The sequence below is a fragment of the Ammospiza nelsoni genome, chromosome 6 (assembly GCF_027579445.1).
Source record: "Ammospiza nelsoni isolate bAmmNel1 chromosome 6, bAmmNel1.pri, whole genome shotgun sequence".
Lineage (NCBI taxonomy): Eukaryota > Metazoa > Chordata > Aves > Passeriformes > Passerellidae > Ammospiza > Ammospiza nelsoni.
The window spans coordinates 30,718,414-31,006,771 of NC_080638.1; the positions used below are offsets into that span (position 1 = coordinate 30,718,414).

At 43.2% G+C, this 288,358-nt stretch overlaps 4 protein-coding genes across 11 annotated transcripts; 1 reads left to right on the forward strand and 3 right to left on the reverse strand.

Moving 5' to 3' along the window:
• Positions 1-8,747: 8,747 nt before the first annotated feature.
• Positions 8,748-136,654, reverse strand: SMOC1 (SPARC related modular calcium binding 1). Of its 2 annotated transcripts, none has more exons than XM_059474864.1 (13): positions 136,484-136,654; positions 96,189-96,360; positions 88,283-88,395; positions 78,258-78,357; positions 75,786-75,833; positions 56,621-56,677; positions 51,623-51,703; positions 36,027-36,219; positions 34,875-34,957; positions 31,019-31,124; positions 21,627-21,874; positions 13,983-14,033; positions 8,748-12,291 (listed from the first exon to the last, which is right to left on the reverse strand). In XM_059474864.1, the coding sequence occupies exons 1-13, from the start codon at positions 136,586-136,588 to the stop codon at positions 12,278-12,280; spliced, it is 1,371 nt and encodes a 456-aa protein (XP_059330847.1). In that variant the 5' UTR covers positions 136,589-136,654; the 3' UTR covers positions 8,748-12,277. The 2 variants fall into 2 exon arrangements, with proteins under 2 accessions (XP_059330847.1, XP_059330846.1); XM_059474863.1 differs by having other exon boundaries at positions 8,748-12,294.
• A 31,258-nt stretch (positions 136,655-167,912) lies between these two features.
• SRSF5 (serine and arginine rich splicing factor 5) lies at positions 167,913-183,036 on the reverse strand. Of its 5 annotated transcripts, XR_009418581.1 has the most exons (9): positions 182,909-183,034; positions 182,334-182,477; positions 182,087-182,157; positions 181,778-181,873; positions 181,365-181,434; positions 179,994-180,067; positions 179,563-179,673; positions 179,103-179,409; positions 167,913-168,069 (listed from the first exon to the last, which is right to left on the reverse strand). XR_009418581.1 is itself a non-coding variant. In XM_059473616.1 (8 exons), the coding sequence occupies exons 2-8, from the start codon at positions 182,457-182,459 to the stop codon at positions 179,160-179,162; spliced, it is 798 nt and encodes a 265-aa protein (XP_059329599.1). In that variant the 5' UTR covers positions 182,460-182,480; positions 182,909-183,036; the 3' UTR covers positions 178,521-179,159. The 5 variants fall into 5 exon arrangements, 3 of the variants coding, with proteins under 3 accessions (XP_059329599.1, XP_059329600.1, XP_059329598.1); XM_059473616.1 differs by lacking the exon at positions 167,913-168,069 and having other exon boundaries at positions 178,521-179,409; positions 182,334-182,480; positions 182,909-183,036; XM_059473617.1 differs by lacking the exon at positions 167,913-168,069 and having other exon boundaries at positions 178,521-179,406.
• SLC10A1 (solute carrier family 10 member 1) lies at positions 171,680-176,436 on the forward strand. The gene is made up of 5 exons (XM_059475148.1): positions 171,680-172,077; positions 172,765-173,011; positions 173,939-174,117; positions 175,018-175,214; positions 176,270-176,436. The coding sequence occupies exons 1-5, from the start codon at positions 171,680-171,682 to the stop codon at positions 176,434-176,436; spliced, it is 1,188 nt and encodes a 395-aa protein (XP_059331131.1).
• A 19,195-nt stretch (positions 183,037-202,231) lies between the features above and the next one.
• SUSD6 (sushi domain containing 6) lies at positions 202,232-275,708 on the reverse strand. 3 transcript variants are annotated; one of them, XM_059473527.1, is made up of 8 exons: positions 275,596-275,708; positions 268,616-268,707; positions 242,796-242,983; positions 238,314-238,343; positions 208,020-208,217; positions 204,924-205,062; positions 203,406-203,827; positions 202,232-202,392 (listed from the first exon to the last, which is right to left on the reverse strand). In XM_059473527.1, exons 3-8 carry the CDS (start codon positions 242,914-242,916, stop codon positions 202,367-202,369), a joined length of 936 nt encoding a protein of 311 aa, XP_059329510.1. In that variant the 5' UTR covers positions 242,917-242,983; positions 268,616-268,707; positions 275,596-275,708; the 3' UTR covers positions 202,232-202,366. The 3 variants fall into 3 exon arrangements, with proteins under 3 accessions (XP_059329510.1, XP_059329511.1, XP_059329512.1); XM_059473528.1 differs by lacking the exon at positions 275,596-275,708 and adding an exon at positions 275,220-275,399; XM_059473529.1 differs by lacking the exon at positions 238,314-238,343.
• Between the last annotated feature and the right edge of the window lie 12,650 nt (positions 275,709-288,358).

Below are 288,358 nucleotides of genomic sequence, written 5' to 3' on the forward strand. Positions count from 1 at the left end.
ATAGCAGGTCACTAGATGGAGGCAATGATGGTTCTTAAAATGCAGATGAAGTATTTATTTTCATACAAAATGTTGATCAGATATCTATGTATAAATGTGTATACATGAGGCAGAGAAGAGGGATCCTTCTCAGATGAGCAGCCTGAGCTTTGTTGGTGGGAGCCCACAATGAGTGAAAGCCACTGGGTTTGAAGCTACCAAGTATCCAACCCTGCCTCCTTACCCTCCCTTTGCCATGCCTCTGGGAAAGGACCTAAAAAAGATGGGCAAGAGACCCCAAGGCCAGGCTCCCATTGAGCTCACTGGTCCTTCTGGCTCCAGTAGTGCCAGCAGCCACCAAGAGCAGCTGCTGCCACTGCCACGTGGCCCATCAGCCCCAGAGCTCATATGTGTGACACTAAAGGAAAATTACAAGAGTCCCCAAATGTTTTTTGTGGGGGTTCAACGTGCAGCTCTCAAGGGGAGATTGGTGTTGTTGCTGTTTTTAACTGGGACATATAGAGTCTGTTGAACTTTTGTTTTGCCCGTGCCAGCGTAGCCATCCCTGGCTAAAGCCCAGCCTGGGGTGCTGCTGTGCTCTTCTTCTGTGCTTGTGGTGTATCCACCGTGTGCTTTTTATCCACTTCCTTCTCCAGCTGACTGCAGGGAAGGGGTGTGGGGTAGGACTGGCTTGCCATGAGGAAACTGTATGGGGCCCCTGGTGCCCTCCATGCAGAAGGGTGGTCTGCACCAGGCTGACATCTGTGGCATGTTCCTTTTATTTTATTTTTTTTTTACTCCATTAAAAAATATGCAAGCTAAAAAAAAGACAACAGGTTTGGTGCCTTTGGGGATTTTTTTTTTTTTTTCTGAAGCTGTTGTTTCATTTCAGGTCTTGCTCTCTGCTCGCTTCTCTTTTCCTTGGGGCAGCTGCCTGGACTTGGTTGCAATGGCTTTGGCTGGTTGTCCCCCCACCCCACCACCCCAGCCCTCTGGTTTGGTGCTGCTGGGAGGACCCTGCAGCCTTGGCCCTGTCTAGCTGGCAGAGAGGAGGTTCTGCTGCTGTTTTGGTTGCTGCTGATCTTTCCCCTTTGTTTCTCCCATCAGCTTCCCATGGCAGCCTGCAATAACAGCTGCTGGTCCCTCCCAACAGCCCTTGTGCTGCACATCTTCCCTTTCTGCCTCTTCCCCTGCATCACTGCTGTGATTGAGAGTAAATAACACGTCCTGACGTCAGGAGGGAAAAGCCAAGGGGATTGAAGGAGCTGCTTTGTCCCTGGGGCCTACTATGGTATGAGGACGTAGTCCAAGGGCCATGGATGGTGTGGGGCCAGTGGTACCTCTGGCTGCTTCCCATCACTGTTGCCACAAAGGGCACCCACAGCACCCCAAAGGCTTTGCTGTCCTGCATGGGTGCTGGTCAAAAATCAGCCTTTGGATAAAGAAGAGTTTGGCAAAGAGATATTCACACCTGTCCCCCAAAAACTCTCTAGGAACTGTGTCCCCGTTTTGGCCAGTACCATGCTGCCTCCTCATCCAGTGTCATCACTGACTGATTTTTCCACTTGCATTTGGACCCTGAAATGCCCTTTACAGTGGCCCTTGAGCTAGAACTGTTCCTGCCTGCCCTCTGAAGCATAGGGGCAGCTGCTGCAGCCCATAACCCCAATCCTCCGGTTTTGCCTGACAGCATGGGTGCTATGTTAACTCCAGTTCTGGGGTTCCAGGGGAGACTGGGGCTTGGGCACCTCACAGTGCAATGCAAAATAACTGAGTGGGGTGGAAGAATTCCCAGTTGGGCACCCATAGGAAAGGCAGCCCTGGATGTCACTTTCTTCGGCAACCAGAACTTGGCAAAGCAGAAGAGACCACTGCCCTATTGTGTCCTGCACACTCCCACCCCCTTCCACAGGCCTGTGGGGTCACTTCCCACCTCTTGCCCTGCTGGACAGCTCCTGCCCAAAGAGAGCACACCTGCTCCTGACCTAAGGGCAAACACACAAGTTCCAACTCTGTCTCTGGCTCATGTTTGACTCCAGTGATGGGACCAAGAGGATTTTTTGAGGGTGTTGAGGCTCATTGGGGCTGGTTTGCTGCCACTGCTGCACAGAAGTATCCTGGTTCCCACAGCTTCGGAGGTTTAGATCCAGGACCAAAGGGGGCCAAGCCAAAGAAAGCTGGAATTAGTAAGAGGAGTGTGTGCAAGCATCAGGAATCTGTTATGGTACAGTACAGTGAGAAATGGAAGTGTTTGTTAGACACACTGACCAAAAGTTTTAAGTTAGGAAGGAGGCATTTGCAGCATGTGAATTGGACTTTGTTACCTTTCTGGCAATTACTGTGGTGTTGGTGTGATCAGGACTCTTCTGGACAAGCTCAGACAAATCATGATGCATGTATCTTCTGATTCCATGTCTGGGGCTGCTGGACTGCTTTGCAGGTCACTTGTGGTCCCTGGCATGGAAGGACCCCTCCGCTTCTCTCCATCCCTAAGTACCAACAGGATGCCTCTTCACAGCCCCATCTGCCAGGAGAAGTCCCCATCAGCTGCATGTGCCTCCTCAGGCTTCAGCTGCTGGTGTGGGATGGTGCCCACCTGCCTGTCTCCACCAGCACAGCCCTTTGCTTTGGGAAAACATTTCGGAGGACACCCAGTTCTGTTGTACCTGGACACTGGTGAGATAAATAGAGTCAGCAAGACCTCAGTTGGTCTCATCCACCTGACAGCACAATAGGACATAGGTGTAGATGTAGATGAGATAACAGAAAGGCATCCAAGAGACCTGGTCATGCTTGAATATGGATTCAGTGCGGGAGCCGGTCTGCACAAATGGGAGCAGCAGTTGCTCAGCCCCGGCCACAAGCTGGAAAGCACTTGTCACCAAGAATAACCTTTGGAGCGTTAGATAGAAAAAATGTTTTTAATGACATTGTCATCCGTGTGCATGTGCCAGCAGCAGCCAGCTTGCTAATGACAGAGCTGTGTGTGCCGGCGCCCAGCAGAGCACACTGTGCTCCCAAACTGCCTCTGTCACAGGAGGGGATTAAGCTCCTCCTGGTATTTAAATGAGTAATTTAAAATACATAGATAATTAACACCATGAGTGAATTTATCCCTCCTCCCTGCCTTTCCTTCACCCAGGAGGTCTGGACTTTGCCCAAAAGTAGGTGGCAGGGGCAGAGCAGACCCAAGGGCCTCAGGGCATCCCTGCAGGTGGCTGGTGGGGTTTGCTCATATTTTTGCCCCACTGCCAACAGCAGATGCCCTTGGTGCCTTTTCCACACTGCACTTACCTACATGTGCCCTGGGGTGTTGTTTGGGCTCAGACATGGAGTCTAAAGGCATGATGTGAGATGGATGAGCTCAGCAGATGCTCCCACTGCACTTAAATGTAAGCACTCACCCATGCCCCAGGTTGCACCATTGCTGTTGCCATGTACGTGGCAAGCTCAGTGGGAGCTGTGGCTAAAACAGTAATCGTGACCTACCTAGTACTCAGTGCTGGGCATGCACTCAGAAACTGGGCCAGTTTCAAGAACACAATAAAAAACTTCACAGGTCTAGGAAGTACTTTGAAACACATGTGAAATTTGGGTGAATTAAAGAAATAAACCCTTCAAACAGATTTTTTTAGGGTATAAGTTGTGAAGTTATGAATACCTTCTCAGGAAGATGCCTCTGATATTGAAGAAAATAAGCTTCCATTACAAAAACACTGGTTCCATCCTGTGGGAATTATGAGTACAACCTGTATGCATGAAAAAGCTGTAGGGGGAATAAAATCTCAAGACAAAAGCTTCAAAGATATTCTCAGAAAGTCCTAATGGCACATCCTTGGCACTAAGGATGTTCATATTGTAGAGAGCACCTTTGTGTCTCTATTAACACAAGGGGTGTCCAAATAAGCTCTTCAAGCTACCAAAAGAGATTTGATTGCCTCGTCTTCTTATGGAACATCTTGGGCAGAAACTAAAAGCAAAGCCAAATGCAGGGTTCTGTTGGCATTGCTAATTTTTTTTTTCTTGTTTCATTAACAAGGGCGTAGAAAACAGCTCACTATTATCCTTATGGTAACAGGATTTTGTATGTGTCACAGTCCTTCAGGTTCTCCACTTTTTCTTTTCCCAGCCTCTGAGAAGTCACTTCTACAGGATTGCTGCCCAGTGGGTTTCACTTTGTTTGCACATTCTCACAGCTGCCTCATGGCAGGGTTATCCCATGCCTCTGCTGAAACTCATCCTGTTGACTGGGATTGTTTCTTCAAATTATCAACCACTCATATTCTACCCTCCATAGGTGGTGACAGACACCTCCCCCAGGCCCCCCAGGACCCCACCCCACACTGGCTATCACCAGGAAAATTTATAGCAAAGCAATTTCTAAAAGTTACTGCTGAAAATACAGAATAGATCTGGACTCTGGACCACAACTGGGAAGATCTCCTCAGAAAGCTCTCTGACTTTGACACTGAATTCAATGTATTGTGAATCTAAATAGGCTGCAGTTCCTTGGTTCACTTATGAGAATGTCTTCTGGGACAGTGCCAGAAGCCTCTCCAAAGTCAAGACATATCACATCCAGTGCTGTTCCCCCCTAGCCACGAGGCGAGTTATCCTGTCAGAGAATGGAATCAAATCAGTTTGAAATGATTTGTCCTTAGTGAAACCTCAACAAACCCATTCCTGCCATCTATTTACAAATTTATTAATCTTTAGAGGATTAGAGAGTAAGTGGTTGGTAGCTTGGTCCTTAAGGTTTTCACAGAGAGGTATCAGGTCTGTAATTCTCGAGGATTTTCTTTGTCACCAGTTAGGTGATGTTGCCATGCTCTCTTCAAGTCCCCTGGCAGCTCACGTGTAGTCTGCAATGCTCCAGCAGCCATCCCACATTTCATATTTTTTCTTCTTATGCTTCAGGATGTTGAAGAGCTCTTGATCCACTTTATTGATCTCTACTTACACTTCCTTCATTTCTCTTGCAGCAAGATAGTTTCTTATTTGGACTATGACTCCTTTTATCAGTCCCCAGATCTCTTTTATCATTTAGGACATCTCTTCACAGATCCTGCCTATGAGTTTTCTGAATTAATTTGTATTTGATGTTTTGGTTTTTTTGGAGTCTAAGTACTTTAGATTACCAGGGTCTGGAATCTAAGTGCATTTTGAGGAGAAAAAGCTTGCAGCAGACATCTCAACACTTGTGTTAGAACCCACTACAGAAGGCAAGGGTAGCCCAGGTTCTTGCTAATAGATCTCTTGGGGCAAACTGGAGTGAAATGACACTGAATGAGTGGTGTTTGTTAATATACACATGTAGAGTTTATTGTAGAACCATTTGGTTGCATTGCAAAACAGCCATTTTTGTTATTGTTATGTATAGTAATATGGCAATAATACTGCTTAAGAAAATGGGTAAGAAAGAGAAGGGAAGGATAAGAGTTGAAATGTCACCTGTAGACCTCACAATGAGACTTGGTTGTTGCAATTTTCATGTTTCTTGGTCAAAGTGGTAGCTGCAGACTGGCTCCATCGTGTGGTGGGGGGAACTCCCAAACAAGTGGTGGGGAGAAATCCCTAAAACACAACATCTGCTGGGTTTATATTCACTCCAGTTCAGGTTGGAACACCCAGGTACCTCCCCTGGGGCAGGGAGTTTCAACTGGATGATGTAATGTTGTGGATCAGTTCAGGAGTCTTTGACACCTTCTAAGACAATACACCCACCCATAGCATCAGGAAGTTGAGTCCATTAGGGCCCATCAGCAGAGATGAAAACCTTCAGGCTATGTATGAATGTCCCGGTGCTTCCCCAGCTGGGGAGTTATCTCAGCTGAGTTCACTTGAGTAAGGAAAAATAGACAGTACTCTCCTCACAGTTTGCCTCTTTCCTTATCAGAAAAGAGCTGACACAGCATCTGCCTGAAGAGAGAGCTATTTCTGAAGTGACTTGGATGCTCCCACTCCGAGCTGGCAGGTTGTCTCAGAGGGAGCTGCATGAAGGTGGCTGAGGCTGGATTGTTCACCTGCAGCCTGCCCCATGATTGTTGGAGCCATCAGCATTCCAGTCTCTCTTCCAGTGTCACTAGTGAATACATTTTCTCCCCAGACCTGGGATGACTGGACAGCAGTATCCCCTTTATCTTAAGTTCCTGTCATTGTCCAAATTCCAGTTAGCAGGCATATTTGGGGGGGGGGGGGGGGACTTCTGTGATTGCAGATGGACAAGGTTTCTTTGCAGTCTCCCAGAGCGGGCAAAAGTCCTCTGATAATTTTTGCAGTGTTTAAGCCATTAACTTGAAACAATTTTAACAGCTCCAGAGATGCAAAAATTCACTTTCATGTTGGGCTGCAGATGAACAAATCCAGCCTCAGCCACCTTCATGCAGCTTTCTCTGAGACAACCTGCCAGCTCAGAGTGGGAGCATCCAAGTCACTTCAGAAATAGCTCTCTATTCAGCCAGATGCTGTGTCAGCTCTTTTCTGACATGGTGAAGCCAGCAGGAATCCCTTCAGTGGTCCCAGCCAAAATCATGACCGAGGGAGATAGCAGTGGCATTTAGTGCTATGCAAGGCCACGGCTGTGCTGTGCAATGGGACACTGGACACTCAAACTGCAGTTTTTAAGTGCTTGAAGCATGGCACAGAGATGCTACAAACAGAATTTGTTCCACCAGAGTCCTTTGTTAACACACCATAAAGCAATGAGTTAAGGATCTGTTTTATAATGGGATTGAATTTCTTTATTTTAATAGGGTGAGCTGTATTCATCTGTACTTCAGACTCCCAGATCTTGCACCAAGAAACTTCTCTGAGGTCCAAATTAGGACCTAGTTGTGAATCGTATGCAGGCGACCTGAGCTATTCCTGCTGGCACCAGAGAGGAGACAAGGTGTGGAAACCTCAATCTCCACTGGAACCACAAGCAGCTGCCTCCCTCATTGCCCAGGGCGCACCTGTGCCTGCAGCACAGCACCGGTCTGGCTCAGCTGGGGCAGAGAACCACCCACCACCACTGCCTGGGCTGGTGTGGGCTGAATGAGCACAGTGGGGCCATGGCCCCTCTCCCTGGCCCAGTGCCAATGTGCTGAAAGAAAACATAATGTGGAATAAATCTTCATTTATACTTTTGCAGGAGATGGGCATATAGGTTTGTGCTACAACACACAGCATAGAATTTGTGGTGTTTTCTGAACCAAAGCTAGACAACTCCTGGAGTGCACAGGGAAGGTCCCTTTGAAAAACAAAACCCACCATTAACATCAGTAAAAAAAGCCCTCAGCAGAACTACAAAAAGCACAATTGCTTCCCAAAGCCAGTCTTTGATTTTCTGGCAAACACTCCATACAAAACACTCGCTGTTAAGACTCCTGGTTCCTAAGCTGGCATTTTTTAAACCCATTTCCTATTCAAGGTGTTTTCCAAACTAAGGAGCATAATTTTGCAGATGTTCTATCCAATTTAATATCAGCTTTTGAAAAGTTTCCATTTATTTTGCCTGAAATGGCTTGTAAGGGCAGGCTACTGAGAATTTACAAGGTCAACATTCTGCATGTCGGTTATGTTAGTTATACTGTTACAGATAAGAGAAAAAAAGGCTGGGGGAGAAGGAAGAGAATGGCAGTATCACTGTTGGAAGCAGAGGCAGAAGCAAGCCATTTTCAGTCCTTTTGGCCTGCCCACAGAATGGCAGCACTGCCAGGGAAAGGGTGAAGGCCTCTTGAGGTACCTTACATCAACTCCAGAAGCAGGAAGCATGGCTAAGGAATTGGTCTTTTCCAAAATATCCTTTTCCTTTTAGTTAAGTCCTGAAGGACCCCAGATAATAACATCTACTGCTCTTCCCTTTGCCCCAGAATTTGTTACCCTTGGTAATACAAGGAAATTAAGTGGGCTGGCCAGTCCATTCTTGACAGAGGCACACTAGCTGTCACACCTCTGCATTTACTTCTTTTATTGTTGAATCTGCACTGAAAGACTTAGCAGAGCTCTGACGACCTACAAGCAATCCAGCCTGTGACTACCATACAAGCAGAAATCCTCCCCTGGGACTGCAACTGCCTTGCCTTCCATGTGCAATAAATGAGTTGGCTCCTTATTCATTGCAAAGATTTACATGTGATCAAGTGAAATGACAGTGATGACAAAGCTGGTCAAATGCACTTGAAAGGATCAGTGTGTGGCCTCCTCTGCCATGGACCTGGTGCTGCAGCCTCTGATGAACTGCACTCCCTTGTAGCCTAGAAAAACCTATGTTTTACAATAGCAGCAGCTTTCCAGCATGGCATGTTACTTGCCATCTTTGAGGATTAAAAGGTTTTGGACAACAGCTAGAAGATACTATTTCAGGCTCCCATGTAGCAAGGCATGACCTGCAAAGTAAAGTATGAGGCTCCCATGTGAAAGGGAGCTGTGAGAACATGCAAGGTTCAGAGCCTGTCTCCTACCTGTGGTGTGGGGAGACTGTGCTACAAGATCCCAAATCCCACCTTCTACAATCATCTCTACGCTCCTGCTGAAGCTTCACAGCCTTTCTAAGCAGGCTGGGCAGATTCAGACAGCTGTCATCAAACCACAGAGATGCACTCTGGAGCTTCTTTTAACTCAGCCTCGAGGCTTACACACAGGGCAGAAACATCACAGACCTCCAAACCCAACCACTGACTGACACTTGACTCTGCAAGGAGCAAAGTCCCCTTCCCTCTCCTACAGCACTGTAGGAATAACTGGAAATCAAGATTCAACAAGTAACCACCACAAGACACTGGTGCAAAAGTTATCTATTTTATTACAAAACCAAAACCAAACAGATGCCTTTCAGTTTAACAAATTTACCGTAGGCAGAAATGTGCTGGGGCAGGTAAGTTCAATATAAAGTCAGGCCATGGAAAGCAGTGCCTTCCCACAAATGAATCCCACTGTAATGCAATTTCCTACAACACACTATGCCCTTGGAAGATCAGCAAAAAAGAAAGATTTTTTACTTCTGGCAGGACAAATAGATGACTTGCACTGTCGAGTCCTGCTTCTCTTCTCTGTCCCAGCCGTTTTCGGCCATCATTCAAAGCAGAGCTGGAGAGGCCCAGCAGGACTTGAGGAATGAGGAGACACATGCCCAGGGTCTGCTTTCAGACACAACACTGACACTCCCTGTGTCCCAGCTTCAGGAAGATGCTACTGATGGAAGGCAGAGCAAAAGATTGCTTACAAGCTCTGGATAAGGATGATCTGGCCCAGCAGCCAGGTGGACTGGCAATAAAACCAAGAGGGAAAACGGGCAGCTGAGGCATTGCTCTCATCTGTGAGTACAGGTTCTCGGACAGTTCATAGCATGGGCTATGTCAGTCAGGACCAGAATGGTCTGCACAATCCTCCAACACAAACCCAGAACAAGTAACCTGATCTCTACCTGGACATTACACAATCATGCTGGTTGGGCCTTCCATGGCAGTGTACAAGTGTTGCCAGAAGCTGCTCAGAGACCCATGCAATTTCAGCAAGTCAGGATGCAGGGACTTGGGATTCTCTTGTGACAAAGGAAAGCAATGTTATGCCTGGTCCCCAATCCATTCATAAAGTCAGCCCTGGCCTAGCAACAGGAATATCCACAAATATCAAAGTTAACCAACAGCCACCCCTTGTTTGCCTTCCTTGCAGAACTGACCCAATTTCAGTTGCAAACGACATGTGAGTGCAGGCCTCTTGGAGGGGAAGGGCACAAGGATGAGAAAAAGGAGGTCAGCAGAAGGAGTTATATAACAAGCAGGAGTGGTGACTGGCTGCTTTATTTCCAGAAGATGCTGTGAGTTTTAGCAGCTCTGCAGTCCCCCCACAATCTTGTGGGGCATTTCCCAGCCCCAGTGTTTGGCTGATAGAATTCCTAGAGACATCCAATTGTCTGTTTCTGCTGGATAGAACTATACATTAAAAAAAAACCCTGACCAAACAAAGAAAAACCCTACCTCCAAAAAACCCCAAAAACTCCAAACCACCAAACACCATCCAACACAGCAGTCAGAACTTTTAATTCCTAAAACTAGAATATTAAAATGGAGAGGAATTTTTTTATACAGTTGGTTTCATTCTTTACTCCCTACAATAGGATTAGTGAGTGTGGCATGGACATTTCTAACTATACACTAAACCAAATTATTTCAACACACAAAAGATGCGCCCAGGGCATTAAAAAAAACCAAAACAAACAACCAAAACAAAAACCACAACCCCAAAAAACCCAACCAAGCAAACAAAAAAAAAACCCCAACCCCAAAGAACAACAGGAGAAGAAGCAATCAAGAAGGTGGGAGCTTGCAGGCCAAAAAAAGCACATACATTGTATGTGAGAAACCATGAAGATCCAGCTGCAGGATCTGCTCTTGCTAAAGAGATGACTTCTTTATATTATGATGGTATGATGTACATTTCAGATACTACCAGAAGTGTTTTTAACCATGCTGTACATTTTAATTAGCTCCAATATACTTCCCAGAGGAAGAGTTATTACTACTCTTAATCAGGTATTTATACAAAAGCTTGTTAGTTTTTATTTTATTTTACTTTCCATTTTGTCAACAAGCACTAACTTTCTGCATCAGGACACTTCATTTTGGTGATGTATTTCTCTCATGCTATTGTCACAATGACATGACAGAGAGAAGATGCTGTGCTGTATTATCTTTTACCAAAGCAACAGAGCCTTGAAAGATGAGTCCAGTCTCCACTATTATTATCTATTGCTGTTACAAGTAATTGTTGGTGTGATCTCATATTAGCATGTAATTTCATCATCTTCACAACAGTTTCTTCTAACAGGTTCTTGGTCCAGAGATAAGTGGCAGAAGGATCCCCAGGTCAGAAGTGGGAGGCTGCTCAGAACAGGCGAGTGCTGCCAGTGGTTGGAAATACACAAAGCAAAACTGCATGTCCCATCACACTCTGCCCAAATCTAGGACTGTTGATATGGGCACCACTGCCAAAGAAACAACTCTACCAAAACTGCTAGTGGTTGACACAGCCCCTGTGGCCTCCAAGAACACCAGACTCCTCTCTCCAAGCCTTCACTGTTACTGCTGATGACACCCCAGTGTCACAGTACCCAGGAGGTACTGGCAACAGCAAATCAGGCAAAGTGGGCAGGCACATCAGTGTGCTGGAGGAGAGCTTGGATTCACAACCACCAAGGACAAGAAAGTCACTGCTGACAGACCTTCAGCAGTGAGCATGGCCCAAGCTGTACTGCTGCAACATAAGGAAAGCAGACTTTGGGGGACAGCAGCAACTGTGTCTGTCTGCACTGACAAGTATGTCCTTTGCTCTTCAGCAAAGCACAAGGCAGGCTAATGCTGCTTTTAGCAGGCTTCTCAAAATGTTTATTGCTGTACAACATATAGATGAATACTCTGTCAGAGCAGAAGATGCAAGACTTCACTCCACTGACTCTGCTAGGCCTACGGCTCCCACATCCTTCTTACAGCTTTAGATTCCAGGGGCACAGAGCAGCTTTGCTAAGCATGTTATCTGAGCATGAATAGCAATGTCTTTGTATTTAATTTCTGCCCAACTTGCAACAGGTGCACACACTACTGTTGTACATCCCTATTAGAACCCTTTTCTATTCCTACTTCAAGCAGCTTTGCAGTGCACCAATACTTACATGAAATCTGTGCTCTCAAAAGCCCAATTGCCTGAGTTGCAGAGAGCTTTATGGTAAAAAAAAAAGGGGTTCAGCTGCTCTCAAGAAGCATTTGGTATCTGGGGCACTGTGTGCACATCTACAAGAACAATTCATGCTGACACACTGGCTCCTTTCTGCATGGAGGTGCTGTTAAGGTTCACCACTGAATGATGGTTTGGTGGCAGAAATGAATGCATTACTATAATCCATTATATGCAAAGTGTCCCTCTAACCCTAACAGCCTTCAAAAGCAAAGGGAGCAACAGAACAGTGACTCCAACCCCTGTACAAGACAACTGTACAATTTACATATATATTTATATACAGTATATAAAATTCTTTCCCAGTGAACTCAATTTTACATCATCAGTAGCTGTTCCAATTTTAAAAAGTCATGATCCTGCTTCCCTCCACTTTCCAAAGTATTAGATAATGGCATTGAAAAGCAATTTAAAAAAAATCCAAACCAATTTTTTAAAAGTGCAAATGTTCTGGGTGCCACTTTTGCTATGCTGGATGTTGCTGATGCTGCGTGCTTGTTCACAAGCAGCAAGGTGTCTGTCCGTCTGTCACTGGATGTTTTCTTCCTTTGGGTCAGCTCCTGCCTTCCCTTCTTGTCTTCTACTGCTACACCAGGCGACCTACTGAAAGAGTGGGGTGGGGTGAGCAAGGAGGGAAAAACAGAACAGAAGCAGAACAGGTAAGAGAAAAAGGCAAATTAAAACAAAAAGAAACCTGACTGACAAAGATCCAGTACAGCCTCTGCTGAATCCATGGCCTCAGAAAGCTGAGATCCCAGAATAAGCTGTGAGGCTGAAAACAACCAGGGGCTAATGAGACAGCCTTGCTGGAAAAAGCACTGAATGAGTCACATGGAGCCTTAGGGACTGGCATATTTTTAAACACAAAACACCACTTTCCTCCCCCTCCTTGGCAATGGGCATGCAGTCTAGGGAAACAACTGGTCCAACATCTCTTGCTCTGCTCTGTGCCTGGCACAGCTGATGCAGAAACCCACTGCTGCCAGGCTGCCCTGCCACCATCTCCCCATCAGCCACAGCCAGCTGCCTCCTTCTCTAGCAGACAAGCAGGTCTTGGAGGCCTCTCTTCAAAAGAAAGCTTCTATTAAGCCCCTCACCAAAGGTTCTTAAAGAACCAAAGCTCTTATGGGATCAGAGCTAGAGCTCTGTGGATTAATTACAGATGAAAACATGCTAAAGAGACAGCAAAAGTAGGGATTTGAGGGAAAAAGGAAGGAAAGGCCTCAGTGAGATCAGAGCTGATCAACATGCCCTGTCACAGGGGGGCAAATATTGTCAAATGCAAAACTATTTCAGGCAGCCATATTTGCAATCAATTGCACAGCTCTGCAAAAGGTGCCTGCAGTGCTCAATGACCAGCTCATAAAAACAACAGATTGTTTTCCATGTGTGTAAGTGCAGTGTAGTGTGGGAGTGCAGATGACCTGTCCTACGCTTTGAGTGACAAGGAGGGGCCTGAAGCTACAGCAATTGTTCAAATGCCTCTGCTCAGCTTTTAGCAGCAGGCGAAAACCACTCAGAATGAAGGACACACCAGGAAACATCACATCATCAATGCACAAGGTGTAGTTGATCTTTATCTTCAGCTCTCTGTTCAGCCCATCTCACCAGGACCAGATACATTCCCCAGGAAGACAAGGAGGACAGCAAGAGGTATAGGAAGGCTTCTGGCACTAAACAGATACACTGCCTAGGTCTCCTCAACACAAAAAGGAGTCTAGCCGGACATTTGTAGGACAGCTATAGAACAAGTAGCAGAAGATACAGGCAGGGGAGAACTTCTCACTGCTTCTTACAATCCAAAATGAGAAGTACCCAGCAAAACCATGAGGCTGCAAGTCTAAAAGCAAAGCAAATGATGTTATTGTTCATGGCTGATGAAAGGGCTGGTCTATGTGATTCAGTGCCCAAAATACTGGGAGAGCAGACCTTTACCATGATAGAGAACAGTCTTCATGGGAACTTGTCCATGGAGTGATGGAATGTAAACACAACAAATCACCTAAATTACTGCTTGACAGAAGAAGGAAGAGTAGGATAGGAGTAATCCCATAGCTGCTTTATCCTATTCTAATTCCTTGGCAACATATAGTCTGTTTCAGCAAAAGACACAGAGCTGGACTTTGAAATGATGCAATGGAGCTGCACATTGGTGTATTTATACCTCTTAAGAACAACTTTGGCTTCCAGCTGTTTCTATATTGCTGTTCACGAACATAGGAGAACAGGGGAGAATGAATTCTGCAATACATGCTCACAGGAAAAAAGAGACACGTTAACAAGATACTCACTGAAAGGGTTAAGGCCTTGTCTTTTTCCATTGGGCAAACTGCTCAGGCTACCTGTAAAATCCAAGAACCACATTAAAGGAAGCAAATGCCATGGCATGACAAAGGAGCCTTCCCTTGTCTGTTGCCAGAGAGCAGGTTCAAAGCACCTACTCTGAGCATGCTCACAGCAAGTCCTGCCAACAGGAGTCCATGCAAGAGCCTAACCAGTGTGCCTGAGATGAGAGATGTTAAATATCTGGTTTTGCAGTAGCTGAGTATAGTGAAATCCAAAGGTTTTGGGTGGGCAAGAAACAAGAATTACAAGGTTAAACTGAGCAGTAGAAGGAGAAAGAAGAAAAGAAGGATGCAAGTAGTATCCTGAACTTTCCCCAAGCAAGCAAAATAATGCCATGTAGAAAGGGGGCAAACAGAAGAGAGTGAAGGTAGAGGCAATACAGACAGCCCAGGTTTATTAAATCTTTCACTTGAATCAAACCAACAAGTGCCTAAAATCAAAGACCTGAACTTATACCTGGCAGAAGGGCAGAGCTGTGACTGTGTTATAACAGGTACACGTGCCCTACACCAGATGGAGCTCATGGCAAGGGCCTCTGCACGGGGTACAGACAGCTCAGGGATTACAGGAACTGTTGAAAGCATGTCACACTTCCTGTGAGCTGCTTCGTCTGATGTCAGAGGAGGGGCAAGCTGAAAATGGGAGCTCCTGCTCCCAGCCAGCAGCAGTAAGCCTGTTGCCACCCTCCACTTGGTGACTTTGATTTGTGCATGCACATGACCTGACTGCACAGCTCGCTCTGCACATGCTGCTCTGTGCAGGAACAAGATGGGCAGAAGCTCAGAGGGCAGGGGTGAGGTGCAGGAAGCCCCAAGGGCCAGGAGGCTGGACTGTAAGATAGGAATGGAGCTGCGGAGAAGAAAAAGCCAGAGGGAGAAAAGGTGTCAGTGGCCAAGGCTGAAATAGGTCACAAAGCACAGCCTGTTGGCTTTAGAGAACATTAATAAGAAACTGTGTAAGCACAGGAAGTTATTCCAAGACCCTGAGCACCGGCCCGGCACAGCCACCCATCCTGCTGGGATCAGCAGAACCGCGGCTCGCTGATGGCCGGTGTCAAACGCGGCTCTGCTGCCGTGGGCAGAGGCTCCACTGCCAGGGCCAGAGCATCTGCCTGGGCTGACTGGCACTCACAGCCTGGGCCCTTCATGGGTGGCTGCCAGGGCCCCGGAGGGCACTGCCAGGCTGTGCATCACTGCCCTGGCTGGCAGCCTGGGGAAGCCAGAGGGCATCCAAGAGAACCCTCTCACCTTTACTGCACAGTGCAGGTAAGCCTGCAGCACAGTGCTATGCAGGAGCACAACCCATCTTTGGAAAGAGCTGAGGGAGCACTGCCTTGTCTTTGGAAAGAGGTGGGGATCTCCAGGCCGGTGTACACAGAAGGCAGGAGCATCCCTCCCTGCCATGGCTGGTAAGAACTGAGCCAGTGCTGCACATGGCCCCGTGCAGCCACGTGGGAAACCGCGCTGGGGCTCATTCCCCGCTGTGCTGGGGGCAGAGAGCACGGCCCTCGGCTGCCTGCCTGCCACACCAACCACGCCAGCCACGTGTACTGTCGAAGGCAGAACCCTGCCTCAGTAACTCTGCACTGCTGACACACAGGAGAGGGAGGAATATGGCAGGTGGTGACCGTGGGTTACTAACATATACCTGGGAAGGCCTTGGGCATTATGGGGTAACATCCCATCATGTGGCAAGTTTCATAAAGCTGAGTATTTGCTCATCCTCACAAGTACGCTCTCTTGGATAACAGTTCTAGTCACACTGGATTAGGCTAGGTGTCTTTCAAAGAAAAAGCCCCAAGGAAACCCCAGCAGCTTTTCATAGGAAATTATTATTCTTCAGACATACTGAGCAAACCTTTCACCTTCTGGGGAGAGAAACAGCCTTATCTTGTGTTCTCAACACAATACTGATGTCCTGATTCTACTATCACTTACTTTTGTCAAGATTAAAGGCAAATTATAGCACCTCTACAAAGCTCCAGAGGGGAGTATCTTAACAAGACAAACAAAACCAAGCACTGAACGAGTACAGCTCCTTTGATTCTAATCTAATAGCACATAAATGTACTTCAAAATTCCTTTTTAATTCAGTCATTACCTGGTTAAAGTTTTCTCATGGCCACTCACAATTGTTATTTTCTATCATCACTGGTCCAGAGGCCTTTCCCAGGTGATTGCTCTTTGCTACCTTCTCTCACACAACCACTTGTACAGTAATGATATAGAGCAACTCATTCCCAGCCTCCCAGGCATGCAGTCACTTCTCAAGACAGCAATAAGAAAGGTCCAAAATATCACTGAATGAAATCTGCTGTTCAGATTGTCTGTCTACTTTTCCTTCTTTCTGTAACATTTCCTCAGATTCAGTAGAAAGTGACATTCTGTTTAATTACACACACATACACTTTTTAATTAAGACATTTCAATCCTGCTTCTGGACTGGCTCTTGGTGGCTGGGTTCCACCTCAGATGTCCTCATGTCCTGTGAAGCATGCCCAACACCTACCATCTGACAAGCTCTTGGACAGCAAAGCAATCACAGGATCTGAGCTGGCAGAAGGGAACTTCCCGTCAGCTGGCAGAGGGACATTTCTTTGCTGCTTATTCCCTTAGCTCCTCTTTGGGCAGGCACAAAATGCTGACTTTGTCTCCTGAACTTGGAAGAATATAGAGGTAAAACTCAACTCCAACATTTTGCAGCCAGCACAACCAGCATAAGCCTCACTCGGATCTACAGCCCTGATTAATTGAACTCCAATTAATCTTGAGTCCAGTAACATTCCAGCAAAGCTTTACAATATGTGTCAATCTCCGCTCAAGGATCCTGCCTTTTGACTAATGCAGAGAGACACATTTGTTTTTTGATCACAGATGGTTCCCCCCTTAACTCAGGCTGTGCAGACTATGCTGAGGAATGCTAACTTTTAACAGGCTGTAAATCAGTCTGCTTTCCTTCCACAATTCCTCAAACGGACAATCTTAGATCAAGTGATGGCAAAGACTGTTTCTGGCATACTCCGAGATAAAAGCCCTGCCTGCTTGTTCTGCCCCAGTTGAAGAAGCCATTGCAGGCTTCTGCAAACCCTCAAAGGCTGACTCTTTCATGTGGCCACACCATTCTAAGATCCAAAAATGGCATTTTTCCATGTACATAGCCCCTGATAAAAACAAGTCTGGTTTAAAGAGAGGGACAAGAGCTGTGCAAAGCGGCCACCAGACCTAGCAGACTTGCCAGCAACTTTTTGAGTCACCATAAGGATGGAAAAGGAAAGGGTTTCTGATAGACTGGGCAGCTCACTTCTTCACTGGAAAACCACTTGTTGGCAGTACCCACATATTAGGTAGCCACAGGCATGAAGAGATTGCTGAGGAAGGGAAGACAGACACAACTATGCATCTCGAGCAGATTTAATTCTAAGCTGGAAAGGGGTCAGATTCAGGTTTGTCCTTACAAATATCCTAGCTGAATCCTCACATATAAATCTTATTTGGACTCTCAAGGTCCTGAGAAGCACATAACAGTAGTGTGTTATCTATGCTCTATGCTTCTTTAAAGCAGCTCTATTTCCAAGTTTGGATGGAACTGGCCACCAAAAAAAGAGCAAAACACTGACAAAAATGCAGAATGCTTAATATCTGTTTTCTTCAGAATCCCAAATACTATAAATTTGTATTATGTTTTATTTTCAAAACTATTATAAATGTTTAATTTGCCTGGCAAGAGGCATACTCACCTGGAATGATGACCCACTTCAGTTTAGTCCTTTTGCTATTGGACACCCAAACAGGATTTGGAACATCTGAGCTACGTTCACTTGTAATGAAGTATGATGTTGTGGTGTGATGTAATAGCCTGTCTCAGTCAGGTGTGCCAATAACCTCTCCCTTCCCCTCCCTTGCTCCCTGCTGACTGCTGTCCAGTCAGTCTTGGCATTCCAGAAAGGGCATTGTGTGATTGGTGAAGTTCAAAAGATGCCTCTCAGCCCTGGGGACATTGGGCCATCCAGTGTAATTTGTCCCCTGAGACTTCTCCCCCCCTTACCTGGTTGGTGGGATCCCTACCCCTTCCCTCCCTCTCTCTCTGGGGTTAAAAGCCACTGCAACCACGCGGTTCCGTAATTCTGTTGGAGCTGTTGCTGCATTCAGAGGCCTGTGTGCCAGGAATAAAGCTCTGGATCAAAACCCTCCAGCAGAACCCGACTCCTTTTCCTTCACCTTGCCTTAAAGTTTCTCCACCAGAGGTAAACCTGAGCTCCTGCATGCCTGGACTTATCCCAAGCACCCAGCTGCAGCATCCAGCCAGCCAAAGGTGTCTCTGAGGTGAAACCACCACAGCTGCCGCCTCTGGTCAAGCAGCAAGGCCGGACGAGCCCAGGCACGTTCCATCCAGCTATATTGGTATTTAATTCCAATAGTATATCAAGGGGAAATTATAACCTTCCTTGCCTCCCTCCAACCCCTCCTCATCCAAGCTAGACCAGAAGAACCTTTCAAACAAAGCTTTTGTTGAAACAGAAACACTTCCATGAAAAGTCCTGTCTTCATCTGACTAGCAGTTTACAACTGAAAGTACATAATGAAAAAGATTTCCATCTAGCTCTTGGCTTGAATCCACAGTGTCCTCAGCCCCAGCAGATCTTTGGAGGCCACGGGACAGAGGAAGAAACAAACAGCAAAATACAGGGACTGACTACATGCACCTATGATCCAGAAAAGGAAAGTTAGAGAACGGGTAAGATGGCAGAATCATAGAATGGTTTGCGTTGGAAGGCATCTTAAAGTTAATCTTGTTCCAACCTCCCTGACATGGGCAAGGACACTTTTCACTAAACCAGGCTACTCAGAGTCCCATCTAACCTGGCCTTGAATACTTCAGTAATGAGGCATCCACAGCTTCTCTGGGCAACCTGTTCCAGCTCTCACTACCCTCACAGCAAAGAACATCCTCTCAATACCTACTCTAAACCTGCTCTCTTTCAGTTTTTAGTTATTTCCCCTTGTCCTGTCACTCTGTGCTCTTGTAAAAAGTCCCTCTCCCTCTTTCTTACAGGCTCCCTTCAGGTACTGGAAGGCCACAATCAGGTCACCCAAGCCTTCTCTTACAGGGTGAACAATCCCAGTACTCTCGGCCTTTCCTCACAGTAGAGATGCTCTGTCCCTCTAATCATCTTGGTGGCCTCCTCTGGACTCATTCCAACAGGCCCTTGTCCCTCCTGTGCTGGCACGCAGAGCTGGTGCAGCCCTGCAGTGGCTCTCAGCAGAGCAGAGCAGAGGGACAGAATCCCCTCCCTGGCCCTGCTGCCCACGCTGCTCTGGATGCAGCCCAGGACACGTTTGGCTCTCTGGGCTGGCAGTGCCCATGGCTGGGGCATGTGCAGCCTCTCAGCCAGCAGCACCCCCAAGTCCCTCTGGGCAGAGCTGCTTGGATCTGTTCATCCATAGCCTGTGTTGATATTGGGGATTGCCCTTAACCATATGCAGGACCTTGCCCTTGGTTGTCTTAAACCATATGAGATTCCCATGGGGCCACTTCTTGAGCTTGTCCATGTCCCTCTGGATCCCATTATTCAGGCATGGCAACTGCACCACTCAGCTTGGTGTCATCTGCTAATTTGCTGAGGATGCACTCAATGCCACTGTGTCATTAATGAAGATATTAAATAACACTGGTCCAGTATAAATCCCAAGGGGCACCACTTGTTCCTGATGTCCATCAGGACTCTGAGCTGTTGACCTCCACCCTCTGGATGTGACCATTCAACCAATTCCTTATCCACCTAATAAACCAACCATCTCTCTCCAGTCTAGAGAGGATTTGTGGAGGACCATGTCAAAGGCAAAGATACTCACTGTTTCTAAATTTAGCAGTTCTTATGAATAGGAAGCATAGAAAATATATCATCTACCACCTCACAACTTCACAACTTCTTAAAAAAGATGCATTACAAACTTGTTTACTGCACCTCTGGAGCACTCTCACTCACTTCTTTCTTCAATGTTAGTACCTTCTGTCTGCACTGCCCCCTGCCCTGCTTTTTAGTCCTCACCATCCTTTAACTTATCCTTTTATCTTTGATCCTCAAGGCTCATCAGGTTTGTAGTAGGTACGTGGAGCTGCATGACAGAATAAGATCAGAGCCCCTTTTTGACCACAGTCCTGTCCTCATACAACAGAAGAAACCATGAAAGGTCAAGGATGTGTTTCAGCAAACAGCTGGACAATCAGGCACACACAACAATGTCACACTGCCTTCTCTCCCCTTCATATGGGCTCAAAGTTTCACATTTTCTTTCTTCTCTCTCTTTGATTATTTTCCCCTTCCATAAACTAAATTTTGAACATCCAGTTGGCCAGGGCAGCAGATTCCAGAGAGTCTTATTGCAGGCCAAATAGCAATAAAACTCATTTGGCATATTCGTCTTATTGGGAAGGTAATAAAATTAAGGATTGCTATTTTGGTATGTCATTCCTCAGTAAGGTGCTGATGACTAAAAAACACCTCCACAGGGCTAGGGAAGCTGAATGCTTCTCACAGCGGACAAGTAATGCTATATGCTTATTATGGTAACTAAGATGTTTGCAAAGCACCTAGAAAATGCAGCTTCCTAACACCCAAATGTACTGACTCCCTTCCCACTCGTGCTAAATCTGAGAAAAGGACTAAGGAAAGCTTAAGATGGCAGAAAAAAAAGCTATCCACCCTTCCCAACTACCGTGACACATATAACAACAGCTGCAAAGCCAAAACACCTGCACAGGAAATTAGTCCCCTGGAATCTCCCTGTTTGCCTTCTCCTGCCAAGCAAGTCTGCCCACAGTCAAGAATGACTGATAATTATTGAATTTGGGTTGAACTGTTTCAATTCCTAAAATTTCCAAAAATATCAGTTTGGTTTGGGTCTCAACAGATGATGAGGTGAAGATGAAAAAAGGAAGAAAAGGCAGGAGGGTGGGTTGATTGCTCAGACACTAAACAGAAGGAAAATAGGTTATTCACATGCCTTATTTCTCTACCAATCTCAAAGTACAATTTAAGTTTGAAAAAGGGCAATAGTACAGCCCTGTGCTTGTTTTCTGAGTTGTTCTCTTTGCATCATCCACTCTCCTGCATGCTGAATTTAGCAATGAAAATAAATATTATTTTCTGTTAGTAAACAGGGTCTCCAGAGAAGGCCTGGGTCTGCTGGCTCATACATCATCCAACCTGCATGGCTGAGACAACAGAATCTTGTTAGCATGGTATTACTCAGAAGGGACCTGATCTTAACTACAGTTTCCAAGGACATCAACAGTACAAACAGAAAAAGTTCGGAATAAGTCTGGCCAAGAACTCTTATCTATTGCCTTGTTTCTGTATAGTGCTTAGCACAGAGGTCTGCGATAGGACATAGAAGATGGAGCCATAACACAAGTAACAAACTACATTTGCATGGCAGTATTTTAATCCCACTCATTTGCTCACACAAATTGTGGCACTTCTGAAATAGCTGGGAGAAAATGTAGTTCTGAATTTGCTGTAACTCAGTTTTTATTTGTCAAGTTTTTCAGTTTTTACTGCCATGCAATGAGGAAGAAAAGGTACTCACCTCCTTCCTTGCTGACTCCCAAACACCCTTTCAGCTCCTGAAGCGAGATGGACTTGTCCTTGTTGAGGTCACAGTAGTCAGTGAAACGCCGGGCACATTTCTTGGGCTTGGCTTTCTTCTTCACATAACGTTTGAAAGGCTTTAGCTCCCGCTTGTTGATGTCATTGCTGCTGTTGTTGTCCAGCTGGCTGAAATACCAGTGCACCACTCGCTCCTCTAGCGTGTGGCTGGGGTCTGGCTCAGAGAACCTGGAACAGAGGAAGCACAGGCCCCCAACAAGGGGTGCTCACACCAACACTGTCAAGCACATGCTGAGGAGCAAGAGCTGCTCAGTGAATCAGGCAAGTGCTATGCTGTGTTCAAAGTAAGCAAAAAACACAGGCCTTCCAATCTCCTCCTTTTAGCTGGACTCTTTTGAGATAGATGAATTTTTTCTAAAAATGTCCTTTAGCATTAACAAGTGAATTGCCAAGAAAATCTTGGAGTCTGATACCATCAGTAGCTGTGGTTCTCCTCATACCAGTTGCTGAAACTCTGTCTAATCCCAGAATGATCCTCATTAGAGGGCAAGAGACAATCTCCTTGGTCCTTTTGGCCTTTGGGCTTCCATTCAAATTACCAGCAAGAGACCCATGAGTGTCAGCTGTTGTGGTAGTTTCTGTGACAGTAACATCTAGCTTCAGAAAGGGAACAAATTAATTTCATGCAAGACACACTCATTATTTGAAAATGTCCTTGGCAAGATACAATATTCTTCTCCCTGGATCTGTTTACATAATCTGAACTCATCTACTGTATTTTCTGCATTTTTCATGCTTTTCACATACCTGATATACACATAAGAGTTCCACAGAAGATAAAAACCATAAATCCATTAAAAGCAGTACTACAGAGCTGGCAACTTCAGTTTGTTTCATTTCTTAATCATTGTGGTGTTACAAGTTTGATGCTATTTGACTCATATTTTCCTTCTGTAGACAACAGTAATATCAGAGAGGAAAAGGAGAAAAAAAGGAGAAAAAAAGGAGAAAAAAACAAGGAAGAGCAACAGCTATAGACACAAATACAGAATGCTGCATGTCAACCTCATGCCATCACTGAACAGGTACTGTTATGTCATACCATTTAAGCAGTGTCTGGTGCTCTGCAGCAGCAGTGGGAAAGGGGGTTATTCCTCAGGGATACTGAGAACCAGGGAAGAAACTCTTTCTAAGCCAGTCTGTCTTTTCTCCGTATGATGAGCATGCCAACAGAGAAAGGTGAAAAGATGCTGAAATGAGGCTGAGGCCTGAACCTTTTTTTCCTCCAAGAATAAGGCATTTTAGTGCATGGAAATTAGTGGATAGGTAGTCAGACATGCTACACTGGCACTGTTTGCTCTGACTTACTCCAGTAAACATATCCAGCTGCGGCATAAATTCCTTCCCCAGGAAGGAGAGAGGAACAGTTGCCTACTGCAGGCAGCCAGATTCTGGTGTGAGTTTGGAGCATTCTAGCTGATGGAGAAACATGAACCCAAATACCCTATAAAATGTTCTCCAAGACTGCTGTTGACCTTGTTTCAGAAACTAGTAGAATCTATACTTATAGAGTCACTGAAGTTTGGGGGTTTTTTTGTTGGCAACTAGGCGAGAGAAAATTCTTTTGACTTGTTGGTGTGATGAGTTTTGCCTTTAAAATGCAGCTACACAGCTGAAAAATACCCCCTCACACATGGTACCCCTATGGTAAATTAAATCATTTGTGAGGAGGACTCTGCAGCATGCAGAAAGCAAGAAATGGAGTTTAAGTGAAGAACTGAGATCTTCATTAACCTTTTCTGGCTTTTACAAATAAGGATAGAAATCAGAAAGGTAGCCCCTATCCAGAGATCCTTGTAACAAGTAAACACACAGTACAGAGAGGCAGATAAACTGTATAACATTTTTTCCCAGGGTTTTACTTAAAACTGTTTTCTTCATTTAATTCTTAACTGAGAGGCAGGCTGGCATTCAGTCACAGCATCTGGTGAATGTACAATGGGATAAACACTGTGCAGGAGGAAGAAGGGGTTAGGAATAAGCCTGCCTTAGTTGAGGAACCAAAATACCAGGCAAGCACCAGGAATCACCTATAGACAAGCAAAAATTGCAAAATTCCCCCCGTCCACCCAAAGTTAAGGAATTGTCCTGATTTTCTAAACTGCATGCATTGACCAGGATGACAGGAGAGAACAGAAACACATCTTGTGTCTTGTATTTATGACATTTATTGCCATAGCTATTGGTCTCTCTCCCTTTCGGAAAGAAGCTGGCTATCATTTGAAGACGAGCATGTTTCCAACAGGCTCAGAGGAGTTCTATATTGCCAGGGGCAATACTCTGCCTTTGCTGAAACAGAAGGATAAAACCTGAGCTCTTGCATGTGAGACTGCCCTTGTTCACACCTTGGCTTGCCCTCATTTACTGAAGGCCCACAACTGGAGAGGCAGAAATGGAGAAAATAGCAGAGCATCTTAGAACCAACAGCAGAAAGACAACAGACAAGAGCTTTTCACTACTGAAGAGGCACTCAGAAGCAGGATTTTAAAGTGCCTCTTTTCCAGGGGCACACCAAGGAGGAGCTTTTATGAGTTATCAAGAAAGGCAACATGGCTCTCTTCAGCACTTTCACAAAGAAAATGAGGGACATTCACAGGCTAACACAAATACATTGACTCATGAGGTGACACTAAATCAATCTTTGCCATTACAAACATGCTGAGAGCTCAAGCTGAAAACTGCAGCATGTTTATAAAGCTAAAAGGAATTAGTTTAATGGCTATGACTTTAGGAAAAAGGAAGATACAGCCATTTCTGTGTTTTTACCACTTTCTGTTGGCTGGTTAACAGAACTGCAGTTCCTGAGATGGCTGGTTGCCTGCCATCTCTAGTTATCACCCAGAATGCCAGCACAGGAAGCATCCCCATCATCTCAGGGTGGCCATATATCCCTGGCTCATGAAATTCCATGATACACTACAGAAGGATGAAGTTGCAGTACTGTATTTAACTACCTTGACTTAGACCACTGCCCGTGCAAGGCACTCAGGCACCACCCATGAAACATGAATTAATGCAGCTACACAGCACTGCTGGGCCACCTAGCTTTGCTGATGTGCCATGACACCAGCCATGCCTGCCGGCTCCGCGCAGACAAGTCGGGGCTCTGACTGCCCTGTGAGCACACACTTGGCAGTATTCCAGGGGACTGTCCCTCCACTTCCTCCCCATACTATTTCAAGGGAAGAAAATCAGCCCTCAGATATAAACTTCATTTATTGGTCCACCTCTCATTCAGACCATAAAGGAATCAGAAAAATCAAGACAGAACAAAGCTGTCCTGTACATTCTCAATTTCCAACATCTCTTGCTCTAACTCCAATCACACTAAAAGTCACTGAATTCCAGCACCTTGCTTCAGTGCTGTAGCAGCTTTGTAAAACACAGTAGGAACTACCAAAATGAAGACAGCCTTCTCATGTTGACTGCATTACAGCTGTACTTACTTTTCTGCCTAATTGTTCCTCTTTAGCACTCTGTGGCAAAACAGTCAGTCCTAAAGAATGAGCACTAATGAAGAAAGGAGGTCTGTGTAAACTGATTTTCCAAATGTAACCTGCTGTTGCTGGACTGCTTTTGTACAAAAGCCAGGAAGTTTAGCTCAGTTGTGCAGCATAAGCCCACCAATATTCCAACAGTGAAGAAAAGCATGGTCTGTCATTAACAGACTTAAGACAGCAAAACAGCTTTCTAAAAAGTTTGTTGGCATCAAGTATAAAGTCTTCTCCAAGTAGGCTCTTGCTCCTCCTTCTGTATAATATTCTAAGAGCTCCCTTATAGCAGAATATTTATTTCTTAGGTCACTCAGAGATATGTGTGTTAAGGTACAGCAACTTCTAACAATGCTATCTTCCAGATGAGGCACACCTCCACAGAATGCCTTCACATCATCTGGTGTCACTGAAGAACACAAAGAGGCTGTGCAAAACCATGGACATACACTTTTTAAGCTGCACTGAATGCTGGAGAATGACTGCCAAAATATCAAACAGGCAGCTTGAATCTGCACTGTGCATGCAATCTGTAATGCTTTTCAGCCCTCAAGACCCCTTGCAAAAGGAGCAGTTAGCTCAGTGTGAAGGAGCAGGGAAGCAGGGGAGGAATAGAGGCTAAAGTATACAAGAGCAGCTAATGTGAGACATGACTGCCCTAAAGAGCCATGTACAGTGTGCCATCACATTATGCTCCACAGAACTGTGCAAAGTATACTATGTGCCACTACATTTTACTAAATAAACTGAAGTCCATTCCTACCAAAGCTGTCCTTTGCTCCCTGAACACTTTCAGCCCCACTGCACAGGCTGCAATCTCTGAAGTATCCATCAGGCACCTGTTTTGAAGACTTAGAAAATCTATTCTTTTGTACTGCAAACTTTATGTAGCAACATTAGCAGCTGAGGCAGAAGGACATAAGGGCAGTAAGATCAGCCCATCATCTAGCTGGACTGCAGAGCCTATAAACCAGAGGGACCTATTCCAGGATGAAAGAACACTGATGGACAAGAAGCTGGTATCAAATGCTACAGAGTAAAGAGAAAATTAATTAGTCCAGCTTTCATTCCCAACACACACACAAGGTATGTTTGTGGTCAGGATGTCTAAAGGAGTTAGAGCTGTAAGTTTGCATGACTTGTAAGCATTTTGCAAGGATATATACACCCTGCTTGGTGCTGTTGCTGAATGAACAATGGATGGAGTGTGACTGACCCCTCCAGTCAAAGCCCATGACAGCATTGATGATGACCACCAAAGTGCCAGCACTACGCATGGAAAGCAATGAGTTTAATAAACTGAGGTAAAATTCAAAATTGTTCTTGCTCTGCTTCCATTTCTTACTCCCATTTTTTTGTCCTTTGCAGTTGCCTAAAGTTAGTCTGTAACAGTGGAACATGGTTTGAATCAGAGAGGATTACTACAACGGAATTGCAAAAGGATCCTGTATTTGTTTCATTATTCCTCCTTTCCTGTAGCCAAGGAATCAAGAAGCCAACAAAAAACTAAACTGTGTTCAGATTAAACAAAAGGGTATTACCCAGTCCAAATTAATTATGGGAAATGCATAGTTCCTTTACAGTTAAAAGTTATCTCCCCTATTACAGGCCAGTTTCTTTCTCTCTTCAGGCTAAGTTGTATATGAAACATTATTCTGAACACCATTTTTCTGAAGATTGCAGGATAAATAATTTAGAGGGTTAAAAAATCGCATCCTTTTATTCCTCACTGACTGTTCAAAGACCCTCCTCTTATATGAACTCTCCTGTATCTTTAATTAGGCTAGAATTTCCATAAGAGGACAAAGGGAAGTTGGTATCCAACTTCAATTGAAATGCAATAGGAGTTGAGCATCAACTTCCCTGCACTGTTTAGAAGTGTCCATCTTTATTAAAACATGGATTGGCTTCAGAACACCCTAGAGATGTGCTGAGCTGTGCTTGCCTGCTTCAAACTGCTCAACTAGAGCATGAAATGGAACCTCAGAGGCATTTTCTGGAGTACTTTTGGGGGCTATTACATGGGAGTAAGTGGCAACTGTAAATTAAGGGACTGATAGCTTCTGTGTTACATGATAAGTAAGGGTGGCTGTTGTAAGCTGTCCATTTACCTCAAATTCCACAGGCAGTAATATGTTTGCTGATAATGTAGCAACCCATAATGCACACATTTTGGCAACTAAAACTCATTTCTGAATTGGCAGGGACCAAAGAGAATTTCTCAGATAATGGAAACCCAAGCTGAGATTCCCTATGATCTAGTTTAATTTAGGTCCTCTGTAATATGACTATATCAGAATTAGAAAAGAGACTAAAATGTACTAAAGCTAAGTCTAAATTTTTAAGTGCTGTTCTTATTATATAGTACTCACTTGTGAAAAATTTCAACAATTTTTTTTTTTCAGTAAGGATACAATGTACTGGCTAATAAACCAATTCTCTACAATTGCTCCCTTAATTACTTTGAAAACATACAGTAACAAGATGTGTCTTGGAGTTATAACATAAACTTAAAATTAAGAATGAATTTTACCAGAGATTTTCTGCTTCAAAACTATAAATGAAGTCTATTTGGCTATTATGCTGTAATATAAACCAGGGCCATGAGGAAGGGAAGTTCTCATCTCATTTACATTATTTACATTATTGTAAAGCAAGAGTAACTCAATTAAAGTCAATAGCTTTGAACTTCCTTAAACAAGACAAGACCTATAAGGGAATACAAGGTTGTTTTAAGCATGCCCAGTTTAAAAAAAAGAGTGTTATCAGGTTTTGTTTACATGGCCTGAAAGAATCCAAGCTACTGCCTCACTTTCCTGCTACTACATTGTTTTTGAGGGCAACTTAGCACAGCTCCATGTAGTATTTCAAATGCCAATCTCTAATTTTTTCCCATGCTTCTCCCTCATCATCCCACTCTCTCTTCCTCCCCCCACCCCCCTCACAAAAAAATAAAAAGCTAATATGGATATTAATTGCACAGACACTCAGCAAACACAGAAGTTTTCACTCACATATCCGGATTCAGACCAAAGGTAGCAGGGTAATCTAATCTGATTTCCTTTGTATCACAGTCACAGAATGTGAGTCAAATTATTCTTGGGACCACAACTCAGGTTTGACTAAAGCAAGTCCTTCTGAAACATATCAGGCCTAAGATGAAAGCATTAGACAGAGGGAATCAGTCCCGTCCCTCATGGCTTCACTCTGGCTCGGAACTGCCCTCGCTTTAAAGAAATTTTGATCACAAGTTTGTTTATATTCGGTTAATCACGTTCTTCCCTGCTAGACTTAGGAGCCTGCAGAGCCTTTGTCCCTATAGGGATACTCAGATTTTACAAAATCAACTTCCAACCTTTTTTTTTCTTTCAATACCCTAAGGATGTCTGAGCTCCTTAAGACTCTCACTGTTAAGCTTTTTTAGTACTGGACACTTTGGAAAGGCTCTTCTCTTCCTTTGGTCCTTAATTTTAATATTGATACTAAAGATGCATTCTGTATGTCTGTATGTACTGGCTACCTGGGCACACTCTGGCTCATGTTCAGCTGCTGCAGACCAGCTCTCAGGTCCTTTTCTGCTGGGCAGCTTTGCAGTCACTCATCCCCCAGCCTGTAGCACTGCCTGGGGCTGTTGTGAGCCAAGTGCAGGATCTGGCACTTCCCTTTGCAGAACCTCATACAATGGCCTTGCCCCATTGATCCAACCTGTCCAGATCCCTCTCACCCTTCCACAGGTCAACACTCCCACACAACATGGTGGGATAAGGGGACACTCAATCCCCTTGTCCAGGTTGTTGAAGGTGATATTAAACAGGGCTGGCTCCAATACTGAGCCCTGGGGAACACCACTTGTGACTGGCCACCAGCCACTCTCTGGGTCCAGCCATTTTTTACCCAGCAAAGAATACACCTGTTCACACCATCAGAAGCCAATTCTTAAAGAGAGAACTCAGGATATTCCTCACCTTGGGACTCTTGGGAAGCCAGACTCACTGCACAGAGACAGCTTCCCAACTCCACAAACACGTATGAAATATATACTGATAAAATTTTTATATAAATATCAAAAATTCCCTGAAATTACTTTTTTTAAAAAATAAAAAAGGTCTCATCATGGCCTGTTGGGTTGGAAAAGCTTGACACGTTATTTGGGGTACATGATTAGTCTAGCTGAGGCACATGGAAAATTAAACCAGAGCAGTTATCTGAATTTAATCATGGCTGTGGGCCGGCAGAGTATTTGGGTGGTAGCAGTCTTTTGCCTTACCAAGGACAGCCTGCTAAAAGATTTAATTTTCCCCCCTTACAACTGGGCTGCTGACATTGGAGTGGAAAATAAATCAATGTTATGACTGTGTGAAGAGCTGGGCAGTGAAAAATTCCACCAGAAAGGCCTCTATTGAAAGCTGGGAAATACACAAAGCTTGGGGAACATTAGGAAGCGAGCCTGCTGGTTTATAGAAGCGCAGTGGGGGCATACATCCCCGGTCTCTGCAACATTGGTTTATATTAAGCTTTATTTTAAGAGTGATGATTACATTGGCTGTGTTTCAATCCCAGTGCCAAAGATGCCAAACAAATATCAAATACTCTCCAGGGCTTCCCACCACCCCTACCCGCTGCATTTGAACCATGCAAATTCGACAGAATTGACATTGGAATGCTTAAGTCTGGGAGAGAAGGATGTATTTCCCATCCTTGGGGCATTTTTCATCCTGTTTATATGAATACAGACATGTTAGGCACATAGCACTAATTCAACGGGTTACAGAATATTCAGCATGTAAGCACACACACAAGTCACTGGACTGATTTGTAAGGTCTAAATGTGAAGTTAAAACCATATGAGTTCACTAGTAGTCCATACTGAAGCCAAGGGACACAGCCATGCCACCCAGGACCTTGAATAGTCTTGAGCAGTTAAAAGATGGCACTGATTCCCTCTCCATTATGAAAGAGGAAAGCAGGGGATCAACATTACTGTCAACACATTGGAGGAATACCCATACAAGTAACATTTGTGCAGAGGCACTTCCATCTCCAGACCCGGGCACATCAGTCATTGTGCCATCCCTGCAAGCTGCCCCAGCACCGACTCCTTTTATAGTCAGGCAAATCCAGGGGAGCCTTGCCTAGCTGAGGCAGAACAGCACTTTTTAAATCCATCCCGGTTCGTTCGCAATGGCCTGGCCCGAGGCAGCGCTGCGGGGATCTGCTGTTACCAGGCAGGAGGGGGAGACACAGCCTCAACTCTCCTCCAGTTCCCCAGGAACACAGACTGCTGCCCACCTCTTGCAACAGGCTTGACCTGTTGCTCCTTCCAAAAGGGGTGGACACGCAGCTGGTCAGAGGGGAGGGCCATGAAAAACAGCTCCTCTCCTCATCGGCAGGCTGGCTGCAGCCTCACAGCAAAGCCACAGCGCTGGTCCTGCCAAGAATTGGGTTCACATTCTTCACTCCCTGTGGTAGCCACTAGGCCACACTTCAATCCATTTGCATTTTATTAGGTCTTTTCATGCACCAAGGGACAAAAGAACAAGCCATTTCCTCCCACTGTGCTCTCATTTCACACTTCAAATGGGCTATACTAACCTTTATGGTGGAGCAGCTGCCAGGGAGGAGGAGCGGGAGGAGGCAAGCAGAGCTAGGATGACAGGACAAAGCAGCCTCAGATCCTCTCTCAGCACCTCAGATCGTCTCTCAGCAACCCAGAGGAACCCAAATCAGTCAGAGCAACACCTTTCTCACCTGCCTCCACCTCAGGGGCACCCAGAGCTCTGCAGTCACCTGGGTCGCATTCAGCCGTGCTTTCTGGACTCACCTCCCACCCCCAGTAGGTGCTGCTGAGTTAATAGCCTGTACCATGTCCGTAGTCAGAGCGTCAAGTAAGCTGGTAATAAATTCAACTTTCTTCCCTTCTGGGCAGCCTGCAGAAAGAAAAGAGAAGGTTTAATGCAAGAACACACAGACTAGTCCCCTACCCCAAATCAGCAAGGATCAGTCAGAACCTCTTTTGTTTTTAAGACAGCAACAACCATCAACACAGTCCCTAAGGAAAGGCAGAAGAATCCCTCAGTGGGTTTCTCTGTGTGGCAATTTGTCCTGCCGCTTTTGTCCAGGCACATGCAGGGTAATCAACAATATCTGGCAGGAAGACTGTGTGGTTAGCTTTATGGTCTCACCCAGCTCTCCACCAGCAAAACCGCAGGGATGCGCAGGAAGTGCCTGGCAGACGGGAGTTCCCATGGTGACACTTGCAGAGAAGTTTACAAAACAATTCATTACCTCCTGGATCACCTTCTGAGGCAAATGTGGCTGTTCTGAAGCCCTAATTGACAGATTAAAGAATCCCAGAGCACAAGGCAAGGTCTGCTGCTGCTCTCCTCTTCAGGCACAGAAAGCATTGCCTGCCAGCGCCTACCACAATAACTCATTCTTCACATGATCACTCTACATAGGAAATATGTCAAACTGAGTTGGTATGTGGTTGTCACCTCCAGTCACTGCTGGCTTAAGCAGGACAAAGTGGGTTGAAGATGAGCTTGGTAACCATTTCCATTACTTAGTGCTGAGGCTGTCTAGTTCCCCACTATCATAACCATGGACTGACAGAACCTTCTATCCTCAACAGTGCCAGCCTGTTACAATTAAACTCTCCATCTCCTCACCTTTAAAAGGCAATCTATGCTGTTTACTTGCTACTTAAAGTAAGCTTTATTTACTACCCCATGAACACTGTGACAACTGTTCTAGCCTGGAACAGACTAAGCAACAAGGAACCAAGAACAGGCGTGCCTAATTTCAACACACTATTGTCAAAACTTGTCCAAAACCCATCACCTGCCATCCAACTGTCTCCTCTTGATGTGACAGAGAAGCCATCACCACATCCCTCACCTCTTTCCCCAAACCACCATGCACTACCAATTATTCAGTTGATTAGGGCAGTAGATGTCAGCACACAGCCTCCCACAGCAACACAGAGCAACGCCAACACTTTGTGCTCTTCTTGAACAAGCAAAGAAGAACATGTACCACAAACAGAGCACCGGAAACTTACTGTAATCCCTTGACAGCTGAAAGCAGCTTGCAGACTGATCTGACAAAATCCCTCCTTTGCAGTAGTACAGGCTCTGTCCACTGCAATAGCTAACCAACAGTCCCTAGCCTGTCTCCATATTCTGTACACTACACACATGCACACCCCTCAGCAGTCACTTGGCATATGATCCAGAAAATGTCAGCATTGTAATGGGTAAGCTGCTATTGCAGCCAGAGTAGACCACTCACTTAAAGGAGCTTTTTGTTGAGGTAATGAAAAGGCTGAAGAACTATTTGCTACAAGTCATCTCCCTGGGCTCCCAGCATCTCACCATCTGCAGGAATTAGCAGTTTGCCATTGGCTATGTATAAGCAACATTTTCCTTCCTTCTTTCTTTTTTACTTTTGGCCACAGTCATGACAGGTTGTGAAGAGAGTATGTGTAGGTGTGCAAGGATCTGAACTTATGTCTTTCCCACCTGGGCCTCTGCAGGGTCTCTTCATACAGGCCAAGAAGTGCACTGCTGCAACACTGGGAGTCTAAAAAATGGGCAAACCTCTACAAGAGGAATAAAGTAAGGGGTCTCCCTGACAGAACCGAGTGCAAATGATGCAATCAGTCTCAAATTAAAGCAAGAATTTTTCTTGACATTCAGTTCTGCTAAGAAATGAGAGCAGGGAAAAAAAAAAGAAACATTCTCTCTCATCCCCTGAGTTCTGGCTCATCAGTAAATTTTTGCATACAAGAGCAGCTAATCAAACAAACCTCAAGATTGCATAAGAAGTTCATGCAGCACAGCATTTCTCAGGCAGACAAACCAGGATCAGATCCTCTGTCTCCCCATCTCTCCATAGACAGGGATATTTTCAGTAATAGGAATCACAGAATCACAGAATATGGCTAGGGTTAAAAGGGACCTTAAAGATCATCTAGTTTCAACCCTCCTGCTAGGGGCAGGGTTGCCATTCACTAGATCAGGTTGCTCAGGATCCCATCCAGCCTGCCCTTGAGCACTTCCAGGGATGGGGCATTCAAAACTTCTCTGGGCAACAATCATACCAACTAGTGCAGCCAAACAGAGCTTGAAGTTTACAAAGGCACAGAAAACTGGCTTGAGCTGAGAGGGCAGCTCTCCTGGAGTTTGTTATTGGGACCAGACTGCTAAGCTACAGAGCATCCCATGTACTCTTCTGCACCAAGCAGCTCCTGTCCCCTTCTCTGGCTTCAGTGGAGAAGGAAAAGGAGAAGGGAAACAAAACCAGTCTGTCTTCTTGAGATCAGAAATAGAGTCTCAAAGAAAAAGCCAAAGTACAAAGAATTTTTGCAGAGGATTTCTGAAGAGGCGGGGAAGAAGTGCAAGGATAGGTGGTAAAGCAATGGGAGTGGGGGATGGGGAATCAAGGATGTAAGGTTATTCCATTTTACTGTGATTTCCTAGGGAAATGAGCTTTAATGTAATCCATTTAGCTGGCTCCCCCCATACCCCACAACATACTATTTGAACCAATTGGTTGATTTCCTTTGAATGTGAAAGGGAGGCAATAGGAAATTTTTACACGACTTGTGAAATGAGGAGCTGCACAGAAGACAACCCTGCTGAGGGCAGAGTTTCTAAGCAGAAGGGTCTGGGGTCTGAAGCCAGGAGCCAGCAGGACAACAATTAGGAGACACATGAGGCAGATCTGGAACAAATCACATTTCCTTTGCTAACCTGCTCAGGAACAACTCACTTTATGGTACCCTTAGAACATTAAGTTGATCCAGAGTCACCAGCTACTTCTGCAGGATTAGTGGTGTCCATCACCCCCTCATGGTGCAGAGGGATCCACTGTAGCTTGTGTTTTCAAGCAGTTCTCATCCAGGAGAGTGCTGGGGGTTGACCTGTCAGTGAAGGCCCTTCACTCTGCTCCTTAGAAGGGAGCCAGAAGGAAAAAACAGCACAGGCAGGTGGGATAGCATTTTTAAGAGCTGCACTGACACCAATGCCCAGCACGTGTTCCTAGCAGAAAAGAGGTAGGCAAACAGCAAATTATGCTTGCCACTCTGTTAAGAGGGAAAAACAGAATATAAAACAAGGAGCAGTGGGAAATAAAACATATTCCAGGCAGAAAAGGAGGAATAAAGTCCAGCTAAATGAGAAGCCACCATTAGATAAGGAACCTCAGTACACTGTGAGGGTTGTTCTGCCTGCTCCATGCAGTCAGTGAAAGGGAGCAAATAAGAGCACTAATTGGTAGTTGCATCCTCTTCTGTGACTCAGGGAGCATCAAGCTGCTGAAAAGCCCTGCTAAACAGAAAGGATCTTGTCCTGGTCAGGCTTTAAGGAACATTCAGTGTTGAGCCCATTCTTCCCCCAGGGTATCTCCAGGCATCCTGGTTTCTCTCCAGAAAATTCTAATCCCAGAAATGTTTTCAAAGGGCAGACAGGCAATAAACACACCCAGGACAGACCCAGCCTTTTCCAGTTCACTGCTGAAACTGAAGGTGATCTTAAAAAACCCCCACAGAATAAATCCCACGGTAAAGCATGCACTGTGAGGAAAATCCCCTGTCTCCTCAACAATATTCTTGGCCTCTTAAGAGTCCCAAGGTGGGACAAGGTAAGAAGGCAGAGAAAGGCTCTTGTTCCTCTAACCTGGAAGTTCTCTGTCCTTGAAGGGATCATCAATCTCTGTGCTCTTCGATCTGGCATCGCTTTCACACACTGGGGTCTCATACCTGAAAAAGGAGAAAAGCAGAAGCTAAGCTATGTAACATAGCTTTAGTCATCACATAGTCACTAATCACAGACTATTCTGAGCTGGAAGGGACCAGCAAGGATCATCGAGTCCAACTCTGAAGTGAGTGGCCCATACAGGGATCAAATCCACAACCAAGCCATTATTAGCACTACGCTTTGATCAGCTGAACTAATCTCAGGATCAATGGCTTTTGCCTTGTCTGCTCATTGCAGGGAAAACCAATAAACCTCCAGAAGAAATACCACTCTCAAGCATCTGACTGTTTATGGACAGTCAGCAACAGCAGCAGAAGTGGAAAGAGAAAGAAGAACATACTTTGAAGTCCAGTACCAGCTGTCAACTGAAACCCACAAACAGCACAGGACCCTCTTCCAATTCTTGTAGGTTTAGGCTGAAATTTCTTTTCAAAGCTGTCCATACTTTGCAGAATCACTACATCTAGCCAAATTTAAGTCCCAGCTCTTACTGGCCTGTTTTTGCAACTTGACACCCCTGCAATTTGTTTCCAAACTCCAAGTGAGAAAATGTAGTTTCAGGTAGTTTCAAGACAGGGAGTGACTGAAAAAAAAAAAAATCTCTCTCTCTGTTTTAAAATCTAGGCATGCACAAAAAGCAGTCTTCTAATTCCCTACTGATCAGGATTCAAGTGGCTGCAACATGGAAGTATAAAGCAGATGATAATGCAACAAAGACACTTGTCTTTTCACTGCTCATGCCCATAATCTATACTCTTAAGCAAAGCCCCCATTCCTTCTACCTCACAAAAGCAAGCCAGAAGAATAAAAAAGGCTGCTTTGTATGAATACTTTAACACAGAGAAAAGTAAGGACAGAAGTTAACATTCACCAACTCCTATGGAGAGGATAGAGAGGGAGCTACACAGTAACACTCAACAGGGAACACCACATACAGCATTGCTTGCTCTAGGGAAAGCAGTGTAGAGCTGACTGCTCTAGGGTGAGGAACCAGTTTCATATTGCAGCAGTATTTTTTATATCTCATCTTCTTCAGCCAGGCACCTGCCCAGGCCTGCCTACAGCTCTCACCGTGTGGAAGTACCAGGCAGGGGACGTCCCGTGTCCACCAGGACACACCAGCAGTACCCAGTGGACTGGTGGCACTGCACTGGCTTGTAAAGTCCTCCAGGGGCGCACTCGGGGATGACGATGCCCTCCCGGGGATTCTGCCTGGCCTCCTCCAAGGCGCTCTGCCTCTCCTGGTCACAGGAGTGAACTTTTTCTGGAAGACAGAAGGGAGGTTGGAAGGGGTAGAAAAAGGAATCAAATCAAGATCACTTTGCTCAGGTCAGTGGGATATGGGTATCCTTCACATCAGGAGCCCTTTGTGTCTGTTTCCTTCTCATCAAACATCAGTATGTCTACATCTTCAGGGACTGAGGAACTGCTGCGTTGAGAACTTTCTCCTACATTTAGCTGTGACACAACAAGATTATGGACTGAAGACATTGATGGCTGGGTGCTCAGGATGCCAGAAACAGCAGAAAAAAGTCTTCTTGATCACTTAGGTTTTGGAAATGAACTGTCAGTAAAAATAATTCACTATTAATGCAGCCATAAGGTAAGCATTTCCCAGATTGTTTTTGCAAGCTGAGAGATTCTAAACTGTGACTTGTATTTTCCAGTTAAACAAAGGATGCAAACACCCTGCCCTGCCCCTCTGTCTCTTTCTCCAGACTGCAAAACACTCCCCCCTCGTAATACCACCTCTCCAACATGATACCAAGAGAAGCAGGTTGTGTTTTAACACAGATTTACCCAGTGCAGACAGCATCTGCACACACCTCAGCAGGGAACAGAAGGGGATATCTCACTCAATCCCCATTGCCATCAACTCTCCACTGTTGTCCTCACCTAGAAAACAAAGGGCACCCAACACTGCTTTCTACTGAGCGGCAGGTCAGGCCTTGTGCCTTAGGAATACAGGAAAGGCAGTTTCCAAAGGTATTGTCAAAGAGAACAGTAGTTCTGTGCATGCACCAAAGAACAGGAAGAAGCCCAGAAGTGGCTTCTGCAGCCAGCCTGGCACACAGAGCCCAAGCACTGCCCACAAAGGGGTGTAGGGTGCATGGACACTGCCAGGCTGCTGCCTCTCACATGGACCAGCCATCAAGGGGCAAGAGAAGCACAGAGTACCTGCACGATGATAAGACTTATTTGGCTCAACAGCCAGAAATTTTCAATTATAATTCTTCGGGTATTCTGGCCTTTTGACAAGCAGAAAAATGATTTCAACTTTGTAAACTACTGAAAGTATGACAGTGAAGAAAAGAAAGCAGTCAAGACAGCTGAAAACACATCTAAGTCTAGGGTAACAAAAGACAACAATCTAACTCCTAACTTTTATCCTTAGGAGAGTGATGAAAAACAGAAGTAGGAAAAACAGCTGTCCTCTTCTTCCCTAGCCTTCCTCTCCCCTGCAGTTTACTGTGGTTTTAATTTTATTTTTATAAATAGGCCACAAGACCTGTAATTCCTTGCGACAGCCAAGAGCTACCTCAAGACTTCAATACATAAAACTCTTCCACTGACCAGCAATGACACCCTAGGTTCATCCCAAATCTGAAGATGTTTGCATCATCAGCCAGTGGACACAGCATAACCTCAGCATCCTGCTCCCGGGACTGGACTGCACACAACTCAGCACACACAAGGCTCAGGTTCCCTCTATTTTGCCTGCCTGTTGGTACACCTTGTATTTTGGTGATAAATTATGCTGTAGAGAGAGTAAGTTTTGTTCCATATTTGGGGAACAGAAGGGTTGCCAATTTACAGCTTGGTAGCAGCAGATACAACAAGAAACTCCAGCAGTTCTGCACATCATCACCTGAGTTAAGCATGCCTGGGTACCAGAAGCATTTTTACTGGTTTCTAATTGAACTGTAGCAGCTGAAAGAGTCTCAGAGACCCCAAAAGGTCTCACTCTCCTCAGCATTTCAGACCACTGCCAAGGCTGGGAATGTGAAGGCACCTGAATTTTGCCACATACAAACCCATATAACAGAAACACAGAATTAAGTGTCAGTAAGTCTGACTCAAGCAAAGAGAAACTTTACTGGGAAGGAGCAGGAGGGGATAAAGTCAACAAAAACTGAAAGGGAACTCAAGCCACAGCTGATATTTAAGCTCACTTCACTTTGCTGACAGATTTCACATCTGAGAAGACAAAGAAGAAGAGGAAGAAGAAGAGGAAGAAGAAGGCTGAAAAGGAGCAAGAAAACAGGAAAAAAGAAAAAAAGAAAAAAAAAAAAGAAAAAATAAAAAGAAGACTGTTCCCAAGATGTTCATGGACAGAGAAGTCACTGAGCCAGAGGCCTGCTGGTTCACTAACAAACCACTGACATCAAAGGCCCCACTGACCCACAGTCTGCTGACAGCAATTCACCTCGGCCATCAGGTGAGGCAAATCACTCAGGCAGCTTGGGGGAAGCAAAAAAGCAGGGGCAAAATTTTCTGTCATCGTTATATTGCAAGCAAAAGGAAGAAAAACTTCTGCTAAAGAGAACTACATTCCAGGAATTTTTCTATCTAAATCCCAAAAGCTTCCTGAGTGCACAATGTCAAACCAAGATTTCTCAAGTCCTTTGAGTCTTGCAAAACTCTCAGTAAAATTACTCTGAAAAAAATACAGTATGTGCTAGAACAAAGAAATAAGCTATTGTTGTTGAAATCAAGAGAAAAAAATAATAAATTCCTTTAATAAATTAGTACGTTATTTTACATGCATTTGCAGTTAGGTATGCAAATTACACAGAATAAATCTACATATTTACACATTTGTGCTATGGCATAAAAAATCAGAAAAATTCTCTGCACATATTAACAGAAATTTGTGGGAATTGAACGGTCACATTTACTACCAGAATACATAAGTAACTGGTAGTTGTTTCTGTTTGCAGGCTGTTTAAAGGCTGAGTGAAACAAATCTTAGAGGCTTTGCTCAGTTGATATCAGACAGATGTAATGATGCAAAGTCTGTCACCAGCATTGAGTAGCCCCCCATTAGCAATGACAGTGGCACAGCTGAAGTGTCAAGGAGATCATACTTTACTCAGTTCTAATGTACATCTAGAAGTAGCTGCTATGGAAGTTCCTCCCTGCTTTACAGATTTCTACTTCATCTCATTTACATGATGGAGAGTCCCACATGGCACAATTCTTCTCTGAACCCCTTCCAGATCCACCAAGCCTTCCCCGAGCTGGAGGAGATCAGAATAGCAAACACATTGACTCTGACAACAGCCTTGTGGAAATTTCCTTCAGTGACATCTGTCTGCTAAGCAGAATGTATTAACTAGCACTAGTTCCCGAAGAGACTCCTCCAGGCTACCACTCCAACAGCACTTAATTCCCTCAAAAAATAAACATTCATATTAACATTTGGGTATTCAAAAGCCAGCAAAATCAGCTGGGAAATCCGCACCATCAGCTTCCCTAGTGTGGGACTTGGCATGAACTGCATGCAGCGTCACCCTGAAAGACTGGCTGATGGGTAACAAAGGGATCATCAAATGCTATCCCAGCTCCAAGACACTGAAGTTCTCCTGTTCCAGTCAAACTGCTTACTGGAAACTTTGCTGTTGTTGCCAAGGCCAGGTTAATGGAGAATAGAGAAAACCTATGGCAAAGCTAGAAAGTTTAATGCCAGTTATGAAATTAAGCTGTCATCTTAGAAACCAGAAATATATTTATTATACATGCAGGGTACTTAAAAGCCTATTCCTGTTAATGGGAGTTGCAGGCAGAGTAAGAAAGCTTTTCCTTCGTTGCCTAAACTAAACTTTTCTTAGAGAAAGAACATTTAAGACAGCAAGTAAGTGGAACACAGTCTTCCTAAAGCAAATAATAATATTATACCCATTTATTTATTTATTTTAAAGGCACTGTCACATTCCACTGCCATTTGCTGCCATCCTTGCTTTGACTTGACCATCCGCAAAGAAACGAAGTAACACTTGCCAGCTTGCTGCTGCTGGGGAGTGAAACCTTTGTGAGACAGCAAATCTAGATTACAAATCCAAATTACAGAAAAAAACCCAATAGGGAGTGTATTCATACACAAAGAGAAGAGTCATTGGCAGAAATATCCATTTTACCTCAACTGTTCAGCTCTAAAATGCTAACTGTTTCGTCTTATTCTTGACTGCTTCTACCACTAATTAAAACATATTTTTAAAGTACTGTTTCTGAAGCCATGAGCTATGGCAGGAAAACAAGGCTTGGACATCTGCAGTTGCACATTATTTATGCAACAATTTTGCCCTAGTAATGGCCTTCTGAGGAATATCTGGTCAAATTCATTAAAAGGTCTCTCATTCCTGGTCTCTTAAGTACACACATTCACACATGCATTTAATGTCTGCACAATAAAAATAAAAATTATGGACAAAGTAAGGGACTTATCTGACTGTGTAATAAACTGTATGGTTATTAAAGAGATGGGGTGCTTGTTTACCTCACAAAACTGAGAAGAGAGGGTGTGTGGTGGCACCTAGCCAAAGGCTTGTGCTTAACAGTTCTCATGCTCACCTTGCAGGGCTGGGTGCAGCCACTTGGGATGAGGCAGCCCCCCCCCAGCTGCTCTCCTGACATGGAACAACCCTCACTGCCACCAAAGCCAAGGCACCAAGCATCATTCACCATGGCTGTGAAGATGCTGTGGATAACTATGGTGGGACATAGTGACCATTTGCCATCCAACCACAAAAGATTATTTTTTGGACTTTGGTCTTCTGCACCCAAACCTTTTCTCCTTAAAAGAAGAGGGAGACTGTGGCACCAAAACCAACCACCTTGGAGAGATTCCTACACCCTTAAGAGACAGGATTCTGTCTTCCAAATCAGGCAAAAGAGAGGGTCTAACCTCCCTCTATGCTTCTGCCTGGCCCCAGTGAAGCCATGTGAACAGCCTAACCCCAGAGCTACAGGCTGTACCAGGCAGGGCAGATTTCCTTCTCTTTCTCTCTCTCTCCCTCATTTCTTTTGACCAGAAATTCTGTCTGGACCAGCAAAACTTTTCCCATGGAATTCCCACAAAAAGCTTTAGTTTTAATGAACAAGCATTCATCACAAGGCGAGGAAAAGGTCTTTTAGAAGAAGAATTCTTGACCAATCCCCATTGTTAGTGCTGCAACCTCATTTAGGGACCTCATTTCAAAAAACTATTAAAAAAAAAACTCTCAAACACATCTCTCCCAAATTTTTTTGTTCAACTCCCAACTTTCCTCTCAGTGAGACATTAGTGCAGCATAGAACAAAGGGAAGCAGCATGGATATCTAGTGCCAAGTTTCTATTGACCTCCTGTGCCAACCCCAACACGAGGTCTAAGTGTCTTTGTGCCTCAGTTTTCCTTTCAGTGAGGAAAAGTGTTTGCCTGTCTCCCAGAAGAGCTTAATTCAGACAGGGTCAAATTCTTATGTGTCTTTACACTGCTGTGGCAGAGAGCAAGAGCTTTGAACCGGTTATTTTACCATAGCATGTACATCAGCTTAAAGTTGCTTTTACATTGTTTAAGGAAGCTCTAATGTGAACAGGACCCAGGTCCACTCCAGGAGAACAGGTACCTCACGCCAGTAGGGAGCTTACAAAAGCTGTGGGCAGAAAGCAAGTTCAGCACAGGTTACCTCAGCAGCCCAAACCTGCATCCTTCCCTCCTCAGAGGGGAAAGAGCAATTGAAAAGCCTTAAGTACAGACATGCACAAGTGCTGGCAGGAGTAGCAAAGCAATGCAGTAAATAGGCCCTTATTGCCTGTCCCCTGAGCAGGGCTGTGGGTGGAGGGAGAGAAACAACCCCTTCTGTGTTTACTGGGAGCACAATAACAGCTGAGCAAATACGGCCCATGGGGATAGCATAAATCTCTCCACACCTCTGTTAGTCATCAGTACTGATAGCCACTCCACCCTGTTCTGTCTGGGATCGTGGTCCCTCCAGAGTTTTCTGGCTAACATGAAGGTAAAAAGAAAACAAACCTTGCAGGTGTTCCCATACTGTACCAGTTGAGCAGCCTTTGCTTTACCTTGGTACTCACTCAATTTCATTTCTCAAGGCACAGGCTACAGAGGAAGCAGATGGTTCATGTTCCAGTGCTGAACAATGCAAAGGTTTAACAGGTGGGTTATAATTTTCAAAAATGCATTATTCCAAGTGGCTCATTAAACTTCAGCTATCCAGGCTGACATGCTTCCCCTGCCATTTTCCTTCTGCTCTAGGAGATAAGGCTGCACTGCAGTCCCACCAGTGTTATATGAGAAGTCTATTCAGTATCTACCCTCTAGCTTGCAAAAAGGGGGACTGGCTGAAGGAAGCACCATCTCACAGATTAGAGGAAACTTAGTGAGGGACTTTCTCATGCACAACTTATGCTCCTTTTTCAGAACCTGTGGACATTGTGCCCTGCCCAGCAAAGAAAAGTGGGCACTCCACAGGGTTCCCAACTCACACAGGAATAAAGATACACACTTGCACATCTTGAAGCCTGTCAGTTGAAAGCTACCTGTCCTTGCAATTCTAACTGAACTGCTTTTCAAGCAGGCCTTTTACTCTTTATACCATCCCATCTCACAAGCAATCAGTCACACAGTCCTAGCCCTCCCAGAGCTATAGCCAGACTGGCTGAAGGATGGCAGAAAAAGAACAATACATCCTGCAAAAAGACCTGAGAATTAATCATGTTCATATACAATGCATTAGAGGTCTGACTAAATTCTGGTTCATTAGAGCATGTTTTAAGTTGCATCATTCTCATAACCAAATGAGGAAAATGTAAGCTACATACAATTACTACGAGATAGCTACCTAACACAGCAGGTTAAGAAAAAGATGCTCTTCAAGACAAGAGGTCTCAGAAGTTCTGAAAGCTACAATGAGACTTGTATCAAATTAAATGACCACTCCAATGCAACAGATTGAACTTCAGGAAGGAATTCAAAGTCACATTGATAAATGGTTTTAAATCAGTGTGATCACAACTTACTAGTACAAATCATAACAACCAGCAAGAAGAAATCCAGCACATGGGGAGGAAATTACTGGCGAGACAGTCAGACTTGGAAAAAATGGTCAGCAGCTTAGACCACAAAAAAAGTCATGACATTGCAAACAACAACAAAAAGAATCAAAACAGGTAAGTCCAGCCATGGAATGTAATGATGGGGGCTTCACATAAGGAATGGGCTCTAAGTACTGGTGATCCTTATATCAGCTCTGTGTACAAGCCCTGGGCACTCTGAGGGACAGGAGGACTGTTTGGCAAGAGGGCATGGGAGAGCAAGGGGAACAGGCAAAGGTCTACAAAACTTGATCTATGAGAAAAGGCTAAAAGAATTCAATTTGTTTAGTCTAGGGATGACATTCAGTCTTCTGAGACATAAAAGCTGTTCTATAAGGAAAAAAAAGGATACCATTGATATTTTTTTTTCCTTCCCCATGGGTAGTTCAAGTAGCAGAGAGCTTACTTGGAGAAAGACTATTTAGGTTTGATATAAAAAAGCCCTGATGATTAACTGTTCATTCATTGGAAGAGGCAGTGGGATCTCTGTTGCCAGATTAGGAAAAGGTTACATGCGTCAGAGCTGCTATTATTTGGATATGACCCTGGGTTAAAACAGGGAAAGAAAAGCACACAAAGTCCTCAGGTCCTTTTTTTCTCTCCTCTTACAGGCTGAGAAGCTCCAGCAGATCCTCAATGGTTGAGGCAACCTTTTTACTAACACAGACTAAAATCCTGAAGATATTTGATCTAGTTTAAATTTCCAGATTTTGGGGTCTGATCCCCTCTAATGCACCTGGCCTCCATATCCTTTATGACAGCTGTATTTGTGCAGTACCTTCACAATGACAGCAGCTTCCATAATCCGAGCAGAGAAAGTTTGGCATCAAAATGCAGCCTCTTCACTTCTTGACATCAGAATGGTTCCTCAGCAGTAGAAAAAACTCAACCTTAGACACTGCCCTTGTCATTTTGAGACAAAGCGACACGGTCTGTGTTTTTTCTTCCCTAATGCCTCTTTTCCATTTCATGTAGTTTCTAAGCACTGTGAGCTTGTGGAGTACCTAGCTTTGACACAAGCCACCTGTCTCTGAACACATTCATTTTCCCTATACTCCTTTTTCACTGCACTCTTTCCACACTGAGGAATTCTGTTCAATAAAACAAAAAAAGTAGATGTTTCCACTGGAGCCTTAGCATTACTGGGAAACTTTTTTCACTTCCACACCTGTTTTTAATAGTCCTTGGAACAACTAGTACAGCAATTATTGAAAAACTTGCCTAACTCTTCTAGCTAGAGTATACAAGCACACTATTTTTACAGTATTGTTACTCTGCAATTATAGGACACCAAACAGAAGGTCTTTGAAAACTGTCACAGGCAGGTAAAAAGTGGTTCAGACTGGTCTTCCTACCTACAGCAACATTATATTTAATGCCACTGCTGGTGAGGAACAAAAGGCAAGAAAGACAGGTTTATAGTGTGATGAGCCTTTTCATGCAGTGACAGAGCAGCTTTTTCCTGTAGTATTTTGCACTTTACAAGGAGGCAGAGGGAATTGCCTCTGACAGGAAGCTAGCAGTCACTTTTGGATATTTACCTAGAGTCAGCTGTAGAACTCTCTGCATAGAATATCCAGGCTTTGGAAGTTCAGTGATGTAACACAGGATTCAGACATCAGCCATGGCATAGAGAAACTGCTCCCACTTCATCAGTGTCATGAGATGGATGTCCAACAGACATCCCCATAGAGGGGTAGGCTTTTCCAGAGTTTTGGAATGCAGGTCTTCTCCTTCACAGCCTTATGCTGTACTAGGCAATATTCATGGCCTTCTTGGACAACTCTGTGGGCAGTAGATGCTCATAGGGACACACTGACCTGTGCTTTGAACCCTTTTTTTTCTTCACTTGCCTCTTTTTCTTCACTTGTCACTTGCAAACCCCACTAGGGTTTTTGGTTTCAGGATAAGCCTACCTAGGCCTAAACATTTTCCAGAGGTTATCTAGGAACTAGCAATGACAGTTACCTTGAAACAGCTCCTCCTTAATTGTGGTACCTCAGAAATGTGGTGAATTTGACAGGAACATGTCAAGAAGGTGGGAAGGTGAGTCACTATGTGCAGCCTTTCCGCAGGCATCAGCATACATTGAAATGGCTGTCTGAAGTGCAGATGCACAAAGGAGCCTGTGCTGAATGCTGCTATTACAAGCAGCAAGGAGACTGTGCTGCTAAGGAATTACTTCAGCAAATCAGTGTAGACCCTTCAATCTGAACCAGCTTCTGCTAAAAAACAAAACAAACTCCACAAAAGTTGACCAATCTCAGTTTGTGTCTGTATGTTCAGGTAATGCCTGCTGTTGGAGCTGATTTCCTTTCCCTTCCCCACCAAATCCCCAGTGGTTTTAAAAGCGGCGCTGTTTTCTATTTCCCCTTTTACCCCAGCTTCTTATATCTTTGCCCCTTCTCCTACTGCTCCTTGTCCACTTGCCTTAAACTGGCAGCTGCAGAGTAGTAGTTATGACTCCACATCTAAAGTAATTTATTTTCTTTCTTTGGGGGATAAGGAGGGGGGAGTGACTGAATTCTTTAGGAATGATTTATCGCACAGCTCTCAGGGGGAGCTTCATTTATTTGCCTAGCTGCATATGGTTTAACACCTATGGTTGCATGCTGATTATTATACAATGTTATTTTTCCCACTTGTATACTTTGCACCTTTTCATAGAGCAGATTAACTGGTCCCCAATGGCATGTTATTTATGACTTTGTTTGCTGGCTGTCTGGGAAGGGTCCTGATCCTAGATTCTTCCAATCCCCCTGCTTCTGCTCTCTCCTACATACTCCCTTCTTCACCACACACACCTGTCACACTGAGACTGCAGGAGAATCACCCTTGGGCATCACACATACCATCCTTCTCAGAACTTCCAGAAGGGAACAAGAGACAGAGGCCTCCCAAGCAGCAGCCAAGACAGGGAAGGATGCCTGCACCACAGATGGAGTCAGAGGGAAGGGAGGGATAATAAGTAAGGAAGAAACATCACATTTTAGCTTGCAAGGAAACAGGAACTCAGCAAATAAAAGCATATATATGTGTTGCAAAAATGTAATTGAATTAGTAAGCTTTTATTTCATACTCAACAGGACCTTCTCTTGAAATTACTTTATTTGGAATCTAAACTAAAATTAATTCAAAACAAAACCAAAACAAATCCTCACCAAAAGAAGGGCTGGGAGGACTAATGCAAAAGTCTGAAAATAAATAGTTGTGGCAGATGGGACAACAGTCACAGAGTTTTAGCCCAATAGTTTTGACAGGTTAGAGGAGCACTTTGTTGGGAGACATTGGCTCAAGATGCAAGAAAAGAACCAAGAAGGATACATTAAAAGAGGACAGTAGAAAAGACAAAAGCTTTCTGACACACTGGTTCCCTCCCATGAACTCTTGTTCCTGACACCATCAATGACACTTTTTTCCTTTTCAGCTAGGGAGAAATTCAAAAGTCTTTACCTATTCCCAGGTGTGATTCCCAGAGGAGACAGAAGCACAAAAACATCTAACAAGGAGGACTGCAGTCAGCATTAGAATGTCATCCATAGGCAACAAAATTTTCCAATTCAAATGCCACCAAAACATCTTATTCAGATGTCTCTAAAGCACAATTATTCCTGACTACAGCCCCTTTAAAACCAACCTACTCTCCTCACAAATAGCTATCTCCTTTGCTCAGTATCCTGACTAACACTAACCAGCCACAGATTTTGGGGAAGAGCCTACAGTCCTGTATTACACATTTGGACAGTAACATTAACAGAACTGGCATTGAGAGAGAGACAGCCAGTCTCAAACTAACACAACTAGTTTAGTAATAGTGGAAAATAGGAAAAAAGCAGCAGAAGTCCATGGTCTCATGTTGTTAAATAACAAGGTGGAAAGTGCTGTGCACCAAGAGTAGGACAAGACACCTAAGGAATAAGGCTGAGAAGCCACGATAAAGACAAGTGTGGAATTACCCCCATTAATAACATTGTTTTGTTTTTCCAGAACCTCATCTGAATCTACCTGGCTCTCTGTTCTCTGCAGTATTCCACATTTCCAAGGCATGAAGAAATTTGCTCCAACTCCAGATAACTGTACATTCAACAGATAGGTTCAAGGTCTCCCCACTCTAGAAAATAATATAGGCACTCAAGCTTTTTCTCTTTATCCTCACTTCTGAAAAGGAAAGTTCTAATAACAAATTAAACTCTTGTCTAACCTTAGCTATTTTTGGTGTATCCCACTAAAACTTGAAAAGAGCTTCCTTCTCAAGCTCTGTCTCATTACGTGTTCATCTCTCCTGATCAAGAGGAACTACACGGATTTGCAATATGGTCTCAAGCAGACTCCTTTTTCATGTATGTGATTGCAGAAAGCCTCCATATGGATAAGACAACTGCCCCATGAGTACATTAGCCCCTGGGGCAGTTACTACCCCTGGTCAATAAGAAAGGCATGCAGGAAAATGGTGTAACTTCCTAACTGAGCACTAGAGAGAATGTTTTTGGGGGTGCCATGGATGTTTTCTTATGTTTTTTTTCCTGCAAGTGGGAAAAAAGACCCCTTAAGGACCACAGACAAACCAAAGAACTCAGGGCCTGGTAATAACACTTGATACAATCACATTCCACTTCACTGTGCAGATCTCTGGAGACAAACTGCACCTAAGATTTAAGAGACTCCGTTTCAGGTGGAGGGAAGAATATATATAGATGTGAAGTTTTCAAGTTGTTTCCCCCTTTGAAAAGCCCTAAAGTTTGGGCTTCAAGTTGACTCAATTAAGAGAAAGAAATGTGAATGCCACCATTCTTGTTTTCAAAGCTCATTCAGTTATACTCTGTCCACTAAGAGCTCCTGACAGGAGAAAGATCTATCACTGGAAGGCTATCAGGACGTGCCAGCACAATGCCTGGGTGCCAGAGCTGAACAGAACAGGCCACATGGAATTGGTCCCCATTCACCAAGCAAGATCTTGAAACAAACAGCTATGGGCTTTTTTGGGTTTTTTTTTCTTTTTTTTTTTTTTTTTGAACTAGGCACAGCACAGAGAAACCTGTCTTCAGCTGCTAACCTTAATATATTACTCATTCTTCCTTTCAAATAACGTCATTTTCAAAACCCCAGTGACTGAAGAATATTTACTTGAGGCTGCTACTGCTGGTTTCTCCAGAGCTGTTTATTTTTCCATGCAGGGGCTCATTACATCATTCTGTGGTTTTCTTAAAGGTTGTCACGGTAAGCTGGATACAGGCTGGAAACTCTTGCTAACTAAAACCAAATCACTAAGTAGCACAAATGAATTTGGAGATAACCCAACTCTGGAAGTGAGGAAAATCCCTGGATTCCTCAGTGGAGATGGGGTGCTCCTAACCAAGCAGCCATTAGATTTCCTGGAAGTGGATAACATTATCAAATGCTTCCCTAGATTAAGAACTTAAGAAAAAATAATCACTTGGATTGTTTCAGGGTGAAATAGGTTAGGGGTAAGGGGAAGAGGCTGAAACAGTAAAAGTAGAATGAAAAAGTTGCCCGCCACGCTGATTAGAGAACAGCCATTGCAAGAACCCCACCTGAATCACCTCCTGCCCTGGCAGTGTTAAAAAAAACACATTACAGAGAGCAGTGCCAGGTAACTGTCTTGGTTAGCTTAAGGTATCCATGTGCATGCATATGTGGATGTGCGTGTTTGGGAAAGGGGAGAAGCAGCAAAAAATATTTTTGTCATCTTGCCACAACAATATTGTGTTGATCTAGACTTTTCACTTGCCCCAGAAAGAAAAATTTGGTACTTGCAGGATTCATACAAATAGAAAATGTAGTTTTTAAGTGCAGAAAAACCAACTTTTCTGCTGTGCAACAGTACAGATGTTCATATTTTGGTTCCTGCCTCTGACTGAGAAGGCTTGAACCTGCATCTCACACTCTTGAGAAAAGGATGCCATTTAATTCTTTAAGGTGGGCTGGGGTAACAGCACTAGCAATCCCTCCTAGCAATGCTCTTTTACTGAGCATAGAAAAACTCACTGGCAAAATGCCTAGAGACATATAGATTCTCAGTCAAGTGCTCTAATCACCAGGCTGGAGTCACTCTGCTTTTCCTGATGCCTAGCTTAATTAGGATTTACACATGCCAAACAAAATGTAAGTGCTCCAAAAAAAGAGGTCAGTTTCAGAAGAACCTCTTCTGTTTGTAATCACTAAACAGAAGACGGAATTCTCAGATTTCAAATGCAGCCCTCACAGGATACAGGCAGCATGTATTACATGGGGTGCAACCAGCTCTGCAATGCTCAGCTGCCTAGTGGGTGGCTCACCTAACACTGACCAGAGACAATGACAGCAAGTTAAAGAGTCTATTTGACTCCATATAGCAATTCTGAAATTCTCCTCATGGTTGACATAGCAATGGTGCTTTGCTTTCCAAGATGTCCAGTGTCAGTGCTGATTAGAGAACAGCACACATCCTCTGACAGCAGTATCTGAAAAGGACAGGGCCATATAATCACCACAGGGAGAAGAGAGATCAGAGCTGTGTTTCACTATACGAGCTCCAAGGAATAGGAAGTAAAGAGTTAGGCTGGATATTACAAAAGAAAAAAGTCTGAGATTGAATTCAGAGAGCAGAGCAATTTCCGCAGGGGAGAAAGAAAATCTTTATTATCTAAGGCATTTATGGTACAGTAGAAAATGTTGCTCTCCTTACAGTATAAACATTCACTAGCCCTAAGGCAGTAGATTAGATAACCTACCAGGTCTTTACTCTTTTCTCACTTCCAATTTCAGTGATTAAACTACTGCAAAAGCATACAAAAGCATCTGCTCCAAGACTGTAAGTGTAAGCTTGGATAGACAATACAGCTGAGGAAACAACAAACTGAAGAATCTAAATCTTGTGCTAGCAAAAGTTATCCTAACCCTTTAAAATAAATTTTAAAAATGGAAATGTGCTAAGCATTAGCATTTCAAGTTGGGCCAAAGGCAATTAAAAACATCCCCCAGTTTTGCATGCCCATTTCATGACAGCTGTTTCATCATCTACAGCCAAGACAGACTCAAAGACACTTGAAGAAACATGATTCTAAATGATAATTATCCCCCCCAGTTCTCTGCAGTTTGATCTACCTACTGTACATTGCCTTTAACATATATTACAAGGGATGAAAGAATGAAAGATACCAAACAAGGTGACTAGGCTTCACTTTTTGAAAGAAAAAGGCTGAAGTAGCCCACACTTTATAACACCTAAACCATAGCTCTAGGCAGTATTTCTTAATAATTTGTAAGAAACTGAAATGGATGTGTATCTGTATGGCCCAGTGGGGAAATTTGGGGATAAAAGTTGGCAACCCAGTCTTTTAATGAGACCCTACAGTAAGTGAGCATCAGAGCAATCAGTAAGGCTGAGTCAGATGAACCACGTCTTTTTTTAGCTTGCTGTATAAACCACCTTTTACACAGCTCTTGAATTTTCCACATGATCATTTATTTTTCATTTGTAGCATGCACTCACAATAATTTTGTTTAAGTAACAGAACTGACATCAGAAACAACTGAAAAAAGTGAGCAAAAGCAAAGTCACGCAAGGAACCCTTCTGTGGACAAAATTCCAGTTCACATCAGGCAGCTTCTTGACTAAACAATCAAAGTGATTGCCTTTACAACACGAAAGCCAGCCTACTTTTCTCTGTCAGGCCAAGAAAGGGTGGAAGACAGACCCTCCTGCTCCCAAGTCCCTTTGCAACCCCTTAGCATTCACTTTTCTTTCCATTACAGCTACGAGGTTTTCCGTATTAGAAGGAAAGTTGGTCTTCAAGATAGGCAGGACCCATTATAAAGGATTTTAATATTACACTGTCACCTTAAATTATACTGCCAGTTGCTGGTTGTCCCAGCAGCTGACAAAAACCAGAAGCTGTGTTTGCTCTCCCCTGAAAGACATCCTTAAAGAAGGATGCTGATACTCACACAATAATCTCCAATCTCAAATTTTACGCTCTGACTTCATGTCTTCCTGCTTCTCCTTTTCCCACTCATGTTCATGATCTCTTCTTTGCTGTTTTTTAGGCTTTGGTCTTCCTCCATCCACTCCACTACCCACAAAACAATCTCAACATTTTTGTAGGCTCACACACAATTAAACCACCTTTAGCTGTGAAATAATCTGCTCATTTCTCTATCAAAAAATATCCCCTGCAGAGAAGAATCTTGAATTTACTAGCAAAGAAGCCCCTTTTTGTATTTTTTGCAACTGCTTAGACCAAAACAACTGCCCCGATCTTTTAGCCAAATGCCTCAGTTCATATACCCATGCTGAACAGCAAACAGAATAAAGATGACAGATGACTGAAATGAATTAACAGATTAAGAAATTAAGAGATTCCCCAGTTATGTGTTGTGGAAATAAACATCCTTCATCACACATTGATTATGGCCCTTTGGCCACAAAAAAATGACCTTATCTGAAATTACTTTGTAGCCTGGGCTGCAAGTAACCCTAGAAGCTTGATAGCTCCATGAAGAAAGAATGAAACAAGAACAGATGTGAGGAGCTGCAGACTAGTTAAAATAATAATTTTTTTAGATGTAACCTTACCTGAATTCCTTACATTAGAGCTGTTCATTTTGGAATCTTTGATGACCAAGTGCTTAATCCAAAGGGTGGGTGCTGTGATTTCTGAAAGAATAAAAATAACAGCCTTAAGTAAACTGCAGCAACTATTAAAATTACATATGCTAGTTACTCAGAATCACTGAATGGTTTGGGCTGGAAGGGACCTTAAAGAACATCTTATTCTAACCCCCCTGCCATGGGTAGGGACAGCTTCCACTAGACCAGGTTGCTCCAAGCCCCATCCAACTGGGTCTTGAATACTTCCAATGATGAGGCAGCCACAGCTTCTCAGGGCAACCTGTTCCAGTGCCCCACCACCCCACAGTAAAGAGTTTTTTCCCTCATACCTAATCCAAACCAACTCTCTTTCAGTTCAAAGCTGTTCCCCCTTATCCTGTCACTACATGCTCTTGTAGTAGCAGTCCCCTCCAGCTCTCTTGTAGGCTGGCTTCAGGGACCGCAAGGCGCTAGAAGGTGTCTTCTGAACAACCCCAACTCTCTCAGTCTCTCTTCATAGAAAACAAGATGTCAGCCACAATCATGCCATAACTAATCTATCATCTTTGTACAGACAGGTTGATCCCCTGGTGAGGTCTTCCAACTCTGTGAACCATCATTTGTAAATCTTCCACAAGGTTCTCTCATTATCTTCCTGTTTCAGAAAGTATATCTCTGCTGGCAAAACTCTTTCTTTCCTCCCTCTAATCCCCACTTCCTAAATTCTCAAAAAGCCTTTTTCCTCAAGACTCAGAGATCACAAACATTGCATTGGGTGCTATAGTATATGCTATTTCCCCCAGAAATCTAGATTTTAAACAGTCAATCCAGACCTTAAATATTGTTTTAACAGCCCAAGAAGGTCTGGCCCCAGTCAGTTCCCTAAAACAAGCAACAACAAAATCTGAAATAAATAGGCAGAGACATGAAGATATTTCTGGAAAGACTTGAAAGGAAGTCTGTTAAAGAAATAGGTTTTGGTTAGAAAAGCATGTCTGATGCATTAACCAAGACATCCAAACATAAATTTGTGGGAAAAAAGTGCTTAGAGCACCTCCTCTGAGGTGTTATAATCAACTTCAAAACATATCTGAACCTGCCTTAAGCCACAGAAATGACATAACCTCAGCATTTGATTAGAACTGAGCAAAGCAGCACTTGCTATCATGGGCTAGAGCACCTCATGTGACATTTTCAGGACTGATACTTTCTGAAAAAAAATTCAATTTCCACAAAATTCAAGTTCCTGAGGTTCTTCTTAAGTTCCTCTAAGAACTTTTCACAGGAGTTTTCTTGCTTCCTTTTTCACATATACAGGGATCTGCTCAGCAAAGGGAGAAGCTGGCTGAGTAAAGAAAAACTGATTACAAATTAAAAGAGCATGGAAAAAAAAAAGAAAATTAATTTCTCCTTCCTAAATATTTTCAGCCACATTGATTGAAGCCATCATAGTAATTGTGTTTAGGGCATTTTTTTCACAAGGACGTATCGATTGAACACTGTTAAACAAAGTTTTACTGCTGCTGGAATACAAAAAACTGCCTTATCTGCTAGTTTCACTACACTATTTTATCAACATTCAGCCATCATATGCTTCTATAAATACATACACCTACATGCTTTGGTTTAATGACTATTTCTACTTGTGTGCTTCTCCCCTTCCTAGCTCTTACCCAATGTTTAACTTGAGGTAGTTCTCCCCAAAAGGGGCCTAAACTCCCATATCTGGGATGAAATTTAGCTCTGACTCTGCATTATATGGAGCAGGTATGTTTACAGCTGAAAAATGAGGGACAATCAAAGTTAATAGATGCTGAAGAATGATGAAGGCCTTTAGAAATACAATGGTGTACATCTTTCAGTGAGGCTGAAAGGTCTACAAAAAGCAATTCTGTGAAAAAAGAGAAATATAAAGAAAAGAAAATTAATTCCTTGGAATCTACCATAAATATGTATTTTTAAACCAAGTAACCTGGCTATCTTTTTGGATTACAGGCACCTCTGAGCAACAGATCTGCGGAAAGAGTAGATTCCCACTTTGAATTAAGAGGCAAAGTTTACCAAAAAGAAGAGATGTGTAAAGAATATATCTTAAGGAAATTACTACTCCTTGCACATGGAAACTAAAGAGATGGTGAAAACAAAATAAGATAGCCTAGAAGTGCAGGACAGAATATTACATTTTAAAACTATACCAAGGACATTAATAAAACACTCTTCAGCAGAGGAGAATCTTGTCCTAAAAAAAGATTCACTATAAACATCTCTAAGATCTGCATTATAATAATATGAAATAATTTTTAGAGAGATGGCCGTGTTATGATTCAAACTTTGGATGGGAGAGTTTAAGTTATCTGATTGACATTATCTCTGGCACTGCTCTGTTATGCCCTCAGGGCAGATGGTAGGGAGTGGGCGGGGAACTTATGCATGAAATGCGAATTTTCATTATCCTGTAATGTAGATGAAAACATGGGAAAGGTGAATCTTCATCTTAGAATTGCTGAAGTCCAAGAGTTATCACACATTTCAGGGGCAGGTCAGTGGATGTAATGCCCTTTGAAAAAAGTCAGCCCCTTGTGTATGGAAGGTACCAAAGGCAAAACATGAAAAAAACCCAACATGGTTATTGTTCATTCATGTTGGTACCAGCTCCACCCTGGCTGCCTGGCCTTGAATATATAGGTTTACAGGAACCCATCAGTTCTCAAATTCACTGAAGTGGAATGGGATCTGAACTTTAATGCCTTTGAACATCTATGAAGATTTCAGACCTGACAGGTGAATGAATGGATAACTGTTTCGCTCTTTTCTGTCATTTGTGTCAGACGTCAAGTACAAGCCATTCCTCAGGAAGACCTACCCAAGCCACTGGGAGAGTCTTCTAGTGAAGTATCACAACATGTTTGCTCAGACAGGATCAAGGGATTGTTCAGGATGACATCCTGAGGTGTCTGGTCCAACCTTCTGCTCCAGACAGGGTCAGCTCCAAGAACAGAGCAGGTTGCTCAGGACTTTAAAACCATTAAAATATCCTGAGCTGGAAGGGACCCACAAGAACCATTAGAGTCCAACTCCTAGTGTTGCACAAGACACCCCAAGAATAACACCATTAATTGTTTATTCTTACAGCCACCACCAAAATCTACTCAGTCCTATTTTACTAATAGAGATGACAAAATATAGAATGACAAATTTAGAAGAGATTATTCATCAATGCATAGTCTGATTACCTGCCTGTCCATCTGTTCTCCAGAGTCATAAGGGACACTGCTAATACAATAGGAGGCCATGGCACTAGTCATACTCTCTGAAAGTCTAGGAGATAAGGTCTTGAAAAATATATTGCAATGTTTTTGAGAGCCAATCTTTCATCATTCAGTCCAAGCCCATTTACCAGACTGGAGTTCACCTATAAATCAATGTGAAGGGTTTTGATTGAAAATGTTTTTCATGGAAAGTAGAATAACACTTTTTTTCAGATTCTGCCATCACCAGAAGAACCAGAAAAGGTGTGTTCACTACACCACTTCAAGAACTTTGTCCACTTCTATTTGAATGACCAAAATGTTTAAACTCTCCTAGAAGGAGCTTCTGACCAGGCTGTATTAACCACATCACCTCACTCCTGCATTCTACTAGCACATTCCTTCCTTTAAATATCTATGGGTACCCTCTCAGGGGAAAACTTCTAAGGTCAGAAGTTTGTGATTGCCAACAGTAATTTAATACAATATCAGCTTACTGCCAGAAGGAACCCTCTTTTGATATAAACAAGAGAGAGCCAGCATGGCTTCAGTCTCCTTTGTTTATTTGAGAGTGTTTTTTCTCTGAGAGCTTTACTGTTTCTTAAAGCTCACAAGAAGATTGCTACAAATGTATGATCACTAAATGCAAAGTGATAGGACTACAGCATCTTGCCATTAAATGTTTATTTTAGCAACAATAAAACCCCACCACAGCACCCATTTCTACAAGAAAGCAGGAAATATCAATAGAAAAGTAGCTCTTGCTCTTGCTCAGTAGTCTCCATTTCTGCCTTTGATCCAGTTGAAAAAAGGAATAAAGTACAGCAGTGCCCTATGAAAATGTATAGGCTTTCCCTCACTGCCTTATGGTCTACAGTTTCAGATGGGTCACAGAGTGCTCCGTACTTTAGCCCATAGCTTCACTATAATGGTTGTGGGTTTAAACCTGTAGAAAACAGGCACTGCTTCCAAGCAATATTCAAGATAAAAGCAGCTTCTGTAAGGCCTATTCACTACCAAAGGAGCACTATTCCCACTGGTATTTATGTTTGTATGTATAAAAGGCTTGAACCCTCTGTGATGACAGCCATTTTATCCTTGTTTAAAGGCTTCCAATAGACTAAGGTCTGATATTCCCTCTCCAAAATAATACAATTGCAAGATTGCCTATTTGAGAAGGAAACTGCCTGGGTGGGCCATGAATTAAAGTGGGCTCAGGACAATGACTTCATTTGCTTAAATAGTATGTGCGTCAATGAAAGCATTTGCTAAATAAAGAAACCTCCCAGCAATTTTCTTCCAAGTCAACATTCACAAGCTGTGGTTTAGCATTATCCTTCCTTTTGTGAAGCTCTAACACACTGCAGAGGTTATGAAACTCCCAGTATTGGCATCATCTGAATGGAGATAGCAAGGGGGTAAGGACAGCCTAAAGGAAGTGGCCACTTCTGATTGGATGCACCTTTTTTTTACTTGCTGGGACACACTTTTTCCTCCAAAATTACACCTGGAGTCTGATCAACTAGTGTATTGCTAGATTCCAGAAAACTGGGGAGAATGTAAAAGGATTAGAGAAAATGCCTGAGGTCCCAAGGGCACTCTAAAATTTTGATAATTTATGAGATTCACTGGCTTGTCTGCTTTGCAGGATATAGAAAGCATTTGAACCATAAATCCTAGAGAAAAGGGAGAGGGGAGTAGCTTTTTTTGTTGTTAATTTAAGGGATGTTCTTACCTTCTCCATCGAAAATAGGCTGGGTTTCCATCGTAGGCGTTGGCTTCGAACCATCATCTGAATTGAGGGTTAGAAAGAATCGAAAAGAAACTACCATTATTGAGGTAAATACTATCTACTCTCCAGTACTGTTGAATGATTGGGATTTGTACATGGCCCGGCCAAGTCCGGAAAAGAGAGAAGACAGACAGAACAAAATCATTTTTGCTGAAAGCAATAACATTTTACATTAAATATGCACCAAGCCCTTTAGGTACACTTAAAAAGCCTCCCCCCTCCCTCCTCAAACCACTGGTGTTTATCACCTGGGAGTGTCCCCAGAAAGCAATTAATTGCCTTTTTAGTTTCAGGTCAGTTTAGTTTTACACTAAGCTTTACGCTACTCAGGCCACTTCCCGAGACAGCAAAGGTTCTGGAGATTGCTGTCCTATTGTGTCTTTTTCCTCACTCCTTTTACTCAAAAGAAAAATTCTTCTGAAACTTACCTGTGTAGAACTGGCACCAGTATTTACTGCAGAGGTGTTAGAATGGGATGGTCAATAGCAAATCTTTTTTATTCACAATCTCTGCATCAAGATGTTCTCTAATTGCAATGTGGTGGCAGTGTCTTCCAATGGAAAATTGTGGAACAATAATTTCTCTTACATTAGGTTCAGGTTTAGTTGAGTCTGTTTTGCCCATGACAGTATTTGGTTAGTGATCTCTCCTGGACCTTAACTCACAAATTTTGATACGTTTTCTCCCCTATCCAGTTGCAGAGCAGAGTGTCAGAGCAGCTCTGGCGGGTGCCTAGCCAGGGTCAGCCTACTACATCTAGAATTGGGCTTTTTTCCTGTTGGAAATACAGTGGCTTAAAACCTTCAATTTCTAGTAACTATTCTTTGCATATGTTATTGGCAAGAATGACACTAAGCAGCAAAGTGGGCAGTACCCTCAAATGCAAAGTAGCACAGTGAAAATCTGTTGGAGGGAGGAGTCCACGCCAGGAAAGCCAGGCTTTCTATCTCCATGACCATCAGATGCACAGGGCAAACACTCTTTGGAGGAAACGTATATGGGACAGTCCTTCCTAGAGGAAGCAGTAACTGCCCTTAGCCTTCTCTTATATCAGCTCCATTCACAAAAGTAAGAGACCATTGGAAGAGGAAGGGAAGGGCAGAGATGGAAAACAGAAGCCTGTAGACTTTTTCCACCCATACCTGTATTTGCAGTTTTTTTAGGAAAAGCTCAAATACCTCTTCCACAGTTAATTTATTTTATGCATTTCCACACAAAGTAGTCTAGTTCACAGAAAGCAAAAACATGCTGATAATTCCATTTCAACCTCAGAGATCCACTTAAGTAAAGGACATTGAGAGAAATGAGAGAGACACCTCGTTGTCATGTTCCTCTTCATCACTGCATTTGGTTTTATGCTAAACTACAAGTGTAACAAAAAATACATGGAAGATAAAATACTCACCATTCTTCAGTCAGCTCTTGTTCTGAGCTTTTCTGTTATTGGGCTTTACCAGTAACCTGGATAAGCAGTACTTATTTTTTTTTAAGTTTGAGCAACTGATTTGAAAAAAAATCCTGAATACTTCTTAAATTACAAGGAGGAAGGTTTTGCCCTTTAAAGGCTCTTTGGATAAAAGTAAATAGCTGATCTTCCCTTTTTATGTTAGAATAGGTTGCTCTGCTTTTGCAAGACTCCAGGAGCCACAGCTATGGCTTGCTATTTATTTAGGATGGCACTTTACACTGAAATGAAGCAGTCAACAGAATGTAATTAGCATGACTGGCTTTAAAGATTGAGAAACCAACCCCAAACTGCTGAAGACACTCATAGAAAGGTGAATAATTCTCAAGTTATACAAAACAGGAAGAGACCTGGTTTTTAAAAAAGACCAGTGCAATAATAAGTTTCTTATTGCTCTCATGAATGCTTCTGCACCAAGTAATTACAGAATTGCTTTTCAGATTTAAAGCAGCAACCTAAAAGCCAACAATGGGGGAAAATTAGAAGTGGATCTGAGCCACAGCATTTGATCCAAATCATTACTTGAAATTTGGCAGAACACGGGTTGTTTCAGGTTCAGGGGGATTCTTTCACATTCATGTATGTGCAAGGAACACAGCAGCAATTACAATTTGTCAAATACATTTTTCTTAAAGAGAATTCTGCAGCAGCTTTTGTATGAAGTTAGCCATTAAGCTACTGGAGAGTACTAAACAAACCCTTCAGTTAAAAGCTATTGTTTAAGATAATCTCAGTAAAATGGCTCAATGGATTACACAATCATTTCCTTACTGGATTACTAAAGCCAAATTGTCACTAAGTCCTCATTGTAGCAGCACCCAGCACAGTATTAAGGGTTTTGCAAATAGAGAGAAGTATAATTACTCCCCTGTTGTTCAAGGAAGTACAGTTCTTTCATCACACATAGAAGAAAAAAATGCAATAGACATGAGCCCTGTAATTACATTCACCATATTTCAAAAATCAAAAGCCAGAGATATTTCTGATTGTTTTTTAAAGGTCATGAAATAGTCACATAAAAGACAAAAATTGCACTTCATTAAAAACACCATGCTCACTTCCCAGCTGCCAGTTTCTTACTCTGAAACTACCAATTTTTTTTCTTAAACTGGAGAATTCTCAGTAACTCTCAGTGTTCCAAATTAGCTTACACCAAGTTCCAATGCTGTTCCCTCTCGGCAGAAAAACCACCCTAATACTTGCCTGCTCTTATCTGATTTTTCCTCTCGCTCAATACTCCATTTGTCACACTGAACATTTGTTCCACTGGCCTGTTTGCTCCTCACAAACAAGGCATAAGTTCTATTTTACATAGCTGAAAGTTCTGAAAAAACATTTTGTATTCCTTAAATAAAAATTTCAACAAAGAACAAACCCCCTCACTATTCCAGAGGCATAAGGTCTCCTGTGATACTATGTGAGAAGTACATAATACTGTTACTTTGGGTACAAAGGCAATGAAGTATGTTCACTGGGTACAGTATCTTCCTTTCTTCAAAGAGCTGTTAAATTCCACACTTTCAAAACAGGCATGCCACTGCAATAGTTCCTTATGCACAGCATGTCACAGAGATTAAAGAGATCAAGTGTTACTTCCTAATCCCTCTAGATAGCAATGCTCCAAATCAGAACTCATGTAATTCAGAACCACATCCCTTGGTTGCAGAATATTTTCCGAGCCTTGAGGAGGAGTTCACTGCATACTTCTCTTCCAAGTTTTACAACCCAGCATGAATACCCACTTTCTTTTTCCAAGACCACTGTCTACAGACAGTATCACTCACCGGAATACCTCCTCATGGGATATTTTAAAGCTATAAAACTCCTCCAGTAAGTGTCCTTTTCCTAGGGTACACTTGCAAAAGTTAAGCAGATTTTTCTTGCTCAATTGCTGTCAACTTTAAAATGGTATTTTTATCTTTCCACAGGACAAGAGTGAAACAGGCAGGTCTAAATAAGATTCCCTAAGGCATTTTCACATTAAGGTGTCTCGGATACAAACCAGAATTCCACTTCCTCTACTACTGTCAGAAGCTCATAAGCAAGAACAGTTTTTATTGCACTTGACTGACATTGACTTGAAACAGGGACAATTACTGCACATCCTGATCTAGTGCTGGGCAAGAAGTCTTTATGCTCTCACTAGAAGACCTTTCCCCATGTCTTATCCTTGCAAAACATCCAGCAAGCATCCACATCTGCAATGACTGTAGCGCACACTGGGGTTGAGGGAGAAGGACGACACCTGTTAAAGTGACCTTTTTACTCTGAGTGACAAGCACTAAGGCCATGAGCAACTTAGATTACATCAGGAGAAAAGTAAACTCCTTGACATAAAAAAGCATTATTACTATGGAAAAATGTGAAATAACTGCCTGCTGCTATGAATCACCATTCTCAACTCAAGCTACCTAATGGAAGCTGTAGAAAGGAGAAAAGTTAGGAGATAAAAGTGATGTACTGAAGGTTGATGTTGCTGGGGAAGCACATAGGTCTTGGTCTGCTAATGTGATGATGCAGGTACTCAGATGACTTGCCCAGTCATATTTTTCCTGGGTAGGAGATGTGATGTGGGAGGCTAATGCTATGTTCTGACTGGAATCCATGAGGCAATCTGTAAACATTACTTCCATTTTGAAGAGCACAGGTGTTTATGGAGTCAATCATCTAAGCTGTATACAAAGTCTAATCTTTTTTTAAAGTCTATAGCTTGAACATCAATGGTTTCCAGACTTGAGTCAGACTGACAGAATAAGCAGATGACAATTTTAAGTGTATAGCTCTGCTCTGGGAGGAGGCAGCCTTCTTCTAGTGTCAAGTGGCTCCTTCACTTACCATCATCTGGTTTTGGCTGAGTCATTAGAGAGCACAGCTGGAGCTAAATAGGCAACTTAGAGCACAGAGAGCCAGGACAATGAGTGAACTCTTAGCAGGTCCTGTTCGACGCAGCAAAGTCCACCTTCAGCAAACCTGTCAAGTCTACAGCAAGAGAGAAGCTCTTTCCCAGGCTCCAGTACTCCTGAGGGACTCAAGTCATACATACTCATTCCTGCAGCTTTAGTAACTCCGGGCAGACAAACAAAGAGCTGCCAGGTCAATTAGGTTCCATGTATCCATGCAGTTCCTGAATCTTGAAGATGCAGTTTTGACTCTGACATTTTTATGTATTACCCCCAGATCCAGAGTATTTTAAAGTATTAAAAAAAAAAAAAGAAAAAATACAACAAAACTTGTGTGCTGTGTTTGCACTGCATGGGGTCTTAGACAAAAATACATGTCCTTTCTAGTATTGCAGGGGAGGTGCAAATTGTTGCCTTAACCACAATCCTTCCCTACATTAAATGAAACAATTTCAGCAAGTCATAATTAATTTAATAGTCTATGCAACTTCTGTGTAGACATATATTGCCAACATAAGTGCAGAAAGTTAGCATTCATGCAAAGAAAATTCTTTCAATCTGGCCAATCAAGGTAAGTTTTTGCAAGCAGCTGAAATAGAAACACACCAGTGCAGATAGACCTCCCTGCCAAGTTTTCACACTCCTGTCCATGGAATTATTTAAGTTGAAAAAGACCTCTAAGATCATCAAGTCCAACCACTTCTATGCATGGAGATCCCACAGCTGTTAAAAAAAAAAAAAAACAGCTTTTTAAACCAAATCAGCAAAAGCCACATTCTCACTCTTTATTGCTTTAATTTTAAGAAACAGCAGCAATGAGCTGCCTTTGGATATAACAACCTCCAAACACTTGAACATGGACAACTGAAGCAAAATTTTGCTTAGAAAGGGGAAAATATGCCTAAGTGCCAAACATTCAAGGGCTCTGTGGGGCTTAATGGGCTCCTGAGTGCAAAGGTTGACTTGCACTGTCACTGCAGTAATTTTTCTCTTCCTACATCAACTATTCTGTATGCCATATGGATGTGGGCAGCCTTTACTTCAGCACTGCATTCCAGATATCAACCAGATAGGATAAGGAGCCTTTCCCTGTGCCTTCTGGAAGGCATTAGTTCCCCCCACTTCCTTCTCACATCTCCCTTGCAGGTGCATCAACATGAAAAAAGCCACTGAAGCCCCAAGGACTTTGTGGTCCAATGTACTCAGTGTTTGTTTGGCAGCACAATTCTTTGCCCTGCAAGAAAGCCTATCCCATGCACAGACAGCTGGAAGTAACTCTGACCCCTGTGACACAATTCAAAGCCTCCTCTGTTTGGCTTTTTGATTCCTGATTGACACACTCACTGCCAGGCGGAGATAAATGCTGCTGGGAGGACAATGTTGATCTGCTTGACTATTCTTGTGAAGGACTTTTTCAGAATAATAAACAAAAAACACTGGTGTGCTTAAGTGTCTGAATAGAACTGGAGGTAGACAGAGAGGGGAGCGGAGTGCTTTACAGAGGCTGGCAAGTCGACTGAAGAGTTAATTGTCTGGGTGTACAATGAGTTTATTCTGACCACAAACAAAGAGCTCCCTCTTCCTGGGTCTGGTCCTTCAAAAGCAAACGTGTCAAAAGCAGTCTGGAGCAGCACTCATTAATAGCAATGCTCTAGTCTCTGGGGTTCAGTGGCCTTAAAACTATTGAATCTTGAGATTCAGACAGAATCTCTCTAAAATCCAAAGTCCTTATTTACTGTCTAAGTTCTAAAGGCAGTTCTACAGTAATTAGCCAAAAGAAACCTCCCCTCTAACCTCTCATTCTTTACAGTCTTTAAACAGCATCTTTTGAAAAATTAAGGTATTACCCTTCAAACATAATGCTGTAGACACCTTCCCCAACATGAGATCCAGTTTTATATTATTTCAATTATGTGTCACATAAAAGTGACCCTTAATGTCTCATACTTGGAAAGATACAAAGTCCCAGCCCACATTTGAACCTGCATTTCAGAGCTTGCACTATAATAGGTCAAATCAATACAATGTCCAAAACCACCCTCTGCCTCTGGGAAAGTTCAGATCCAGATTCAGATTTGAACTTTGCAGGTTGAACCAAACCCTTAAGGTAATTACCACTTAAAACACCCAACTCCCTTCTGTAAGCTGTGCAAACCTTTCTGGGGAGAAAAACATCTTCCTAGTACTGCAGCATGGAAGACAAGGCAGTTGAAAATTGAGCCATTACACTTCACCATTTTGATGGCAAAACTCCTAGGGATTTTGGTGTCAATGCAGAGATACTACATGTTATTTGAACCAGCAAATAAAGATATAACGATCAGAGAATTAAGCTGAGCTGTTAGTGAACTTTCTTGTCATGTACATTTGCTTCACTACTCGTGAAAAGTTGTTGTTTTAACACACTTACAGAAATGTAGCATTCCAAAGAACATTTTTCTCAAGTGTATGGGCATGCTTCCAAGCAGAAGACAAACTATCTGAAGATTATTGAAGCCATTATTTAAGAGCATTCACCTAATTCAAACTTGAGACTCACCCTCTGCTCTCCCCTTTCTCAAGCTAAAATCCCCAATATAGTGCAATCAACTAATTTAGGAGGACAGGAGGGAGCCAAAAGTTTGTGTGATCTCTCTTTTGTTCTACTGAGTAATAAGTGAGGGATTCAAAACCTCAAAACCTGTGAAATAAGATTTCTTGACTAGCCACCAGTTTCTCTCCAAATTGTAAACAGTAAACCACAGTCTTAACCAATTTTGCAGGCTTGGACTTTTGGACAAGAAGCAGCAGTACCCCACAGGTAGTCTGAGTACAGATGTAACTCAGAATAAGGAACCTGTACATAGTCCTGTTATTTAGAGCCAGAACTCTCAGTTCATTTCTGGGCCAAACTCCAACACAGAGATGATCTTCTCTATAAAAGCAATTTACACATAAGATATGGGATAAAGAAGCATATGATCGGATTTTAGTTTGGTTATCAGAGCATTTCTGAGGTCAAATGCAAGGAAGCTTAAATGGAGAAGACCTGTCAGTGTGCATAGATTTACCTTACTGCAGTTTTCAGAATTCACAGCCAAACTCCTTCCCAAAAGGCAAAAGAGGTCTCTTCAAAAATTTGGAAGTAATAGGAAAAATAAATGCCCAAGGCCAGATTTGAACCTTATCTGTTAAAAAGGTGAAATACGTAATAAAGGTCAGGTTACTTTTGAGACCATCTTCAGTTTAGATCTGCACAAAAAGCTTTCTTTTTGACCAATGTGGAATCAGTGTCAAGCTGTGAAGACATTGTCCCCACTGTGCCCTCCCCCACTTTCAGAGGCTTATTATTCTCACTCTTCTGTAACAATCCCAGCAGCAGTTTTATTCCTTAAGCAAACAGAAATCATCCTGTGACTTAGAAATACATGCTCTTGTCATCAGCTCTGACCTACAGAACCAAGCCTCCAGTTATGTCACTGTCTCAAAGAGTGACAGGTAGGTTGTCAGTGATTTTAATTGTCTTGATTTAAGTAAAAAACCTTAAGTTCACTTCCAGAGTGGCTCAAATTGCCAGGAAAAGCAGAAAAAAAACCAAAGGAAAAAAAAGGACCTGCATATCCATTCAAAGGCTCTTGAGGGAGCTGCTAAGATACAAGTAATTTTCTTAATCTACCATTTCCACTCTATCAGATTCAAGCCCTTCTTCCTTTGAGCTTAGTCCCTCCCTTCCATCATAGTTAAAGTACTGCAATTCTTTGGAAGAAGGGACTATTTCCCTGGTATTGCTGCATTTTTCTACCCAACTGCCATTCTGGCTACTTTACTGAGTTAAAAACCAAAATGTTCTCTTTTTTTTTTTCAATTACTGTATAAGCTATACAACACTTTTACCTTGAAAGATAACCATATTCCCAATCCCATGATTTCAAAATTCATTCTTTTATTTCGTTCATATATCTTCTGAAATAAGCTATGCAGCAGCAGGGACAACACTAAAATCCCTCCTTGGACTAGAGTCCATTAGCCCTACTGAACAGCTTACCTAGAAATGCTACATGTAAGTACCACATATTGACTTGTATGTTTATTTCACAATAATAAAGAAAAATGAATAATTAAGAAGATTTCAGGACATAGCATCTAGCAGCAGACAAGCTATGAGCCCATCCCCACCAGCAATCTAAGAATGTTTAAAACACTCTGGATCAACTGCTTGTTGAGAAAGGAGAAGGAGAACAAAGCTCAGAGTCCCAGCTCAGCTTCCAGGCTCTGCTTCTGTCATCTGGTAAGTTTTCAGACAGGATCTCAGCCTGCCTGTCATTGCAGACTGATGTTTCACAGCTGCTAGCAATGCTCTGCACTGCTAAAGAAATGAATCTCGACCACCATGGAAAGTGGCTCTTCTCCTTATGAACCAGCAGCAATTTCAGTATGTAAAAAATCAGCTAGGACAACACCTGGGAAGGCTATTGGAATGCCTTCAAAACTAGAAACCACATACAGCCTGCAGAAAGAGGCTCCCAATGGGAGCAAAGAATATTTTTCATTCAGCTGTGTACTTAAGCTGTCCTTCAAGAGTCTAATGCCGTCCCCTACTGAGACACATACCTGAGGGGAAATGGAGACACACCTAAAAGAATCAGGGGAAATACATGGTTTCTTGGTATGGTCATAACACATAGCACCAAAAACTACCTATTACCAAAAAACATGACTACTTAATACATTTGCTGAAGAATGATCACATTTTTACCAAGTACCAATAGCAGCTGGCTGTAGGGATGGCAGGCAGTTTCAAAGCAGAGTCTCCAAAGCTCATTTTGACCAGGAGACACCTTCATAAGTCAAATGGCACAGAAAAGCTTTGTGTGGTAAATACAACCCAGCAATTACACAGCTGTAAATCCAGCACTTCCTTTTTTTTTTTTTTCCTACAGAAAAGGATCAAGGTAATGAAGATGAGAGGAAGAACTGAAATAACCTTATTCTTCAGGAAGATTAACAATTGAAGGGAAATAAGCTGTAATAAACACTGAATAAAGAAGAATTAGGCTCTATATCTGTGTAATAAAAACGGCATCCAAATGCATATCAATATAGGCTACAACAAAACTACTTGGAAAAGCTATTGCCAATCCATAGAAGGGATGCTAGGCCATCTTGTTCCAAGAAGGAGTACTGTCTGTATTAATGAACTGAGAAGAGAGAGGTGAGTTAGAGCAGGCAACGTAATACATGGCTGCTCCACAGTCCTGGCACTAAGCTTCACAGGGAAACTGGAGAGAATAGGCAAAACACAGAGAAACAGACTACCAATATTATACAGGCTGCATAAATCACAGTCAGCAAGAGCTGGACTAGTTTGGAGTGTTTGTTGGTGGCTTTTTTTTTTTTAAATCCAAAGCAGAAACACCTCTAAAGTGCCAGCATTACTTACACTGTAGAGTGAGTGATGAGATCAAGAAATCAGCAATAGCTAGCACTGAGAATGTTTACAACTAGATTGAAGGACAGGAAGTAGAGGAAGAGATGCTTAACATTTTTATAGCTTCGTACTTGGTAGAAGAACTCTTTTATATCTCACCCTGTAAACACTAGAAGTATTATAGATACTGCAGAATTTTAAGCTGCAGTATCTTAATTTTGAACCATCTTCCATTTGGCTCACTGCCTTGAGTGCCATTTGAAATAAAACAGTGAGCAAAAAAGTTTCCACACAAAGAAATATTTTGCTTAAGGCACCATATCTCATAGCAAGATTTTTAGCACTTGACATTGCCCCAAACTTTGAGCAAAGTTTGCAAAAAGCTCTATAGCACTGTCAACAGCTGCCTGATCACTGCTGGCAAAAGCAACAACCACCTTATGATTGTTTAGTTTAGCCTCTCTGGTTTTATTCTACCTACAATATATCATTTTTTTTCCCTTTTTTTCCAGGAGCCACTGCTCTGATGTGAAGTATTCTCTGTTTCCATACAGCCCAACAGACACTCCCCTCCTCAACTACCTCCCCTGAAAGGCTGCTCAAAATCCACAATCAACTTCCACCCTTTCATTTCTAGGCTGTGCACGAGCCCAGATAGCTGCAGCTGTAGAAAAGGGAGCACATCTGAAATGCCTAAAGGAACTGTGATTCTGATCAAGTCAAAAAAATTAACAATTGTTATGCAAGCTTTATATACTAAAAACAAGATCCCTAGCTTTGGAAACATTTCTGAAGCTACCTGGTAATATACAGTGAGCTGGGGCAAGGGGCATAGAATGGTGTGGTTGCAGTACCACTCTTTCTTCTTTCTCTCCCCACTATCACTCACATTCCCCTTTACTGCTCTCCTTCTAGCTCTGGTCTCTTCAAGGTAAAGACTCTATAAATTCTCCCACATCTTCAAGGCCTGTAAGTGGGGGGTTGGAGACAGCAGCAGCAAATTTGCCAGATCAATGGCCATTTGAAATTCAGACATATGGCTGAAGCCCTACAGCTGCATGTGTTAATTACCACACGTGTCCCCTGTAAAGCAGTCTGTTAAACACAAAAAGAAAACAGAAGAGAAAAAAAGCCTTTCCAAGGGATTAAGTAAATAGTCTAAATTTTTGACCCTGCTCCCCCAGACACATGCCTGTGTATATGCTGCCTTCCTTTCTCCCAACACCTGCATACTGAGGAAGCACAAGACCCCTGCCACCTCTAGCCATGTGCAGCCAACCTATCTCAGAGTGTGCTTTCCCCCTTCCAGCTCCTCATTTCCAGCCTCTTCTCTCGCCAGCCCCTCTCCCTTTCTCCTTTAGAGGACTCATTCCTGGCTGACAACCAGACTAGCCTTGGGCTTACAATACGCCTTTTCATTTCCTTGCAGGCAAAAAGAATGGATACCTCACTGTTATATCTGTATTGCATGTGTGAAAATGAAGAAAAAGGAGGGGAGGGGGAATATATGTTTTTCCACTGCTCGTTTCCACAGGTTTTTTTCCTCCCTGAATCATTAAAGAGGAGTGTCAGAGCTTTAGTGAGTGAGTACAATTTTGTTCTCTAACTACACAGCCCCAGTTTTTTCACCCCAGAATCTGAGTATTGTCTAAAGGAGGTTTTCTATTTGATTATGACACCAAAGGAACAGTTGTTCTCTGTGAGGGAAGGAATGGAGAACAGAGGGAATCAGATACAGTAACAATACTGCTGGAAGGACCTCCAAAGGAGGTTCCTGCTTCAGAAGGAAATGTGTATGTACAGAATAAAGCATCTCAGTGTACACAGGGTATAAGTGACAACACCTTCTCAACACTGAAATATTTTTATTTTAAAGGTGAAGGTCAATCCTCAAGTTACAGACTGCCAGACATCTACAGATGCATTGTTCAAAATGAACCAGAGACAGCTGATTTTAAGAATCATCTAATTTAATGGCATATTTGTGAGAAGCTGAACAGTTCAGATGAAACCTGTCAAGTCCTTACACAAATTGCTTTGCTGCAGCACCCGAAGGTCCCATCAGAAACTTGAGCACTGAGCTGAGCACAGGAACATGTAATAAAAGACACGGACACTGCCTAGAAAATTCAGTCTGTGGGGAAGACTTCTCCCATCCTTAGCCTTTATCAAAGCATTTTGCAGTACAGCTCCCTTGCAGTCAACATAGAAGAAAAGTCCAGATGAGCACACAGAGGAAAGCTATTATTCCAGATAGATCTGTTGTAAAGAAGCTTTAATTTCCCTAGGTGCCATCCCAGGAACTTAAACAAACATTGGGGTTGTCTCTCCAGCTTCTCCCTACCTTATTTAAGGGCACACATGGTCTGCATGCATTCAAGATTACCCATCACAATTTCATAGTTTATTTCTCTTATAGAGAAACTTTGACAGAGCTCAGGGGGCAAAGGAGTTGAAAGAAAAGTATTTCCAGCCCCTTGACCAAACACCTGCACCACGACAAAACACATTTCCTGGTGCATTACTCTGATTTGAAAGAAAACAACACTAACATTCAGATGTCTAGACTGTATAAAGCATGAGAAGAATAATGTCAACTCTTTAAAAAGAGAAAAGGTTTTGAGCCTACATAAAGTATTTTAACAACAAAACCAAGTGACAGATGCCAAATTTATTCCATTTCTCTGCAAGCTGCAATGATCAGACACCAGAAATCCATGTATAGCACATAAACAGTTAATAATACCTTAACAGATGTTGTTTAATCAATTGCTAGTCTACTTGTTAGATCTACTCACCAGGCTGCTCAATACTATGACTTCATAATTTAAAAACATTTACAGCTGTTCTTAAGACATTACAGACAGGACTTGTCTGTAGATTGCTATAATAACACTTGTAAACTACAATTTTATTAAGTCATATTATATAGACTAAGCTACTGATTGGAACTGCTACTTTTTAGATGAAAGCAGAATTCTTGCATTGTATCAAACAAAATACACTTTAAAACAGAATTTGCCTTCTTTTATACTTGCCAATGAAACTTTCTTCAGTCTCAAATTTGATACATATGTTCTGAGGCCCACAAAAAAAGTCTTGATGAAAATAAACAATTTCAGACAAGGCAGCAATGTGGGGAACCGAAAGAATTGTTTTCAGTTCTACTGTTTATGTAACAAATTTGAAGTTTTACTTCTAGACTTTAGTATTTCAAAAATCTGTTTGCTTCATGTGATATATCTAAGTGCTTTTTAGAACATTGCTCTGCTCTGGAAAAGTTATCCAATATACACGGTATTGTAAAATTACATTCCTCTGTTCTCAAAAAATTGATCACAATTCCCATTTAAAGGCTGGGTTCTTGCTATTTAATAAAATCTGTTATGTTGGCAAACTATACTCTACCATACCTGTGAAATTGACTTGCTTTCTACAGTTACATTTAACTGGAACTTAATAAATAATTTTGTAGATGATACACAGTATAGAGACAGCAATAGGAACCAGGGAGAATTCTGACTATTTACAAGCTGGCAAACCTACTGATTAAGTTAAGAGCATTTTTTACAGAACTATTCTTATAATAGGGAAGCAAACTTCAATTCCATTGCTAAGCTTGCTTGGAAATATAAATATGAGCTAAGCAAAATCTTATGTGCTACAAATTCCATCTACAGAAATTTTGCTCACAGCTCACTTGAGCTATTGCAGGACTGCTTTTTTTTTACACTAACCCCATAACTCCTCAGTCAACTGAGCTTTTATCCTAGTTTCAGAAAAAGCAGCACATATTCATGTTTCTCCCATAGATTCTTTCTTAACTCCCTGATTTTAACAGGGTAGACTGAGAAACTGTCACCATCAATGTGTGGCAGAACAAATCAAGCTTTTGCTCATCTGAAGGACTTGCAGTACTCTTGTAGCACACACATATAGCAAATTGGTTGCTTTCAGGAAGCAGACTTAATACATACGTATAGTACAGTCTGACTTTCCACTGAGCTACACTACACACCCAGCTATATTGACAAGCATCAAATTGTTTGTGCACATTTTCACCACATGTGTATCTTTTACCTATAAAATACCTGAAAAACACATCAGTCCTGGTCTAGGAACATTACACGATGAAGTTAAACAGTTCAGAAAATGATAATTGCATTAAAATTCTCCATCTGGATTTCTAAATTAGTATATATTTTTTATTTAAATATATGCATTAAACATAAGGGATCCAGATGAATTGTTTCGGTAGCTCTGCAGACTTGCTACTTGCTAATGTTCTGCAAGAAATTAAACATAAGATGGTGTTCACCAACTAGAATCATCACTTGACTTCATATTGCCTCGATAAACTTGTATTTACTTCATCTTACTAATGAAAGCCACACAATATTCTTTTGCTGTATTCTCCACTAACTGCTAAAGACACCAAAGCATTTTCTGTGTTCATGAGGCTGGAGACGCAGTTGAAGCTCGATTTGTGTAACAGCACAGTTGTGTTTCAATACACAGCACTGGGTTGAATCCAGAAAGATCTGGAGAAGGTGAAGACCAAAGACCCAGTCTGATGTTTTAGTCACATTTCAATTTGATGGTTTATGTCAAGGTATTGTCTGTCTTCTGTGAGCCATTCAAGCCCCTGTGGAGGCCATGTGCTCTTCTACCTCCAAGCTGAGGGCAGGTGAATTAGGGCCAGCTGCACCTGACTTCTTACCACCAGCAGATAAAGCTTCCAGGACCCCAGCTACAAGCAGCTCCATTTATTTTCATCAGCACAAGCCTCCTTTGCTTGGGTTTGCCTGAGGAGAGTGTTCGCCCTTTACCGCTCAGCCTAATTACTGACTCACACTAATGGCTCATTACTGATTCAAATTGTTCAGTCTCTTGGCTGCATAACTGGGCCATTAGCATTTTCTAGAGGTAAGACTCTTGGAAAAAAGCACGAAAAAAGCCACAGAATGGGCCAACTTGCCCACAATTGCAGCCCAGGATTTTCCTGCCAACAAAGCCTGCCTTTAAACTAATTTCTGACAGTTAAACACACAAAAAGGAACCCAATTCTACATGTTTAATTGGCAGGAATTTCAAGTTGCTCATCTTAGGTTTCTCAGCAGGAATTTCAAGTTGCTCATCTTAAGTTTCTCAAACCATTTCAGTGTTATCTTGTACACTGCAAAACTCACTGAGAAATAACTTTTTGCAGCTCCATACAAGAGTCATGTCTACACATAAGATAGTAAGTGTACAACAAGCTCAGCCTGGGCTTTGCTTTCTGCAGGTCCATCAGAGCTTACATCTCACCAACAACTGTTCAGGCAATTGCAGATGCTATTGTCAGCTTTTGCAATAGGGAAACAAGACAAGTCAAAACAGGCCTGGAACGTTTTGCACTGCAAAAGACTTTATAAAAAAAAAAAAGGGAGTTCATACTACTCAAGACTCTTCATGACTGACACTGAAAGGTACGCCTGCCCAAATTTACCCTGCAGTTGCATCACTTTTAAATCCCAGATTACTGGGATCCATCCTTTCCCACTTCCTTCATTTAGTTGGTTTGAAAATGGTATCATACAGTGTCCAGAACTGTAAACTACCATTAATGAACCAGTATCCCCACTTCAATATATTTCCTCTTCACTCACTTTTAATTCACTGTTTCCAGTTTTAGAAGGAAGACCAGGTGAATTTACAGAGATAAGCAGTTACATGGCTGTTTTTTACATCCCTCTGATTCCTAACCAGACTACGTTTAAAACCTTCTTGGTGACTGTAAAGGCACTACTCCTGATTGCAACATGCTGAATCCGAGCTAAAGCCCCAACACTTTCCAGATAAAGAAAAGAAAACTTTATTTTGTTCCATGTTTACTTCTTTTGTCTCAAAGTATGGCACAATGTCCCTGTGGCTGGAAAGGAATGCTCTGCATTCTTTAGGCAGGAAGAAATCCAGTAAGGTTGGCTCCAAGGATGCATTTCACTGCTTTTTAAAACATTAACAACATCCTAGAGGGAGAGACTGGGGAGATCCAGACCTCTAGAGGACAGCATGCATTTTCCTAGTGTCTCAGGACCATCAAACTAAGCAGCAACTGGAGCAAATTAATGCAAGAAGTTCCTTATGGGAAAGGACAGTACAAAGAGCAAAAGCAGGTTCTGGATATCCTAATCTCACTGAAGAGCAATTACATTTCTTGGGAACTTGTTCTTTGCTTATGGGAAAAATTCAGCACTAAAAGGATATGGGTAAGTGTCTGAGCCGCAAAGTCACACAGCAAGCATGCCCTGGAGGGCCTGGGTTTCCATTCCACCTCATGCAAACATACCTCCATCTCCCCAGGCCCAGGTCTGCTCTGCCTTCCAGCAACTGAACACTTCTCAGAACAAATCAATATGGCCTATTTTAAAGTTTTAGGTTTGGTGCCAATTTAATTTTATTTAAATTACCTTATGGGGCAAATTGTATGACTAACTGGCATTGCATCACACAGCAATAGCAGCAATGTAAATATGGATAACCAGAGCACGGAATTTTGAAAGAAGAAGTATCTCTTGCCAGCATGCTTGCTTGTTCTCTGCAGAAAGCTCCACAGAACCACTTTCTGGAACATGCCAAGTCACATGAACATGAAGCCATTTTGTTTTCTTCTCATCAGTAATGAGAGAGCCTGTGAGTGGAATCATGTGTTACCTCGTATCTTCTGGTACTCGAACATACCTACTGAGCCCCAGAAATTGGAGCTTAACACGAAGGAAAAGAGGGGAAAAGATCTGGAGAAAGATTTATTACCAGTAACCAGCCTTTTTCTCCTTCCAACATTAATTTGCTTCTTCTAAAGGCGAGCTAGTATGCTAGTAAAGTCTTCATTTATTACCCAGCAGCATAAGCCTACCCATCCACACTGTTTCTAAGGCAGAGCAGCTTCCACCCTTTTGCCCTGAAGACTTGAAAGGCACGAAGTTTATTAGCTCATATTTTACATTCCTGTATGAATGAGAAAAAAGAAATCACTTTTGAAAGTCTTAGCTATTCTTTGTCTTCCTCAGAGTACCTATTCTGAGCCAGATATGCTCTTTGACTACAAGATCCTCACTCAGGGATGGAGAGAGGGAGGAGTCTGCTGTGCAATGGGAAAATTCCAAAAGCTCCCAAATCAGATGGCAGTTGCCCAAAGAGGTATCAGAAGTTTCCAGGCTGTGCCTCTACAATAGAAGAGTCATCACTGACCCAGTTCCTGCTGGACCTCTCTTCCTCCTGCCCTTTTTGTCACCTTTCAAAAGGCAATCTTTGTATCAAGTGTCTGAACACTCAGCTAGAACAAATGGTTATGTTCATGCTGGCTTGCCATCAGAGAAGCCAGACCTGCAGCAACCACCTTGCTTCAAGAAAGCCAGGCTGTTCTTGATTCCAGCTTCCTTCCAAAAGGACTCGATACTGGAACTTTGAATCAGGGTAACTTAAGGCAAGGAAAAAAAAACTGATAAGAAGGACGAATTCATTTTTAGATTAGTCATTTTCACCACAAGATGAAAAAGTAATGCTATGTCCATCAAACTTTAAACCAAATTATTACAGCTTCTAACAGCCCTCTTGATTTTAAAAGGCCCATTAAATAGCTTTTCATAAGTATTTTTCTAACATGATGGAATAGGGCCAGACTTGCTTATGTGTGGGTTTCTAGCAGATATGAACAGATTCAGAACTGCAGGAGACAGAAAGTTTACAAGACTGCTTGAAGCATTCTGGCCCAAAGGGAAACGTTTCCCCTTTGACAGCTACTGCACGTTTCTGCAGCCACATGACCAAGCATACCATCATTGAAACAGGATGCCACAGGCAGCACCAAGGAGAATCAATTTATATTACAAATTTTAAATTAGTTCATACCATTTACAGTTTTCTTTTTGCTTGTTCCAACCCTTGAGTTAATAAAGGGAGTGTGGAAGAAAAAAACAAGTTCAGATGTTTTCCCATTTTGCTCCTGTTTCTCATGAAATCCAATGTCAGCTGCTTTCAATTCTAGACCAGGACTACCCAGGTAAAAAGTCTACAAATAACTCCAAAATAATGCAGATTTCAAGAGCTATTTGATTTGCTTGTACTTCAGGCTAGACTGGCAATGATTGCATTAACAGAATTATAACCATGTGTTCAGGTGCCAATTACACATTAATGCATAATTACATGTTTAAAGAGACATATCCTTACCTAAAATAAGAAACAGGCTTCAGTATTCAGTCTCAGCTAAGTAGTTTTCCTTGCATATTTCTTCTCCTTACCTTAAGCTATTATATACAAGCAATAGGCTGCAGAGCAGATATGCTCAAAATACATCTCTACTCTGAACAGAGCAATCAAATCCCCATTAAGTGCTTTCAGACCTGATTGACATTCCCAGCATGGAAGGTGTCCCTGTCAGTGTTTTCCTTCATTCTGAAGTGTCAGGAATAACTGGTTTAGAGAGTTAGCACTAAAAATCCTGCTTTGCTTATCAAAAGAGGAACTTGTCCCAGGACAGAGCATTCATCCTCATCAGCAGAAGTGAGGATGCATTCAGCACAGTTTTCCTGGAGTACAGACACAAACTCAAAACTTGACTCTCCACTGGGGCTAGAGGGGAAAAAGGCTGAAAATTAGGGTGTGAAAAAGGCCTAAAGACATATTTGAGTGCTCCTCAATGTATACCTCAGTGGTGAACCCTCCCAAAGCTATTGCAGCGAATGCAAACCAGAGGACACAGGGAAGAGCTCTGAATATTCACAACGGAAGAACAATGACCCATCTAATGCTTTGCTCAGGAAGGGCAAGGGCTGAAGATAGGAGTGTAAAGAAGAAAAATCAGTGCCTGCGAGGTGTCCAAGCACTGCTAAGGTTTAAACCAGCACTGCTCCAGCTGGCCAGAGGGTTTTATGCACTGTTAAAAATCCCCAACTTTCAATGCATACAAAGCCACAGCCATGACATTGGCACTCCTGTTTCCCAGAATACAGATCATACTGACAGCCTTCCTAATCTCTAGGGATTTTACTGAGCAATGCTCAATATGTGACTTCAAGGTGAGCAAGCAGAACTTATTCTGGACCAGCCATTCCTTCAGGAAGCTCAGCTTTCTTGTACTTTAACTCAACTGAGAAGCACAGAGCAGAGAACACCCTTTTCTACTCCACAGGGAGCAGAACAGTCATCTTACTCCTCCTCCTGAAGGGGAGCTCTAGTGGCACATCCACCCTTGTACCCTGGAGCTGGTTAGGAACCCATGTTCTGAGCTACCTTAAGGGACTTGGCTAGGCAGCTGCTGTTACAAAAGTTGGTGAAGCACAGGACTCCACTCACCTTTCCTTCCCGAATTACCCTGGCTTGATGGTTTATCAGTTACAGAACCTAGAGGGGAGAAAGAAAAAGAAGAAAAGACACCCATTTAGATGCTGTACGGTCACACAAAGTATATGACGTCTCAATAATACAGTCTATATCTCAACCCATAAAGCATCTATTTAACTTGTCAACAGTTCTATTTAAGACTCAGAGAGCCTGTGGCTTCAACCAAATTGAAAAGTATAAGGAAGTTTTATGCATTAAGACATTAAATTGGGATAAGGGTAAACAAGAAATCTTTAGTAGCTGGATCTAGTGATTTGAAAGACCTCAACAGAGCATCATGCTAGTAAGAAACCTGGAATAAATCCAAGGGCAAGAATGAAAGATCAGTAAGAGTCACTTTCATTTGCAAATGTCAGGAAGAACAAATCAAAAGCAGATGGGGAGAGTGTGCAGGGAATGCAAGCACAGTATTCCAGAGGAAAGGGATTAAGTGGGACAATTTTCAGAAAATGGATTTCAACCAACCCCAGAACATCCCCAGCTGTTTGAAATGGGACACTGAATAAGATCCAGCATGTACTTGAACAGAACACATCTCGGGTTGTTGACTTTAACTTGGATCTTTACATAGTATGTATGATTCTCTGCTTGGTACTGCACTCTACTTTAGTGCTTCATCACAGTTTTCTACAAAAACTTGACCAGGTAATAAAAGCTAGTCAAATAAATCCATTACCAATGTGTATAAAAATCTGACAAGCATTTTTTTAATAGCTTTATTCACAGGAAACTGATTCTTCTATGTACCATTACTGAACAATTCTAATGATTACTGAACATTCAGGAAACATGGATCAAAAGTCAGCTTTAAAGAAGGTATCTCTGACAGCCCCAAGAATCTGATCAAGACAACCTCTGAAGGTAAACTATTGCCTGGACACTTTCACTTGCAGATCAGTTCATCACAGATCTACTGCTGAATTACAAGTGGTAAGCACAAACTCTGTATTAGTCATCATATGTCTAACATCTGTGTCCTACAGTACAACATGACTTTCCTTTTCTGCAACATGATTTCATAAACAGCACAAGACTAACTGAATAGATTAGTAAAAGTCTAAAACATGCCCTACCAAATTGATATACTGTAAATGGTGTCATAAAGTCACATTCTAAAGGTTTAAGCCAAATTATTGTAGGATTGTACCTTAGACTAAAATAGGATATTATTTTTTTTTCTTTCCACATGCCTGTGATAAACCAAGCATCTCCTCAAGGTACATTGGGTCACAGCTCTCCCACTCAACTCAAACCCTTATGCAAGTCACTTATTACCACAAGTAATAAGTGCAAGTTTGCTTATTACCACAGAACACCCTACAGCCAAGAGGACACCGTATAAGCTGAGAAAAAATCAAAGTCCTAAAGGTTTGACTGCTGTCATGCTCCTATTTAAAGGGCAAACACTGCAAGGTGTGAGAGAACTATACTAAAAACCCTTGAGGTGCAGACTGTAGAGCATGAAGACATGTGGCATCACTAAACATGTTAGAAACACACTCCTATGCTTACTGCCTTTTCCTTCTTTAATTTTTTGGGGAGGAGACAGGAAAGTGAGAAGGCAGCATAATTCCAGTGTTGCCCTTCAATTCTGTCCAGAGTACAGAACAACCCTGCCTGTGTTTACTGTGGTTGTCACAGCAGGACTGTTCACAACAGCTCACAAAACAAGACCACTATTGATCAGGGCCGTATGAAAATCTGGAGCCCAATCTCATTCCACTCAAGCCATGGAGTACCAAATCCAATGGTGTGGAGAAGAATGAAAAACAACATTACTCTTTTTTAAAGAAACTTGTGGATTTGGTGTCAATAAACTGCTGAGCAACAAAGTAATGTCAGGCTGAGTGCCCAGAAACACATCACTTAATAAACATGAGTAACAGCCTGGGTCTGGACCTCCCTCTTGTGAGCTGTGGCACGAGCCCAGTGTTATCCACCACGTGACACAAACACAGGGATCCTAAACTAAGCAATATGGCCAAAAGACCCAAATTCATTATAACAGCAGGACCCCAGAAACTGACAGTTTTGCACAGAACCACCTTCATGAATTAACAGAAATCACTCTGTACAAAAAATTACTCCACATTCCACAAAATACAGCCCAAGAACCATTTCATTACAATACAGCTCATGGAAAAAAGTTATCCCATCCGTTCAGCAAATCTTTGGTGTTGGTGTACACAGCAACACTGACTCTTGCCTTGGCTGCCACAGGTTGTCACCTTAGTGGTTTTTCTTACTGAGCCTTGCAGAAATGTCTGTATCCTAATTGCAGGGTGGACATGCCAGAGTCCAAAGTGCAGCATTAAGTGGGGTAAACTGGCCAAGTCACCTGCAAGATTGGGCTCTCAGAAGGATGCATTCACCCCAACCCTCTGGTTATCAAGTTAGTATTTGCTGAAGCCAGTCCCACAGTACCTGAACATACAGGAGTTTTGTTCTGTACAGAAGAGCCGCTAATAGGTTTGCCATCAGGTGTCACACACCAGCAGTATCCAGTGTAGGTATGGCACTGCACCTGTTTAATAAAACAAAGAGCAGGCATTTCATTTCTCGCTCTATCACCAACCACTTTATTATCATTCAGCATCTTATTGAAAGTCCCAACCCAGAGGTATCACAAACACATGCTTCAGAGCAAGAAGGTCTTACAGAAGAGTACCTTTGATATGATTATCTTTTCTTCCCTCACCACCCCCCCTACACCCCAAGAAAGGTGATTTCTCCTACTCCAACTCCTGCAGCTGAAACTCAGAAGGCAAAAGAAGTTACAAGTAATCATCTGAGAACACTTTAGTTGGGATATGCAGCAGTTGTATCTCAGCTCGTTCCACCCTCTGCTACATTCCACTTACTGTTTACTATTAAAAACCTGTCCCGCTGCATCCCAACTGGGTTATGCAGAGGCCACCCTATCCCAAATTCCATAGCCACTGCTTGAGAGCACAATCTGTAGGCATTTTAGAAGCATTTTGTTCAGTAATAGCTGGAAAAGGGCAATACCGACTTGCTTAACAAACCTTCTCCAGACAGATTTAAGCTCTGTTGTGTTACTATGTCAGACTACACAGCAGGAGCAAGATCCAACATGCCAGCTCCTCATATATTGACATGGACTTAAGAACATTTGATGAATGTTCTAGTGAGTCAAAAGGTACACAGTATAAAATTCATCTTGATTGACTTTAAAGCTCTACTTCTGAACTGAACATCTAGAACTGCCCAGTTCCTTCCTTCACCACAGAAAGACACCAGAATTATGAATTCAGATACAGAACCTCTCAAATAACGGTAAGTTCTAATCTTGCAGACTGATCTTAGTAACATCTATGGAGACATTAATTCAGCACCACTAAAATTTCATTCAGCCTAACAAATCTAATTATAGCCTTTGCCTCAGCTTCCAGAGTAGCCAGCAACTGGATGAAATTCAGGATGCCTTTGACATCTTTGAGATAAAAGTAAACTGCCATTGTACAGGCATCTGTGCAAACACTAACAGGTCTCAAAATTCTTTCTAACAAGCATACTTTCAGCTGGAGTTAAATGTGCACATCAGTACCTTGAAATGGTATAGAAGCGCATCCTGTTATTATAAACTCAAGATGGCTCCTTTGATACATTTCTGAAAAAAGCCATTAAATGAGACCATTTCAGAAGTTGCCTTTTTATTTTACTTGTAAAATTAATTCTGTTCATTCTCTCTTTTTCCAAACAAGTTCACTGAAACCAATTTCCAATTCCAGTCCTCTTCACACAGAAGAGAAGAGTGATGGGGTGTTTGTGCTGGTCCCCTCATTAGGGATCCTTCAGAGCAAAACCAGTCATTCCCCCTCGCTGACAGCTGGCTTCAATGCCCTAAGGTAGCAAAGTTTGTACAGAGACTTAATGACAGTTTTTTTTAAAGGCTTTGAATACCACATAAAACATGATCTAAGAGCAATTATAACACAGTACGTCGTGTTTATCTTGGGTTTTACTAAAGTGCAAATCAATCATTTTGCCTCAAGCATTTACTTTTAGTAGCCAAAATCAACAGCTATCTCATGTACCCATGTTACTGCAGTCACTGTCACTGCTATTTGCAGATTCATTTTTCTTCTCTCAATATATCACAATACTGATGGCAAATTACTCAAGAGTACTTTGACTATAATAAACAATAATCAAGTTAGAAAATATTTGTTATTGCTCAATGTTATCAATTGAACACTCAAAACAAATGTGATGGATCTGTTTGGGTTTATGTTTAGAGTTTATCTTTGCTGATCACACACACACACAAGACTGCATTCCCAACAGCACAAGAAGCTGCATTAATTGTAAAAATCCTACCAAGGGATAGAGCTAAATGCCAGGATAGGGTCTTGAATTGTAGGGCAAGATTATTCCATGTTACGTTATATAAAAAAACCCAGCGTACTCAGCATTTAAAAAACTCAAGTACTAGTCACTTGATAGTCCTTTAGCCAAACTTTCGGAAAAATAACAAAGTACACGGCAGAGGAGTCAAAAAAAATGTATTGACACAAATTCAGGACAGATGCATTAAGAGTATGTTACATAACACACCTCAGTGGAGAGCTACAAATTACATACACTCATTTATGGAAGCCAAGCACATTACACCCATAAAAAAGTGAAGTAATTTTGTAAATAACTAGGCTAAGAAATGCTAGTCTTCCTTGGACTGGTATCCCATGACCTTTTCTTCCCCATGCTGCCATTAACAAAAGAAAGAAATTGCCATTAGAAAAAGGAAGGGGGAAAAAAAAAATCTGAGACTGACAGCACTCAGCACTTTCACCACAACCACAAGTTTTACTGCAGTACCAAAGGGCTTCCCTTCTACAGATAACAGCTGCAATTAAAGTTCAGCCATTATCCTAAAGGCCAGACAGTTAGCCATGAAGAATGGGCACTGCAGAAATCTCCAGTGCAGTTTTTCCTGAATGTCTTCACACTGAGACACCTTTCACCGTGATACCTGACCAGGTCTCAGTACAATTTAGAGTGATAACAACAGTGGCCTACAGCCTAGAGTTTGCATCTTAAAGGCTGGGAGGGAAAGTAAACTCTTCATCACTTACATAGTACTGGTATGCCACTGAAAAAAGCGTAAAGGCAACAGCTGATCCAGTACACTGTCTAAGCACTGTGTGTAAGCAAGCATAAAATGTTGACTATTTCAGAGCACCTCCAGCAATGAATATCCAAAATTCAGGGGTTTACTTTAAAATTTTCCCCTGACCTTACATTTGAGCTTTTATTTCTGAACAAAATTTCAACTGTCAACCCAAAATTCAACCTCATTGTCATCCTATTCCCAAAGTAGTGAGATTTTTAAACACTTATCTTCAGGTAAGTAAGTTTGCAAGCATGACAGATGTTTACTGCACAGATCTAATCTTCAGCTAATGAGTTAATTTTGACTCTATCAAAATACAAGTTAGAAAAAACGTGTTTGACTTTTTTGGCACTCAGTCTTCTAAAGCTAAGCATTGAGGCAGAGGAAATACAATCTTATATATTAAATACAAACTTATATACTTAATAGACTTGATTGTTAACCAAGCTGCAGTTACAGAATGCGCCTGTTAGGGCTGGAAAGGCACACGACAGAATTTGGTATCTCAGATTAACACACAACAGCTGTATTGTAAGTTACATAATAGGAAATCAGACAAATAAAACCTGTAAATCATTTGAGGTCTTCAACAGATACCCCACTAACATCTACATAAAAAAAAAAAAAATCCAATTGCATTTTAAAGCACTATAAGCAGCCAAATCCCTGATCATGCAGAAGGACACTGCTCCCATTTTTCATGGAGAGATAGGTCATCTTACCTGTGTCTCAACTAAAGGATGAAAAGCATGAGGGGCAAACCCAAGAAAAATTGCTCCAGATCACCACTCCCCAAATTAAAAGTGTAGCAGCAGTTTCTCTATTCCACCCTGCCATTACAACGTGCGAAATCAAACAGTAGCCAATACACTGGCCAAATACCTGCTCTCATGAAATTCCTTACAATATGTAAGCACTAAAAGAGTAGTCAGTGGGTGATAACTCTGCCTCTTAAGTTCCTCAGGGGGAAAAGAAGCCATTCTTTGGGTTTCTTCAGTATCTCACTGACAATGCCAGGATCTGATTCCCAAGTAAAGCTTCCAGACAAGCAAGCAGCATCCCTTTATAACTATTTAACAAATAAGGATCAAGGGGATGTTGCTCAGACAGAAATCGGAAGTGAGAGAGAAATCATATACACATATGATGGAGAGAACAGAGGCAAAGCAGCAATTCTGTGATGGCTGAAACCAGCTTCCATGGAGTTACAGGAAGAGGTAGTTGCCTGTAATAGGCTTGAAGGAACCTTGGACAAGCACTGGGCTGACAACAGGAACACTCAGACTAGCCTCTCACTGCTGTTCAGATGAAATGTTTAGCAACCCATTCCTATCCCATCACAGATCAAACAAACACTTCCTGGCTCCTTCCACAATGGAGGGCAGAGACGAGAAGGGAAGAACATTCATTCTGTATTGAAAGCTATACTTATTTGAGAAAAGAAAAAACACATTCAGTTTTTGAATGGCACTGCCGAGGCTAAGGGCAGGAAGCAGAGCTACTGACTGCATTCACAGCACCAGGCAAGGCTCCAAACCCTGGCTGCATCCAGGTGCTCCTTGTAAACAATGTGAAAACAGCTAAATAAATAGCTCCAAGTCAGCAGGTCATCCAGTCTGACCCAGGGAGCAGAAGCCAGTGTGATGCAGCAATTCTTTAATCAAGTCTTTCCTTTGGTCAAGCCTCTGAGACTCAGCTAGAAAGTCCTCTGAACCCACATTAGTGGCACACAACTGCACACTGGCCTGATGGCTATGTATCTTAAATCTGCATGGTGATCCTCTGTTCTGGTGCACATGTCTTGCTATAATGCTTAGACTCTGCATCTTGTAATACTTTTTGCTACATTAAGAGTCAGCTGATTATTGTCTGAAACCTGCCTTACCTTTATAGGCAATTTTAGGGGAGCTATGAATTAGTCTGCATCTTGTATTTAAGTCTCTTTGGGACTGCAGCCCCTTAAACAATTCTTGTCACTTTTTCTGTTCTCCACTCCTATTTAATTATTCACAAATGGTGCTGTGCAAATGTTCCCACGAGGGCTTTATGCAGCACCCACCTCCCTCAAGTCTATGCACCACTCAAGAAATGCTTCCTCCATGGGAATTTCACTGTTCATACCACCAGGGGAAAAAATGACCTGAAGTAAAACAATCTTAATCGTGATCAAGGGCATTCCCATCACACATGCTGGTACATAGGTTATTTTTAGTTCAGGAAAAGGGTCCTCAAGAGAGGCTTTCTGCTTCTGACACAGAATGTGACACTTTGAAGCCAAGAATGACCTTACATTGTCACTTCCCCTAAGTATGTCTACTCTCGCTTTAAGAACCTGTTCCTTTGCTATCTCAACTGGTACTTCTTTGAAGAAACACCATAAATAACCAAAGTTCTTACCTCCTTACCCACTCATGGTTTATCTTTAGCACAACATACAAATGAGAGATACAATGAAAGCCACAGGAAGAAGGCAAGTGCTTAAGTAGCAAACCTGCAGAGCAGTATTCACAGAAAGCTACAGCTACCATCATTTATAGAAGGGATATCTTTTAATAAAAAAAAAAGCCAAAACTACCTACCATTTAAAAACCAAATGCTTTTTAAAAAGTTTTTTTTAATCCAGCAAGACAGACTGTGTTCTTCTGAAATGAGAGGTGAATTCTTTGAGAGCTTAGTATTGCTGGAATCTGAGCACTGAATAATGGAATAACACACAGCATCCCGGCAATGAAGGATGTCTGCGCAGTACCTTGCTGCACTAAGACGTTTGTAATTCTGCCCAGCACCACACTACACTAGCCAATACAGAGGAGCAGACTTGGATCATGAAATCACACTGAAAGCTGAAAGGGGTCCCCACATCTTTAGAAAGGGCTGTTTGGGGAACCTGGGAGAAAATAAAACTTTTTATGTGCATTAGCATAGTGTAGAGTGAAACTACTGGTATGGACCATAATACTGATCTCTCTTTCCAAGCAGACTTATATTACAAGATGTGGTATCTAATAATGCAGAACTGCTCTGATAGCCAGCCCCTCATTAGAGGGGCTGACTGTCAGACCTGTCATAAGACCCACAGGTTTGACTGATGCACTCATTTTAACAGAAATCTCAGTGCTACATCATAGCTGCACCAGGAGGGAGATTTTAAGAACCCTAAACTCAAAGAAACTTTCCAAGGAGATTTGTCCTCAGTTTTATGCAGACTTGTAAGGAAAAGAAACCACAACTAGACAGTGGAAGGTGGCAGCAAACAGTAAGACATACCACAAAGTCCCACAAAACTACACCCCCAAGGCAGGATTAACATTGTTCATGTTCATATTAATCTCTCTGAAACAGATCCCATTTAAAATCTCAGCAACCTTTTCTGAAAAACTGCTTGGGGAAAAAGTATGAAGAATGCAAGTCTCCCTCAGCCCATGGCAACAAGCCCAATGGCACTAGGCAGCAAAAGAAAGTGTGCAGATTACCCACTAGCGCCTGTTGTTTATGAAGAACAGATCACAGCAGGTTAAGTGCAGCATAGAAAAGGAATGGCATTTATGGAAAATACAGCATACCAGCAAAAAAAGGCAAAAGTCTTGGGAACACAAACTGGTTTTAGTCATGGTTAATTCTGCACAAAAGTGACCTCAGTTTTCTACAATTAATCAAATTACTCGTATCTAACAAACATTCTTATGTTGTGAATAACTCAAATTTTATCTGCCTGCTTATATTACTGTGGGATAAGTGTAGAGATTTTGTTATAGGAAGCAATATTCCCCACACAGACTGAAATATAAAGACATAGCAATTCCAGAGGAGTTAATCAGATCTGCTTCCCCATTTACAGTCATCCCATCATGCCTGCAAGTGGCATCACTTCTCCATCCTGCAAATGCATGCCACATCTGTAGATGCCTAAATAGCACTAAAAGGGGACTTGATAAGATCTTTGCAATACACGAACTCAACAAGGGAAGCAGCACACATGTTGCATAGAAACAGTTACGACAGCCAGTGAACTGACAAGTGCTAGCTCCTCTTGATGCAGTACACAAACCCTATTATACCTAGTCATGCATACGAAAACTGGAAAACTGATCAGCTGAGCAACAGAATTAGTGGCAACACTGATTTCAGGCTAAATTTCACAGGCAATCAAAACCAGACAGGTCATACAAGTGTTTTAAGACATGTGTGATGTCTCTCTACAAAAGGGTTTAAATGCAAGCCAAACGAAGGCCTTTGCCTTTAGGCCCTTCTCCCTTTCACCCTTGTTGCCACATCTAACTATGGTAGATGCAGCCCTGCGGGGAAGTAGGAGGAAGTAAGCTGAGCATGGTCTTCCTCCCGCAGCTGCTGCCCACATGGCACATGCTCTGGCAGAGGAGCTGCGTTCTCATCACCCCCTGCAGCCCCAGCCAGTCTGCAGCACCTCCAGCTCCAAATCCAGCACTGAACTGGCTACAGCTCCAGCAGCTGCAAAGGGCAAACTTGAGCTGCTTTCAGAGGAACAGCCCCACTTTCAGTGTTTACCCAGAGTGACTGCAGTTTAGTTTTAATCAAGATAATTATAATGAACTACAAAAGCAACAGCTCAATCTAGTTAAGGCCAAGCAGGTTCTCTGAACACAGATACTACTACCTAATTCTCCCACATCTGTACCGCTCTTGTTTTTCAGTCCTACAAAAATTTCAAGAATTCCCAACAATTAATTAGTTAAATTAAAAATCAGACTCTCGAAGTCTGGTGGCAAGGACAATGATGTGGGTCTGAATACTACTGTGTTCAGTTGGCTCAGCAAGATGACCTAAAAGCAAGTAAGCTATGTCTTGAATGAGTGCTGTAACACTTCAGACATTTGATATTCTAAATATATGCATGCATCTTTGATCAGAATTTTTCTTCTACATAAAACTCCCTTTCAATAACAGTTACACAGAAAGAGGGAAGTTGTTGAAGAAGTCTCCCTAGCCAACTTTATTTATCTTGAAACATGTGCATCTGCTTAAGACTCTTATTGGGATGGGGATTCCATGTTGAAGAGCACAATGGGTATTCTTCCTAGAAACTTCATTAAGAGATGCTGTTCTGTTGTAGACTTCCTATCTGAGATTTTGGAGTCTAGATGGAGCAACATTCAGGTATTAAACTAACAACAGTCCAGAGCTGACTTCAGCAAAGCCTCAGGGACTTCACAAGAACACAGCCTCCCTGTAAAGCAGAACCCAAGAGCTTCAATTCTCTGCACAAGAGATGCAGTATCAAAAAGTACCTCCACCAGATGAGATCTATTTATGAGTTGCTGGAAGCAAAACTGTTTAGACTGTTCACTAAAATTCTAGTCTTTATACATCTTTTTTTAAATCAAAATTTGATTTGTTTTGACCAGAAGCTAAAGGAAATATTTGTCTCAAAAGCAGGCTGAAACTAGTTAGCTTTCTTGGACATTATTTTTCATTTAAATCTTATGCAGGGACAATTACCTTAAATGCTACAATAAAACTGATGAAGCTGGTTCATAAGGTATGTGGAACACAGGGTATTTTTATGAACCAAGGAATTATATGAATTCAGTTAATTCCAGATACAAAGAGATCAGAGGCTTTTCTTCATCATGCCAGGTAAAACAAAAGCATTTTAGTGTTCACAGATAGAACTCAATGGAGGAAGAATGCGAAATACCACTTGGCTGCCAACTGACACCACACAATTTTTGTAAGCAGTTTCATGCTGTCCCTCAACTGGCAACCAGCACTGGCTAAGGAATGTGCCAAGGAAAAGTCCAGCAACTTCTCCACAATCCAAACACTGGTACCAACCTTCAAAATAAACCTGTCTGAAACAAAGCTTTATCAACTATACTATCAGTCCAGCCTTATCTTTTATAAAGATAAAAATTTCACCTACTTTCCTCTCCAAGAGGTTGATGGACAGACAATAGACATTTCAAAATTTGCTTTCCTTACCCTTTTTTTCTTGAACTATGAAATTTAACATGGAACACTTTGTTCCATGTTGGCCCACTGTGATAGCTTTTATAAATATTAGCCTCAAGTACCAACAGAATATGAGAAGCTCTACACAAAATCAAATTGCAACAGTTGAAAGTGCACTTAAACTGCAAGAAACTGCAGCCATCTTCTCTTATCCCAACCTTACCATGATGGTCCACACAGTACAGAAACAGAATGCTGCTCTAAAGAACCATGCAGAGTTTGCAGGATGAATACAACTTTTTCCACATCATCATCAAAAAACAAAAACAAAACAAAAACACTCCCACACACCAGATAATGGGAGGGTAAGGCTGAGGAGGGGAATAAAATTTTTGGTGGGTTATCACAAAAAAAAAATCTTTCCTCTCCTATCCCCCCAGGCATCACAAAATGTTTGAACCAAATCCAAAGTTCTCTGCCTTTCTCATCTTTTTTAAGCAAATATTGATTCTGTCTTGGACTTTCTTTTAACTTCAGAAGACCCTGCAAACAACCAATATATCCTAAAATTTCTCCAAGAAAGAAGGTATCTAGAACAGTATGAGATATATGAAAAGTTAGGCAAAAAACATTCTGTGATTTACCTAAACCCACAAAGTAGAGGTCCCAGGTTTTGTAGGTTGCAGGTTTTTAACTTTTTAGATGCATGCAAAACTGAGCAGACAGCATGAAACTGTGTCAGGAAACTGTGCATGAGCCATTTTTAACAGCCAGTTCAGTCAGCACTAGGGCACCGCCCAATATGCAAGAGGTAACAGAACCAGGTATCACTCCTCATTTCTACCCTGCTCTGGCAAACTTCAGCGACTGAACAGTGAGGAATCAAAAACCCAAACAAAACAGCCTCATCTCCTCTCTTCCAGTCCTCCAAATCACTACAGGATATATAGCACAAAAAGTAACCAGCAGAAGGAAGAGGCTGAACAGACTGCTTTTTTTCCTGGGATAGATGAAGCAGAGGTAAGAGCAGAATCAGCTGCGTCCACCCTGCTCTGTGTGTGTAAGCCACACCTCTCTTTGCAGCCCCTCTTCATGGAAAAAATGACCTCCCCTGCAACTGTTTTTTTTTTCTATGCAATGCTGAAAATTATTGCCAATTTTTCTGTACTACACTGGAGCTGGGTGCTATTGCATATGTGTATGTCTTTTAAGATATTGTGACAGAATCAAAACTGTTCCTAACAAAGTTCCCAGCTTTCCAATTTTTACCCAAGTAACTGGGTCAGAGTGTGCACCCACTCTGCTATCATCACCTGGTTCACCTCTTAACACTGAATCTCCCACAGACACCCAAAGCCTGGCTGAATGAAGCAAACAGAAATTTTACCTGCATGAAAGATCCATCCTCATTGCATTCTGGGATGAAGACTGCTTCCTGAGGCTTCTTTGCCTGTTCCAGTGCTTGAGCTCTCTCTAATCGACACTTGCTTTGGCCAGCATCTACCAAGAGAAAAGCAAAACTCACATTGCAATTTGGCCTCTTCAAAAGCTACCAGATGACCCACGCAGCTGCGAGGGAAAAAACCCCAAAACAAATAAATATGAAGTATAAAAGACCATTACCTGCACATTCACAAGGTAGATATGGAGTTACCACTCATAATCCTAAAGACAAATATGAACCCAGATAATGAAATTACAACTCAGTTAATTAAGAACTGCCTAATTTCCAAGCCAATAGTTTTTATGGTCATCTAAGGACCCTAGAAGCTTCTTTCAACCAGCACTGGAGCACAATGCCCACACAATGAAATGCCATTAGCAGCCTGAAACTGGATGCCTGAGTATCACCAAATAATTCAGGCCAAGCAGCAAGCAGTGTGGAAAAGAAGTGATGATCCCCTCTTCTCTGAGTAACTCTCCCAGGAAGATACTAAAATAGCCAGCCATCCATATGAACTTCCCCCTCTGTATGGTCCAGATGAGGCAGATACACCATTTTCTGTGCTTTCCTGAAACCCAGCTTTTACCTCTAGTCCCAGTGCTTACAGCCAGGTGTGCATTAAAACTTTCTCATATCAGTTACTCACTTTAGAGAAAAGAAAAAAAATTGCTCTGCAAGCAGAGTTTGAAGGGGTTAAGATCTCAGTTCTTACTTCAGATGATGGCAAAGTGTAGCACGACCTTAACCCATTCCAGGTGGAGCTCATGGTTACAGGGTATACCCAGATAAGTCTAACTCTAATGACTGATGGGTAAAAAGAGGGAAGTTCTGCCCTGCAGAGAACCAGATTGACTCAGTGTTTACATTTTAAAACATCAGGTCTAACAATACTGCTGTTCAGTCTAGAAAGAGAAGGAAAACAGTGAACATCTGTTTCCATGACATTCTGACACCAGAACTAGCACCTTCTTTCTTCTCCCATGAATCCACTGACCAAAGATTTTTAGTGCGCAAACTTCAAAATCTTTTAGCAGCACCATACAGAGTGAACAAGTTTCAATCCTCCTTGTACCAGGCATGGAAATCATATTGGTTAACAAAAAATTCCACTGGATCTCTGAAGATCCCGTTCTGTTTCATCAATCACATGAACTTTGACAACAAAATCACTAATACCAGCATAAAATTAGAAAGTCAGTCTGGGTTCTTAGAGCAACTGAGTTCACATTGTGTGGCAACAGAAGTAACTTCCATCCAAGCATCTCTAGACACAGAAATCAATGACAATGCTGTAACCAGTTTTGATAAAGACAGACCACAGCTTTCAGGCTGAGCACTTTATTTATACATCTGATGACTCAAGAGATTAAGTTTTTGTCAACACAGTTTCATTTTAAACAGATCACATTACTTCCCAAGAAGGATTTCACAAGTCTTCTGAAGTTATGAAAATCAAACTGTTCTCTTTGGAAAAAGAATGATTCAGGGCAATAGTATACAGTAAAGATGCCGCTGCTTAGGCTCTGCATTAGGAAGCAACAGTACCTGTAAGAATTCTGCCAATGACCACTGAGTGATTACAAGTTGCTCACCTCACCCCTGTGTGACCTTATGTCACTTCTGATCCTATGTCACTTATCTTTAGACTAATTTGTTTGTTGGGTGTTTGCAAAATACCAAAGCATATGGAACTTTGATCTCAGGTGGGCCCACTATGCACCTCTATAAAGTGTGAAATTGTTACAGAATAAAAAATACTTGAATAAAATTTATACTGTATTTTTTTTTCTGGTTATCCATCAGCTTTGACATGGAATTTCCTTTTTGCCTGCTTGCCAATGTGACCAGATGATCAGACCTTGTTTGCACATCTCCAGTGGAGGATAGTCCTGCCAACTGATCTTCCAAACATGTGCTCACTCTTTCAGCTGAAAAGGAAGAACTTGCAATGCTTTTAACTGGAACACCTATCACCTGCAGATCTCCTGTTCAAGCTTAAGAATCTAATCTTGCTTGGCAGGATAGAGGACATTACTACAAAACCAGATGGTGTGCCTGCACTTTGTCTCATATCTGCCTGACTGAAATCACTTTCAACTTCTGCTTCACAGGAGACAACCAAGTAGCGGAAAAAAAAAATCAGCATAGATTATGGAGATGTGCACTTGCAAGGAAAAAAATAGGTCTGAATTTCTTACACGACAATCAAACCACAAATTCCCAAATGAAAGTGTTTTGTAGTCTCTATATATCAGGATACAAGACTGCAGACAGGCATTTCTGGTTCCTCTCCCGAACATAAAACAGAAGCATAAAGCACTTCCATATACCATCTGCTTTCGTGTTGGCACACTCACAACTACGCCACTGAAACTGAATGCATCAGCACTGAGCTGGTAGAAACAAACATTTTGTGAGATCCCCCACAGTACAAATACATTAGAAGTCCAGGCAGAAGGGAAGCTAACCTATTTCTTGTCCAATTTGTCTAATCAACAAAGAAACATGCACAAGATCAAGCCCTTACTTTCAGAAGATAATATAAACACATCATTGCTAAGGCTACCATGTCTCTCCTGGCAATTTTAACAGGCCTTTATAGATTGAACTCTCTACTCCCACCCAGCAGAGCATACTTCAGAGCACACTACCACCACACCACAGTGTTGAAGAGCTCATCGTTGTTGCAGCCCCTTCTGCACTTCAATCGCTGGCTCAAGCAGTGACTCTTCCCAAATTGCTGCTGAAGTACAGAGAAGAGAGAGTTTTTCTCCTGTTCATGAACACTCAGGACTGATTACCTCTCCCATCCTCCTTCACTGATTTCCAAAGGGCATGCCAGTCCTTTTACAGCCTTGATTTGGAACACCTTTATACCACGCTGGGTGGAGAGGTGCATGCATACTGCTATCTTTTTTGTCAGTCTTCCACAGATCAGTTCCAGTAAAAACAGTGCCTTTAAGATCAACATTTACCAGTTTGTTTTTAAAAGGACTGTCAATCCTTCTCTTCCTCACTCCACAGGCTGGTATTTTTATAATGTTTGCATCAACATGTGATTTCAGTGAGATGACTTCACCTTGCTATTTTTGCTTTGTTAATTAGAAAATGTAAAGTATTACATAAGTGCCAAGTGTTTAAAAAGTAACTGTCAAATAGCTCACCCCAAATAAGATGCATTACAAATTTTACTAAAGCCTGATCTTATGATTGTAGGTTCATATACCCTATTCTGCATTTTGACTGCTTACCCAAGTGTTTCAGCACTTTCTTGACTGTTTTTAGAAATGTTATCTGGAATATCAAACACCATGTTTATAAACCAGAATGGCATTAATGCATTCCAGTTTCATGGTTCAAGCAGACTAAATTGGACACTTTTCCCACCATTACATTAGGTGAAAAACCAAAACAGCATAACTGCTTTTGAAAGCAGACCTGCTGAATTTTACTTTAAATATCTTCAAACTTGGGACACATTCACTGTAGCTCAGAAAGCTGCCTTTTAAAGAAAATTAATTCTCAAGCTGGGAGCTGGCAACGAGGAGATTGTTAACTACAAGTGATATTTTTGACATCCCTGGCCTAATCAGCAATGCAGGTGCACATAATTTGGATTTTGCAATGATATTGGCTAGTTACCATGGCTGATCTTATCCATGAATAGTTTATTCAAATAAGACCACCGTGTCCCTCATAATATACACACTGCACTCCTGAACAGGCTCCAAGAATTCCAGCAACCTCTCTTCAACAGGCAGAGGCAGTATTGACACCATACAACATCACAGGATAAAGACCCAAGCTCTCCTAAAAACACAAAGTAAAACATCTCCAGGATTCACATAACACTAGCAGCAAATCAATACAATGCAACCACTAAAATCTATTAAAGCTACTTACTTTTAATTCTCTTATGTTTGTATCCAAAGTTCAAATAGCAAAAATTGATCCAACTATTTTCAGTTCCATTAGGTAACGGTCTCATACAGGCCAGGTCTCCACCAGACATGAAGCAGTTCAGCTACACTAAAGTCAGCACGTTCATACCCATCTACTCAATTGTCTGTGTATTTGCAGAAAACAGGCAAAAATGGATCTCAGCAAACTACAAAAACATGCCTGTCTATTGTACAGGATATCAATCATTAGTCACTCTCCTCACTGTTTTCCACTTCATTTGGGCCAAGTCCTACACCAGGAATCTGAAACTTGGTCACCCACAGAGAATGGTTCATGTTGGTAGGGACCACTGGAGGTCATCTTGTCCAAACTTCCTGCTAACGTAGGGTCCCTTGGAGCATGCTACTCAGGACTGATTAGAGATAGCTACAGATATCTCCAGTGGAAGAGACTGTACAACCTCTTTGGGCAGCTGTTCATGCAGCTCTCAAACCACTTCACTGTCCACATGTCCAGTGTGCACTCCTTAAGCTTTCCTGTGAGGATATCATAGGAGAGGGTGTCAAAAGCCTTCCTGAAGTCCAGGTGGACAACACCCACTACTCTTCCCTCATCTATCCAGCCAGCTGTCCCACCATAGAAGGCAATCTGGTTGGTTAAGCATGACTTCCCCATCCACACTGACTACTCCTGGTCACCTTCTTGTCTTCCGTTCACATCAATGCACTTTGTTCCTTTTTTGATATCCATATTGCATTCCTACTCCAGAGTTCCCTAATTTATTCAGAACATGCCTAAATTTGCAAAGTGATCACAAGAGCTATTTTAGATTTTACTAACTGCTGCCAAGGAAGGACATTCTTACTCACAATCAAGGGAGAATGAAGCAAATTTGAAGACAAAACACATGGATCTAGTGAGCAGACAAATTGGTTTCAAAACATCATCTCCGTCCAACAAAAATAGTAGGTAGAAAAGATTATCTTCAAATAATGCACCAGTCAGAAGACCTGCCTTTCTAGCACATTAGCCAAAAGCTGTGTTCATTTACTGTCTCCCAGGAGAAAGGCTGAAGGTCCTGCTACAATCTCCACCAGTAACTTACAGATGGGTTCATTCTACACAGTGACTTGTGATAAGAGCAAACTCTGTACCAGCAGACTGATTAATCCAATTAATAAATCTAAAGAGAACTTTTAGAACACTCCAGCATAGTAATTAAATAAACCAAAGAAGCTCCTAGAAATCAACCAGTTCACACAGAACTTAAATGTACTCTAAGCCACAGACACAGATACATACCAGTAAAACAATCACTGCATAAATGCCTCTTGGCAAGCTGTCAAGATTAACAAGTATTTGTCCTTCACCCCCACAAAGTTTTGAGGTGTAACTCTTATTTAACACCAGATATTACGACGCCTCCTGAGAAAAGATTCAGGTAGCATTGCTTGGCTGTGTGTTTTAGACACAGCTATAGCATCTGGAATTATTCTCTAGAATCCCATCAGCGAGGCTCCATTTTTCAGGGATGCCCTAATTTGATCACCTTAAACTACTCCTGACTCTTAACCCTTTGTGATGCATAAGGGTTTCGAGGGAGTTCAGATAATTTAGCACTGAAGGAATTTCACTGAAAAGCACGTGAGGAAGCTATCAACAAATAAGAGCTGAATAAGGGTTATAGCTCCCAAATGGCTGGCAAGATTTCATCTTTAAAGGTCCTTAGATTCTTGAGAGAGAACAGAGCATTAACTTGAATCAAAAAGGTTCTGTTCTCACTATGGAAACCATTCTGTTTTCCTTGGCACAAGCACAGTTCAAGCCATCAGCATATACACTAGAAGCCTATGATAATCTGGGCTGCAGAACTATGCTTTGCTGTCCACAGGATACTTTCTCTTCTACTTAGTTTAGTCACCTGCTGTTTTTCCCCTTTCAGAGAGTGAAGTGCAAGTTAAAACTTCTCATTCCATAAGGATAAGCTCTTGGGTGCAGTATCTCTCACAACTGTACATGACTGAGCTTGAAGGCCCATGGGATCCCTTACACTTCCACGAGAGCACCCCTGTAGAGCATGTGTCATGCAGGAGGAGCAAAGGCTGTTCAGGGTATACCCAATGTCCTGCTGCAGTATAGGGTGCTCAAACACTGCTGGAAATACCTTCCTTTTTGCAAGTACACAATACAGACGTGGCCAACAGCCTGTAGTTCAGCACAGCTGTCTCACAACTGCCCAGATTTGCCAACAACTGTGATCTTTATGCACTAGAGGTCATGTTCCTAATGCAGCTAGAAAAACAAAATACCTTTCAAGAGCTGCACATACAGAAATTACCAGCTAGGTTAAATTTGCATGTGATATAGTTGAAAGAATATTCCTGCTTCACAGGGATTGGCAGGAGCACCAGTGGGTTAAAAGCAAGATTTGCAATTTACAAACACTCCCAGGCTGTTAGGTACTGTATAGTACCATAGGGTAAGAGGAAAAAGGAAAGGAGAATGCAATTTAGCTTCAACTAAACATTACAGTTGCATCAGAAAGCAGAAAGAAAATATACCTTACCTGTGCCCAAGACAAAAAAAAGTCTCAGTTACTTCTTTGGGACTCTGGAATCACAATATGCAGTAGGCCATGTAGTCTGGGAAGCAAATTTTGTCTACTTCCTTAGTATATAGATGTACTGCATTTCAGATGTCATGTTTTAAGCAATTGAACAGTGCCTGTTTATATGCCAATATCAGCTATGGAGCTGCTTATTTAAAACACTCTGCTCGAGGAATGAAAGAAAAAACAGGACTCTCACTATACTGCCTCTTATTGTGATACTCAAAAATGCATCACTTGCAAGAACAATCCAAGTGTTTCTCAAGTTCTGTGAAGAAAGGTTCTGGGTTTCTAGTATTTAGAAAGAAGCCTGATTCAAAGGCCTCAATCCATACTATGGGAGAAGCTGCCATAAACCAATGCAGCAGTGGTGGAATAACAAACAAAAAAAAAATATGAGTAAGTTTTTTCCAATGAGAAACTGTTTAAAAGAGAGCAATATTTGAAGTCAGGCTCATAATTCACCCGAACTATAAAGTCTGTCAATACATTGAAAAGAGATTTCCCTTTTATATCAAGTAATTCTAACAAAGATACATTTTTACAATAGTAAAGAAAGCCTTTATAAATAAATTCCAGGCTTAAATGAATTATTTTTATCCTGTCACATGGATTTTAATGATTCTCTCCTGTCACATTAATCCACTGCCAAAAACACCTGTGCCATCTGCCCTCTGAGCCAATCGTGCTCTCAGAAAATGGACTCCACTTTATTTTTCACTTCATTGTAAATGCAAATCCCTTGTGTGACAAGAAACTTTTTTAAAGAGTTATTGGTGTCAACTTCATCTTTATACTAAGAGCTGAATTGAGGGGCAGTATTCATACTTCCAAGTAGATGTGTAACAGCAAATGTTAAAAAAAAAATCCATGTAAAATCTTGCATGCACTGCCTTCTTAAAGAGCTCAGCACAGAAAGGCTGTGTATGTCTGAAAAGGGACTAGACACCTAGTGTGCATCAGATTCTTCCCCACTCCAAATTCCTGCCAGTCAAAGGGTCAAAGGTGTCTTGATTCCTCATCAGCACAGGTAGCAAGGAAGAAGTCTGCTTTCAGGATTTGGTTTTGTACTTCCATGGGTCCAGCTGTTTCTGTCTGCAGAAATATATTTCAGCCCTTTTCCAGTGATGCCTGTGGCTCCTTTGCTTTCTTTCACTGATAATTCAGTCAGCTCATACTCTATTGCCCAAACCGAGACTCAGACACCCATGCTTGCAGGAATGCACAATTCCAGATCAGATTACTCTCAGAGCATGGCACTAAACTCAAAGGTCTAAGAACTCAGTTTCTCACAAGGTTGCCCCCTTCTCCTCCCAGAGGCATTTGGAATGCACCTACCTTTGCAGCGGCCGCGGTGCGCGACGCTCAGACCGGGCTCGCGGCACTTGGCTCTCTGGTAGTCGCACATGGACTCGTACGTTCTGCCGTCGGACGCGCACAGCGGCTTGGACTGCGACCGCGAGCAATGCAGGTTACACTGCGGGTCTCTGTCACGGTCGCTTATTAAAAACTGAAGGACGTGGAAAAAGGAGGGAGAGAAAAAAGAGAGGTTTTGTTTGGTTTCCCAAAACTGAGCATGGTGTATTTTTTTCTTTATGACAATAACAATACGACTATAATGCATTTTAAGCTGCCTCACAAAGCTGACCTTGCCTGAAGGGAACTTTAAATGAAACACGTACATCTTTAAAAAATATTAACGGTCTAGTCCATTCTTTTTAATAAAATGGAAACATTACTCACTCTGCCTCACCTCTAAAAAAGTAAGATGTGCAAAGCCAAACACAACCCACACGGGAAGGGCAATACTGAGTCACAACAGCCTAGCTTGTCCAGTGCTGTGCCACAAACAATATCGGGTACTAGACAATTTTAGTCAGACACATAAAAAATTTATCACCAAAGACAGAGGAATACAAATAAACTATCAAGATTGGCCTTGGTAGTTGAACCATGCATTAACCAGTTTTATATCAGTGATGTTTTTGAAAGCATTGTTGATATCATCTGTGAATACCACCTACCAGAGCATACCTGCACACTCCCTAAGTCCCCTTTTGTTCCTTCCTGATGACACCCAGCACAGCTGGCAATTGCACTCCATGCATCCCACAATCTAATTGCACACTATGTGAAAATCTATTTCCTTTCAGAAGTTTGAACTTATATCATCTTTCTGCATACCTCTTCTTCCTGGGCATTTCATCATGATGCAACCCATTTTGTACAAATGGCATCCTTTGCCAGTCTTGCATAGTTGGAATAATCCCAACCTTCCTACTTCTTACCCAGACCACTTCTCTCCATATCATGATCACTACTGTTTTCCTTGGCATTCTGTCTTATTTTTGGTGATGGGGAAACCCACAATGCACATGAGTCCCCACCTTATGTCTACTTGTTCCCTGCAAATCCCAACATCTGGAAGGAGTTTACTGCTGTACCCTCAACTCTACTCTGAACTGCCTATAGGGACACCCAGGTCTCTTTCCCAAGTTCATATTGTTTTCCTGAAGATCCAAACTGACAGTGATCTTTCCATAACTACTTGCTTGCAGAAATTTTTGGCAAGTCATGATAGTAGCAGCCTTTTTCTCTTTCCATACTACCCCACTTAGTGGTTTGTCAGACCTTTAATTATTGCCCAAACCCAATCACTTACTCACAGGAAGATTTCAGAGGATTCTTCAAACAAGTTCCATGCAGATTAAGCAAATAAAAGGCAAGTCAAACCTGCCTTGTACTTCCCCATCCCTACCTCCCATTTCTACAGCCCCTTGCAAGCCTGGGGGCACCAGAGCTGCTCTCTAACACACTGATTTCCCAGCCCACTGTCAAAGCAGTTCTGAGCTCAGCAGTTCAGAGCTGGCTGGCAAATGGGCACTGACTGACACCCTGCCTGCATGCACAAAGCCACAGCTCTCCAAGTGTGTTGATAGCTGGATGCCTTACAGGGAAGTGTGAGTCACTGCCATAATCACCTTGGTGTTACAGTTTCCTACAAAGCTGTCTACTCTATGCTTTGAGGTTAAAACTGTTGAAAAAACATTGCCTGAAGCCTAGTTTGGGTTGGTTTCTAACCACTCCGAGAACATGCATCTCTGAAATTTAGTTGCTGGTAGGTTTTTTCATTACAAAAAATTTTTCTCCCCAGTTAAATGAAAAACAATTGAGAAGTTTCATATTTTCATACTGTACTGCAGGATCTTTTAAAGACCAGTACATTACTAAACCCCCTATTTAAACATGACAGCTGGGAAAAGTAAGCAAGGTTTGCATTCATTTTACTTTTGGTGGGGCAAACATTTTTTAAGATCTCCTCTGTCACAGACTTGACATATTTGTTACAGTACGGTGTTTTTGAAATGTTTTTGTTCCTTTCCTGCAACACATTCTATAACCTGGCAACACCTGCTCCAAATGGGAAATTGGAAAATTTCATCCTGAAGGCAATTTTAAATTGTTTATAGAGACCTGGACTAGACTATAAAAACACTGTAAAGCTGGACCAGATTTTTTTCTTTTCAATGGTTGGACTATCACAACTTAACTTGGAACTGCTCTGGCTACAGTAATGTCTTTCTGTTGCCCCCAAAATGCAAATATTGGTAGTGACTGTAAACATTCAGCAAAGAGCAACAGACTGAAGATGCTGAAGCCTCCTCTCAGCATGGGATGTCAGACACTGTATAAACAGACTCGCAAAGCAGAGCTGCCTGATAGGACAGTATAGTGTACATGCAGCAATTAAGTATTCAATTCAACACAGGAGCCATTCTGGTTTAGAAGGAACACACAGATCTCCTATTTATCACAACTGGAGACTTGAGTTACAGACATGAAACTTTTTGTAAATTCCTTGGCAGAAGCTGAGTTCTACAGGTATGAGTTAGCCAGAGGTTCAACAAGAAAATCTGGAATACTGGTTCTCAGCATCAAACACTATTACCAGCTTTTTGAAAGTCTTCTTGTATCATGAAAACTCAAGCCTTCTGCAGCCTGTACCAAAATATTTAGTATAGAGGGGATTAATACATCAAGAACACTCCTTTGTCATTCTAAAGAACAGAAAGTTGTTCTGAGGGCTGACAAGTTAAACCTAAGGCTGTGGAAGAGCTTTCCTCAGGTGCCTCCTTGCAGACAGAGAAACAACTCGACATTGATTAATTATGAGGGCCTGAGGAAACATGCAGAGCACCCCAATGCAGTCTGTGAAGTTCTTGCCTACCCAAATTAAGCCAAGATTCACGTTATTAGAAAAAAAAATTAAAAAATCAAAAGCCTTTTTAGCATTTGTAATTTGGATTACAGTAGGGCGCCCACACAGCATGTTCGGTGCTTTCCAGACACTGAAGATGCCACACCTGCCTTGCCCAAAAAAGTTTATGGTTTACGTAGTTGCACAAGATGGTGCTTGTTTTGTTCAGATAGATTGTAACTGTGAGTCTGCATTAAATTCAAGAAGGATCCAGGATCACACCTGTCTGATCAGAGTTCTTCTCACGCAAGCAAACCATGCTGCCAGAAAGGCCAGCAATATCTCCAGGAGATCTGAAGGGCTTCAAAAACTCCCCTTAAGAGTAGGGTACCTGCTCCACTGTAACTCACAGCCCTTATCTTTGGTCAACAACCCTGACAGCAGTCAGGTATAAAATGGTGGTTCTTTGTCCCCTTCTAGCAGGTAAGCATTCAGGCTGCAGAAGTGATGGTCAATACAGACCACACACCGACATTTAATATACTAAGTGCTTTGAGTGTACATCTCCTCCTGCCCAGCAGAAAAAGTCTTCCTTGAGCATTTTGCTGGTCTAAGAGCATGGCCTCTACTGTAAGCAACTTCAGCTGCATGAAGAAAAAGAATGGATGAATGCTAAAACTTGTCTACCATGGGGAGATCCCTTGGTTCTGTAATTTAAACAGCTAGGACCACAATCCATATACAGTCAGTTTGATTTTTATTTTATAAATCCTACTTTTATTTTAAAAATTCTACAGGCACTGTTTTCCCAAGGACACAGCCCTGCTCCAGAAGAGCTGCTTGGTCACTGCTGGAGATACTGCCGAGCTGGGCTGAGGGCTGTGAGCAATGTGCCCTAATGCCTGGTACCCATCCTCCCCAAACACAGGAGACAGGAATGTGATCTTCTGGTCTTTCCAGGGGAAGAGCAGCAAGTTAAATATTCTGCCTTTGATGCTAAATGTCCTACAATGACTTTCAAAGCTCAAATCAAAGCCTGATGTCCCAACAGCTCCGCGATGCACACACAGACAGACTTTGCAAACAACTAAATCACTACTCACAGAGCAGTGCTTGGTTCTCTACACACAGACACACAATGTGAGCAAACCTGGACTCAGGGAAAAAGCAAACCTGCAAACATGTGCAGCACCAGCAGGTTTCCAAGCTTCATCTAGAAAGAAGAGGAAAATAATTATCTTAGCTCTGAAATTTTTCAAAGCTTCTTCTTGATTTCTGTGTTCCCATTTGTTTCAGAACAGACTACAACCAAAGCAAATGGGATTGGAGACAGCTTATCAGCTCTTAACTCCTCCCTTTTCCTTCATGAGAAGAAAGCTATTACAAGTACAACTAAAAGGAAAACAAACAAACCACCACAAACACAAAACCTCAGCTAAAAAAAAAAAAAAAAAAACAAAAAAACAAAAAAACAAAAAAAAAAAACAAAAAAAAAAACAAACAAAACCAACAAAATTAACAAACCCCCTTCCAAAACTAGAAGGAATAATCTATTTAACAGGAAAAAGTTAAAATTGACCAGACTGCAAATGGGATCCATTGAATATAGACTCAATACTAAGATAAGTAACACTAGTATTAGGCAACAGTATTTGTATTTATGTAACATTTATTTACACTTAGGGAGTCTGCACAGTGCCTATTCCAGCCAGTTTGAGTCCCTGCCCAAAAGAGTTTCCAGTTCAATGCAGCTCTCAGAGCATCTTTTTATGTCAAACGTTCTATCTGTATAAGGACACAAACCTCCTCCTTTAGCAAATACATTTACACAGGTGCTTGCAGAAACCACTTCCCAAACTGCTTTCTACTTCTTCAGACTTGAAAAGAAAAAGGGAAGATAAGAGGTCAGAAATAAGTTAACTTTGCCAACAAAGCATATCTGTTCTTTTTCTCCACACCTCAACACCACTGCTGACAAACAACAAACACTGATTAAAGGGTTTTTAATGCCTGTGAAGGAAAGCAGACTCCCTGCAGCTGCACAGCAGCTGGGAACACTTGTGTTATTTAGCAGAAAAAGGTCTGACCCCACAAGTGAAAATGAGCTTGGTGGTCACTCATTCTATTCACCATCTGGGTACATTATAAGCACAAACAGAACAGCAGAGCCTTTTGTGATGGAGGTAACGAGAAATGGCCAAGGCATTGTAGTACCACAGTAACATGCCTTAGCAAGGCTTCAGGGAAAAGAGAGAGCAAGGGACACAAATGACATGAACGTGAGAAAGTGGAAATCTATTGAGAAACAAATCTAGCGTTCACTACAGATCAAAACAGAGGTGCCTCTGCTACTTAGCAGCTTCAGTTCAGATTAGTACTGCAGAGTGCTGCTGCCTAACAAAACTGAGATAGACAAAACAGCACATGCAATACTTTACTCCTGTTTTGGCAGATTTCAAGTTTGAAGACCCTTTGAACATGTCTTGGGAAAGGTGATTTATCTAGCAAAGGTGTATATTCATATGGCACAGATCACCCTCTCATTAGTCAAAGTACTCAGACTGGCCTGACTTAAGTACAAATGAGCAATGAGTTCTCTCCTTCCCAGAGAGAACTCCTCAGGAAAACCATACCATTTTACACATTAAGGGAGACTATAAACTTCTCGACATTTTTGTTGCTGTTGGAAAGAATCATTTCACATTTTTATGCTTCAGTTTCAGGCTCCAAACTGGTGCAACCAGCCATTCTGGAGGCAGAACTGGAGCCAAGTTACAGTTTTAATCATGGCAAGACTCTCAGCCCTATGGCAGGTTGCCTACAGGGCACAAGGACTTTAATTTCAACCACTGGTTTTGGACTTCAGCCAAGTTTCCTGCCATGGAACCAAAATCCTAGCAGGTTTCACAGGGGTCAGAGATCCTGTTCTGAGCCGGAGACCCAAAATGCCTCGCTTCTAGGAATACAAAGAGGAAAATTTGAAAGTCTTAAAAACTCTCTCAGGGTCTGCAGTCTTACACATGCAGAAAGAAACCAACCAGAGCCACCAAACTATCAACAGCTGACTGGGCTGTCCAGCCTCTGTCCTGAAAGTGCCCACGCAGCCTCAGAATCTAGCAAGTGAAAAAAGGCTTTTGAAGTGAACTTCCTGGGAAGTTTGTAATGTGTTTTGGGGCAGGGGAAGGAATAGATTTATTTATTTTAATATACCCTTTCTGGAAACACTCACAAGTTTGTACTTCACTGGCACCTGGATAACTTATTAAGACAAAGGTTCTCAAAGTGCTCCATCTTAAGAAGTTCCACTCCTTGGGTGGAGATTTTTAGCATCCTACTGTTTTATACAGTTTTTAAGACTTAAGGCTTTCCCAACAAATTTCAGAAGGGCACTTCCCCCAGGTAGAAGGTACTTACAAGAAAGATATTGTAATACTTTTATTCCTTGAGTCACCCCCCCTGAAAAGTGAAGAGTCTAGCCTAAGTTAAAGCACCACTTACGTTTCAATCCCAAGCCTCCAGCTGTGCAAACAAGAATGGGTTCAAAGCACAGAGCCTGTGCTTGAAGATGGTAAAGGCTGAGCAAATGCATTGGAGTACACTGCAAAGCCAGCAAACTCTAGATTTATTTGCATGAGTTGAATTCAAGACAGTTTTTTGCTCTTACAGGCTAGAAACTTCATTTTTCTACAGTGATTTTTCTTTCCTCAAGCTTTGCTTTGTGTAAGCCAAAGGCAGCAATGAAAGGCAGCACTTAAGGATTATGCTTCATCTGTTAGATTACTTTTAGCTAGGAAATAATACTTTGGTTTTCTTTGCAATCTGATCCCCAAACATGATGCAGCAGCTGTGTTCTGTTTTTAGAAGACAAGGTACTAGATCCAGAGAAGCTGCCTAATGGAGGATTTGAGGTGCCCACCACAGGTTTGGTAGAAGAGCCCACCAAGGGTTTGGGAGAAACCCTTAGAATTGCACTTCATCTCAGAGCAGCTCTCTGGGATTTTTATTGTTGTGATTTCATTGTTTATAAGAAAAAAAGTCATTGCAGTCAGAAAGCGAACATTTAAAATTCTCTATTTTTGTTTTTGACATGCAAGTTTATGGAAGTGCCTAACTACATTTACTTGTGGGAAAGAAAATGCCAGAGACACCAGGGACAAGAAATAATTTCATATTTTAAAATAATCCCTTCTCCCACACAATTGTTATATCCACATGGCTGTATCGCCTTCATAAAATCCAACTTCAGTTTTGTAAGTCACAAGTTTAAGCATCTCTTAAGTTCAGTACACCAATCATCTGAACAGTGGAGGAAACCCAAACTTAAACACAAAACAGAAACTTCATCTTAAGTCTCACATTTCTAACACACAACTTTTAAATCTTTCTAGTAAGTCTGGCAGTATTAAGGTAGGGAATGATTTAATTTATTTGAAGTAATTACTTCAGTTTCTGTTAAAACTCACTCTCCTACTCAAAGTATTCCTGCAGCCAAGCTAACATGTAAGCCTAGAACAAATTTGAGATTAAATATAATTTGTCAAGCACATTGACAAGAAAAGGTATGTTTAACTTGGACTATTTCTTGTCTTTACCTTTGCTACTATACATGTTGAACCAGATAGAAAATCCAAATGTTTGAACAGTCAAGCAATGAACTTCTTGTCCCAAGACAATAACAGCAAAACTTCCATTAATATAAAATGTGGAATCTTGTCTTCACTAAATTGTATTGTTTAATAACACAATCCAGTCTTTCCAGTTTAAGGAGTCCTGTGCTTATTCAGCATAACTCAGAAAACAAACTCAAAACACCGTACTGTATACCTTATGCCAAGTTAATCTCTCAGAAACCATATCCCCTACTTTAGTCTGTCAAAATCATAGCTGAAGCTGTTGATCTCCACTAGCAAATGTAGCAGGATTACAACTTTGTGCTGTCACTAGGTGAGAAGTCAGTGATTCCATTGTAATGGGATATGTTTTTCTCAAAAGAAGCTCCCAGAAAAGCAGAAGGGCTGAAGAAATACCAGGTGTATACTTCAACAAAGGACAGTAATTCAAGCAAGATTTCCATGAAGAGTGATCCCCGAGCTTCCCAAACATTAGCATACTGAATGCTTCAAACCATTGCACAGACTCTTCCTCCTCAGCCCCAGGTCTCTCAAATCATGGAGACTGAAGTACTTTCTTACCCTCCACTGTATAAACCACTAAAAGTCAGTTCCAGGATTTGTAGACTTCTGTGGGAAGTCTAGCCACTTACAGAAAGTGGCTGTGAAATAATACTTTCTTGAGCCTATTTTCCCTCCTGCACTACTTTTAGCAGGACTGGCTATGCAGTCAGCCTAGGAATCCTTCCCAAATCCCAATTTGCAAGAGCTTGGAGTACTGGAATAGTCTTGATATAAGCCTTCCATGTGAGTCGTTGGTATGTTCTGTGGGGTTACACATAAAATGCAAGCATGTCTGATGACAACTAAGTTTTGCTGAAGCATTCTTAAATGAATAAGTTGTCTTATGAATTCTGTTGATTTTTCATCAGTATCCTGATAAGTATAAAGGGCTTCCTTCTAAACCCAAAGCCCCTAAAATTTGTCAACATCACCTGACATCAATTCACCTGGATCCCCTTCTCTTAAGCATCTTATCATGCTGTCTTTCCCTCAACAATTCCAAGTACTTTGCCCTTTACTTGCACAGTGTTATTGCTGAAGAGTGGGCACCTAGTCTAAGCAGAGTCTCCAAGCTGGTTGATAAGCTTCCTAAATACCCCAAACTAGCAAGATAAAAATTACATATTCTCCTCCCATAACCCCTTTTTCCCAATAAAACAAAAGTATCTAGCCACGCCAGAGATTGCCCACTGCAAAAAGCAGATAGCAAGTCTTAATAAAGATGGCCTCTTAACGTCCTGAACAGTCTCCTACATAAGCACCAATACCTTCGGCATGCACAAAAGGCACATTATGTAAGTACTCACAGCCAGACATACAACTGAGTTTACTTCAAGCCAGACACCCTTACCCCACTTTCTAGTCTACACCACAACCACTGTCACCCTTCAGTCACAGCCACATGTATTAGACACTATTACTGTAGACAAAGCAGGTGTATGAACACCACCACCACCTCTGGAACTGCTCTGTTCTGCTAGAAGATAATCTCGTAGGGAGACATGATGACTGAACATAGTTTACAAACTCATTTGGCAGCCACATCTTCAGGGTTGAGCTCCAATGGAAATAAAACTATACAAGGGCACTTCTTCCATCACAAATTATTTGTCCTTGTAGATCTTCCAGGATGGAGAATGCCACCCATTATAACTTGATAGCTCTACAAACTTTGGTCCCTAAATCAATTCCTCAAAAATGCTGAAAGAGGCATTGAAATTGAAGCTGGCATCCAGCCTTCATTATGTTTGGTGCAACTGCTGCCAACAGCAGAACCAAGAAGTAGATACTAGAAATAGTTGATCTCATTAGTTCAAAACCTACCAAGGGCTGGCTGCCCATCAGGAGATGCATACCAAATGAATGCCAAGTCTGACATTCCATTGCACAGAAGGAACAGTAAAAAAGGAGATACTGAGAACACTCAAGGGTTCACTTTTCTTAACTATATTCTTACCCCTTTACAGTCCAAATACAATGCTTAACTGAAGATGGTTGCATCAGGAGCTTCTCCCCACTTCATGCAGCTTTACATTTGCTATCATCAGCACTCCAGTGCCAAAGCTTCTGAAGGACTGTCTGGGGACAGAACTGACACATCTCCTTCTATGGGCTGACCTTGCCATCTCCAGAGAGCTGTTCAGAGCTGGGTTCTGGCCTGATCATCTATACAGAGTAACAGCCTTCATCACCCACAGGTCTCAAAGCTGTACAGAGCAATAAAGGAAGTTGCCCCCATTGCTGTATTACTCCTCTGAAGTGTCAGAGACAGCAGAACTGAAGAAAAGACTGGAATTTCACTTTGTTCATACATAATAACATGTACTCTTATTAAATACAGAGTAGCTTGTGAAAGCAGCAGCAGCTTTCTTACATTTATTACTAACATTATTCCAGTACTGTTAAAAAAGAAAGGGTTTTTCCTAACAGCATAGAGGATGTGTTATCCCTGGACTTCTGGTTTATAGATTAATTGGCAACAATAAAGACATTCTCCTTACCAGAAGAGAACTGGTTGGTTAATAGATAAATTAACTCTTCAGTTAATTGCCATGAGGTACTATTGACTCCCCCTACATCTCACTGCAGTAGTGATGTCCACCTACCAACACATGCAGTTATTTAACTTTAAGATCATATGCATCTGATCTACAGACAAGTAGTTTCAGAGACTCGGCTTTCCACAAGTCAGATGACAACTTTTAAAAAGACCATTTAGATATCTTAACTCTTGCTTCAGCAGGCCAGCAGAGAGTCTTCTGAATAGCCCTTCAGTAGGATGCTGTCAACATCATAAGTATCACAGGCTTGGCTTAATACTCACTGCTTCAAGGGCCAAACCCACCTTGGTGTATTCTACAGCAATCCAGACAGACACATTAAACACAAGGCAACTTTTAAATTCAGAGTGAAATAACCTAACCCTGATAACCAAGAAAAAAGTGTGCCAGCCAGGAATTGAGAACAAGAGGGAAAGAATCAGGAAAGGAAGTACAAAAGCGAAATGAAAGCTCTGTAAAAAGTCAGAAAAAATTAACTTTTCCTTCCAACTCACTAAGGGAAAGATTCATTGTTTCATTACTTCATTCTGTAGTTCTGTTTGCATTGTATTTTACAGTGTTTACCAGTAATTCTCATCCTTCTACTTATATTTAAATTAAATGCTTCTCTCCGTTTTGTAGCCTTAACCATCCAGAGTTTTGCCATGGGAAGAAAATGCTGGACAATGCTTTCTTAGACTGTCAGGCAGTAACAGCCTTTTAGGACAGCACAAGCAGTAGCAGAAAAGCTTTTCCCACTACCAAGATCTTTCTGCATCACAAATTGAAGAAGCTGCTGTGCAGAAAAGCCTCAGGATAGGAACTTCCATTCTTCTGGCATTAAACTCATTCTCTGCTCTCCACTCCTGCCTCAAAAAAATAGTCAGTTATTATGACAGTCTAAATATACGATAAAAACCTTTCCATATCAGACAAGATGCATAAACTGGTTGCTTCAGGAATTTGAAGTGCTACCGAGAAACACTTCTAAATGATGTGCTTGAGTGAGGCAAGAAGGAAGGACCCTTGTCAGGGGCACCATGGTTAGCTCCAATGCCATCATCTTCTGTCAGACAACATTCAGAAGACTAAGTACACTTCCTGATTCCTGCAGACAGGACTTGTTTACAGTAATTACTTGTGCCTTTCTTAAAAATTGTAGCAGTAACCTAGGTGCTGACTGTGAACTTTGAGAGGAAAGAAAAACAGGTCAAGCATCTCTACAGCACTGCCATTCACTGAAGAGCCAACCTAGGCAACACCATTTCAAACTAGTAAGTTGTTAGTGTGCAAAGTTTTCCAGACTGTTCAAGCACAGTTCACATGCCTTCCAATAGAGCTTGGAAGTAAGATATTGTATTTTAGCACTACTGCTGAACTACCCAGCAATATTACTCCACGCTAGCATGAAAACCTGCTTTTGCATGAGAATCTGTTTACACAGGTCAGGCATATTTTCCATACAGATGTGGTTTGTATGATGTTCCCAGCAGAACCTCTCCTGCTGAGCTCTACAAGGAATCACAGAACAGAATCATTTAGTTTGGAAAAGACCTCTGTAATCAAGTCCAACCATTAACCCAGCACTGCCAAGTTCTCCACTAAACCATGTCCCTAAACACCATATCTACACATCTTTGAAATGCCTCCAGGGATGGTGACTCAATCACTTTCCTGGGCAGCCTGTTCCAATAGTTGGCATCAATTTCAGTGAAAAAACATTTCCTAATATCCAGTCTAAGCCTCCCCTGGTGCAACTTTAGGCCATTTCCTTTTGTGCTGTCACTTGTTACCTCAAAGAAGAGACCAACCACCACCTGGCTACAGCCTCCTTTCAGGCAGTTATAGAGAGCAATAGGGTCACCCTGAGCCTCCTTTTCTCCAGACTGAATAACCCCAGCTCCCGCAGCTGCTTCTCAGACTTGTGCTCAAGACCCTTCCCCAGCTTCATTGTCCTTCTCTGGGCACACTTCGGCCCTTTCAGTGTCTTTCTTAGAGCAAAGGGGAATACATCTCTAAGCTGTCAGGTTGCTGCTATGAGGTCTGCAGTTTTATTATGCAGAATGGGAAGCAAGGACAGTAGTATCTTCAAAAGACGAAATATTTACAGGTATCTTGATGCTGCCCCAGACTGTTGACATGAGCTTCCCCAGCAAAATACAAAATCCATTTTCCACCACAGTACTTCCCTTCCTCCCACTGTCTTATAGATACATTTAAACCCCCACTCCCAAGAAGAAAGGTGTTAGTGACTGATCTTAATACAGGCTGTTCACTCTCAGGGTGACAGCTTTTTCACAACATTTTGTACTATAGAACTGGTTATTTTAGTGTGTTTACTTTCAAGCTACAGAAAGGGAAATTCTAGCCACACTGAATTTTTCACGATTTTGTGAGGAGCTGCAGAATACTCATACTGCTTCCTTATTGCTGAAAGCAGACATACTTTCCTTATTTTCTGAGGAAGTAAGTTTTGAGTATTTCCAGTTCTACAGCATTTCATTTTAAACACAAATGAAGTTAACTTTCATTGTCACCAAGCCCCTTGCAGTCAAAAACTATCCAAGCCAGTGGGCTTGGATATCTTTGGTATCTTTTCCAGTATTGTCATACATGAGCTGTTCTGTCTAGGACTGACAGCATTCCATACAAGCAGCCATCTCTACAGCAATTCACACAGCACTCGTCAGGGTAATTTTCCTCCAGTTGCCCTTCACTGGGGTTTTGGAAGTGCTCAACCAACTTTGTGCTGCAATCTGTGCATCTCTCTAGTGGAGGCTAAAAAAAATTCTCATATACATATCAGTCTGTTTTTGCTGTCTGCCTCCCCAAAGGGAGCAGGATATCAGTCTTAATATAAGCAAATACGAGACCTTTGCACAATAAATCTTTGACACAGATAATTGGCAAGATTATTGCAGTCTCTCATCTTCCTTTTCAGGGCATGTTATTGAAAAAGCTATGGGAAAACATCTGTGGTTTTATCTGGATTCCTCAGATTTTCTGGATCTCTTTCTGTCTGGTCTAAGACCTGGCCTCAGTACAAACACATACTCAGGCTCACTGGTCAGGCTTCTCACAGCGGACAGAGACCAAACTGACATTCTTAGCTGACAGACTTAAAGCAGGCTGTGATACCAACTTCATACAGCTTTGTGACTGCTTCAGACTATGGAGAGTACTCACACCATCACCACATCTAGAAGAATACAGTGAGCTTCTGTAAAGGGTTAAGCAGCTTGCTTTCTTTCTTTGTGCATTCTATAGCTTAAGAGGCTACTGGGCCAATTTCATCTGAAGAAATGTGCTTTTCTGACCCAAATAATTTAGGTTCCTCTTCTGACTGGAGAAAATTGCCCACCTTCACAGCAGCCTGGACCGTGGCCAATCAGAAGATGATCCCAGGAAGAAGTGACACCAGCAGAAAGGATCGGAAACAGCAGGACTTGCTTTATCACTGAACAGCACAACTGAAGGGTAGGCTGCCGAATGCTCATGCAATACTATACTGCTTGAGGGGATAGCAGGCAAGCATTGGCAGGGAACAGGGAAAGTGAAATATTACTAATCACTTCTCCCCATTCACCTGCAGCCACCCATGCAAGAATTACACCATGTATTTTTCCTCATTCAAATAACACAACAACAACAAATTACACGCCCTCACTCTGCTCAGATGTAAGCCTCAGGAAAGAACTAGACATCATAGCTACAAAGTGCTGCATGCCCCAGTTGAGGTTCATTTAAAAACAGGTAGATAGATGGCAATAATGAAGGCCTAGATTGTGGTGACTGGAACACACTGCCCAAAAAGCAGCTCAGAAGTGTATAAATGTTAGAAAGACTGTTCTCAGCAGGCTTCTGGCTGAGGAGGAGCCTGTTCTGGTGCAAAAGACCTCTCTCTTCTCCTCTCCCTTGAGCTTGGGAACCTCTTCAAGATGAAGAGTCATCCCAGGCACTAGTTGTCTTAGGAAACATTGCTAAATCCTAGTTTCACCTGAAAAAAATCTTGACATGCTGAATCAAATATCATTCCACTTTTTACAAGCTTTTTGGCCATGAGGCAAGAGATAACTGGAGGGGTAAGCAACTTGAAGAAATTTAAGGAAATCCAGCTGTAAAAACAGGAAGGGAAGAGTTAAGAAAAAATTAATTTATATTGTTTGCCAGGACTCCAGGCAGATACTAGGTCAGTTTAGGTCAACTGTTACCCAAGAAAAGAAATACCTGGGTTTAAGAACTTGGAGTGACAGTTTCATTAAAATTGGTTTAATGGGTGCATGAAAAATGGATGTGTGTCTGGCCTTGCTATAAGGTTTCCTGAACCTTAAAGATATAGGTACCAGAAAGATTCCAGACTGAATCAAGTTGCTTATCCTTGTCAATCCTGATGTTGCCATGACTGTTTGCTCCATATGTTTCTCCACTCAACTAGACACTCCCCTTTCCTCACTCTGACTTGCTGACACTTGGTCTTTGCTCCTTTTAAGTTTCAGACAGGTTTTACACATTTAATCTGCCCCCTTTCAGTGCCTAACTGCAAAACACTGAAACCTTCGAGGAAACTATTAAAATCATGAAGAGTCATCTCTGGTCCTCCCACCTCAAGTCTACCAGCTCTCACACAGAAATACCACTCTGTACCCGACTCTGGAAAGACATTGTCCCCCTAGCAATTACATTACAATCTTACATATACAAATATTGTTACCAGCTCCTGCACCTTCTCCCCAGGTTTATCTGCATGCCAGGCTGCCAGTTGATTTCTACCCCTCCTCACTATTCTAGGTCCTCCACCTTCATCTGAACTTCTGCAGCTTCCTGGGCCTTTCTCTCCTCCCACTTAGTTACAAACCCAAATAATTTCACTAGCCAGCTTCTCATTTAGAATTCAAGTAAAGAAGGAAGTCATTAAGTTTTTGAGGAAGCTCCTCAAAAACCTTAATTATACTCAGTAATTCAGCTCTATCACTGGATATTATTTTGATCCCCAAACCCTCTGCTACTGGTTACAGCTCAAGTAACACCATATTCCTTTGTTTTCCAGGACTTCTGACTCCAGACTACAGAGAAATAAGTTAGTTCAACGTTGGTGTGGTTTTGATCATCAAGCCAGATGACAAATTTTACATCTTGAAATCTGAGATTTTATTCCTATTCATTTTCAGTAAGAGGGAAAGGTAAGTGTAGCCTAGCACAGACTTGTTGGCACAGGGCAGTGAATCAGTAGCCTAGTTTCTTGCAAAGATTTTTAGAAGCACCCCACAACAGTTACACCTGGATATCAAGACAGCATCAAGAAAGCATTAGTATTACCCAAAATAAAAGCAGAATGGAAAAGAATATGAAAAAAAATGCAAACTTGAATTATTCTTAAGAAAATACAAACCATCAGAAAGCAATATCTAGCTGTCCTGCAGAGACTCCACTCTCTGGATTCAGCTAGCTTCATCCAGTGTCACCAGAGCCTGCTAAGAGCACAAGTACATTAGGGCTCACACAGGACTAGGATTTATTGCAATTTCCAAGTCTGTCTGTTAAGGCTCAGCCAAGGAACTTCCTTCTTCCCTCTCCCTCCCTCACTGGAATTCCCTCATTAGTAAGCACATACTTCTTAGAAACTTAGAAACTTCTTAGAAACACAAACTTCTTAGAAAAACATTTGCAAGAAAATTTAGTCATAAATAACCACGAGGTAAAAGGGAGGGAACACTTAGGAGGTAAAACCAGAGCCAGATTTTAAATACCTGTAAGCAAGGTGCAAGGGAGGAAGGTCTGAAGTTTACATGCAAATAGACTGACAGCAGTTTTTGGCTATAATACAGATTTATATCCCTTGCTTTTCTCACCATTCTCCATGCTCATACCCAGAAGTAGATTCCATTACAAAGTGTGAGGCCTGTATCACAGTGGTACCTACATCTGAGAAGTCTTCTTAAAATGAGATCACTTAAAGTTCTCTAAAATAGACAAACCATGGGTTTGCACTCAACAAATGGACTGTTTCTGTGAGTTAACTTGCATGAGAAAGCCTGAAGCAGGACCTGCATATATCCTTGAGCATAGAAAGAAGCTTTTACAGAAGTGCCAGGATGTAAGTATGAATCCTTAAAAGCCTGTTACTGAATAAATTGCTAAAGAGCACAAAGCAAAGCTGGAGTGCCTGGTCTCCCCAAAACACAGGTCACCTTGTGATAATAACACTTGCCCAAACATTTTTCTTCAAGTCAGTTATCTGAACTGGCATGCTCTGAAGGTATGTAATGCTTCAGGTGACTAAGTACTAATAAAAAGAGGCTTAGGTTGAACTGGGAAGAGATCAAACCAAGGAATGAAAACAGCATCCTCAGAGAAACTCAGTAGAATGAGAATTTAGAGATGAGATTTTTGTTAGAAGATGATTAGTGTTGTTTTCCTAGGAAAGTTCAAGGACCTGGCAATTCTGTGAAATGGCAGCAGCTCTTATTTTAGTATTTTTATACAGAAAAGAGCTTTTGTCCAGCATTAGTGTCAAAGGGGAAAAAAGTGTACTTTCCCCAAAACAGTGCTCTGCAAGGAAAAAGCGTAAAAAGACTCCTTTTTAGCTCAAAACCAGGAGATTGCTCTTATAGGAGGATGCATAAATCACCTGGAATTTGCAAAATTTTACAATTAGCATAATTTGGGTAGCAATTATCCTGAATTATTGGTCAAATTCATTAGGCACATGGTAAGTACATAGGAAAGACAACCCCATCCTATTCTTTCCTCATCTTTTTTCTACAAGCATAAGCCATCCTTAGCAGCAGAGGCATTATTTTCAAATAAAATTCTTCCCACTAGTATTAAATAGTTCAGGCAGAAAAAGATTGTTACTGGTTTGGAGTAGCACTATTCTTCAGAGTGGTGCCACGTGATAGATTCAGAAGTAGATACTGGAACTGCTCATCTTCTTCTCAGTACTTAGCCAGGATTCCTCAAAACAGGGAGTCAACATCCATAGCAATGGCTACTCAAATGGACTTGTGCCATAATGGATTAATTCAGGCAATCTATAATTAGGGACCTGCCTGGCAGGCTCACTGTAGCTAGCTTGTTGACTTAAGACTTATCACCTTGTCCCTTCATTCCACTTTCTACTTAAAATCATTTCCCCAGCATAACAGTCTTTTCTGATAAAGTTTACCCCTTTCAGGCTCACACCAATCATTCTTCTTTGCACAAGCACCAAAAATCAGCTTTCTTCCACCCCTTTGACCTGCACCAGCCCATCAAAAGCAGCAGCCCCACAATCCTGAACACACTGCTTTTTGCATTCACACAGCATGGTTTCACTAACTGGAATACAGGATGCTAGAGCCACAGCAAACTGTCCCCCACAAATATATACCACACTTCCATTGCAGAAATACCATTTAAGGTCTGTTTTGAGGCACCTAACAAACACTTGATAAGCCCCCACAATAACTTTCTTCACACATGTTCTGACTACTCCACTAGGCATTTCTACTACCTTTATGCAATGTCCATGTATGCAAAGGATATTTCTCCAAATGCAGGAGTTACTTTCATTTTTGTAGAGTCAGATATCAAAGAATTAAACTAGTAGTCAGAAAACAGTAGGCAGTTGGATGGGACAATTCCTTAAATTTCTTGTTGCTGTGTGTCTTTTTAATAAAGGAATCAGCTTGAGATTTTTTTCTACAGCTTATTTGTCAGAGAACTTATTTTTACAGTCATCATGAGCAGAACTATTCACTAACCTCTAGAATTCCACCATCTAAACTGTCTGCACTGGCTTAAGGTGCTGGAAGAATATCTGTGTCCTAACCACATGGAATTGGGATTCTCAAATCCACTGACCTCTTCAGCTTGCTAAGCTTAAGTTCTTCCCAAGAAGAGTGAAGAAGTGTTGCCTGAGAAAAATAAGTTATGTATTCTTAATGAAATTAAACTGTTGATAAATCAGAAACACCAGAGAAATCCTGTAACTTTTTACTAACTTAAGAACTGTTTTACATGGTCATAATATGTGGCACCAACATGGTACCCAAGCCTACAACAGCAAGGAGCTTCAACTCTGCAGCTCCCAAGCCAACACAGATACAAAAACACCCTAAACATTTTTGCTCTTGTATGAGCTTTCAGGCAGGAATTCTCTTACGTGCTGTGCATCACTTGAACAAGAATAATTTGAGGTCCTACTTAGGAACAGGAACGACTAAGATCCCATCAAATGCAACAGGATACATAGTTGGCTGCTTCTTATGGAATAAAGAAGACTGGTAAAAAAAACAGTTTAAAACATCCCTCATTAACTGGAAATTGCATTAGACACTGCCAAATAACTGTTTAATGGGGATATATTATACCCATGCTATGCAGCTTCAGAGGTTTTGCACTTCTAAGACTTCTTTTATCTGTGGACTACAGCACATTTACTAGGAAAAGGGCTCTGACACATACCTGTAAGGCAGGCAATGTCCCACTCTAGGTGAAAAGCTTTAGAGATGGTAACTCGCTCAAATTCACAAAACAAGCTAGTAGAAAAGATAAAAGAGAGCACAATCTACCACCATTCTTCAGGCATTTAATGCCTGGTAAGGTACTCTCCCTCAGCCTCTAGTCATGTTCGTAGTTACCAACCAAAAGCACATCCAAGAAAAGAGCAGATAATGCAGCACTGTGGTCAGGTGTAGCACTTGGTTAACTCCTTACACCTCAGAGCTCTTTCCTCCTACCTCTGAGCAATTACAGCTGTGGCTTCATTTTCATGCAACGTTTGAACTACAGGGAAGCACTTGCTGATTCAGCCCGAGTGTCTAACTTAGGAAATAAGAAGATAACACTGGACAGCAGGGAATGAAACAGTGCTATTGCTTTAACTTAACCAGTACAGCCAACACCTTTCAAGAGGGAGGGTTAACCAAAAACCTGTCACTGTTCTCTTATACTACTGCATGAGTATTGCACTGTGGACAAGACAGATTACCACTATGTACTGCCCTCAATTTTTTATCTGTCAAGGAAAGGTTGGGTAGAAATATGCAAAAAGGAACCAAAGGTACCAAAGCTAGAGTCAGTCCAGTTGAGTGGCTAAGTGGCACGTTTATTGTGGAGTTACTTAACTTGTTTGGGCTTTTTAAAGAGGTTACACATGTAATAATCTAAATACAAGAATTAAACTGCATGGATCCAAGTCTCAAATTCCACGTAAGAGTAACATGCCAGTTTTTGTTATAAAACTAACTAATAATTTCATTAGTAGCTTACCCAAAAACCATAAAATGCTAACCCTCACTAGCATTTGCCCCACTAGAGAGGCAAGTTATTCCTCTACTGAGCTGCAACAGCCTGCTTATCCTTCTGACAACAGCTGGTACCTTCCCCATCAAAGGAGAGTGCTCAAAACTAAAAATTTAACACTCTCCTGATGCTCCAAGTTTGACAAAGAGACCTAGAGCATCCATGTAAGACTCTGGAGCTTTCCATCATACTTGACATGTTTACTCATTGTTTGAAAAACTTGAAAATCCTCTCAAGTTACTGAATCACATTCTCTGGCAAGTTGAAGATACTTGACATTCCTGCCTTCTCTTTCCCACCTCTGGGGAAAACTAAGTGTAAACAGGGCACCAACACAACTACAGCAGGGCCAAGTAGCATTTAGGATCTCAAAAGAGTACCCTTTGAGGTTAGCACAACACAGAAGATTGAGACACTGTCCTTTGCTATCACCTAGCCTGTGGGATAGAAAGCACTGGGAGAGGCAGTAAAGGATGAGTTTGGTTTTGCTTCCAGTGATGGCACTTCCTCTCAGCCCTAAGGCTAGAAACACATGGTAGCTCCTCTGCAAAAGAAAAAATAAACAGTTATCCACTTAACTAGTAACAGAAACAGAGTAAGGCATCCCAAAATAAGCAATGGGGAAGCACATTCAAAAAGGCAAAGACCTCCTTCAAATTCTCAATCTAAAAGGGGCAGACAAGAATAGAGAAAGTACCCAGTCTGATGTGGCATTCAATTCTCAAGATGGCTTACAATTTGCATTGTTTCTTCCTGAAAACTTTCACGGCAATTCCTTTGGATTGTTCCCACTCTACAAATTTGTGGCACAATATGCACACCTTTGGCAATCCAACTTAGTATACTTATGCAGGAAGAGAAGATCAAGTAGGAGTACTGTTGACATCATTCCCTTTCACAAAGAAATCCACTCAGCTGCTGACAGGCTCAGAGTTAAAAATATCACATCAGGCAGGCACCTTTTTGGGAGACCAGCAGTTACAGGCTTTGGCAGATGAACCCAAGCCAACTGCTCAAAGAGGCTACAGAAGTTGCATGCTGCTTTAGAAACTGTTTTGCCACCTCAGTATTGCTCTTCCCCATCCAGCACAGCAATGTCCACCAAGCTCAGTATCAAACAGGTCTGGCTGGATAAATGCATCCACACAACAATAATCAAGTGCAGTATCCATGATAAAAACAGAAGCTGAACAGCTCAGACTCAACACTTAATTACTGGAGCAAAGATCTGCTGAAAGAGTGATTGAGAGCCTTAAAGGATTTTCTCACCTGCTAAATTCAGTTACTAGACTTGAGCAGAAGTCTGCCTAGTTTCTATCTTCACCTCTTTCTTATTTGGACAAGTCCACCTCGAAGAGACTGATGCAGTAGTCAGCATCCGCTATAACTCCTCAGTCGTCCAGCCCCGTGGGTGCAGAAGTACAGCACAGCAAGTTACGTTTAGATACTTTGTAATAACTAGGAAATGCAAAGCTGCAGTAGGCTTGGAAGGAAAAACAGACACCACACTGAGTTTGTTCAACAACTGCATTTTGAAGTAAACAAATCACTGAACAGAAAAAATAAGCATCAGGTGTGTATTTTGGCAATTATACACCCACTGTATTAGTATAAGACAAGGTACCTTTAAAACAAAGTCCTTACAAAGCCCGTGATTTACTTTGTTGAAGAGTAAAGATCCTAAGCCTAGTGAATTTAAATCCTTCAATTCCTACGGTTCAAAGCCTCTTAACACACTGGGGGAGCACCACTCCAAAGAACACAGCCTAAAGAGAAAATACAAGTCTTACTGCATTTTAGGCTCCATTTTTGACCATGTTGAAGCTACTCACAAGTTGTCCAACTTAAAACAACCTGAGCAAATTACCAGAACAGCGATCCTCAATTCCAAAAGCACGCTCAGATGGGACTTGAGACTGTCTTCAAAGCAGATGCATAACCCAATCTTTGTTCATTGAGTACTATCATCCAGCTACATCTTCCACTAGCTTTTTTGAGTTACTTCCAGAGGTAATTTTTCAATATCCAGTTCAAAGCACTTTATAACTAAGCATGCAAGAAGGCCATCACTGAGTTACCCTATCAGTATGCACACCAATGCCTACACCTCTAAATGGCACAAATGGTCAATTAATTATATTATTGGTCAGGCAGACTATTCAAGTGGAATTAAAGCATCTAATTAACTTTCACCAACAGCATGCTGAATGAATGTTGAACTAATACATCATTACTAGAAGCCACAGAAAATTTAAAGATTAGATTTAAAAGCAGAGTCTCACAAGCAGTTCTGATCTTGGAAAGTCATGGCACATACCAGTTTTTCTTCTTGGTAGTAAGCAAGTAGAGACAGCCAATTATGCAACCAAACACGTTTTAACCTTCTATAGCCACACAAACACTGAATATCCTAAGTTTTGTTCTTCAAAAGACCAAGAAAGTGTTAGAGAGCACACAGGCAACAGTATTCAAAGCTAAACAGTTCCTTTAGGAGATTAACCTAAAGGTTAGAAGAGTACACCTGTAGCTAACTTGAACATACAGACCAAGTTCCTGAGTCTGCACAGTATTCCATGGTACTGTAAATACAGTGATGTGTATTTTATCTACATGGTTTGAGGTAAAACAGGTTTTACCACACCACTGATGCAGTCCCACACTCTGTGATTCTGGAATTCTGTCTTGGCTGGCTTTCCATTTTACCATCTAAGTTTACCATCTGATTCTTTGCTCAAACCTCCAGACTCTTAGAGAAGGGAATGCTGCCACACTTCCACAGTGGGCTCCTCTCAGAAAGGCTTTATTCTCAGACTAAAAAGGTGTGAGTACCCCCAGATCTTGCTTGTGGATGGCATCCCATAATATTTATTAATTCAGCTTGGGAAGTGCTTCCTGGATGATTTCCATTGCTCCTCCTCCCATCTCTCTCACACACCGGAGCACAGCTGTGTGCTCAGCACATCCCTCCAGCTCCCTCGTGGTGCCCAGCAGCAGGCCCGAGGCTGGGTCACAAGGCAGCCATTCCCTGCCCAGCCAGGGCCACGAGAGGGCAGGATGCTGGGCAAGGGACACACCTGGCCCTTTGCTTCTTAGGGAACTCACACTTCCCTATCAGCTCCCTCTCCGCAGGGATCACGTCATCATTGGATGCTCGTGCCTACAACCACATGAAAAACATCTTATGGTTATCATAACTGCCCCCATGCAAGATTTCAGCCTTTAGCTTACATCAGCCAATTCACCTAATCAAGCCAGAAATCACATCAACCTACCTATTCCCACCCTGACACACTGCTGTGTACATTGGTCAAGTTTTTGCCATCGCATTTCAAGTCCCTTGGTAATTTACACAGCAGAAAGGATTTCTGAGCATTCTCTGCCTCATATGCAGAGAGCAACAATCTCTTGTTTCCTTCCGGGCTAAATTCAACTTTGCTACAAATTCCAGATCTACTTCCCTCGTTTCCATCAAGGGCCTTGTTCACGCTTGCAGACAATATTTTAACATACTATGTTTACAGACACCCACGACAGATTTCCACTTTCCCATGCTGCAAACCTAAACAAGAAGAACTGAAGGCAATTGACAATCCGGCATTCATATTTAACAAGCAACAGGTGAACAGAGATGTCCTGCACTCACCAGAATCATCTCAATATTCTACTTTACAGAAGTACTTAAATACTTGACAATGGAAAATAAAAAGCAGCTGTCAAAATCTTTGCACAGGTTGCTCATAGGACTTAATAGCAGAGAGAATGTAGATGTTAAGAGCCTAAATTAATAGCATGCCCTAGCTAGGCTAGATCTAGTTCATCACACCTGAGGGCTTGGTTTCCTTTCCCTATTCAGACAAAGACTTTTCAGAATACATATAGGGCCAAAGCCATCCACCAACACCTCTTGAAAATTCAGATCCTAGTGCACTGTGGATAATTCTTCCATGTTCTGAGGAGCCACATCATCCCCTCAAGTGCTGCTCCACATTCAATTTGAAACCAGCTTGCCCAGGGCAGCACACAGCCATTTCATAACCAGTGTGATACAATCCCAGGCGCAGTTCATTAGGTGGAAATACAATATGACCAGGTATGCCAGTTCAAAGCATCTCCAGGTCATAACCAGCTTCATTAAGTCCAGGCAATAGCCTTATCAGATCATAGATATGTCTTGTACAGCTGCTGGCAAAGGTGGGCATCCTTGCAGAGTTCAAAAGTACATGTAAACAATCTGGATCTATCCACCAACCACTATACTAGGTTTGCAGGGAAAACTTCCAAACAAGTGGCAGGATAAAACTAATTATAATGCCAAGGTTGGGACATAAGAGCCATCCCAGATCTCTGCTGGAGAGATGGAGAGTTTTCTTCTAGAAGATAAACTCTTGTAGGTAGCCCTGTGTTCAATTAGACCTACACTAGGTGCAGCACAGATAAGAAGTTCTGCCAGCACAGGACACCAGCAAAGTGTGGCTGTGATGAAAGTAGAGTCTCCAACTAAAGTCAGCCAAGACACCCTTAACTAGTCTCACATTGCACTGGTCTTCATCACTGCACGTTAGCAAAGAAATCTGCTCTTGCTTTGAGACATAGACCCTATTCATGGGGAAGGGGGGATAAATCCTCTCTATTCAAAAAGTTCCACACAGAGCCTTAGCCTACTCCAAAAGATTAAATAAATAGTTTGTCTTACACTTCGTTGGAGGTAAAGTTACTTCTCATGCATGTAACATTTGGCTGGAACATCATAACAGAACACTGCAACTTTTAACAAACCTAGGCAGACTAGGGGTCTACTGTGATTTTAGTAGATATTAACATTTGTTCCTTTCCTTAGCTGTCAACTCATGGTGAGTGCACACAAGTTCTTCTTTCTCAAAGGAGCCAGCATGAAGAACATTGTATTACGAACAACAAAAAAAAAAAGTTGGAACTCATTACTCTGTACGGAGGGTAAGAAGCATAGCTATAGCAGTATAGCCCCTAAGAGCACAGGAAAGGAAAGCAATGCTTTATCTTTAACTTGCAGCAGAACATCAGAGCTGTAAATTCTTTTTTCCCAGGAGTTATATAACAGGACAACATTAAAGTTCATAAATAGCACTTCCAGGCTTCAGCCGGCGCACTTAACAGCTCCTAAGTGACCACTGCCTCTTGCTTAGAGCCAAATACCAGGTACTATCACTGAACCAACACCTCTAATCCAGTGATGTACAAGCATATGGATGGTGGGATAAGTTAATAAGCTAGTCTTTGAGAACAACGAGGAAACATTGGGTTTCTGAAACAGGAGAAATGCACCTACTGTCACTAAGCTGAGAGTCCAGTCTCCCAAAGATAACAGCTGCAAGCAGCCATGGAATTTTTAATTATTGTGCTTTTAGAAGCTATTTCAAAGGTTAACTTTACTTAATTCACTAGTATGTGGCACAGAAGGAACACCTGAAGCACCTTCCAAGTGTTTTAAATTGCCTGATATCTAGAGGTGCTAACTAAGCCAGCAGAAACAAAGAGCCCATTTTCAGCATGGTCCATCCCTAAAGCCAGCACAGGCTACCTGTCAGCAACTGCAGTATCATAATGAGAGCGCTGCACTCTAAAAGCTGCTCCACTTCCACAATATGTCAACACTTCAACCAGGAGGCCAGAGCTGCCTAGACCACCTTCAGTAGCTGTTCTTCATCCAGACTTGACCACCAAGGCAAGTGACTAAATCCAACTCCAGCCTCACAACCGGAAGACAAAGTTGGTCAGTCCAGCCACAGCTGTTGTCTGACTGTATCTCACAGCAGGCCAAAGCAACATATTCAACACATGGCCAGGGATCAGAAAACATGCCTGGACATGAGCTTGGAAACACAGACCACAGAACGGATGCAGCATAAATGATGGTTTATGAACAGAAAACCAGCTTGGAAGCAGGAGGCTGTTACAGCTTGAGAGTACCCAACTAAACTTGTTGCCTGTTGCACTTAAATGCTAACAATCTTAACTCAAATAGTGGCACCTCAATATCTAGGATAATTTTTTTTTATTACTACATTTTACTTAAAGTTTGTACTTTTCACTACATCCTGCTAAAAGGACTCACATAATGCAAGTAAAGTAATAGTTTCATTAGTGCTTTAAAGTGTAAGGTCAGTGTTTGTGAATTACTACAGTGGTTTAGTCTTCATGGGACTTTGAGAAACTATTTGGTAAAGGCTTAAACCCTCAGATTAAAATGCTAGAAGTTGTCAGATTCCAGAAACTTATAAACATTTATTCCTATCCTGTTTGGAGATTGTTGGTGACCAAAATTACTAGCTTCTATAAGTTTCCCAGGTCAAAGTGTGTCAGGAGATACAATATTTGGCAGTCCTTTTTCAGAATTATTGACTACCAGGACCAGTTATAGCACTTACATTAACAGTGTGATCTCTTCCCCCTTCAAATGGCTAAGATGCAAAGCCAGTCCCTACCTTTGGATGTGACAGCCCTGCCATATCAAAATGTTCAGAGGCTCTTCATGGAGCCAGAAATGAATAGCATGCAGGTACTTGAATTCATGTAGGATTTAGCACTCAACTCACTGCCAGAGAACCTGCATCTATATGCCATGATCTGAAACATCTATAATGTGTAGAAGCTAGAACTTCAAGGTGATCAGGCTTTCCCTTTCCTTACTATGAAAGTCACCCCCATGCCTGCAAAGCAGCTGTTTGCCAATTGTACAGAACTGCACTGCTCTGCAGGTAAAGGCATTCATATGGAAAAACACAGATTAACACAATTAGCCTGAAATCTACATTCATATGGGAACAGAACTTGAAAGTACTCAGTCAATTTGAGGCTACATCCTAAAAAATTAAAAGCACAGACTAGAACTTAGACTAGACAACATCTTCTCTGATATGGCTTAGGTGTACTGTCACCTGTCACAGAAAAACCACATGGAGCCTCTCCTAGACACACTGTCCTGATAAGGACTGAAGCAGGTGACTTTAAGACATAACCAGTTTGACTGATGTGTGAACTCCAAGTTGGTGGTACTTTCAGAAGCAAAACTATTGCTAACTCTGCTGGGAGCTTTGCAATCCAAGGCAGCATTGCAGAAGCAGCAATGTTGACTCACAGTGTAAAGCCTTGTCTGACCACCTGTATTGGGTTTACATGGCAAAGTTTTGGTAGCAGCTGCAGAGGTGGTCTCCCTGAGAAGACAGGGGGTGCCCTGTGCTGGACAGAGCTGGTTCCATACCACACCCACCACAGGCCAAAGAGCAGTCCATTAGCCAGGCTGACAGTGCCTCCGAGAGCAAACCTAAAGGGCAAAATGTCACATGGCATGGGAAGCAGGCGGGAAGTGAGAAGCCACAGCCCAACCAAGATCAGTGAAGGAGTCTTTGATACCAAAGTAGAGATTCCCCTGCAGCCCACAGAAAAAACACGGAGGAGCAGGTATTGCCCTGCAGCCCCTGGGAAAGATGCCACAGCACAGCAGGTCAGTATTTTCTGAAAGAAAGCTGCACCCCATGGAGAGGCCATGATGGAGCAGATGCTTTCTAGAAGATTGAAGTCACTAAGTAAAACTCATGCTGGAGCATAGGAAGAAGTGAGGAGGGGTCTGGCAGCTGGGCAAGGTCAACCAACCACACAAGCAATGACAAAAGCAGAAACATTTCCAGTTTGCAGATTCTAGGAACATTCCTCATACTCCAGCCAAGAACAATCCATGCTGTTTGGTCCTGTAGATAACTTGGTGCTTGCTAGTCATTAGAGGTACTGTAGTATCAGTGAGGCTTAAGAAATACAGGGATGGTCTGAAATCTAGAAAGGCAGCTTTCCCTGGCGTAAGTGAATAAACCAGTAAATAAATCAACCAAGTGAAGAAGAGGAAATTAAGTGAATGCAAGTGATTAATTACAATTCTGTTTCATTTTGTCGCTTTCTGACACCAACTCAGATTTTGAGCTCTCCCGTCTTTCCGGAACTGTTGAACTTTTCTAGCCCAAGAGCTTATATTGCAATAACCAAAGCGGATTACAAGCTTCAACTGAGATAGACATTTGCCAGATAGTAATTCAGCCCTTCACAATTGTCTCCTTAGTATCTTGTAGCATTTGTTGAATCAGTGCCATTTGAGATTTAAAGTGGGGCGACTTTGTAATCTCACTCAATTTCCACAAAAACTTTCCCCAAACAGGAATCACATTTGAAGAGAAGCCTCCAACAAAATCAAGCTCACTGTCTGAAACCAGTAAACCCAACTAAAATTGTTCAAGCTGAGCAGACTCTGCATACAGCACTAGATAGAACATAGATGTTACCCTAGAGTACATCTAGAAGTACTTCCCAAGAGTCAGCTGTACATTCTAATAATCCCCAGCTGAGAACAAGACGTCACAGGCTACCATCAACTTCCTCCCCAATGAATACCTAAGACAGGGGCATGTCACTCCCTAAAGTAAGGGGAAACTTCATAGTGCTTTTCCTTCACTTCAGGGATGTGAAGCTCTAAGCCAAGTATTCAAGATGAACAAGAAGCCAGGGCAGCAGCTTGGTAAGAGTTTCAGTTAAAGAGTGGATACTGCAGCAGCTGCTTCATCAGAAAAAACAAGGTCAGAGCTGGGGAAAGTAAGAGGAAGTACTCCCTGCACTTTGCATAAGAAACGCTTCCTCAAACTCCGTCCCTTTCCTATTTTAAGAGGTTTCCTCTATTCAAATCCATCAAATCTTGATTGCAATTTAGTGCAATAGGTCATCAACTAAATAGGCTTCATCAGTGTCAGCATTTATAAATGCTGTCATCACTTAGTATCTTGTTGAATCCAGTTGTGACTACATTCAGATGTTTTGTGTAAACAATGCCTAGCACTGGTGTCAATCACTTCACAATAAAACAGATGCCAAGAGAGTCTTGTATTTTTAAATCAACATCTGCTAGTGAAACAAAAGCCACTAGCAAGTCCCACTAAAGCAATTTCAGATAAGTACAATTCTACCCATCTGAACACTGGCATGAGATTTAACAAGATTATCTCTTCTCATTTGATCCTAATTGGTTGCCTTAGGAAATGCATGGATATGCGTGAACATCAGTCTGCCATACAGTGAAGAACTGACATGCTTGGCTTAGGCTGTTTGTGGTAACCCCTAGGTTTGCTTTCTAATAAATACTAACCAGAGACAAGCCAAAGATAACACCCTATTTTGTCCTCTTAATCTGAGGTGACCTCATCATGTCTATAATCAGCCTTCTGGCACTTCCTGAATACAAGTGCTTATATTCTCCACAGTTTCATGAAAGGTAAAGACAAAGAAAGAAGTGAAAGTAATTTTTAGCTTTTGCTCTGACATGCCACACTTAATCATTGCCCTGAAAGGTTGGTTATAGCTTTATAAGTGAGTTTATCAATGCTGAACAACCTGAAGGAAAACATGTCAAGTGGAATATATGTGCAGTTTAACTTGATTTACTTGCCCCAGTGATTCCAAAGAAAAGCATGAATTCCTGAAATTGGACACACCTTTACCAGGAGGAAGGCTTCAGGCACAATTCAGCAAAAACTACCAAGTTCAGAATTGTTCTCCCACTCCTGTTGTCCTGCCTGAACAGAGGCACACCCAGGGAGTACATATCTTAAGAGGGAATGAAGCAGATTTGACAGGAGTCTAGACAAAGGAAAAGCTAGTCAGAAGCTATTCTGTAGGTAACACTATTAATGGGCAGGCTAACTTGGAAGTAGTTACAGTAGAAGCTTTCCACTTAAGGTCAGACGTGGAAATTTCCTTAACAAAAGCAATAAAGAGCTAAGAGTTGCAGGGGATACCTGAGGTTTTGAAGTTTAACAGCAAGAACAGTTTCTATGGGAAAATACCTACCTTTTTTAAACATGGGGGGAAGAAAGAGCTACGCCTCTGTAGTTCATGATTCTTTGCTACAGAGAAAAACTTGCCTAGAGTTGAAGTTAAGCTTTTTATTTCGGACTGTCACTCACTTAAGAGCACACTATCGCTTGATTTTTTTTAATCAAATCTTTGTCTTCATATTGCATGAGGTTCTACTGCTGAACTCCTCCCCAGTTCTGGGACTTAAGCAGGGGCCAGGGAAAAAATTCCTCGATTAAGTGAAGCAACTGTGGAAACAAGTTTGGTTTTGTTTGCCAACAGAACTAGAACCAAAACTTGAGGACTTTCAGGTAAATTCTTAGTGTTCCAACAGGAAACTTAGAAACTTAGTTTGCTTATGACATCAGCTATTCAAGCTGGATCTGATTCTCAAATCTTTGGGCTCAAAATGTACTTCTCATACAATTGGGCAAAATCCAGAAACGTTGAGGGACAGTTTTTAGGAATGCTTAAATTTATTCAAGTGTGGTAAATTTTTTCCTCCCACTCAGTTCCAGTTTCAGCACCAAAAAAGCTCCTAGTGTTCTAGAAGATATGCTGTGTTCTTCTTAAGTTAATTACACAGGCAAAACTCAATTTGGAAGTTGGAACTGACTTTTTTTTAATTACTTTCATGCAAGAACCACATACACACAAACCAGGATAGCTTCATCTTCCTAGGATAAAAGCTAACATCTACACATCATATTTGTTTACACACCAAGAGATTTTACAAAACAGTGCAAATGAGTTAGGATGCTTCATCCTATGGGTGCGATCAAATCCAGATTAGAAATCTGCAAAACATACACTGCAGTATGCTAATGATCAACAGCTAGTTTCAGCTCCAATACTGCTGCCAAACCGCTTCAGGTGAAGAAGCACTTTTGTGGTAAAGAAAAGATCAACTTCTCTTCACAACCTAGCTAGTTTGGAGCTCCTTTAGGTATCTATTGTTCACAACAAAAATCCTGAAATTTATACAGCCTCACTGACAACTGAAGAGAAAGAGAAGAAAAGCTGAAGTTTCACACCGATTGCTTTCCACTCCCTGTCCTATTCACCCTTAAGAGACACCCTATTTTAGTAACAAAATGGCAAAAGTTTACCTTTTCCAGTTATTTATAGCTCTATCAGCCACCTTAAATTTAATCCTGATTTTTCAGGATATACATGACTAATAGGTGAGCTGGGAAGCTCAAGAGAGCTCCAACAGTTAGATTTTAACAACTTCACATTTTAAGAAGGGTAGTAACTTAGGTCAAATCCAGCAGAGCACAATTTTTTTGTACTAATACATTTGTTACTTCGGGGGAACTGAGGAGAGAACAAAACCTGACAGCCTTGGAAAACTTAAGTCTTCAACAGCTACAACTAGTAACATCCAGCTTACTTCAAAGACAACTAGACTACCTCGATGTATGAGCCCTTAATTTAGAAAAAGAAAAGCACCACTAAGTTGGAGAATAAAGCAGCTTCTTAGTTCACTGTGAAAAGAACACTCAGCTCCCTGCAAACTCCTGAAGATAAGCACACAAAACAAAAAATTTGGGCTGACATACTTCCCTGTACTTCTAGACAATGGATTGAACAATCATTAATACCCTACCACCAGCAAATTATGTCCAATTTTGTAAAAGTCTGTAGAAATTGAAACTACTACTCCTTCTACAGTTCAAGCTTAAACTGGGAAAATAAAGGGAGCCCAAGAGCAGCTACTGCCATTGAAAGAATGCCCTGACTCCATGAAGCAGAACATCCCTGGCTCTACAGAGTACCTAACAAAATAAAGCCCACAGCAGATAGCTTTGACTTCCAAATGTAGGGGTACAATCCCTGCTCGTAAAAATTCCCTCTGCACCTAAGCAATAATAAAGAAGGAAATACAGCCCATAGACACTGACAAAGTCAGGGGAATGGTAGTATAGCAACCCTGAAAAAAAAATCATTGCAAAATTCTTCCATGTTCACCCGCTTTATGGAAAGCATGAGACATGTCAGGTACCACCACCAGCTGAAGCACTGAGAATCCAAGTGGCTAGAGTTTACTACAACAGCAGGAAGATATGGCAGCACTTACACTCAATCCCTTACCTGACAGGACTCCAAAGACTTGGCTGCAGATACTGGTATTGTTTTTAATTTTAAAAGGTGGATCAAGTTCTTCTAGATTTACATACTTTGAGGTTAAGACGTAGAAAGGGAAAGAAGTCAAGCTAATCTCCAGAACTGTCAAGCAAAAAAACTATTGCATTAACACCACTGATCATTTTACACATACCAGTCTCACAGATTTCTATGTTAAAAGTAATTTGCTTCTACTAAGCCTGAGATGCATACACATTAAAGCTCACATTTCCCTACAAGTTTGGAGTTGATAATACTCTAGTGTTCTGGATGCATACACATTTTTTAAAACTACTTTTGCGCACAGCTTATCTACTTTTGCAACACTTGTCTGCTTACTTTTAAGGGCAAAGGAATAAGCCAAATGCAAAACTCCAGGCAGAAGCCAACAACAGTTACCGCCATTCTGTATGGTAACTAAACCCAAATCAGAAGCAGCTTCTTGGCTCAGACAGAAACCCCTTTATATGGCTAGTATCCACAAACTCCAACTCATTTAATATCCTCCACTTGGAAATTACACCCAAGAGCTTCTGGCTTTTTAGTTCTTAACTTGCACCTAGTTCCACCACGTATTTGTTTAAGCCCAAGTGTAGAATGCATATAAATCTGCTTCAAAGAAATTGGAAGGGAAGTGGTTTGATGTACTAGCTGGAGTAGGTTCTTTAATCTTCACACTACTCAAGGTAGTCTATGCTGCAACAAAAGATTACCATACTACATGTTTCTTACTAGCATGTATATGGTATACACAGAAGCAAGATCTAGAGATAATGTACATCTGGACATTAAAGGATACCACTACCTCTACCAGGTGCTTTCACCTAAGGATGTTTCCTTATCTATTTGATTCCTGGTTCATTCCCCCTCCATACCATATGTGGTCACACTGCTTCTTGTGCAACCCACAACAGCCAGAGAATCTGAGACAGTTACCTTTACATTAAGGCTGTATTGGAGTGTTTTAATTTGTTGGAGCATCAAACCCTAAAGTATTAGCTTTACAACTGAAGGATCATGTGATCTTATATTTTGGGTTCTCTATATAATCAAAGAAAAAGTTGTTAATCAACTATTCTGGACTCCATGGAATAATAGAACAAGCTCTATTCCATGCATCACAAGCCTACATATAGCAGCTAAGTTAGTGGAAGTTGCTCATCAAAAGGCAGAATATGGCATCCCTGTGCAATTCAAATGATAATTCTCAGTCATGAAACAGGGAAGAGAAAGCGATGGACAACATTTTCCACATTCCTTCTAGTCTGTGACCCAAGCAGTGGTAACAGAGGACTGATGGCCAAGAGAAACTCTGAAACAGAATCTGCCCACTAAGTGTTTGGAACCTCTCCTCCCTATTTGAGGATCAGCAGTTCCCTCTCGATATGATTCCAACTATCATTAACTGGACCAGTGGCCAAGAAAAACCTTAGAAAAATAAGTTATTTCATCTGCCCTACTTCTCCACCTTTCTTATCCCAACACACCTTCCCTTCCCCTTACTACAACTCGATCAGAGGCTCTCCCATGAGAAAGCCCTCACTTTTTTCAGTCTCTCAACCCCATCTTTAATCAATATCTCAGTGGCACAGAAAGAGCACACTTCTTCCACTCTGAATAGGGTAAAATTACATTATTTTAGTTTGTCACAAGACTCCGAATAGAGAAAAATTCTATTAGGCAAAATTACATTATTTTAGTTTGTCACAAGACTCAGAATAGAGAAAAATTCTATTAGGCAAAGGCTCTTATAGCAGTGAATCAAATTTAACTTCAGACTGACAAGGGCTGCCACATAGCCTACAGAGCCAATGTCAACAGATTCATTGAACAGAATCTCAATAGTCTATGCCTTGCACAGAAAGAATGTTGCACACAAACAGTTAGCTTCCTTCCCCTTAGCCACTTCCAGTGTATGGGGCAAAACAACCCAGTTTACAGAGCCCTGGCACATGCTCTGGGCCTATACTAAAGCAGTGAGCAGTATGGTCCTCTGCAGCAGTTACTCAGGTACAGAGCCCTGCTCACATTCATTCGTTGACTTCATCCAGAGGTAACAGAACTCCAGTGCCAGCCCAGGAGGCGAGTCCAGGTGCCCATGGCAGAGCAAGTTATCTGCCTACACACACCAGTTTCTGTATGACTTCCTCCACCTGCATGAAGACTCTGCCAGCAGCACTGGTGGGTTGCTTGTCTAGGCTTTGCTGCCAGACTATACTTGCCAAAATCCTGAGCCAACCCTTAATGATGCAGTCTCTGTTACTATAGTAACTGGTGTTATTCTCCTATCTCTAGGCTCAGACCTTGGGGGGAAGTACTTAAGTTTGTTCTCATTTCACACCTACCACTCACTTGCCTGCTGCATAGGTACGTGCCACTCCAAATGAAAACCTCTGTCAGCGGGCCCTCAAAAGCAGCTGGCCCAGCCACAAGCCAGTGGGAGGCAAAAATGCACAAAACCAACATGCAGGCACATCCTTCTGAGCAGGCTACAGCTGGGAGACCACCAGTGAAGAGTCTGACAGCCCAGGCAGCTGGAGGCTTATGAGGCCTTCCAGGCCACTGCTCTAAGGACACACTCAGAACAGAAACATCTGAGAGTCACAGAGTGGGTCAGGTTGGGAAGGACCACAGTGGCTCATCTGGTCCCACCTCCCTGCTCAAGCAGGGTCATCTTAGAGCACGTGACACAGGATTGCATCCACACGGTTCTTGAATATCTCCAGTGAGACACACAGGACATCCTTCCACCAAGGGTGGTCCTTCCACCAAGGGTGTTGTTCTAAGCTGCTTCTGATGCCTTGGCATCATCCAGTCAGGCTCAGGCCAGTCTCCAGGGTACCCTGGAAGTGCCACACTAAAGACTAAAGAGTGAATCCCTCCATAAACCAAAGCGGCTTTGCTCCATCATCACCCACGACACCGCAGGACTGCACTTTCAGCATGAAGGCCTTCTACTCAGACAGCACAGATTTCCCTTGGAGCAGCTCTTGTAGAAAACCATAATAACCATATTTGTCACCTCAATTTTTTAAGAAATAGCATTGGTCAGAGGGCAGGCCCACTATATGAGGGAATGTTTTCCTCACCAAACAAGCAGATGACTCTTTTCTAAAACCCATGAATATTGCTAACATTATCAATATTGTTACTGCAGCATCCCACAGGAGCCCAAGTTGCATCAAGAACCTACTTTAATAAAGAGAAAAAGCATCCAGGATATGAGGCATGAGGCTGGTTTCAAGGTAAGGCCTGATCCTGGGAAAGCTAATCTCAGGCTGAACAGCTGCTGATAGCCTGTATGAGGCCATATACAAAGAACTCTTTTGTATGGTGGGTGGTTTTCACTCTCCTGAATAAAACTTTACACCCTGGTGTGACTAGCTATGCTTTCCTGTTGTTACTCTCCTAAAGCTACAATGCCTCCTCCCCTCAACACACAAAAAAAAAAAAAAAAAAAAAAAAAGAGCACAGAGTTGCATTCTTAGTCAGGGTTTTGGTGCCAGAATACTTCTTCCTCATACCTACAAGCAGTAAAGTCATCACACACAGAAAGCTTCACATGGTTCACAGATAAGCTGCTGAACACAAGTTGTGACTGCTCATGTGAGCCAGTCAGAAGAGACAGCCAGCTACATACTACTTCGATCACATCCTGGTAGTTTCTCTGCATAAGCAAACATATCAAATTGACCTCCCACCTTATCCAGAAAGCTCCTGCATGGAATAGATTCACCCACATCAATGGCAGCCTTCCCTGTTAGAGCAAGAACTACACAAACAAGAGCTTCTCACAGATGAGCACAGGAATCTTAGAGTGCCACCAATGCAATGACAGCAGTGAAGTTTGTAAGCTTCATAGTTCAAGTCAGAACAGCTGCTACTCTGCCAGAGTATCACCTGAGTACCAAAGCAGTAAACTACTCTCACGGCATACCAAGCTCAGCTTAAGGTCTGCTGTGCCACCAAGTCCCTGGACGGTGTATCAGTACCAGAGAGATCGTGGCAGCTGCCAGGGGACTCTGACAGGAAGCCACCACACTGTCACAAAGGATGCTTAAGTATGACAGTCAGCACAGCAGCCTTCAGGGATCAGCTTTAGTTCCACCTGTATTGCTTCCATGTTTAGCTTTTAACGTTAGCATAAAGCTTATTGTGTAACACTTAACTGCACTGTCAGATGTGCCAGCACCAGAAGAACTGGGATTCACCAGCCAAGTGAGAGACAAATGGGGTTTTGTTTGTTTGGGGTTTTTTTGACATAGTAATGTCACAATTAGTTTGAGATGGCAGGATAAGAACATCTAAGATATTTAAATAGCAGTATTAATATTTTAGAGCTACTACACTACTGAAATGAGTTTACAGTCATCTTACCAATTGCTTCAGGCCATCTGGAAATGAAAGAAGCCAAGAGAGCATCTGCTCTGCACTGTGAAGATTACCTTAGCACACTAGAGCTAGAAACTAGAAAACTAGTCTAAGAAGTTATCATTGTAGGTGTTCCACCAGCTACAGAGCTTGCTGCCACCACCAGCAAAAATACATGAGCAGCTTCTTTTTCTGTACCCAATCTTTTGCTGGCCAGAAATCTTTCATTAACAGCACAGCTCATTAACATGAGTGGGAATATTCTTGTAGCTTATGAAGCTCAGGCAGTTAAAACACCAACTCTAAGACTACAAAAAGCAAGTAAAATCCTACAATATTTTTCTGTTTAAAACAGGGCCTTCTGTTCCAATAGGAACATAATGTTTTAATACTTCTCTACACAAGAATTAATCCTGTTCTTCAACAGAGTTGCCTACTGTTTAAAAAACACAAGTTAGAGCAGTTTCTTTAGTACACATAAATGAATTCAGCTGACAATAAAGGTCTCAAAGGAGCAAGGAGAAGGAGAAATAAGCAACATAGCTCCATATATAATTAGAGTTTTCACCTGGGTAAAAAACATCCCTCATCCAACCAAAACAAGCTGTTTGCCATAGAGCAACAAATCTGTTCCATCTCTTTTCTAAAGACTTGCATTTGGGTACTTGTTTTGTCATTAAATTAATCTCTCCAATGGTAAAGAAATCTAAAAGCATTAAAGTGCTTCAGTCACTAGTTACTAGTGTAGACCTTTGCAGTGTAGAACGGCAATTAATCTCAAACAAGAAACAAAATTCAGTCATTGAAAACCTAACATTCATTTTTCTGTTCTAGACCTCCTATGTATGAAGCTCTCTGCCTTATATTCTTATTACACATGCTTGCATAATTTCTTCCCACCATAAAGAACACAAACTCCCTAATTTTGGTATGCATAAAGACACCCGCTTTGTGGAATCCTTCCTGTGAGGCTGCAGTGAACAGAGAGCAGAACATGCTCCTTGTGCCACTCCCGCATAAGCTGCAATGCTGCTGTCTCCTCCCAGAGGGGACAACAAAGCTGCAGGAGCCTTTTCAGCACCTGTTACCAAGATTCTTATTTGGTGTTCTAGCTAGTAGTCAACTGCAGCAGGAAATTCCCAGTGTCTGTGGCACTCCAATTTATGCACTGGAATCTGTTGGTAGCATCACAATTTTGCTATTTACTACCTTCCTTTTTACGGGCACTGAACTGTAAGGTCCTCCCTGGTCTCCAATCAGCATGCCTTTCAGGGGAGAATATGACACATTTCCATGCATGAAATAGGAAGAACGTTAGAGTGACTACCCTGTCCCCTCATCTTTTTGTCCTCTGAAGTCACTGGAGGGGTGCAGGTCCCCAGTCCAAGCCCATCCAAGATGTAGCACATCTTTTGACTGCTGCAGTCTCATTGTGTGCCTTCTGCAAGCATCCACCATTTCTCTGTGCTAGTATTTGTCATTACTGCCACCAACAGTTCTCTGCCATACATGAAGTTCAGAATGGTCAGGAGTTATAATCAGAAAGCAGAGAGCCAACACAGATCTTTCCCTGAGCTAGAAAAAACAAAGGTCACACTTAATTGTCCAGATGGAGGAAAACAAAGCTTTGTGGCACAATCTATTTAATCTGCTATGAAAAAATACTGCTTAAAGGCACCACATGGAAGAGCCAGCCTGGTCAAGCTCCCCATCCTATCACTTTGGGTTCAAGGAGAGGGGAAGAAGCAAGACCTGCCTTGTCCCACACCCCAGATCTCAAGCCAGCAGAGAGAAAGAGGCACACAGGAAGATAAAATGAATAGCAAATAAAGCCTGATTATCTTTTTCCAGAAGGTAGCATCCTTCAAACAGACATTTTTCAAGTATAGTCCCACGATGCTCTTTTGAGCCACAAAAGTAGAAGTGACCAGGTGATTGTGTAACACAGCAGAAGCTTTACTAGAGTCTGTCAAGTAAGGAAACAAGTCACATAGCTGCCTTGTCCTATTTCTAGGACATGATATTAGACTTCCTATGGGGCTTCACTTGGGACAATTGTCAGTAACTCTCATTGGGCAACACCATACCTGCAAGAGCCAGATGTTTCCTACAAGTCACTGACACCAAGCCTAAGGAATTCACATCACTGCTCATAGTTTCACTATAACAAGAAACAGCAAGCTTCATACATCTTTTGAGAGCCAGAAGTTCCCCAACAGACCTGTAGGTACTAGCTGCATTTTTAATTTACCTTGGTATTCAAGTAATTATCCTGAACTCACTTAATCTGAAAGTTTCATCCCTTATTGGCACAAAAGATGTAGATATACCTATTTCTCTTCGATACCTCAAGTTTTTCAACATTTTCTGCAAATAGTAGCAACCATTCTCTTTTGTTTATGTATTTAGTAACAGTACTGGCTGCCTATCTTACAACACTACAGTAGCAAGAGAAATGCAAGGAGGAAGATCTAGAACTTGATTCAAGCATTATTGCTGGTCATTTGAATTCACTGAGTAGGACTAAAAACTATTGTTCACCTTTAAAAGAGTTTCAGCTTGCAAATATAGTTCTAGCACTTACCATACAGAAAAGAGTGCAAAAGAGCAGGTATCACACTTAGCACTTGAACAAGAGCAGTTCCCCAGACCTGCAGCACTGACACCTGGCCAGGGAGACTTCCTGACAAGAATACACTCTTGATCGCAAGTCCACACAAGAAATACATATTGGTGTAACCTGGTGGTCGTTATTTATGAAATTAATAATAAAGTATTTTTGGTTTTATTGGAACCTAAAGCATGCCACATTTATACTAATGACAGCTTTACTGGCAATGTCGAATCGCTGCAAGAGATGAAGGTCAGGAGCTTATATCAATTAATCTGGTTGCAAGCAAGCAAACCAAACTCCTCACCTTCACATGACACTTTGAGGGGCAAAAATAGAGATTTCATGAGTAAGATATCCTGGAAATATACAGCTTTCCATTTAAGAGCTTGTAAATTAAAACACTAGGTTAAAACTTTAAGGCACATCTTCCAACAGAAGTACAGATGTTAGTGTTCAGAGCTGATATTCTCCCCAGTCATGAAGGAAGAAATCTCAAAGTCAGTGTACTTACTTCAAGCAAAAAGTAAATCAGTAGTCCTTTGTATTTGGTTTCCCACTTCCCTGAAGTAGCTCCCATTCCAAGATAACATAGCACAGGGAGCAATTAAACTGCCTTGTAAAGTACAGTACAAAAAATGGTACATATGAAAACTGTTTGGTATACAGACTCATTGCACAACATGCACTACCATCAGGATTTTTTTATTTTGTTTCAGTTGCGCTTCATTAAAGCGGTTAGATACTTGTGCTGATGAAGACCCTAGTCACCCAGCCAGACTCTTACTTATCACCTTTAAATTTCTCTCTATTTGAAATCACTCTGATCTTGAGGTTTCTGCTTGATATCAGGTAATAAAGATATATGCATAACCCCCCTGTGTTTCCTGATCTTTTAAAGCAGGTCTCAGTAATTTACAGCACACACCAGTTCTGACTTAGAACTAGTGAGATCAGAACCAACAGTTGCTGTTACACATCTGGCCATAAAAGAGACTGCACAGCTGAACACAACAACATCAGCGCAGCCAGTAGTGTGCTTTCCATAGCTCTGAGAAGCATTTAATAGCCTTCATGGTCAAACACTCCCATTAGTAAAAAAAAATAACATTTCACTCAAGTCCCTTGTTGTTATACTTTGGCCAAGTAGGGATTTCAAAGACTCCTGGTCTTGCCTAACTATGGTCTAAGTTAATTAGGTACTACACTTCAAGCATTTTAGATAGCATTTAGATGTGCAAAAATGTACATGGCCACTGCATCCAACAAGCCTGCAGAGTGGCAAGTTTATTACACTTACCCAGAGCTATGCAGCAGCATTGGCTGAAGAACAGCTACTGTTTTACAGCTTTATAACTGAAAACTCTCACGCTACTCCGTAGTGATGCTGCAGTGGCAACACTCGCTCACTGGGAGAACCATATTTAGAAAAATGTTGGGTTCTCCCCCAGAGCAATGTAATAGTTTGGTAAGTGAAATGAACAGCCCCAGCAAGAATCAGGCATTGTCAGATTAAAAAAAAACAGAGCTAGACTCCTACAGGGAGAAACCTGGGCTGAAGGGATCTAGCTTTATTGGAAGGATTCATTTAATCCCTGCTTGAGAACATAAAAAAAGAAAAGTCCTAAAGCTATGTGCTGGAAACAGGGGCTATATTAAATGCAAGTCAAGCAATATAAAAACACAGCCTGCCAACCTCCCCCCTCCCGTGTTTTTCTGCAATAAATACCAACAAGTTAATAACCGGTGTATGAACTTCTCGCATGCAGCCGATACCCGGCTTTCAATAAGCGAGGGAGGCAGGCCCTGGCGAGGGTCTGCGCCCGGGGGTCGCGGGGCCGGGGGCGCTGCCCGGCGGCCGGGGCTCCACCTGCGGCGCTGACAGGGCGCGGGGGCGGCGGGCCGGGGCAGGGCGCTGCAACCTGCCGCGCCAGCTCACTTACCCGGGCCAGCTCACTTACCCGGGGCCCCGTGGCTCGGTGGCTGCGAGCCGGCGGCAGATGCACCAGCAGCAGCGCCAGCAGGAACGGGCGAGCCCCCGCGCTGCGCCAGGCCCGCGGCATCATCGTCCCTCGGGGCGGCGCGGCTCTGCGGCCACCAGAGGCGGCTGTCCGGGGCGGTGCGGCGGCGCCGGTCCCGCAGCTGCAGGTTCCCCGCCTCAGCCATGGGGATGCCCGTTATAAAGCCGCGGCGGGGCGGGGCCGGCCGGCACTGACCGCGCCGTGCGCCTATCGCCGTGCGGCCGCCGCCAATGGCGGGGCCGCACCGCCTCTCGCCCGGCCCCTCGCCACCGGGCGGGCGGCGGAGGGCGCGGAGCGGGCGGTGTCCCAGTGCCCGCGGTGGCACCTGGAGATCCCGGCGGCACCTGGAGCCCGCGGCGGCCGGGCGTGTGTGCGGGTGCCGGGCAGCCCCGGCGGGCCGCGGGATACGGCCGGCCAGCGCGACGAGCACTCCCCGCGGGGCTGCCGGGCTGCGCCCCCCGCCCCAAAGCCGTGCAGGGCATAGCCGGCGCCAGCCCCGGGCGGGGGCAGTGACAGCTGAGCCTTGCAGGCGGGCCGGCCTAGCGAGCAAGTAAATTGGGCATAGGAAACCACCGCATGGTCACAAACCGTGTTCATTTGGTCCTGGGGCCAAGGCTGCTATAGGAGCAAGCTCGCGTCTCAGCGAGAGCAGATCCTCATGTCACCTCCGAGCTGAGGCATGGCCGAGCCATAGCTACAGGGTCTACCTCTCCCTGAAGATTTTCCTCTGGGTTCCCAGCTGCACAAGTGGCCCCAGAGCCCATTGCTTTGTATTGCCCAGCAAATCCTTCAGATCTCATGCAGGTGATGTGTTTGGGATCTTTGGTAATACATGCCTTACACCTGGGAAAATATCCCAAGTCCAAGTTTGGTACCTCTTGAGGTGACAACCTCATAGAGACTGCATGTGGGTCCTAGTTCGTCCAAGCACCAGGCACTCCTAGTAATGGGAAGTTTGGGTAGAAAGTGAGCATCGTCATACAACAGGCAAGTTAGTGCAGCTGTGGAGCAGAAGGAAGAGAAGAGGGGAAAATGGAGATACATCTGCTGGCAAGGCTCAGTATCTACAGGCATGTCTAAAGAGGGTGCAGTGCCATGGCACTGCAATGGCAGCAAGCTGTTGGCCTGAGCATTGGAGGCAGCAAGTAATGCCAAGCCCTCTACCTGAGAGAGGGACTGAGCAGTGGAGATATCTTGTGAACTAGACTGGCTCGCATTTACATCAAATTCTTAATTTTCAAATTACCAGCTTGAGTTTGATGTAGGGCAGGGCTGAGGCCCAACATATTGCAGAGTAATATGCATGGGAGGCCATTGCTGTGCATGTAATAGTGATAATAACCTTTAGGTAGGACTGTTTTGTGCTGCTTTTATAGAAACACACAAAACATGACATTTTTTCACACAATGTATTACCTTTCTTTACTCAGTGACCTTAGAAGAGGCAATACTCACACTTGCAAAAATTCCCTGGAGTGTATCCGCTAGGTATGGGGAGGGGCTGCTACACCCACACCAAGAACCTTGTTACACAGTAGAAGTCATGTAATTCTGGCATCTTATCAGAGCAAAGCAGAGTGGGTAGGTATAGCGGTTGCTTTAATCTTTCTTTTCCTAAAAAAAAAAAAAAAAAAAAAAAAAAAAAAAAAAAAAAATCAAAAATGCCAATATATAACATTTTGTCATTAGCCTAGACAGGATAAGCCGTTTGTTACTCACATGGAGCTCTGCCAGTATTCATTATTCTTGGCTTACAGATTTCTCTGGGACTCCAAACACAGCGCCCCATACAAGCCTACCTCCTAACCCTCACCACTCTGCCAGCCAGTTCTAAGCTTTGCCAGTATGGCCTGTGGTATCCTCTGATTTTCCATTTCAAAGTCTCTCTGATCCACACCTGAACACATGCCATTCCACATGACACAACCAGAGAGACCTTGAAAGGAAGAGGAGGGGAAGAGCTGGGAAATCTGAATATGAGTGTCCTTGTGGATGTCAGGATCAGCTTGGTTGAGGTTGGGCAAGTTATACCTGTGCATGCCTGAATCTCTGAAAAGACAGGCCGAATCTAGTATGGTTTTGTTGAGGCAGTGATCCTACCACTCAAGTACCACATCACCTCATACTTAAGTTTTGATTAAATTCCAGTCCAGATAACAATATTACACTTGCCTACATTCTCCTCTCCAACTTCGTAGGGTGATTTTTGCATCTGACCTATTTCGTGTTTTGCCTTCATGTGTTCATTATCACTTGTACTTTTACCTTAATGCCTTTCTTTGGTGTATTTTTCACATACAAACACAAGGATGTCAGGATCTCTATGCTAGAGGTTTGTTACCACCATGAAAAAGTAATTGTTTTCTTAATCCCTAAGAGAGAATACCAGCTACACTGGAAACATCTCCACCAGTGCCTATGAGGCTCTGACACCAGCAGCACCTTTACACCAAGTAAAAGTTCCAGAGAGGGTCAGAAATTCCCAATTACAGAAACCTTTGACCCCTTCATGGTCAAAGCTGTTCATAACCTTGCCACACATACTCCCAGCCATGGCCGGGCATTTCTCTGTAGTGAGAAATATTTCCCTTGTGGATAGTAACTGCCTTAGTGCAGAAGACAGTTCATAGCCTGGCTTATGTATCACCACTAAATTTTACTGAGCTGTTCCAAGCCCAAAAGTCTCAGCAAGTCACCATTCAGGAGGCTGGAGGGATATCCAAGCCCTGTTTAAAGACACGATTAAGAGAGAAAATACATGGGTCTTTTCCAGTGGTCACTTTCACAGCTGAAAATGTGTGTCTAACTCTTTGGCACACTGTGCCTGGTACTCTAGTTTGTATAGGTGCACTTTATTGGTGTGTCATCAAATAAAAATCTAGGTAAATAGAATAAACTACAGAAAGAGAAAGTTTTGGGCCATTAAATTGTCTGTTGTTTGTCTCGAGTTGCTGGCAAGTAGGAAGTGCCTGCACTGGGCGTCAGTGGCATCGCAGAGATGTTGAGGAGCCAAGAGAAGGCTACTCACCAAACATAAGAGGAATTGGGCACCTAATCTTGTCACTTGAATTCTTCTGAAAAACCCTGCCATCACTCAGAGTGCCAAATACGCTGACACAGTGCCACTTCCATCAGTGATGTCTCCCTAGCAAACTTGCCCAGAGTCTGTAACTGAAAACCACAAAGAGAGAGGGACACAGAACTGGGAGGGAAGTTGTTCTTCACATCCAGGCATTTGTATACCAGGCCCAACACATGGATCCTTCACAGGAAGATGTAAGTTGAGCCATAATGAATTCAGCTATGCAGTGATGGTAAGGTAGCACTGAAACTGGTACCGTTGGGGCTTGCTGTGTGCATGAGATCCAGCCTACGACTTGCACCTCTGAAGACTTACCCCAACCTGTGCCCGTCTGTGTTGATGATTCATATCTTGTTGCCATGGCACTCGCATATCACGTGCATCACCACAAACTCATGGCACAGGACGTGTATATTGGTGGTCTTGACAGCTGTTCAGGGAGAACTGTTTGATTGCTTTGATTATTTGCCTCTGCTTCTACTTGCCTTGTCCTCAAACAAGTTTCAGAAGATCACTGTCCTCTTTTAAACAGTATTGGCACTCAGAACCATCATGGGATTTATCTGCCACAGTTTTCATCAGGGCACGAATCCCCTCTTGACATGTTTAGTAGAAACGATTATTCAACTTTCAATAGAAAATAATCTGCAGCCTCCAAATATTAAGTAATTGCTTTTAGGGACTAATTTACTGTTAGAGGTTCTTTTTTAAGTCAGTAGCTGCTACAATCACTCCTGCAAGAGGTTTAGATGTCACTTCTTGTCACAATTTAAAAAGAGGCAGAGAAGAACATGAGAAATTTGCTGTAAGATTTGTTTTTGTGCGTTTTTTTGTAACAATGCAGAATTTAGAGCTGTTTGTTTGTTTGTTTGTTTGGGGGTTGTTTGTTTGTTTTTTTAACTTTGGACCATTTAATCAGAGAATTATCCATTGCTGCCAGGTCTTAATTACGGAGAACCTGCAGCAGCAGAACCTTTTCTACTATGCTGACACCTGCAAATCTCCATCTAGAGGCAAGTTTGGGCAGTCCAGAGTAAAGACTGAAAAGCCACAGCTGAGCACATTCATGACCCTATGAAGAATAGCAATCACTGTTCAGTCACCCTAAAATGAGGTGAAATACCCTTTTTCCAGCTTCCCAGACATAGGTAGAGTTAGGGGAATGTGGGGAGGGGCTAAGTTTGACTCACTGATTATGAGGGTGGAAATCAGACATCATTGGGTTCAAAAAGTTTCAAATCACAGCATACAACAATTTTACAGTGTCATTCCACAATCAGCACAGCTTTTTACTACATCTGGCACTTTACTGCATTCCTTTCTTTTTTGTTTTCATAATAATACTAGTGTATGGCAAACTCCTTCTTCCCATGATGGAATAACAGTCAGTTGCTGCTAACTGCAAAGTATTCACACTTGTTAAGAAGCAGAGATACATTGCTTTGGGGTGTTCAGTGTGTTCTGGGGTGTATTTGCTGGATTATGTCAAAAAAAGAGAGGCTCAGCTTTTTATGGAAGCCAATTATATGTATGTATATATATGCTTGAATGAAACAGAAAACCTGTTAGTAAAAAATAAGCGTCTTATTGGGCTTTTCATCCTGGAAGTTCTTTGCAGAACATTCACTTATACTTGAATGAAAATCTTTGTCAAAAATATTACAGGATTTCAAACCTTTTCCCATTAAATCCATTTAGAGTCTGCCACTTCATTCATTGTACTTCATACAGAAATTCTGTTCAGACTTTTTCTCTAGAAAGTATATTAAATTGTATTGGTCCTGGCTGCACGACTTTGGTTTCCCAAAGAGTTGCCAGTAGTCCTGATTAGTTCCCACCACTGCCAGACCCTCAGCTCTCACTAGTGCCCATCCTAATAACCCAGTCATACCTTCATGCACCTATATTTTTCCATCATGGGAAGAGACTGTTGGCCATAGCCCAGTATTACTATGAAAACAGAACAAAATGAAACCAAAAAGAAAGGGATGCTGTAAAGTCCAAAATGTAGTAAAGAGGCAGTAATGCTCATTTGATCTTCAGTATTTTTTTTCATGGTACTTCAGCACATACCTAATTTTAAGGGTGGAACCACTACAATGACATAACTGAAGTTAGTCTGTAATCTGACAGCTCTTTGAAAACGAGGATATTCTCATTGTTTGGCCTTTTTACTCTTACTTATGTTTTGCAAATTATAAGATATAATGCTAAAAATCAATATGGGGCCCACTGCAGTGGTGGTAAATGATGGATATATATATATATGGCACTGGAAAATTGAATGACTCTTCCCAATATCTATCTAATAGATTTCTAACGTAAACTGTGCACTCCTTTGAATTCTGTAAAGCAAATATAACATCACTCCAGGCTCTAAACAGAATGCCAATCAACCATATCTTTAACCTTTAGAATCTTTAGAAGTACTTAACAACCTGCCAATTTTTTTTTTATTTTGTCAGCTATGAGTTTGAAGTTGGGTTGGATTCCATATGGACTCCAGAAAAGAGATCTGTTCCAACTTCATTTAGCAATCTTATCAAGTCAAGGATTCCTTCTGCTCATCCTGTCTACCTGGGTGGGATAGATGGAAAGTGGGTGGGGAAAAAACAACCTCTGCACTGAAATTTTTGAGGACTTGGTACTCTGGGCTGCAAATGCAAAGGAGAGCAGCTGGTGAATCCCCCATACATGAGAACTCTCTGCCCATGCCAAGTGGGCTCACCATCAAAAGTGCAAAAGAAGTGTGTGTGGGAATCAGGCCAGGGCTCATGGAAGGCAAGGTCTCTTGCCTGACCTCCCTTCCATGTGATCCTCCACCAGCACAGACAACAACAAAAAGGAGAAGGAAGCAACTGAGGACCAGGGCCTGTGAGTTCAACAACTTATGATATTGGGACTATATTTTTTTGCTTGAGCACATTTACCTTTCCTCACAGAAATGCTCAGATGAATGCAGTGAAGTATTTTGTCTCACGGGCTAGCACCCCCCCCATCTGCCTCTCTCCATTAGCAGTCCGTATCTTCAGGAACCTCAGAATCAGATTTATGTTCTAAATGGCATGAGACAGCTTGGAAATATACTCCAGCAAAGAAGTCCTGACATCAAATTAGGCACTCTTTGTCTTCTCAGTTGGTGAGGCAAAATGGTGACAAAACAGCAGAATTATGTTCATTCTAAGATGTCTTGATCCCACAGTTTTTCATCAGGGCCAAGAGTAACACTTGTTATCAGACAAGCAAAGTTTGTTTTTTCTTCCCTACCAGTTTCTTAGCACTGATTTAAGTTTCACATTGACACCAGCAAAACGGCACTTAAATCACAGCCCTGAGAACCAGCTACACATATCCAAAGCTGAGCAGAGTTCAAACCTCAGCCCTGTGCTGATACAGAGTCTTTTCTGTTTTAAATTGCCCACCCACTCACTATTCCCAGCTGCCGAGCCACATAACGTTCAAAGACCACACACAAGGTGCAAGAGCAATAGGGGCCTGTTGAAAATTAAAGTGCAACAGCTTAGTCAAGAGGATAGACTCCAGCATTGCTGCCTAGAAAATGGGGGCAAGGAATGAGACAGAAGGGCAGACACAACCGTGAGAGATCCGTACAGAAAGCGGTGGGAATCTACACTGGAGTCTATTTGCAGAAATCCCCTATCCTCAGCTCAACAGATAACAGGGACACACAGATCTTCCTATATGAACACAGGCAAGAATCAGCTCAGAAAAAGAGCTGCTGCTTTCCAGAAGCTAGACAAGATACTAGGGTCTCAGGATTTGTTCTCAGCTTGTCTGAAAGCACATAGAGCTGGTCAAAAACCCTCTCTGTGCCTTATTTCCCCTTCTTGAGCAAGTGTAAAGAAGTGTAAGACATGTTTGCTATGCTCTGTTGCCCCCCAACATGCAGCAAAACTGTCAAAGAGCTCTGGTTTCCTCTCTCCAGTGCTGCTGATGAAGGGACCTTGCTCTGAAATGCACTCATTTGAATGCCATATAGTAGTGCCACCCATTTCTCTTCACCCCGTTGTAAGAGCACATTGCTATTGAAAATTCCAGTGTTGCATTACCACTCAGTGGTGGCACAAAGGCAGAAGTGGGTCAGCACCATCACACATCACAGTGCAACACAGCCCTTTCTAGAAGAGTGTGGTTCTCCTAGCGACTACAGGCTAGTACTCACAGGGTCTGAGGCAAACTGGTGAAAATAGACCATATTCTGAACCTATCTGCTCATATGGCCAAGTTTGCAAAGAGTTTTGCACAAGAAGGGACTGTTCACCTCAAAATGTTTTATAAACATTCTTGGGTTTTGTCCTGTTGTTTCTATACATATAGAATATGTCTTCATACATCAAGATTTTGTGCCTCGTCACTAACCAAGGCTAAATGCTTAACGACTGAGTCAAGCTGTACTCTAAGTATGGGCTGTTTAATCCATAACTAAATGAAACAGCCTCATTGCTGAGATGAGACAATGTTGTAACAGCACAGCTCAGCAGTCAGAACAAGAAACAACCAAGGTGGTTTCTAACAAAGTGCTCAGCGTGTTTGAAGAGGCAGACTGCCAGCGCTCTATGGTGTCATCCTGCTCCCTACTTCTCAGCTGGGACAGCAGCTAAGAAGAGAAAAAAGGAGGAAAGATGAAACACAACATGCCATGAACTTTCTCACTGCAGCTCTGATTACTACTAGCAAAAGAAAGCAAGCCAAGGAGGCACTGGAAGGAAAGACTCAGTGAAGTACCCCATACCAAGTACTCTGAGATGGTGGTTTGAACCCAGAACCACACAGCGTAGCTAGCATGGGTTCCTGTAATGATCTAAAATAGAAGCACAGATACAAAAGTGCTTGCAGCACTGTCAGGCTCCTACCTGTGATCCCAGGTTTGGGCTTCAGATCACACACAACAATAAACAGAAAGATACCAAGACTGGAATTTTGGTAGTCAACTCTATTGCTCCATTCATTTCACCACCTTCCTAAAAAATGAGAAATATAAAATAAAATATAGGCATACGTGCACACCATTTTGATCTTTTGATTCCTGTCAGAAACTCAGTGCAGAATAAAATCTTCCAGCACACAATTGCTTGCATCCAGCTTTTTGAAATATCCCACTGTGATACATATCAACCTTTTCCTTTTGATTGATAGACTTTGCTAGGAAACGCAGCAGAACAGATGTGTGTGCATGGGTGCCATCAAATTAATTTTAACGCTCTTTTTTTCCTGCTCCCCCTTCCCACCCACATGCTTATAAAGTTATTCTGAAAGACATGAGAACTCTAAATAATGGGGGGAGGGAAAGTGGGGATTAAAGCACATCTGAAGAAAGTAGTATAAAATTGCACTGAAAGCAAAAAATCCTCCCACCATAACCTACCCTTGTCCACCCCTGTGTCAACAAATATGCAACCAATTAATGTAATTGCAGAGTTATTTATGGCGCACAGGAAAGTGTAGTCAGGGACCCTGAGAAACAAGGTTGTAGGGATAGGAGCGCCTGGGTTTCCCCCTCACCCCCTCCTTTGCAGATGTTTAAGTTGACTTGTGGTGTCCATGTGTCTCATAACCAACAGCCTGTCTAGTTTGCAGGTGTTGCTTGCTGTATGGGGGTGGGTAAAGTGGATGAAAGGAGACCTGGAAAAAAGTTGGCGTCTTCTGATTTCAAACTGTGACCAAAAGATATTGGTTGGGTTTAGATATTCCCCCGCCTACTCCCATCAACTTTGCAGGCTACAAAAGCCCCATACTTAATCCCTTCAGATGACCCTTCCGACAGCAGCAACAACATTTGAACAACAGGGGCAAAAAAAATTTCTTAGCTCCATGATTTGATTGTTCAGGGTGACAGTTTTGTTACTGTTCAGTGCCCTGCACCAGAGAGGTTTTAATTAGAGCTATTGAGTGGTTTGAATTGGCACAATTAGGGTCAGCATTAATGATTGCTGCATGTGTTCTTTTGAACAGTAAGGGCTTTTTTTTGCCCATGGACAGGAGGGGGTAGCAGCTAATGAACTAGGAGAGTGCAAATTATCTCTGCAAAGCTGGGGCAAGTGTAATACACACTGGGGATAAAGTGGAGAGCAGGAAGAGAGAACACAGCTTATGGGGCTGATCAAGAAGACTTCTCAGGAGTGTACTGAGCACCATCAGTCTCCAGTGCTTGTCATTTGCTTCCTCAGGTGTTAGGGCTGCATAAAGCACTGACAAAGATGTGTTTTTGTATCGCAGGGAACACCTCAGAAAGGCAAAGTACATTCAGTACTTTCATACTGAAAAATACAAAAGGAGAAGGGGAAAAGACTGCAGTCTGCTGAGAACAGTAGTCTGCTTCAAATCAAGGATGTGCTCATGCAAATTGGTACTCCCATGAGTAGGCTTGTAGGGTTTACCCACCTCCCATTCACTTCAGTGTGATACTGGATCAGTTCAAAGGAACACAGCCACATAAGAGACAGACATATACATTTGTGTACAAAGACCCTGCTCTGTGTGTGTAGAAATGCCTCCCAAATACACACACCTGCTTTTGCAGCACAGCAGGTGGATGCCAGAGCCCCATGCATATGGCACCTCTGCCAAAGGCTGCTCCTTAAAAAACAGAGTCCTCACAGAATGTGCCACTTGACTGAAAGAACAGACCTCCTGGGGGGCATACCTATGGTCTCCTCAGAACTTGTAGATATCTAATGTGTTCATTACAGAGTCTCTTCCTGATCCACACAGTCTGTGAAACTCTTCAGAAATGCTCCCAGGTTGCAGGAGGAATACACTCCTACGTCATTCCAGCATAGCCAAAGAGACTTCTCTTCCACAAACCTACTTAGTGACAATACCCATGTGGGTGCAGGGACTTGCTGGCAGCACAGAACCTGCCCCACTCTTGTGAAGAACCTCCATTGCTTCTGGTCTGTGCATGTCCTCCCCAAAGCATGTGCTATTTTTGCCTCAGGCCTACAACAAAGCTTTCAGAGTATTCTCCATTTATTAAAATAAGCCTTTGGTCAGGCATTATATTAGAACCACAGGCCTTGCTTTGCCTTCAAGGTACAGAAAGGGTTTGTTCATGTGCCAGCTCCCCAGTGGTGGAGCTTCCCTCCCCCAGAGAGACAGCCACTCCCCACTTATATGTGCAAAATATCTGTTTTTACTAATGGTGGATTGACCCTCTGATACCTGATCAACCTCTAAGTCCCTTCTGGGATCCAAAAAGCCCAGACAGGACATCCCTGGTAGGGGCACCCATGGGGCTGTCTCAGGTCTGGCAGTACCAGCTGAGCCAGATACTGGCACTGATCTCTGGTCTGGCCCTAAATACCAATGCAAACCATCAGGCCTGCTGTAAAATGTCCTGTCGCATTGCCTGCAGTAATAATGTCTCCTGAATGTGACCCAAAGATGGAAATAAATTGCCAGGCACCAGCATCAAGGAAAAGGTTAATTCTTCAGGAAGTTTAGTTGGTAGAGCAGAAATGTATATGCTGTCAGAGGACTGATCCTCATACATTTTTCAGAAAACATTTTCAGCCAAACTTTTTGCAGCCATCCCAGAGTGCGGCCACCAACACCTAACCACTAAAATTTTTGAGGCAGAGCACTGGCACCAGCCAAGGCTGCACAGCCCACCAGCTCCTTCATTGGCAAAACAGGTAAAACTGTGTGCATGACTGGAGTGGAGAAGCTGGGTGGAATCCTGGGTGTGCAGTCTTGGCTGGGAACTAGCCAAACACTTCACCTTTTATACATGCAAAGGAAAACAAAGGTGCTCAAAATAGGGAGAGAATGAGACTCTTTGGTGTGGTTAAAAGAGCTTTCTGTGCATTTCTATTATGAGATATTCTCAAATCTTTTAGTGTATTACTCTCTCTCTAAACATTACCTTCTCTTCAAAAAAATCCAATTTCTCTGGCTTTTCAAAGTAGGTAATATAAATTATGTTATTATTACCTAGGATACACAGTTGCCCAACATATTTGGAAAATAATTACAGGCCAAACTCTTGCCATGCAAACAGAGGTCAAACAGACTGTTTGTGCATAAAGAGCTCATATTCACTGATAGGCTTAATCCAGTAGGAATTTAGTCTGCAATATGAAGATTTAAGCAGTGATGCTGCTGCAATCCATTTGAAGCCTATGGATGGATACAAATCTAATGGGCACTCACAGCTAGGATAATCTCACTTAGTTTTCAAGACAGAAAACTAAGGTAGACCCATTCCCCTCTAGTGTGGGTTACCTACTCATTTGTGGCTCACAACAAGTTCTTTACCTTATTACAAATTTTGTAGTCCTCGTGTCCAAGACACATGGGAGTCTATCTCATAAAGGATCTTTCCCCAGGTGTGCCAACCTCCAGGGCATAAAGAGCCCAGCAGTGCCCAGCAGAGGTCTATGGCTGCCAACTGGAGGTGAGCAGGTAGATGGCAGGAGGGTGAGAGCAGAGCTGCAGCAATTGTCTCTCTTGGGAGCAAGCAGTGTGGCTGCAGGTGCTTCAGCTCACCCAGCACCCCAGAATGGAGAACACTTCTCCCTGCCCTTGGCTGGGCAGAAGGAACTGGTTCCACTGGGGCTCAGCAGAGGTGCAGAATTGGAGTGCTGAGGGAAGGGCAGAGACACAGGCAAACACCTCATGGATGCTTTTGCCATTGGCTGCTTTCTCACCCTAGCCTCCTTCATAAGGACTTCAACTGTTCCCATGGCCAGCAATTTTGTTTGGGCAGGTATCCAGCATTGCTTAGCAGATCCAAAATGACACCTCACACATTCTTGAAGGTGTGAAAGAAACAACCAAGCTGAATCGCTTCACCACCCTCAGGGTACTAGAGGTGATACCATAGACTTGCCAAGGAAAACGCAAGGACATCCACAAACATTTCACGACCACATTCTTTGAGTCTGCTTTGTTATTAAACACTCCTGGCTTTTGGCATTAGCTGGAAAGCACAACGCACAACTGCTCAGACAGGACCCCTGCCTTGGCTTTCTTGTCATATATCCTCAAAAGGGCAAGACTTTTCAGTAACAAGTTGATTTATGTCAACCAATAAATATATTAATAGTCTTTGTATGGGTCATTTACAAGCAAATAATAACTCTGCAGGTGGGAGGATGGGGCTAACACCATAGGAACCAAACTGCCAGCTGGGCCATGGCCTGAGGTTCTGCTACCTGGAAAGAGTCTGGAAGCTAACAAGCAAGAAAGTGCATGTGACGTGGAAAGCTGAATGTGAGAGGGAATATTATGAGGAGCTGGCAAAGGGTGCAGGTGGTGCTGGCTGGATCCCTTGTGTGGTTACGGGGAACGTGTGTGAGCAACAGCCGAACCACAAGATAGTTGGAGTGGAGCACTAGGGACATTCTGGGAAATGGGGCCTTGCCAGGCCAGCATGCCTGCATGCCTGGTAGCCATACCTGCAACAGCATATAAGTCTGAGATAGCCTGGTTAGCAGTATTAGAAGTAGCAAACTCAAAAATGGATATATGGCAAAACCAGGACTACAAGGGAAAACTAGATAGGTGCAGGTTGTCTCTCTGAATTGAGGAACAGAAATGGAGATGCAGGGGTGGTAAAGAAAGAGTTCAAGGAACACAGAAATGGATAATAAGACACACGATTCATGTGTTGGGAGAGTTTGTCAAGCAGCCCTATGCTTGACCACTGCAGCTGGAGCCAGCAATGAACCAAACCCTTTGTTTCTGTTTATGCCACCAGAGTCAGACCACCCCAGCCAGAGGACAGGGTTTAGCAGGGCAGGGGATTAGCTTTTGCTAGCTGGACAGACAGATTGAGCATCCCAGTTTGGTGCCTGTTCCAGAGCAGATGGCATTAGCTGCCATTCACCACTGTGTAACAGCTGAGATTTTGGTTTTCAATCCAATTAATACAGTTAAACTATTGGAACTAAATAAGGTGCCTTGTTTACCTTCAAACTCATGGTCTACACCCAAGAAAAAATATTTTCCAGGAAAACCATTTGCACTGAGAAATCAGTATTGCATGTCCTCTGCCTTAGTGTAGGCACTGATTAGGAAATAGAAAATCTGCAACAAGCCTTTCTGTGAAGTAATGCTTAAAAGTTCTGCAAGCACTCCCAGCAGAAGTTATAAATGCACACTTCAAAAACTTGTCAGAAAAAAGCAAGTTACTCAGAATGTACTTCATCTGAACATTTACCGAATGCTTCATACAGACTTACTTTACTGAAATCAGTCAACCCATCTACAGCTTGAGAGAAATACATCTTGTCTTTAACCTCTACAACATTTAATTGTACCTCAGATCACCCACAAATCAGCAGAGGCTGTGTTTTTCAGAATTTCTCTGTATCAGTGTTGCCATATCACTGTATTTCTGTGCTGCAGCCAGACCAGCACTACTTGCAAGTACCAGCTAAGAAAAGGTGATGAATGACCCCACAGAGATTAAGCGGTGAGATATCTCTCATGGCCCAAATATTAAGCAGTGGATTCACCCTTGCAGCCTTTTCTTGATGTTCCCAAGTCTCCATCCCCTGGCAGATCCAGAGTTTGTCCTTGCCTGGTCCCAGCCCTCTGCACCCAGAGCTTCAGGTCTTCTTTCCTAGGGCAGACTGGACATCTCACTCTAGAGCTCCTGATTCCTTGCCCCCTGCTGTAACCTCTTCTGAAGGCACCTTTTGCTCCAGCCTCACTACAAGGAAAATAAGTTACTTAGATTCTGTTTCTACCAGCACTTTGGAAAACTCCAGTGTTGCCAAGGCACTGGCAGAGGGCTGAAAGCAGACAATTTTTTTTGCTGACTGCTCTCTCACAGCACAGAAACATGTGCAAAGCTGGACTTAGTATATTGTCAAATTCATCACTTATGATAACCAGTATCAATTGTAGAAGTGTTTGTGAGAAAGCAAGAGAAAGCTGGGGACTTTTAGCAGAGCTGGGCAAATGAGCCACCATTAAGAATTCTATACAATTTGAACTATTTATCCAGTTGAGTCTTTATTTCATTTTAAGCAACATCCCTTTTGCCTCCTCAGAGATTTTTTCCCCATGGTTATTAGGATTTTTCAATATTGTTGCCTTGATTTGGGAGAAGAGTATATCTCCTTTTGTCACATCAAGCCACATTCTCACATTGAAAAGAAAAGTCAGGCAACCAAGCTGATTTTCAGCTACATCTGCTTTTAGATCAGAGCTGTTATCTTGGTTAACCAGTGGGATGGATCAGTAGTCATGGCCCAGGATGCTTGGGGGCCTTTATCAATAATTTAATAGGTCTGAAAAAGGGCACCTGATGTGAGGAAAATGCACTAAGAAGAAGAGCAACATGAACTAAACAATAACTTGGGACTAGCATCAGGAATTCTAATGTAAACAGTTCCAATTCTTGTGGGTAATTCCACTTCACTCCACTCACAGTCAGAACGAGCTTATATTCAAGAGTTTCTGCAGCCTAGAAGGGCAGCAGATCTTCCCACCTGCACCACAACCCAACCAGCACCTTTACAAAAATCACAGTGCCCTGGAGCCCAGCCCCTTCATCATCACCCTGGCCAGGCCCAGACCCTGTGTTTGGTACCACTGACAACAGCAGAACTACCTTGAGAAGGGGTACATCCATCCCTCTATGGCTTCTAAACTTCCCTTCTTGCTCTGATTTCTCATGAAGCCTGAGAACTTCTGCACTAATTGGACAGCCTCACAAGAAAGGGCAATTTTTTACCACAGGAGCATATTTCACATGCAGCACCATATTAAACACCTGGTGTGAGGATTCTGTAAAATTTCAAGCTAGAGCTATGATCTTAAGTTTAACACCACTGACTGGGGACACACATCATTACTTTTTTCAGCTGTCCCATTTTCACTGCTTGCAAATTACTGACCTTCCCTTAGCTCCATCTCCTCCACGCCTGAACTAACACAACTCAACATGGCCTTTCTGTGGGCTTGTACTGCATAAAGCCTGTGCCATTATTTCTTATTAATCTAGATATCACTGGGCTTAATGGCAATCCAGTTTTGCCAGCTTCTCACAATTCCCTCTCACATTCAGCTTTCCATGTCACATCCCCTTTCTTGCCCGCTAACAATTTAACTGAGCATATAGGCATTGCTAGGTTACTTTAGTGCTTAAGGAGTGTCTTTCCCACACAGCCATTACTATTTTCCATAGATTTACCACAGAAATCATCTCCAACTGCCACAATCAGGACTAAAGGCACAACTTCCATGACCTAGGCACAAAAGTTCTCTGTTCCCTCAGCCCCACGATATGCCTTGGAGACAGCAATGGCCACCACCAGCCTTTTCTCAAAAGGATTATGAGCTAGTCTGTCATATAGTTGTGAGCTACTAAGCAAAGTAAGCAGGTAATTTTCCAACAGTGACTAAGTGCAATTCTGAATTTGCGGTGGGATTTCTACATTCACCTTCATGGTTTCTGTAATGATATTTCATGTCTCCCCTCACCCCCTATTCCATCTTTCCAAGCCAAAACAGCCTAGGAAGGGGCTGATACCCCTTTGCCACCCACAGAGATGTCTGCACTGCCAAACCAGCACCAACGGCTATGCCCTTTTTTATCACCAGGCCAGCAAGAATCCAACCTCACCTTCACATCCACAGGTATGTTTGCAATTAGAGTAATTTTTATTTTCATTATGTGAGACCCAAGTCTTTGGGCTGCAGTGGTCTAGGGAGCTCAAAGCTGTGAATCTCAGGAGGCACCTACAGAGCACTTCTGCTGTGCTGCCCAAGTCACAAGACAGGCAAGGAAAGGATATCCAGCAAGAAAGAAAGAGCATAAAAGAATGCAGCAGAGGCTGGATATTGGTATTTATGGTAATCCTCATCAGGTTCCATCCTTCCCCTTGCAGCACTCTTATGAGTAGGAAAAGATACCAGTAACCTTGTCTACTTTCTGCATGTAACTCCCCTGCTTGGATGCAGAAAGCCAGGCTGGGCACAAGGAACATAATTTAAGAGCATCTGATCTCAGGCTTGGTAAATTGGGCCCATTGTACAACCCCCTGTCTGTATCACTGTACATACAGAGTACATAATTATGAAGCTGCATTTTTGCCCTCTGAACAACCTCCATATGATACCCAGGAGATATTTCCCATTCTCAGCACTGTCGTGTCATTAACTTTCCTGCTTGTTTTGACTGTTTGTCTCTCAAGCTGAAGTGTCTAGAACTGGGAAAGACACAGCCAAGAAAAGTCATTAATACAAACATAACTAATACTTATAATGGACAGTCAAAGAAAAGTATTCCACAATGCATTATCTTGTTTTCCACATAGCTCAGTAAGGGCTAGAGTGCCCTAGAGCTCTATTCTGCTTTGGGTCCCTTCCATTTTCCTCCAAGCATCAAGGGCACCTCAGAGCAATGAGGATTTTCTGGCCCTTTAACAATCCCCTTGCCCACCAGACTTCCTCCTTTCATAGCCCCCATGTGCTCCCTCCCCTCTTCCCCAGGGCTAGTTAATATGTGCCAAATCCTGACACCCTGAATGGTTTCCCAACGCCGACACTAATCACGTTTTCGGGAGCAGGTCAGCAGTGAAGGAGCTGAAATTCGTGTGAAAAAGTCCCTGGGATGGCCCCGGTGCCTCACACCTGCATGCCCTATTCATCTGCACTGTTTACACATTGTCATCCACAATTAATTCTTTCCAGGGACGCTCCACTGCCTGCCCTCCCGTTGCACAGGGACCCCATTCTGAGCTGTTGTGTCTGTTAAATTGAGCATGCGGTGCTGCGATTAAATTAAGTTTTGTGGCACTCTCTCTCTTTCTCTCCCTCCCTTGCCTTCTCTTTTCTCTCCATTAATAACGATGCCTGATGGAAGATTGCTGGCACTGGAGTAAAGAAGTAATTACAGGCACTAAAAGTAGGGAAAGAAAAGTTTCTGTGTGGAAATGTGAATGGGGACATCTTTTCTGGCTAGCCGACATTTCTCTCAGCGCGAGGTGGGAACCACAGCCGCATGCAATTCCAGGATACAAGCAGGAGAAAGGAGAGGAGGGCATGGGGGCACACATGATGATTTCCCATAGAGCAAACTGCCAAAATTTGGTTGTGTGAGTGTCTTTAGCCACTGGCCCGAATATAGGTTTTCTTCAGCAATTCACATTCTCACCTTCTACTACAGCTACATTTGTGCATATACATGGCATACACCAGCCCAGTTGCTCTTCTCACAAAGTGTCATACCCAAAGGCACGGGGAGAAATTCCCTGGCTAACAGGCTAGCAAGTCACCTCCTCACACTGGCACACTCCTGCACTGTTGCGTAAAACAAGGAATAATAATTGCTCACTGGAGAGGAGAAGGAAAACAAGAGGACAGGAATTTGACCAGCTTCTGCAAAACCTCAAGGCAGCAGCTTTTTTTGCCAAGTATTTTGCTCATGCATGAAGTGGACAACTGGTTTTTATTACTGGGACCTCTTCAAAGTTGAAGAGCCATTTTTGCTGAAAACAGAAATGTGCAGCTTTCCAAGCAAGTGGAGCTGGGTGGATTTGGCTTTACATCTTTGTTCAGCTACTTGCAGGACTCGCTACCATAACAGACCGCAGTCCCACAGCATAGCACACAAAGTGTCCCCTTGGTAAGAAGGGCAGGGCTCAGACTCTTCCAGCCAGCAGCCTGCATTAGAGCTATTGCCAAACTAAAGAGCAGCTTCTGTTTGCTCATGTCAACCATACACCAAAAAAACCCCACCAAACAACAAAAAACAAACCCAAAAAAAGAAAAACACCTGAAAATCACCTGGAGGAAAGTTCTGAGCCCCCAATATCCAAGACACACATGAAACATAACAAAATTAATTGACTACAAGCACAGTCTTTTAAGGCTTGGCAAATAGCAGCCTCTCTGATTTTTATCCTATGCAAGAAAATTGCCCCTGCAAGACAAAAATCTTTATGTTGGTAATTAAAGAAACAACCTCCTCCTAAACACCACTATAAAATACTGTTGCATGTACATAGGAAACCTGCTGGATATAAAGCACGTGCTACATCCCCCTCTAGTGCTGAACTACTACAGAATAACAACCTAATGCTGCTACTGCTTTCTTCAGGTGGAGCAGAGACCTTTCTGCAACAATCTGTAATTAAACTCCATAAAAAACCTGAAGGACAGCTGCCACATGTGAAAGGCACTTTATGGGGTGATTGCTCTACAGAAGATGGATTCACAGGGGCTGAGAAGTCCAAGAGTCCTTAAAATTAACAAGATTTTAATACTTCCTAAATACCATTGTGAATTCAGGACAAATTTGTTTCTTTTGGCAAGTCTCCTTAGTCATTCTGTACTTCCTTTTAAAAACTAGGGAGCTGTACACATCACACACCTGATCAACACCTATCCCATGGCATCACAGGTCTTCAGAGCTTCACCAAGCACCTAGACAAAACAGCCCCTCTATGAGCACCACCTAGAATTTTGACCCTCCCAGTCATCTTCCACCACAGCAGCCATGGTCTTGCAGTCCTTATTCAGGTAAGGAGCCTGGCTGAGTCAGGCAGGGAGCACCAGCTTTCACCAGCTACCTGAATTCTATTGCTTTATCGTGTCTCACCTCCTGCCTCACCCACAAGGACCATCAGGCCTGACACCAGGGGTGTACCAGCCCTACAGGTCTCCAAGGTGCACGACAGCGCACACCAAAATCATGCTGACTGTGAGTCTTAGTTCTCAAGCATGCATGGCAGTGTGTGTTGCGTGTCCCAGACTCTCCCATGCTGAGTGACACAGAGCTCTTCAGTCTACATTTACCTTGTGTCCCTCTGTGCTGTTAACAGGAGAGGGAAGAAGCCAGAGAGAAATCAGGCATCAGAGAAAGTCAGAGCTGAAGAAGGCCCCGGGGGCTGGAGAGAGCAGAGGCAGGCTGGCTTCAGCAGGTTACCTGGGTCAGGCTGGGTAGAGCTCAGGATTTACAAGCAGCATGGGCACAGATACTGGTCTAGCTGGCAGCCCCAGCTGGATGTGGGAACACAGCAGTACAGCACAACACCAGCACCATGCTCCTTGCCCCATCCTTCCTCATCAGCTGACAGAGCCTGCCTACACAGTCCTTCCAACCTGATACTACAGGCACAGAGCACACGAATTTTATCAAAAGGCCTCTGTGGCCTTCTGGCAAAAACACCATCACTCAGCAGAGTGGTGCAGCTGAGGCTCCTGTACCAGCCAGCCATGTTTCAACACCAGCTGCAAGCACTCTCTGCCTCCTCTTTTTATTCAGCCTTTAGGAGAATAAACTCAATCCTTCTTTCCAGGTGGGTGAAACTTGCCAAAGAACAGCTGAACGTAGGTCTATAATGGAGGTGTTTGAGTAACCTTAGTGGCAGGTGTTGAGAGCAGCCCTGCCTATGAAAACTTGAGGTGAAGGCTCTTGATTTAATTATTTTCCTGAAGCAGAACTACTAGCACTCTTAGTAATATAACTGTTACCAAGCCTGCAAGCTGCCTACCACCCTTTCCTCCCATTGAAACAATGAGAGTGGAGGATGTTCAGCAAATTATACCACTTGCCCAGTTAATAAACAATTCACAAAATTATGCACTGTTTTGAAGTGCTCTATAAGCATATATTAATCAATCATTAAATAATTAAGATAACTCTCTGTTCTTTTTCTCTGGCACTCCAGAGTTGATGGATGTTCCTATAGCAACAGAGGAGCAGGAGTGAGGGCAGGGGAACGCGGGGCTCAGAGGCGATGCTAGCACGGGACCTTTGCTCTCCAGCCCTCCAAAAGTCACGCAGGGCAAGCGGAAGGGGGCTGCCAGAGGTGACATGCAGGAAGGAGGCTTTCAATTTTAATGGAAATTCTAACGATGACAGTCTATGCAAATAGGTACATGAAAGAGGAGAGGAAACAGACCGGGGGAAGGGGGAGAGAAATTAACCCTGGTTCAGATTTCAAAGCAGAGCCAGGAATAATTTTTGGAGCTAAGAATAGTTGCAGTGCATCTTGTTCTCACTGGGCTCGAGCCTTGCATAATCCTTAGATTCGGGGTCTGAAATTTCAGCTGGGAGGGGGAGGGAAGCCAGCCTGAACAGTCCAGGAAATGTGGCTGTCCAGTCTGCAGTTCCATCACCTTTATGATTCCTTTGTGTCACCAAAAAGCACTATTTAACAAAGGAGCTGTCCTTCTGCTTTTGCAGGGCCCTTGCAGTTGTTTTGCAAATGAGATTGCTTGATTGGTGAGCAAAATCAGAGATCTTTTGAAGCTGTTGCCCAGGAAAGGGGGAGGGCAAGGAGTTCAATTATCCCTCACAGTAAGTACTAGGATCTGCTTCATCCTATAAAGAGCTGTTGAGAATGAACCAAAGCAACTTCTAAACTGACTTTTACATAAATTTCATCAGAAATCCCAGGAAGACCTTAGAGCCACCTGCAGAAAAGAGCAGAGTCTGCTGAATTCCCAGGAGACACTCGTGTCCCTTTGCAGCCTCCTCACCTCCCTTGAGGACAGCTGAACCAGAGGCTGCACCAGCCCCAGCTAGTCCCCAGGCAGGCAAATAGGGTCTTCAGCTTGTTGGGAAATCTGCTGAACCAACACCAAAGGGCAGCTCCTCCACTACCTCCAGCCTGCAGACCTTCTGGAGCTTATTGTGTAGATCACATTAACACCTAGTGGGAACCCACTGGGAGATCTTTTTAAATCAGAAAACAGTTTCTGCAACACAAAAAGTGCCTATGGGAAGAGAGGGATGCTGCTGACAAGAAATTATGTTTTGTCACAGTGAACTGGAACCAAGCACTTTGCTTCAACTACCACAATTTTTTTTCATTTCAGCTGAGTTCAGCATGGAAAGGAACTTTCCCGAAAAGGCCTCTTTTTTTTTTTTTTTTTTTTTTTCCTTCCTGTGCTTGGGGCTTGTGGCTGAGCACTCACTGAGAACAATGTGGACCTTGCCCAAGCTTTATGGGAGCTGGGCAGAGCTCCCAAGGAGCACAGACCAGAGGAGAGAATGGGACCCAAACCCAAGGAAAGGCACTGCCTATTTTAATGTTAAGCAGACTTGAAATTAAACATTTCATGTCAGTTCAATAAATTGAAACAAAACATTCCTACCTCAGAAATGTCAAAATGCTTCACTTTGATCCAAAAAAATGTCAAAACAGAACAGGGAAACATTTCTGAGCATCACTGTTATAATTCCAGGAAACAATTTTTCCTAATTTTTGCCCCAGTTTGTTCTGTTCTGAAAAACAGAAATTCAAAATTTCACAAAGCTGTAGTTAGAGCCATTTATCACAGGAGGGACCAATACTGCTTATATATGCATGTGTGTGTGAGCACTGTCACTCCCACACACAGCACATCCACCATGCCTTTCAGTGGCACCCCCAGCAGGACACTCTCAGGGCTGGTTTCACCCCCAGAGAGCTGCCAGGCCTCCAGCCCAATGACCAGAGAATGCCCTTCAGTCTGTAGGAGGTCCCACATGCCTGGGAGTATCCAGTACAAGTGCACTGTCAAACACAGGTGATGGCTGTCCACAAGTTACCTTAAAAAGAGGGTGTTTAGGGCTGGCACAGCTATCTCTACCATCACCACAGGGTTCACACACAACCCAGTTCAGAGTCCTCCTGCTCTCCTCCAGGGCAGACCCAGGGTTTGGTGCTGATGTGAATAAAAGAAACTGGTTTGAATAATCTCCTGTTTTGGGAACAAGTGTTAAAAACAGCATGTACTTTAAAAAAAAGAAGGAAGAGTGTAGGAATTTCACAGCTGCAGTATAATTTGACCTGTGATGTTAATTTACGTTGCTGAAAATCCTCTCCCCTGAGCATAATTAAGAACATGCTAATATGGAGAAAGATGACATGCTCCTAATCATGCACTGCATGCCCAAGGTGGATCCACGTACCTACTTTCACCTCAGTAAGTGTAAACCTAACGCTGCATCCAGTAACAGTTTGATGACTGTATGGACTCTCCTACAGTGTTCTTGCTGTCCAGCTGAGGCCTACAAATATGGCTGGTTGTGTCACTGGTCCCTTACAGAAAGTGCTCCTGGGAGTTCTCTGTGCCAGGCAACAGCTAAACCAGGGAATAAAATCTTCCCCTGTGCTCCCTCTCTGCCCACCAAAGCTTTTTAGCTGTTCTGTTTCCCATTTGTTTAGAATAGCCTTCTTCTTCCAAAAAGCTAAAAGACATTCTAAAACATCTCTGTATATTTATTTTTCACAGTCTTTCAGTGTTGACTTCCTCTCCATGACATACCTTCAGAGTCCCCTGGTGTTAGGTCCTGTCTTGTTCCTGTAAGCTGAGGACACTGTAAGGGATCCACTGTGGCTCTTTTGCACTGGTGGGATAGCTGACATGACCAGATTAGCCACATACACCTTAGCCCTCTAGACCAAACTGGCCAGGACTCTATGCTCCTCTCCTGCCAGACTCTCAGCACCCATTGCCTTGGTTTCCCTGCTATAGACCAGTCTTTCCCTGGTACCTTCACCTGGGGGAATTTTCTGTATCTTGATCTCTTCCTTACTGAGGGAAAAACCCCTCTCTTAGATATTTCCCAGCTGGCATTTCTGCAAAAGCAGCACCTATCATCATCCCTGGACATACAGTGTTGCACCAGGAGATATATTTCTCTCTTTTATTATAAATAATGCATAATAATATTTCATTCTGCTAATTCTCTGATTGCCTCCAACAGTTCCAAACTCATTCACCCTCTAACCATGTAAGAATAAACTGCAGGGACAATTCATATTGCATCTACAGCTGAACACTCTCTTGCACTCCACGGCTGCCCAAACAGTACCCTCTGGACTCATTCCCTGTGGGTTGGCCGGAGCTCAGGGCTTACAGGCTCTCTGAAGCTTGTATCTTATGCAAAATCAGTTTCTTGCTGAAACATTGCAGTTTCTTCATAAGGCTCCTGCAAAAGCCTAAAAGAACATGCAGAAGACTTAATCCATGACAGGGCTGTCCTGAGCTGCAAGAGGAGCGTGGATCTGAGATGGGCGGCCTTCCCAGTGATGATTGTTGCCACCTCCTCGAAACAGCTTGCAGCAGCCTTGCCAATTGCTGAGTTTCATCCCTAAATATAGGAAGGTTTGAGTCTTTATGTGATGAAGATGAGTAAGAGATCTTCCTTGTAGGGACAGAAGCATACTGACACTTCGAGGAAGCAGTACAGCCCCTTTGAGAACCAAGGTATGCATTGTTTTAAAAATAGAAGATAATAAGATAAAGTATAACCACGGGAAGAGAGAAAATTGGTGTGTAGGTTATGTTCCAAAAGCCTCCTCTCTGAAGCTTCAGAGGTTGCCATCATCCCCCTTGAAGATTATTTCAAGACTAATATATGGATCTTGAGTGTGGCTGTTACCATGGGCACATATCTAATCAAATGGAGCCTAATTATGCATATTACCCAGTTTGGCATTTGGAAGCACTTCAGTGATGATACTTCTGCTTGTCTGACAAATAACATGATTATTCAGTAAGCTGCGTATGTTTTAATGTTGGATTTTTGTTCTTTGGTAAGAAACTGTCTAGCTAACCAAAAGTGCTTCTCACTTGCAAAGTCACAACCATTAGCAACCAAATTCAATTAATTACATTTGATAAGCTAATAAATATTTTTAGGACTTTTTGTGCTATGCTCAGTCACCTTTAGAACACACTTCATCATTAGTCACCAAAAAATGAAGTGTTCTCTTTTTTCCAAGGATGAGAGCACTTAAAAATTTAAGTTTAACATTATAAATGATAATGTTATTTGCTTTAAAAATATATTTTAAAATTGATGCTTGCCTTCAGCTTCAAAACTGGTCTGAAAACAGATTCTTTATAAATGTCTTGGATTTATGGGAAAAGCAAGGAATTTTTCAGAATCATGTCAGAAAAAAAGTTGGTGATGCTCATTCTCATGGCCTCACTATATTAAAAATGCGTTCTCCCATCCTGCTACAATGCCCCCCAACACAAATAGAAGGCAAGATTTTTTCCTGTGACACCCACAGAAGAGGAGATTGCCAGCAGAAAGACAGTGGGATGGGTAGTGACAGAGGCTGCAGAGCTGGGCCATGTTTTAAATAATCTGTGACAATGAGCTGGGAGACAAGACAGGAGCCTGACTGGCTTGGGTGAAGGTCCTGGGGAGAGGAGCAATCCCACCTGTGCATACAGCAACGTGCTTTCCTTCTCTGTCTCTCTGCTGGTTTTACTTGACTAGTTTTCTTATAATTATATTTAGGAAAAAGACAGAGAAAGACCCCTCTGGAATTGTGTTGTTTTACCTTCAATCCCCATCACACCCACACAGGTGCCAGAAGGACACACAGCTGGGAGAACCTGCCAGTTACAGCAGCCTCTTTCTTCCCCTCTTCCATGCCCTGCAGTGATAATGAGAGAAGAAAGAGACCTTGTAAATCACCAGGTGACCAGAGGCACACCACCTTCTGTGCTTTTCTTCCCGTGACAAGGATTCCCCAAGTCTGCAAGAGAGAAATAGGCAAAGTGTGGAGTTGAGTACAGGAATAAAACAAACTCCTGAGCTGCAGGAGGAACTGGTAGAACAGAACAGAAAACCATCCAAATTGGAGGTGTCCTGTCAAGACTAGCAGTAAAAAAGTGTTTCTACCAGAGTGAACGATGAGTAGGTCAGACCATGACAAGACAGAAGTACTTGGCAGGATGAGCCATGTGATGTCCAGATGAGAGGTCACTGACACCAGCACAAGTTGTGGCAGGTTGGCTTAGGCACAATTCTTGTAAAAACCCATTGGCGAGCACAGCTGCTGAGCAGAAAGAAGACAGGGACTCTCTTTTGCAGCCTCAGTGTGGATGTATGAAAGACCCCCCCGCTGACCTCTATCTTCAGCATGAGGATACCTGCCCCAACCACTGGGCAGGGGGTCTGTAAGGGCATGGCTTACCTGGTGCTGCCAGGTAAATCATGCCCTTACAGAGTGCTGAGTGCTCCTGCTCCAGCTGCTCAATTAGCTTGTACTGAGCTGGTAGGATTGGAGTTCATATGGCTGCCACTGTAACACTCAGGTTAGATGCCATTTATGTAAAATTGAAGTGTCAATAATAAACCACAAAACAATAGTTGGAATATGGGTGTCCTTACTACAGATGGGAGTGTATCATTCAATTCTGGTTGTCATCTGACTCAGTCAGCAGATTCTGTGGGAAATCAGTTTTGAAGTTCCCGGCTCCAGTTACTCTGTGACACCAGGCACCATACAGCCTCCTCTCCCTCCCCCAGCACCCCACATCATTAAAAGTAATTAAACTCTTGTCCTGTGGTGTCCAGGTGTCACAAGACACCTGGTAAGTCTCACCTCTAACCTCTAACTACCCTCTTGGCTGTGCTAGAATAGCAGCACTGCAGATGCTGCCTGTGGGGCTCAGTCTGCTCCCACCAAAGTGCTGGGTGAGCTGCTGGCGGGGCACCCCCAGCTCTGCCTGGTTTTCCAGGGCACGGTAGGGAGCTGCAAGTTAATCAGCAGTGCCCCACAGCAGGTCAGCACACACAGCTATCTGTGTTTTCCCATGTTTGTCATTTTCCATCAGCCTCCATTTTCCTCCAAACCTCTTTGGTGTACCAATTAATCCAGAGGGTTTTCATTTACTCGGGCTGTCCAAATCAGCAACACACGAATACCCCCCACAATCTCTGCCAACAGCTCGTAATACATTTTAACTGCTCCTAGGCCTTTGATGTGTTAGCCTTCTGGGCAACATTATCATTACCCTTTATATACCTCTGTGGGTGAATGCAGCGCTGCACATGCTATGTACAGCCTGAAATAAAGCACATTGTCCTAAGAACCTGCAAGAATTGTGCCCTCTTTGCTAGCAAAGCCCTGAACCAGCCCAAAACAAACACAAATAACATGAGCTTATGGTGAGCTTATTTTCAAACTGGAAGAGCAAATATAGGGAGGAACAGGAAAAACCAAAAAAGGTGTTTGCCCAGGGAGAAGCTTTAGTGGGAGAAAAGAGTTTTGGTATACTCTGGAAGTGTGGGCATCCTGTCAAGGGAAGCAGATAGGGTGCCATGCAGATGGGCACATGCTAGAAGTACATATGGAATGGAATACATCATTCCAGCTAAGTATCAGATATAGGCAAATTCAGGAAAATATAATGGGAAAAATTTAGGGAGGCAGGATTATTGTGGTCCCAGACTGGGGCATTCTTCACAACTTTAGAGATATTTATGGTTCCGAGGTCTCTTGTAGTTGAAATAGCTACAACTGTATTTCTCAGGGAATATAAATCATTGTGGGTGGCACCGACTGACAATTTGGAAGGGTGCTCAGCCCAGCTGGGAAAATGTGAAAACAGAGCCCTGAAAGATTAGTTAGAGGTGGCATAGGTTAGCCAAGGTTGGTTCCACAGGACCCACACGACTCACAGGTGCTTACAATAGAGGGGTGGAGAAACAAGCTCTGTGTAATAAGATATTTTAGTGGGAAATGATGGATATACAATGTTAATAGGGGTACACCGTATTAACATACAGAGTACCCAAGGCCAGCCAGTGAGGGAGGGCGTCCAGACCTTGCCCAGCCAGCCTGTAGCCCCTGAAGTTTTCTACTTGTCTTGCCAATTCTTTTACCAAAGGTAATAAATTTCTCCCCCGGTCTCCACAGTCACCCTCTAGCTGTAAAACAAAGTGATGCTCATTGTTGCCCTCCTTTATCCAGAGGGCTGATTTTTTTTTTATAAATTCAAATAATAACTTCCCTGTTTGCAGGCATCATACTGTAAATGATGGGCTGGTCCGTGCACATGCAGCACAGACCTTGTTAAAGTGAGCATGGCCAGCCTCCAGATCCTCCAGCTCTGCAAGGGGCTCATACTAGATTAAATTAGAAGTAGCTCAGAAAGCTGAGAGGCAGAGAAAGGGGCTGCTTGCATTGGTCCCTAAAACAGGAGTGAGCCCTTCCCCACTCCCCCTGAAAGCACGTGGGGATAAATGGATCACAGAGTAGAGCTATTGAAACGTGTCTGGGGGAGGCCTGGTTTCAAGCAGGGCATGGGATGAACAATAGCTGCCATTTTGAAGCAATGGAGCCCAGAGTGCTCTTGAGGAGGTGACGGAAAGCACTGTCACAGGGTTCCACCCTGGCTTGTGAAATAAATGGCCCCTGAGAGCTCATTGTGCAATGGCTGCTGACGTGCAAAGCCAGCGCTGAAAAACATCAACTGTGCTTTCTAAAAATATGAAAGAGCAGTGCCCAAGGGAGGTGGCTTGGGAAGGGAGAAGCAGAGGGAAAAGCCCAGCAGCGTTGCTGTATCCCTGCAGGATTTCTGGGAAGGCACTGTGCCTTTCTGTGCCCTGCTGAGAGCAGGGTCATGCTGGGGCCCTGCTCATAGGAGTGACCAGCCGCGCAAACAAGCCCCTGGAGGAAAGAGCCCCTGTCCTTCACCAGTCCTCAGGGAAGATCACACCCCTGCAGCAAGCTTTGCAGGTGGGAGATAATCCTCCAAGCCAAGCTGTTCACACCCTGGCTGCAACTGAGCAGGGGCAAGGGATGCTCCTGCCCCTGGTGAGCTCCTTGGACCTTCCCCACGAGGACAGCGGGCTGCAAGACCTTGGAGAGGTTTTGCTGCCCAGCAGGGCTGAAGGATGTGGCCAAACACATTAATTAAAATTCCCAGCAGAAAAACATGATCTGGGGAAAGAAAAGCATCCTTTCCAGCACTGCCAACCCCACATACTCAAAAATTATGCATCAGGCTCCAGAGAATCCCAGCTTTAAAATTGCAAGGCATTTTGTTCTGTTTTTCACAGAAAATTATAAACATTTGAGCTTTTCCTGCTTGCACTCTGGTTTCCTGAAATTTATGATCACATTTTCAAACTTTTCTGCAAATCCCTGAGGGCTACAAACTTCTTTTGTTTATAAAATGGAATTGAGCAGCTCATCTAATGCCCACACCTTTGCACCAAACAACAAAGATAAAAGGCTTACACTAAAATGAGGAGTATAGGAAACACTGGAGATCTCAAGAATGAACACCCTGAAGTCATTTTTCTCTAGGGTTGCACAAAAAAATGTTAAGATGTTTTAACCAACTTCACATTGCTTAAGTATTTTATTTGTCAGCATGAAGAACAGGTTTTCAGTGTCATTTTGCTTCCAATAATAATGTTGCTTGCAGCCAAGCACTGCAGGAAAGTTAAAACTGAGGCTGCTCTCTCTGCCTTAGGGGCCAGAGGAGCACACAGTTTCTAGGACCCTATGGTGTGCTCAGCATTGCTGCTGCTCTCGGAGCAGGGAAGGCTGAAAAACATTATTCAGTGTGAAGCCCAGACCTGGCATTCCATCTTTAGCCTGATCCATACAGAAATGCCTTGGCCAAAAGGGACAGGTGGGCACCATCAACTTATTTTCTTTGTGTCCAAAGGCACTGAAAGAACTGCCGCATATCTTACAGGGGGACCTGTGTAACCGAGCAGGTAGACTGTGGGAAATATATCAGCCAGTAGAGAGGTCAGTGATCCTCCAAGATTAAAGGCTGATCTGAGTGTGAACTCGCTATCATGCCTCTTGAAAGGATTTGGCATGTAACAGCCTGATTATTGATTGCTGTCCTTAAGAGAATGTGATCCTCTCCTTTGCACTGATCCTGTTAGCTTTATTTACCACAGCACTTGCTGAAACATCCTCTCGCAGAGATAATGGCTTCCTTTGGTTGCTGTCAGAACAAATGGAAACAAAAACATGCTGCTAATAGTTGTGTCCTACTCTAATTAATTAAAGCAAGACAAAAGCACTGCACTGCTGGGTTTGGCTTGCCATTGCCTGGGTGCCTAGAGAGGCCCCAAGCACAGGGGCTGACCACAGGAATACCAATAACACAGCAGTGCCTAACACACAAGCTTTCCACCAGCCCAGAAAGTCAGCAAAACTTCATGAGGAATAGGAATATGTTTGGCACCCAAACTGGGATCCAACCACCCAGAGGTTGCTGTTCTAGACAGACCTGAGCCCACATGGGCCTAAGGAGCTGCCAAAGATGGCAGATGGGTAAAGCACAAATTAGCAAAGGGTTTTCAACAGTCCTCTTGAAATTTTTGTGGCACATCTGCACCATACAAAAAAGCCAATAGCTCTGTCCAGGCAGGCAGTAACAGAGTTTTAGCAGGATGGTGGAAGAGAGGCAGAAATTGGCTCACCTGCATCTTACAGCGTGATGCTAAGCAAGGAAATAAGTCCAGCTCTCTTCCCTTGCAAGTGAAGACCATAAACTGCACATCCTGCCTCTTCAGACTGAATCAGGGTCCAATCACAACAAGTACAAGTTGAAGAAAAAGGGAACAAAGTAAATGGAGTGCACCAATCCAAACTAAAAAGCAGTGGCATAGCCACAGCACTGAGCACTCACAGAGCTCACACTGTAAACAAACAAATCCCCATATCCAAGGGCTGCTGAACACACAGATACTTATTTATGATTTCTCTGCTGATGCATTGTGGTCACAAGAGCTTGGCCAGCAGTCCAGGACTATCCAGGCTTCAAACATCCCTTGGGAGATGGTTTCAGGTGCCCCTTAGCTGCGGTGCTGCCTGGTGAATCCCTGCTGTCCTCCATGCCCACTTGGGGTGCTCCTCTGGGCTGGAACACTCAGGACACCCCAGTGAGTGTCCTGTGGGTGCATGAGGGTCTTGGACTCTTTCATTAATCCTTGGCTATTCCTGAGCACCTTATTTCTTACTTTCCACTTTCCTAACCATCTCCTGAATTAAATCTTCATATTCATTATGTAGGAAGAAGGACTAGTGCATGTCACTAATTGAGCAGTTTAAAGCTATGATGTTAGAACTTGAGCACAACCTAATGAAAGAAATTATTTAAAATATAATCTTTGATACAAAATAAGCATACTCACCTCAGCTGAAGGTGCAATTGCCTTTTGTAGGTGTACAGCATCCACAGCTGGAAGTTAGGCAAACAACTGGGCAACCTTCTGCTGCCCACAGCAGCTCTCAGAAGCTCATGCCAAAGAGGCTTCTCACATGACCCAGAGAGAACACAGCATTTTCCGTAGAGTTATCACCCTGCAAAGGTCAAAGAACAGTAGTTAATGCTCATTTCTCCTCTGAAACTAAGAGCAATAGTCAAGGCTATACAGATTGGAGACAGGTTTAGGGAAATGTCCTGCTGACACCATTTTATCAAAGTTGCAAGAAAACTTAAGCTGTCCAGTTTTTCGGAAGCTATCTTTGACATCTGGTCCCTAAAGAAATGAAACATTCAAGATTAACTAGATTCACTAATTACATAGTAAATAACTACAATGGACAATAAAAATATCTCTTCCTACAGAGAAAAATAAGCATCACAGACATGAACAGACTTCCTTCTATATTGTTTTTCATAAAAAATCTGCCCTTGAGGTGAACCTGCTTCAACACCACACTGACACCCTTCCTGCAGGCAGAGGTAGGAAAAACAGAGACGTCCTTTGTATCTGGGAAGATGGGTTGCCCCCAGTGCTCCCCTCAACCCATCAGCAGGGGGGTTTCTGCCTCAGACCTGCAGTTTGCTTCCCACCAAGGGAAAACAATCTTTGCCATGTATCGTCACAGTGGCCACTGCTACAGGTTCCTTGGGGAAACAAAAAATCTATCACAGCAGCCAGAAATCCATGGCAACCTGGGCTTGCCTACCATGCACATAACCCTTCTCCAGAGCTCTCTGTCTGGAATAACTTAAAATCCTCAGGGTAGTATCACCACTGGAAGGATGGGGTAAGGCCCTTCCCACTCACCAAGGCCCTTAGATATTTCCCAGTGCTGGTGGAAAGCCTTGCTCAAGAAATTCAGAGGGAGATTCAGTGTACTGATATGATAGAAATGTTGGTCTAAATGACTGAAGCATCTCATGCTCTTGGGAGCAGCATTTCTTTCTACAGAGTTTCCTAAACTGCTCAGGGTATAAACAATGCCTACCTGCCCAGCAAACTCAAATTTAAAATAATCTGACAGAGAAGAGGCATCAGAGCAAGCTTCTTTTTCACTGCTGGCCAACAGAGGCATGCTCTGGCTGACATGGATGAGACCACCCTGGGTCTCCAGCTGGGACAAAGCCCTCAGTCACAGCTGGAACAAGTCATGCCAGGTCATGATTGTCTCTGCAGAAGCTCTCCTTGCTCCATTCCCACTCCAGCATAGTGCCCACATGTGGGCAGGGCTGTGGTGGGCAAAGTGCTACAAAATCACCCAGAAATTAGCAAATTGATTAGCCAAGCACATAACAGTACAGTTTCCACTGTTTTCACAAATCTTACCTGAGCAAAATGTGGGCATCAGAGGTCAAAGACATGTCTTGTATTGTGGGCCAACAGTGTGAAACCTGACATAATCAAGCACCACTGCTCCTGTTGGGCACATCTGCTGAAACAGGGCCTTTAGGCAGCCACTAGACTGAGTTCAAGTTATGTTAAATTCTGTAAAAACACAGGAGAGATGATGATCCCAGCTGCAAACTAAGAAATCAGACTTCAACCCCCCCCCCCCCCCCCCCCCACTGAAAGGGGCGCATAAACCATTTTTTAAATATCAGAGGAATTTATGAAGCTGCATTATAAAAGCATGAAGTGCTAACTCCTTAAAAAAAAAAAAATCCTCAACACAGTTCATTTTGAGCTCCAACAGGAAGTCTGCAAAGTCGTATACATTTTCTCATTCTTTTTTTAAACACTTCCTTCAATGCCTCCGGCTTGCTAAGCGTCGCTTGATGCCTGCTGCATTAGACCGTACCTGTGAATTTGGAATATCTTACTCGGTCAAGGCGATCTAAGCAATCGTTGGGCGGTGTGTTTTGGGCGGTGAGCTCTGTTCTCCGGGCATGCGATCACTGCCCTCCAGCGGCACCGGCCGGGCAGGACCCGCCGCGGCAGCCGAGCCAGGTCAGGGCCAGCGCTGCGCCCGCCCGGCTGCTGCAGCGCCCCTGAGCCCTCAGTGCCCTCCCGCGGGCCAGCCCTGCTCCCGCCCGGCTGCTGCAGCGCCCCTGAGCCCTCAGTGCCCTCCCGCGGGCCAGCCCTGCTCCCGCCCGGCTGCTGCAGCGCCCCTGAGCCCTCAGTGCCCTCCCGCGGGCCAGCCCTGCTCCCGCCCGGCTGCTGCAGCGCCCCTGAGCCCTCAGTGCCCTCCCGCGGGCCCGGCTGCTGCAGCGCCCCTCAGCTCGCACTGGAAGGCGGACAGCACTGTAAGGGCAGCTGGGAGTTTGCCTTTCAGGAGCTGAGCCCTTCCAGGGAGCGGCCGAAGCACGGAAAGGGCGCGCTTTGCCCAGGGGTTAAACAGCCGGCTCCTGCAAGGCGAGCGCGTCCTCTAAGGCAAGGCGGGTCCTTGGGCCCCAGGTGCGACTCCCGGGCCCGCTGCCCGGCAGTGGGAGCGCACTCCTTCCTCCAGCCTTCCCTCAGCCATCCTGCCACCCAGGCCCTGCCGCCGGGAGCAGCGGCTTTACAGCTGAGATGCAGCTCTTTGGCCACACTTCAATGCAAACTCCCAGCTCTGGTGCCCACGTCAAATAACTAGATGCACAAGCATGAACCAAGGTGAAATAACGATCCTAATTTCTTCAACCAGTCTCTTCCTTGGCTCCTGTGGTGTTTCCTCCATTAACTACCAGGAACCAGTAGGAATGCTTGAACAACTAACAGGCATTTTTAAAATTATTAGAGTCATTTAAACATTATTCTACAGTCCTAGAAAGGGTGAGAATATTAGAACATTGTCATTTTAAAAACCTGAGCTAGGTTTTAAAAGAGTTTAAAACCTAGCTCAGGTTTAGGGGAAGAGCAGGTGCTGCTGAGGCAGTAGCACTTTATAAGCACTTTATTGCTTGGCTTGACTCATTCTTTCTTACAAAATTCAGCACACAGCTGAAAGACAAACATGGTGAAAACCAAGCATTTCTTTAGGAAGATTGCTGGGGATTCACAGGGGAAAAACTCTTTAAGTGAGGGATAAAGAATTGCTGTGGGCTTTGCTCCTGCACTTTATCTTAATTTGTATGGATCTTGCCCATGTACTACTTGGGCAGCCCTTGCTTGTGCCTGGTAGTCTTGCAGATGCCTACAGAAAATCAAACTGCACACAGTGCTGCAGGGCTCCTCGCCCCACCTGCTCATCCAGAGCCCAGCAGTGAGCCAAGGCACAACTGTGCCACCACAGTGACACAGGGGCCTCAAGGCACCATCTGTGACTTACTGAAGGGCCCCTTGTCCCCAAGAAGGGCAGTGTGGTGCTCACAAGGGTGTAGGAGAAGCCATGGGCATGGATGTGCAGAGCCACTGAGAGCCACAGGTACTGCTCCTTCCCATGGGGATGACTGTGCTGACCTCCTGAGCTGTTGTTGGTGCTTTTCTGGCCTGGCTGCCAGCCTGGAAAACAAAGTTCCCAACCAAAGCAAGAGCAAGTGGGGAGGAACACGGAGCCCTGACATTCCTGCCTGCCTCCAGCAATGTTTCCAGAGCAATAGGGCTGCAGAGGCCGAGCCTGCTGAACTCCCAGATGAATAGAAGCAATGGACATGCTACTGCAGCATCATAATGCCCTTCAGCAAAGGAATTAGAGCTCAGCCATAGTGCAGCAAATCTCCCCAGTTAAAATCCCTTCCTCAGTCCTGGTAGTACAACTATCAAAGAACAGCAACTTCCCTCTCTGTGAGGCTCTTTTAGACCCAGGCTTTATACCCTGCAAGCAGAAGATGGGATTTTACCAAGGGGGATTTTCTTGAAGCTGGAGGACTGAAGAGTACTACAGCTCACCAAGCCCAGCCAGGAAAGGATGGAGCAGCGGGTGATCTGCCAAAGCTTCCTACAGCTGCATCCACTGGCACTAAGGTAACAGCATCCATTTTGCTCTGGTTTAACATGCTCAGCTCTGTTTCTAGAGTCACTCCCTTGACCTAGGGGATGACTAATCTGAGGGCAATAACTGCCTTAGATGAAGGCAAAACCTGCTGAGGGATCAGGAAGTATGACACCTGAGGGCATGGCAGGTGTAGGGAAGCCCATCCCGTATTACAGCCAGGGACAGGGAGCAGTGGCAGGATGAGCAGCAGTCACCCTTGCAGAAGCTGGAGGATCAGCCACCTTTCCAGTCCCTCTTTGTGCCCCAGCACCAGCTGCCAGGCCCTGCTTCCCTGCACACCACAGCACTGAGTGTGTGTCATGCCGTGCAGCCTTGAAAACACAGGGCAGGTGCCAATCTGGACTGGGGAACAGCTGCCTCTTTGGCTTTGCTTGGACAGTCTGTGTGATGTCTGCAGCCCCAGCTGGATCACAGTGCAGAACACCCCAGGCCCTGAATGCAGCACTGCTGTGCCCATGGGCCTCAGCCTTGCACTGCAGAGGTCAGTTGAGGTACCTACCAGCAGGACTTTCCCTCAGCACCAAGGAGGGAATAATATTTTCAAAGTTGGTAAGGCTTGGAGAATTAATTCCTATATGCAACTAAAATATTTCTAAACAGTGGCAGATTTAACATATCAGGAAAAGAGATCTGAAGGCCCCTAAGAGTTTACTAGAGAAATTACTCATCTGCATAGTAATATCTTCCTAGACTTCACTATCAAAAGCTTTATTTATGGCCAGAAGAATAAGTATTTTATAATCTCATTAAAAACAAAGTACCCTGGATGCATCATGTTTTCAAGTATTGGCCTCAGCAGTATCTTGTGAATGAGAGGAGCTCTGGTTCCTTTTCCTTTGTATGAAGTGCCCATCTTTACCTGTCTTCTCTACCCACCTTGAGCTCTCTTCCTCTTACTCTCACCAGCTGTCTCATTGTGAGGGTGGATGCTGGAGGAAGTGGAGGACCAGAGCAGAAGATAAACAAACTGCACAGTATATTTCCAAAATGAATGGGGTTCACAGCTGATTGCTCTAAATGCAGATTTCTGTTTCAACAGGTGCTGAAGGCTAAGAGTGGTGTCCTGAAAGAGAGCTCATGTTTTGCTTCCATTAATTTAATGTTATTTGGACTTTTGAATCAATTCTTCCCTCACCTTCCCAGCCACTTACAGAAGAAGGGACCTCCTAACCCCTCAGCAGGATGAACAAGACCAAGGGAGCTTTTGATAGCCCAGAACTTTGGAGCCCAGGTTGCATGCAGAGCAGCACCTCCCTGACCAGTCTGGCACCACCCTTTGCATTTGGACAGCAGGCTATGGACACAGCCCTGAATGTAATCCTTATCGTGGTCCTCCTGGTCATCATGGTGTCTCTGGGATGTACAATGGAGATAGCCAAGATCACAACTCACCTCAGGAGACCTAAAGGTGTGGCAATAGCCATATTGGCTCAGTACAGCATCATGCCCTTGACAGCATTCATATTGGGCAAGCTCTTCCAGCTGGGAACCCCAGAATCCCTGGCCATCCTCCTCTGTGACCCAGGGGGAAACCTCTCCAACATCTTTAGCCTGGCACTGAGAGGGGACATGAACCTCAGGTAAGGAAAGCTATGTACATGTCCATTGTCCAGGCTAATCTAGTTATATGGCTGGTTCAGAAACTAATTTAATCAACATTAGGAGGCCCTGAGAAGCTGGACAAAGACTGAAATGCTAAATCCAAAACATTTTTAAAGCACCCATATTGCTCAAAAAGTTCATTTGTCCCTGTTTTACAATGGCACTTTGTACCTTTCTCTGAATCATTGGCATGCTGTTGTTGATAACATGGGTGCAGGAACACGTTTTCATCTCCATGTAGCAGTACATATAGCATATATATATATGCTGTGTCAGAACTGCACATATGCAGTTCTGTGTGCACTGATCATGCTGCCTGAAGAGGCTGCATCAGTGAGAAATGTTGAACTAGCAGAACACCACTCTCCAACAAACCCTAGTGATAAGCAAGATACAGCACAAAAATACAAAGTATTACTTTTTCTCTCAGTAGTGAATTTCTGAAATGTGAACTGTACCCTTGTCATGGGTATGTATGTACCCTTTCTCAGCATGAAACTTGAGTCATCTTCTCCCTTCTCCATTCGTATCACATCCTTCTACAATCTGACAGTGATGTTGTGGAGATCTCAGAGACAAGTTGGGAAAAAGCAAGGTAAAGTCTTCTATTAAAATCATCTGTCCAGGCAAGTAATCAGATTAGCATATTCCATTTTTAAAAAGAGTTGTTCTTCCACTGAGGGGTCGTTTCTTCATCTCAGTGTTGTAATGACCGCATGCTCCATGGTCCTGGCAATTGGATTAATGCCACTGCTTCTGTACCTGTACTTGGGAGGACTGTCTGAGGGTGACTTGGAGGGCAAGGTACCTTACAAAGGAATAATCACCTCCCTGGTGCTGACGCTAATCCCCTGTGCCACTCGCATCATCTTGAATGAGAAGAAACCACAGTACACTGGCTTTATCACCAAGGTAAGTATCCTGTGCCAATCAAGGGCCTTGAGGAAGTTCTCAAAAATAGAATCACAGACATATTAACTTCTCTAAGACATGGCACAAATCAATGAAAGGGTTGAGGATAGAGCTCAAGACAAGCACTTCACCACTTTAATTGTTAAAAAAGTTGCCCAAGAAGAAGTAATCCATCTTTTCCAGGCAAACACTTTGTAGCCAACTTCCTACATTCCCCTTTTGCTTCAGTTTTAACTTTGGAAGTTTTTTGCTACATCAGCACTAATGAACATCACAGGCACTGCCCTCAACTACTTCTGCTACGAAAGCAGAACCCAGATAAAAACCAACCAACCAAACAATAGCCGCCCCAAAACAGATTAAAACCAATCCACTGTTCTCTAGCACGAGGCAAAAATCAAATCACAAAATTGCTGCTTAATTTGTTGAGATACCTATCCAACAGAAGCCACTGTATCACCAAGTGCCCACTTAGGGCCTGGAATCACATCCCTGCCTCCTTTATACATCAGGCATTTAAACAGCAAAACAGAAATCCAGACAACCAGATACACCATTGTCTAACTCAAGAACTCTGCTAGGCTCTAACTGTGAGTGAAGTGGTTTCCTCAGCACCTGCTTGGGGTAGACTAAAGCCACAAAGGGATCTGGACAGAGACAAGTAGCAATGCCTGAGAAACAAGCAGCTTGTGCAGAGAGAGCAGACATTTTGCACATAGACTAGAAAGGTATTTGGTTATTTAAGGTCTCTCTTGGTACTAGCCCAGGATGGTCTCTTGTTGACTACTGATAACAAGTATGTAAATGAAAGGCACTTATGCCCTCTGTGTACTTCACGTGATGGACAGAGAACTGGGTACAGCGGCTTCTAACAGCTGAGGCAAATTTTGCTGGGGATTTCTCTCTTGTCAATCACTTTTACTTTAGGCAGGGATGGTTATGCTTCTACTGTCATCTGCTGCTGTAATTGCTCTGTCTGTGGCCAATATGGGAAGCTGTATCATGGTTGTCTTGTCACCACCTCTCCTGGGAACTTCTGCCTTAATGCCCCTTACTGGATTCCTGCTGGGCTACGCTGTCTCTGCAGCCTTCAAGCTTGATGACCGGTATGTTCTTCCACACCTCCCTCCCCTCTCTCTCTCATCAGGAACAGAGAGATTTGGCAGCTCTGCTTTGTGGAGCAATGGTGAAAATGTGAATTTTAGGAATATACTTCAGTAGAACACTGACCCCATTCACCCAAAATAGGATCTAGGAATACAACCAGACAGTACAAGCTGGTCCCAAGCCAGTGACTCCACAGCTTGAGTGGGAAGAGAAATTACTTTAACCTCTGCTTGGCTTAGCTGAGAGGGGAGGAATAGCTAAGCAGGTGTCTTTGGCATAGGCACCTGATCACCATGGAAGGTTCACTGAACAAGTAGATGGATGGTTTTGGCTTAAGGCCACAAGTGACCTGCTAAACATATTACCACCCTGTGCTCTTGGTAACGAAGCTGGGGGAAAAAATTAGTTCCAAGAAAAAACCCAAATGCAAAACAACTGAGAAATACCAACAGAGCTTAAACCCCAAGTGACACAATTATTCCCCAGCTGTTACTACCTCAGATCAGTCAGTGCATTCTCTGCTCCAGCCCCAGGAATTTAGAATGAAAACCTGACATATAAAACCTGCTCCTCCTTGTCCTACATAAACCAGGAATCGTCCTAGACTTTAAACCTTCATATGTTGGACTCTTACCACTTCAGATTACTTCTCTGCAGGAAGCTGCAGAGTCCAGAGCAGGACACAAGGCCTCCCACGCCATTATGAACAAAGTTCACATTTGTAACATGATCTGTGTCTGCCCATTGCCAATGGAGCAGGAGGCAAAACCTTCTGGGACTGCAGTGCTGTTCCTGACAGAGCAGCTTTTAGCCACAGGAAGTGCACCAGCAAGGTAGGCAGGGCTCTGTTTCAGTTGCTTGGAAGCAATTTAAATCTGTAATCTATTTTACTCCCTCAGGTGCAGACGGACAGTGTGCATGGAAACTGGCTGCCAGAACGTACAGCTTGGCTTAGCTATCCTCAAGGTTGCCTTTGCCCCAGAGATCATTGGCCCCCTGTACTTCTTCCCACTGCTCTACTTGCTGTTCCAGCTTGGAGAAAGATTTCTGCTCATCCTGGTCTTTCGGATCCATGACAGAATAAAGCAAGCCAATGGCAAGTACAGCTTTGCTCCTTTAGTTCTTATACTTTCCATGCTAAGCCATACATGCTTACAATGCAACAACCAATGCATCACTGCTTTATAAAGGCAGAATCCAGTTGCTCTTTAACTAGAGATTACATACCCAGCACATTAAATTCAAATCAGAGTCAAAAATTCTGAGGTAACTGAACACCTTAGAAATTCCACTGACTTCTTGCATGAGCAGGATGTTTCACACAGCTACATACTATCAAAACTACCAGTGCTCAGGTTTTCACAGTCTGGTGCTTTAGGCTACAGTGAATACCCTGTGAAAAGTCATGACTGGCACTAAGCACTTGCAAAGAACAGAGGTGTTTGCGTGTGGCTAAAACTACACAAAAACATTACATATTCTTTGATGCAACGAATCCCAGGCTTTGCTTCAAGCTGTTAAGTGATTCCCTGAGAGGACAGAACTGCCAAATACTGCAGCCAAAGGAACAAAACATTTGGATCTTTTGCTAGAAAAGTACATTAAAAATACATAAAGAGATTGAAACTTCATTTTAAAATATATACAATATTGGTACAGATGTGAAATAGACTCATCTCCAACTCCAGGAGGTCCCTAATTCCAAGCTCAGGTGACTGCACAGATGGGTGAATGAGATCCTCCACCCACCATCCCTCTGATGCTGCCAGTACTTTTCTCCACTGCCTTGAGAGAGATGCAGTGGAGTAGCTGCTACAGAGCTGCTTCAGCATCACTTCACCACATCTTACAGCTATGCTGGAGGGCAACTTAATGGGGGGGAAAACACACTCACTTGGATCCTTGGGTGTGTTCAGAGCAAAGCAGTTGATACTGGAAACAGACATGCGGGTGCTGGCAAGACTGTAACAAAAAAGTGGTATTCCAGCCTCTGGGTCATAATTGACTGGAAGCAAAATGGCTTCAGTCTTTCAGCAGGAATCATAAGTTCCTTCCTCTTTTTTTAAATTACCCAGTATTTCCAGTTGTAGTTAACACAATCTTTCCCTAACCTGGTTTCAGAATTGCCTATTGTCACATTTTTCTCTTCAGATGCAGCAAAAATTATCTGTGCAGGTGTGGACACATTTAGAGTTCAAGAAATGAAATCAGTGTTAAGACATTGCAGAAACAGTGGAAAACCAGGAAAACAATATATGGATTCTGCAGCAGTTGCTCTCACAACCCTCCAAGCTCCACCTTCTGCAGCCAGCTCATAGGTCTCCAGCTGTTGTGTCAAACCTATCGATACGCTCACTTCACAGCAGCCACCGAGCCATCTGCACCCACGGTTATTCCCCAGAGACTTTGCTCCAGACTAAGCCTCACTCTGTCAGACCAGAGAGGAGACTTTCAGTGACTTCAAAGTCATTGCGACAACCCTTTAGGACAGCTGAAAAATATGCCCAGTGACTGTCCCAGTTTTACCTCTAAGTAAATCACTGCCTTTCTTAATTTCACTTACCTGTAACTGTCCTGCTGGCACATAATGCAAGCAGATCCTGACAATATCACTGCAGATTAATGTAATTCTTTTTAACAGACCCAGAATGAGTTGTGAAGTTTCTTCATGCAGAAGCCAGTGAGATCAAATGCACAGCCAAGCAAGCTCATGGGCTGTTGGTTTCTCCCATCCTCCAACAGGTACTATGTGGTACCACTGATTCCCCAGAGCAGAGGCCACACAAATCACGATCATGGCTACAAACTGCCTTTGTATGCGGAGTTTGGGCCCAGCAAGCTGTACCTCCAACACCAGATGAACCTTAAACATGCCTTCTTTTGTAGCAGTCACTGAACTCAACACCACACCTGTTCTAGACACCACCTAGGTATGGTCACACTACACACACAGTACCAGAAAAGACTGGCATCAACATCTCCCATGTCCAGACTATGCCTTGTAACCCAAAGGAGTTCATCTTAATTAAGAATAAACTGGTTTGTACCAAGAACCTACAATAAATAAACAGCATCATTTCTTATGCCAGGAATCAACATAAGCCTCCACACTGCAAAGCCTGGGAATTGAACAGGAAGCTCATCATTTCAAGAGCCAGCTCCCTAGGGATAATGCAGGCACCTGCTCATGCTGCTTGCACAGCAAGTGGTGTGGTCTAAAAACACAATTCGGAACAATGATTTATGGAGCAGATAATACTTCACATTTAGCCTGAAAGAAGTCCGTGATCCCTTTCATCCCATGCAAGTGCTTTCAGCCACTTGGGCTCCAGTGGAAGCCAAGTCCCACTTGGACACATATGCCTATCATCATCCAAGTTAGGATGACCGACTCAAGATCTCTACACAGCTGACCTTCCAACCCTGATGAGTGTGAATGCTATCTTTACCCCTGCACGTTAGAGCCCTCTTACTAGACACCTCTTGGGATGAACATCTGCACCACTAAGGCTCTGAGAATGAAGCCTCCCATTCCCCAAAGCTGAGTGGTAACAACCCAGTTAACTGTGGATCCTACCCCCTTCCCAGGCCTGCTCTCAGGAGTGCCTGAGTGCCACCTCAACAGACCGACCCACGCAGTACAAGAGCTCCTCCTCCTTCCTGAGCCTGGTACCTGAGAACTCTGCAGCAGCAGGGAGAAAAGGCAGCAGGGCTGCAGAGGCCAAACACCCAACCTCCTGGCTCCCAGAGGAACCACCTTGCACTTCCCACGATCTATCCAAATCTGAGCCTAGGCTACAATGATCTTTTTAAAGGTTTCTACAGATTACTAGAATAGCTTTGTAAAGCACTTTATAAGAAAACACATTATTTAAAAAAACAAATTCTTAAGTTGTTGTGGGGAAGGGCTTGAGAAATACAAGGACTGCAGAGAACTGCTGCAACTGGAAGGCACAAACACTAAAACATAAACCCTCATGGTACTACTACTGCATTACTCCCACCCACCGACTTAAAAATCCCTCTTCCCCCAGAATGAGAACTAATGCTCACAAAAATGGTTTATGGACACTTCAGTGTTCTCATACAAACATGCACAAATACACTAAGGAAGAATGCTGACTACATGTCTTTAACACTCCACACTTATTATCCCAAGTCATTAAAAGCTAAATGACTCATCCACTCCACTTTTTGCTATGAACTATGACAGTCTGATTATCCATGTTCTTATTTCAGAACACAGAGACAACCAAGGACATCACACAATGTATTTAGAAGGATGCTAATTCTCATCCCTGTCCAAAACAGTTATCACTTTGGCACAGCTCCACTTTTAGGAAACATTTTAACACAGTCACAACCACTTTATTAACAACAAGAAACAAACTAGAAGCAGAAATGTTTCTTTATACTTTATTTGAACTATTCATTCTTAGGTATCAAGAAATAAGAGTGCTTTTTAGAATATTATTACCACAGGGCAGTGAAATGGGCATTTTCTTAGTGTAGTGCAAGTCTTATTAAATGGAAATATTTTAAAATAAAGTTTTATTACCAGTACCGATCAGCACTTAATCTGCTGACCTATAGCTGAAACAATGTCTCAAAAGCACAAAAAAATACCCTCTGAAATAAAGCTTTATGTACAGCACATATAGAGCTCTCTTAGAAGTCTAAAACTATTAGTCTGAGACATCAATGCTTTCAGTTGCTATTCACAGTTGAATATACTGAGAATTAAGTGTTCCGATGACTTTAGAGTACAAAAGAATTTGTCTGGTTTAGTTATAAAGAGCTCTGCCAATATACACAAACTATACACTTCAGACATTCACAAAAAATGTGAGCAAGAAAAGGGTTATCAAAAACATTTAATACAATTAGTCAATAACCCTTCCCACCATGGTCCACATCTACAAAGTTCCCCTTTCCCTCCCCTCTCCCCATCCAAACCCTTTCCCACAGAAAGTCACATACTTACCACAAGTTTTAGCAAGTATGGTTTAAAAAAGGGCCCTCAGGGCAAGTTATTTATAGTTCAGTTGCCACTATCAACAGATCTGGACCTCGATCTAGACCTCTGCCGGTCTACGGATGACGGAGATTTGGATCTGCTGGAAGAAGCCCGTTTCTGGCTCTTGCTGGGCAGTGGAGATCTGCTGACTGACCGCGACTTGCTGCGGCTCCTGCTGCGTGACCGGCTGTAGGACTTGCGGCTGCGGGAACGAGAGCGGCTGCGCGAGCCAGAGGAGCTCCTGCTGCGTGACCGTGACCTGCTCCGGGACCTACTGAGGAGCCAACAGAGAGCGCCGCTCAGTGCCAGCCACGGAACTCCACGGCCCCAGCCACGCACTCCACAGCCCTCCAGCTTGGCTGCCTGCCCACTGACTCCAAAGGTCCTCACTGAATGTTTAAGCATTATTAAGAGTAGAAATCCATACCTGTGCCTTTTGCTGCCTTCAATTAGTTTGATTTTCCTTCCATTAATTTCTTTACCAGAAAGCTTTTCAATAGCATTCTTTAAATCACTGTAAGAGGCAAATTCAACCACCCTATGGAAAAAAAAAAAAAAAAAAAAAACACAAACAAAGCTCACTATTACAGGTTGTAGTTACCAATAAAAGGAAAATTTACAGTGGGAAAAAACCAACCAAACAAAACCCCAAAACCTACACTGCTCAGTGTAATTATCCTTTGTCATCACTGAAGCATGAAAAATTCCCCTCCCCAAACATTTCCTATGTACATTTTCAAAGGGTAGCTAAATTAAGCCATGAACAGCTGCTGACACTGAAAGTAGCCAGCTTCCCTCCCCAAACATTACACATACAGGTTAATCTACAGCTTTCAAGAGATCACTTGACAGGCTTACCCTTCATTTAACTTAGGTCTGTGTGCATCTGCAAAGGTTACTTCCCCGGCTTGCCTCATGAAGTCTTTGAGATCCTAACATAAGACCACTTTTGTTACGCAAAGAAGTGAAATGAACATTTACTTATACAAAAGTAGCTTAAAGCAAACAAAAGAAACTTATGACTACTGAAAGAGAAGTTGTTAGATAAATCACAAACATGGCAACTGCCACACTTGTAATCAAAACTGCATTATCTGTATCATGATCTGTATCAGGGCACGAAATAAATGAGAAAAGCATATTGCTTTAAGCAAAATGCTAATAAAAGGGTCTTAACATTAAGGTAAGTATTAGTCTAAAATGATTTTATAGTTTAAGTAGCAAAGAGAAAGAAAGAGAGAGAAAAAAGAAATAAAAAGCACATTTTTATATCAACTGAATTGACTTTGAAATGCTACCCATATATTTTTTGGACTATTTCAGTCTCCATTTACATTACAAGTCTTATATGAATACAAAATTACATTTACATAACACCAATTATTTTGTGCCCCATATGTCATTAAAAATATAGTTTACTTTACCTTTATAAACATTTCCCTAGGCTAGCCAAGCAGCAAACTGCATTAAGCGACCGGAGATACCGTCATGACATATGCCCGACTGGCTCTTCGCCACCCACTTGCCGAACACTACCCAGTCGATGGAAGCCATTAATCGCACTGCCCTCCCTATCAGGAGACTATGGATGGATCCATTCTCTATGCTTGATGGCACCAAGGACCACTTTACTGCGATCAGGATTCCAACGACCACCTAATTTCCAATCTTTCAACTCTTTTCGACCAGGACCTCGTTATTCGGAAGCGTTACAGGAAGAACAGCTCTCAACTTAGGAATCAGATCTCGTTAACGCTCTGGGACCGCTGCAATGTGGCACTTTAAGGAGTGCATCGATTACGTCTAGACCGGCAAACACAGATCTAGAGGTGGCCAAGTGACATTGTAGGAGCTGACTGGAAAGTCAACCAGGCCCGACCAAGAGTGACCAACACAGAACGATTAGGATAACCCACAGGCACTCCTCGTCATAAGGCCAACGACACAGATAGGCTGGCAAATAAAGGGTTTAATATGTGGTTAAAATGGATTTTAAAAACAAGAAAAAAATAAATATATATCCTCAAACATATAAATGTATTATTATTATGAATTAACGTTAACTAGCTTTCATTTAAAATATTTAAGTTACATTACTAAAAATCATATTAATCACATAAACATTTTAATAAATTAGGTTTTAATTTAATTAATTGTTTTCCAAAATAATTACATTACGTTACATACCCATTAAATGAAGTCAAAATAGATAATCATGTTTCAACAAACCTGCCAGCTGACACGGGAAGACAAATTTTCCACTATGAGACGATTTTCTGTTCTCAGAGGTGGGGCGTTTCTGTTTTGAAACAAACAATTCTGAGTTCTATCAGTAAATACAATATAACCATGTTAATATTAACGAGTGCTGTAAGAGCTAGTATCAGCATATCATCATTAGTACTATAACCTAAGCTATGTAATGGCCCAAGCAATCTAGGGCAGGCATTAAGTACTTAAGGGAGGAAGCGTAAGGATGACAGGCATATCTGAGAAGTTCTGTAATCTTCACTATCCTGCTGCCACAACAAATGACTTCAAAGGCAAATAACACCTTTTAATCGCTCACTGCAGCTCACATTCTCTGGGCTGAGCCCAAACCATTCTTTTTTTAAGCTGCACTGGGTCAAAGCTGCACTTGCCTCCTGTCACTGCGCGGGCGGCGGCTACTGAACCGGTCAGAGTACCTCCCTCTGCCTCTGCCCCTCGAGCGTGCTCTGGCATGCTCAATGGTCACCCTGTGAAGAGAAACACATAACAAAACACGTGTTTTTATATATTTCTTCTTTGATACACAGTTGTAATTCTCAGGACAAAGACAAAGCAAACAAAACCAAAATAGTTTGACCAATACTGATAACACAATTCAAAGTGAAATTTACTTTTACAAATTGGCTTATACAACCCTTATCCCCCCCAAGGTTGTATAGCCATGAAATAAGGCACCTCACCTTTCACTGCAAAGTTCTTTTCCATCCAATTCATAAACAGCATCATCTGCATCCCTCGGATCCTCAAACTCCTGCACAACCAAGACAATAAAACCAAGCAATTACATTCCAATGAAAGAGCAGATGTTGATTTGCTACGTGGCGTGCCTTGGTGAGCACGTTCATGATTTTCTTTCGAAAGACCTTCATAAACCTCAAACGCGAGCGAGCACCAAGGGAGTGGGGAAGGGAGAGAGGGCGCACTCACCACGAAGCCGAAGCCCCTCTTCAGGTCGATGTCGCGGATGCGGCCGTACCCCTTGAAAAACCTCTCCACATCCTTCTCCCTGGCGGCCGGGTTCAGCCTCCCGATGAAGACGCGGCAGCCGCTCATGGCTGTGTTTGCGCGGCCCTGCTGCGGGGACAGGCGCGTCAGGCCCGCCGGTGACTCAGCACCGCCCGCTGCCGCACTGCGCCAGCCGGCCCCGCCCCCGACAAGGGCCAATGGGAATGCGGCGGGCGGACACCGCCTCACCCCCGCCCAATAGGAGCCGGCGCTGGGCCTCCGGCCCCGCCCAGCTGCCTCTCCGCCCAGCTGGCCCCGCCCGCCCAGCTGAAGAAGAAAAGCAAACGCCATCGCTCTACCACAAAATGGCGGCTGTGCCGCACCCGCCTTCGGCACAGACCCTGCCGCTCCGAGCGGAACGGAGCGGCGACAACGCCGGCCGGGGGTCCGCGGGCCGGCCGGGCACACAGCACAAGCGCCCCGCCCCGCACCGCACCGCACACGCCCCGCTTCCCCCGCGCTCCGCTCTGGGGGAAGCACCCGGAGCTTTTACGAACCTGGGCTGTGGGTCTCGGAGCAGGCCGAGCCGGACGGCTGCGCGGTGTGGCGCGGCAGACGATCGGCGGATCGGTCGGGCGGATACCTCCTCTCCGGGCGACAGACGGCTCCGAGTGCTGCGCAACACCGGCGCTGCGCCGCGAAATGGAGGCGGCCCCGCACGTCAGCGCCGCCCCGCGCGGCCATTGGCGGAGGCGGTGACCACGCCCCTTCCCGGGGAATCCAGGTCAGGGCGGGGGGGCCGCGCCGGCGCCCTCAGCCGGAGCCATGTTGGGGCGGCAGCGGGGATAAACAAACAGCTTGGGGCGCCGGGGAGAGCTGTGCTGAGGGGTGAACACAACCATCGGGGCTCTTTTACTCGCCCCGTACACAACAGGCTAAAACCTGTGCCGCCCGCGTGGGCGGGCAAGCCTTGCTTCAGGCGTTTCTGGCTACTGATAAACCAAGAGCGAGGGGAGGAAAATATATAAGGAGCTTCTGATATGCTGAAATCCTCATTTGGAATCAAATGTCTAACGACAAGGGAGAGAGCTGAGCTTTGTCTCCATTTTACATGATTCTGCAGAATTTATCTGTTTGCCTTCTAGGTGGCTGCAGTAAAGGCAGCCCAAGGGGTTTGTCCCAAGGGGTATTTGTCCCAAGGGGTATTTGAAATGAAGAAGACATCTGGAAGTTGAAGGTACACCCACTAGTTTTCCAGTACAGACAGAGGCTGCAACTCTGTGACCCTCTTTGCCAGATTTGTGCACTGCTGGATCAGTTGACTTTACACAAAAAGCCAGCAGGCTTACAGCTGCACCAGGCTGCCTCTTTTGATGCATTTTGATAGTTACAGTATGATCCTTTTAATAGCATTTTCCTGACTTGTCACCTGAAGTCCCATGCTGCCCTGAGTCTCAGCCCCTACCCCTTCCCTTTGGGGCCCATCTTTGTGACACCCAGGGGCTGCTATTAATGACCTCTATGGGATGAATTTCTCTTTTTCGTGCTTAGTCACCGACATCTGTTTCCCTGGAACAATACAGCACGTGATGGTGCTGACATCATAGCTTTATATGACTGCCCCCACAGTCACTCCTCAAACTGCAACAGCATGCAGAGTTCCAAAAATGGGAAAGTTATTTCTGCTGCATGCAGTGATGAGAAAGGCTACCATGTAGCTAAAGGTTTGGTAAGGGCACTGTCAGCATCACTCACTTCTTTCTTGGGTTCCAAAGATGCAGATTTCTGTCCTGGGCAGAGGCAGTGTCTGTGAAAAAAGCCAGGATGATGCACAGATGGGAAAATCTGCAATACAGGGAGGACTTTGAGCAAGGAAAGACAATGCTGGTGATTATCCCTGTGGATCATAATCTTTGCCTGCTGAGGAAGATAAATGTTAGGTGGCACATCTGAATGTAAGAGTGCTAATTTCATAGTTACAGTGCTTTAACAGGTGCCATGGGAACAGGCTGTTCTGTTCCTGTCAACACCAGGACTCTTCTGTCTGCAGAGTGAACTGGTACACAAAGCTAAACCAGCAAAAGGTAGTGCTGGAAAAGGCAGCAAGCAGACTTCTGAAATTTAACCTCCATGAAAACCAGCTTGTAGTGAGAGAAAAACAAAACTGAAAATAACTTCAGTTTCAACAAAACTGAATAGAGAAGGGAGGAAGGGGCAGGAGTGCCCATTAAGGAAGAGCTGCCCAATTTAGCAGTGCAAAGCTGCAGTTTAAAAAGCCTTGTCCTTGTAACTGCCAAGCAGAATTCTCCCTGCATCAGAACACTGGATGAAAAGCATCAAAACTCAGGAGAAGATTCAGAAGACAACAATCCCTCTTTAGGACATTCCTGTGTTACCCAAGTCTGTTACCAGCAAAAGGGTGACATACTCTTCTACTCTCATGGATTTCTCACGTGAGGGTCATGAGCAAGCACCTCTGTTTCCTACCCAGTTTCTCCAAGTTTTCTGTAAACAGGCAGTGCTATTCCTCCCTCTGGCTTGAGGTTGTCTGAAGACCACCTAGGCCTTGTTAAAATTATTGTTGCTGGCTAGCCCAGTAGTGTCCATATTCCTACATTCCCGCAGTTCTGGTTGTTGAGAGCCACACAAACAGGCTAAAAGTCTTGTAGTTTATTAATCAAGGGAATTAAGTAAATACAGTTACTATTTGGAAGTGACAAAGTCATGAGGCAGCAGAAGATTAAATGAAAGTTGAAACAAATTCTCAGCCAGATACGATTAATGTCTGCTTGTGGAAAACTGTTGATAAGGAAAAACTCTTTGCTGTCTCTTCCAAATTTAAAAAAATAGTAATTAAAAAAGTAATCAAATGAAACTAATGAAGTCCAGGTCAAAATGTGCAAAAAGATGTATTTCTTCACCAACTGATAGTAACCTGTGGCATAACTTGCTGCAGGATGCTCTGGATACAGGAAGTTTATATGGCCTCACCCTACAGACAGTTTTAAATCAGGGAGGAGGAGGAAACAGGGGAAACAAGGAACAAGAGAGAAAAAAAGAGACTCCAGTTCAGAGACTGCCTAGCATTGCTGAAGACCCTCTACAAAACCTGCTGTCCCACAGATCCACAGTGAAGCTGCTGTATAAGCCATGTAGCCAGAGACTCAGCACTTTGCCCAGTTCTGCCAGACTTCTGGAATGAATGCTACTGGTGAATATATTTGTTACTTCTTCCACTATGGTTATCTGTGTTATTCTCCTCTACTGTTCTTTGTTTTCTCCTTTCCTGTACTCTTAGTTATCTATGAACTCTCTGTTCTGTTTTTTTTCCAAACTCCATGACTAACTAAACTAACACATTTCTGTTACTGCTACATAAGTGTAGCTCTCTCAAAAGTAGAAGCAACGAGGGTTCAAGAACAGCTTTACACAAGTCTCAAGTAGGTAGCAAACACTGAATAGAGAATTTAACCATTGAGCACCAATTGCTTTTCTTCAAAATATTTGGAGAAAGAAAATGGAAATTTACCAGAAAATAATAGAATAACACATTCAGAAATGAGTTTTTCACAGGTTTGTTTTTTTTTTTGCTTTTCCACTTTTTGGGAAAGCTAAGCCTTTTTAATTGCTCAGATCTAAAAATATAGATTTCTTGTATCTTAGTGCCAGGCTGAGAGCCCTTGCCCACCACGCAGAAGTATATTTAGCTAGTAGAATCTTTTTTTTTTTGGCAGACTGTAATTCAGGGTGAAACGTGCTGTGCTGGGGCTGTGTCACTGAGCAGTCAGTAGAGTTAGGGAGCCTGACTGAGGGCTGCTCTTCCACAGCCCAGACAGACCCTCACAGCCTCACCAGCCCTGTTTCAGCTGGCTACTGCCAGAATGCCCTGGATAACAGCTCCTCACACTCATCCTTCCTAGCCAAATGTAATAATTAATATCCCATTAATTATAGCTCAGCAGCAGGATTAAGCTAGTCCTGAAGGTACCTTAGGTACAGGGGGATCTGTAGCTCAACAGGGAAGTTGCAGACTTTACCTTTTAACTCAGGTGAGTGTGTGTCCCATGGCTGTGGCTCAGGAAGAAGGAGCAGAGGCAGGAACTGATCATCCCCTCTTGTGACATGGAGAAGGCACTGCCTGTCTCTGCAGTTTGCCACTCTGTGAAGCAGAAGGCACATTGACCACAGAATAGTGCACCATCACATCAGATCATATCCCAGAAGGAATGTAATAATGACAAGGCCTTATGCTCCATCACATTTTTACATTATCTATAAATGCAACAAGCTTTAGGTCAGCTTTTATGCTAATTTATGCCAGCTGCACATGGGCAGCTGGAACCTGGTCCAGCATGAAGATTACAGGTACAAAGTGGAAAGGATGTTTTTTTTCCTTGAGTTAATATTTGAATCATCAGAACAAGTTTACACCAGCTCTGTGTGTTTACTTTTAGATGCCAAATGCAAACAGGTGAGGAAATCTCAGACCACTGGGAGAGTGAGCTGTAGACTGCTGCAAAAACACCTTATGGAGTCAAAACTATTTATAAACCTTCAGAGAGTAACAGGAGATCATCTGCAGGATCGTGTGTCCTTCCTTGTCTGCTCTTTTCTGAAAGCCATGCAAGCCCCTTTCTGATTTAACTTCATGTTATAGCTACCTCCAAATACAACAACTGCCATGCTCTGCCATTACATTTCCAAGCAGCTTAAATCATGCCATGTCTTTGTTCTGACAAACCACTTTCTTTGTGTACAAAGATCTAGGGACTAACACTGGCAACAGTTTTTGTTTTCAGCAGAGGGCAGATTGCAAACACTGAACATGTGTGACCATTTTGCTTAATGGAGACACAGTACTCACTTTAAACAGAGTATGAAGAACATAGGTCATAATAGAGGAAGAACAGGATGAAGAAAGTTCACCTTTTCTCAAGAAAACAGCACTTTTAATCCTTAAACTCTGCCAAGTTACTAATGAACCATTCCTGAGAAATCTCCATTATAGCAAATGCCTGATTTCCTAATGATGCAGTGATTTTTTGATTGGCAGACTTCAAAGGTCAGAAAGGCAATGGAACAAAAAATTAAATCATCAATTTTTAGACACTTTCATTCAGTAAACTGGTCAGGTGCTTCTGCCAACAGGGCAGGCAGTCAAGATCAAGACATTTCAAATGAATACAACACTACTTACTGCAATAACTAAGTTATCAGGCAAGAGAGGGAAATGGAGATGTGTTAACCCTGACCATAATAAATCTCTTAGTCCATTTTTAAGCAACCTGGAAAATGCCAAAGTAAAATTAATTTAAGCTGAAAGTACAAATTTTTTTTAGAGTTTGCACTCAAAATAGCTCATTAACAAGCCTAGAAGCAATTCCTTTGGGGAATCAGGGGTCTCTTCTTAGCATGGAATCATTCAACACCTGCATTAATAATCTGTTAAACAGATTAGAGCATGTAGTGTTAGAACATGCAGGTGAATCAGGCTGGGAAGAGTTTCAAATACTCTGAAGACAAGAAAAGAGGATGTAATATTTAAAGGTCAAGTTATGAAGTGAATGGCAGAATGACAGTAAGGCAAGATTTAACAATAACTTCAGTTTCCTCACCAGACTACACCACCATTCATAAAGAGGAATATATGTTGTTTTCTGCTGTATTTGATGAACAGAAGTCAAACCTTTGTGGAAGGCTGAAGTGTCATCAATGCTGTAAGTTCCTTCTGTTCATCTCACCCTATTTTCACATGCAGTTCAAGTCTGGGGAGGATAATACAAGCCAAATCAATGGTGTGTTTATTTCTTATTGCTAGGACACAGTTAAATTGAGGAAAAAAACAACATTAAAACATTTTATCACATACTTACCCAGTCCAGGAAAAGTGTCAATAGGCTGTAATTACAAGAGACTGTTTAAAATAGAGGTCACATTACATTTTTTCTTTCTTGTTTTTGTTTTACATATAGTAAAACAAAAACAAGAAAGGAAAAAGCTTACACAAAAATATATATTCTACCTTTCAGGAAGTCAGAGAACCAAGTGTACCAAATGCTCTGGAAAGGAGATATGATCAAATGAAGTGCAATTGAAAAAATCCAGAAAATTTGCAAATGGCATGACTACAACCAAATGTACTGAGATGAAAAGAGATGCAGTGGAAAGGACCAAAAGTTGCTTAAGTTATTCCCACTGAAATCCCAAAAGCAGGCCAGAAAGGTAAATAAAGAGACAGGAGAAGAAACGGAAGAAATTAAATGCTTAAAAAAAAAGGAGAAAAATCTGAAATTAACAAAAAAAAATAAAAGTGAATGGGATGACCTGAAGTGCAGGGCAAGGCACGAAAGCTTGCCCAACTGATCCTCATTAAAATGACAAGGTTTCATTCCCTTTCAGAAAGGAACTGCAATATATATACATATATATGACATTATGCTTCCTTCAGCCTTCTGATGGATGTTGCTGGAAAGCAAACTGTATTTTCAGTACCTGTTTAACCATCCAGGAATTATGCATAACTTGCATTATGTTTGTATGTCACTTTAGTTACTTGGAAAAGATGTGTGTATATATAAGCACTATAACTCTGTGAATGTTCTCATACCAGTACCGAGGTGTTTCTTTTCCTATTGCCTAAAGATACATGTATACATCATCTTTCTATAGATGTCATTTGATGCCACAGTCAGTTCAGTGACAGGCCTGTTTTGGAGGATCCTGCTCCCAGCTTCTCATTCTTGTTGTTCTCTCTCCTTCCATTTTACCAACTCAACTTTCAGGGCTACTCTAATAAGAATTATTTTGGTTTTTTGAACCAGAACTATCACACCTTCCCCTTGACAGGGCTGTGCTGTCAGAGGAGTACTAATGAGATCGACATCTCACCACATTCACACCAGAGAATTTATCTCTGAAGTGCTTAATCCCTACTGGGGACTGTGCCACCAGGTAACATCAAGCCCTTGACCTTTAAACTATCCCATGATCTGTGTGACAAATACAACAACACAGAGTTAGAATAATTAGTGATGGCACTGGAATTCACCCTTCTGCAAACCCATAATGCCAGCCAGCCAAGCCCTCAAGAAGACAATTAATTCTCTGAAAATTTCCCTTGCAGCCACAAGTGCTGGAAAGGCTGTCTAAATGTAAGAGAAAATTAAGCAGATTTTGGCTTGTATTATCCTCAGACATGGATTCTGTCTGCAAGAAGCCCTTCATGAGCAAGGGGGTGTTTGGTGCCCAAAGCACTCTCATCTTCAGGCATTAAGGAGAGATCAGCACCAGCAATTTAGAAGTGAGGTGGGACAGCTCCCAGGGGGCAGCAGCTGGAAGGCTCAGGGAAAGACCTCTGCAGTGGTTCACCTCTTATTTCTTAAGCACAGGGATTTGTCTGAACAGTGCTGCTCTCTGTAGACTTTAAAGGCCTGTATGAGGGTCAGCTCGGACTGAGTTAACCTCAGAGCCCTTACACTGGTGTGCAGTGAGCTGCAGTGCATGCCAGGCTGCAAGGCTCAGTAACTCATGCACATATTCCACCTATTGCTCTAGAGTAAAGTGTTTGGCCACCACAATGTTCTGAATATGAGTCTGCCCAAAACAAAAGACATGATTGTGCAGATCTCTTTACTATTTGGCATCATTTCTGCAGCTCTAAAACAGCCATGGCTTCTCTCATGCAGCCCCCTGAGCTGCACAGTGCATTAAATAATGCCACAACAGCTTTCCCAAGGGTCTGATACTGCTACATGACTCTCCAGCATCCCCAGTTTGCTAGTTCCCAGCAAATACACAAGCAGAAAAGTTCTCTTATGACTACTGTCAAATTCAGGCATTGAATGGCAAGGAGGAGAAGCAACAGGCACAGACTATTCCAGACAGGCAGAAAGCTGGAACACAAAGAGCCTGGCAGGTCAGTCCATTCTTCATTACTTGCTGTATCTCCTCACCATCACCTTCTACCTTTCCACAGGAAAATATGTCCCCTCTCCAGCACAGAGACAAGCCAAGAGCCTTGGCTGCTGCTGCTCTCTGTGGGAAGTCACTTCAGTTTAACAAATGACATTACAAGACACTTTATTTTTTTTTTTTGTCTGTTTAACCCATGTTTATGTTTCAGAATTTCTCCTGTCACATTGAGTTACAAGCCCTTGAAGTACTCCTTTTTCTTCCCTGGGACTGTTCCTTTTGGATAGTAATAACAACCCTCCTTAGCTGTCCTGCACAGCTGAAATACACATATTTATCCCTTTTCATCTTTTCTTGTCAGTCCTTCCAGCCTTTGATAATTTCACTGGTCTTGTGTGACCCTTGCTTTGCTTTTCACATGTCTTAGACTCAGCTGCAAGACAGCTGATAAAATTGATAAATATCATGATGCTTAAATATGTTGCTGCTCCCACAGTGCCTCCCACCCCTCCCCATCTGTTGCTGGGAGGGTATCTCCTGGAAGCTCAGAAGCCTTTTCTTCAGGCTATGCTAAATTCATGTTACAAGGCTGGCCTGATCATCCTCTGCTGCTCTGGGCTGTGCTGCTGAGAGGAAGGAAAATGAACTCCTTGTCTGGTGAAAAATGCTCTCCATGACCCTAGCTCTGCTGTCTGACTGAAATATGGACATAAAGCACTGGCTCTGGCAGGCAGCTTCATGGAAGGGGGGAAGAGTGACTCGGGCAAAATGCTGATGGGCTCTGCACTCGAAGTGTAACACTGTGACCAAACTGTATACAACAAAGAAACTTGAAGTGTTCCTGACAGCTGCACTGGGGCTTCAATTCTGTTTTGGGTTGGGTTGTTGTTTGTCGGTTTTTTTTTTTTTCCAAAGCTAGAACAAAAAAGGAAGAAAAACAAAATAAAGAAGAGCATTAAAAAATCATTCCCTATTTAAAGAAAAAACATTTTGAAGGACTTTTTTTTTGTTTTACCAAATCCTTTTCACATTCAAGGAAGAAAAGGGTGGCTTAAACTGACATCCTTAATTTCAACAGTAAAAGTAGCCATGGCTATGTCACAACTGGGTGCTTCATGATCTAGGCTCCACACTGTAGTAGATAGGTAGGTACACAGATGGAAATTCAGGTAAGATCTGCCTTGGGTGGCTTTGAAGCACCAGCCACAAGACAGTATCACATAAACTCCTGAAAGAGGGAATAAAGACCCTCACCAAATGATTACACTCCATTTTTGTTAAGCACATTTTTAACTTCAACAGCTAAATACCATACTGGCTCACAGCTGCTTTATTTACAGTTTCATTGATCTTACTCTCCTGGGAGCTTATAATGAATACCAGAGCCCATATCTCTTATATTTTCTATGGAGACAGGCAGAAGGAAAACACTTAAAACAAGGCAAGCTTTCTTTGAGAAGCAGGGGAGGGTGGGAAGCCCCCTCAAGCAGTAATATTCCCCTGCTCCCTCACCAGACTAAAAAGGAAACACATAAAAGTTATTTATAACTTATTTTTTTCTTGGTTACGGAACCCAATAAAATAAGAAAGATATTTTGGACTTTAAAAAGCAAAAAAAGTTCAAAAAAAGTTTGTGTTTTTGAAAATTTCAAAGGAAACCGCATCAATTGCCCAGAAAGGCATAATGTTTGGAGAATTTATTTACTCAGCCATTAACCTGGGTGGCAAAGCATCCCCCCTGTGCCCTGAGAGATCGTGTTTGGGTTGCAGTGTCACCCCTGACACTGCTGGAGAGAGGCTGGAAAGAGTCCTTTCTCTTCCCCCATTTACATCTCTTCCTTACCCCCTTGACTTTAGGTTAGCAATAAGATGCTGCTGGTGGATTTGTGCTGCTGGGGGAAGGGTCAAAATGCAAGGTGGTGGGCATCCTCAGAAACTGCAAAAAGCAATCCCAGGTGTAAAGTGAAGATGACTTTATACAAATGCAAATACAAATGTAGAACAGAGGGAGAAGCAAAGAAAGAAAAACATTTAATCTCCCTGAATCTCTCATAATTGTTTTTGCTAATTGCATGAGGAAGCTACAAGGCATTAATGCTTGCTTCTCAACCCACTGGGACCAGGACCAGCCCATTGACTGATAAACCAACCAGAACAGCAGCACACTTTGTTCCCCATTGCACTAGTAAGCAAGAAAGCCTTATTCCAGTGCCTCAGAGGAGCAGCACCGCACACCCCTGCACCCAGAGCCCTCTCACACTCCATTGCATTTTTACCACCTTGTTCTGAAATTCCTGATTTTGTTGTCAAAATTCAGTAAAGAAGGAAGGCAACCTCCCTGCACGACTGCCAGAGTCCCCACGGACCTTTCTTAGGCTGGGAACAGCAGGGCCTCCATTTGATACCCGAGGGCAGCGCCCCGACTGCTCTATCTCAAAGCCATTAGCCACAGGGCAGAGTAAGAAGAGAGTGATTCTGTAGCAGGTGCTCCCCTTGGTTCGGCTCCACGAGGAGGACAATCAGCACCTCTGAATTACCTTTTCAGTCACTCCCTTCGGGCACAGCCTGGCTGGAATAAAGGGGCCATCCCTCGGTCACCACATGCAGAACAAAGAGGAGCTCGCAGCTAAGGCAGAGGTCTGCAAGAACACATGGGGAAGGTGTCATTAAAAGCATTGTTTCCCTGCCTGTAACACAACCTCTGGTATGACCTGGAGAAGGTTACTACAGTTTTCTGTGTTTTTGTTTTTCCCCTCTCCATCAACAAGGGCAGTATGGGCCTTCCCACCCACAGAGATGTCACAAAGATAAAATTCTCAGTTATTTGTAAAACTGTTGAAAAAAGCACAGGGAGGCAATAAGAGAAATACTGAAGAATTTCACTAACAAATCAACTATTTTAAAGCTTCCTGGAGGAAGCAATTATTTGGAGCCAGGTTACATTTATATGGGGAAACAGACTGTAGGATGGTAACAACTCTATCTTGCAGAGCTGAACCCAGGATAATAAATCTCCAGCAAACAGCTGTTACAGGGACATTTCTGCTATTCTGTGTAGGTGGCTCATGGAGATGGAGGAAAGTTGTGCAAGTTTGGCGTCCTGTCACTCACGGGAAGCACTAAACTGTCCTGAAGCACACAGGGAGAAGAGCACAAAATGGGAAACCCAGCATATCTACACCCTTGGGTACCAGGCTTCCACTTCTGGCTCCCATCCAGGAGCTGGTTCCATAGGAAAGCCCTGCTACTCCCAAATCTGACCCCTGATCTTCTCGGCATGAGGAGATTTTAAATGTGGGTTTAAAGATGAACATATATACCTTCTAATCATGGGTAACATGTTATCCCTTCTTAGTGGAGGATCTGCCTGATGGGCAGAGCTGGGGCAGAAGCAAATCCAGCAAAGCAGCCAGCAACTCTGCCCAGTCCAGTCAGCTGCCACTGACCTGTCAGGAAGGTCGTGCACTGCCACTGCTGGCTCTCACTGCCACCTGCCCGTCACCCCAGCTGCCACTGAACCTGGTGAATCAGACAGGTCTCCCTGGTGCTCTCTGGTATTCTGAGGCTGCTCCAGCCCGCAACAGCTCCCCCCTCCTTCCCTGAGAGCATCAGCTCTGTGCCCAGTGACACTTGGCTGCTTGAGCTGCTGGGTGCTGTGGTTTGGCACATGTGGGGACACGGGAGAGCATGTCTGTCCCATGAAGTGTGTCCCCCAGCCTCACTGGGATACATGAGCCTGGAAGATAAACCCTGCATGCCACACAGAGCTGCTAAACTCAGCGTGATCTCAAACACCAACCACTAGAAGAGCTGCCAGATCAGAGGGGCATGTCTGGACAAGGAGTCAAGGGTGTTTGTGCCTTGAATACTGGAACCAGTCTGTGCTCTCTTGCCCCAAAATCTGGTTTATTCTTCACTGGTGTAACATGAAAAGCCTGAGCTATATCCCACAGATGCACCATGGACCACGTGATAAAGAGCTGTCAAAGAACAATCACCTTATGCCAAGGTACTCTCAGGGCTGCTCGGCTCTGCGTCTCACAGAAGGTTAAGGTGAGGAGTTTGCTGGTAAACATCGTTGTCCTGCAAAAAGGAACAGAGAGAATTGGGAAGTCCATTGAGTGTGCTTTCCCATCCTTTCCCCTGCACTCCAGCTTGGTGCCAAGAGAGACCATTCAGTGTTGCCAAGAAGCACCACGGATGAGGGATGGGGGCTGGCAGTGTGTCCTGCCCAGACTCGGCTCTCCTCTCCCGTGCCAGCCCCGTAAGGGGCTCTCTGCACGGCCCTGGCAGGCGAGCAGTGTGCTAACCCTTGTGAAGCACGGGGTTCGTTGGCACGTAGCCTGCTGGCCTTCTGCCTTCCGGATGGGGAATCTGCATTTTCACAACGCCCTCAAAAAAAGTCAGCGGCTGCGGGAGCTCTCAGAGCAGGGGAGGGTCGGGCAGGGGCAGGGGCAGAGCCGCAGCAGCCGAGGGGCAGAGCTGTCCGCTGGTGTCGCTGCAGCTCGGAGCAGGGACCGCGCCGCTCCGGCCGGGGCTGGGTCACAGCGCTGGGTTCCAGCTCGGCACCGCCGCGCTCTCGGAGAGCCCACGGGTACGGAACACGCCGGCTGCGAGCCAAGCAGCGCAGGGCGAGGCTGGCAGGACGCCTGGTGAGGGCAGCAGCCATCTATCCTTTCCTGAGCGAGTTGCTCCAAGAGGCTTTGTGGCGGGCTCGGTCTTTGTGACGGGGCTGCTGCTCTGGAGCAGAGGTGTTCCCGTGTGCCCTGGCCGTTCTGCCCTTCCGCCAAAGGACCGGCTGTCAAGGAAGGCTGCCCAGACCACCCACTGCAGGCTGCCTTCCTTCAGGCTTCTTTCCCACAGTCATTTCTCATTGCTAGTGCAAACCAGAGGTGACAAATAATTTCCAATGTGTCCAGAAGGGCATATTCCTGACTGCCAGAACTGCTGTGGCAGGAGACCATCACCTAGTGAAAAACAATAATTAAAAACAATTCCTGGAGGCCAGTGACTCCCATGTGCCAACTGTCTGGTACAGGAAGGTATGCACAGACCAGGGAGCTCCAGTTTCACAGTAGTAAAATTACAGTGAGATCTGCTTGCTGTGTGGGAATAATTTTTGGAATAAATGGAACTATGAGGAAGGTAGATGTCACCCTTCCCTTCTCTTTAACCTGGCTGTTCCTTCCCAAAGAATAAAAGTCATGTCTACAATTACACAAAAATCTTAACATCTTTGAGGACTGCTCTGAACAAGCTGGACAAAAGGATCACCTCCCTCCATCCCTTCCCTATTACATTACTGATAGATTAAAAGAAAGGAACACTCATTACTACACTTACCTGAAAAGGCAGTTACCTTAGTTTTTGAAGGAAAACAAACATTAATAAAAATAGTAATGAACTGTATATTGCACTGAAAGAACAATGGGTGTCTACTCTGCAATTTCTGCTTCTCCCACCCTCCCAAGGCAGCACATCTACAGAGGAGGGAAGAGCAGAGCCTGCCCCAGCCTCCCTCTGCACTCACAGATGCACAAACCCCTGTATCTGTAGATCTCTCTAATGTCTCCTATACTGTCTTGCTACCCTCTTGAGATTATTATTTCACCGATGAAAGCTATCTCCCCTCTAAAAATAGCACTCTCTTCCTATACATACTGTTCTTACACAGACTCAAAGATTAATTAGCCATTTATTATATTTACCCTGTTTTCCTCTCTGGAATCCACTGATACATGTTCTCTTTAAACCTTTCCCGCCTGCCCAGCCTGGCCTCATTCCTCAAGGAATTCTATGCAAGCACACCAAGGGCAGCCTTTGCTTCTTGGAAACTCGATCCTTCAAAGGCTGCACCAACTCTGAACCTCTCTTCCCCAAGCCATTTGAGCCTCCTTAGCTTTAGCTTCATCCTGGTTTTCACAACTGCAACAAATTAATCGATGATCTGCTACATTTCCAGGCCACAACGCCTAAGCAGTTAAAACAAAACAGAAAAAACCCCACCAAACAAACACCAGAAATTATAGCTTCACTTCAAAAGAATTTTTTTAATTTAGAAATGCAGTTATATACATAGAACAATTAAATTAAACTTTGTACAAATATTAAAATACTATTTTCACACCCACTGCAATGTACAGGATACCAGAAAATACATATAAAATAAAGCAAAATAAAACTGATTGAGTGACATCCTGCACAGCATCAGTTATGGTTTTAAATCCCACATATATATGGAGTACCATTCTGCAAATAATTCCATAGTGGTGCAATTCAGATAAAAAGAAAACACATATAGGAAAGAAAAGATTAATGCAGAAAGGCAATCAAAGCTCCCCTTGCACTTGGATCAGCAACTACCAGCAGTCTACCCACCACATCATTGGACTTCTGCCTCACAGACAACTTCACTCTGTTTTCTTTTGGAAGGAAGCAACTTGGACAATCTGAACTAAAACATTTTCCAGCAGAACTGAGTTGCCTCTGTCTGATCTCACTCAAGGACAGAAGCAAAAGCATAGTTTACAGAAAGCATATGCAGAGCATCAGTACAACATGTTCTGGTGGGTACAGAGATCTGAACATCACCTGCAGAGGGCTGAGTTTGAAAGCAGCGCTGAACACAGGGCCCTGAAGTGTGGGAAGGGGCGTGTTCTGTCCTGGTGTGCTAGGACTGGAAAAAGGCTTACTTCTTGTATAAAAAACACCTTAAAATGAAGCCTGCTCTAGGAAACCTCTTTGCACTTTCAAAGCTTACAGCAGAGAAAACCTGTTTACTAATGAAGCTCTTCTGCAAGTGAAGGTTTTCACATAGAGCAAATTCAATCTGCTGTTCCCTGGTAAGGACTGAAGGGTGAGGACAGGGTGAGGCAGGATGTGCAAAATGAATGGGATTTATTGCATTTATATACAAAAAAACAAAGTGAAATTTATTTAAATAGATATCTGGATAGAGTAACAAGGCAGATTTTTTGTTTAAACTGCTATCAGAACAGTAAAACCACATTTTTTGCAAGTATGCTCTAAAAAGGTCAGCAAGGACAGCTCAGTGTGTCCAACCAGTTGTACATTATTTTTTTTTTAATACAGCAAGCCTGCTGGTGTATGCTAAATAATCTAACAAAGCACAAGCTTCCTTACAACCTGGTCATGATTGCAATAGCTCATTAGCCTGTAGTAAACCTCTGTTTTCTGCTCTTCCTTAGCTCTCCTTGTGTTCCCTTTTCTGTGCTGCAAACGACTGAACCATCCCAGATTATTTCCAATGGCTGAACCAGTTGCTCTCTTAGCCCCACTCCTGAGTACTGACCCAAGTCATCCACCTCTTGGAGCACCTTAGGATGTTTCTTCCCAAAGCATGTGGTACAGATTTCTTCCTACACACCTGAGTTCTCCACACACTGAAAGGCCAAATTAAGACTCCAGATGCAGTAAACAATTCACCACACCAGAGCTGAAAGGCCAAGGAGAAACCTCAGCAGACATGTCTAAGGGGTGAAAAGCACTCTGCTTGCTGAGTACATGTCCCGCTACCCAGCAACTTCCCTGGTGGTTAAGGATAAAAATGCATTAAGCTGTTCTCCCTCCAAAACTCATGATGTTTTAACTCAGCAACAACCCCAAAGGCTCACATGCTTAAGTGCATCCCTCCTGACTTAATTTTTACATCTTCTGCAATTAATGATGGAGAGGCACAAGCTATTTGAAACCAGAACACACAATCCCCTCTCTCACCAGTGCTGCTGACACCCTTCAAGGTGGCAGGAGGCTGTGACACAGTCCAAGCTGGCTCATCATTTGAGGTGAGCTTCATGAGGCAGCCCCTGATGAGAGACTGGCCCACTTCCCCATGGGTCACTGCCAGCTTCACATCGTGGTTCTCTCAGGCTGGTCCAGTTCTACAATGCTTGGGCTATAAACACTGCAATGAGTTGCATTTAGTTTTTAAAAGAACTATGGAACTGGAAAGGAGCAAGGAAGTTTCTCTATTGCACATAATATCCTGAATTTCTGAAATGCCCTTCCCCCCTTCAACTGTCAGACTCCAAAAATAATGGAAAGATTTAAAATAAGTGCTATTTTTACTTTTCTCAATATAATTAAATAATTTTAATGTTCTTGAATATCACAGAATCCAGCACATATGACAAAGCATGAGATTATTAGGTTGGGAGTGTTAAATAAGAAAAAATGCCTCCTGTTGAAATCTTTTCCCAGACATCAGTGGTGGAAGAAAAGTTATGGAGAGTGTGGCCCCATCATGGGGAAAAAAAAGGGGGAAAACCCATTTACTGTACTACATCTTGCAAGGCTGATCCTCTGTGCTTCCTATCCACAACACTGAGATCCAGGCTGCATCTACTTTTGGCAAAATCCAGAGAGAGAACACTCAGCTCAGCGATAACAAACACTTCTGAGGCAGAGCACAGCTCACATCTGAGCAATCTTTAGGCTTCAGGCCTTGCTCCCACACATAAAGATAGGACTGTGTAAAGTAGATTTTCCTGTATCTCTACCCAAAGACTTCGCACTCCTTCAGCCTCTGCAGAACTAAAACAAACATGAATGGGTAATAATAATTTGATAACCAGTAAAGTGAGGCCTTGCTCTCCCCTCCCCTTTGAAAAATTTGTCAGGCATCTTTTGGATTCCTTCCCTGCAGTTTCACCTCATTTTATAAGAAAATTAACTCTAAAGCTGAGGATATAGATGAGCAGTGTGATGCTTTCAAACTGTGTTCCATATTCTGGCTCACACAGATCCTTGGGGCCTGTTCCGACAAGATTTGCTACAGGGAATAGAGCTCTTCTGCAGGTTCTGGAATACTCAGATGGATTACCAGCCAGCATGGAGACTGGCCTGGAAGCTGCTGGCACACCCTCAACAAGCCAAGAGAAACTGCCTGTTTATGCTTGATCAACTTGATCACAATAGCTACACTTGCATATTTCCCTCCTCCACCTCCACATTTCCCCAACTCATTAAAGGCCATTTCCAACAATTTTTATAGAATCCAATGATACGAGCTTTACCAAGACCAAGTGCCAGGTGCTGCACTTTGGCCACAACAACCCCCTGCAGTGCTACAGGCTGGGGGAAGAGCTGCTGGACAGCTGCCAAGCAGAAAAACCCTGGGCTCACTGTCTGCTGTCAGACTGAACATGAGCCAGAGTGTGCCCAGGTGGCCAAAATGGACAATGGCATCCTGGCCTGTACCAGGAGCAGTGTGGCCAGCAGGACCAGGGCAGGGATTGTCCCCCTGTACTCAGCAAGTGAGGCCTCACCTTGAGTGCTGTGTCCTGCTCTGGGCCCCCCAAATTAGGAAGGACATCGAGATGCTGAAATGCATCCAGACAAGAGCAACAAGGCTGGTGAAGGGTCTGGAGTACAAATCCTATGAGAAGGCTGAGGGAGCTGGGGTTGTGCAGCCTGGAAAAGAGGAGGCTTGGGGAGACCTCATCACTCTCCACAACTTCCTGAAAGGAGGGTGTAGCCAGGTGGGGGTCAGTTTCTGCTCCCAGGTAAAGTCTTAAGCTGCGCCAGGGAAATTTAGGCTGGGCATTAGAAAGAAATTCTTCACAGAAAGAGTGACTGAGCATTGCAATGGGCTGCCCAGGGAGGTGGTGGAGTCACTCAGTGCCACAGTCTAGTTGACAAAGTGGTGTTCAGTCATAGGTTGGACTTGATGGTCTTAAAGGTCTTTTACAACCTACTTAATTCTGTGTGACTCTGTGAAATTAAAGTACTCCTTCTTTGTAGAGCTTGCTTCCTTTTTTTCCCCACTCTAACTGAATTTTCTCTTCCAAGCTGGCAGTTGCTTGTTTTACAACAGCAGAGAGGAGGCCAGGCCACAAAGGATGTGTTTTCTGCTGGTGGTGTAGGTGGTCATCCAGCACAAGGCCTTGGGATCAGCTTCCAGCTTCTCCCACCAACCTGGAAGTAGCACTACCCCTTTCCTGAGCAGACAGGACCTTAAATGCATAAAAAGCAACTCCTGCTCTGAGCTGTTTAGGCAGCAGGAAAGTCACACAGACTTTCCTCCCCACTCCCTTACCACTACACCTGCTCAACTCCTCCAATAAACCAATGAAGGAGAATTTACTCAAGCTCAGACCATTTCCAACACTCAAAAAGCTAAACACAATCGTTCCCATGCTTATTTTTAAAAATTCCAATGGCAGATGTGTAAACAACATTTGTCCTCTACAGCTCTTGAAGCTGAGATACCACAGCCCACTGTAAAATGACACAAAATTTTCACTATCCAAACTTTAAAAAAAATACCCAAATCACCCAAATGGGATTTATCAAATTCCTGTGTTAATGCACGGTAACATGAGCAACAGGGAAGGATGTTTAAAACACTTTCATTTTAAATTAACATCCCTCAATAACAAGGATAGGGAAAAGAGGATTCTTCCATCTACAGGCACACACTGTTCCACGTGTCCTGGGATTTAACAGCTATTCAGGAAAAGGAATAGCAAATACACAGCTGGACACTATGACCAATCCCCATTTCAAAGAACTGGAGCTAAGCCACAGTGATTTTCTACGTAAAGATGTTTTATCATTATTGTCAAGTGCTGTAATGGTTTTTTACTGTAGCAACGAGGATGAGGACGGTGAGGATTGCAAACCAAAAGCAAAGCAGCAAAGACAGCATCCCTGTTTACCTGTACATTACCACATGATGTGTAAGGCCATGACATTTTGCTCCTTCAACTCAAAAATGTAGCAGCTTCTCATAAGGGCAAACACTTCCCTGGTTACTTCAAGACAGTTATGACAAGGTACATGCATCTAAGAAGCCAACTCTTCTTGTGAAACCAATCCCATGGAACTTGGACCATCTACCCCAGACAAACGTGGCTTCCTGCAGTTATAGAGTCCCAACACAGACAATCTGACCTGCTGTAGATAACTGTGGCGGGCAGAGGTACACGTATCTCTGAATTTTCTCTTCCCTACTACTAGAACTTGAAACAATCCTCAAAACTTCAGCACTAAGGTATGGTGTCCTCTAGCACTTGCTGTCAGTGCACTCAACTTTCCCTCAGAGCAACAGGCTGGCACCCTGTTTAGGAAAAGCGTTACAAAAGCTGCTTACTCCCAGCCACAAGGGAGGAGCCCTTCTCCATGGGCCCACTGGAGCCCACCAGGTTAAAACAGAAGACCCTTTGCTCTATGAAGCAAGGAAGACACACCAGCCTACGAGATGGCAGCTACCCAGGATTCAAGTACCTACTGTGGCTGGAAAAGGAATTTGGGATTGCACCAATGGCACTAGGAATTCACTACCTACAGGCATTTTTTGTCATGGTATTTTCAAACACCTGAACCTCTTCCACTGGGCTGCACTGGTAGAGGAAGAAGGAGGAGACAAAAGTCATTTTCAGGAATGGACTCCTGCAGAGATGGGACAGAGGACATTCCTACATGTTGGACTTCTCAGCCTTCAGTTTTTAAGCAATTCTCAGTGAACTGTTCCTGCAGAGCTAAGCTGTCATACAGCCCATCTCATCTCAGGTGCTTCTAGACATCACAAGCTGCCCCTTAACTGCAGCCCCCCCAAGGCCAATGTCAGTCCCAGTTAGGAATTCTGTCCTGCCCTATCACACAGAGGATGCTGGAAGAAGAGCCTATATAACATATATATGTATATTTAAAGTGTGTCTGCACCCAGCGAGCAAGCACGTTTAGCCCCTGCTCTCTGGGCAGCAAAGGGCTAGAAAGGCTGATAAGCTGCAACAAGCCGATGTGAGGAGGAGAAAGGCACAAGAAAAGAGCAGCTCTTCAGAGACTGCTGTCAAACATGTGGCTGGGGAAGAGGAGAGGAGAGCTCAAATCCACTCTGTTCCTTGAGCCCCTGATGCTGATGGAATGGGGAAGCCAGTGCTGCACCAACTCCACTGGTGCATCCAGGAGGCAACCTGGCGACATCCTTTGGATCTTCAGCTGAGGGCATCTCTTCTTGGAGGTATCCAGGGTACAGCTTGCAAGGATGGGGAAGACTGCACAGAGTGCTTCTGTCCCAAAGGCAGGGAGAGAAGAGGAGGAAGAAATCCAAAATGGAGAAAACTAGACAAACACAGCAGACCTCATGCTTCCTTCAATAAGGGAATATCTGAATGGCAGGGAGAGAAAAAAAAAAAAAAAGAAAAAGTAGTCAAAGTTCTGTAGTTTAACACACACCAGAAAAAGTACTATTGAAAGCAAGACAGGCTCCCACTTTCAAAATGTGACAACGCAGTGTCTTCCTCTCATCACATCACATCACAGCACAAAGGAACTCTGGAGGACTCTGCTCCAACCTGCCCCTGAGAGTGGGACCATCACCAGCTCCAGCCCCGAAAAACTCCAAGGACAGATTCCATCACCACTCTGGGTTTATATCTGGTCCTGCATTACCCTCCCAGCACAAAGTATTTCTTAATATCACAGAAAGGGGAATTTTTGCCCTGAGCTATCTACAAGCCAGTTACATTTCTTGCCTAAGACACAGCAGTCCCTGCAGAAGCAACTTCAAGCTACACCTTCACATCAGCTCTGGCATTGCAAAGCCACTCCTTCAGGACAGCACAGAAGTGAGGAATAAAAGATGTTTTGACTGTTCAACAGACTTGCCCCTCTGCCCTCTACAGTAAGTTCAAGCACATCCCTCTTAGGTCTTGCAGGCTAAGGCTGCAGCACTGAATGCTTTGTGGCAGAAAGCTGCTTACTAAAATACTCTAAAAATTAAGCAGCCCAACCATCACAAAGGGTTTGTATTCCAAGCATGTCCTCCCATTCCCACCAACTTAGTTTCCACAAACACAGTTATTTTACTGCTTTTGCATTATGATACTAGAGGCTGGATTTCTCTGAAAATCCTTTGTTACAACAAGAGTAAGCAGTAGACAAACTTGCTCAGACTGCCCTAGGCTCCCAGTTCTGAGAACACAGAATTCTTCAGAAGGTATTAAATACTGCTTACATGTTTAAGAGGTGAAACATGCTATAGAGACTGGATCGGTTCAAAAGCTGCTCCAGTGGCAGACACACATAGGGGCATCCCTTGCCATTTTTCACCCTAGATAATCAACTCAGAACCTACTCTTAAAAGGGTCTAATTTAGTGCTTCTTGCACAAGCCACTTACCATCTGTGTATTCCTCAGAGGAAGTGAGTGATAAAAGGCTCTGTATGTCACTGCTTTCTGAATCTTGGACCTCTTTGTGTACAGGTCTACTGCTAGCCATGCCAGCTACCCAGGAAGAGGTAGCAGCCTGATGCACAAGAACAGTTTCAGAGCGCTGAGAGCCACTGGCTTCACACAGTCCAGAATGTCCAGGGGCTTCATCTTCTCTTTCAAAGGTATTGTGAGCCCCTTGGTCTTGCTGCTGCATCTCTCTGGGTCCAGTCTGTCCAGCTCCCTCTGAGAGCACGATCTGCACTCGGGAGTCTGAGGGTGGAATGCAATTCCCTGTGCTGCCATATACTGCTTCTTCATAGGATGGCAAGGCCACCTGGACACCATCCACCATAATAGAGACCTGATCTCCAGACACACCTTGGTCCCGCCTCAAAAAACAAAGGAACAAAGGAGGGGGGAGAAAAAAGAAATCAAGTTGAGTATTTAGTTTCCTATATACATATCTTACTAAGAACCCAAGTAACCTCCCTTGGCAGAACTCTAACTCTCACAGTTAAGGGGAGGACAGAAACTTGAAAGGTGATTAAAACAGGTCAAGCAAGCAGTCTTGGAGCCCCATGTGAGCTGCCACTAAACATGAGCAGGGGCTGTAATTCGCAGCACCCGATGGATTTAGCAGCAAGAGCTGAAAAGATTACAATGCTCCCCCACCCCCCCCACTTACCTCCATAGCTAAATTTGACAAAGGTCATGACTCAGCTCTGTGCTTTTGGCAAAGAGCACTGTTGAGGCCAGCCTGGTGCACTGCTACATTCCACAACACCCAGCACTGTCTGTTCCACGACCAGCCAGATAACCTCTGGCAGGATGGGGAAGACAGCTCTGGCACACCATGAATCATCTGGCCTCGTAAGACCTGAGAGAAAATTTTTCTTTCCTAGTAGTTTGGGCCTTTTCAGAAGAGGGCAGGGCCCCACCTCTCAATCTCCTCACTGCTAGAGTGTCTGCCTTAGCTGGCAGCAGTGTTATGGCTGGGTCTCTCCTCTCAGCGACAAACCCAGGCCAGGAGGGTTCTCCTCCCGCAGCAGAAAACAATGGCAGACTTGCACATGTATCTGAAGAGCAGTACTGCTTAATCCCTGAAGCAGTCAGGGAAAGATGCACATATATACACCCAGACACAGACTTCAGTAGCTATCTGAGGCTAGAAGAGGTAGGAAACTGATCTACAGCCAGGCTAGTAAGTATAGTAACTTTTTCCATTCAAAGCCAAGGCAACAGCATAAGGAAGTCACTGAGTGGCACCTAAGACTGGGACTGCAGGTGGGCATCACAGACCACCATTTCAGAAAAGTGCTGGATCAGCAGGATGGGGCAGAGATGTCCCTGAGGTGATGAAAAGAGGAACAGAGAAGCAAGGAGCCAAGTTGCTCCAAAACAAAGGTCTGACCTAACTACCTGAATGTGTTTCTGCTGCAAAGAAACAGGGGGCCTCTGAGCCCCTCCAAACCCAGCTACACTCACCTGCTGTGATGGAACGACTTCAGCTTTGGCTGCAGCAACACAAACAGCACAACCAACAGCAGAATCAGGGCGACAGAGCTCGCTGTGGAGGCTACTATGGACAGCGTGGGCACTCCAATTGTGGGAGGAGAGTCCTTCTCTACAAAACCAAGGGGAACACAAGGTAAAATGTGTAACATAGAGAAGGAAAAACATTCACGCTGCTCCTCAGGACTTACTCCTGGGTGCGTGTGCAAGGAACCCAAGTTTCCCATACAAGACACACCACCTATCTCAGTGCAGCTCAAGCTGACACCTCTCCATCAGCTGTAAAGGGAACCCAAAATAAAACAGGCATGTACAAGGATCCTTGGAAAAACAAACGGCAAACAGAAAAGCAAGGGAAGCAGGCCATGGGAACTAACAGATGGTGTAAGGGTCATGTTATGTATAGATCTGCCTGAGCAAAAGCTAGAGAATGTCATGATGTCCCCAGCAAGGCCAATAATTGTCTAGCACAATAAGCAACCTATTTTAGGCCAAACAACAGAAAAAGTTCCAAAAACCATTTTTTCTCAACTAATGTAACAGCCTTGCAAAGAGGGGTAGAAGTCAACTGGCTGGTTATTATTATGCACTTATTACAATTAAGACACAAAAAATATTAAGTTTCACTCACACACAAACAAATGCCAGAGGATAGAGAAGAAAGGCAGATGTTTTTTCAGGGTGCTGAGTTTTCAGTGTTAGGTACATGTGCCCTGTTCACGTTACTCTTTCCTGCCCTTCTGCAGCTGTGCTGTGTGACTGCACAGAAACCAATTTGGCTTTTAAAGGACCTGTGCAGGAATAAACTGGGAGTGAAGAGAGAATGACTTGGAGAGAATGACTTGGAGGTGGTATTGCTGAGCACTGCATACCATGCCTAGAAGGCTACACTAGTCCTTTCACCTCTCTAGAGGAAATAATTGTCTCTATGTGTTGTTTCTGTCCCTAATTTGTGCCTTTGGTAGAGATCCAAAAAGCCTCACCTACCTATCAGCAAATACTACTGTGAATTGCACATTTGGTTTATGCAATTCCTCAGTTCCTCCTTCTATATCCAACATATTCTTCAGGAGCACAGGGCTCAAACTGCAGAGGGAATTCAGGACACATGCAATGAGGGATGAGAGGCAGAACAACAGGTAAACAGAAAAAAAAAAAAGAGTTGGAGGATCATTATTTTTAAGCCTACAGCCTGAAATCTATTCCAAGATAGGCATTTAAAATGGAAACCTAGTTCGCAATTTTCTGCATCATCTCTTGGGGTCAAACCTACTTGGTTTAGTTGTTTTGAACTTGTTTCTTTGAAATCTTTTAGAAGTAGCTTGACCCCTCTTCAGGGAAAAAACCTCAAAAACCAGTGACTAGCACAATTTTCTCTATGGCAAATAGGGTTGAGTAAGGATTTTAACTACCAGCATTCCTCAGGGCACTAACAGGAACAAGGGAAGATGACCCATTTTCAGCATCAGTACATGATGCTGTCAAACTGCTCACTATCCAGGGTGCACTCCAGAACATTTACCATCTCATATGCCAAAAAAATGTCACTACCTCATACTGCCAAAAGGCTATGGGGCTGACAGGCTCAGAGCTGCACAAAACATTGATAACTGCTAGGGACTTATTTATCTATATGGAGCAGGTAGGATCTTACCCTTAGCAATAATTTTAAGACTACTGCCTTTCTAGAGTCTCCCACCTCCTTCCCCTTCTGAAGGAGACCCACTAGTTAAGAGTCAGCTATCTCTGACCCTGAACAGTTGATTGAAAGCTTGTGTTGTGAAAGCAATGGCTTTTTCATTGGGTCAGACTTTTGAGGCACCATATTTTTGGTAATGCCACTGACCCTTCAAGATGCTAAAGAAATCTGAGGGATTTCTGTTCATCACAACACTATCCTTTAGCTAGACCAAGTGCCACCATGCAGGAATGCCACTCAGGGAACACTATGTGCAATAGCACAGCTTTGCCCTCTGGCTTGGCTGCACCAAGGGGAAGGGGGATCACTGCAGAAAGGAAGCTTAAGCTGAATTTGAAAAACCCCTTCAGGATTTATTTGCTACCAGGTAAACTCTCACATCCTTCCTTATAAATCACAGGAAGGGGCTATTGGAGTGGCATAAAAATACAGTGTCTTTGGGACAGGATGTTCCAGAGATCACAGGTATGCAGGGAGCTCCATAAAGAATTTGATGAAGGTACTTTTTTTTCCCCTGTTTCTTTCCAATTAAGCTGACAGATTTTGCTTTATGTATTATGAGACTTAATTCTGAAGTGTACATCCTGCTGGCTCAGCAGGACTGAGTAGTAAGGTTCTATCAACAAGCCCACCTAGAAGAGGAGAGAGAGTTCTCCTTTTATCCAATATACCCACTGTTAAAAGCAGAAGAGTAGTAGGCAAATTAAGAGTTGTACTATGAATATTTTCTTGCAAATCTTTTTATTTTGCTGCTTTGATGGAGGAATTCCTGTCCAGCTGGGGAGACACAAAACAAAAGCTGCCCACTTCTATTTGGAGAGAAGCAGAAATCATTTGTCAGCAATGTCCTTTCCCACCAGTACAGTGAAAAGCAGCACCATCAATCTTTTCAGCACAGGAAACCAATGGTTACTTAACCTGTTTCCAAGGAAGATTGACTCCACACACACACACACACAGACACACTCACACACACACTCACACACACACTCCTGCACAGACTCACTGAGGGAGATGCACAATCAAACCCATCAAGGAAAAACAGACAGCATGGGAAAATGCTACTGTTAGGGCTTCCAGCATTCCTGGGATGAGAGCCTCAAGATAAGAGGCTCCACATAAGTAACAAGTTGCCTACTTTATACTCCTGTCCATGGCTTTTCTCCTTGTGTTAGGGACTCTAAGTCTTCATCTGACAGGCTGCTACTGAAGAGACATTTTAAAGAAAGAGTCATGATTGTGAGCTGCATTTATGAAATTGCTGGAGCAATGAGAGACAGCCATATGGACTTCCTCAGCATCACACTAAGTGCTTAAGGATAATCTGAAAAGTCAATGAAAGGGCAATTCCAGAGTTAGGTAGCACTCACCTGGGCTAAGTCTGCAGCTGACTTCCATGGCTGGGTTCCACTCTCCATTCTTGCATGTCAAGTACTTATAATCTCCTTTCAGCATGTAGCCTTCAACACACAGATACTCTATGACACTGCCTGAAGTCAGAGGGTTGTTGCAGGGGCTAGGGTGGCATTTATAGCCTCCATTCTCAGGTTGTGGTGGCTGGGGACAATCTGGTAAAAAAGAAAATATCATGAAGGATGTCTTGGAAGAAGAGACTTTTTACACAGTATATATGAAACACAGGCAGATTCTACCTAGAAACACCCACTAAATTAGGAAACTACTAAAACCAAGAAGAAAGGCTGTTACACAATGCCAGAGAACACCTCTGATAACGTTTCTGTGATTGATAAATACTGCTTGTTATCCCAGTAGTACAGTCCAACTGGCAGGCACCAAACTGGTGATATTTTTGAACAGTGACACAACACAGATTCTGCATGAGAGAGGACCAGGAAATCCTTACTGCTATCTTCTCCCCACAGCTGTTTCACTAGAGACTGGGGTGAACCTAACAACCAGGCTTTCCTATTAGCCTGGCAGGGAGAGAGTGTGAGACCTGTTGAAAGGAATGAGGAATACAAAAACCCCTCTGTACTATGGGCACACAGTGTCAAGGTGCAGATCTGCCTCATCATAAGGCACCCTACAAGCCTGTAAAAGCACACAGATTTTGACTATTTTACACAGATATGCCATCAACAAGATTGGCAACAGAGCTTTGTTGCAGTAGGACGAACTTCTTCACTGAAAGGGTGGTCAGGCATTGAAACAAGCTGCACATGGGATGGTGAAGTCACCATCCCTGGAAAAGCTCAAGAAACCACTGGACAGGGCATTTAGTGCTATGGTTTAGTTACATGGTGGTGTTCCATCAAAGGTTGGACTTGATCATCTCAAGGGGACTTCTAGGACCAAATGTTCTAGTTTACTTTTAAAAAGGAATTCAGTGTATTAGGAGAACATTTCTTAAAAAAACCCTCTGTTTGAGTGTTAAAGTGCTTCACATTCCTTTTTGCACTTCCATTACCCTGACTAGTGGGTACAGGCCCATGTGGTATCTGGCACATACCAGAACTTTTCTTGTAGAATTTTCAACAGCCATTCAAATAAAAACAACAAACCAAAATTGAGGAAACTGCACTGAAAACAGGATATTTGTCTTGTTCAGAACTTCCTCTCTTCTGGCAGGTCACAATGACCCTACAGAACAGCCCCAATAACTTCTGCTGACATGTATCTGCCTGGCTGAAAGATGGAGAAATCCAGATTTTTCGCTTAAAATTCACATCAACTTCCCAGACTTCATAAAAGAAAATACATCATAGATCCCTCTGGAGACATTCTGGGGCATGGAAAATCAGTCTACCCACTCGGGGTGTTCCATCAGAGCACGGTGACCCAGGCCTGTCCCTAAACCCCAGAGCACACATTCTCCTATGTTCTACCTCTAATGTGACTCACTCACTGTGGGACAAACAGCAACAAACAGCTGGGCAAAGTTCAAGAAATTGGCTTTTTAGCAAGATTTAAGAAGCAAAAGAAAACTTGAGATTCATTCTCTGTGGAAAAATTTGCCACATTGCCTTAGTGCAAACAACTCTTGAACCTAAACACGTGTGAGAATGCAGCACAGGTAGTGCTTGCAAATGCCAATAAACCCTGAGATGAAGTGCTGACTGAAGGCAAAAATGCTCTGGTATGGGTTCTGCCAGCTTTATAACTGCAATTCAATTTACTCCTTCAGAAAAGGTTAACAGAGGTCTAAGCAGCAGCTTTTCAAGAGGACTTTGTTCTTGAGATTTATTCTTAAATAAGCTTCAGAGAAGCCACCGTCCAGTGCCCCATGAGTTTTAACTGTTACCTCTTCTGTGCTTTTCATCTTTTCTTTCTGCAATAATTTTGTAACCAGTGTTTTAATCCTGCACATTATGAGGCTGAACTTCCTTTCACTGTGAACCTGTGAAACATCTCACAGGCTGATCTTTGGGATCAGCCAAAGCAACACATTAGTGGCACATTTCACATTCAAGCACATAGACAAATGCCCTGGTTCATCTGCAGTCCAGGAGATGTTTTTGTGCTAAAAATTGCAAAACCATCTGAGCACCAGAGACATTTTTAGCAGTTTAGCAGGTACCTCTCCTGGCACAGGTGGAGAGCTGTGGGTAAAAGACAGCACCACCACAGCAGTTGCCAAGACTCAAGAGCAGACAGGACAACTTCCCTACAGCTTCTTATACCACAGCAGGTACCTGGAATTGCTTGGGAGTCATGCACAGCATCTTTCTGCTGACTGCAGCAAAGAGCTCAGTCCCACAGTTCCCTTTTCTCCTCAGCTATGCCCAGGAGCTGAGCCTGGCCACTGCACTAGGAGCCCTTCTGCACACAGAAGCAGCTCTCTGTTGGTTCCCCTTCTATCCCACCTACACTGATGAGATTTCTCAGTTACGTCCAAAAATCAGCCAGCCAACAAGGAACAGGCACTCAATACTTTGCAATAGCACTCTCAAAGGCTTGGAAACACCACCACATCAGGCACCTGCAGAACCCTGACCTGGTCTTCAGGAGATGCACAGCTATTGAACTGCAAACTGCGATTCCTCCTCACCTCCACAGACCACTTGGACAGGAAAGGAGAGAAGCAGCTGGTAAATGTGTTCAGGCAGTTATCTGACTTGTCCTATTCTCAGGGAAGGGATTACAGAATCAACCACCTCCCCTTCCCTCTACCCCCAACCTTCAGTTGTCATCACAGCATCCAGGAGTGCACAAGTATTTTAAAATGTCACGTTCGCTGTGATGGAAGAACACTGCCTGTGTGCTGGGAAATACATGAAAAAGGTATGGATTAGGCAGCCAGAACATCAACACCCTCCACATGATCGAGCTGATCCTGGACTGTCCTTTGCAAGGCAGCCTCAGGGGAACAAAGCTGCTCAGAGCCTGCAGCTCTGGGGAGGTCTACTAGACAGTGTTAATGGCACTGAAAACTGCTGAAGGCAAGGCTTGGGTGGGTAAAATGATGGACTGGTGGTACCTGAAAAACTGAGAAAGTCAAAGTCTCTGTGCTTGGCATCTCTGACAGAATGCAGCACCTCTGCAAACCAGGGACCAGTCCAGCATAACAGGCATCCAGAATGCCTGGGACAGACAATGCAGCAACCGGTTTCCTAAGCTTTCACTGCCCTCAGCTTTCGCATTCTCCATAACAGGTTTCTTAACTGCCTCCATATGTGCACTCTAAACTGGTGCTAACAGAAGACAAAGCACAAGTTTGATTCTGCACCATCCTTTATGTCTCCTGCAGCAAAACTTATGCCCAAGCTTGCAGCACTGGTATGTTCACAGCAATACAGAACCAGGCAGAGCATCCCATTTACTGCTGTCCACAGAATAAAGCACTGACACATCAGGGGTGAAAAAAGCTGGGTACCAGCTGCTGCCAGAAGGCAAACCCAGAGCAGCCTGTGCCTGGCTGTGGTCAGCAGCCAGAAGGGGTTGGGGCTGAACTGTGTATTGCTGCTCTGGGGCACAGCTCTGTCGGGATGGGTCACTGCTGGGAACAGAAAGATACATGCAGGAATTTAATCAACTCCCTCCCTGAAACACATCTTTTGGGAAGTACCCCAGGGCTTGTGAGACATCTTAAGACAAATGTTCATGCCGGGGAGGGAAGAGTAAGAGAGCCAAGCTACAGAAGTCACCAATTTCCTAGGGGGTTGCTGACATTCTAGGCTCGCATAGCTATTGCCAGGATCTTGATTCATCAAGCTTTCAGGATGCACAGAAATAGGTTTTAAGTATTTCTCCACTTTGTACAAAGGAGCAAATACTCCCAAAGGCCCTGTTTCTAGGAGGTACTGAAGCTTATGACATCTCCTGAGAGAGCTGGTTCTCTGCCAGCATATGCTGCTGGAAAACAGAAAGGAAACAGAAGTCCAAAGACTTAGAACATCATTGAACTCCATTCAGAGGTAAAGAAATTGTCATTTCCAGATTGACAGGCAGAAATTAAGTTATGCATTGGAGCTTCTGTAAATGCCATTCCAAACCACTAGGTATTTAATATACAGTTTTTTAATATGCACATGAAAAAATACTAAGCCAGTATGTACCTCCACCCAGCATCCCACCAAATCACCTATAAGCACTGTATTTTTCTGTTTTGGTCACATGAAAAAATACTGTCCTCCTTCAAGGAGGGCTAACTGCTCTGATGTTCTTTGAATAGCTGTTACCAGCTTGACAATAACCACCACAACACTAAGGAACCTCCTTTTTTTGTTGCAGCAACAGCAACATCACATTGTACTTTCACCAGCTTCCTTTTCCATGGCTCTCCTTCAGGCAGCAATCCTCACTTGCTTCCTCTTCCACTGGATTCACAGACAGCTGTGCGGAGCTGGAATCCAGCTTCTTTTACAGACAGTAAGAGATGTCAGTTGGCCAAATTGATTCATCTAATCACCAAAGGATGAAATGGTTCTTTCATGTCCTGCCTGAGCTGGAGCTGAGCAGTGGTTCTGAATGTGAACCAGATGCAGAACTAAAAGCATTTCCAGCATAATGTAACAAAGACTCAAACCCGAGCCATGGTCATATATAATGCCACAGATGGAAGCATATGGTCTGTTGTGTGCTGACACAGAAGTGAGAGGTTTAAGTGCTCAGAACATAAACCACAGAAGCACAGTTGAGCCTTGATCACTGAGAGTGAATCTCACAGATAAGCAGAAGATTTACAAAGCTCAAGCAGGATGAGCCTGTTGTGGGCAAGCACGAAGAACAATACACTCCACTCACATATACAAAGGAAGATTAAATCACACTTCAATCTGACTGGATAATTGTCACAGAATTATAAAAGCTCCTCAGCATTAACCTTCTTTGCACAGGCATAACACCACATAGAAGTGTAAGACCTCTCTACAATCTAATTTGCTTGGCACTGTCTCTATTTTCTTCAATCATGGATTCATGGACTCTACGAGGGGTTTTACATCCCTCTTTTCTGCACCAAGCTGAACTGTTTTAGTCACTAACCTGTTTTACTGGGCCATCTGACTATACAGAGATCAAAACCCAATTCTCCTTAAAAAATGCATTTTTATGAGAAAAAAACCAAAATCCAAACAAACAACTAAACAAAAACACCACTCCAACCAACCAATAAACCAAGGAAGCAAACAAAAAATCCCTTCTAACCATGATCTGCCAGAGTGCACAACTGTAAGTTTGTAACTGAGGGAGAACAAGCCACAGCATTGTTCACCTTACATGGGCAGACAATTGTTTTACACTGAACATTCAGTAATAGTTCTTCTTCTCCACAGCAGGGCACAAAGGTCACTAAAACTAGGACAGGAACAGTTTTGACAAAATAAAGTTGCTCTTTACATGAGTCAGGACCAAATCCTGGCAACTTCAAGAGGAAGCTGGGCCCAGCCTCAGGTAAATCCCTCAGTGACCACACAAGTGCCCTAGCAGGTTTGCCTACCCTCAGAGCAGTGGCAGAGGAGCCTTACAGGTCTATGCTGAAGCACTTTGGAAGCCATTTGTGCATACAACCGCTCTGCTGGATGCCCTCAGCGTGTGCCTGCTTGGATACTGTTAACACCTCCTGGCCTTTTAGACATAGCACAATTTTTGTGTGATGTGGAAGCTAAAAATGGAAGATGCTAAGCTCAGTACTTCTCTTTCTTCATCTACAACATTTACTCCATTTAACAGATACTATCAAGATTGAAGAAAAACACCCTACAAACAAAAACCACCCTCCTAATCAAGATAAATATTCCCCTGGCTAGTCTGGTTAAACTTGTCCTGATGTCTCATGTCAGCACGTCTTACCTGGTGAGCAAACATCTCTGTGAAGCAGAACACAGAAGCACCCAATTAAATTGTCCCAGTGCTAGAAGCCATGCCATTGCTTTCATGCTGTTTCCCCTGAAGCCTGATCCCAACTTGCTTGTACTACTTTGATTGCCCTACAGTAGGATTACTGTGGAACAGCTCAGAAAACATTGGCTTGCCTCAAGGCCTGCCACCTTTTTGTCTCTTCTTCTATCTCCTGTCACATGGGAAGGTTTCCTCCTGGTCACAGTAATTTCCTGTTCATCCTCTTACAAGTTGTGCTTCAGCAAACTCCACAGTGGCAAGGAGAACTTCTCTGGCCAAGTCTCCAGTTCTCCAAAACACTGTCATCTTTATTCTTTTAGACAGGACTTGCCACCAGCCTTAAAAGCAGCATATCTAGAAAAGCATCAAAAATAAACACAAGATATCCCCATCTTCCAGTTACTCGTCCCTGCTACAGAGACTTCAATTTTCAACTTGGATAATTTGTGCATTCATCACCTCAATATAGCTGAGGGAACTGCAAAAGCTATTGCTAATTTCTGGCAAGGAACTTCCAAACAACCCTGAACTCTAAGGGAGAAACCCTCCCTCTCCACTCCCACCTTCAATCTGGGTCTTGCCACAGCTAAATGGGTGCTCTGAAATACTAATTCCATCTGAAGCCTTCTGCAGAGGCTGTGCATTTTCAGCATCTCAGACCTGAGGTTCAGGTTTAACACCATGCTGAAAACAACAGAGCCAGATTCACAGGTCTTTTCCAGTTAGTGCTCTGGACGGGCTTGCAGCAATAGTGGGGTTTTTATCAATTGCTATTTGCATGCAATTCATACACAGGGCTTCATCTTTTTTTTACACAATGCTTTTTCACAATAACAACATGACAGCCTGATGCAGTCAGCAGGCCAGAAGTGCAAGCCAAGGAGCAGCAAGAATGCTCACTTCAGCTTCTATAGGGTCTGGCAATTCCAGCAGAGTGCTGTCCATGGATCCCACTCAGGGGTGACACTGAGCGTTGGTTTGGCCTCAGCAAATGCATTCAGCTGCTTCCTAACAAGAGCTCTGGCCATAGTTGCTAATAGAAGAGACATCTTTTTTTCCCTCCTTGCAGAGTTTCAGTTCTTGCCAGCAGGGTGCTGCTGCAGTCAGTCCCCAGTGCTTCAGGTTACACCTGACAGAACACACTGCAAGTAACTTTAATTAAATTTGTTAGGTTGGGGTCTTCTTTGGTTTTGTTTTGGTGAGTTTGTTGAGGTCTGGGGGTTTTTCTTGTTTTTTAGTGTAACTTTTCCTCTCAGGGAAGACATTGTCTCAAACACTTCCACATTTGCTAAGGTAGGACAGATCCTTACATAGGACATAATGAACTCAAACCCCGGTATGCACCTACTGAGAGAAAAAAACATGAAATTTTTTTCATGTTTTTCAAACCAAAACTAAAGGCACACACGCAACTGGCATATGTGCCATTTTCAACAACAAGCACTTATTTTATAAGCCCTTTGGAACTACTGGATGGGAAATTCACTGTCCAAGTTAGCTGCTTTATCCCCTATGCTCTGCAGAATCTAGGCAAAAGGTGGTTTCCTGCCTTGAGAAGAACAAAGATTTTAAAAAAAAATTATATATATATTATATATATACCTATTTTATTCAAAAAACACACAACTACTTGTCATGTACCTCTAACCCAAATCTCCTGCTGTGTCATTCTCTGGGGGAACAGGGAGAAACAGGGTGACTGAAGAAGAAAAACATTCCACAAGCTTCTTTTTCAGTAAGGAATTTTTCTTCTTAAACCAGGGCTTTCAGTCACACAAGATTTCCTTCTGCCCGAGACAGGACTGGTTTGGCTCCAGGAGCCTTCTGCAGCAAGGGAGATGATGGAGGAAGATGACTAGCCAGCTTCGCTTTCAGTGTGAAATCCAGAGAAGCAATGTCCTTGTTTTTTCCTTTCCTCCCTTGCACACACAAAACAGCCTATAAACAGCAGAAGCCACTTTTGGCAGCCCTTCCCTCTGCAGCTCTTCAGTTTTAGTAAGAAGCAAGTCTGTTACAATTTCATACCCCTTTTAGACTAGCTATGTCAACTAAACACCATCTTTTACCAAAGAAAGAAACACTTCCTAGGCAGTTGGTCTGGAGAGAAAAAGCACTTCGATAAGCTTTGATCAACAGCAGTGCCACTCCCCACCCACACCTACCTTCCTGTTGAGAAAGCAGTAACAAGGGGATGTGCTTTAGTGGGAGATTGAAAAGCAGTCACCCCCACCCACATTTTCCAATAAGAGTGCCAGTTCCATTTCTGAATGCTAAATACCTTCAGGTTTCCAACTAACCATGCTTGCCTGGATGCACTCAAAAGCTTTCAGCACAGCAGCTTCCCACTATGCACCCTCTGCTCCTGCATTGTCCTTCCCAGGCAGAGAGCCTGGATTAATATTAGGCTAGGAAATTGCTCATCAAGTATTTCAGGGACAAACGTCACTGCTTCTGACAGCAGGTTTGTGCTGAACACAAAGAGCTTTACACTGGGGTTTCTCTTGGCAGGCTGGTTCCAAGAAGCACAATGACCTGATCTGGGAATAATATTTGAAATTTTATCTTCCTCCAGCATCTTCAGAGCATTTTTTAGCCCACACAATGAAATTCCAACACAAATGTGCACTGCAGTCACTAGAAAGCCTTCTCCCCAGAGACAAGAGGGTCTCTCCAGGTGGAGGTGAAGCATGCTTTGTTCCCCTTCCATGTAGCTCAAGGTATTAGTGTGGTTTTTTTGTTTCCTGCCCACCAGTGTACTAGCCTGTGTGTTTTAACTACACAAACACAGTAGCTGCAGATAGAACACGTGAAAAGGGACCCAGACTGAAGCCATCCTCTGCCAGCTGGCAAGAGTTGACAACTTGGTGTGCTTCTAGCCAGAGACAGGATTTACTCTGTAAAACACAGATTATCAGATGCCCAGGTTTTCCACTGGTCTGTAATTTCTGGGGAGGAGATAGGGATTTGAATCAGGAGAACAGATTTTGAATCTTCTCCTTTTCAGCACTCTGGCTTTCTATAGCAGATGGGTCATTTCCCAAAGGGGCAAACCTGATACAGCAGCTGCTGTTGGGGCCTAGTCACAACAGCTGAGGCTAAAGGACCTCTTTATATTTAACTTACAGGAAGCAGAAGTCAATAAAAGGCCTCTATTGTAAGTGCACACACTTCTCACTGACCCTGCCCCTAAAATATTTTAAGCCTTCCTAAAAACACACTGCAAAACATAACCCTCTTTGGGGTACTGTGTATTAAGCAGGGGCCAAGTCCACTGAAAAATAAGCTCTCTGTCTTTACTGGCTCCAGATGCTGCTTATTCTGAAGTCACAGACAGAAGGCCAAACTGAGCAGGGCTGGAGTCTTCACAGAGAAATTACAGTTTCCCCAGCAAGGGCATACTCTGAAAAGGAGGCTTATTTTTTTTAATGTCATAATGTGGGTAAATGAGAAGAACCAAAGCAAAGAGATTTGTATATATAATCATATAGCTGTGCATTTATATAATTAGACACAATCACTTAAAATGTGTACAGTAACAGGCACCCCTCACAGCCATCCCAGACACAGTAAAGCTGCATTTTTTTCCTCTTTTCCTTCTTTCTTTTTTCCCCTTAGGGCAGGGGAAGAAAAAGCAAGAAAGAAAAGACTCTAATTGCAGCCTTCCACCAATGCAGTCGCCATCTGGTAACTCAAGAGACACATGGAGACGAATTATCTTAATTAACATGTTACAACAGTATTTAAAAAAACTCTATGCTTATTAACACTCAGCTGTGATTAGCCAACGATGGAGGAAGCCTGCTAGTGCAACATTAATTACGGGTCTTGTCTGTCTTTCTATTAGAAATATGATTTATTTTTTTTTACCCCCAGTACTTTATCTATCCCCTAAAAAGAAAACCATTAGCATCAAAGCTTACACTAAAATGCAAATTATATTTACATTCTACAAGAGTCAAAATGTTTAGGCTATATGAAGCTGCCACTGGTACTTCTACAGTGCTACAGATTGTCTGGATATAAAACATACTTCTCTCTGTCCCTTAGAAAGCCTTGCTTCAGGTTAAAGAACTCCCAGTGCCACTGATATTTTGGCATAAAAATAAATGTTATGTCTTTCAAGTTTCTTTCCCCCTTCAAAACAGGACAGACTTTGCTGTATGCTCGGCAGTTGAAAATCAAGATGCAAATTCCAGGTCTAACAAAAACCACATCTGCAAAAGGAAGATTTCTGCAATGGAAAGCAGCAACCAAACACAACTGCACTCCAGCAGCACATCTGCCTCCCTAGAAGAGTGCTATCACTGTGACAACTGCATTATTTTCCCTGTAATAAGCCCACCTGCAATGTGGTCCCCTCATTCCCGAGTGATTCAGCCTGACAGGCTCTGAGACTGACACTGACCAGTTTTTCAGAGTTAGCTCTGTGTTATGTTTGCACAGGGCTGGCTGCAGCAGGGCTCCATCTGTGCCAGGCATTCTGGGCATCAGGATAACACCAAATCATAAGACAAAAACCTGGTGCTTCTAAGCAAAACCTGGATGATAAATTAATTCCGGAAACATTAAAAAGGAGGAGGAAGCAAACTGGAGAACAACTGGAGAAGTACTTTTAAGATCTTCTGATACAGTACTGCTGTACACACACACAAATAAATTAAAGTTATTGGTGATGTGTATGGAAGCTCGTGAAGCTTACTTATGTCCCATAAAGATGAAGAGCAGGTGACCAGCACCTTACAACATCCCACACTGCCAGGACAGTACAAACAATTTGCATCTGGGCTGCAGTTGGAGTCAGCAGTACAGTGGCTGCAAAAAAGCCAGTTTAATACAGAAACTTGCTCTCACCCATGGGCATAGCGCAGCTTTCCAAGTGGCCATATTTCATTTGCTTTTGTTTTCTAAGGCTGCTTCCAGCCTCCCTGTGCCTTCTTCCAATCACTCTATAATTATTTTCACATGTTCCAAGAAGGAAATTAAGCAAGTGCTGTAAAAACACTTTGTATAATCAAAAGGTTTCAGATTCTGCTTTTGAACCCAAAACCCAGTAGCCGAGTGGGCTCCTAAGAGTGGGCTCTTCCAGTTCTAGATTTTCTTTTATATTGCAACAAAGAGGAGACTATTTAAAAATAATAAGAATTGTCAAAATAAGTTGATGGCCTTACAAAAAAGAAACAGACAGCTGTGCAGGAACTTACTTCATACAGCTTTGATTTGTCATCTTGTCCCTGCTTACCTGTTTCTCAAAACTTCCAAAACTAAAAACTGATCCCAGTTCAGGGGTAACCTGCACATATACCCCACTGTTTCCTTGTCTGTTCCTAGGTGGGCTTTCAGTTTGGATATAGCAATACCCTAAGGTGGGGTTTTTTTAGGATAAAAGCCTGACACACACTATGGGACTCTGGTGTGATGAAAAACATCTCGGGCATCAGTAAGAACAATGAGACAGTATAGGAAAAAGCATGGAAAAAGCATAACTGTGCTCTTCAGCATAACATGATAGTCATGCTGATTTAGGACACAGGCGACTGGTCTGTAAAGACCTGACTGAAATGAATACAGTCCCTCTATTGACACTAGGTGAGGACACCAGGGAAACACACCTTAAAGACACAGCAGAGCAAAACTTGTCTCTACCGCAAGTGACACAAGGCCTTCAATTTAGCAATGCCTCAGGAAACTTAACTTGCTTGTGGATTTCTGTATGGCTACAAAACTTCCACTCCTGAAACTTCAGCCTAGTACAGCAGTCAGGCTTCTTTTCCCAGAAAGGCCTTAGAAGTTCTTGCTATGAGAGTTTCCCAAAATATGTCCCTGTTGTGGACTCCAGCATGGCCACTCAAGCTCAGGATGACACATATGACTTGGTAACACCAACAGCAGCAGGAGTCCACTGCTCCCTGTCCACCATGAGGTGGAACTTAGGCAGACACCATCAACCACCATCACAATTGGCTTCCCCTTACCCTAGAGGCCAGTTCATGCCCACCTTCTCATCCCAGTTCTGTTATGGGTTACTCTTGACAAAGATCAATGCACAGTCGTAAGTCTGCTCATGAGGCAGTCCTGAAGTCCAAGGGGACATGGGAATCTGAAGTAATTATTTCTGAGTTTAGATACACTTAGCCAAGTCACTGCCCTGGTAGGCCTCCTTCTTTCACTAATGAAACTTTTGCAACTGATTCATTTTTCGTCCTTTCAGCAGCTGTTCCCTCTGACTCAGCCAATCCAAAATGGACTGATTTGGAAGTTTGGGCAAGGCTGACCTAGTAATGGCTTGTGCACAGAAGAGCGTTGTGCACTAAATGTTGTTCCATCTTCATCTGTGTGGAAGTCAAACTGAGAAGCTCAGAGCCCTGGGTTACTGAAGCTTTCCAATGCAATTCATCTACTGACAGATTTGCTAGGGAACGGTGGGTAAGGACAGTGATCCTGAAACTCCAATCTGATACACCAACACACAGAGGAGAGTACTTTTTCATTCTGCTATGCTATTTCTCTTCTGGCTTTTGGCTCTGCTCAGGACCACTGAACACAACAGAATCTAATATCTGGGCAGATGTGTTTATCCTTTAAGAATGACTCATCTGTATCACGGGACTTGTCAAAACAAGCACTCAGATAATTTACCACTGACTGGGCAGAACTGCAAAGACTTATTATCCTTGTCTCACTGGAAAGCCTCTCTTGAGCACAGTCATATTTTCAGTCTAGATGTGGTTAGTTTAGCTGTAAGTATTAAGTCATCTTTCCTACCAGCTTTAGAGAAGCTCAGCATGACAAAAACCTTCACTAGAGTCCACCAGACCCACCTGAACACTCCTCAAGTTATCCTGTTCAAAGTGGGAGGCATGTCAGACTGCACAGTACCAGAAGTACTGCACATGGCAAACATTTTCCCAGAGTCCCCAGTGCTACAGACTCCCACTTATGCAAGTTCAGTCAATCTGAGCTTCACTTTCTTGAACAGACAGCTGATACAGACCCAATCCAAACTCTAATAAATTCAAAAGCTCTAAGATAGAGTGAAGCTGAAGAGCTCATCTTAAAAGAAAAGTAAGAAGTTTCTTCTACTGAGACAAGCTAGTTGTGACACACCTCTCTAAATTGCCTAACACTTGAACAGTGTCGGAGCAATTTAAGAGCTAGAGAGGTGATAGTAGGAAAGGTTGTGTCAGACCCTGTATAACCTGCACTGAAACTTAACACCCACTCAGTAAGTAATCTCTATTTACTGGCAATACAAATAATTAAAGAGTATTTTTTGGCAAGAAGGGAGGAAATCCAGTGAAGCTACTAGTAAGCTTGCTTTGTGACTGGAGCATGACTAGCAAGAGGCATCAAGGTCTGGTGGGATGCTGCTGCTACTTTGATTTACCAGTCACAGAAGACATGATCAGCTCTGGCAGAACAGGCAAAGTCCCACACATTCCACCAACTCAGTCTGCTGGGGATCAAATGGTACACAGTAAGAAAATAGCAACTTAGTATTATGCATACAAATGCAGTATATAGAAAATTCAGATTATCAGCCATCTCCTTTTAGAAGACTGTATTGCTATAAAGATGTACTTATGTTATCTCCATTTTTCCAGTCCCTACCAGCATCTCTAAGCAAATCAATGGATATGAAACAGCAATTGTCAAAAGCATTCCTAGCAGCAAACGTGAGTTCTTCCTTTCTGTCTTTGTAGCTTCTTATCCCAAACACCCACAAGGTAAACACAACTGAACTGAAACAAGCCAGGATTGGAAAACTGTTGAAAAAACAAGCTCCTTCCACAGCTGGCAAGAAAAGTGTTCAGAGAAGATGTGTAAAAGAAGCTCTCACCCTTTGAAATACTATTTGTCCTTTGACAGTTTCACTATAGCCACTGGAATCAATGCACAGGCATGGCAAAATACCCAGCTGGAAACACATGTAATAAGAATTAAAAAAAAGTCAGATATAGCAAGACAGAACTCATTTGTAGCCCTTGATGCCTGACAAAAAGGTAGGAAAATATTAAATATCATTCTGTCCATTTGACGTAAGAAGAAATTATAAAACATACAACCCCAAACCCTAAAGTGTAACCATTTTCAAAAACAAAATCTTCAGGAAAGAAATCAGGTCTCCTCAAGGACTACTAAACTTCAGTCTTGTTTCTCTGCAATTCACTGCTTTAGCAATAATAAATGCAAGACTGTACATATTCTTTGCTTCTTGTTTATATTCCCTTGCAAATTAGAGAGGTTCTTTGTTTTGTAACAACTAAAAAGCCAAGTTAAAGCCACAAAACAAAACAAAGATCCTCCCAATGCTTTATCATGGTGTTCCTTTTCATAGGAAGGTTTGGGTTGAAAGGGACCCTGAAGATCACCTGGTTCCAAACCCTCTGCGATGGGCAGGGACACCTTCCACTAAATCTTGCAGTGCTACCCTCTCTTCTTCTGCTTCTTGCATGCCAGCTGGTTTTTTTTTAATATTATTTGTGACATTTCATTAAGTTTCATTTATTGTTCTGAGGCACTTATTTGCTCAGCGTTCTCAAGTGGCTTTCTTCAGCTACATCTTATCTCTACAGCATCATTAGTCCTGTCAGAGCAGTTCTTGCTAAGCAGCAGTATTTCTCAGGGCAGTGTACATTTCACAGGATAACAACAGTGTGAAAATGCTTAATTGAATTTTGGTTCCGTAAAGCACCAAGAATCACACCTCAGTGACCACATTTTACTTGGATCATTCCTGACTTCAACAGGCCAAGTCTGACAGATACTACTATAATTTCCTGCCAGCCAGACCTTGAAGTCTGGGACAGTACCTTACAGAAAAGGAGAGGGTGTTGCAGGCCAGGTTCTTCCAGACGATTCAGCTGATTTTCAGATGCTGTTCCAAACCCTGTTTCCTTGACTACCACAAGAACCAAAACAACACGAGATCATTTTGCTTGTTGTCCTATCTAATTCCACACAGCGTTTACAGCATCAAGTTGGAGATAATTCAAATCCCTCCTGAGCTTCTTACAGGTTTTTCTCCTCCTTTCTAAAATCTTACTGCTCCTCCTCACAGCCATCTTCCACCAAGCACACACAAGTAAATTCCTGCTCAGCTCCCAGCATTCCCTCACATCAGAATATAGTTTTAACTCCTGTTTCAACCACCTAGCTCCATAAAAGAGATGGTGTTAGCTGGGGTTTGCAATGTGTTTTGTTTTTCTTTGGATGGGTACTTTAAGTCATAGGATTTGGGGTTTTTTTTAAAGCATTTAACTGTGAGGAGAGTTTCTGCACATTTCAGCTATGTTTAATGGTATTATTACATCTACTATGTTAGTAGATAATAACAGTATCCACTACATTGCTACTTGCTCCTTTTTATCTAAATCGTCAAATCCAGCAGGACAACATTTCAAACTTGATTTCAAGAGCTGCAAAACCATCTTATCACAGAGATACCTATCAGAATGAAACACTGATTTTATACTGCAAGATGTCATTAGAATAGCTTAATTCTGTGATCCTCTGAAAAAGATGATGAGGTGGGAATGCCAGATTATTCAAAAAACCCCACAAAATAATTACTTAAAGGATTTATTTATTTATAGGTTCATGATTCCCTAGAGCATAAAATCTGTTCCACTACCTAGATCAACACAGACACTGATTTAGCAGACAGATTTCACAACCACCACCTGACTCAGGTTTTGGAAGGGAAACAGTAAGCAAGACGGTGGGAGAAGTTATAGCCTGTCAGCTAAAAACAACATAATCTTTCCCAAATCAGGCAAGAACAAAGCAGTTTCAAGTTCCTACACAGAAAAGCCTATTTCAGATGCTCCCTAGGGAAGAATGCAGTAGAGGAAGCTGTTGCAGCATGCCTGAGTGCCACAGGAAGTGCTCTGCTGAGCACAAAGGAGAAAAATTCATGAGCGCTCCCGGCTTCCTCAGAGCTGGGGCCAGATCTCAGAGCAATGCTGAGAACACCCTGGGGAGCCCTCACCCTCACACAGCTGGACCCAGACCTGCCCCCCACATCATCACAAGAACATATGAGGTAGGAAGCAAATATCCAAATCCCAGCTCTTCCCCAGTATCAGTGCTCCCATCTAATACTCCCTGAATTTAGCAAAAAACCCCAAACCCACCAGAGGGGAGGGCAGAGTTGTGCCCGCTCTCTCCACAGAACCAGTCGCTGAACGTGCCTTGCACCTTCCCAGTCCTCACCAGGCTTCTGCCTATCACTCCTGGCATCTGACACGCACAGGCCCTGGGCACTGACGCAGCAAGCCCCACTTCTGTGAGGATGCAGCTCACAAGCACATCATCTCACACTTTCAAGAAAAACACAAGATCTCTCCACACACGAGGCAACCCATATCCTCATGCATTTTCCCAGGTCACTTTCCCAGGGAGTTGAAGAAAGCGTTTCCTGCACAGCACTCCCCAAAGAGAGGGCTCAGTTCAGGCTCAGTTCTGAGGCACCAGCCACCCCCACGAGGCTGGCAGACAAGGCACAGCGCCTTCAGCAGCCCTGCACCCTTCCAGAAAGGAAGCTGAGGTGAAGCCAGATGTGCAGGCCACTGACTTCAGACCACTCTCAGTCACCAGGTCTACACCTGAACAGTTGCTATGCTAATTCAATTCCTGAACTAAGAAGTCTTTCTTGCTCATTTAAATATTCACTAGTTAATGATATTCACTAGTTAATGCAGTTTTTCTTTCTCCCTGTAGCAGATGTCGTAATTTCTCTCGTGACATCTTCTGGAATGTAATTCAGTAGAGAGGCAATAAACCACCAAGAGTGGCCAGATGAAGTTCACCAACAGACAAAAATGAAGACCTCAGACACAGTGAAAATAAACGGTGCACAGATAGCATCCCTACAACTCTTTCTGAGCAATAGAATGTCTGTGTCAGGCTACTCTCTAATATCTCTGCAGCTGCTCAGAGTAGCTCAGTCTATCAGAGGGTTTGGCAAAAATGCCCAGACAGTGCTGACAGGTTTCTTGGTAGTGGAAGCTTCCCATGCAAATTTGAGATCCATTTACTATGAGGTTCAACCTCTTTACAATTAGTAAAAGTTTCCCACACAAAGGAAATGGAAGATTTGAAGAAATCATACTAAAAATAGCAAAACTGCTGCTCCCCAGAGAGAGACACACTTGGGAACTCTCCCAACTGTGTATGCAGACTCCTTGGGAATGCTTAAATAACATGCCTGGGAACTAGTGGGAAAAACAGCATGGAGGAAAGTTATTTGATGCTGATAAATGAACATCCAGAGCGTAAAATACACTTCCAGAGAAAAAACAGGAGTCCATTTACTAAATCAATCAGTTACTATTCTGTAACTGATTTCTTTTTCATAGCAATATAGAAAATTTCACAGAACAGCACATGCATTTAATCAGGAAGAATCGGTATTACATGGAAACAACGTATACAGCAATCTGAGAGCTCTGAACCCAAACCTGAGCATTTGGGCCAAGTTTGCTAGGAACACATGGGGTCTTGAACCCATGTACCATCTAGGAAGCCTAACAGACCAGCAGTAGGTATTACAAAGTCATTCTGATACTAAAGACAGAACTCCTTTACCCAGATCTTTCCTAGGTTTGTTCAGTTGTTTCCCTATCTCCTCCGTATAACTGGGGAAAATTATATTTGAAGTTTTTGGGGAAGAAAATAAGACAAAACTCACTCTCTTAGTAGTAAGATAACAGGCACTGCAGAACCATGTTCAGCAGGCAGCAGGGAGCTACCAGGACAAATGACAGTATAAAAATGCCAGCCCCTTTTTTCAAACTTCTGGTAATTTTCTGTCCTTCCAATCTCCTCCACCTCCATACAATTTGCTCAGCACACAGAAATTACTCTCTCTTACTATATAGATCCCACAGACACTGTCAGAACTTTCTTCCTCTTGCCAATTATAACCAAAGACTGCCTCAAGACTGTTGTGCTCAATTACACAGCACTCATATCATGTTAGACAGCCTGCAGCACCATCCTTTATTCTGCCCCATGTCCACCCCTGCCTTTCCTGTTAACTTCTTAGAAAAGGCTACTTTAGCCACACTTAGTATTGGGGATGCTACTCACAAAAACAGCTACATTCTGGCAGCTGACATGGAGAGCAGATGACAATGATCCTAAGAGACAGCTTAGCCTCTGTTGAAAGTACTTCAAGTTTGGGAAAGAAGGGAGAAGTGTTAAAAGTACCTACTTCCCAAATGGACTTCCTCATAAATAATCTCTATCTTTCATCAGGGTATTAATGAAATACTTAATAGCCCCATTTAAACTTAAGAATTCTTGTGTCCTCCCAAATCACTACTTACTGATTGGAACACCCAGCTGGAGTTTGACAACACATCCTCCAGCTAATACCACATTTTTCTGTGCATGCACACAAGAGCCTTCTAAAATCTTAAAAGGGATATATTACTACCAATGTAGGAATGCCCTTTTCCAAAACCTCTGGATTACATGGATCTTTTTACCTAGGATCCAGGCATTTCCAAATCACTGTTTCTAAAATACATGTTCAAGAATTAGCACTGTCAAGATATGTATTTTCATTCTCTCATAGCCACCCAGCAACAAACCTCAAAATAGGTCCTCAGTTCTTAACCTAACGCTGCAATTGTGTAAAAACTATTTTGTGGCTAAACAGCATTATGCTGTGTGAACTCCCACCAGAAGTCAAAATTATTTCCCAAGAAACAGAAAGACTATTTAATGTCTGGAAAACTAGAGTGTTCCTCAAAAGGTAGACTGACTTCTCTTCTTGATGCCTTTTTTTTTTTTTTATATCTTGCCTGAGAACAAAGAAAGCAGAAGTCGCCCAGGCACTGAGAGAAGTCCTGGATTATGATACTGGACCTTTTTCCCTCCCATTTTTCCTCCCAGTCTATATGCCTTTATCAGAAAGTAGGGTAGAGGTGTCCGCTTATATCAAATGCCATGTTCTACTTTCATAGCCCTGCCCCCACAAGCATCCAAACTGAAAACCTTAAACACAAATCACAGCAACCTAGTTACTGCACATCAAAGCTGTCACTGTCACTCATTCTCAGGGGACAAGAGACAACCAGACAGTTGACATTCACTCTTTAGCTCACAGCATAAACAGAAACCAAATCACAATATCTCTTCTGCTGCTCTGGTAAGGCACTGATCCCATACTACCCTGCAACAACCACACTACCAGGACTAGACTCCAACTGCACTTGTTTTCCTCTTAATAGCTTTTTGAAGTTATCTCTTACAGGTGTTTTTAAACTCCTCATCACAATGAAAGTCACAGCAGCGTGTAGAACAAACTCCAACAAGAGCATTTCTCTGTTACAGAGGCAGTTTGTGACCACATACCTTCATATTCAAGGGCACATAGCTCTGCCAATTACAGAAATTGCTTGCACTGAAAAGCAAAGAAACATTCAAAGCTTTATTTTAACACAATTAGAGCAGCTTGAAAGTAAGAAGCTGTCATCATGTGGCAGGAAAAACTACATGGGCTAATGTTACGTGTTCCAAAGACCATCACTTGGAAACTTCTAATCCCAGTCTAGCACATGTACTGGCAACAGATTTCCAGTCTGCAAAAAGCTCCCAGAAAAGCAGTTTTTTCCACAACAGTCCATTCTGACAGAAGGTCATGTGGCTGCAGATAGAAAATTTAGACCTAGCAAGTGACTTGCTCTGCTCAGTAAAAATGGTCAAAAGGAAGGTTCATGGCAATGGGAACATAACATAGCAAGCCCCTTGAGCAACTAGATCATAGGGAGTTTCTGCCTAAAGGTGCAAAATGCCTGCACTGGCAGGGTCATACTGCAGTAAAGGAGATCTCCAGGGCTGCAGTGGCTGAGAGAACAGCAAGGATGGTTTTGCAATAGGTGCAGATGGTATTGTCTGGGGATACATACACATCAAGAGGAAAAGGCACACAGTACTACACTGCCTTCCTGAAACAACTCAGAACAGACTGCCATCACTGCAAATTGTTTAAGGAAATCGATTTAAGCCTTCTTTCAAATGCTTCCTCAGTCTGCCTATGGTCAAAGCAACCTTTGGAGAAAGCCAGCTTCAGTGTCTGTTCACGGATTTCCAAACTTTACTTAGTTGCTCTGTTAGAGTAATCTCATGTTACCCAGTTGTCATGGGAATTTTGCAGCTCTCCTTCAGTAATATATTGCCTACAAACTTAGGCAGCAGAATACTAAATCACTCTTTCAGATTGTTAAACACACTGAGCAAAATTTTCATCAATGTTCGCATGATTTGAGACATCCTCTCCCTAGTGACTAACAGTGGGACACAGGCACTTGGGAAAATTTCATTTGATGGTAATGTACCTGACATCAGAGCCATCCCACCAGGTATCTTCCTAATTTAAATAAGATGCACTACTGTTTTTCTTTGCTATTTACTTGCTTAGCTGCTATATCACTTTATAAAGACCTGTTCAAGCTGACAAAAGAACAAACAATTTAATGGAATCTAAACTATACCATCAAGAAGTGAGAAATTTCTGACACATGCTTTATTTATTGTACTAAGACCCTTTCCTGGCAATCTGCCCCATCTCCTTTCTCCCACCTCATCCACTCTTGCTGCTTCTTACACAGAACCCCATTACTTGGTATAGCCATTTCCTTTCCATATTTGTTTCTTTTTTTTTTTTTTTTCCTGACAGGAACAAAAGAAAGAGCAACTTTATTATTATAAGGATCTATTTAAAAATCAGTATCTCACTTGCTTCCCTGCATCTAGAATTGCATCGTATATTGTCCTGGTTTCTCCCCCTCAATACATCAGAGGCAAATTAATTCAGTTCTCAACATCTGACACAAAGCACTTGCAATGAGGGATATAGTGGTTAAGGTCTCATGTCTTCAATTATTTTTACTGAATTGCCTCCTCTATTAAAATTTGTAGTCTTGTAAGAAGTACATTTGAAAACAGCCACAAGTTTGCTACTAGCTATTTCCAAGTAATTAAATTCATTAATCCAAACAGGGGGCAAGGGAAATAAAACTACTTTCTCCTTCATGCTCTCCCCTCCTCTTACTCCATAATAATTATAAATGCTCTTAACTCACAAAATATTATGACCAGTGCTTATTCATTTGGGTTTTTGCTGTCCTTATCTTTCTTTTGCAAGCCTTAAAACAGTAATTGCCCTGAAATTGAAAAGAATAAGAGGGTTTTCCCCACAGTAAACCTGAAACTTCATCAGCCTCTCAGAAACAAGGCTGTTTGTTGCTTCTTGCATTCTTTAGCTCTTCCATTTTTAGCTCACAGGATTCAGACTTACAGTTTTCCTTTTTCTGCAGCCTGCTTCCACAATGATACAGAATATTTCATTTCTAGCATCACTACCAGAAAAGGAGTTTGGAAAAGAGGATGCAGAAGCTCACACATCCCAAGAGCAGACACACGTAGGTGCACAGGAGCTAAGCTGAACTGCAAATCCAAAAGCCTAGAGCAGGTAGCACAGCAGCTCAGTGACTAACTTCCCCATGAGACAGCTGGGCGCTTTGCATAGCCGTGTGCGCTGCTGCATCTGCAGAAACAGGAAAAAGGAGAGGACAAGACAGAGCAACCACAGCTTTCTGTCCAGCACAGGGCGCCCAGAAGCTCCACCTTTCCTCTGTGCAGGTTCAATTGAACACCTAATATTTAAGAAACTCCATCTTTGGTGAAGTTTATAGACAGAAGTGCCCTCCACAGAAATACACAGATTAGAACATGCCTGGAGATAGGCAGAGCTCGAAATACACGGAATAAGCACGCACACATTGTCAGCGGCCACCACACTACTGGGAGGCCTTCCACAGTTCCTGTTTTCACACAGGTGAGTTAAATGCCTCCTATTCTCTGCACACCAAATACCCTGTACTGTGTTTACAGAGGAAACTACTCCTGCTCCTCCCTGGTTCCCAGAAGGACAGCTTATCTCTGGCCCAGGCCTGCCATCTCCCTCAGGAAGAGCCACAGCTGTGCAGGAGCCATGAGTCATGGGAGAAGGCCCCCAGAGCAAGGGACACCTCAGCACCGCTTTGCACAGCCACTTGCTGAACTACATCCTATGTGAACGTGCAAGACAAGTCCTCATGGGCACACACAAAGATTAAGGCCTGTAAACACTTCAGCCTACCTATAAAACAAATACACACCTTTCCCTGCCTATTCAACAGTACAATACACACAGCACTGGCAGTACTGCTCCAGACAAAGCTCCAGGCAACCATCAGCACTTCCTGCTGCGCACCCTCCAAGGGTGCTCAGTCAGGGTAAGTGTTTCTGTTTTGGACACTGAGGGCCAGTTAATAATTTTAGGGCTCACGCGTTTGGAAAGATTGTACAAAGCAGTCCTGCCTCACTCTGGCAGGCAAAGAAGGCAATTCCCTTTGTTCTGTTCCCCAGGGATTGTCAACTAATCTGTATGTCCCGACCTGCCACTTCTATAGCTAATGGAACTGGAGAGGAAGTAGCAACCACATAGATTTTCCACCAGAGTCCAGTACTTTTAGAGCCTTAATGCAAGTTTCCAGCACAACTAAGATCACAAAGGGTAAGTGAACTTAGTGAAAAACAATCAACTGAATATTGATCAGAGGCGAGGGTAATGCAACAGAATTGCAAGAGTCAGGAGCTAAGTTTCACAAAATAATTTTTGTTGCTAAGCAAGACCTTATGAAAATACAATCACTTCCCAAGGAATCACCCTGAAATCCCGTGCCTGGGCACTGAAAGGATTTTTTCATGACACAAGATGAGTGGAAGGCAGACAATGAATAGGATGCATGTGCTGCCCATTTCCTTCAGTTGAAATACACAAGACAAACTAGTATAATGTAACTTCCTGTAAGCATGACCGCAGGATAGCTCTCTCTAGCACACAGCTATGATCACAACACAGACCCTTTAACTTTTCCATCAGGAAATCAGGCAGTCACTCCAAATCAATAAGAAAGAATGCTATCAGAAACAACCTTATATCTGCCAGCCCACATTTAGGCCAATAAACAATCAGCTTCCTTGTAACAACAACAACCCACTTTTAACATGGCATCAACCCTTCAGGATCTTTGGGGGAGGGAGGGGGCAAAACGACGGAGGTAACCAGAAAGCAGCTTTTCAAGTAACAGCCAAAATAGCCTCCCCTCAGAACCCGGGGGTTGTGGTAATCCCCTTTTTGAAATGCTAATGTCATTACAACCATAGCACCAGAAGACAAGCATGGGGCCTGAGTGACAGAGCTTCTGCTGCGCCCTTACACAGATGATTTAAACTGAGCCTTTTGTAACTCTCCTCCCCCGAGCTCCCTGCCCGGCATCATGCTTGACAGGAGCTGCAGCTGCCATCCGACCCTCCCGAGGAGCAGGGGTGCAGAGATCAAGCTGATGAATTGATGCGTGCCGGCCGGGGCGCAGCAGCCGTGTGCTGCAGCCTTGTGCTCGCTGATGCCACCACAAAGATGGGCCCGGGGAAGACTTGAAACAAGACAAAGCAAAAGGTCCCCAACTGCTCTCTTGCTACTGCTAAACAGCTGCACAACAGAAAAAATCATTACAGCTGGTCATTAAACTGGGCACAGCATATAGGAGTGTAGGAGAGCACAGCTCAAAGACACTAATCAGCATAAATACATCTATCCTTCCACCGGGGAACCAGCTCAGCCTTGGGAAGAAATCCCTCCCATGGAGTAAGCTACTCCAAAGGTACAGGAAACAGTCAACTTGCCCAGCAAAAGCAACTGGAATGATTTGCTGTGATGAGATTGGAGATCACACCAGGCACCACAAGTTTCATCTTGCCATCACATGATATTTAACAACTGACAGATGGTTACCAGAGGGCGTTGTAGTTTTGTTTTCAATTCAGTTTTCATTACCTCTGATACAAGTCAGGGAAAACCAACTTCAAGTGATGATTCTGTTGTAAATACTACAGGATTTACTGCAAAAATGTTTCCTGTAACTTACCATTTCCTACCATCTTCCACTGTATGAAAAAAGAGATCACCACCACAATGCCTGAGAAGTAAATCAAGCTGAGTTTCACACCAAGTGGAATACAGGTAAATTGGAAAAGCAAAGTACAGACTGAAACATTTGCCATTCACAAACACCGCTGCATTTACAGCAATTCCCACCTCACCATGACAGTGGGTGAAGCTACCCTAACCCCACAGTCAAAGGAGGAGATTGTCCTGCTCTGCACTGCTGTGGCCTCACCTCCAGTTCTGTATGCAGTTTTGGGCACCACAATATGAAAAAGCTATTAAGCTATTAGAGAGTGTCCAAAGAAGGGCCATGAGGATGGTGAAGGGTCTGGAGGGGAAGCCACGTGAGGAGCAGCTGAGGTCACTTGGTCTGTTCAGCCTGCAGGAGACTGAGGGGAGACCTCATTGTGGTCTTCAGCATCTTCACGAGGGGAAATGAAGGTGCAGGCACCAATCTCTTCACTCTCGTGACCAGTGACAGGACTTGAGAAAATGACATGAAGTTGTGTCAGGGGAGGTTTAGGTTGGACATCAGGAAAAAAAGTTTTTCAAAAGGGTGTTTGGGCACTGGAACAGGCTCCTCAGTGAAGTGGACACAGTACTAAGCCTGAGAGAGTTCAAGAAGCATTTGGACAAGGCTCTCAGGCACTTATGTGACTCTTGGGGTGCTCTGCGCAGGGCCGGGAGTTGGACTTAATGTTCCTGATGAATCTCTTCCAACTCAGTGTATCCTATGAGTCTGAAATATGTAAGAGCCCCTCATCCCACTCCTGCTTAGGTGTTTTAACTCTTACCTATAGAGAACTATCTGCATTTAATGAGGAGGCCAACCTCTACTGCTGCAGAAAGGAGAAAGGTGATAGACCTTTCTGGAAAGAGAGATGTGTTTGGTTTCATTTGTGCACAGTGCATGCTGGCAAGCAGGTTTGAAACTCTGTGTTCAGTGGCAGCTTTTTAGAAATAAAACCACAAAAGCTCAGAAGCTCAGATTCTGCAGGCATCCTCCCTTGGTGCTACTAACGAAAGTCAGGCGAAAAATTTCCTCCATCTGAAGCAACTAATTAAGTCAAGAGTTGAGCGGATGGAAACAGACTTAATGATAAGATGCTTTCCTGCTGTCAGAGGATGTAGAACAGACATTAATTTTCATCCTCTCAAATCCCTTCATGGCAGCCAATGCAGCCAAGCATGAAATACTCCTGACCTGCCTCAGACAACTGGCCAGAGGTATGCAGTAAAATAGCTGTGATTTTGCTCACCTTGACTGTAGTCAGAGAACGAATCTCTTCACAACACCCCTAGTTATAGCATCTTATACCAATCCCTCTTTGTTTTACTAACAGCAAGAATCAAGGATGCTAAAAGCAGTCCTACCTGTGTCCTAGATGACAGGCTGCAATGTTCCTTTTCCCCCATGCAGTCATACCACTGCCTACCCAAGGACTTAACTCATAAAAAGGATCAGCTCATGACCTTTAACCAGAAAAGACCTGGTTATAGTGGGAGCAGACATGACCAAGGCAATACTGACAGGAAAAACATACAACAACAAAAAACCAAAAAAACAAAGCCAACAAACCCCAACAAAACAAACAAAAAAGTCCAGTTTTCTGAAAAGGTGCTCTAGCCCTGAGGAGTTTCCACAGCTGGAGGCATGTGCCAAGAGGCAGTCAGTTCTGGGAGCCAAGAGGAGGCAGGGAGACAGAACTTCCCCCAGGAGCTAACCTCTTCCAGCAGAGCCCCCACACTGCACTTGCAGCGTGCTTGCCCAGCAGAGGCATGGCCTGGTGCCAGCAGACACCACTGCACACACCTCCTGTCCCACACAGCACAAGTGCACTAACAGGGCCTGCCCTGCCAGGCTGGTCATCTGCCTCTGGGTGTTTCACTACCGCTCCAGTGACCAACATTTATAGGGGTCCTGTACCCACAGAGAGCTCAGCTCCCCCAGCACTGGACATCTCCCCTCAACTGTTCCACAAGTGGAGTCCAGCTGACTGAATGCCATGGAGGAAACAGTCTCCGTCAAAGCACGAACTGTCAACTTCAAGAAAACATTTAAATATTTGAGAAGTAAATGCAAATAAAGAGATTCAAAATGAGAAGGCTCAAAGGTCAACCCTGCTTTGTGCTAATGGCATTAATATTTGCAGCAAGACTAGTTTGCTGGGAAAGACAAAGAACTGGAGGACTAAAAGAATAAAGTGTAAAAAACCAAACTTGCTACATTGATGGATTTCACTAAGACTTGCTCTTAAAGGCATACTCATTGCAGATTGTGATGATATTCAAATTTCTCAGCTTATATATGAAAAATTAGTAATTTCCTCATTTGAGAGAAAAGTGACAGCTGAACCCAAACAGGCAAATGATAAACCTTTTACCTTGTCTTAGTCTCTTACAACCTAAATATTTACACCAAAGAAAGTACTTACAATGAAACCTGAAGGTTGTCTTCCAGGTGCATTCTACTGTTACTTTTGCTCAGGAAAGCAAAACCAGGGACAGAAGGGAAGTACTGGCTTTAGGATAATACAGAGCATTACAGATACTTTACACACTTTGCCTGTGCAAAAGAGAAGATGTGCTGCAGCACAAAGCATGGCTCAGCACAACTCATACAGTACAGCTCCTTTTTTCCAAAAGCACACCAGCAGGCCCAAAACTTGAACTACTGGAGACTGGTTACACAGCAGGGGCATCCCCAGGGCTCTGAGTTTCAAAGATAGCTGTTCAGAAGTTACAAGAGGAATGGGCACAAGGAAACTCTGTTAGAAGTCCACATTTCTCTCCTCCCATGACAGAGATATATCAACAGCTGTGAGTTTTGTATGACACACCAGAAGCACATTCCTAAAGGTCTCTGCAGCATCAGCTAAGTTTCCTGGAGGTTAAATCACCAACATGCTGGGGGTCCTGAATAAAGACAGCACTAGAAGTCACCTATCCACCCTAACATAATTTCATTCCACACTTACAGTGACATACAGACACCACCTGGAAGGCATCATCATCAGCAAGGAGTGTTGACAAGGATCTAGAGTTAGGCAGCTTTAATAGTTTATCTTCTTCACAAAAAGGGTTCCTCTACACCTAACCCTTAAAAAATAAACACATATATTTTTCTACTACAGTTCTCCCTCCCAAGGCCATGCTATTCTCAACTGTTCTAATCTACTTGCATAAATAAAACACTACCTTCTTTTAGGATTTGCACTACTTAACCCCCAAACCACTAATTTGCTTTATAAACCACTAGGATCTTTGTCACAACGGTCACTCTCCTATTTTGCTGCACTCCTGTCCCCCTCCTCTCCTTCCTAGAATCTTATTCTCTATTGATCCTCATTAACCTTCAATCTCTTCTACCACCTTCCTACAAACCCCACTTGCCTTACAACATTGGTAAGAGCACAAAAAAAGTTTTATTCTCTTTCTGAACAGTTATATCAGTGTCTAAGGATATGTCTGACGCAAAATTCTTTAAACACCATGTTGGTCTTCTTATCAGGACATTGAAATGGTCTTTCTAGCCAGAAATGCAGCAGCAGCATTCGACTTTCTAATTATGACTCTGCATGTGTCAAAGCTTACCATGTTCCATCCCTGTCTGTGGGCTGAAAACTCAAGACAACATCCACCAGAGGTGCTTATCTCACTCTACAGAAAGGCAACATTTTTCAAGTAAGACATATTTTTCCCTTTACTAATGAAGTAAAAGATGTATCTCAAAAGCAGCAGTAATGGTATTTTTTTTGCTTTGGAACAAGAAATATTTTTCCCAATTGAATTAAGATGACTGGCTGGACCTAAAATGCTGAGCCCACAGGATTTCAAGATGCTCTTTTGTTGCCCTACTGTTCAATTCTTTGGCTTGTGCTCCCACTGAAATGCTTCTTACTATGCTAGGTGGATAAACACACTTATTTTTGCATTCACAGCATTGAACCTATAGAGAAGAAACACAGGAGACATCTCCATCCAGCATTAACCATGCCAAAGTACACAAGAAATAAGGGAGCATCCCAACAACCTCTTGAGATTAGGTACTCAGTACAAAAAATCCAGAAGTTCCCCTCCCCATTCCATAATAAAAGGATCACTGTACTAGGCTGGGCCAAAAGCTCATTTTATTCTTCAACAGTTTAGCAACAAGCCCGCTCCAGCCCAATCCACTTAGCACATCCTATAACTCATCTGTGCAACCCCACACCAGAGGGGTTTACTTCAAATCCCTTTAACAACATCTGGAAGCAGTCCTCCAACTCCAGTGCAACACTCTGCAGAAGCAGAGCCTCAGGAATTCCTGTTTGCAGGGGAAGATGAATGTTCCCCAGAGGTTTCAGTTCATTAAAAGGAAAACATGGTTTAATATGCAGACCAACAAACACAGATAAGCACATATACAACCTCTTGTGACAATGCCATAATCCTGTTCCAATTACTTTCACAAAGGTACAAACATTTCTGAGCTTGCTGTTCAAGTGCCTTTAGTATCATCTGCACTCTGGACTATTGGCAGCTTGTTAAAAAGCCTCAACTAGACACAGATTCCCAGGTTTCGCAGAGCCTTGACAGATTTGGCCACAAAAGTTGAAGACTCAACAGTCTACAGTTTCCTACTTTGCCCTACCCCTTGTTTCTTCCTTGCCACCCATGTCAGCATGCTGAGGTTATACCCACAGCTTTACACACCACACACCAGCTATTCCAGCAGTATTTGCAGTAACAGCCCAGGCTGAAGTTTGCCACAGTTCCACAGCAAATGCACTTCTTGCTCTGCCATCCCCACTGCAGAATCACTATCAGCTGGCAGCATGAACAGGAAGTGGGAACTACTTGTGTTACTTCAGTTAAATGTAAGGGCTGGAGAAGCAATGGCAGACATGGGTTGCACAGATGAAAAACATTCCACATATTCTAAAACATAGTGTCTCAGCTGCCCTGGGAACCAGTGCAGGATTCAAAAGGGAGAGAAAGCAGGAAAGGAATTGGGACAAGGTGATAAACAAGCAAACTTTCTTCTATCCGACTGGCAGGAGTTTTCCTGTAATACTAGGGAAAAACCCAAACTCTTCCCAAATGATTGCCTCTAGCAAATAAAAAGGAAAAGACTGAGTGGAAATAGGAAGAGACAGAGAAATGTATATCTTCAGATTAGCCGGCAGCAGTCCTTAAGGAGGAGCGGGATGGTGATGAGTCAGAACCTGGACTATAGGTCACAATTAGTTTCACCTGAAGAACAAATGGCACTTAGCACCCCTCCTGCTTCCCTCCACAATGAAACTCACACCAGTTTCCATCTTTTGCATTCTAACCCAAGAATCCATGATGAATTGGACCAGACAACTCCTGAGGTTTTTCCTAAAACAGCTGATTTCCCTGCTAGCAACCATAGCCAAGAATTGAAAGCCCCTTAATATTTTATGTATGTGATACTGCTTTTCTTGCCAGGAGCAATACTGAAGCAGTGAATAAAAAAAAGAGGATTCAGATCCCATCAGCACTTCTCTTAACCCCCACTTTCTGAAGACCAAAATTTGGTAGGTGGCAAAATTCCCCTCCAACACCTTTAAATTCTTCTTCATTAATCCATTCCCCTCAGATTTTGTCCCTGTGGTGGGTTTTGGGGGGTTTTTTTAAGTGAGGTTTTTTGGGGGGTTTTTTTTGGGTTTTGTTTTCATTCTTTTTTAGTTTTTTGGTTTTTTTCAGAGGAGGGGAAAAGTTCAGACTAAACAAATCCTATTTCACAGTTTAACAAAAACATACAGAAAATTTTATTTTATATATTTAGAAGAGATAAGGAAATCAAATAGGCTTCCCAACTGCTTCCAAAGTTGCATGCATCCATAACATGGCCACTGGAATGACTTTTGACTTTTTCTGAGCACATGAAACGAAAAGCAGGAGTATCCAATGGAATATATCAAGAATCATGCTGAGATGTTCACTTTTCTTGATTAAAGGAAATGAAACATTTTTTTTACCTCAGCCTGTCCTCCCTGTCCTCTCAATACTCTGTCAGCCTCTCAAAACCCTCACAAGCAGCATGTCTCTGCATTTAATGAAATATTTATTCTGATTTGTTTTCTTGAGTAATTTGAAGTGAAATGCTGTAGAAAGCACAAGGATCCCTTCCAAGCACAGTGAAAGATGGGAAGCTGATCTCCATCTCTTAAACCGAGGGCAGCTGTCATTCCCAAATCCAAGGGTCAAAAATGAAAATGGGACATAGAGATGAATCTCAAGCCTATGCAACACGACAAAAAGTATAATGGAAATCCTAGCTCACAGACACTTATATTAACCAGTAAAATATCACACTCATTTCTCATAGTACAGCAGTAAATGTAAGTTTACTCACATGCAGGTCCTTTGGATTTGCTTAGCCAACCTAAGACAGACAAAAGGAGAGTTCAGCATTATTATTATGCTATCATGGTTTAAGCCAGCAGTTGGCTAAACATCACAAAGCTTAATTAATTCTTCAGCCACTAGAACTCATTAAAATTTAAGAAGTTATGTGGCTTCTTGAGATCCTTATTACTCCCTTCAAGGCATTTACTTAAGTAACACTGCCTGGGTCAGTGTGTGTAGCAGTGTGAATATTATTATCATCATATGAATAGTCTAATTCTGAACCTACCTGCATCTGCTTCCTAGCCATCTCTGCAGCCTGGCCATTATTCTGCAGCTCCTCACCATGCTCCTCCATACCACTCTGCTCTTATTAAGCTCTACAAAGGGACTGGAAAGAGGAGTTGATCCTGAAAATGCTCCCCCTTCTCTCCGAAGAAGAGAGAAAGAAGAAAGCCACCCTGCTTTGGGCTGACACTGCAATTCCTCCAAACCCACACTTCCATGAAGCATACAGGTTAGAATGAAGATCATCTGCTCATGCATGACACTTCCCACATTTCTGTCTGGCCATCCAGCACTACAGTGTCCTTGTTTTCAGGGCCATTGAACTCATCCCTAGCTGTATAAATGCCTCCCTTTCAGCTGCACAATCAGAGACAAAGGAAAGCTCTGCTTCATAGAGATTCCCAGAGAATAGGAACAAGTCTGGATCTGCTCAATGAGCAGAGAGTGCTCTAACAAGCTGCTCTGTGCAATGCAAACAAATAGCAGCGGTGTCCAAGAGCTTCTGTGCAGAATAACCTTGGCACTGAAACAACCTGAGAACAGCAAGCAGCAGATTGGCTGCATTTCTGTCACAGACAACACACAGGAATGAAGTTGTTTCAGTTTATTCAAGCTCAATTTATCACTTTAATGGCAATCCTAAAAATTAAAGTGCTAACTTTATAGCATTTTGCACGTGCAGTCAACAAAAATCAGACTGTGTCTAAATCTAAACGGACTTCGATTCACTGAGTCTGCATTACTATTAATTTTTAAAGGTTAATATTTACACTCTCTCCTTTAAGGGTATTGATATTTGCTTAATTCAGAATGTTTAATACTTTTACCAACACATTTACTTGCATTTCCCAGGATCAGGTGATGCTATTATCAATAATGAAAGGCCCAACCTGTTTTGATAGGTTTCTGACAGAGCCAGTCATGAATCCAAGAGATATTACACATTTGGAACATAAATCATAGGAAGCTTTCAGAGTATTTTACAGACTACATGTTAAAATTTAATGAACAACTTAATCTGATCCACTGTCATTCTTCCAGAAATAGCCTGGCCAGGCAGGAGGACCACTGTGAATGAGATATAAATACAAGGCCTTGAGGGACATAGATAGGAGGGAGACGGGGTAAAATTACAAAAGTCACAGCAACAAAGAAAAAATAGGGAAGCATTATCTGTGGAAATGCAGATTAAAAGGTTGTCACTCACTGCTCTTCTCCAATGCTTAAAAAACTGCCCATCTCTATCTACTAAGCATCCTGGCTATGAGCTACATTCCAGTTGAACCCTTAAAGCAACAGAAAAGATGAAGAACTAAGACTCAATATTACTGAGGAGCTTTCCAAGTCTCCTTGCTTGCTCATTCCTTCACTATTTCCCACAGCTAATCTTGGAGAACTTGCCAGACAAGGAAAAACACTGCAACAGTGATAAAGCTCAAAAAATATTCCTGAGCAGCACTCAAGTTTCCATAAATCCTCCTCTTCTGACACAGCTTCACTGCTTGCCTATTACCAAACGCTGCATTTGTTTTGTGTTAAAATACGTGCAGTGGTTATTTTCATATACATGCATATCTTCCTGTGAAAAGGGAACAGTTTCCCCAAATTCTGCAGTATGTTTAGTGACTAAGCAACTTATATTCATCTCATGGCACTTGAGGATATTTGGATAGACTGCTTGAGACAAAGTGCAGAGGATTTTTCTTAAAAATCTATGCATAAATAAAACCCATTTATTACCAGAGGACAAAGCAGATGCTTTCTGACTGAAAATGAGTCTGCTCTCTGCATTAGCCACATGGCAAAGAGAACATCTTCCTGCCCAGATCATGAATATGTCTCTAAGCTTCCTGGAACTTAAGCAACAGAATTTCTAAGCAGCAAAATGACTGCAATACAATATACCTCAGATGGTTTTATACATACGAATCACAAGCTCTGCTTTCTTACTCAGGGCTGAGCCAAGCATTGTCTCCATGCTTGTCTTTTTATGAGAACATTCTTCAGCTTTTATAGCAATTTTGAGCTTGTCACACTGGCTCCACATTCAAGATAAGCATTACCACCACGAGATTTAATACAGTCTCCTGCTCCACGTTAACATCGTTTTGCTCTGCTTGCTCTGAATGACTTTGCTCTGCAAAGTAATGAAGTGAGGATGGCAAGGGGGTTGGGGCACCAAGGGGAGGGAAAGCTGATTTTCCAAGCGCCTCGCCAGTACTCTTTGTTTCTCCATCTGGCTCTCTGCTCCTCGGCTGACTTGCTCATTAATGTTACTCATGGCTGGCATGCTGCTGCAGGTGCAGCTCCCTCGGCCCATGACGCATCACTGAGCACCCCCATCCCTCCCAGCAACTGCCTTTAGGGCTGCTGCATCCCCGTCTCAGAAAAACTACATGGAAGCGCTCCTCAGCAAGCCCTTCCCCAGGATTTCTTCCCCTGCATGTCTTGCCCTCTGCTATGATCCTGGCTCCCCTGTTTTCTCACTTCCCCTGCAGGAAATGGTTCCTGCCTAACCACTATAATCCTGTTTAGCTGATGATCTGCCTTGATCAGTTCACCACAGCTGGTTTCAGATCCTGAAGCAAAAATAACACAGAAAGGGAAACACAATGCAGAATCACTCTTGGGTCTTCTGGCATGCCTAGCTAGTGCTTTTGTAATGTGATTGGATGTCTCAAAAATTATATTAAAAAGGATTGCCAGTATTGTGGCAGCTTTTCCCCATCCAGCAGTCTGTGCAGCACAAGGCATTTGCATACTTATTGCAGTCTCAGCTGAAGGTGCTGCAGTGCTGAATGGGGGTTTCAGATGGCATATCTGACAGGCCTACATCTGAAATGAGGCAGTGACACTATCACCAACAACAGCAAGCCTAGACAAAAAAACACAGATACCCCAGATCCAAAAATATCTTGTCCCTTTCCCACTGTCAGTAACTATTAATGACAATTTATCATGCTCTTAAGGGGTGTCTTCCCCACCCCCTCGTTACCTACAAGGCCAAAATCAGGTCAGGAAGACATATAATCCCGAGATATCTGATTTCAGTAGTCTCTCCCTTCCAACTCAAAGAGCCAGGAATAGTAAAAGGAAATCAACTCCTCCTCCAGAAGTTTTCAGCACCAGCCAACTTTTCCACACATGATCACCTCAACTTTGACAGCATCTGGCAGCTAATGTTTATTCTGCTGTACCACACTGATGCTGAGGAATGTTGGTCACATGACATTCTCAGGTGCCATGATATGTCAAATAAATAGAACTTTTTAGAGTTATGTCAAGAACTGAGGTTTTCTTTACATAGGCAAGCTGATGCTTTATATTACAACAGCTGCTCAAGTCAAATTTGTATTTTTGGGATTAACTCCTTCAAATCTCTTGCAAAAGCAAACAAGGTTCCTCCTTCCATCTTATGCCTCCTATGACCAGACATCTCTCTACAGACAAAAACTAGATCGTGGCTGGTCTGAAAAGAAGACATATTTCAGGGTATCCTGGGTAACCCAGCACATACTTCACATCATATACTACCTTCTGAGTATCCAGTACATTTCCTTCCTCCACTTATTTCTAAGAGGCAGATCTCCCATCTCTGCTGACATTTTTCATATCATCCCATTCCACTGCTTTTTACATACACTATTCACAACACTCATCCATCTGAGAAACATCAAAAGATGAGGGGAGACGGAAAACTTAAGCTGAAAAGAGGATCCAATAGAGGGGCAGAGGTAGCAGTGTTAAGGGGTCAGAAGACAGCATACACTGAACAGATTCAACAGCTGTGCAAAAGAGCTGGACCCAATCTCTGCTTCCATCCCTCCACATGAGCAGTTGCTTCAAGGCACACAGATAACACTGCTTACACGAGAATCTCACTCAACAAAACCGCAGTCTATGCTCTTGAGATGCCCCAAGTGTCCCCAGCTGCAGTGAAGAGATGAGAATGGAGGGGAATAAACCCATGGGAATCAAAAGTACAGGATGAAGAACAAGCATTTATTTACTAATATGCAAGACTCATTCAGTTCAGACACTTCCTGCTCTGCTCAGCAAGTAGTGATGGAATTTTCCCTGTGAGTACTGAAAGATGCGTACAAATACATCAACCATCACCAGTTTTCACCTAAAAATATACAGCCACTTCCAAACTGATATACCTCCCCCTCCCTGCAGCATACATAAAGGTTTCACTTACCTGTGGACTGTGCTTCCAAGATAAAGGAACCAAAGATAACTAGCAGACGAAATAACCCATGGCCAGTCAAAGCAAGCGATGATCCTGTGTTGCTCTTTGATGCTACCATTCCATGGCACATCTTTCACCCACCAAGGTTTCTTTTCAAAAAATTTCTGAAAGATCTGGTTGATCAGGAGCACCTTGGTCTAAAAAAAACCAGACAAAGCAAGAAAAAATGTTGAGCCAAACACCTACAACATCTGGAGAGGGAGAAGGGAAAGTTAGAAATAAAGAGAAACCTTTTTCATGCTCTAGCACTTAGGAATCTTACTAAGTATTCACAGTTCTCAAGGTCACAGGAGCAGAAAAAGCAATCTTCTACACAGGAAAGACTAAAAGGAGCTGTATTAGAGAAAGACCATAACTTTTCACTTACTGATGTTTCAAATGTGAAGACTGCCTAGCTAACAATTAATTTTAGCTTTTCTTTTCAAGCCAGCCCCAGAGGACAGCATCTGGAGGATTTGTTTCAAAAATTCTTGAAGAGAGCCAGTCTTTCTCCACTCCCACCACTTTTCAGAGGGTCTCTGAGACAGAGCAGACTGTATGATAAATCAATCAAATGCTCCTGCAGCCACCTGGAGAGGCACAGCAATGCTGACAGGCAGCCAGCAGGCAAACACATACTTGTGAGGAGGAATGTAAAACAACTTGCAAGCCTCAGGTATAATGATGTGACAGGACAGAGCACAGCAATTAAAACTGCAGGATGTGACACTGCTCATACCTGAGGACTGAGGGATTCACCCACAGCCTCTGAGGCACTGTCACAGCAAAAACAGCCTTGTACACAAACACACAAAAGCACAGCTGGGAAACAGAGAAAGCACAAACTGAGCCCTTACTTTTAATGAAGACCCAGCAGAACACATTTCACCAGCGTATTGTAGTTTTAACCTGCAAGGCCTCTAATGGTAAACACACCAACAAATGATCAACCAACCAAAAAACACCCTGGAAAAACAAATCAACCAACGAAATAAAACAACAAAAAAACACCCACATGGAAACACACTTCAATACTTGTATCCTGCTATTCAATACATATCTGAAGCTCTCAGGTGAAAACAAATTCGCCAAAACTAGTGTTTTTTACATCTGGTAACAAGAATACTTTTAATTCTGAGGAAAACCCCATTCAGCCACAGCTTCTTCAGTTAAATGAATATGCAGACTGAAGGAAGATTAGATTTTTTATTTGGCCAGGTTTCCCAAGGAAATTCAAAACTGCTGGATAATCTCAAAGAGATCTGAGAAGTGCAGAGGCAGGTATTGTACTCTTTTGTACGTTGTGAGGACAAACAGGACATCTGGGTTATCACTCCTACTACTGGGGAAGGTAGAACCTTCAGACCCTTGAGTACTTCCAAGATTAAAGCAATACACCAGCACAGACTAGAGAAACACACGACTCAGCCTCAACTCACATTTCCAATTACTCAGGCAAAACATGAAATGCATTATGGAAGGGAATATGTAGATTTGTTAACAAACCTGATAGGCAAGTGAAAAGAGGGGTTTTCCCTTAGTTCTACATCACTACTATGCTTATACTTCACAAAAGGGGTATCTTTAAATTTGGATCTTTCTTTTTGGATCTCTCTCAAAGAAAAATTCTTTGTCTGCATACACCCTGCCTTGAAATGTCATTTCAAGATGACAAAGTGTAATGCATATTGGAGCTGCTGCTACAATAAACTCTGTGCCTACCCCTTTTGTTTCCTGCTTCATTTGGAGGGGGGGGAGAGGAGTGAATCTATATCACTATGTCTGTAGCACAGCCTATAGATTTCTCATGTATTCACAGAATCACAGAAATTCAAGGCTGGAAGAGACCTATAAGATCATCAAGTCCAACCCATGTTCTAACAATTCAACTAGATCATGGCAGCAAGTGCCACATCCAGTCTTTTTTTGAACTCTTCGAGGGATGATGACTCCACCACCTCACTGGGTAGATGATTCCAGTATCTGATCACTCTTTCTGTAAAATACTTCCTTCTTAATTCTAACTTGCATCTCCCTTGACGCAGCTTGAGACTGTGTCCTCTTGTTCTATCTGTTGCTGCCCGGAGAAAGAGACCGACCCCCAGCTCACCACAGCCACCCTTCAGGAAGTTGTAGAGAGTGATGAGGTCACCCCTGAGTCTCCTTTTCTCCAGGCTAAACAACCCCAGCTCCCTCAGTCCATGAATAAGGAGCCAATGCTTGTTCAGCAAATCTCCACCATGCAGAATGGAATAAGGATACTCTACTTACCTGCTAGAATACCTTCAGCATCAATTAGACCATGGAATGAAAAAAAAAAAAAATACTCCATGTGAAGAAAGCCAAGCCAGGTAATCTGTTTATCTGCCCTGTCCTCTCAAGTCAGACCTCCTGCATGGCATCTAAGTTCATATTTAGTCAGAAGAGGCCACTCTATCCTCCAGGCCAACAGATGGCTGCTCTCCTCCAAGAGTCACTGCTCTACACAGAATTACAGGTCTGAAAAAACAGTGCACCATCTTCAACAAATGCCCTTCTGATTAGACCAAGAAAGCTCTGTTCTCTCTATTCCAATTCAATGAAGCCTCATTAGTATAAGAACTTTTGAAAGTACTGCCCCAGTATTTTTAAAAGGTGGCCCTCCCTGCCCTTGGAACAATGCATGTCAGGTGACATGGTAGCAGCCAGGAGAGGTAGGAAGAGGGCATGCAATTATCACAAAATTTGCTGAGCCACCTGAGGTGTGCTACCTTTCCCCAGAGGCATTTTCCTCCCCCAAAGAATGCACCTAGAAATCAGCAGTGCAGCTCTGGTCTCTGAACAGCGAACAAGTTAGAAATATCTAAAACAAGAATATCTTCCAAGGGAATCATTTATTGCTTATTCTTGATTCACTAACAGATTGCTACAAAGCACAGCACTGTTTCTCTCCTTTCTTTTAAAATCAGACATGGTTTCCACACCTCTCTTTAGCTACCAAGTCACTTGAATCCCAGGTTACCACATATCCTGTCTATTGCAGGCCGGGGCTGCCACTCCAGGAATGCTGTAAATTGATGCTGCTACAGAAACATCCCACTAAGCTGATCTAGTTTGGTGTGGAATTGAAGGAGACACAAGGGTAGCCAGCCCATCCAGTGGGTGCCAGCACAGACAAACCCCTCAGGATTGCTAAGAGACATGGGGTACAGGTACTGCTTGTGAGGATCCTGCCTTTGGGCTTCAGTCAAGTTACAAAACTCGTTCCCAGCCTTGACTGTTCCCTGACAAAATTAGAAGAGAGAGGTTCTGACTAGATAAGAAACTATCCCTTTTTCCCAGAGGAAAGCTGATTTTAAGGCTATTTAGACAGACATTCAATTCTCTGAAAATTGACTGTTGTTTTAGCACACCCCTCATACCTACAGCTCAGGGAAAAGCAGCTTTTATAAGAACTCCTCAGGCTTCCACTGCCTGAAGTTAGCTGGAGTGCAGTATAGATCACACACATTTGTCAGACATACTCCCAGGGGCATAGCTTAACAATTCAGGGGCTTGGGAGAATCAAAGTGTACACAAAGCACTAAGGAACAGGCTGGTTTCTTTAATGGATACTAAGAACAGTAAGGCAGAAGCTGACAGTGGCACAAGTATGAAGAGCAAGGACATTTCAGACCCATTTCACATGCCACAGCCTAGGCTGAAGGGTTATGTAAGGATTAAGTTTAAACAAAGATGTTTACAAAGATAATATTCAGTACAGCCAGCAGTGCCCATAAACACAGTAAGGAGTGGAGGAGATTTTTCTCTGTTGAAAGTATATCAGTCAATAAAGATGAAGGATTTTTTGCTTTCTTTATAATATGAACCTTGAAAAACACCTGCTAAATATGGATAAGACAATAAGCCATCCTCTATATCTACAAAGTCAATAGTCACACACCCTCCTAGGGAATACTATGAACAAGTGAAGAAGTACCCATTGGTCCCAGCTTAGGGACATCTCCAGCTCTTTCTTCAAGTCTTGGCATCAAGCCAGCTTCCCAGCAACGCTTCACCAAGAGTCCCCCTGGTAGCATGGCCAGCCCTGCCTGCACAGGGAACAGGTTTGCTTCTACATGACGTCCTCAAGCAGACATCAACTCCCACTGAAACCATGCAGGCCAGACCCCCTGCTTGCTCTTACACCACCAGCAGCCCTTTCCAAAGATGACACACTTACATATGGCAGGAGCTCTCTTTAAGATAAGCTCTCTGGGGACTTTTCTCATTTATCTTCCAGACCTTCAGAAGCTGCCAATCACATCCCTTGATCCAAGATCCCTTTGTAAGCATGTGTAAATTTTCACAGGATTACGACTTAATTGTCTTATTTTGTCACAGAAGGACTCCTAGGTCCACACAGAAAAAGCATTCTTTGGAAGGTCATATGCTCAGGACATGCTCTGGACAACCAGAGACTGGACAGTCTGAAGCTCTCTAGTTGCTCAAAATGCCTAGCACAGTTATGTCCTGTGTCACTGTTGTTGGAAAACAGGTCTTCAACCTGAATTCTTCAAAGTTTATTTAGGGAAGTGTTCAGAATGTTTGGAATGCCACTGGCTTGCTTTTAAATACCATGCTTGAAATTCAGCAAAAGAAAATTAGCTACCCTCATGCACGTAAGAAATCTCTATTTTATCCACATGATTTCCCCCTCACAGAATAATACTCAGACATTGTTTGCTAACTCTTGAATGCACACAGCAAAGATCTTAGCAGTGGCATGAGTGATGGGTGTGCAGAGCACAGCTTTTGAAAAGCTAAGTACAAGTGTTGTTCTTGCCTCATGGTCATGCTGCAAGTGGAGTCTAATGTAAGCAGTGTGGTTTAGAGGATTTAACCTTCACCCTTAGTTGCTGGTTTTGTTGTATCCTTATTTTGCCTGCTTTCAAAGAGCAGTCAGGCTTTAAAGCAAAAAAAGTCATCTTCTTGGTTGCTAAATTTAAAAAAAAACAGAAAAATCAAGTCCAAGTGACAGCAGAGGAAAGAAATCCTTCATTCCACTTACTTTTGGTGGTTAAAACAGTTTAGTTGAAAGCTTTTAAAAACAGAATTGTGTTTTTAAAATTTAGGAACAGCATCACAATTCAATTACACTATTCAGTTTAAGTTAAGGACAAAGGCAAAAACAAAGCCTTTGAAGTTACCTGCAGGCAGTTCAGAAAATTCTTAATAATCTGACTTTCAGCACAGCCAACTTTCAATTATTCAGGATAATTGGAAAAGGTAGAAGAGGAAAGGAGGAAATATGAAAAGCCAAACAACATGTAACACTCCTCCTGTCCAGTAACCAGATGATGTGTTTGGTAGCTTCATTTTACACCTTCATATTTGAATTATAAAAAGGCAGGTTTCTGCATAGCACAGTCACAGCATAAAGCAGACAGGCAAACTGCACATATTCCCTGCTATAAAGAAGAACCAAGCTGCTTATTCTGGACATTGGAATCAGTACACACCCTACTGCAAACAACCCCACTGCTGAAGTGAAATCTGAATAGTTGGATTTCCTTCCTCATTCCCCAACTGTGCCGAGGGTTTGGCCTATGACCTTCAAATTTGGCTTTTCTTTCATAGAATTGTTTTGATTTAGCTTTTACCTGCTCTCTCCCACAAAGGTTTCTAGAACATTTCTTTTAAATTTTAAAATGTTAAATTAAAAAAAAATCCCAACAAACTAAACCAACAATTGGTGATGCACAACTTCCATTTTCAAGAGAGAGCACTGGAGTTTGCATAGAAAGAAGCCTGCTGGACAGGGTAAACTCTGAAATTCCATTTTCATCTCTGATAAATGGCATGTACCTAATTCTCCACAGACTCACTAAGGCACACCCAAGCTTTAAGCCAGGGAACTGGATTTTTCACTACTGGATAATTAGTACCTTACAACTGATAAAGTCACACCAATATTCCTACCTCAAGTGAATAAACCTGCAAGATTCACCAATTTCCACAGCCTACTGCCCAGCTTCCTCCTCTCTACCCTTCCTGTCACAGGCTAAAGTCCTTTTGGCACCTAGGTCATGCTTTTGTACCCCTCCCTTGTTTGCCTCCTTATCTCATTGATGCTCCTCTAACCATCCTGAGGTTAGCCAAGACTGTTTTCCTGTGGGCTGACTGCAAGGAGCACTTCCTCCAGCCGCTCCCTTCCACGCTGGGTGCAAGCCTTTGTATACCAGCTTCCTCCCTGCTGCAGCCCAAAGAAATGGACAGCAGCTTCAAACATACTCCTGCAGGGACCAAACAAGCTTCAACTCCAACACTCCTTTTAAAGGTAGGTAACAAGGAAGGAACAGACTTTCCAAGGTGTTTGCTTCTAAAGAAGACGTGCAAGGTTGCCAAGGGCAAAAGGGGTGGTATTCAGTACCTTTCACTGTCCATTGAATGATGGAAACACTCAAGTCACTGTGGATTAACAACTGCAAAGCACGGGTCAGTTTTCATTCTTACAAACAGCACTCATGCTTTTAGAAACAGAATCAGAAACAAACTACTGGAAACAGTCTCAGTATTGTGCGATCCTCCCCCATTTCCCCGTACTGTGGTTGTCATGACATGTCTTGACACATTCACAGGAGATTCCAATTGTATTATTTAAAAAAAATAAATCCAAGTTTCCTTGCTTTGGTAAGCCCGAGAGAAAGCCCTAAATATCATTAGCTCCCCAGATTTTAAGAGGTTTTCTTTACAGTCACAGAATTTCTGGAAATTTTTCTGGAAAATTTTTCTGCTTTACTCGGGAAGAAGAAGATAAGAGATCAAAATCCATTGTCCTTCCAAATAAGGAAAAAGTTAGTTATGGGCAGGCTGTGAACTTCCAGGAACCAGTAAGAAAAACAGAGCTGTAGAGGAGCAGTGGAAGAGTTAGGTTAATGCACACAACTCCAATGTACTGCAGATTCCTGCACTATTACAAAAATGCTTATAGCAGTGGGATCATGTCAACAGTGAATGAAAAGAAAACAGTTATTTTTTAAAAAGTGCTGGATCTGCTTTAAATAATTATTTTTTTAAACATACTGACATCTATGCTATCTATGAAAGGAACTAGAGATTGGGGGGTTGTGGAAAACATCTCACAATCTGTCTCGGTTTTGGTTTTGGGTGATTTTTTTGTTGTTGTTTTTGGGTTTTTTGAAAATGTCTTTATCTGGAAAAGTATTCCCTTTAGAAACCATTGTTTTAGCATTTTTTCCCCTGCTGCACTGCATCAGAAAAGCTAGGTTTCATATTTTCAGCTTTAATCAGTACAACAGCACATTTACAGAGGACCATATGCACAAAATGTTCCAGAATGCCTTCCAAAAATAATAAGTCCTAAAAAAGAAAACTCACAGTAAACTGGAATGGCTTCAGGGAAGGAGAATAAAGTAAATCCATGCAAAGGCATAACTTCTTGTAACCACATCCAAGCTTGAAATGTTACTTTCACTAACAGGGTTGACAAAGAAGCACTGGATTGCTAAGGTCACTTGTATATCCAGGATGTTATTCTCATTTATGCAGCTATCTCAATCTGTTTCAGAGAATGAAAGCCTGTGTACAGTAAAGGCTTATTTTATAATCCCTCACTACTAGAACATGCCTCTCCCTATCCTGACCATTTCTTGCGCTTTCATTTCAACTAATGAGGCTAAAAGCATCAGTCTGCTATACATGCAGCTACAATACCACCAGGTTGTACAGCCACTTGAGAGGACATCCATTTGGAAGTCTTTTTCCTATCAAAGTCCTCTAAATATAAACTTCAGTGAAGCAGTCTGACATTTAAGGAAGGAACTATACTAGGAGATAAAGGAACTCTTACATTTATTCCTAAAAGCACAGCTGTGAGACACAACTCAAGTTTAAAATGATTGTATTTCCCAGATATAAAAATATCCACTATACAGAAGTATCATCCACTTTCAAGGAATGGCAACAAATATTGTACAGTGCCTGTTATTGGTATTCCACCTTATAAAGAGGTTCTCAGGAAGAGATGTGTTGTTGTATCAGAAGATTCCAGGCTAACAAATCCCTAATGTTTCAGTGTCCACCAGCACATAGATCTTTCCAGAGATAAACACACACACACAAAAATGCCAAAACACAATACTGTCCCTTAAGTCCTCCAAAAATTAAATCTTCCAACAAGATAGATTATTGACCAAACCAAAAAAAAATTAAATTCTGGTTTTGGCCTTGAGACTGCATTTGGGATTCTAACACAGAAGAGAATGACTTCAATAAGTCTTGATAAGGCAGGCCTTCAAAAGGCCTCAGCACTATGGCTCGGTTTTGCATCCATTAGCCCACTATTTTTCTTTACTTTTGTTTTCTAGCAGCTGCAAAGTTGCTAGATGTTTGTTACTGCTTTTCCTTCTCAGGATGTACTGTGCTAACAGCACAGATGCACTTGTACTGCCACAAACCCCTCACTGTGGCAGGCATCCATCCCAGTGGCACTGGGCAGGTTTTATTCCACAGTGCCACATCACTCTTGCCAGTGTACAATGAAACAAGAAAAAACTTTGCATCCCCATTCCATCCCCTCGCAATTCAGAGCACAATGAGCACAGTGCCTGCACACAGACCTGTTCCCGGCAGGTCCCCAGCACAGCACCCTCACTAGCAGCAGGCACATCCCACACAGACTCCACCCCAACAACCTACATGAAGATTTCAGACTTCAGACAAGTTAACATAAACTAATTTCAAAAGTCTGTAGGACCAAGAGAAGAGGTGGTGGGGGGGAAAAGGAGCCCAGACAGTTTGCTTTCTTTTAAGTCATCCTCAGAATTACCAGAATTACTCACAGAGAAGACACATCACTATGCAGAAGACCCTCACAGCCTTTTTTCCTCTAATTAGTTTCCTTCAACAGGCTACACTTAACTTGATTTTCTTACAAGGGATCAGTTGCAATTACATTCTGATTTGAGCAGCACAAGCTAAATAATCAAGTCAGACAGACACTCCAAGAAAGATAATGGCTTATTACATGTCACAAGGGGATATATACACACACCATGATAAGGCCAAGTGTTCCAAGCAGAATCCTAGGGATAGATCCCTTACCAGCAGAGTACCAAACCATCATCTGAGACCTACAACCATCATACAAAGATGGCGTGTTAAAGATTTAGATTTTGTGTCAAAGATTTCCACCATCAAATTGGGGTGGGAGAGAAGCATGCCAGAAAGAAGTGTAGAGAAGTAAGAGTTTGCAGAATAAAACTTTTCATAAATAAAACCTGTTTGTTGTACCTCAATAGAAGGTCAGTTTAAAGCTTCAACTTCTTCCTCACCTGTCTCGGTGACATTTAGACTTTACAAAGCATGGCTAGTAGAGCAAAAATATTTTTAAAAATAAGTCCCTGTTAGCTGGAACTAGGGTAGTCCAGAAGTGGGACACAGGATGCTCTGACTTGCAGCAGGAGAGGGAGCACAACCAGTCTACTGCACCACCCTGTGCCAGAGGGATCCCCATTCCTCCACTCCCCAGGGAGGGGCCTCTGTCAAGCTGTTATCAAACTCAAACAAAATGTTAAGCAAAGGATCTTGAGGCAGCCAAGCAACACTGCCTGCGAGCAGCTACTCATTTAGCAGCTCTCGGCACCTCGTTCATATTGTAGGAATGGTTCTTCACCCTTTAGTGACCTGCAATCTAGTCCACCTCTTGTACATCAGCACCTCCCCTTTGCAAAGCCAGCTGGGGCTGTCCCTCCACCATTTACAGGCTACCTGGGCTGAAGGATAACCCTTGCTCCTGAGTAAACAGACACCCCCATGCTGCTGCTCCCACACCCACCTCGCAGCTAAACATCCCCTTTGCAACAGTAATTAAATTTTTGGGAACTTCTCAGAAATTGGGCCCTTGCACAAGGTCAGCTCTGGGGCCAGTGGAAGCAGCAGCTGGGGAAACACTCCCACCTCAGATTTGCTGCCAAGGCCTGAAGTGTCTGAAAGCACTCTCTGGCTTAAGCAAGCAGCCCACTATGCTGGGCCAAGAAATTGTACAGGCCTCTTGCTCCTAAAACCATCTCCATTTTCAATCCACATTGAAGTGTGGAAAAAATAATTTACTATACATAAAGATACTCTATATCAAAATCATTCCCCGAAATCATGGATCCAGTATCATGGTTTCCATGCAGATTAAAAGCCAGAAAAAGCTGGGTGAGAGTGCTCCAAAACAGCCAAAGGTAACACAGGCTTGTCAGAGTTAGAGGCAGGCAAATGAAATCAAAGCCAAAAGAGAGGGGAAAGTTACACAAGGCAGAACATCAAGAGTCAGCAAAATGCTCAGCAGTAAATGTTACAGTTTTGTGCAGGGCTGCAAAGCGGTGCTGCACACAAGCAAGAATCACACACATGCCCGTGCTAGGTCAGGAGATACACCCAGAAGTCACAGCATACAGGTTATTTCATCTTCTACATCTCACTTTGGCTGTTTTGCTAGACCACCTAGGACTCCAAAAGCACAGCTAGGCTTTGTCCAGTCTACCTCAAAACTCTAGGGAGAACCCTTCCAAAGATCATATTCCTTCCCAGTACTCAAAATGGGCAAAGACAAACTGGATAAAGCCACAGGCAACACCTTTCCACCGGGGACAGAACGTAGAGGTAAAGCATCCTGCTACTGACCTGAGCCCTTCCTTCCCTGCCCTTCTCCCTCAGCCAAGCACACCACTCCCAGGTGGTGGTGCCTGCCTCCTGCCTCAGTCCTCCACACCTGAAGGGGCAGCTACCAGGCAACCATCCATGAAACACAAGCAAGAAGACAGATTATGGAGTCTTCTGGATTTCTACTTCTTTTTTTACTTGTCCAGCATACTTGTATTCAAATGTCAACAGGCTGCGCACATGAACGTGAAAGACACCACACATGCTGTCCCAGACACCTCCATGCCTTGCTCCTCTTGCACACACAGACCTGAAAAGTTGAAGATGTTTCCCCATTCCCTCTAAAAAGTGCATTTTAGAGCAGGAATATTTAACTCTCTGCTATCTGAAGGTAAGGAATAAGTATGTCAAACAACCAGCAGCTAAGGGAACAGTACATCCACTTGGGAAGCATGTCACTCCCTGCTTTGCTTGGGGTTTTGAGGTTTCTTCAAGTACCCCCCATGAGTACACTTAAGCTATGAAACTACTTCTCAAGAAAAAACATTCCAGTGAATGTGACCAGTAACCTCTACCCAGCCTCATGGGAAAAGCTCAGCAACTCCAGTTTCAACTGCCTTTAAAGGAAGACTGATTCTATTATTATTTTTTTCCAGACATTTTGCAAATAAATATGAAGGTCCTGCCACAGCCAGTAATCCTCAAGCAATTTCCTGTCTCTGGAAACAAGGTTCCCTCAGACTGAATTGATTAAATAAAGGTTATTAGAATTAGTATAAAACAAGCTTGTTTAAAAGTCCTGCTCTTCATGTTTTTACCTGTAACACAGTGTTCCAAGCAGCAGCACAAAGAGATCAGCTACAATAGCTTACAACATAACAAAATTAATATGCAAGACCCACCAAAGAGTGAGAAGGTGATTTACAATTACTTTCAACAGCATAAGATTTTCATCTTCATTTAATCTATTTTGAAATGAGTTTCTCAAAGGGTATGCACCTTTTTATACTGTACTCTTAAGACCGGATTTCTTTTCCCCATTTTGTAAATCTGATATGTGATTGAGTCTTTGAGAGTCAGCAGTTGCCATAACCAAAGCTGTTTTCCTTTTGCCTCTGCAGTTTAAGGATTTGCTGCAAAACAACTGGTTAAATCCATTAACACCATCTTTCAGTGTTACTAATTTCCTTTTCCTCTAAAGCCAAACATTCTAAATAAAACCCTTGCAAAGACAAGTGTTAGTTTCTACAAATGCTACACGTATGTAGAGGAAACAGCTTGACATCAGGACCAGACACTTGCTCAACAATTCTCTGGCATCTCTTGAACAGACAAGAGGAAGTAACAGGATGTAATGACACTGGTGCAACAGTTTAAAAGAAACAGAGCAACCATTTAAATTGAGGCACACTTTACAAATAAAAAATCTTGAGTCTTACAGAAAGGTCTAAACATCAACATCAGACTGGCAATAGTCTCCAATGCACAGGTTAACTGAGCTTCTTGTTCTTATCCATAAGAAAAAAATACATTATGCAGAGTTCCTGCACAGGAATTGACCAAGAACGGGGGGGAAGGTTGGTGGTTTTATTTTAATAATCTCACTTCTCTTCAGTATATGCAGAGTAACAACTGTTAAAAAAAGACAACAAAACATCAAATGTCATCTGTAGCTCCACCTATAAGGTTCAGAGAGAGACTGTATTGCACTAATGTCACAGCAGCTATATCCAGAGGAGCTGGTGGTGTGTCACTTGCAACTATCTGGATGTCCATTGGCATCTTTTAAAAAGCCACTTGCAAGCTTCATTTTGTGAAAAGACTAGTCTCTGCATGTTTTATACACATTCTAACTCACCTAGTGCTGCTTTTCTAAGTAAGCCAAACATTGCATTTAACAGGTATAAGGAACAGTTGGCTCTGGATAACAAAGGATCTCCATTTGTCTCGGGCACATCAGGGTCTGCTCCCCTCATGAAGCAGAATCATCCTTTCACATGCAGAGGGAAGTGGGGGGAGAACAAAGACAAGCCTGAATTGTGGAAAATAAATAGCTCCACTAAGGCTCCACAGGACACTCCAAGGCTCATTTTGGGGAAACCGCCCTTCTTATAGCATACTACAGAGCACAATAGCTGTCAGAAGCCTTTTCTCCAACACGCACATACCCTTCCCTGGTCTCTAGCAACACTGCCACAGCCTCCACCTCCAAGTCCTGCTCCTCAGAGGCACTTGAGTATAGCTGCTGGAAATCACTGCAGAGGCTGCTTCACAGCATCCTTGAAAATGAAAAGAAATCCCAGAGAAATGCTACTGTGAGCCCTTTTGAAAGGTAGGAACACATGGTGGTAAGGACAGAACTCAACAACATACTTCTAAGGGACCAAGGTTAAGCTTCATCATCTCTGCCAAGAACAGCCATGCTTTATTTACATCAACAGCCTTTGCAAGCTCCTTGCAGACAAATCAAATCTGAAAAAGCTAATTATATTTAGGCAACATTTGCTACAAAATAAGTGAAACTGGGCAGGAGTTTAAGTTCTTTGAGGAAGCAGTCCTACTAATAAATTTTTATTTCTGACCCAGGAAAACTGTTGGGTTTTGTCACTAGACCAGCAGCAAGTTTCACTCTCAGAAGTCATGACATAAAAGATTACTCTGCCCCAAAGGAAAAGGCCCTCAGGAGTGAGGCCTTGTAGAATTACAGGTACAACCTCAACACAATCATCATCAAGGGAACACTGTTCCTTGCAAACACTGAAAGCACTTCCACCAGCAAGGAGAAATGGAGAGCAGGTGACAGTCTGCAACATCAATAGTTCCAAGATGCCTGACCCAACATTTTTGCTCGCTTTTTTTTCTGGGGAAATAATCTTGACTTCCTAACTGCAGGAAGGACTCCTGATCTGATGGGAATGAAGAAATGGAGAAAAGAAAGAACTGGCCTTGTGAGAGCCATGTCATCACAGAGCACAGCAATGCTCAACACACACTACACATTCCTGAGAACGGGCTACAGAGCTCACCTGCAAATCAGTCAAGAGATGAGAGCATGCAGAGGGATCCCAGCTCCCTTCTACAAGTGTTCACCCAAATTGCAAAGGGTCTGAGTTAAGACCAATGATAGTAATGTGAAAAGAAGGATGTCAATCTATAGTGAGACTCTGACTTTGCAGAAGACTAAAAAATAAAGCTGAGGAGGAGATTGAAAAAGAGGACATGCACATTACTGCCTTAATGTCATCAATCCTGGGAAGGTCTGGTTCCTGACATTAGCTGAAGTTCAGAGTTGAAACGATTTTTTATATATTAATCCAAGGCCTGCAAACACCTTCATTTCAAGATGTAAAAAGGGATCCTTGGCTTCTTTAGCCAAGAAAATTATTAAATCCCCATTTCTGAGACAGATTTTTTTCCCCTCCACTATTGTAAGTCAAGAAAAAGTATGAGGGGGGGAAGGGTATAAGGAATGAAAGTCTTAAAGAACTTCAGAGAGGTGATTAACATAATCAACACTTCTTTTCGAAACCACACCTGAAGTGTAGGTGGCCTTGTATAGGTGTTTACCAAGAGTCAAACCAGAGATCTAGAAACCTGCTGGAAAGGTGTTGGCTTACCTTCAGCTGAATAATTCAACTGACTTGAGAAATGTCAGGCCTATCCCCAGCAATGCCTGGCTAAATTCCCTCCCCTACAAGTAGTCAGTAGACTTTAGGCAAGCCTGCTATTTCACCAGAATCAAGCTGAAGAAGACTAGTCTTTAAATAGCATAAACGTGGGCAACAAAGGCTGCAGCTACCACAGGTTTCTTTGGTCTGTTTTTCTACAGCTGAATGTTGAGACACATTTTCTGAAATACATGACAGCCACATGCTTCCTTACAGCAGGCTCTTCTTGCCTTACATGGAAAACATTTCTTGTATGACACAGAGGAAGCAAAGGTTAGATCAGATTTTAGTTGTGGGATCTTTTCATGCTGTGCAATAAAAAGCCCACTGATCTCACGCTGCTTCCCCCTCTGCTGCATATGCTCCTCCCCCTCACACAATGAAAGCCTCTCGGCTGAAACGTCATTTCCCATCCCTTCCCTTTAGCATGCTTTTTAACATCCTCTTTAACATCCTTTTCCCTACAAAACAGCAAGCTGTTGTGACTCGCTGCAGAAGACCCTGCAAAGGAAGAGCTGCAGACAGGAAGCCTGGGGCACATGCCAAAGGATAAACTTTTGCTTTCAGACAGGTATGTGACTAGGCAAAAAAAGTCCTACACAAGCACTTCTGCCCTCATTAACAGTTGCAGGTCAAAGACAAGCAGAAATCGAAGCCTACAAATCAGACCATGCTGTGCTAGGTGCTGTATAAACACTGAACAAAAAAAAAAAAAACAAAACCACTGCTAAACGGATATCTAAGCTACCATCACGTGGAGAAAAACCACCTCTATATCTGTGTGATCACTGGTCCCAGAGATCTTAACTCTCACAGCAGGTTCTTGCTATATCACACCCAAAGAAATACAGAGCTCTACTGCAAACATGCATTAAAATCTACACCACGCCCGTTCTTAATGCTTTCTTTGTCCACTATAGTTCATTACTCACTACAGTTCAGAAGATTGAAAAGGAAATTGAAAGGTCACTCAGATACGTGAGCTATTTCTGTCCCAAATATGCCAATAATTTGACTCAGTAGCAAGAATCAAAGAGCAAAACTTCCTGGAAACATGTTTTCCCTCAAATTCTTGTCTGTAAATATTTAACCCCCTTTATATTTTTGTAGCTACAGTTACTGACATAAGCTTGATATTTATTGATTTATAAAATTACATGTATGAAAGGACTAAAAACTAATACTTTCTTTGCCAATGGCTACCCTCTCCAGTTTCCAGCTCTTTTCCTTCATTTTCAAGTCTTAACACTGCCTCACCTCTGTTTCATTTCTTTCATTCCTTCCTAAGATATTTACCACACCTCCTTACCCTCTGCACACATTCTAGCTCACGCTTGGCACGCAAGAAGGAGCCTTCCCTCTCCCACAGTTCCTCGTGTGATTTCCTCAGTTGAACTCATTAGCAATGTCTCCAGGACTTCCCATGATTGGAAAAAAATCGCCCTTGGGCCGACAGGAGTGAGTTTGCAAGGTTTTGAGGGCAGTTACTTTGTGCATTTCGCGGAGGTGCTGTGCTCTGCAGCAGCAGCAGGGATGCAGGGAGGCTTGTGCGGGCACAGCAGCCCTGAGCAGGGCTGGGCAGGGCCGCACTGCAGAGCTCAGCACACAGGGGAACTGCACATGGACAGTGGGGGCTGTGCTCCTTCGTGCAAGGGACTAGCACCACCCTGGACATACCTGCAAAAGGCCTCCCTAAACAACCACAAAGGGGAACAAAGCAATCTCCCGCTCCGGGAAAAACAGCAAACTCTCCCATGCCAGATGAGCTTTCAGACAGTGTGCAGTTTTTGTGGTAGGGAGAGCTGTTGGGGGGCACAGATGGAGGAGAGATGGGAATGGGGTGTTGGGGTTTTATTTTGTAATCTTTTTTTACCTGTTCCCGGTTTAGCCATGCCTCCTTAAGAGACAGAACCTACACAAGCCTAAAGCATACACCCCCTCCTTGGCTGAGATCATGAGCTGATACTAAAAGTATCTTTCAGAGCTTGATATTAGGCAAAAGCATTCCTGCAGCATGGAACGTGGGGTGCTACAATGGCGGTGCAGGGTAAATTACTGAGAGCAGTGGGACAAAGAAACGCACACATTTGCTACAAAACACCTCCAGCCATTTTGAACACTGATCTTGTCCATCAGAGTTTAAACAACCTTTTTGTTGTTGTTGTTTTTGCTTAAACTGTGTACATTGTGGCAGCACCTCAAGGACTGTAGTAACTCTGTAAACACAAATGAGATTATTACAAAGAAAATCTGTCTCTTCTCAATGTCTTAAAATTTATCTAGCCTTTCCTTGCATTTTATCCCCCAGAGCAGCTGTTCCTCTTTTGATTATGGACAAAGATGAAAACACTGCTTTGTTGCGTCCTTGTAACTGGGCCCAGTGGGATTCTTAGGGAACATGAGCCTGCTCCCAAACACACTTATCAGGAGGTTTCAGTCTTGTGGTTTTGTCTTCTAGTAAGAGCAGTATTAAAATTTTAGAGCCATATCATAACTGAGCAACTCCACCATTAATCCCACCATCATCAAACAGAATCTTCCCCCTTAGACAAAGCACTCTCAGTGTCAGTCTCCTTCACAAGCAGATACTTAAAAGAGTTCAGTCTGTTGACTGGCTGTGCTTAAGGGGCCACACTAAGTTTGGAAGCACCTGCAAATGACAGTATTTTGCAGTTAAAGCTTCCTACAAGACCACCTTGTCTCACTGAACGTGAGAACTACAAGCCCTCACCTGCTAAGCAGAGTGCACAAACCATCACAGGTAACTTACAGCACCAAACAGAAAACAACAGGCCCAAGAGCACCCAGACACAAGTCTTCCAGGAAGGACTAGTGGTTCCTGAACACAGACAGGAAGGGCAGTTTCTTACTACACATTTCTTCAGTGCATGATGTGAGGCAAACCCCTTGGGCCCTGAGGTAAGCACCTCCCCACTTCTGTTTCTTTCATCAGAAAGACAGAATCTATCCTCTAGAGACCCAAAGGGGAATCGCCCCATGTCACTGCCACAGGCCTTCCGAACTAAAGCAAGAGATAAAGTATCAACACACTGGTCACAAGTGAGTGCTGTGTCAAGTACTTCATACCCCACGCAAACAGAAGACACCACAGAGAACACTTTATGGGTGCATTTATCACACTCCTGCATCCAGTCTGCCAAACGCCATGGTGGGCTGGAATACATTCTTATGTTAAAGACCAAAGTGCAAAGGTCATAAGTAAGAGTAAAACAGAAGGAGAAGTAACTGAGCTGAGCATAGAGAACCATGGTTTTTACCACCTATACACACAGAGACATCAGATCCACTACCCAAGCAACATTCCATGCACCTCCTGTCTTATCTCTAAATGAACATTAAGAAAATCAGGGCAATAGCCTGATACACTCAAGATGAGCAAAATCACAGCCCACTGCAGACAGGACAGAAAGAAAACAAAGAGAAATTGTGTACCAAAGCAAAACACAGCAGAAGAACATCTGCTGCTTTTACCAGGAATACCATATGGCCAATATTTGAGGTAAGGAGAATGAGTTCATTCATATTTAAAAGCAAAAGTAATAGGTCATTCCTTCCAAGTTAAGAGGAAAAATGCCTGTTCCCCTTTCCCTGTTACAGACACAGCATTCCCAGTCCAGATATAGCCTTCCAAGGAACTGGTACTGTCAGTATTCTGGCCCAGACTGTCAAACTCAAGGCACTTTCTATGTCAAGATGCCAGAAAGAGGAGGATGAGAATGTTTATGTAGGAGTTTTGCTTAGTCCTAACATAAGTCTGGTTTATCCACAGCCAAGTCAGAGCTGCAACACTGAAAGACCAGTTTTGTCACCAGCAGATTACAGTTAGCACTCTGGAGCTCTGCAGCATTTGGCAGCAGTAAGCATGGTTAGCACAGTACATCTCAACCACTATGGTGAAGCCATCTTCAGTTCCTGAAAGAACTGCTCAGAACTGCAACCAACACAGCTGGTTCCAGTCAGAGCATCCAGAAACATGTCTTTCCTCAACAAATGTGAGGGCAGGAGCATGGCAGCAATGTTTCTAACATCTTGCAGAACACTTGCCTGCCAGCTGAGAAAGCTTCTACTTCTGCAGTGCTACACACGCATGGATCTGCCATGCAGCAAACTTACAAGGCAAGAGGGACAATCTTAATGCATTCTCATTGTCTCATGAAAAAACCCAAACCAGATCAATAAGGTCTTTTCCTATTTGAACACCTGTTGGTGGGTACCATTTAGCTCTGAAAGTAGCTAAGACCCCTGACACTATCAAAGGCCCTCAACAGCTGCCAAGATAGAGCACACAAGTTAATTCACCTCTGTAAGAGTCCCTCCTTCCTAACAAGATCTTGCCATATTTGCTGGTTCTTCATTCTTCCCAAGCCTGAATCCACACTTGCTTTCTGGAATTCAAGTATTCAGTCTGTCAATTGAGTTTCTGTTGCCAGAGACAGATAGCAAAAAGGATTAGAAGGACTTCATTGCAGTGCTGAGCAGTCTAAGCCACAAAGAGAACACAGTATAAAAGTCTAGTCTGACAATCAAGTGCCAGGAGTAAATAAAATGAAAAATGACAGGCCAGATTAACTAGTGCCAGCATTACTTCCCAGATCCATTCACATCACATGTCCCAGCCTCCCCTCACCACCTCTTTAAAACACTCAGGTGTGAATCCAAGTATATTATTGCCCTGACCCATACATCTCACCTTGTATTTGCTCTCTGCCTACAAAAGAATATTCAGGGAGGAATCCAGAGATGAACATTCTTATATGCAGAGTAATCCATAAGTGTCTCCAGCAGAGCCAGCATTTGTTTTCAGGAAGACACAAAGGCAATGTCCCAGATACCTGGTGAACAGCTCTTGTGTGGGGCTCAAGTCCACTGCTGACACAGCAAAGGCTTCCTCAGCCTCCTCCCAAGCAGTAGGTGGAAAAAGCAATGCAGCACAGAAGAGACCCAGACAGCAAGTATCTGGCTTTACAGCCCCACAGCCAGAAAGTGCCAGAGGCAAAAGGAGATGACATATCAGAATTATACTTACTGCTAAGTACTTCCTGAGAAAGTTGTCTAGAAGTCTCATCTTAGGACCAGTTTTATCTTTTAAGCTTATGAAAGCCAGCTTTTGATGATGAATTTGTAGAACAAAGTGTCATTTTCTAACATGTTTTGCCTTCATCATTTACTGATGATCCTACGATAAAAGGATACATTTCACACCAAAGTGCAGCAGAAAAAGTGCACTCGTGTGGTGTAGAAACCTAGGAAAGTTGAAAGGTGAATGCAGGCTTCTGAACCTAAAGCCTTCTGCAACTCAGGCTTCTGCACACAGTTTATGTTATTATTATATAAGTTTTTCTCTGTCACCAGAAGCAACTCACAACCAATTTGTCCCAAGATCTCTAGTCTCCATTTCTCCCAAGTGAGAAGGAGGACTACTGCCCATAAAAGCATCTCATAATTAAATGCATTTTCAGACACAGGGCAATCAATAGTCTGGGAAATCAGAAAGGTTGTACCACAGTTTTAGCAAATCAGAAAGCCTTTAGCAAGCCAAAGGCTACAGGGAGAGATCTAAAATAGACTTCCATAACAAATACTCCTAGGCTTTTTTTTGTCTAGTATCATTCACTCTGCTTGTGGCTAACAGCAGTCAAACCATAACAGACTTGCTATAGTTTCCAGAAAAGGTGGATTTTGTGGTGACAACTAAAATCCATTGTTTTTCTGTGTGAAACTTGGGATAATTTGTCTATTTAGGATCACCTGAAACCAGACGGTGATCCCTTTGCGTGTGGAAGTCTAAGAAGAAAAGGTCAGAGCAGACCAGCAGTTGTGTGTGTCACCTCAGCAGAAGCATACAGGACTGCAGAAAATGGCAGGGCTGAAGTTACTCTGCACGTGGCACCGGCCCTCTGCCAAGGATAAGGAGGTCAAGGGGACAAGGCCAATACACCACAGGTCAGACAAAAGACTTTTACATTGTCTTTTCCCAAGTTCATTCTCAGCTCTGTAGTGCCAACATTAAACTTCATTACAAGAGCCATAATTACTTCTACCTTATAAGCCAAGCTTTGCCTCAAAACTCTCACTTTGATCTGTGTATTTGTCACCTACCCAATAATTAAAGGACTTTTTTCCCCTGCAAATTAAAAGAAGCTTCAGGTATAAGCAATGCCACCCAGCTGCTCTGCCAAGGTCTGAACTTTAGATACTGGACAACTAGGTTGCTCATCACCTCATGTAGCACAGAGAAGAAAAGTGGCAGTATAGCCAAGCCTTCAAATTTGGAAGGACCAGATGTATTCTGTGGGATACCAAAAAAACCACACCTTTGTCAATGAGCACACTATGATCTGAAAAGTAAAGTAACATTTTACCCTCCAAACTTTTTCATAATCTTACACAAACAAATACAGAGAAACTTCTGCAAAGATAGCAATTTCCAGTTGACCAAGTCCCTTTACGTAGTCTGCTCATGAGGTTTTAAGAAACCCCAGAACAACGGGACTTTTTGTTTTGGAACACCAAGTATTTCAGCTTTCCTGCCCAGTGAAGTCTGGTGAGGAGACACTCCTGTTTGGTGCAAAAGGAGGTAAGGTCTAGCTCAGAGCTATGCTCTGAGCAGAAGGAAATCAGCAGCAGCACCTTAATGTTTTTCCTCCCCGCGGCTGCCCATGCCCTGCACGCCTGCAAGGTCACCTCCTCCCCGTGCGCCTAGTGTGGCTGGCACAACCCTACACCAGCTTGGCAACCTTACAGCCTTACACATTGGGAAAACCACAACATAATGAAGTCACACACAGGCATGCAGCAGCCACATGTTACACCCTACTGCACTGGAAAGAGCCATTAATTGTGGAAGCATACAATTTTTACTCAATGAGCTTTTGCTTATGTACTTCAGCTATTTTAGCTATTCTTCCAGAAGACATCAAATAAGACCATCTTTTGCTACAGAGTTACCTACAGAACACAGACAAGTTATTCAAGTACAAGGCTCACTCCAGCAATCTTCATCATAGAAAGGCCCAGGAGAATGAATGGGACTTAAGTTTTAATACCAATAAAAAGCAAACTGGATTAAATTTACCTAAAACTTATTTTGCCAAACATTACCTAAAGGCAAAAACCTACAGCTAAATGATAATTCTTCCTCACAGGAAGCTAATGAACTCACTGCATTCCAAGAACTAGCTCCTGGACACTAGGAGACTGGTGGATTGCTGCAAGGTTTGTCTTCCCAAATGTAGTCATATCACTAACATCTTCAGAGCAAGGTCACATAAAAGAAACAGACTGTTTCAGTTTTAGTTAGTTACATTATTATGTGCCTTTTTTCTCCCTTACCTTCCTCCATCGCACATCACTGGCCTTTGACTGGGATTTGTGCTCTCATTTGGAAGCACTGCCTAGCACACTGTACATTACACCTTGATTACAGACAGATATATACTGAGGAAACTGACCTACCCTCAAAAATTGCACACATAGAGGTGTGCAAAAACCCACAAGTGATCAAAACAAGCTCATCTAATTTACTGTGCCATTTCCTGCAGGTTCTTTGCAAGGCAGGAAGCTTGCAGAGAAGCCAGGCAGCAGCTATACAACACTCATGGCACTATACAAAACTTGCATTAATACTGTATATACTAATCAACATCTCTAACCTCACAGGTATTTTTCTTGAGACACCAACAGGGCCTCACCTCCAGAGCTATCAGTCCCTGTTCTCATAGGCAGTGCAAGCCAAACAGCTTTTTCAGTATCCAATTCCTGGCTAGCAGGCACAGTCTCACTCCTCAAAGCATTCCACACACTCTGGGTGCAACATTCTTGCTGTACTTCCCTTGGCCAAAAGGGGAGAGGATCCCTGCAATAGTGTTTCCAACACCAGGTGAGGAGGGTATAACAGCACTCACCTTTCATGGGGCTACTCTGAAGTAACTCTACTGAACTCATGGGATAATCTCAGTATACTAAAGTATTAAGCCAGCTTCAAAAAGCTTCCTTCAAATATCTCACTGTCCTCCTGAACCTCACCTACATTCAAAATCTTTTTTTTTTTCAATTTAAAAAACAGGCTGCCTTCTATACTTAGATGGAATTCTACCATCATCACATGTGACATTTTTGGCTCCATAGCCAAGAAGAAGTCAACAACAAAAAAGACTAAAGTAATTGTGAGTCCTAGAGGAAAAAAATGTGTAGATAAAATTAACTGATTTTACATTTAATATTGATCTTTGTGGCATGGAAGACCAAAAGAAACCCTCTGTTAGTGTATCTATCCTATAAAATTCACCACTTATGGGGATTAAACAAATTGAAGAGTCTGTGTGTGCTGTTGAAAGGGAAGAAAGTGTTGCCTTTAACTTCTCTGAGCACCCTGACAGTGCCTGGCTGTATCCTCAGAGTTTAGGATACACACAAGCCCTTGTTAAGATACAGCATTGTGTTTTCTAAGCTGAATATCTCTCAACAGCTCCAACTACTACCTTAAGTAGAAAGAGGGTGCAAAATTTCCCTATGTACTGGGAGACTGTTAAACAAATGGTATAAAAACCCCCAAAATCAATGTCGGCATAAAACCCACAAAATCAATGTATGCTTGACACAGAAGGAGTCAGTTATGCAGTAATTAAATGCACAATGCAAGAGGACTATAAAATACCAGCTTGCTTTAGCAAGTACAGTCGCTTGACACCAAGTAAATCAGACAATAAAAATAAATCTTATCACCTATCTCAAATTCAGCAAGGCTTGTCTGGAACAATGCCTGGAAAGCCTGCAGCAAGCACATCACTCTGTAAGATGCCCAGCTGGAGAGGGTGGAAAACACTGGGCACAGGTAGCTATGTCTACCAAGCTAACAGAGATCAACTTATTTGTTTCAAATCACAAAAGATGAGCAGGATGTTGAAAAGTGATAGAATATTAATAACTAAGTCCAGTCCAGGGCACTCATTTGCAGGAAATCCCTGCAAATGCAAATCAAGGGTAAAGAAAAGGTAAAATCAACACCACATACATCTTCCAGGTTTTATTTTCAGGTTGTAAAAGCAATCACTCTGAAAATGAGCATTTCCTGGGATTTAACAGTTGTTGGGTTAATAGCACTAGCAAAGGAAGTTACACCCAGCCCATAATTTTACCCACATAAAATCTACCATGTCTGGTCATGATGTCTCTTCTGGATATTGTCAGCAGAATCACCTTCAAAAAACAACATTGTTTAGAAGTGCTGATAAACCCCTTCCCACAGCTAAAGTTTCCATGCAGGAAAGGAGCCAGGCTGGATTACTTTGAAATGTACACCCTGCATCTGTGCATAGTCACTGGCAGAAAGCACTCCAAGTCAGTCACCTCAGCTGAGCATCTTCTGAGGGAGCCTTTCTCCCTCTGCCCCACTACCTTTCCACACATGTTTTTAGCTCAACTTACCTAATATTCTATGTCTACATAGGCAAAAATTTGGCAGTTTGCAAAGAAATCAGATTTTTACATCATCACTGCAGGACTTCTCCAATTCTGCATTAAGGAAAAACACTCCACCAAAATGAAACATGAGAGCATAGCACCAATATGCTCACACTAGCTGTGCACACATAAGCAATCTCTGTCTTCTAGGGAAGATCTTGAACTTGTCTAATCCTTCCATCCCTCTGTCCTGTACTGATACCAAAAATGGTCTCAAACCGTCCTGTGGAGGAAACAGCCCCTAGTGAAAGACTGCAAACTCCCTCACAAATTCACCAGAAGGCCAGACCAGCCAGAGCCAGGACAGATTATCCATGGAGGATTGCCACCATTGATCCTCAGAGAGCCCACTATCACTAACAGCACTGCTGTATTAGCAGACCTGCTTTTAGCAGCACAAGGATGAGCTTCTCATCAGCTTCTTACTGCCAAGGAAAAGCTAAAGAGGCTAACTCCAAACACTTCTTCCTCCTTCTTGATCTGCATGACATTTTTAACAGCTCTGTCTGATGCAAGCATTTCACATGAGACATAAACATGTTTTCACCACTGTCCTTTCCCCATTGTCACAAATAAGATGTGGTGAAGAGGCACTTATATACTGTGTTACATCACAGGCAGAGTCATATTGCACTATATACTTAGGTTTCAAGCTTCTCTCTGATGCTGTGCAGATTATGTTTAGACTGAAAGCAGATTACTGGCACAAACCAAAACATTATCTAGGCTGCACACACATTCACTCTAGAACACTTACAGAGCTCTTTGGACTAGGGATCAGAAGTTAGTCTCTTAAGGAATCCTTAAAAGCATCTGCGAAACAAGACTTGTTTGCTTTAGCCAAGAAGAGACAGAAGGAAAAATACCTTCTAAATTTGAGTTACATGTCCCCAACATGTAGCAAAAAATGCCACTGCATTCAATCCAACGTGTCTTGCATCAACAAAGAGTTGGGATTTTTTACTTAACGAGTAAAAAAATAAACACATACACACAGCCATCAAGATATACATTAAAATGAAATGTACAAATACCACCCAAGGGCATCCAAAAAAATCTCCGAATATTTAAGTAAACATTCCTAATGAGGCCTTCTTAAAACTTGAAACTTTGCACTCGAGGTAGCAGTTACAGAAAACAAGGACATCAGGCAGGCACAGAAAAAAGAGAAGTAGCAAAGGAGCTTAATACCTTATCAATGCTAGAGGGTTCTGAGGGGAAGAGGGCGTAGTCAGAAGAATTATCCCTATCTTGATTAGCATCAGAACAAAGGCCCACATTAGTTTGTCTGCACTAGGACTCCCTTAGAGTGCTGGATAATAACCTGCTTGAAAGCATTAAAGGGATTACCTCCCCACTTCACCCCCCTGAAATCTACACCCCTTCTCTAAAGGGGGATAAAAGGATGAGGTCCAAATAACAGCTTTATAATTTAATTCTCTGAAAGACATATCTGGGTAGCTTTTTCCAACTAAAACATCAAATATACAATACACAAGTACAATCCTTCTGTGATAAGTTTTCAAAGGTAACATCTGGGAGCAGGTAGGGGAAAAAATAAAATCAAAACAAAACCCATTTTTTGTTCAAGAGAAAAGGTCACATAGCACAGGTGACTTATGACACATGCTTAACTCTGGAAGGCAGGAAGGACTTCAGTAGTTTCTTCAGCAAAACCAGAAAGTGGTACCAGAGTGGAGAATACAAGGAAAAAAACCCCACACCTTGTGGTATCTGAACTACACAAAAATCAGGTTAACAGTGGAGTAAAGAAAAATGCTAAGGCATGACTACAAAGGAGTCAGAACCTAAGAACATTTTAGAATACTTCCTGTTTCAAAAGCTAGAGATGCTAACACAAGTGGCTGTCTCACTGCAGGATGAGAACATAGAAGGCAACACATTCTGCCTTCAATTTACAGAAGAGTCACGGCATTTGGACAAAATGCAGGTTTTAAAAGCAAAAACTCATGAAAAACAAAGTAACAGCACCAGCTTTCATCTTACCTGGTATTGACACAGGCTGGCAACAACGGTTGTCAAATTAGCCAGATTAAACTGATGATTCAGCGACGACAGGTTGATTCACACACCTAGAACTGCACAAAAAAAAGCAGGTATTAGCCCTGTGAGTACAAAGAATGGCACTCTGTCATATAAAAGAGCAGGAGGCTTGAGGGGTAGAAGTAGTTCTATTATGTTTTTAGGACACAGGCACACAGCTATGCTTCTGATACAGACATTACTCAAAAAAAATCAGATCTGAGTCTGAGATGTACTGCACAAGTTACTCAAAATTAAAGAATATGCAAACTATCCTCACACATTCCATTTAAAAATCTCAAGGTAAGAAGAGAACAGTTTCAAGTGTAGCAGAACATTAACAAAAAAAAATTTCAGCAGCACTCAAGTTTATTTGATGGGGTTTTTTTTCAGCAGGACAGAAACCTCCCAAGTTACCCAAAATACACATACTAAAACTACATCAAGTCCAGCCATCAGATACACACATGCACTTTCAGTGATTGCAAATACTGCATACTTCCCAGATAAGCATAACAGAAATTTATTTCTATAGTGCCAAAATTCACAGGTATGTTTCGTTGTCTCATCACTGTATACACTCTTTTTATTCAGCACTACTACTAAAAATTCCAATACTTAAAAAGATGGCTATTAATAAGGCAAACCCTCTCCACTTCGGGAAGCACAACAACAAACTGAGAACTGGGAAAACTGGTCATCCAAGTGAGAGCAAAAGCTATGCAGCTGAAAGGAATTTTTGTCTAGCCTGCTTAAATATCTCCTTTGTTGCTAAACATTTCATTGTCACATTTAAATGTCAACTTTTAAGTCACAGAATTGTGCAAGGTCTGCAAGACAGGAAAACCACAAAGAGACCTGAGATGAAAGTTCTCACAGCTAATGAAATGAAAAGTAAACCTAGCAAAGTGCTCTTCACATCTCTGATATGCTTACGAAAAGACACAAACCCTGATCTTACAACCTTGCTCCCCCATACCCATGAAATTCTTTTTAATTAATCTCTGTTAGCAAGTTTGTATGGTTTTGTAGTCTACTCATATACCAGGGCAAAGCTTGCAGTGAGTCTCCAGCATGCTTTTGCTGCACATCACAGAATGAGTCCGCAGCATTTCACGATCACGCAGCTCTTTGCAATAGTGCTTTAGCTTATAAAGACAGACTACTCGATTTTCCTTAGGGAAAACAGGACCCTCCCTTTCCTGAAGCAAGCAGCATGCCCTTTTTGGACTTTGAAAAGAGTGAGGGGCCCTCAGAGAGAAGGTGGCTTTAAAGCTTTCAGGATGATCGCACATATGGCCACTGGCTGGCCCGTGGCATATGCGGCAGCAGATGGAGAAGTGAAGCTTTCATACCCTCTGAGCAATGCTCTGCAATTTTGACACTTCTCTTGAAAAGCAGATATGTCAATCACCCTCCCAGGCTGGTGTTTTGGCACAGAAGAGATTCTCCTCAGTCTGTGTATCAGATAAAGGATAACCCATACAGGGTATTTTAGAGGCAGTTTCTGTCTTCGCTTTCAAATATAATGAATCCATAGACAGCAGAGAATGATAACTGGTTGTTGTCTTCACTGAACATCAGCTGGCTTTTGGCTCATTAGAGAGCCACACATACCCAGTATGCACTTTCCTTTAAAGGAGGGGTGGGGGGAGGTGTTTTAATTAACATTAGAGCACCTTACTGGGTCTCACAAATAAAATGCCTTTTGAGAGTGGTCAGCACAAATGGGCTCCAATACCCAAAGGGGATTCTAACACATCCTCTCATAAAACTGTATTAGTGGGGACTGCTCTAATATATTGTGCTTGAAGATTTTTAAGAAGTTATTTACAGAGAAAAGAAAACCCAAAAAGCATAAATATGTTGAAGATATTCAAGCATTTCACTAACCTGTAGGCTTAACACTACACATACAGCTCCTTTCAAAGCAAGCAGCCTTTAACATCATTCTCAAGCTCACTCACAGCAATTGAGGAGTTGGGAAGGGTGTTGTTTGGTTTTGGTTTGCTTACTAATTTTTTAAAGACCAATTAATCAGCAGGGTTTCCCTCTTAAAACTTATGTACCCCTAAAGGTCCTGCAGAAAGAGACCTAATATACCAACATAACTTCTTTTCTATCTTCATTCCCAAACAGGCTGCAAACTTGGTTTTGATCAGAAATTCTTGCAATTCCCACTCATTTTATTACAAAATCCCATTAAATCAATGCAAGGGAAAAAAAGGAACTGCACTGAAGTATAGCAATATTATAAACTGTAAGGAAAATTAGTTGAGGAAAAATGTAAATGGCTTTGAAGTTTTCCAAATGGTCCTGGCACTTTTGAAGTGTAAGCTAAGGGAGCTATGAACAGAGACACGGCATTGAAGCTGGCTCATTTCTGAGCATGAGGTTAAAATGGTGCACATTTCAGCCTTGCAAAGTTCAATTGCCTACCAGGAAGTTACTCCTATGGCAAGTAAGAATTAAACACTGTAAGAATTAAAGCCATTCTATTCTGTAGCACAAATATGACATGGTGTTTTATTTACCACATGAAAGTGATTCCAGCAGCCAATTTCCCATGACTCTGCTCAACCAGCTCCAAAAGCTGTACTTTGCCTTGTTACAAGGTTACCACAGCAGTGATGACCAACCCATTCCACTCAACACTCACTTATACCAGGAAGGCAATTTACAGCTGGTGGGCTGGTGGCCACGCTAGCAGCTCCCCTCAGGGAATCGCCAGAGTGACATGAGACACAGAGATCCCTTGTGCTGCAGACAAAGCTCCACTTTTGGAGCCTGCCCACCGTTCAACACACACGGAAAGAGAAACTGGGGGGACAGCTGAGACAGTGGGAAAGCAGTAGGGGTTTTACACCTCCAACTCCTGGTCCTGCAACTCTTCAATGTGAGCTTCCTTAAAAAACTGCCTTGGATTACTATACACAAATATTTAAAACAAATAAATAAGCAAGCAAACAACAGGCCAGGCTTTCACTGGTCTCTTATTAGCATCACTATGCTTAGTCTGAAAACAGACTGTGCAGACTGCATCATGTAGTAAGCCATGTGAGAGCATTAAGCTTCCTGTGAGAGAGCAGTAGCTGCCACTGCTCAATAACAAAACAGCCAACATATGAATAGCAGATGAAAACTTTTCTTGTACATACAAAAGCTCACTTCCTGACATTTATAGGAAGTACTTCTAGTGATTAAAGTTAAAATCAATTCTTGCAGCTGCATAAACAAGACTTCTAGCAGAGTCAGGGAAAATACCGTCTACATTAACTACAGACTAGCAAAGCCACATGAATTACACAGATGGGCTTAAAAAGACAAAGTGTGCTTCACTGAAGTAATCTACCTGCTCCCAACTACAACACTCTGTGCTGGAGGTTAAACTGTTACATCTGAAATAATTCTACTTGTAACCAGAGTAACTTAATGACAAGAGAGTAAACATGTATGATGGCATTTCTAGGACATGACACTTGTCATGACAACTAGACATAATTATAGACTAGTGTATTTTGGCAAAAGAAATCTACTGTAAGTAATACCACAATACCTTTGCTATATATGGGTTAATTTTTCCCTTTCCCTGTTCTAGGAAAAGTCTTCATGTTTATATTTACATATTCCTAAAGCAGAATTCAATCCCTGCTGCCCCTCCTCCCTCCTTCCCAGTCTTTCAGGCAAACAGGTTGTGGGACCAACCCTGCCAGTGAAAGATGCCTCTCCCAGCTAAGCCTCATCAGCTGGGATCAGCTGGTTACAGCAGCCAACAAGTGGCTCAGAGGGCAGAGGAGCTGCAAGGAGTCCTTGTGCCAAGCAGAGTGCACAAAAGGACATAGTTCAGGAAACTTTGGAGCAAGGCTTCCAAGCTACTGTCCTTTCATGCAGTTACTCACAGATAATAGGCTTCTCTGGAAGTATCTCACGCGAGCAAAAAGAGATGTAACCTTCAAAAGGGAAAAAACATACAGCAGCAGTGGCCTGACACAGACCCTGAGTGCAGCATCCAGCCTTCCTGGACTGACAGAGGCCAGCAGCTTACATCTGTTTGCTCACAAAAGCAGAACAAGCAAGAGCCGTATTTGGGCAGTACAGCAGTAGGCGGCTGTGGTGTGAGACAGTACACCGATAAAAAGCAGAACTGACGCAACAGGAACAGTCACAGAAACCCAAATCTATGGTTAGGACGTTGCACAGCTGAGGTTAAGGCCATGGCAGGCTGCTCTCACTGAGAGTTGAAACAATTCTCGAGGCAGGAGCAAAGCAGCAGAATACAACCCTGACCCCAAGAGAGAATAAATTCCACCAAAACCCCTGTGCTGCAGGCAGGATGCACACCTAGTGACTCCAGTTGCCATTACTTGCTGACTGCCCAGGCAGCTCTGCTCAAGCAGCCATTTCAATCCACCTTCACACACTGCACTAAATATAAACTGCTGATAACTGTGTGGAAACTGTTCCAGCAGAGACACGGAGCACTGCACAACTCAAGGGCATTGGTTCCTCCTCAAAATCTGCAGGTGGTCAATTTGCATGACAAGCAGAGAGAAGGGGACAGAGCAAAGTCTCTGCTACATTTGTGGTTGGGAAATTTCTGTCTTGAGATTAGTACTTTCCCAGACCCATACTTTAGAGAGTAATCTGCCTTTAAAGAGGATATGGGGGCACCTGGGTTTTGCCAGTAACTTGTCTAAGAGGAGGTTATGGCTCCCTTATCATGTGTTACTTCACTCTACAGTGACCTTCAATTTTAAAATCTAGTTAGATTAAGTTGCAGATCTTTCAAGCACATCCTTCACCCAGCGGCCCTTAAAGAAACATTCTTTCCTACTGTCAGATGGTACTGTCTTTTCTAGTGATCCATAAAACACTCATTTAAATAACAGGACAAGCCAACGTAAGAGGGAAGATGAAATTGCAAACAAGAAAAAGAAAACTAGTTCTTTCTCAAAGTTTTGCTTAGAGAATTACTACCAGAAACAACATGAAAGTTACAAAGACAAAAGTATGATCTGTAAAGCTGCCAGTGCCACAACTGGCCATCAGATTACATTACTAGAAAGAATTATTCTCTCTTCATGAAAATACACCCCCCAAAAAGCATGTCATGAAAAGAAGAAAAGGAGGCAGACTCACAGAGATTTATGGCAGACACCTGAAGAGGGGGATGAAATCAACGATAAACTACAGACACCATAGAGAGCACCGATCCTTAGAGCACTGGCATTTAATATGTAAATTCCTTCTCTGCTTCGGAATTTTGCCTCCCTTTGATGTACACAGACAAGTTCAAACTAGAGATGAGAACTGGGAGAGTTCCCTTTCTCCATTATCTCAAGATTTTTTCTTGTCTAAGCAACAGTTAAGTGCTTTAACTACATCACTTATGCATCTGTTCAGAAGGGAAAAGAAAAAAAAATCACTAGAAAGAGAAGTATAACAAATATTATTAAAGGAGAGAGTCAGTGTTTTCCCAGCTCTGATGCAGATGTAAGCAGCTAGCTGGTGCCCAACAGCTATAGCGCAGCCTAGGAGAAGAGAAAGACAGGCTGATAACAGAGATACTCTGGAAAAGATCCAGATGTCTTGAGCCTAGTCCTACTGCATGAAAAATTAGAGGTTAAACACCTCCTCTTAAGAACTTTTCTTGCTATTGTTCTGACCACGACTCTTCTGAACAAGCTGCATTGCTCCAGAAACCTCAGGAATTACGGTGACAATAGATTCCTGCCAAGAGAAGCACCATTACATAATAGCTTTTATGGGAACACGCACAAAAAGCCACTAGGAAGTGCAGACAAGTGCAAGATCCTCTCTGCCCATCGGCTCAGTTTAGCTCTTAACTACTTCAGAATTTTTTTAATTTATATATTTACTTCCTCTCATTCCCTTTCACTCAACAAAATCTGTGTTACTGTAACTACACTGAGATCATGTCTATTCCCCACAATAACATAACCCCTTTGAGAATACGCCCACTTGAAACTACTGTATTTGCATTAATCTGTTTAAAAGAACACTTCAAAGCTAAAAAACTGTATGACTATTTCCATCAGTATATTAGAAAGAAGAACAATTGATTATGGTATTTTTTCATCCTTTACCCAATTTTAGGGATACTTAGAACAATTATTGCATGTCCGTTCTAAGAAGCCTAGCACGGCTATTTTTGAGTTCCAGGTCTTCCACGGGGGATTTACCATAGATTTGTTACACGCACAAGTAGAAGCTCAGCCTAAGCACTGCACACGTGTAAAGGCAGCTGCTACGGAAGCTCTGACCTCTGGGCAGTGTTAAAGCACCACAAAGAAGAAAGCAAGATGAAAACCTAACAAACAAAGTTTCTCACGTTGAATTGTCCGCAGCAGTGCCTCCACTACCACCTTCATCTCAGACACCACTTTCCCTGTGTTTCCCCATGCACCTAAAAGCTCTGCGAAAGGAAAACGCGAAGACCGCGGCGAACGCTTATCCGCTGTTACTTAGGGGTTTTAAACCCTAGAGGTTCACCCCGCACCAAGCGAATCCTCACGCCCGAAGACACACACACTTCAAGATCGCTGACCTCAGAGAGAGCCCAGCTCCGCCGCCACCACCGACCACCCGCCGCTGTGACACGAGGGAGCCGCAGGTACCACAGGTGACATTATGTAAGGGAGGCGGCCGGGCAGCCGGCCGGGGAAGGGCTCCCGCCGCAGCCCCGAGCACCGCCAGCTCCGTGCGGGGCCGCACCCGGGCAGGGCTCCCCCCGCGGGCCACCGGGGGAGCGCCGCCGACACCTTCCGGCTCCCGGCTCCCGGCCCCCGCCCAGCACACGCTCCCCGCTCCCCGGCGGCGGGCCCGGCTCGGCGCCCCGCCGCAACCAGCCCGCTGCCCCCGCCCCGCGCCCCGGCGGCCCCTGGGCTGCGCGCCCTCCCCCCGCGGCACCGGCGGGCGCTCACCGTGCGGTGCTCGCCCGGCGGGCGGGCTCGGCGGGCGGGCTGGGGCGGCGGTGCCGCTGGCGCTGCAGGTCGGCGGCCGCACGCCCCGGCCGCCCCGGCGTCTCGCCCGCCCAACGCCCCGGCCGCCGCCGCGCGCCAGGCCCCGCCCCGCCCCGCGAGCTGGGCCCGGCGGCGCGCGGGGCGGGGCGGGGCGGGGCAGCCCTTAAAGGAGCCGCTCGAGGAGGCGCGGCCGGAGGGGGGCGCTGCGGCGCGGCCCGCGGGGGGCGGAGCGCGGCCGGAGCGCCGCCCCGCCCCGCCGCAACCAGCGACGGCCGCTGTTGGGAGCCGGCGGGGTTCGTGTGGGCTCGTCGCCTCTCCGCGGGGCGGCGTGCGGCTGCACGGACACGTGGCGCTCGCTCTCGGCACGGCACCGGGGAACAACGGCTGTGAGCGGAGCTGGAGCCTCCTAATGCCTTCTGCGGATCCGTGCCGGAGGAGAAGCGGCTCCGCAGCAGCAGCAACAGCAGGGGAGAGCGGTGTTGCACAGCCCCGGCCGTCTCCTTGCGCTGCCGGGCGCCGGGGCAGCGCACGGTGAGCGTGTCCCTTGCCCTTGTCGCGGCTGCGGAGCCACCCCAGAGCTCGGGCAGTGCGGAGACTCAGCCATGGGCACGCTCCTGCCAACTCGCCACAGCGGCAGGAAGCCATGGCAATGCTCCTGCACAGGCGCCCTGCCGCCAGCCCGTTCCTCGGCCCTTCCCACAGCTCCCGGGCTGCTGGCACACCCTCGGCACTCGGCTGGGGACAGCCCGCGGGAGCACAGGGCTCGGCTGGGCCCGGCCTGCGGTGCGGCACCAGCGCTGCCACACTGCTGGCTGCGAGCTCCAAGGCTGCGCTGGTGCAGGAGGCCACACTCGCGCTCGCAGGGGTGCCGTGCACACACGCGTAGGGGATGCTCACACCTGGCCACCTCCTCCCTCTCCATCTGCTTTTTACGGCTGCTCCCAAGACTACACTCCTGTATCCAAACGTGCCTTCAGGAAGGATTCCTTGCTTTGCTTTCCTTTCTCTTGCTTGAACTAACACCTACTTTCTATGGATCTGCTACATTATTCATATTTTGCTGTGGAGAGTGAGCTGTTCTTCCTCTTATGTGGGGAAGGAACCATTCTACTGGAAAGGTAGAGGAAGGGAAGTTTACCTATTTTTCTGCAATAGTACGGTGATCATTCATAGTAAAAGCCCATAACAGGTTATAGCTCACCAATCATTTACCATTATTTCATCAGATGTAGGAAATAAATATGATAGATCACAAAACATTGCTTATAAATACTCCCCTTGTAAGCACTTCAACACCAAAAAGCAGGAAAAAACTACATCATCATCTGGAAAACATGCCTAAAGGCAGGAAGGAAGAGTGGGAGCTAGAGCTGCACGCAAACCTGCTGATTCACACAGCTGTTCTTTTTGTCACATCTCAGATGCAAAGGTGGAAGGCATGGAATGAAAATACTGGTCTGTGTTTTGCTGTGCTTTGATCAATTAGTGCAGCTGTCCTGAGTCTGAAGGAAAAGTTCAGAAACCTTTGTACCTCTGAAATAAAAGAGCTGTGAGGAGGCTGCCGCAGTACTCCCTCTGCTCATGGCATTAGTGCACAGAGAAAGGTGCAATTCCTGGCAGATTCTCACTAAAATTACTTCTCACTAGGAGCTGATTCATCACATTTTTAGCTTCAACCGGTTCAACTTTTTGAACGTTTAGAGATCCTTTTATTTCTGTGCTATACTTTGTTTCTGTAATTTTCATTCATACATATTTCTCTTTATAACTGTATCAAGCCATAATAAAACCACTAAATTCTTCCTTTGAGGCCTCAGATACACTAATTTGGCTGTGCTTATTTTTTTGTTTATCACAGAATCACAGAAATCAGCATTCACAGACCATCTTAAATGTCCAAAGTATCACACAGACATTAACTAATGCCTTTTACATTGAATTTGCCACACTGCATTAGATCACCGGTTGGTCTAATCCAACATCCTGTTACCAGCAATAGCCAACTGCCAGTGCCTCAGAGGAGCTAAATGCCACCAACTGCCCCCAGAACAGTTACAGCCTTCTTCCAGGCAAATGCCTGTGACCAGCTGGTTCCAATCTTCTCAGGCTCCAGGTTCTGAAGAAGGAGGTGAGACATTTTCTCCTTATTACATGTGTCAAAAAAGAAAAGGAAGGTTGGGAGCTGCTACCATCAGAGCACCTCTCCCCAGGGCACAAAGCTTATGGTCTCAACCCAGGTATTTTGGCACAACTTTCCTAATGTTCATTTTCCAGTTGCTTGAATGGAGATGAAAATAAATAATTCATTGAAACACTTCATTTTCAGTAATAGAAATTTTAAAGCATAAAAGCTGCCAAACTCCACCAGAAGGTCAAAGCATGCTTAGTTTGTGTGGCCCCATCTGATTAAATAATTAATTTCTTATCCAGTGGTTATGGATGTTGCTTTTACTCCACAGAAGAGTTTTACTGTCACATAAGTCTTAGTCCATCAATACACTCCTTTCTGGCAGGGACACAGATGGGATTTGGTCAGACTTACTAGCACAGGGCTGGGGAAAAGGGCAGCCCATACATTGGGGCAGTGAGACAGCCCACATCACATTTTGCCCTGGTTCTTTTGGCAAACCTGCAGCAGTGGAAGCTGGCCCAGAGAGGACATGTTTTACAACAATATAAAACATTTCTCATAGTGATGCAAATGCATACTGTTCTGCATGCCTTCATAGACCCCACAGGGACAGTGGCTGCCCTCCAGATCCAGATCTGCCACTGGATTAATCAAATAAAACAAACATATTTTTAATCCCAGACTTGAAATTTGTATCCTGCCATTCAAACTTGAAAAGCCTTTCACAACCTTGTGAAAACAAATGTTACTTCTTACCCTCCTGCACACATCTGCCCATTCCTTCCCTCCCATGACGGACTTCTGTAGTAGGTTGACTCTGGCTGGGTTCCAGGCACCCACCAAACCCCTCTGTCACTCCCCTCTGCAGCTGGACAGGAAAGAGAAAATATAACAAAGGGTTCATGAGTTGCAATAAGGACCAGGAGAGATCACTCATCAAATACCAGAACGGACAAAAACAGGATAGAATTAGAGATATTAACTGAATTTATTAGTAAAAAAAAAAAAATAGAGCAGGATGCTAAGAAGTAAAGTAAAACCTTTGAAACACCTTCCCTCCACCCATTCCTCCTTCTTGACCTCTACTTCCTCCCCCAGCAGCACAGGAGGACGGGGAATGAGGGCTATGGTCAGTTTATCACCCATGGCTTCTCACACTGCACAGGGAGAGGAACCCTTCCCCTGTTTCACTGTGGGTCCCTCCCACAGCAGACAGTTCTCCATGAATTTCTCCAGCCTGAGTCCATCTCACAAACAGCTCTCTCTGAACTGCCACAACCTGAGTCCATCCCACTGACCTCAGTCCTGCTCTAACTGCTGCAGTGTGGGTCACTCTTCCACGGGGTGCAGGCCTTCAAGGACAGGCATTACCACCACTCCTAGCTGGTGTTTAGCCTTGATTAGAGGCACATCCATCTGTGGAGCCACCAGGGATTGGCTCTGCTGAACATGAAGGAAGCTTCTAGCAGCTTCTCACAGCAGCCACCCCTGTGGCCCTCCCCACTGCTGCCAAAGCTTGGCCAAGGAAACCCAAAATTTAAAAAATTATTCAACTCTGTTCAGGTGCCACATACCTAACATGGCTCCAATTTCAAGGTAAATTCACTTCTGAGAGAAGCCACTGATAAAATATGATTTCTGATGGTAGTGCTCTGCTAGAAAGGGTCTCACGACAGTCTAAGCACTATCAGAGGAGAAAAAATATAATCTAACTTCAGGCTGTCACACAATCTATCCTTGGCCAGGAGCCTTGGTAATGTTACCATGCTGTGTGACCTCCTTCTCCGCAGCACTGTGTGCCCAGCAGACAAAGAGGGAGTGCTGCACCTGCTCCATGCCATTTGTTCTCTCCTCCACATCGATGCCCAGCAAACCAAAAGACTAAGACACCTTCACTCTAAGGATAGGCTGCTGCAGACACATTGAGCTCTCAGCTCAGTCATCCAAGACTTTTTGGGTCCAGAGAACTCTCTCACAAACCCTTTTTTCTCAGAGAGAGCTCTTATTGCTAAGATGCAGGAGAGCTACTCACATTTTTCTGTTTCCATCAACCCCCCACATCCAGATTCCAGTGGGAAAGCAGGTAGCTGGCATCACACCAGAGATGCCTTTTGTTTCTTGGATCTACCAGCATGCCAGGCCTCATTCTAGCAAACAGCATCTCCCACTTGGGCATACATGGCAGCCACATACACTCTTGTTCCTCCTTTGCTTCTTGCTGGGAACACCTCTGTGACCTATTGGCAACTTGTTTGAAATGGGATTTGTGCAGGAGTAAATCAGTTTTTAAGTGCTGTCAAAATCCTCACAGTCCATTAGCCTCCTGTAGATTACACCTCTGTTGTTTTGCTTTCATTTTTTTCCCCACTTCCTTTTGCACACATCTCCTGGCCTGCTAGCCCTCAGTTACACTTCCAGTATCATACACTGGAACCCATGCACATTTTTTGTGTTTAGCAGGGCATTATTAATACTTAGAGTAGATGTAAATAGAGCAGCTCATCTCCAAAAGACTATTAAAGCAACATGGGAAAAACAAGAATAAAAGAGTAATCTTGGCACACCATCCACCCTTTTGCCTTGTTAGGGCACTTGAGTTCACAGTCTGCTGATGAAGAACAGGTAAGGCTAAACCTGGCTATAAGCACCATCCTTGCCATGACATTTCCTTTCTTGGAGTACCACAAACACGCACCGCATTAAGAGATTTTTTTTTTATTCCTGAAATGCAGCATATAGTTGTGGAGCAGTCATCAGGGCTGTCATGCTGTCATGGGAGCAAGAAGCTCCAGCTCACACCCTGGAGTTTATAGGGATTTGGGTCTTGAAGCTGCACTACTTTCTTCTGTACATATAGGCCTGTACCAGAGAAGCTCAAAAAAAAAAAAAATCTCCTGGAAACTACCCAGAGCTTTTCTCTCTGAGGGAAACAAATGAGGCCTTAATTAATTTTCTTTCAAATACAGCAAATTGACTTCTGCTCCAGTTGTGCTAGTTTCAAGCCACACAGCACAATGGTATTAATTCCACTTCACTTAAGGGCTAAATGTTCAGAGCAAGGAAAAGGGAGTTTCCTGTAGGTCTTGCTACAGTTGAAGTCAACAACCAAACCACCCTGATTTTCATAGGAGTTGTTTCTTCAGAGTCTGCATTTCTGAGGGTGACTGTGACATGTCCCTGGGTTAGCACAGCAAAATGCAGGATACATGAAAGGCACTGGCTGAGCAAATTGCCTGGTCCTTTGCATATTTTTAAAGGTCTGCCACATCCTGCCTCAAATTTCATTTTACAGGCTCAAAGATAGAACCACTTTTAGTGCCCTGTCCTAAGGCTAGCTTACTGGTTCACTGATCATCCTAACTAGCCCTGCTGTCTCAAACTCACTTTAATCTTTTTTAACACCAGAATCTTGCCTCCAGGATTTCCCAACATTGGAATAATACACAGTGTTCTGCACAGGGTCTCCTCAGTACCTTGCAAACCAGTGGTGTCCTCCCTTGCTATCAGAGACACTTTGCCCAATAAACCAGAAGATCACATTTGCCTTCTTAGTATTTGCTTCCTTTGGGTACAATCAGCACCCATGCCATGTCCAGAGAATGACACTCAAAACCCAGCAGAACAATTTGCCTGGACACAGTGCCACTCTACAGCAGCCATCCTGCACAGGTATCTCACTGTGGTGTTCTTCAGGGCCATGGACCTGTACTGGCACCATCTTGTGAATTTCATCCCTGAGAGTTAGAAGAAAAAAAAATGTACAACAAAACCCAAATCACTGAGTACAGCGAGCCTGTTAGTTCAAGGAGAGAAACTGCAGGATCTGACCTATATACACATGTATAGGAAGCACCAATTCTACAAAACTGCTATGGTAAATTATCCATCATCCCACCCTCTTTAGCATGTTCAATGATACAGTAGCTGCATCACTGCTTATGTGCTACAGTAAAGAGGTAAAGGGGATCTAAGATGATAAAGGACAAAACCTCCTTCACCATAAAATCCTGTAAGCAATTTAAGTTACCTTCCAACCATCTTAAATTCCTCCCGCTGCCAAGTTTATCTAATGTACTTGTTATTCAGTTTCATTATCACATTGACTATGCACTGCTTAGGGAAGGTGCTATTATTCCTCTTCACAGATGGAAGAGGGTGGTACAGATCCCATAGATACCAACTTCCACCATTTGCTTAGTAAGAAAGTGACAAGCAAAGAACTGAACCTGCTCCTGTCTAACATCCATTGTTCTCAACCCTTCCTGCTTTCCAACAACTTCATGCTCCACGATTTCCCAAAAAGCAACCCAATTTACTCTCAGCTTCTCCTCTGTCAACCCTGAAAATTAAATTATAAAGTCAGGTTTCTCTTGACTAATTCTTCACAATTAAGGGTAGCTGTAGAAGTCTTTCTATTACACAGTAGGTTTTTGTTACGGGACATTTGTTAACTTCTTGGATTTCCACCCGTTCTTTTCTCATGATTTTGCATTGTTTAGCTACATACAGACTCTGTACACCTCAAGAAAGCAGCAAATCTTCATTTTCTTTTCTTTATATAAAAATCAGCCCTTTTCAAGCTGCATACTAGAACTACTGTCTGCTGACTTTCATATTTTCTGAGGCAACATCTGGCATAAAAAATTGATTGCAAATATGATCAGTTAGGAAGATTTTCTTCTAGCAGTCTTCCAGCTGGCTTTATTCCCAGAAATCGGCCCAACGGAAAAGAAAAATCTATTTGGCACTGTCTCCAGCTGCAATTACTCATTCTTCAGGTAGAACAGTTTTCCCCTTGGGGAGGTTTTGCTGACATGCGATTCACATGATGGGTTCTAAACTGAACTGGAACTGGTATGGCCTCTGGGGTTCTGGACAGGTGCTCCCTGATGCCTAAGTAATTCAGAAACCCTGCTCATGCTGTAAAAGATTAATAGAGGTTATCCCCTCCAAAATCTAAGCATATAACTATAGGTATAATTTGAGGAATTTAAATGTAATCCTATCATTATGGGTAGTAGGTTTCAGCTGCAGCATTCACCCATAATTAAGCAGAATTATTCATAAGGGGCTTTGGCCAAAGTCATGGCAGCATTGTAGCTCAGGTCATTGTTAAACAGTGTTAAAACAGCAGGGGCCATTCAGGCTTGGGCTACCTCCTGTGGACCTAATGTGGGAGAGTGATGCAACCTGCCCATGTGTGTTCACTTTGCCTTCCTGAGCGGGATATTTGTCCTCCAGCTCTCCTGAATTCAAGAGCAGGCATCATGGGTTTAACACCTCTCTACCTTTCTCCTCAGGCCAGGCCATAACAGACACCAATGCAGGCTGAGTGCATTGGCCCCATATGCATCCTTTACACTCCATAAGCATGGGTGTACAGATAACAAAACAAGGAAAGGTCCAGCTTCCAACTCCTGACCCCTCTCATGCTCCCTGCTGTGCATCACTCCCAGATGAGAGCCGAAGGAAACAGCAAATCTCCTGCTGGCTGCCAGCTCCTTGGCACAGCACCATCAGGCAAGACCAAGTACAATCTAGGAATGGAAAAGCAGCTCATATTTAAATTGGAACATTAAATACTATATCCTAGAATGCTGTGTTCTGATGTGGCTTCCAATAGGCCAAGGAGGAGTGATGTGAGATTTTTTCAGTTCTAAAAATACCTAACTGATAAAATCCAAGCAGCAGTGAAGGTAAAAATCATACCAAAAGAGAAATAATCTTACTATTCAGCTAATGAACACCTCAGATTAGTTTAAACAAAAATAATTTAAAATCTCCAGTCTCAATCTGACAGTTTGTTCTGTTTGATTACACTTTGCATTTTACTTCCCTGGAAGAGCATCACCAGCAATGTCACATTTCCCACTGTTCTTCAATAGCTTCATGTTGTGATTCCCAGGCTGTGCTAGAATAAATAGCGCAGCTTGGAAACTGAAGCAGCATGCAAGACTGATCATTTGCTCAAAACCAACAGTTTTCAAGTAAATGAATGGGATGCAATTGCATTCAGCTTCAGCTTGAAAATGTAACCATGTAGCATTAGGATGTAGCCTTCCTGTTGAGTTTACATTCAATGGCCCTTGCTTATTAGAGCCTATTCTGGGTCACTGCACTATTTATATCTGGAGAGTAGCTCATGCACATGCAGTTTGTAGTCCTGCATGGATCACTCCAGTGGTGTATTCTGACCTCTCATAACAAAGACATCCTCATACTCATTTCAGCTATTTGTTTACCTCATCTGAAGTTTGCTCTATGACCTTGGGGCCAAATCCTCTGTGATTCACTGTGGGCAAGGGCTCCATAACTCCCTCATGACCCATGAGCTCCCCAGAGAAGCCAAGCCTGACCAGAAGAACTGCGTGCATTAGGTTCAACATACACATCTGAGGTTTGGTTTCTGCCAATATATGCCAACATTCTAATTGCTCCAGAAATAACCACTGACAACAGAATATCTTGAAAACCAAATAAAATCTACCCTAATACCTATACTTGTTTCCATGGAAATATGCAGTGACAAGGTTTTTTCCCCTCATCTTCTCTGCCAGCCTACCATAGTTTTGTTCAAACAGTCCTGGTAGCTGACTAGGTTTACCCAAAAACAACTACTGCAGATGTGCCAAACTTGCACAAAGCCAAATAGAGAGCTGTTCAGCATGACCCCAAGAAAGCATCTATGCAGCAAGACTGCTGCCAGTCCTCAACACAGAGACACACAATTATTTGCAGATCCCTTCAGCCAGGGACCAACAAAATCTTTTAATTACTGAGGACTGACTGGTTTCAGTGAGACAGCAAACAGCACATACCATGGTGTTTCCCAGCAAGATGAACACAAATAACAACTCACCATCAGCACACTGGCCTCAGACTCCAGCTTTACATTAGAGTGAAAGCTATAGTATTTGCAATGCAAGTCTGTCCCCAGCGGCTGCCAAACATTCTGCTTCTGGCAGTAGCCCTCTGCTTTGCCCCCCACCATATGTCACCACTCCCAGCTACCTCCTCAAGCCCCATCTCTTCTCTGCTTCCCTGCTCCGGGCAGCTGCCCCAGCCAGAAGCTCCATTTCCCTGGGGACCCCAGTGAGGGTGAGCCACAGATGTCAACATTAGGCAAAGCCTCTGGGCTGTGACCCGTGGGGACGGTGCCCCAGCTTCGGGCCGTAACTTTGAAGTCTCTCAGGATGCTGTGCATTCACCACACCAGAACAGCCTGGCAGGGGGAAACAGAGGAGGGATGCCTTGCCACGTCTCTCAGCAGGCAGTCTGTGATGGCAGGAGGAAAGCAAATGCCATCCTGCCATCCATGCAGGAAGGTAAAGGGCAAGCTGTGCCAGGACTGCAGGCAGAGCAGAAGCACAGAGTGACAAAAACGAAGGCAAAGTGTGGGAAATATAAAAAAGGAACCAACACTGAAATCTCACATAGGACTTTGGCTTTTGTCAGGTTGTTACACTGATGTTGTGGCATGCTGGGCTTTGGACCTTGGCTATCAGGCTAGCCCAGTGTATAAAGTCAAATGGGACTTTATGTTCAGCATTATCACAGAGCAGGCTGTAAAATCACTCAGGTGGATGGGCTACAGGACTGTAAACAAAGGATTATGGCATGTGACAAGTGGCTGTTCAGAGGGAAGGAACCAAGGATACCATGGTGCTGGGGATCAGTAAAACATTAGACTGACTGCCTCATTAAAGTTTTAAATTAGTACTTAAACCATCCAGCTGACAAAAGAAGGTTGGGCTGGAGAGGCACTGGCATGTCCTGGGAGAGGGGCAGGAGCTGCAGCTGGGCAGGGAAGGGACATATTTGGGCAGATACTTGGTGCCTGTGTCCCAGCAGCAGCTAGGAAGAGAAGGGCAATATGCCTGGGAGATGCTAGCAAAAATTGTGTCAGAGGCCTCCCTATTGTCCTCTCCCCAAGGCTGTCACTTTCCCCTTATCCACAGGGCTTGGAAAGGTGCAGGAATATTCTGGTGCAAAACCAGGAAGAGTCTCCCTCAGGAAGAGGGAATAGGCTGAGAGTTCAGGTAGCTACACAGTAGGTCAGGGTTGTCTCAACAACAGTATAAAAAGCCTGAGACAGAGAGTAGAAATTGCAAACTAGATGAAGATAGGATTCAACCTGGAAAACAAAGGCTATTTAGCAAGGAGGAAATAATTCACCAACTAACATTCCTCTTGGCAGAGGAGGGAAGAGTTCTGGAAAGTCAAACTATATTGATCTAGCCTTAGGAGAGCCAGAAAATTACTGAAGGGGACACAAAGAAATTAGCTAGACAGGAGGAAGGCAACACACCAGCACCAGGAATGTGCACAGAGCTACCCTGCCAGGCAACACAAAGCTGAGTGCTGGGCAGGAACCCACTGCTCAGTTCAGGGCTGTGGCTACCATGAGAGTCTGACACACTGGGAGGAGACAGAAGGTGACAGCTCCCTGTGCAACCATGGGGGGTTGGATTTGTGATGACAGTATGTGTTCTTGTCTCTGTGGGGACATAGAAACAGTTGACAAACATTTGTAAGGCATACACCCAAGCAGGAGGGAGTGCAAATTACTTAGAGAAGACAAAACAAAGAGAGGGAAAAACTGAAGCTGAAGGTAACTCAAAAGCTTTTACCAATGAGTTGCAGTAGGTTGTGAAATAGCTCCCATGAAGAGAGCAAGGAAGAACCCAGGTTTGGACAGTTTTAAAGTTAGATGGGAAGAAAGTAAATAATACGTGAGCAATGGAAGGCATACAGAGGAATTTGAAGTGATACAAAAATTTCCACCCACTCAATCTGTAGTTCCAGTTTTCCACTGCCCCACATCTCTTGCTATCATTAGTAGTGATGCAAAATTAGAAATGTTTATTAAAGCATAACATTATAGTACTGCTCCACCTGAGCACATAGATTTCTAGACATATCCAGTCAACAGAGAATTAGGCTTTATAATTGTGTCTGGGAAAATGATTCACAAGCAGCGATCCACTTAAACTCCTCCAATGATCTCCTTCCCCATCCCAAAACTCCTTTAGTCTTGATGAGATAGGGATATGACTCCGTGTTTGGATAGTGTGTGTTAATGTCTCCTAAAGTCACATCCAGTTGCTTTTAAAAATCTCCTGATAAATCCCTTTTTAATTGCATTTGGAAGACCACTTACAGGTCTCCCAAACGTACACATGGAAACCTGAAAAGATCAAGGCCCAAATACAGTCCTGATGAAGGCTGAAATAGCAACATGCTAAAAGCTTGGAGGAGCCTACACCTTACCTGGCATATGCACTTAGCAGCTTAATCCTCCCCACGAGGAGGGAACACAGCTATGGCTCGACAGCTACAGTGCTACAGCAAGTATTAATGGTTAGGTCCATCAGCCAGAAGGCTGGGCTCTTCACATGGCAGAGCTGGTCCCTGGCCTCAGGATTTTTCACGTGACTAATAACCAAGCTTTATAGCTGTCCCCTGCAGACTATCATGATGATGAATGAATGAGATCAGATCAGTCAATATGGCTTATTGGTGGAGTTTGCTCACTTGCTGTGGATGCATCATTACCCTGTGCATTCATCAGCACAGTCTTTGCCTGTACAATATGAAATGACAACCAACCTTCTGCTCATCAGCTTTCTGCTAAGAACTCCCAAGCCTTTTTGGGTCCTTCTTTTGCTCTGTATCCTTGTCCTGGGCCATCCTGGAAAGTTGTTTGGGAAGTACCACATCCTTCCTTATTAAAGCAAACCATATTAAGGCGCACCTGTAGAAGTTAAATGAGAAATTGCTGAAAAACATTGACTTCATAACACAGTGATTAATGGTGCATTTATTACTCCTGTCCTCTGCCTGAAAAAAATCAAGAGTTGCTCCACTAAGTGGCACAGATGCTCTGCAGCTCCACAAGCAGCAGTGATCCTCTTTTGGCTGAATGGTATTTCCAGAGCAAAGCATTTCTCAACTCCACTGAGGCTGTTGAGCCCAGGATTCCTGTAGAAACCAGGGATATTTCAAAGTAACTGCAAGCACCACATTCAAACTGGGTACTCAAAAAAGTGTACTGTACAGCCTGCCACATCCTTGCATCAATCAATAGCTTACACCAGCACAAAAGGGAATAAGGTTTCATGGCTGGAAACTGCTTTGAACTGAAATCTGAGAGCTTTGCCATTCCTTTCCAGCTCTGGCGTGAATTCCCTAGGCAGCCCAAGGCAGGCATCTTCATCTCCCTGGGGCTCAGTTTGCCATCTGTAAAACTGGGTTAGCATCTCTTGCTCCTTCTTACACTCTTTTTATCCTTGTCGATATTAACGGTAAATACAGATGGCTTGTTTGTGTGCAGGTATAATGCAAAACTAGGGGCACGCCCCTGAAATCGCCGCTTATTTAGGGACGGTCTGCAGGGAAAGACGCGAGCTCGGAGCGGCAGGTGCAGGGCAGGACGCACGGATTAAGGGATGCGCAGACAGGGAGTGGGGATGCCCGCAGGGAAGGACGCTCTCCTGGCGGGCCGGGCGCTTACCCGCCCCCCGAGCTCGCCGCAGCATCGCCGGGCCCGGCCCCTCGCGGCGGGGAGGCGGGGGCGGGTCCCCGCCCGGCCGC

Coding starts and splice junctions, on each gene's coding strand:
- SLC10A1 (XM_059475148.1), top strand. CDS start 171,680: ATGAACAAGACCAAGGGAGCTTTTGATAGCCCAGAACTTTGGAGCCCA. Junction 174,118..175,017: donor GCCTTCAAGCTTGATGACCG/GTATGTTCTTCC, acceptor TTACTCCCTCAG/GTGCAGACGGACAGTGTGCA. Junction 175,215..176,269: donor CAGAATAAAGCAAGCCAATG/GCAAGTACAGCT, acceptor TTTTCTCTTCAG/ATGCAGCAAAAATTATCTGT.
- SUSD6 (XM_059473527.1), bottom strand. CDS start 242,916: ATGTGCCATGGAATGGTAGCATCAAAGAGCAACACAGGATCATCGCTT. Junction 208,218..238,313: donor CAAATCCAAAGGACCTGCAT/GTGAGTAAACTT, acceptor CTTTTTTACCAG/ATTGTCCCCAGCCACCACAA. Junction 205,063..208,019: donor CAGCTGCAGACTTAGCCCAG/GTGAGTGCTACC, acceptor TTGGTTTTGTAG/AGAAGGACTCTCCTCCCACA.
- SMOC1 (XM_059474863.1), bottom strand. CDS start 136,588: ATGATGCCGCGGGCCTGGCGCAGCGCGGGGGCTCGCCCGTTCCTGCTG. Junction 75,834..78,257: donor CAAAACTCCTGTATGTTCAG/GTACTGTGGGAC, acceptor TCTCCCCTCTAG/GTTCTGTAACTGATAAACCA. Junction 14,034..21,626: donor GGGAGTCAGCAAGGAAGGAG/GTGAGTACCTTT, acceptor TGGATTTTACAG/GTAGCCTGAGCAGTTTGCCC.
- SRSF5 (XM_059473616.1), bottom strand. CDS start 182,459: ATGAGCGGCTGCCGCGTCTTCATCGGGAGGCTGAACCCGGCCGCCAGG. Junction 182,158..182,333: donor AGAGGGGCTTCGGCTTCGTG/GTGAGTGCGCCC, acceptor TTGGTTGTGCAG/GAGTTTGAGGATCCGAGGGA. Junction 181,435..181,777: donor CGCCCGCGCAGTGACAGGAG/GCAAGTGCAGCT, acceptor GTTTCAAAACAG/AAACGCCCCACCTCTGAGAA.